The sequence below is a fragment of the Pseudorasbora parva genome, chromosome 15 (assembly GCF_024679245.1).
Source record: "Pseudorasbora parva isolate DD20220531a chromosome 15, ASM2467924v1, whole genome shotgun sequence".
Taxonomy (NCBI): Eukaryota; Metazoa; Chordata; class Actinopteri; order Cypriniformes; family Gobionidae; genus Pseudorasbora; species Pseudorasbora parva.
In genome coordinates, this window is record NC_090186.1 from 9,328,348 (window position 1) to 9,581,026 (window position 252,679).

Consider the following 252,679-nt stretch of genomic DNA (forward strand, 5'->3'; position numbering starts at 1 on the left):
AAACAACTTTTTTTTTTGTGTCAATTTTCCTTTTCCCTTTTAAATTAAGATAACTGATCCGTAAATTCAAAATCAGAAAGCATTCATGAGCCAAACTGACCTTTTATTGACTCATTTAACACCTTTGTTTTCTTTCAATTTTTTAACAAGTTTTTGCATTCCTTGCCTTTAGTTCTCTACATTATTAGAAAAAAGCGGCACCATAATCACATGATGTTTTCCAGAAGCTTTCTGTGTGCAAACATTCGAAGCACCCAGAAAGCGGCGTTTAGAGAGTGCGAATAACCTACTGAATGGAGTTCTTTCACGTCGTCTTGCGCTTGAATGGACAAATTCACACACAATTATGTCAAATGCCTGTATCGGCAAGCATAGTATAAGTGCACATAGTTGAGAAAGGTGAGTGTAACAGTATGTTGGATACGTGCAGCTCTTAAAGTGACAGCAGCTTAAAAAACCTACTGATGTCTTCGTCCTTGATATTCATCTAACAACAAAATAAAATCACCAGCTCTTAACTGATAACATTGATAAGAATGATTCTGTATTTAATTTACACAGTGAAGAATGCAGGCTACCTGAAAATTGTGATGTTTCACTGGTATAAAAAAAAGTTTGAACCGCTGTAGAAAAAAATTCTCTGGAGCATCTTAAGATATTTACAGTGATATTAAATGAAAGATGAAATATGATAGAGCAATATAATTAACACTGAGTCTGAAAGTATGACAGAAGCTAGCTCCTACAATAGCGTAGATTTAAACAGGCATAATAAGGTGTGAAAATAACCTGAAACACTCTCAGAAAAAAAGGCACAGTGCTGTCACTGGGGCGGTACCCTAAGGTACAAAACTGAAAAGGTACATCTTTGTACCTTACTCACCCCTAAATGGTACATATTAGTACCTTAAAGGTGCATAGTAGTACCTTAAAGGTACATATTAGTACCTTTTTGGTTTTGTACCTGGCTTAGGGTACTGCCCCAGTGACAACAATGTACCTTTTTTTCTGACAGTGAAGAAGTATTTATTTGCTAAATCAATCAAGCCAACTAATTTTACTCATATTCTTTTACTTTCTCTACTCCAATTGTTTAACTAGTGCATTGAATATACTATACTCTGTATCAGCAAGTAGCCCTACTAAAAATGAAAGTATCATTATAATATTTTGGCAATAATAAGAAATTACGAAATATGTGTAGTCCTATTAGAAAATTCTAAATTGTGAGTTAGCCTATTTCATGAGCCAAATTAAATTTACGTGCTATTGATTTTTTTTTTTATTTATGATTTATTGTGATTTTAAATGTTTTTATATATATATATATATATATATATATATATATATATATATATATATATATATATATATATATATAATATAGGCCTTCTTGGTCTCGCACAGGTTAAAATTTTGATTAATGAAATAGGCTATATTTTTTTTTTGTCCTTCGGGTGGCGCCTGACTGCTTACAAAACCGAAAATTCAGAGGTCACAATCAAATCTTATTTGACGGTTTTGTCTCTGAGTCTGATGCAAAGAATCATTTTAAGAGAGTATTTTTCCATTATTCGTACAAATAAAGCAATGCCTACAAAATGCTTAGGCTATTTACAAACGAGTGTGATGATTGGTGGGGCCTGACCAGCGTAGAGAAAAGTAACAGGTACCACGTAAAAATGTACAAACAAGCTGTTTCAGAAATGTCGTCCAGTTCGATGATTTACATTTGAAAATTACACCAAACACGTCAATATCCAATGAATATATTACGCGTAGTAGACAACTGAGGACGATTTATTATTCGGACTCATATCGTTCCTGATTAATTGATGAGTCTCATTTGACCTAATTTTGAGATCTATCAGTTTCATGCTAGTTATTATTACAATGTATTATTAATATCGTCTGCTGTGCTGACCGTAATTGAGAATGACCGGGACTTACCATGCGTCATTAGCGCGCGTCCCCGCCTTCAACTACGTACATGCCTCCTCATCTCTCGCCCTCCCTGTTTAATAACGGACGGGTACTTCCTAGCTAGTCAAATAGCCAGCCACTCTACTTGACCAATGGCTCTTTTGGTTTGAAGACGTAAGGAGTGTAGGCTATGGCTATGCGCCGAACAATATAATCTGCTATTGTTTAGCGCAGCTTTGCACGCGCTAGTGTTTACATCACCTCACGAGCAGCGCGTTTGATATTAATTCGGGGTAAGAGCCCTTTCGGTTTTACCATGGCAAGCGAGGGGCTCCGCAGATTCGTTTGCCTTTGTCGATACCTACAGGATCCCTGCCATGTCGCCAGATTCCAGCAGTTTTGCGGCGTCCGCGGGACGTTTCCTAAAAAAACAACCGAGGGTGGCGAGAGTGAGGCGAAGCTTGCGGTCAACGGTGCTTGCGTGGGGCAGTGTCAGGAAGAGCGCGCGGCTAGTGGGGATTCAGCACAAGGACTCCCGGGCCAAAGGTTGAGAAAAAGTTTAAATACCGCTGGAAATGTTGAACGGGACGAATGTCCCTCTGCTTCTTTCAACGCACCCTCGGAGCGAGAGACCGAGAGGGACCCAAAAGGCAGAGTGAAGCCTTTACGCAGGAACTCTTTGACTGGTGATGTTGGCCAGGAGTTCATTATCGAGAACAAGTTTCTCTTCTATCTCTTCACCATTGGTACCGAGCTGGGCAATGAGATGTTTTTCATCGTGTTCTTCCCATTCTTGATGTGGAACGTCGACCCCTATGTGAGCCGGCAGATCATCGTGGTGTGGGCCTGGGTGCTGTTCTTCGGTCAGTCCACGAAAGACCTGGTCCGGTGGAGGCGTCCTGCATCTCCTCCTGTGGTTAAAGTGGAGGTGTTCTACAATACGGAGTACAGCATGCCCTCCACACATGCCATGACCGGCACCGCGCTGCCCTTCTCTCTGTTCATGCTCACATGCAGCCGGTGGGAGGTAACGTTACAGTAGCCTATACTTTCACACACAAAACCACGTGAAGCAATTATAAAGTTGACATTTTTAGTTTACATAATATGCATTAGCACTTATTCCTAGTGATTAGTATCTTTTTCAATTAGTCACTTATACCTTAATTCATTCATTGCTACTGTTCCATTGTTACTGGCACTGGACATAAAATCATACATTATCACTCCCATTAGTTTTCGTTAGTTAAAGAAATATTTCCCCCAAAAGTGCCGAACACAATCAGAGATATTAAATAATATCCTCTCTGGCTCTTCTCAGCTTTGTAATGGCATTGAATATTGCCATCCATCCATCCATCATAAAAGTAATGCATAGAGCTCCGGGGGGTTGCATGCCTTCTAAAGCGAAGTGATGGATTTGTGTATTTAAAACTTTATAAACTATAATCACTGGATACTGGCAGCAGTCATACATAAGTTCACGAGAGAGTTGAGTCCCTTCAGAAGGGTGACCTCTGACCCAATGTATAACATAGCTCTTCTTATATTGAAATCCTCTGATTTTCTTTCTTTCTACAAAACTTCTCATTGTAGACTTCAAATTTGTGACTGGCGTTTTGTTTTGCTCTATCCTCCACGTTTCCACTTTTTTTGCCATCGAACGCATGTACGGCCGCTTCTGGAAGATGGTGATTTATTTTTTAAATATTTTTTTATTCTACAAATTCTTCTCTGCCATATCAGTCTCCTACGGTGTTAACTTCTGTACAGCACTTCTGGGTTCTACATCAGAACACCGGCTCATAATTGGCCAGCTCCCGTGTGCTCACGTGAACGCCGTCGGCCAATGTTGAACTGGTGTTCTGATGTAAATTGCTGAATAAAGTGTTGAATAAAGTGTAATAAAGTTTTTATTTTTATTTTATTTTTTTACTCATCATATGTAATGACATTTTGACTTTTACATATGACAAGTAAAAAAAGAAAAATATTTAGTATAGGATTTGGGATACAATTGTGACCTGGGACAAAAGGTCCGGTTGACCCCTCCCCTTTTTTTCCCGGTGGCCCTGGATAGAGCTAGTAAAGCTGGAATATGTAACAGCATAAATTGGAATGCATAAATACGTAATACCTTAGCCATAGAAGTACTCTAGCAAACATGTTCAACTTGTTCCTTACAATGGAATAGATAATAGTGACAAAAGAAGCAGCACCAGTGACTAACTGAATGTAACGTGCAAGTATTTAATGAATAGGCATTATTTGTGAATTTTGTATGGAGTACATGTTAGGATATGCCGTACTGTGTTAGGTGAGCTGTATTCTTTCTGAACATCTGTCCTCATTATCAAAACAACCTGGTAACACTAGCTAATAATATCCAGATGCCCAGCCTTTTAAGATTTCTTGAAACCTTTTAATGTATCATTTTTCTGAAGCTAATTCCTTTAGTAACCGTTATTGAAGAATGAATGGAATGCTCTAAAATGCACCACTGGTTTTTACTGCATTAAAGCACATAGTGCATAGTCTCTAAATGCAGTGCATTAATTTGTGAACCTGTCAGTGTCTCAGTAAAAAAGGCTGATACGGCGGTGTTCTCGTATCATACATACCTCAGCTGCTGAGATACTAGAGATAGCCTCAAGAGAGTTGTGTAATAGTCTCATCCCAAAATATGTCATTTTTCTATTGCCATTTTATAGAAATGGCAGAATTATGCCTGACCCAAAAGTTCTAATTTATATTGCAATCCCCCTTAACCCTTTTAAGGGCAGGACCATGTGTTTTGCAGTACTACACACGTTCAATTCCAGCCGCTCATCATCCTTAGGTTAAATTTGCTATTAAAATGTTTATTGTTTAAGTTAACATTAGTTTCTCTCCATCCCTATATAAGAAGCTCTGTAACTTGAATAAATATGATTCATACAAGCATAAAATCGAAGACATAAGACCAATTCATAACAAGGATGATAACTAAAAGAATAACAATAAAGTTCTTTATATAGTTCTAAATAGTTCTAAAAATCATTCTAAATATAAATGAATAGTAGAATCTACACCACATCTGTAACAACTGCACAGAGAAACAATATTGTTGGAAGCACTTATTAATAAAAAAAATGACAGCCAATCAAAATCCACACTGCATTCTTGATGTGACTGGGCCTTTATTTAAATGATTTGTTCTCAAAACTTGCCACAATTTGCAGCATTACACTGACATAAGCAGTTTCTCTTAAGGGGAAGTGATATGTTTTTACTTTCCATATGTCCATGCTTTGGGAAGTTCATGCAGTTGACATGTTAGAATGATTGTTAATGTTTTCTTCAAACACTGATTTACAGATCGCAAAAGTTGTCTCCTTCCTTAGTCTACTGCATTCAGGGGAATTTTTTTTACTTTTCCATATTTTTGTAGAACTGACTCATCTGGCAAATCGAGGTTCCCAGTGAATGAATTTCCAGACAGGACATTAATCATTATCTTTTTACAAAATAAGCAGGCTTTGTAACTTAAGCACTAAAGGTCTGTGCAGTGCACTCTGATTCATGAATATGGATTTCTCTGCTGGGTTGTCTTAATCATATGCGTGTTGGTCAAACAAATCATTACATTCAACAATTAGCATATAGTCAGAAGAGGTTATGCTATTGCTTATGATAACTCTTTTTCATACGTCTGTTGTATATGCCAGATATTTGATCGTGTTTAGTAGAAAGCTTTTTACAGTTTCTTGCTTTTGATAGATTTTCATAATGATCATCCTCTGAAGTCTGAAGAAAATGTGCTGTGTACCTACTGAAGACCGACGTTTTATCCATCTGAACACAAACCGGAACAGTCTCTATAGTTTATTTTCTTGCTTTCATATCCTCTTAAATAGGAAACAAGAAACAATAGCCTCAAACATGTTTCCTATTCATTCACCGTTGTATTTTCTGCAGATGATAACATTTTGCCAATGCCAAACTAACGGTTTTGTATTCATGTTTGTGCTTACGTTTGTACAAACATTGTACTTAAATGGTAATAGAGATTTCTTTATTTTTTTTAAGGAAGCTGAAGATTTGAATTAAAATTTATTTTGGAAGTTGCAGATGAGAACCAGTGAGGTCAAGTCAGCTCAAATTTTTCACATGGTCAATGTTGATTGGTTTGTGGGAGGTACTGGTATATTGCCCAGACTACTGGAGTGAATAAATGCATGAGCACAGAGAAAAAGTTCAGCCGAATGCCAAAAATGAATAGATCTGTTGTCTGAATGATGAGAAATCCAGCTTTTCTGCAGATCAGCAACCCTAGTGCCTGCTGGTTTCTTCAGGAACTTTGGCCGTCCTGATACTGTTGCTTAATTTGAGGTTGATCATATTAGGTACTGTAAGTTATAAGCGTTTAGTCCTTTACTAATGCCTGTCTGACACCGCACATGTAAGCAGAAAACTAGACTATAAATATATCTTAACTTTACGATTACTTTTATCATGTAAACTACATATGCAGGGCCAGATTTATGCATGGGCATTCTATGCTCACATGTCTGAGAAAGCCAAAATGTCTGTCACAAAATGAGTTAAATCTGTTTTGGACAGTAGGAGAACACCTGTTCAAAAGTTAGGGGTCAGTAAGATAATTAATATTTTTTTTAATTTCTCTTATGCTCGCTAAGGCTGCATTTATTTGCTTAAAAACAGTAATATTGTGAAATATCATTACAATTTAAAATAACCTTTTCTCTTTTGAGTATATTTTAAAATGTAATTTATTCCTGTGATGTCCTTTTTATAAAGTCTTAAGGCCCCGATATCCTGATGGTGAAGTTTATTTAGTGGTAAAACGAAGTTCGAAATACGTGAGCACAGCGATATACTGTTATCAGATATATGTCGCCGCCTACACTGCTGAGACTGAGAGCTAAAGTTAATGAATATGTGAATATGTGCTGCACGCTTTCCTCTCAATAACAAAACACAACAAAATTTAGCATTTTAATAAAACATAAGAAAAGCATTTGATCATAGCGATGCAGATGTTTGCAGGAGCTCTATGGCACTCCAGTAAAGTCACGTCACGTCACGTTTATTTATATCACTTTATACAATAGATTTCTTAATTTTTGCTAGTTTAACGACGGAAAAAATCATTACCGCACCAGGTGCATGGTTCAAAAGGGTTGTTCCTAGTCTCTTTTATTTTGGGCATAACAGGCAATAAACTGTTAGGGTTTAACAGCTTATGACCCAAGACCAGCAGTGAAAATTGAAGACCAAGAGTCAGGAGTGTAAATAACTAAAATTAAAATTTACTTAAGAATAGTTTGCAATTTCAAAAGCAGAAGCCAGCTTCAAGTCTCACAAGTAGTTCGTAGGCCGCGCTCCCTCTCTCACGATTTCGTTGCCTCGCCCTATTGTACATACAATTGTCCCAACAGTTATTCTGTTTTCAAGGTCTATCCACGTCATTACTGCAATGTGGATGTTCTGATTGGCTTAGAGAAAATGAATAGTCATGGTAGAATTTCCACACATTGTCAGTTAATCTGATGCATGTGTCCCTAGGCGTGTCACTTGTTGATGCTTTCACCCCGGAATTAGGCCCATAGTGACCTTCCAGATCTGGAGCAGGCGCCAGTTTGCCCAGACCAACAAGTCCACCCATCTCTTAGGGTGCCCATTGTACACCATTCTCAACACTGATCTGTAACATATAATATTGCGCACATACACGGTCTCTCCAAGTTCTAACCAAAACATACTGATAACATGTGCTTTCTCTCAGTGAGAGGTACAGACAATAATATAGGTTATATTCATCTTGACTCTTTAGTGTTTCAGTAAAAGGAAATATAAACGGAATAAAATATAATAAATTAAATAAAATACAAATCCATATTTCATATCTGGAAGCCAGGCTAAGTGAGCAAACACTATTTCTGCACTCCTGACATGTTAGGGGTGTGTGTGATGCCTCAAAAATCCAAACACGACACCTTTTTGCAAGTGTTTAGTGACACATCACACATCTCTAGGCCAGACCCAGTGACCCTCAGTCACTCCTCAGAGACCAAATACACACATTAGAAAACAAGAAATAAAAGCAAAATCATAACTGGAAAGAATCATTATAATAATATAGGAAGATAAATATTGATTAAGGTTTTGAATTGAATTATAATATAATATAATATACAGTGCCTTGCGAAAGTATTCGGCCCCCTTGAACTTTGCGACCTTTTGCCACATTTCAGGCTTCAAACATAAAGATATAAAACTGTATTTTTTTGTGACGAATCAACAAGTGGGACACAATCATGAAGTGGAACTTTTTTAACAAATCAAAAACTGAAAAATTGGGTGTGAAAAATTATTCTGATTTACACTGATTTTACTTTCAGTGCAGCAAACTCTCTCCAGAAGTTCAGTGAGGATCTCTGAATGATCCAATGTTGACCTAAATGACTAATGATGATAAATAGAATCCACCTGTGTGTAATCAAGTCTCCGTATAAATGCACCTGCACTGTGATAGTCTCAGAGGTCCGTTTAAAGTGCAGAGAGCATCATGAAGAACAAGGAACACACCAGGCAGGTCCGAGATACTGTTGTGGAGAAGTTTAAAGCCGGATTTGGGTACAAAAAGATTTCCCAAGCTTTAAACATCCCAAGGAGCACTGTGCAAGCGATAATATTGAAATGGAAGGAGTATCAGACCACTGCAAATCTACCAAGACCTGGCCGTCCCTCTAACTTTCAGCTCATACAAGGAGAAGACTGATCAGAGATGCAGCCAAGAGGCCCATGATCACTCTGGATGAACTGCAGAGATCTACAGCTGAGGTAGGAGACTCTGTCCATAGGACAACAATCAGTTGTATATTACACAAATCTGGCCTTTATGGAAGAGTGGCAAGAAGAAAGACATTTCTTAAAGATATCCATAAAAAGTGTAGTTTAAAGTTTGCCACAAGCCACCTGGGAGACACACCAAACATGTGGAAGAAGGTGCGCTGGTCAGATGAAACCAAAATTGAACTTTTTGACAACAATGCAAAACGTTATGTTTGGCGTAAAAGCAACACAGCTCATCACCCTGAACACACCATCCCCACTGTCAAACATGGTGGTGGCAGCATCATGGTTTGGGCCTGCTTTTCTTCAGCAGGGACAGGAAAGATGGTTAAAATTGATGGGAAGATGGATGGAGCCAAATACAGGACCATTCTGGAAGAAAACCTGATGGAGTCTGCAAAAGACCTGAGACTGGGACGGAGATTTGTCTTCTAACAAGACAATGATACAAAACATAAAGCAAAATCTACAATGGAATGGTTCAAAAATAAACATATCCAGGTGTTAGAATGGCCAAGTCAAAGTCCAGACCTGAATCCAATCGAGAATCTGTGGAAAAAACTGAAAACGGTCTCTATCAACTGTGCAAAACTGATAGAGACATACCCCAAGCGACTTACAGCTGTAATCGCAGCAAAATGTGGAGCTACAAAGTATTAACTTAAGGGGGGCGAATAAGTTTGCACGCCCAATGTTTCAGTTTTTGATTTGTTTGAAAAAAAGTTTGAAATATCCAATAAATTTCGTTCCACTTCATGATTGTGTCCCACTTGTTGATTTTTCACCAAAAAATTCTCTCATATCATTATGTTTGAAGCCTGAAATGTGGCAAAAGGTCGCAAAGTTCAAGGGGGCCGAATACTTTCGCAAGGCACTCTAATATAATATATAACATATAATTAATTTAATATAATATAATAGTAACACACTAATTTTTCATGTTTTCACTCACAGATATCTGATCTCGCTTGACTGAACAGGCCAAATGAACTAGAAAAATGTTCACATGAAAGAAGGCGGAGCCTCCACGTTCACCTACCTAAGTAATCGTCATGGGCCAATGGTAGTACGTAGGGGTTTTCCAGGCGAAACAAGTTTTTCATGAAAATTCGATTTGGCAAGCTGTTTCGAACTCCAAACAAACTTCGTTTCAGCCTGCTTTTGTCCAAAATAACGTTACATCAGTTTTTTGTTGTTGTTTTCACTTGAAGTAAATCAGGGATTTTTCTGACCCCAACCCTTTGAACAGTAGTGTACAATGTGCACTGTGTTGGAAATTTACATTGAAACACTTTTATATTTCATTGCTAAAATATTTCTTTTACACCATGTAAAATAATTTAGATTGTTTTGTTTTTTTACTGTGATGAAATGACCTTACTGCCTATTGAACTGTAGTTCCCTCTTAAGTCTTTCCTCTCTGTGTTCAACAGTACCCGTTCATGATTGGACTGAGCGTCGCTCTCTTCTGGAGTGTCCTTGTGTGCATCAGCAGGATTTATATGGGCATGCACTCTGTCCTGGTGAGTAGTTTTCATCACATTTAATCATTCTGTCTTATTGCCTAAAAAGAACAGTCATAGGTTTTGGAACAACATGAGGGAAAGTAAGTAAATTATGACAGAATTAAACATTTTGGATAAACTTTCCCCTTAAAAGCTATGGTAAGTGTGTGATGGTTATTCAGAGCATCTTAATATGTTTTATGTAATTCAGGCACCTTCAGCTGAGCTGTCCACTATATAATTTGCTCTCTCCACAGCTTTTGAGGTTGAGCAACTTTCCAGCAGCTTCGTGACTAAGGTTTTGGTAATAGTTCAAGAATAAGCCTAATATATGCTGCTTCAGTCTTTGCAACCCTCTCCTGTCAGTAGAGCCCCTGAAATGAAGAAAATCAGTGAGTCATCACGGCTGACTCAGTATCTTCTGATCTTCGAATGCCTGTCTGTTTTCCACGCTTTTCCTCACAGAAGATCTCTGATTGGATAATTAGTTCCCTTGGGCTTGTATGAGCCAATGGTGATCATTTACATTTTGATGTGTAGACAGCTCGGAACACAAGCTTTGCTTTAGTCATCAAGATCGACACGCTTTGTATTAGTCATGATTTCTGCAGGTTTCACATACAGTAGCGATTACAACAAACTTCGCACAACTGTTATTTCTAATAAAGGCTGTGTGTCTTTATCTGTTGGTGAGAGCTGACAGATTTAGAAAGCAGATGCTGGTTGCCTAGGCGATGGGAACCTTGTTATTTTAATGCTGTGCTCTTGAGGAAGGTGGCTGAATCATCTCTGTGGAAATCTGCACACCCAATGATTTAAGAAGTCTAGATCATGTACTGTGTGAATATTTTGGGAACAGTTTAATCCACTAAAGTCTTTGAAATGGAGCTTAACATTAAGGATATTTTTATCACCTGTGGCCATTTTGAAAGTGGACGTTTAACAGAAATGTAATTTGCCCTTTTGGCTGGTCCACCATCGCCACTAACTTTTGTTAACTGATCACACACAATTTTTTTATTTTTTTTTCAAATGTGTAAACATTGTTGCAAAATGTGCTGATTTATGGATGCCAAGTCAAAATTATCCAGCTAACAAACATCAATGAGAATTTTTTGAACTTCCTTCCAGAACTTTGACATTTTAAAAAAGTTCATAACGACAAGTAATCCTTAAAGGTGCCCTAGAATGAAAAATTGAATTAACCTTGCCATAGTGAAATAACAAGAGTTCAGTACATGGTAATCACATAAAGTCTCAAACACCATTGACTCCTCCTTCATATGTAAATCTTGTTTGTGAAAAGCACCACGGAAAAACAGGCTATTTTTAACATAAAGCCAAACTGTGATGCAATTGCTGAGATCCTTAATATGTACGCCCCCAACATTTGCATGTCAGCCCATGTTCATTGTCAGGCGGAACTGCGCAGCCGTCGGGAGTTCAGCAGATAAACATTGACAAGGGCCAAATTATGATGGCTAGACGACTGGGTCAGAGCCTCTCCAAACCTGCAGCTCTTGTGGCGTGTTCCTGTCTGCAGTGGTCAGTATCTATCAAAAGTGGTCCAAGGAAGGAACAGTGGTGAACTGGTGACATGGTCATGGGCTGCCACGGCTCATTGATGGACGTGGGGAGCGAAGACTGGTCCAAGTTGCCCGATCAAACAGGCGAGCTACTGTAGCTGAAGTTGCTCAAAAAAGTAAATGCTAGTTCTGATAGAAAGGTATCAGAATATACAGTGCATCACAGTTTGTTGTGTATGGGGCTGCATAGCTGAAGACCAGTCAGGGTGACCCTGTCCACCACCGAAAGCACCAACAGTGGGCATGTGAGCTTTAGAACTGGACCACGAAACAATTGGAGAAGGTGGCCTGGTCAGATGAATTAAGTTTTCTTTTACATCACGTGGATGGCTGGGTGCATGTGCAACTGTGCATCGCTTACCTGGGGAACACATGGCACCAGGATGCACTATGGGAAGAAGGCAAGCCGGCTAAGGCATTGTGATGCTTTGGGCAATATTCTGCTGGGAAACCCATGGGTCCTGCCATCCATGTGGATGTTACTTTGACATGTACCACCTACTTAAACATTGTTGCTGACCATGTACACCCTTTCATGAAACAGTATTTCCTGGTGGCTGTGGCCTCTTTTAGCAGATAGTGCGCCCTGCCCCAAAGCAAAAAAGATTCAGGAATGGTCTGAGGAGCAAAACTAGTTTGAGGTGTTGACTTGGCCTCCAAATTCCCCAGATCTCAATCCAATCGAGCATCTGTGAGATGTGCTGAACAAACAAGTCAGATCCTATAGAGGCCCAACCTTACAACTTTCATGACTTTAAGGATCTGCTGCTAACATTGTGGCAGATACCACAGCACACCTTCAGGGGTCTCCATGCCTTGACGGGTCAGGGCTGTTTTGTTTGAACAACTTACGCTGAATTGAAACATGAAATTTAGCGTAAATACTCATCTTATTTGTGTGAAAATGTATAAAAATATAAAATCTGAACTAGTGGACCAACCAAGCCAGAATTGAAAAATCATTATTGCTGAGCCCCTGATGGGCTGTTTGACAGCTTAGGACTGAAAATCCTGTGATCAGAAGGCTTTGGTTGAACGGATTACGAAAGAAAGTCTCAAGGAGAGCTTGGATCTTTTCAGCACCCATTCAGCCCTCTAACTTAAAAAGAGTGACTGAGGGAAGGGCTAGAGCAGGAGGACAGTGGGAACATGCACAATGAGAGACTGTGCTGGTCTGGAAAGAATTAGAGTCTTTTGGCGTGCAGTGTATGGACTGGTCTGACAGGCTACACATCTGTCAGATCTAAGTATCTGCAATCTTTGAAGGGAGAGTTCATTATGCAGATTCTGCAGGTTCCTTTAACCTTTAACCCATTTTAAGTACATATCAGCATTAGTGTATCACATAAAGACGTTCAGATCGTAGTGTTATCGTGAAGTGTCCAAAGTCAGTCTCTAATCTTCTGTTTACCTTGAAACATGCACCGCATCAGATCAGGCGACTGGGAAACTATTTTACTGAACTTTACTGAACTACCTCATATCTTTCCAAACCCTTTCGACTTATTTTCTTCTGTGAAGGACAAAAAATTTGCAGAACGCTGTATCATTTCTTTATAATGAAACTGGGGCTGTCAAGCAAATACAAGGCAAAAATTATCATAAAAGTGCTGTATGCTTTGTGTAACAAAAAGACTGACATTTAAATCGTCATACTGTGACCGGTTCATGTGAGTTCATGTGAGTCTGGATCTGGTTCATCTGGTTCATGTGAGTTCATGTGAGTCTGGATCTGTCTTAGATTCACTAAACAGAACTGATTTAAAAGGTGCTGGTACACTTCTGTTCAAAAGTTTGGGATCGGTAAGATTAAAAAAAAATACTTTACTGTAAATTTTAAACAAATCAATGCATACTTCCTAAATGAAAGTATTAATTTCTTCAGCAGATGAGTTAGACTTTTATGATACTTTAACCTTTCCTTTTGAAGATTTTCAGCCATTCATTTTTTTTTTTATTGTATTGAAAAGAGTGACCAGAAAATTCTTCAAATTCATCTCTTGTTTCAAAGGGAGAGGAAAAAAATAACATTTACAGGTTGGTAATGAGAGCAAAAAAAGAAAAGAAAAAAGGATTGATTAAATAATGACTGTCCTTTGCAAAGCATTTACAAGGTCAGAATTTACTTAAAATGTGAAAAATCATTAAAGTCATTAAATATTGCAAGATTCATAAATACCCAATTTTCATAAATACTGCAGTGTAGGAAAAAATGAACTGGAAGCCTCAAGGGTAGACTTTGGATGTCTTCTACTTGTGAAAGCTCACACAAAGTGGAGAAGTGCCCTGAACATGGGCTTGAACTTGTGTGCCACCCACAAAATAAAGCAGAAGTTAGTGTAAAACCGAAATCATTTAAAAAAAAAAATATTATTAGATCTACAATATATGCTATATTCTTTCTGCTTGTTCTCAGGTCTGTTTTGGCTCACTATAGAGTTAATAAATTCACATTAATTTTTTATTTTGGGATTATAATTAATTGGGATTATTAATATTGTTGTAAACTATTAATGTTTAAGTTAATTCTGCACACAACTGAGTCCTGGGGTCTGTTCTTCGTACCTCGCTCAATACATTTGGGATGATTGAAACAAATTTGCAGATTGGATTAAATTGTCTAAGATTACCGTGTGTGTTCTTATGTTCCCTGAAGATGGGAGATGCATCGATAAACGAAACCACGATCAGCAATGCAGCGATTGGCTGGCGGCAAGACAGCAACGCAATGACATCATATAATTAAAGACACCTGACGAAAAACCTGGCGGATTTTATGGACCTTTTATAAGGAAACAGATATGTTACATGACAGCATTAATAAAAGTTTCCTACGGGTCAAGATCAAGTTACCTGCATCTCCTGCGCTCCATCAAGCCACTCCTATAATATCTTTATAGTATAGTCTATATTATTATATTTTTTAATGAATTTTTTTATTATTTTAAATTATTGCCCCTGGTTTGGCAAGGAACTCTTATAATAGAGTAACAGTGACTGGGACTGGGCTGGTTAAACAGATGCAATCTAATCCTGTTTACATTAAATAAGCCGGCTCCTGAGCAGGTATAATCTTACGGAACTGTTGCTATGACAGCAAATCCAGGATGAGCTTCGAAGAACCGCAAACAACCTAAGATCGTGCCAAATTGTCAACAATTACATTTAAAAAGTGGAGTTATTTGTATCAAGCAATCTCACACCTGTTTTCACTATCCTTCATTGGCTCGGTGGGCCAGTAGTAATAAAAAATGAGAAATACCAGTTTATTAAAAAAATTGCTCCAAGTTAGCCTATAGTTATGGTCTGGAAAATCATCTCGGATTGACGGTCGAACAGAAAACCTCAAGCTCTGATCGCATTTGCCCATTGTAAGGCATTTGTATTGCGATTGGAACGCAATTTGAAATATTTTGAAAATAAAATGTGTTTCCAAATCACTAACTTTATTCAAAGTCATTTCAGATGTGTTAGAATTTTTTTAGACTTGAGCATAGTTACGCTAGTTATTTATTTCCAATTTTTATATGACTACCAGATCTAGGCTGAGGAAATAAGCACAGAAAGGCCAGATCCAGAGCTGCTGTGTGGTGTTAGCACATGATCACACACTCCCCATCCTCCTCATCAAAGTAGCCGGTGTAATCCACATCTGGTAGCCGAGTCTTGTTCTTTGCTCGGGTTTTAAAAACTTAAAACCGACACGATAGCTGATTCGAACGCGTGATGTTCCACGGCGGCATCCATCTTTCTAATGTATAAAATCTGCTTCACCGTTGCTGCGCTGTCGTCATCGTGTAAAGCCCGTCCCAACGTTTCTAATTGGTGCCACGATTTCCACGGATTAGAAATGGGTTTGAATGAGCTCTTTGCCAGACTACTTGCAGAGCAAATCTAAATTTGCCAGAAGTTGTCTGGGTTTTCCCAGGCTCCATGTGTCAACACAATCAGAATAACATTTATAATTTGTATCGAAACCCAAGGACCTGTTTAATAACTCTGTGCCTTCATCTTTACAGGAGGTGATCACAGGCTTCCTCTACAGTGTGCTCATCCTGGCGGTTCTTCACCCTCTACTGGATGACATTGACACGTTCTACCTGTCCCACAGCTACGCTCCTCTGGTCGTCCTGCTTGTGCACGTTGGCTTCAGCTTGGTGGCCTTCTCGCTGGACTCATGGAGCACCTCCCGAGGCGACACGGCCCAGGCGTTGGCCACAGCTGCCGGAGCCGCGTTGGCATCCCGTCTCAACCACCAACTCGGCCTGCTGCCAGATCCTCCTGAAGAAGCTCTACCGCTCGTCCTGCCCCTGATCGACGGGGCCCTTTTGGGCCGCTCAATCATGCGGCTCCTGGTGGGAGTGGCGGTGCTTCTGGCCGTCAGGGCTGCCATGAAAGTGGTGGCGATCCCAATGGCGTGCAAGATCTTCGGCGTGCCTTCGGATGACGTGCGGATGGCTAGACAACACGCGCAAGTGGAACTTGCGTATCGGTTTATAGTCTACGGCACAGTGGCCTACTGCTGTGTTTTCCTGGTTCCACTTCTCTTTAGCTTCCTTGGCTTAGCCTGAATAACCCAAACTTGGAAAAGCCTTTTGGCAAATGTGAATGATGTTGATAATTTCACCAGCTCCATTTCCATGCTAATTTATTTCACTCGTTTTGTTTATTGATTTTATTAATCTGATCAATTTAAGCAGGGTTTTTAGGCGCATTTGTTCCCATCGGTGGGAGATCAATCCGCTGTTTTTCATGAAAGGGAGTGCATGCGATCATCAGAGGACCTGTTCAAAGCTCCTGAGCCTCTAACAGGGATGCATATAGCCATTCTATCTCAGAAAGGTCTCAAATGTTTCCTGCATTTGTCTTCAGTGGTTTCTCAGCTAAAGGACACCCACCCATCCTGAACTTAATACGCAGGAATGTTTTCTCGCTATATACAGACTTTTTCTCAGTCTACGATCCTTCTCATCTGTTTTCATCCTTTGGGAATGAACTAACCTGAGTGTCCATCCTTGTCAGACTTTTGAATCCTTGTCATGGTTATCCCTCAAGGGCTCGCTCTCATAACAATTTACATTTTATTTTTATCCTAGGGCTTGTTTTTTCTCCTGTGGATCCATTCCCGAACAGAGCTGTGGACCTAAATGTTCAGGAAAGACACTCCAGATTTGCAGAGGTGTAGAAAGTTCTGTTCTTATCTAAAAACGGGTTGAACTCAGGCCTCACAATATGCGGTAATGCATTGAGAGAATGAGGGGAGGGAACTTCCTGTCAGTATGAATGCTGTATACACGAACTTCCTGTGGATGTGTTGCTCTGAAACCCCAGCTAGGAAAAGACCGCTCCGAATACGATTGCCACATATCTTTCTTAACACTCTGTCGTTGTCAGTATATTATTTATACATGTCAGATATGCTTTTAAGTATTACTACAGAGAGTAAGATTATTTGTGCAGGGAGTGAATAGCTTAGTACTCTCAAGCTAATTGTACTATTTTAATTTAAACAAATAATTACATTTAGACTTTTGCATTTTTCATATTTTAAAATTTATTTCATTAGTTCACCTAAAATGTAAATTCCTGCAATGATTTATTCACACTCACACACCTGTAAAACATTCTGTCTGTATTTTAAGACCCCATTCACTTTCATTATATCATTAAAAAAGATGTGATTTCAACGCCAAGGTCATGGGTTCGATTCCCAGGGAAAGCAAGAACTGACAAAAATGTAAAATGTGCACCTTAAAATGCAATGTAAGTCGCTTTGGATAAAAGCGTCTGCCAAATGCATAAATGTAAAAAAAAAAAAAAAAAATGATTATATAATTTTAAGTGATTTTTATTTATTTATAAAGACATCTGGATTGTCCAATGCTGTCCACAGCTTGTAGAAAATACATGGAAATCCTTGTTCCTCCAGAAATGCACTCAGTGTGGCTTTAATGGATCGACTGAACTTCCCTGCTTTTTTTTCTTTTTCAATTTTAACCGTTTAAATATGATTATAGGCATGGTATGTAATTTCAGATTCCAAGTTGTCAGTATTAACCTAGGTAGTTGGTATGTTGTGTCTGTCATTGAACTAGTACTCTGTACTTGCAGTTAATTTATTAGTGTGTTCAGTTTCACAAGTAAATGTTGCAAAGCCATTGAGAACAGATCTCTGATATACATTCATTGCTCACTGCTCAGAAACCCCAGTGCCTTGCATCCTTGTTTTCAGGAAAAACCTTTACCATCCAACTAGGCACAAGATGTTTTGATGGTGCAAATGATACAAAATATCATTACGCATTCCTTTTAATGTTCATTTGCAAAAAGACATGGTTGGTTATGTAATTGAAATCTTTTCCTTTTCCTTTTTTGTGTGATACGTATACTTTTTATTTCGATGTGCATTATGTGAAATTTATCATCAGGTTTTTGGTAACGTATTTTGATGGTGACAAGTTAGTTTTAAGCAATTTCCCTGTGCACAAGGATAAATAAAGGAAACAGTTGTGCAATTGTGTTCAGTTATGCATATGGTAAATGTGCCATAACTGAATAAGCTGTTTTCAACAGTTATTTTTTACAGTGCACTGAGCTAAAGTGGTGTCTGGCTAGATGAGACAAGGAAATGCATAATGAATGAATCTTGTACACCCTACCTGTACTGATCTTTGAGTCCCGTTCATGGTCATCTAAACTCACAAATGTACTGTAACTGTAATCTATTCCTCGTCTGCAATGCTCTTGCCACTTTCTGTATTGACAGTGAATAGAAACTAGTATAAATTACGAGTGTGTTTGTGTTCTTGTCATCTGAAAGGAGTGTTTTTATTCAATAATTCATTACAAAGCAATCACACTGAGCATTTTGCGAGATTCATCACAGCATGTAATACAGCATTGTTTGGGAAGAATGTTTTCATTTTATTAGGACCCACTAAATGCCCTTACGACACTTATTTGTAGCACTTGTTTTCCCTTTATAAGTGTGCTTGAGGCTCAGAGGCATACACACTTCTTTCTCAATTTGTCATTGGACATTGGTCTACACGATGTATTGATTTTAACCCTCTGTGTGAGCGCTACAGGACCTTGCTTATTTGTATACAGTCATGGGGAGAATTATTGGCACCATATGTAAATATGATCAAAGTCAAAAATAAATCTGCATTGTTTATCCTTTTGATCTTTTATTCAAAACAATTGCAAAAATCGAATGCGTGTTGGCCACAATTATTGGCACCCCTAGAATTTTTTATGAGTAAAATATCTCTAACGTACATTCCCTATTCATATTTTAGCACACCAGGGTGATAGGAGCATGAATAGTATAAATATAAGGAAACCAAGGCCAAATTCCCTTAATCATTCATCACAATGAGTAAGACCAAAGAATAGTTCTGATGTGCAGCAAAAGATTGCTGAGTTTCACATAGAAAGTGGCTGTAAGAAAATAGCTAAAGCATTGAAAATCCCCATTTCCACCATCGGGGCAATAATTAAGAAGTTCAATCAACTAAAGATGTTCTGAATCTGCCTGGAAGAGGACGTGTGTCTATATCGTCCTAATGCACGAGAGGAGGAGAGTTTGAGTGGACAAAGACTCTCCAAGATCACAGACGGAGAACTGCAGAGATTAGTTGAGTCTTGGGGTCAGAAAGCCTAAAATGTATCAAACAGCACCTACATCACCACATGTTGTTTGGGAAGTTGTTTAATCCTTGTTTGTCCAAAAAAAAAGTTCAGCATATTTAGTTATCAGACACGACGTGGTCAGATCAAACTAAAAAAATAATTTTGGCAGCAAATCCACCAGATGGATTTTGTGCAAATAGGGATGAACGTATTCCATTCCCATGGTTAAATATACAGCTGGATCTTTAATGCCGTGGGCCTATTTTTTTTTTATGGAGGTCCTGAACATCTTGTTCAGATTCATGGCATTATGGATTTTAACAAATACCAACAGATACATTTTTTAAAATCTGACTGCTTCAAATCTTATAACTGACTGTGTTTGGATATTCTATCAGGACAATGATCCAAAACAAATGCCAAAATCAACACAAAAATGTGTCACTGAGCACAAAATAAAGCTTCTGCCATGACCACCCCAGTCCCCTGACCTGAACCCAAGAGAAAATGAGTGATGAACTGCAGAGAAGAGCTGGAGTCTGAAGGATCTGGAGAGATTCTGGATGAAGGAATGATCTCTGATCTCTTGTCAGGTGTTCTCCAAACTCATCAGGCATTATTTAAGAAGACTCAGCTGTAATCGAAATGGAGGTTGCAAAAAGTAATTAATAAAAGGCAATAATCTTGACCAACGTGTTTTGGAGAAAAACATTATTTTATGTGATTTCCCCCACTTTCAATTATTGTACCTCAGTGAAATAATAGATTTTTGCTAGTTTTTTTTTTTTTATAATTTTTTTTTAATAAAAGATCAAAAGTATAAACCGTGCTGATTTTTTACAGCCAGCTTTGCTCATATTTACCAAGGGTGCCTATAATTTTGGTCACGACTATATTTCCATCCTATAGTCCTCTTACAAAACACAATTACTATTAACTCACACATTCACTGCAGAATAAAAATAATAAAATCCCAGGCAGGGTAGCTGGCATAACATTTCAAGCAGTAACATCAGTAGTAGGCTATGATATGCTGTAGGCAACTATTTGAAATTACTTAAAAAAATAAAAATAAAAAACTACCAGGAACGAATTATGAACAATTTTCATATTTAATCAAACAGTGTTCCTTGAGTTGAACCTTCAGAGGGAATGGCAGGCACAAAGTTAAGGTACTTTATCGCCATCATGTGGTTGTAAGTAGCCTACAAAGTGCATCGTGGAGAACAGTGGAATGGACTCTTATGTTGAACTTTTCCGCCGTTCTAAAAATGTAAAAGGTAATTATTATGTAATGCTGTAGTTAAAACACACATAATGCACATTTCATAGTAGAATAAATGGCTGTATAATAGGTTTTTTTGTTGAGAAACGTGTAGGCTACGTGAACTCAGCATGTTTCCTAAATATCTGCAAACATATTATGGCATGTTTTGGGCTTTAGTACAGTCAAAAACGTACATACAGCCCCTTTAAATCTGTTTACCAAAAGATTTGTTGCCGATTCGTGCACTGTATATTACAGCAGAAGGCGCGACTAGTGAGAATCTGTTGTGTGTCGAGTCATGACTCATGAGTGAATCTTTCACTCAACATTCCTTAATATACCTAGTCGTTCATTACCAAAATAGGTAGTATACTAATTTAATAAAATCGCCTATAAACGAATCTACAAAAATAAAATAAATAAAAAACCCAGAAAAAAACAGTCAATCGGTTTCAAAAAGGAGGGAATTAAGCGAATGAAAAAGTTTAATTGTAAAGCACTTACGAATCACTATAGGCACTAAACAAAAAACTCTAATTGCAGATTTAAACCGATAGGCTATTAAGAGGACATTTTAGTAAAAAAAAAAAAAAAAAAAAAAAGAGTAGCCCAATTGGAACAGCTGTAACAACGTGGACACAGAATTTGAAACGAGAACGAATAGGCCTAGATGGAGATGAATAAATGAACGAGGAGAAACATCATATTACTGGTCAGTGTCATTTAAGTTATGTAAGTTAACATTGTGTTCAAAGTGAGGACTCAGTAATTGAAGAGGAATCCTTTTCTAATAGCCTAATAGGAAACGTTGGAGTCTGGTTATCTTCGGATTTATATGCGGAATTAATTAATTGTAATGTAACTCATTTGAGATCACCAGAGCATGCGGAGACCGAGCGGACCACAGCTCGGGTGACATTTCTTGCCATACGGGCATTTCTGGTCCTTGTCTTCATCCAATCTCCATCTCAGACATTTACGCCGCAACCTACCTCCATAGCTCCTCGACATCAATGACGTTTGACTTTCGAGGCGTACCTAAAACCGTTTTTGACTGACAAGCCCCCGCAACCAATCCACGCGTTCTTTGTGCAGAAACTGGCCAATCGTTGGCTAAATAGCGTAAACCAGCGTTCCATCATACTAGGTTTAGCGGTCTGTTTTGAGCCAGGAAAAAATTGGCACAGAGCACTAGCACAGCCTGCTAACATATACTTGTGATAACGGGTTAGCAATTAGTCGCTATTTGAGTAAGTTTAACAGTGAATAGTAGGACAATCGAACCTTAGTGACCAACATCTGGGTATGTAGTCGGTCAGCGAATGTGTATGAATGTGGCTTTTGGTGCAGGCTGGGACGGCAGCTACAGGGATTAGCTGTACGGGGAGCTCCTGCTAGCAGTGCAATGCTGACATACCTTCAGGCGGCTTGATAATTATCTCATAAACGGGGATTTTGGTGTGTCTTCAGTCGGAAAAATCCTCACCATTCATCCGCGGATTGTATTCCAAAGTCTAGACCGGTTTAAATAGTCCGCGAGTGAAGCGTTTGAGTTAGCTGGTTAGCTGGGTCGCCTGCAAGTACAAGGTTAGCTGCTTTAAACGAGCCACCTGGACCCGAGAACCATCGAGAGAGGTAAGAAGCCCGATTGCACACTGCATTACTAAATCGATAGTGATTTTTAGAGTGATATTTAACTAGTGTCCGATCATTTAAAGAAGTCAGACATGCTAATTATTTATAACCAGAGGACTAACTGTTATGCACTCTAAAAAAAAAAAAAAAACCTAAACCCATGAGGTTGTTTCGTGTTTATCTGTCTATAAACACGAAGCGATCTGAGAGGGTTAGATTTAAGGCACGATCGTGCTTTGATTATAATCGAGTCATTCATCTTTTTACATATCTGCTCACTTGAGGTGTCCAGCAACGCCTTCTTCATTCTGGTATGGGACACTGCTGTGAAATGAGCAAATATATTTTCTTCACAAATGTTGAGGCACTTGTGAGGGTCTGATCAGCCTTTGATGGGACGAGAACGTCATCTCTTTTTCCAAATCTGTCAGTCTTGTTTTGACAGCTTTTTTAGCAGCTTGTATACGACTTTTTTTTAAGTGTCCATTTGATATGTTGTCCAGAAATGTGTTCACTGAGTTGATCTTTGAACATGACTCCAAATAACTAGTGTTGGGTTTGTCTCCTTCAGGTTTTCTTTAGCTTTTCTTGACTTTAACAAGTCAACAGTCTTGTTTATTGGCCTTGTCTTTCAGGCTCTTGGGAATGCAATATACTCCACACCTGTTTTTGTTCCACAGCTGCAGTCATGCGTTTCACAGACCAACAAATGAGACTTTTCAGGCACACTGATTCAAACTCTCCTGAACTCCTGGTTTTCTGTCTGTTAGTGCTTATACTGAGGCAGGACACCCTTTTTAATCTCTAAAGGGCATGTGTTTCATCAGAAAGTGCAGTGCAAGATCAAACCCATCACTTTTGCTGAGATGCGGATGCACTTTGTGAATGAGATTAAAAAGAGTTAAATCTTGACCCACACGAGTGACTTGTCAGAACTGTTTGTGATCTCTTGATTTAGATAGTTGAGTATTGGACTGCCAAAACATAGAAGGAAAGTTTGCTTTATAAAATGAGTCCGGTGTGTGCTTTGTTAAAAATAGCATCTTAATCTAAAGGAAAACCGTCTATATAATGCTTGTAATTTGAGTCAGATGTTCCAATCAATGAGATGAGTCAATTGTATGTTACACAGCCTTTCCTTATAAAACAAACACAGACTCTAACTGTTGTATGGCAGTATGCACTTTAAAATGAGACTTGCAGAGTTTGAAATGTATTGGTGAAAATGGCACAAAAAAAAAAAAAAAACGTAGCTTTTCCTAAAGATAGGACGGGTTAGGTTGCTTAAGATTTTGAAACAAAATAGTATATCATGTATAATTTAAGTGCATGACTAATAAGGGTCTAAGAAGAACTATACCAAAAGCTGCCCTTCCACAATCTTGATATTAGTATATTGTTGCATTTCACCTAGAGATGCACCGATCGACTGGCCAGGGATCTAAATCGGCCGATTTTCTGCATTATCGGCCCGGATTGGTGACCAGCAGCACAGGCAATAACCTCAGCTGCACGTTCTCACTGTCTTCTCTCCGATCCGTTCAGGCTGATCTTTTTTTCTTCTCCTCATTTTTGTGAAGTGACATTACAAAAAAATATTTTTAATGAAAATAAATGCATAGAAGAAAAACGGGTAAGAAAAAATAGGGTTTAACTTGCAAGGTGGCACACGAAGTATCCCATATTGATGCATTTGTAACTAGTGGGACATTTTATCTGGTTGTTGTCTTCTAGTTTTTGTTCCATCTATTCGGCTGGTTTTGCCCTACATAAGACACAGCTTTTTTACTTTTTACCTGTTAGAATTAGTGCAAAGATACTTAACAGTGTCTAGAAATGAGCATGTGAAGTAAATGTATAAAACAAAACAAAAAAGTATCCTGACCACGGATAATGTTTTCTCTATCCACATAATGTTCAAATAACCTTTTTTTTTACCCCTCACCCATTTGCATCCCTGTATAATGTGTCTTAATGTAATACTACTAATTCTACTATTAATAATAATAACAACAACACAATAATAAAACTTAATTTAAGGACTGATACATTTTTCTCTTGTTTTAATTTGAACAGTTTAACAGCACCTGCTGTGCACCCAAAAAATGGAAAGGTTTATTTCAATTTCGTTTGATTAAAAATAAATTCTTGTTTTATGCCGTCATTTGGTTACCAGGAAAAACTAAAATACACAACACAGAAAATGATTTGTCCCTATTATTGTAAACAAATCACTAATTTATTTAATATCTCTTATTTTATTGCATTTTTTTGTGCTGTTGTTTGAAATTAGTTTATTTGTTCTTATTCTTTTTAAAAAACTGTTATTATGAAAATACAATTTTGCATTGCAGAAAAGTAAATGTTTATTTTTTTTATGCTGTCAATTATAGTTCTTTGAAAGAACTGGCATCGGCAGGTCACACTTACAAAAAAAATAATTGGAAATCAGAAATGGCCAAGAAAATGAAAGCAGCCCTTTATTCGCCAGCGTAAAATGAGTGACTATGTATGACTATCCATACTGCGCATTATGTGTTTTTGGGGCTAATGCAGATTTAAATATCACTAAGCATATTTTTTGTTGTTGTTAATTCTCACTCAATATTGGTTTTCTTTATTTCACAGTTTTGATTAGATAATTCGGTCTGGGGGTTTCATAGCGGGGTCTAACCACAAAAGTTTGTCTTTCAGTCTGTTTTTTTCTGAGAGTAACACTTATGCAACAAACAGTTAAGTTGTTGCAGCTGTGTTTTTTTCCCTTCTACTTCCTTTTTTATGTTTGACATCATGTCTATCACTACCATCAGTGTAGCAAATCAACCACCTTGAAAACACTGAATGGTGACACTGACTTTGGTTGCCGTGTCCTGTTCGTGATGTAAGGGAGTGTGATATTTTGGGGCTGAATTGCCAAACAGCTTTACACATGTCTCAGCGAAACAACAAATTCTGTATTTTGCCAGGGTGCTTTTACAGGAGATTTTAAGAGAGTCAAGGTGTCCGTTTGTGAGCCGAAGCTTAACCGAATGTGGGTCATGCTGTGCAACAATGATCCTACGCTCTTAAGTAAATGTATAACCAAGCAGTTTCAGTCGAAGACATTTTATGCTTTACAACAGCCAAGTAAAAGTCCTGACGCTCCAGTTTCTTGCTTGATGTGACAAGTTCAAAAGTTCAGTCCATGAACTCTGAAGAAGGTGAGCTTACATTTTAAGTTAAATTAATGAATTTAAATGTTATCACAGTACTTCTCTTGCCGATGTATGCAAAGGCCTTGTGTATGAAACCTTGAACATTTCTTAAACAGCTTGCTATCTTGAGCATTGATTTATAATACTGTTAGATGAATGGGGAATAAATCCTGGACCGTCGTTAAATGTGCGAAGCTTTGTTTCTCTGCTTTAAATCCCAGGCTCGTACTGGCAGGCCGTTTAGGGCCATATTACAGCCACTATAATGTAAACAAATCTGCAGAATGGAAAAGCAGTCGGCTGTTCTTCAGTTCACTTTTACATAAGGGTCTCGTGGTCTTAAGTTCATCTCTGTTTTGGTAAGGCATCCATGGGTGACATGCAGTTCGTCATATGAAAAACAGATCACTGAAACCTTGTCAGTATCTAAGGTTGTGTAGTGTTTAGTTGCTTGCTGAAGAGTTACTCAGAAATATTATGGCTTCATTGTTTATACATTTGGATTGGTGGCCATTTGCAGTTTGGGTAAAACATATTTTACATTTCTATATGTCTCAATGTTATGGATTTATTTTTCCTACTGGCCCGGTCAAACCAGTGGTTAATTTTTTCTTCCCTGACAAATTTTAGGGAGGGGCCAGTGGTGCATTTTTATATTATAAAATCAAATATATCCTTGTTAAAGCTATAAAAGTTATTCAGTCAAGAGCAGTGAGTGATTTTTGCTCTTAGATCAACAATAAAAACAGACGGCATCAGGAATATTAGGCTCCTGTCACTTTAAAACTGAATGCACGGATGTAATATACTGTTACACTTGCATTTTCTTTCTCATCCGTTTACGTTCAAGTAAGACATAACCGGCAGTGTTTGTGAGGCAGCCATCAGACAGTCCTGATTGTCGTTGAGCCCTTTTATACGATTTATTCTTGTTTTTCAATACACAAGCAGCTTCAGGGATGGCAGAAACACTTCCCTACATGGCATGACTTTGCCTCCAAAGTCCTTTTAGTTTATGACTAGTGTTATGACAGCCACACATTTATCTAAGCCTGATAACTGACAGTTACACACTCTGTTAGTTGTGAAATTTATAAGCAAAGAGTGTTTTAGCATGAGAGCTTGCTTACATTTATATGCCTTTCATTTTTGAGGCTTTTGCTTTGTGGATTACACAATGAGATATTTAAATACCAAGGGCATTTGTCTTTCTTACATGGATGTATGTTTTACATTGGATTGCTTTAGTTTTTGACTTAAAAGCTATGGTTTAATTTGTTACTTTAAATTGATCACTTGTTAGGTGTTTTTAAACTGAACATTCCATGGCATTAAGCTTTAGGTTACCTACCAGATAAAGTCAGTAAACCCATGTACAAAAAAAGTCAGATATAAACCCAGCAGCAATGCTCTTAGCAAATAGTTATGCAAAACATCAACTTTTGTTTCATGAGTACCTTTTATTAAGTTCAAGTATAGAGATTCAACACAAGTAGGGTAAAAATTAAGAAACATGAGAGCTAACAGGCCAAGGCAGAGCAGTTTTGATGGTGCGAGCGAATGTCTTCTTTACACTGACTTTCAGATGAGTCTTGCTCCTTCCCTGTCAGCAGATAAGATGTTTTTAATTGGTAGATGTTTGCTGGTCATTGTTGGAGGACTCTGGTGATAATGATGATGTGAGTTGTCATAATGAGAGCACTTTGACTTGCACAGTGACCTAAACTGTGTTAGCCAACACCCTGTACAGGAATCCAGAAGAAAGCAAAAAGCCCCATAAACTTTAAACCCGTGAATGTTCAGGTCAGTACAGTAATATTCTGTACTAGGGCTGCTCGATTATGGTAAAAATCATAATCACAATTATTCGCATGATTTATTTTGAAATCTTGATATATTAGACGATTATTGGCGGGTAATATGATATTGGTAATATTTCATGATATGGGTAATTTTTAGGGGTGTAACGGTTCACAAAATTCACGGTTCGGTTCGATACGATACACTGGTGTCACGGTTCGGTTCAGTACGGTTCGGTATGTTTTAGATACAGCAAAAAGAAAAAATAGGCAGATATTACCTTTTTTTATTATTTTATTAAAACTAACAAAGTATGATTTTTTGTTGTTGTATGATTTTACCCATCTTCTATGTAGTTACAGGAATAAGACATTAGCTCTTTACATTAGCGCGTGCGGTGCGTGTTGCGTTGCGTGTGCGTTGCAGGAGCCCCACACCCTGTAGTGCTTTCACATATGCTGCGTTTGCAGTCCGCAACTGATCCGCTGTTGCATATCACAAACACAGCATTTATTCATTATTTTTTATTTAAAATCCAAAAGTTTTTACTGAACATGCCTCGTCAGAATTCCAATTTTCTTTGTTTACTCTTTAATAGAAGTCAGGTTACGGAGCCTACTACATTTAAACAACATTTTATTAAATTCATTTATTCATATTTATATACTTTAGATTTAGCTCACACAAGTGGCAAAACATTTAAACATAGTTTATAGCCTTAAATCACAAACATTTTAAATTAGAAACTTACAATAGTCTATTCAAAAACAGCCGACTCTCGTCTTTTCTTTCGTTTTTACACCCTTTTAAAAGAAATCCTGCAGGGCAAAAAGAACTTTGCTTTTCACCTCCAAGAAAGTACGAGTGCTCTCCATTATGGCACTTTTTTTTTTACCTAAATGCCAGGTAAGGTGTCGTTTTGTTGCTTTACTTGAGAAAAAAAAAGCCATCTGTTGACTTTGAAACAAGAGTATATTTTAAATGAGATGCATCTGTGGTGAAATTACTAGATTTTCGCGTCAGTACATGTTTATTTTAATGCGAACAATGTTCTATCACTTTAATGCAGCAACGCAGCGCAGCGCAGCAAAAATAGACTCGGTACGAAAACGATCCGTGCACTGCTGCAGACGCAACGCACCTGGAACAGACTGACGGACAGCACCCGCCTGCAGTTTGAAAGCTGTAATCCGTTAACATGGGTACGGAAAAAAATACGCACCGCACACGCACTGCAGACGGAGTATCTGTGAAACGGGCGCTCATATCCGCGGCTATAAATGGACCACTCGCCGCGGTGATGTCTTTTGCCATTTGAATAAGTTGGAAATGTCTGTCTAAATGCTGCGGGGATAGTTTGTGGCTGTTTCTCCTTTTTATCGTCTTGTTGTCGGCGTAAAGACAACAAGATCGTCTTGTTGTCGGCTTTGATTGTCATGACATGAATTATTCCCGCTGCTGTACCATCAGCAAATGCGACATACCGTTGTTTTTTAATCCATCAATCTTGCCAACACCATCATAGCTTACCAAGAATCCAAAGTTCACCCAAACACCAGACCTGTTGGTTATTGGAGGATCTTCTATTTCTGGTTTGTTAAACGCAATTGCCATTTTGCCACGAGCATTCAGCGCGTAGCCTACTGAGTAAGCGAGCACCTGACTGAGCAGCCTAAAACGTATTTGGTGTTTTTTTTTTTTCACTTCGGCGGTGTCAGGGGCATTGCCTGTTATGTCGTTTTGGTTATTGGGCTACCTTGTTGAACGCATATTATTATATTTCACACACTTTTTTATTTTCCAAATCTAATTAATTAGTCCAAGAACCGTTCGGTACATAATGCGTACCGCCTACCGAACCGAAAGCCTCGTACCGAACGGTTCAATACGAATACGCGTATCGTTACACCCCTAGTAATTTTAAATTGATACTAGGTTAATTGATGTAAGTAAAAGTCCTTAAAGGGTTAGTTCACCCAAAAATGAAATTGATGTCATTAATGACTCGCCCTAATGTCATTCCACACCTGTAAGACCTCCGTCCATCTTTTGAACACAGTTTAAGATATTTTAGATTTAGTCCGAGAGCATATGCAAGTGTATGCACACTACAATGTCCATGTCAAGAAAGGGAATAAAAACATCATCAAAGTAGTCCATATGTGACTGCCAAGTTTCAGCTATAAGCACTCAACATCCGTACTTACACTTATTGGCTATCCCACGTATCTTGCCAGAGCCAGCCCGATCAAGCGTTGTGAATATGAACACGTTTGGGATTGTGCAGGCTTCGACGTGATCAGGGGCTCCATGTTAAAATGCCCAACTTTACATCAGGAAAAAAAACATGTTTACAGCCTGGTGCAAATTGTGGTTTTGGTCTATATGGCTAATTTTGACCTTCATGATAACTGTGAGGGGGTGATTTTTAAATTATTTTTTTTATAACATTCATTTACATTATATAAAGCCCTTAAGTTCTGCATAATTAAGGGCGTGGCCACTTTGAGTTACAGGTGGATTGTTGTTTGTCTGCTGTCTGTTCGTCATCACGTCACCTCAGCTCCGCCCACGTCCTGCTGCGTTGCCCATTTTCTGTTATCCGGGGGTGACGCGCGGTGATGCACTGGCAAGCTCGCGCCTACTTTACGCTACAAAACTGCTCTTTAAAATCCTATTTGTGATGTCACGGACACTACGGCCATATATTTATATTTTTTTACATTCTATGGTTATTACATTGTTAGTGATTTAGAATACGTTGAAGTCTTTATTAATTTACTTCTACAAGTGTGCTGGCACACAGGTCTGTACGTAAATGGCAATTGGTTTTCACTGGACTTCAGTTAGGTTTCTTTCTGGTAAGCTGGACCTGAAATTCACATGACCCAAATAAAGGGCATGGGGCAGAACAGAAGGTCACATCCATAGACCCCCTGTAAATTCTCTCTGGAGAACAAAGTATCTGTGCCTGCTGTGAAATTAATCAGCTGTCTGTTATTCTCATCCAGCTCCTACCATAGCAGTGTGATGTTAACATTTTAGTTGAAAAGACTGGTGAATTTAGGAACCAAGAACTGTTCTTTTTTTGGTATGAAAGATTTTCATGATTCTACATTATGGTCTTTTTAATGACTTAAAACAAAACTTTAGTGTTTTAGTGCACAAAAAGTCTACATTACACCCAACTATAATGATAACAGTACAGAGAAACTATTCCAGCTGATAAACAATAAAACCAGCTTGATCTTATAATAAGCAGAACAATGTCGTACGTTGGTGTGGATGCTAATATATTTGTGTGTTGTTGTTGATATATGTATCTTTTTATAGTTATAGTTCTTAGTGTGTGAACGGTCCTTTATTATTGAACCTCAAGTCATGTCCATGTTGGGTTTTCTTTTGTTTCTGGTTTCATTTGTTTTGGGTCTGTTTTTGTTTTGTATCTCATCATTTTGTCCAACATGCCACTCCTCTTTCTAGTAAAGATATGGACTAGATTGCTAAACACGTGCACAGTGTGAAGTCCCCACCTCCTCCTACCACTCCTTTACTTCCTGCTTTGCCTGGGAGGAGTGCTAAAGCCTGATCACTTCCTGTCCCATCCAGCCCACGGTAATCCCAGTGCACAACAGCCCTGTGGGTGTGTTTGGAGCCCTTACGTAAGGCTGAGAAGCCTCAGGGACACCAGCCCTTCCATTCAATCCAAGTACAATTTAACCTGTGATGGCTGGCCGCCTTTAAAATGCCTCCTCTGTAGGCAGCTCACTTGCTTTTGCCCCTTAGATTAGTGTTGTCACTACCAAAATGCTGACTTGTCTCGAATACTGTCTGTGTGAATGTGCAACAGGAGGCTGCATTCTCTTACCAGTAACCGTAACGGCAGTGTCCAAAGTAATATCATAGATGGCGACTTCCATAAAACTGAAAAGTCTAATCTCTTTTGATATGACGAGTCGAATCCAACCACAAGTTCATCCATCAAATCATCAAACCAACAGCGGCTTTTATATCTGGTGGAGCATTTGAGATGTGTGTAGAACTCAAAACTAATGGGAGCAGCATTAGTGGAGAACAGTCACTGGATCTAAAAGCGTTTGATGACAGACAGCTCATATCTCCACTCATAGACAGCTCATAGTCACAGAAAGCGAAACCACCCACACACAAAAACGCATTGTAGATGTGTATACGTGTAGCGCAAATCTCTCACACTCTATGACATGACTTGCGGGCAACTAGTTGTCAAGGCAGTCTGGTTCCACTGACATGATTTCAGTAAAGAAAATTCAGGTTTTAGGATTTCAAACAAAAATGTGTTTTATTTCTCCATATTTTTGGCTGGTATCAATCTCAGACAGGTTTGATTAAGTAGTAAAAGTCTACTTGGGTACCGGTAAATGGAAACCCTACTTACCCTAATATGTCAGCCTTATACAGTGAACAGAATCCCTTCGTACGCACTCCTCCAGCCTCAGTCGGCCCGCTTTGGACCAAGGTATTTGGTGGGCCAAAAAACCCTGGCCATTGGCTCAGAGGAAGCTCAGGAAGTGACCATGGAAATGCGACTTGCCCTAGCATGCTCCCTTTTGGCCCGACAGTGGAAACATGGCTATTGTCAACTGAGTTTGTAGCCTCATGGGATAGTTGTGTTCTTTTGATGTGTACTTCAGCCTCTTGTGGGAAATTTACTATTAGGACATATATGCTAATCTTTTCACATACTATAGTAGGGAATTTTGCATATTGCAGCCATTGAGTTCTAAGTCATAGTTGGTGCAATTTTTAAAGGAGTACTTCAGCACTGGGAAGGTGAATCTGTATTTAAACTGGGTCATTAATGTAGTAGAAATGTGAAATTATTTTTGAATTTGTTGCTTTGAAAATGTATTTTTGTCTCATTGGGATTAAAGACAACAGTTCCCAGAATGCATTGCTTCGCTGCCCTGTGAGGTCACTCCCAAAGCAACCGCTACTGGATCACTGTCCCACTGCGTTCATTTCCACAAAATCAGTTCAGTTAAGGGAACAGACACTACAATTAAAAACTGAAAATTTCTGTTCAATATAATGAGTGAGAAATGACGTGCAAAATGACGATATTTGTTTCATCGGAGGATTTATTCCACGATCAGAACACGATCATTGGAATATACTCCAGGGTTTCTACTGATACAAAGCCATATGCTAATCGCTGAAGTAACCCTTTAATCGAACACAAATGAAAATGTGAGGTAGTTGTCATAAATGGTTCAGTTGGTTGCATGAAAAAATGGGTCTTAATTTTTTTTTTCTTCCACATTATAATTTTGTTGGGTTGTCGTTTTCTTTGTTGTTTTTTTCTTCTTCTTCTAACTTTCTGCACGATTTTCATTCATTCTGCATATTATAACTGACGGTTCTGTTTTCCTCTGTCTCTCTGGCACAGGGCTATGTCTTCAGCAGCCACCACAGCCCCATCGGTGGACAAGGTGGACGGCTTCTCCAGGAAGTCTGTCAGAAAAGCCAGGCAAAAGCGAGCACAGAGCTCCTCCCAGTTCAGATCTCAGGACAAGCCCATAGAGCTCGTGCAGCTGCCTCTGCTGAAAGGTAAGCTCTGTTTATGTGCTCATATCAAGATAATGGTTGGTGATGTCACAGTGCTTTGAGCTATTTTAATAGCTGTGATAGAGCTGATAAAGATGGCTGTACTATTAACAAAAGGAAAGCGACATGGAATGCAGTCAAAGTTAGACTAGAGTTTGACAACCACAAAGTATCTAATTGTGAGACAGATTACAGTAGAAAAGTCAAGGAGGTTGATCGAAACCATTTGTGGAATTTTAGCACTGCTGGAATGTTTTGCAGTAAACCTTGCTTTCTTTCGGTCTAGATGTTTCGGCACAGGAGCAACCAGAACTGTTCCTTAAGAAGCTGCAGCAGTGCTGTACTCTGTTTGACTTCATGGACACACTTTCTGACCTCAAAATGAAAGAGTATAAGCGGTCCACCCTTAATGAGCTGGTCGACTACGTCACCCTCAGCCGGGGATACTTGACTGAGCAGACCTACCCAGAGGTTGTCAAAATGGTGAGATGAATAGATTTTATGCATGCTGTGAGACTGGAAAAAATAATGTCTAAATGTTATCGTCTAATTCATATGCCTATATCAATATTTCAGATATACCTCAAGTGTTAACTACTTTCATTTGTCACAGGTGTCCTACAATATATTTCGGACTCTTCCGCCTAGTGACAGTAACGAGTTTGACCCGGAGGAAGATGAGCCCACGCTGGAGGCCTCATGGCCACACTTACAGGTAAAGAGCCCCGGTTGCCATCAAATGCAAAAGGTTTTTTTTCTAAATACATTGTATATGTATTACAAATACATATATATATATATATATAATGATTAGCATGTTAATGCACGCAATTAATGTTTTCAGTTTAACACGTTAAAAATATTTAACGCAATTAACATAGCATCTGTTTTTCTATCATCCTTGGGCTAGTGTTATATTATATGATCACACTCTTGTTCATGCAAATGCGTTTAAACCATTCAAACCAGTTCTGGGTGCGTCTCAATCAGCTCCGTAGGTCGTGAATCAGTATACATGAAATGTGGTCTACACCCTGATCAGTGCCCTGATTACTGAGCCAGAGAGCTGATTGAGACGCACCCCTTGTCTATTCCACACACACGCATACACAAAAAACACCCACAGAAATGACACCCGCCAGAATCATCCAGTTCTCTTTTGCGCTTGAACGAACAATAACACAGAATTATACCAAAATGCCCTTGAGTTGTGAGAAAATTAGATGCGCGCCAGATCCGTCATGTTCAGCAGCGTCAGATCTTAAAGGGACAGCAGCCACTAATGATATCTGTCATTTAAGTTAATCAACGAACAAAGCTAACAGAAAATTGTAGCTTTAAAGAGGTGTTATTCTATATTTAATTTATTATTTATGCAGTGCAGACTTTTTGATAACTTTAATACATTTCTGTATATTTCCTATCTGTTAGACAGAAGGCCACAGGTAAATATGACATTTATTATGAGTTTGTTTAGATTGTTTTAAGTTCACTTAAATTAAGTTTTTTAAAGCCTAATAAATGTTGAAATTGACAGTTATACTGTAATGTTGAATGTCTTAAATGTAAAAAAAAAAAACATCTATTTCATAGATACATCAGTAGCAGTATTAGTATCAGTGATACTGGCCTTCATTCATAAAAAGATGCCATTACAACAAATACTTAAATACTCTCTAAGTGTTTTGTACACTAATTTGGAGAGTAACTGTGAAATATTACTATATAAAAATATTAAGAACTCTGTTTTTAATTACAGAAAAAAATGAATCGATTGACATATACATATATACATGCAAACATATACAAAAAAATAAACAACATTAAACAGCTTTTAAAAAGTACTGTGTAACTGAGATACTTGTAAGGTCTCATCTTTCAAGGACTAGTCTTCTGATCTCTCTTCCTTTTCTGCTTAAGCTTGTTTATGAGTTCTTCATTCGCTTCTTGGAAAGTCAGGAATTTCAGCCCAGCGTTGCCAAAAAATACATCGACCAGAAATTTGTATTACAGGTGAGTGATTGCCTGTGACATGTTCTATGACTTCTCATCCTAGTATAAATCAAATGAAGTTAGTAAAACGGCACTGATATAGCTCTCTGGAATACAGCTGTGGCAATTTACTGTCAAATAATTTAGAATAGCTGCCACTAAACTGTACATTTGACTGTTGTCACTGAAAACCAGTTCCCCACAGTGCTATTAGTTTAATTTCATCTCAAAACAATATTTGGTTGGTTTTTGTTTTTTGTTTTAGTAGCTGTGTTGTTATAAAGGTAATTCTAAGTGTGATACACATTGCTTATGATGAAGATCAGATGGTAATAAAACTCTTCCTAATTTCTAGCTCTTGGAGCTGTTTGATAGCGAGGATCCGCGGGAGAGGGACTGCCTGAAGACAGTTCTGCACAGAATCTATGGCAAGTTCCTCGGCCTCAGGGCCTTCATCCGCAAACAGATCAACAACATTTTTCTTTGGTAAGCAACCCATCAAGCTTTTTAGTTGTGTATATACAAGATTAAATATTGCTGGCATGCTGACAGCTCTTTTTCCTCCTGTCCTGCTCTGGTAGTTTTGTGTATGAGACGGAGCGCTTCAATGGTGTAGCTGAACTGCTGGAGATTTTGGGAAGGTATGTCATATTTTAAAACCTGAGAGATGTGGAGAAATTGAAACTAAGAAACGGAAGGGGCGACCCACAGAGGTCACATCCTTGTTTTATCTTACTCCACCCTGTCCTTAAGGCCCCGATATGCTCACGGCGGAGTTTTTTCGTTCTTCGGTTATGGGTAAAAAGAAATGCACGAGCAGTGCTTTGTACCATTAGCGAACATCCCGATGCTACTGATATTAGGGTTTAGATGAATATGTAAAAACCTGCTGCATTCCTCTGAATAATACAATAATCACACAACAAACTGAGAAAACGGCAAGGCTTTTTTTTTAAATAAAGCATAAGAATCTGATCGTGTTTGCACAAGCTTTACAATTCCGCAGTCTTAATAAAGTCACGTCGCACTTTATACAATAGATTTCTTAAAAGCAAGCAGCTTTTCAGGAATAAAAATGAAAACCAGTGTCTCATTTCATCAGAATTACAACCTAATTTTCTACTATAAAGCAGCTTTCCAGTGTGTTCATGTTTTCACTCGTGTACGTCTGACCTCGATGGACTGAACAGGAGAAATTAATCTGAGAAAATGTCCACGTCAAAGAAGGCGGAGCCTCTGTGCACACCTATCTTATACCTAATCAAAAGGACCAATGCTAGTTTGAAGGTTTTTACCAACCGGAGCAAACTTTTCCAGACTTTACTGGCAAGCTGTTTCGATCTAAACTTTGTTTTGGCCTGATTTTTCTGCTAAATTATTTTGAACAAAAATATCCTGTATATTTTGCTCAAAATTAGGTCGGATCCGTTCGTTCTTCGATCTCGCTTGAAGTATATCGGGGCCTATAGGTGTCTTTTAGCTGTGACCGTCTCCTGCATCAGTTTTTGTCATGGTTATCAATGTCAGATCAGCGGTGAAGCCTCATACGTCTCTGGTTTACAGCATCATCAATGGTTTTGCGCTTCCTCTCAAAGCTGAGCACAAACAGTTCCTGGTGAAAGTGCTGCTGCCTCTGCACACAGTCAGGAGCTTGTCTCTCTTCCATGCCCAGGTACACACACTCAACTGTTCGTTATATCTACACATGTCTGTGCTTGCTTGCATGCATTTCAAGGACAGAAGAAACAGAATCCTTATCGTCATACTTGTTTATGGCAGTTTTTGAAACATTTGAAATGCATTTAAATTAATCTGAAGTCTTTTTTTTTTTTTTTGTAGCTGGCCTATTGTATTGTACAGTTTCTTGAGAAAGATCCCACGTTAACAGAACCTGTAAGTGTTCCTTGTCACCATTATCTTCCTCATTCTTCATCAAGTCCCCTCTTGTTTCGGCTTGTTCCTTAAGGATTTTTAGTAGTTTACCTCTGACTTTTTTTCCTTCAGGTGATCGGAGGCTTGTTGAAATTTTGGCCAAAAACCTGCAGTCAAAAAGAGGTAATTCTTCATTTTATGGAATCATACCTGCAAGTGAATAATCCAGTGTCTATTTGTTTGTGAAAGTACCCTAACCCTAACGCTAAACTCAAAACGAAATGGTTAATTTGTTGAATCTTCTACCAAACCATAATTTAAAAATTCATAGAAAGTGAAGATCTAATTACTTCCACTACTGTTTTCAATCATTATTCAAGAGTGCTTGACATGCTTTCCCTAACAATTCTACTGCATTCTTTTTTTATAGGTTATGTTTCTTGGAGAGTTGGAGGAGATTCTAGATGTGATCGAGCCTACTCAGTTTGTTAAGATCCAGGAGCCACTCTTCAAACAGATTGCTAGATGTGTGTCCAGCCCCCATTTTCAGGTGAACACATGCCACCATAAATCCTCCTCACAAACCTTGTGATATCTTGTAACAAAAATATTCAAGAGCAATTTTCTCAGAGAAATGCTGATCCTTATTTGCTCACGTTACCAGTCAACTGTAAAGTTCTGTTAGTATGTTTGATCATTTAGTATCACAAAATTCTGGGCATAAGGTCTGTTAAATTTAAAGACAGAACATTTGCGTCTACAAAATCAACTCCACTTTTGAGTCTTTACTAAAGTGTTTAGTTAAAAAATCTTTAGTCTAAAATCTTTGTGTAAAATTGCATTGTTTAGGTGGCAGAGCGAGCCTTGTACTACTGGAACAATGAGTACATCATGAGTCTGATTGAGGAGAACTCGAGCGTCATCCTGCCTATCATGTTTGCCAGTCTCTACAGGATCTCCAAAGAGCATTGGAACCCGTGAGTTTCATATAATGTCATCATATACACACACACACACACACACACACACACACACACACACACACACACACACACACACACTATATGGCTAAAAGTATTGGACACAGCTCTTAATTCTTGAAATCAGGTGGTTCAATCAGACCTATTATATTATATTATATTAGAAACCTCTTGGTGTGTCTGACCACCAGGCCATCTCAATGGAGCTGCCATTCCCCTCTTCCCATACCAAAAATACCTGTCAAGTTGGCTTCAGGAACCTGAAAAGGATTAACCAAGACACTTTAACTATAGACCTCCAGCAATTCTCCTTTGCTGATCTCTCCTCAGTCACGGAGTCGGTTGCCTTCTACAACCAATCTCTGAGCAGCATTCTAGATCTACATGCCCTTGTCAAAACTAGAATGGTTGCCTTCTTGCGCTCAGCCCCCTGGTACACCAGCAAACTCCGGAGGATGAAGACGGTTGGGCGTGTACTTGAGAGGCGTCTCAAGCTCTCAGGACTCACTGTTCATAGGCAAGCCTATAGAGATCATCAGAAGGCCTACGCAAGGTCCTTGAGAGATGCTCAGTCACAGTTCTACTCTTGCATCATTAACAATAACCCTGGAAACTCAAAGAAGCCTTTCTCTACTATTAATCACATCCTCAAACCTCAAAGGCACTCTTTTTCAGAAGTCACAGAAGAGAGGTGCAATAAGTTCATGACCTTTTTTAGGAACAAAGTATACAAAATTCACTTGCACCTACCTAGCACCTCTGCTTTGCCTGTCCCAACTGTTGATCCACAGCCTGGGACCTTCCAACATCCCTGCTGCTTCTCAATCATCTCAAAGCGTGAGGTTGAGAACAACATCAGAAAAATGATTCCACCCACCTGTACTGGATCCTTTTCCCACAGCCTTGTGGGAAAATCTAACCTCTGTGTCTTAAGTATATAAGTATCCCTTTATAACCAAGATCATTAATCATTCCCTCCAGGCTGGCCATGTTCCTTCATCACTAAAAACTGCTATCATCAAACCACTTTTTAAAAAACCCACTTTAGACCTAGATGTTATTGGCAACTACAGACACATCTCCAACCTTCCATACCTCTATAAGGTGCTGGAAAAAGTTGTTGCTGCACAGCTTCAGGTCCATTTGGAACAAAATTTATATGAGAAATTTCAGTCTGGTTTCCACACGGGACACAGCAAAGAAACAGCTTTGGTCAGGGTCACAAACGATCTATTGATGGAGGCAGATGCTGGTTCCCCATTCCTTTTCCTCCTCCTGGACTTAACTGCAGCTTTCGATACTGTTGATCATAACATCCTCCTTCACCGTTTACATTCCACCATCGGTCTCTGACTCGGTCCACAACTGGTTTTCTTCTTATCTCACTGGGAGAACTGAAAATGTTGCATTGGGAGAAGCTACATCCCTGTCACAAAATGTCACTTGCGGTGTCCATCAAGGCTCAGTGCTCGGCCCCACCCTGTTCATCCTCTACATGCTCCCCCTTGGCTGTGTCATCAGCCCGCATGGGATTTCTTTTCACTGCTATGCTGATGACACGCAACTTTACATTAGGACAAGTTCATCTCCCTCTGCTGACCTCACTCCATCCACTTTGATAATTTGCCTGGATGAGATAAAGGCAAGGATGAAGCAAAATTTTCTGCAGCTAAACAGCTCCAAGACTGTAGCAATCCTAGTTGGCAGTCCTCTTCAGGTCCGGAAATCCATTATCACCAGCATTGATTTCTCTGATTAGGACATTCCACTTTCTACATCAGTCACCAACCTGAAGGTCAGAATGGAATCGCAAATCACTTTTGAAGCTCACATCAAACTTCTGTTTAAGACCTCCTTCTTCCACCTCAGAAACATTGCCAAACTTTGTCCCCCTCTAACACTGGCAGATGCAGAGAAGCTTGTCCACGCCTTTGTCTCCTCCAGGCTGGACTACTGCAATGCACTCCTTATCGGCATCCCTGACAAAAAATCTCCAAAGCTGCAGTATATTCAGAACAGCGCTGCTAGGATCCTCATGAGGGTGTGCAAATACGACCATATCACCCCCATTCTCAAATCGCTTCACTGGCTTCCTGTCTTGCTCAGGATCCGAGTACAAGATCTCCCTCCTTATCCACCAGAGGGTCATTCTGAAGACCATACCTGCTAGATATTCCAGTCACCTGTAAGTGGTATTATTAGAATGTGGAAGTGTTTATTAATAGCAGCAACTCACTGGAAGTCCATGTAAAGTCTCAGTGCAGGGTCACCAAGTGCTGAGGCGTATGGCGCGTAAAAGTTGCAAATGCTGTGCTGATTTCATAGCTGAAGAGTTCCAAACTTCCACTGGCATTAATATCAGTACAAACACTGAGGCGGGAGTTTCATGGAATTAATTTCCTTGGTTGAGCAGCTGCATGCAATCCTCACGTTACCAATTACAATGCAAAGCATCGGATAGTGCGTAAAGCATGCCGTCACTCGTCTCTATAGCAGAGGAGATGTGTTCTGTGGAGTGACGAATTGTGCTTCTTTGTTTGGCTGGGCTTGGCGGATGCCAGGAGAACGTTACCTCCCTGACTGCATTGCGCCAGCTGTAAAGCTTGGTGGAGGAGGGAAAATGGTAGTGGGCTGTTTTTCAAAGGTTGGGCTATGCCCCATACTTCCAGTAAAGAGAAATCTTATTGCTTCAGCACACCACAACATTTTGGACAATGCTATGCTTCCAATTTTGGAACAGTTTGGGGGGGAAGGCCTTTTCTATCCCAGTATGATTTTGCTACATTGTTTAGATTAAGGTCTAAAAAACATGGTTGGATGAGTTTGGCGTGGAAGAACTCTTAAAGAGAGAACATGCCCACACAGCAGTGTTAATTTCATTAACAAAAACAATGACAAAAATATTCGTCAGCAGCCACTTTTTCTGTGACTAAAACGAGATGTTGACAAGCTAAACAATCTGATGATAAACTATGATGAAACATGCCGTTTCTTTGTTAACGAGACGAGATGGGACTAGAATGATATTAGAGGAATATCGGACATTTAAGAATACATTATCACTTCCTATGCTATCTTTCAAAAATGTGCGTCCGTCCAAGGCAGCCGCAGCGATAGCTGACGTCACAGGTACGGGCAGTCTTGGTTACCAAAACTTAAACTATTTTTGGTTCATGAGAACGCATCTGGTGATAGACTAGTGTAAACAGCAAAAATACAATTCCTCCCTGTCTCTGTGTGAATGAATGGTACGAACCGCAGTTTATTTACGACACACACACAGAATTGCGCCTTTCCTTCTCATGCGAGGACATTAATGCATGTCCGTCATCTCTGGAGCTGCTCTGAGGGACTCTTCATCAGCATTTTACTTTTTAGTTTGAGAAAAACTACCACCATATCCTAAACACACAGAAACCCAAAGGCACGGCAACCCATCAAAATATAAGTCTGGTTTGTCTTGACTTTTTTTTTAATGTACGTTTGTACATACATATACATATATAGCATTTTGGTCTAAAGACGAAGACTAAGATCAAAAAATGGCTGCCAAAATTAACACTGCCACACAAAGCCCTAACCTCAACCCTGTTGAACACTTGGGATGAACTGGAACGGAGAATGTGAGCCAGGCCTTCTCGTCCAACATCTGTGCCTGTCCTTACAAATGCTGTACCGCAGAGGTCTTCAACCCTGGTCCTGGAGACCCATTGTCCTGCAGAGTTTAGCTCCAATCCAAATCAAACACACCTGAAGCAGCAAATCAAGCGTTTTGGATAGTTTGAAAATACACATGCAGGTTGTGCAGGAGAGTTTCTCCAAGAGCAGGTTTGAGGACCTCAAAACAAAACACATTTTGTGGAAAACCTTCCCAAAAGAGTGGAAGCTGCAAAATACCAATTCTGTATTTAGAATGTGGTGTCAATGTTCCTGTTGGTGTAATGGTCTGGTGTCCCACTACTTTTGTCCATATAATGTATAGATTATACACCAATCAAAAGGTTTTTGTTTTTTTAAAGTCTGCTCAATTATTTGATCGAAAATGCAGTAAAACGATAACATTGTGAAGAATTATTCTTTAAAATCATTCTAATTTTCTGATTTGCTACTCACAATTTTTTTTGTGGCAACATGAAACCTTTTTTTTTTCCAAGTTCATTGATGCCGAGAACAGCATTTATTTGAAATATAAATATTTTGTATTAAGTCACTTTTGATCACTGAATAAAATTTATAAAAATAATACAAATCTGACCCCAAACTGGTATATTATTAACAGCAGGGTAGAGTTTTGATATTCATGTTTGTTTGCTTTTCTCCACCACCAGGGCAATATCAGCTTTGATCTACAATGTCCTCAAAGCATTCATGGAGATGAACAGCGCTTTGTTTGATGAACTCGCCGCCAATTACAAATCAGACAGGCAAAGGCAAGAAACAGACAGTGTACGGTATTGCTTTAAACTCCTGCATTTTACAAAGCAGTTCAGATAACATTTCTCACTTTCCTGTAGGGAAAGGAAGAAGGACAAGGAACGGGAGGATCTATGGAGGAAGCTGGAGGACCTGGAGCTCAGACGGGGCATCCAGAACAGTGACGGCGTCATTCCCACCTAACAGGGACCTCGTCTCCAACCTTCTGTTTGGCCCCAACCGATCCCTTTCTACTCTTCCACAGGGACCCCTCTTTGCTTCTCATGCTGCGTACTTTACCGCACACTCCCTCATTCATTTCCTCTTTCAACAGCACTGTAAATAATCCTCTCCCTCTTTCCTGTATCATACTACTACACTGAAAGGAAGAAGAAAAAAAACAACAGAATTTGAAGAGACTTAATGTGCACTCCTCATTGTAAAAAAATATGGTAAAATGATAATCAGCTATGGTCAAAGGATATATTTTAAAAAAACCTTTCAGTTCAGAAGTTGTTCAGTGTCTCCATGTCGATATTGTTCTCCAAGGAAGTGCCCTGGGACTTTAGGGTCTGTGCTCACCCTGCGATTAAAGATGTCTTATATGAGGATCCCGCTGCCACCACAATTTTTTTATTTATTATTATTTTTATGAAGAGAGACTTTTCCATCTAGACATAATTTGACTCCCCTAACTCAGGGGGACAAACCAGAAACCCATGACGTGAATATAAGGAAAACAGAAGTGGGGAGAAAAAACCCCTAAAACAATAAACATCCTCTCTGTGGTGTGCATTTTTCATTTTCTTTTACAGGATGATCAGCCTGGTCCTTTACTGTACATTATGGACAGGTGCTTTTCGCTGACCAGGAATCTTAACGTCCAAGATGGGCTACGGTGGTTACCTGTGCTCAATAAAGAGTACAAACCTCTCTGAGGACCTTTATTTTTTTAACTTGTGAACCAGGTAATAATGATCTGGTCATAGTTTCATGCTGTCTGCTGTGGAGACTCTTGGGAATTCCTGTATGGAAATTCAGTAGTTACCAAGAGTGTGTCGAGCTCCGTTTCTCCGGCTCTAGTAAGGACTTGTGGAATTTCGATGGCACAGTGTTCATAGATCATCCAGTGTTTTTAAAACAGTTAAGTGACATATATTTTTCCTAAAGAAAATCCTGGACATTCTTCTCATGTTCCACCCAGATTTCCAGCTCGGCTCTTAGTTTTCGATTTCAGGGTTGATGGATGTCGTCTACATGACAGAGCTGAGCGAGACAAGGTTTTTCTTTCTGTTCGTGGAGTGTTTGAAATGAAATCCTGCGTATGCTGGGGTTTTTAGGGCCTATGTAGGTAAACGCTGATCTGGTAGGTCATAATCTCTCTTCTGAAATACCAGCCGCCAGGGCAGGCTCGAACTAAAAAGCACTTCAAGCTAGATCATTAGCGGTTCTCATGGGACTTCAGACCCTTTTCTTTTATTTGAAGTCCCAACAATCGGGGTTGTGGATTTTACATGTGAGGAGGATGTATTTTATTATATATTTTATTTTATTTTGGCTTAATCACGTGTCTCTCTCTCTCTCTTCCTCGTTTTAACTCTCCCAAGCTCATTATGTGTTTAATGATGGCCCAAGTTTGATATGTATAAAAAATTCAAAAGAAAGGGTTTGATGAATAGAATAAATCTAATTATTTTAAAAAAAGAAAGAGATATTAAATAAACCTGTTTTTTGTGATAAATTGTTTATTGTTTTTTTTTTCTAAGAGATTTTTCTGAATTAAGTTCTGTATTTGTAATTGAAAAGCATCTGATCAACCCATTAGGCTTAATCTCTTAATTATATATATTTTTTGTGTAGATCATTCTAAATGGGAAGGGTGAAGTGTGTATCTAGTCAGCATATGTGCCATTTTAATCCAGTAGATGGCAGGAGACTCATTCCAACAGCTGAAGGAAAACTCTTAATCTGAACAGAGAAATGGAATATGTTAAGCAATGAGAGTGACGGTGTTGGATAAGTTACACTAAAAAGTAATTAGTGACTAGTTACTTATTACATCTTCAGTATTGTAATTAGATCACTGTACAAATTACTCTCCAAAAAGTATTTGATTACTTATTACTAATTACTTTTTAATTACTTTCTAAATCATATATCATATATAGAGTTAAGCAATTCAAGGTTATACATGAAAGCTATTTTAATTCAAATACATAATATAAAACTACATAAATTACTCTTATTAACTGACCAAAGTATTACAAATGTGAGAAGAATGCATAAAAACATGCATTTTAAAGTTAGACTTTAAATGTTGATGTTAAGACCACTATTGAATTATGTATACTTATATTTAGCATTTAGTTCAATTTCTCAGAAGTAACTGTAATTAAATTACAAAAAAAATAAGAGTAACCCCTTACTTTACTTTTTCAAGGGAAAAGTATTACAGTAACTAAATACTAACTAATTACACCCAACACTGGTTGGTATCAGATTGGTCTAGCCCTGATAAAATGCTGGTTACCAGAGCATTCATGTAGTGATTCATTTCACCAACAGGGGGCTGAGGGTTAATTAGTTGGTTTTGCGCCGCTATCAGCCATGAAGAAAACTACCTTGACAAAGAAGAGTAGGCCTACTCATCACTTGTCAAGCGAGACAGCGTTTTCGCTTTGAAGGTAACGATTGAAGTACCGTAATACTGCTTGTAAAATGTACTTTATTAAACAGGGTGCCGGTTTTTTAAACGTTCTCGAAAGTTCCGTAGGCGCAACTTTCCCACACACACATTTCAACCTACCATGTCGGTGAAAGTACACCCCGATGTGAAAAGTCAACTAAATTGTTACACTTGCAACAATTACAATCGGAAAATGCATTTGCCTTGTGTTTAAATGAGCCTAAATGGCCACACAATCCCTGACCAGACACACCTGGCTGATTTTAAACTAAGGCTTGAAACGGAAGTTGAGTCTTTTCGTCCACTTTATATTAATTAGAAAATAATTTAAAACACACAAACGAAAATAAACATACAATAATTCGGGTTAAAAAACAGCTTAAGCTAGTTAAGCATTAAATGTGGTTAAATGTCAACGTAATAACAACATCATACATACTAGAGATGCGTTACAGCATGGGCTGCTGTGACGTCACAATGTGTCAGAGTTCTAAATTAACTTTCTAAAGTTACCACTCAGTCGGAATTTCCACTAGCTACATTTTTTCCCGGTGAAAATAAGACAAATTATGAGTGGCACTAAATGCCTTTGATCATTTTAATAACATCGTTGGCATGAAAACACATAAAGTACACAGAGGTTAATTAGAGTACTCAAGTAAATTGCAGGGCTCAACATTAAAGGGTTAGTTCACCCAAAAATGAAATTTCTTTCATTAATGACTCCCCAATGTCGTTTCACACCCGTAAGAGTTCATCCTCGTAACAAGCAGGACAGCATCGGTCGGCCACGCCTCCTTCAGGTCTCGCTGACGAGCAAACACTGGTCACATTTTGATCCTCGTCCTGCCTTTAATCCCATCACTTTTTCGTTTCCTCTTATTGCTTTCCTCCAACAAAACCTTTTCTTTCTTATGTGTCTGTGCTGCTTCGGACATGACTATATTATCCGACGAACAAAGTTGGGCTCGCACGTCCGAATTTAAGGAAGTGTGGGTGTTGGTGGAAGTGACGTATATGCCGTAAAGCAGTCGAATTTTGTAGTTCTTTTTGTTCTCGGGTTACTACCCGAAACCCGAAGTTTAAAAGTACGATTAAAAACGATACAGACCCCATCAGGCTATGGCAGACGTGTCATTCAACCTATTGTAAGTCGATTTATCATCACAAGAGTCTTAAAAAATATATTATAAAGGTTGAAAAGTTACCTAGTGCTGCTTTAATATATTTTAGATTTAGTCCGAGGGCTTTCTGTCCTTTGAATGTAAGTGTATGCACACTTGCTGTCCACGAAGGTAATGAAAACATCATCAAAGTAGTTCATATGTGACATCAGTTGGTTAGTTAGACTCTACTGAGACTTTGGAAGTGGAGACAATACATTTTGGTCCAAAAATAATAAAAAATATGACTTTATTCAGCATTGTCTTCTCTTCTGCGGTTGTTTTCAAACTTCAAATAAAGAATCAAACGGTCGCGAATCAGCAGATTGATTCGTGATTCATATCGCCAATGTCACGTGATTTCAGCAGTTTGCCAGTTAGACACACGATCTGAATCTTGAATCATGACCATTTGATTCTTTATTTAAGGAACACGGAAGAGAAAACACTGCTGAATAAAGTTGTATTTTTTGTTATTTTTTGACCAGTATTGTCGACGTTTCAAAAGAGTCTAACTAACCAACTGATGTCACATATGGACTACTCTGATGATGTTTTCATTACCTTCTGGATGTGGACAGCAAGTGGGCATACACTTACACTCAAAGGATAGAAAGGCCTCGGACTAAATCTAAAATATCTTAAACTGTGTTCTGAAGATGAACAGAGGTCTTACGGGTGTGGAACGACATTGGGGTGAGTCATTAATAAAAAATAAATTTCATTTTTGGGTGAACTAAACTTTTAAGCCTTTTTACGTGTTTGTCCTTCGAACAAGTAAATCTGTCATTCACTTGTCCGAGTAAAAATTGCACTTGTCGGGATTTTTTATTTATTTTTTATTTGTGTTGTAAATATAATTTATTCTGAAACAATATTCTCACCAGTGTTCAATCAGCTTTGACATATTTTTACCTTTTATAAAGGGCATTTTATACAATAATATAGGCTATGCTTTAGCTTTCATTTTATTTATTTTTTCATTTAATCTAAAAATTAAATTACAATAAGGCACTATAGGGCTGTTACCAATCAAACTATATAATTTACACAAACAAAAAACTGCATTAAATACAACTGTATTAAATAATGTTATAAGACAGTTTTAAATATGTTTAAATATACAAATAAGAAATGTTGGAAAGATGAAACTAAACCGACAGTAGGTGGCAGCAGTAACCGTCTTAATGAGTAAGTCACTGAGTCATTTATGATGAAGCCTTGTCCAGGACAAGAGGATTTTTGAAGGGGCAAGTGAAAGAGAATTTGACTTGCCCGACCATATCCTGATAAAAAAACGTCAAAAAATAACTAGGGAATTACCAAAATGCAAGAATTCTACATTAATTTAGTGTAAGTGGCGATCGATAACAATGACGGTATATCGGTTACCGACGGTAACAAGGTTACGCTGTTGATGCTCACGCAGCCTCTCGAGGAGAAATCACAACACAGAAATCACATGAGCACAGCTCATACAAAGAAACCCAATAAGTGTGTCACTGAACAACTCAGCATTTGAATGAATCGGTTGATTCAAACATTCAATGACCTATTCGTAAAGGACCCTTTCAATGACCCTGTCCCAAATGACACCCTAAACCCTCTTCCTCTGCACGAGTCCGCACTTTCACGACGTAATGCCGATTTGACTGCCTGGAAGAAGTCTGCTGTGTAGCTCGCACAAGTGTGGGCTCGGCTGAAGTGTGCATCGAGGGCACATATCGACCCTATAGGTGGTGCTCGCGAGCACTCTTCTGAGAACTAAAATGTGGACTTAACGGACACACGCACGCAGCGGCCATTCTAAGTCCACAATACCGAAAGTGTACATGAAGTGTGCCATTTGGGACAGGGCCTAACTCATTCTTGAATGAATCATCCGTTTGAATGAATCGTTTTGAAAAAAAAGAAAAAAGCTCATTTTGACGTATTAGGGGCGCTCATTCGTCAAAATGAGCTTTGGCATGCATATGGTATGCAGTTTTTCATATATATATATATATATATATATATATATATATATATATATATATATATATATATATATATATATATATATATATATATATATATAATATGTACAATAACAATTGCAGAAAAATGTGTATTAAGATGTTCGGAAATCAATTAAATAGTTAATTTATTGATATAGATCTCGTTTAATAATTGCTGTGCCAAGATTTTTCACGTGAATAAAGGCAAATAGATTTGCACACTTTGCTTATAATCCCTGGTCTAGTCTGTTAAACTTGTCAGAAGTTCTCGTTTCTAATCTGCCCTCGTAGCCAATTTTTTTCTCTCATCAAAACCGAATACCATCAGTGGTTGTACATCAAGAGCAGGGACAGTTTTTGTGCATTTTGTTTCGTGATCTGACCAGAACCAATAGAAAGTCTGCAATGGCGTTAAGCGTTAGATTAAAGCGCTCGTCTGTGTGAAGACTGCATGAGCCGCGAGAGAAATCTGCACCACTGATAACAGCGGCAATGAGCGCCACATCGCCTCTTATTTAACAAACGAACAAAATGATACTCTTCTAGTTAACCAGAGATGTTTTGTTTGTATTAATTAGGTTCATCCGTGAAACAAGATGTTTTAAAAAAAGTGGTGGGGACATGTCCCACCCGCAAATTACGCCTATGGTTCTAAAGCGAAAATGTTGCCTATAAATAGTTTTGCGCACCTTCTGATCAAACCCGCCACGGCAGGGATCAACCTCTCCTCTATTTTGCTTGGGAACTATTGTGCTTCTACTTTAATTCTACATTCCGATTGGTTGCCGCTCAAGCGGGTTATAACAGTGTTCGTAGCTCATTACCATAAAGTTTACCTGATTTCCGATCTCGCCGCCGGCTCCCATTGAAAATGAATGACTTCCGACAACTTTGACGCTATCACCACCGGTGGTGTGAACGCACAGTAATTGTATTATTTGTTTTGATTTTGATGTAGGGCGGGGCTTAATTTTATCTCTTAGGATTTGATTGGATGGATGTGGTTTGCTATTGCTGTGATGTTGCCTCACCCTAATCTTGTCAGAGAAGAGATGTCACTGCAAAAGTTATTTTGATCAAAGATTATGAGGGGAATTTTAATAAAATAATGATGTGCACGGATAAATCATTTATAATAAATGATAGTCAGCTTTGATTTCATGGTGACTTTACAGCAGCTCTGACAGGAGGAAAGTGCAGCACTGTCTGCGACTAAAATTGAATTAAATTCCGAGTACTTTTATTAATGAATATGTCAAAGACGGTTTCAACAGTTTTATCACAAGCTTTAATCACTCTGTGTATATTTACAACACATTTTTAGTTTTGGCAAAGAAAGCTGTCACGTTTCTTAAGCATATAAACCAATACATGTCATGAAATTCAAAGAAGAAAAAAAAACTTATTAAAAATATTAAATATAAGTTTACAGTTGAGTTCAAGTTATAGCTCTTTCAACCAGCGACTGAAAACTGGTCTTCTCATTAGCATTACAGTATATAAACGATTGCATAGGACAATGCAAGGCACAGTGTCATAAGTGCACTTAAACTGTGAAGAAACAAACTCTATGCTACATTAAAGGCAAGTGAATGAAGGCTCATTCTTCCTCCTCTCTGTGGAGCAGGCTTGATTCATCAGCCCGAGGAAGGTCGCTAGCACCTTGCGGGCTCTGGAAAAAAGTCCCTGAGGTCAAACTAAGGAACAACTGATGTGAAGAGCAGTCACAAGAAATCAGTACCAGATCTGGTGTCCAAAAAACACGGTCGTCTGAGAACTAAAGGCTTTCGGTAAGTGGAGTGACTTGAACTGCAAATTTTCACTTAAATGCTTTGGCAGATCGTTAATATACCAAAAATGTTATGTCACATGTCCAAAACAAAAAGGTAAGGGCTACACATAATATTATTGTCCATATTATTTGACACATGTACCAAAATACAGTAGGGAACGTCCTCATTTTGAAAAGGTCAAATAAGGCGGGACTGCACTTTACAGCTTGACCACACTACACGCATGAGGAAAGAAACAAGTCTGAAGAACAAAGCCATTTGTGTTTGAGCTGATCTTTAAAGGGGAAAATCTGGGGGTGGCTTTACCCAGAGGAAAAACACAACAGTTGGACAGTGTACAAGCCTGGTTCTTCATAAACACACCAGTTTCAGCTGAAATAGAGAGAGATAGGGAGAGTGTTTTTTCACAATTATAGAATCATATGGAGCACTACGACTGCCACTTAAAAACAGAATAATACATATTAAAATACTATACTATAAAAAGGAAAATCACCATTAAAATGTACAAATAAGTAAACCTTTTAAATTTAAAGGGATAGTTCACCCAAAAATGAAAATTGTCATCATTTACTCTCACCCTCAAGTTGCTCCAAACCAAAAAAAGAAAATATATTCGGAAGATTGTTTGTAACCAAGCAGATGTTGGCAGCCATTGACTACACCGATTCATGATTAAAGTGTTAATTCAACTAAAATAATACATCAATTATCTACCTTTTGAAAAAAAACTGGCAATTGGATAATAAAAAAAAGCTATTTGTACATGCTTTATAAAAAAATATTATTTAAAATGATTGATCAATTTATTACATTTAACTAAATTGTTAATTTAATTTGAAAAGTTATTTATGATATCTATATTAGGGCTGTAAACGATTAATCGAGATTAATCGGATCCAAGTTTGTGTTTATATAATATATGTGTGTGTGTACTGTGTATAATTATTATGTATATTTGAATGCACAATCATATATATATATATATATATATATATATATATATATATATATATATATATATAAGAAAAATTTGCATCAAAATACAGTTTTTTACATGTATATGTATATATATATAATTTATATTACATAAAAATATTCATATTTTATATAGAAATTGAACAAATAGTTTTAAAATATATTCATGGATGTGTGTGTATTTATAAATGCATAATTATACACAGTACACACACATTTTATCTAAACACAAACTTTTATTTTGGATGCGATTAATCCCGATTGATCGTTTACAGCCCTAATCTATATTTTAATTTTGGAATGAGAACATTGGTGATTAGTAAATTTTATTTTTAAGTGGCACTTACAGTCCTCCATCAGCTCATTTTTAATAGATGACAGGAAAAGCCGGCAGAGTAAATTGTGAAGATAAAATCCAGAAAAATCTTCTCTATTTTACCTGTAATTTAGACTTTAAAAAAGCGAATAAATGCATATGAAAAATATTATAATTACAGCACCATTATATGGCATCATTGTTCAACAACTACACTGTATAAAGATCAAGGTCTGATGGCTCACAAAAAACGTGACTAAGTACACTTCCGGCATCTCAGTTTTAAAAACCCAAGGAAATACAAATAATTAATGGGCTAATACTGTCACAATATACATTTTCCCTTTCCCCAGTCACTGACAGATGCCAGTCTCCACATGGTGCGCTTGATTGTCACTCTTTGTTAGAGTATTATTGTTTGTGTCTTTGGTATGTAACGGTTAGAAGTGTTCTTTTGCTAATTGTTAGTTGCTAATTTTGATTTGTGGTAAAGATGCACTTCTTAAACTTGCTCTCTCTCCTTCTTCCTTCTGCTCTACCTCTATTGGTGAGCTGGCCATCCTCCAGAGAATTTCCCTTATTAACTAGCTCGAACTGCTGAAGCATTGACTCCAGAAAGAGCATGATATTGATTTGAGGTGACTGAGAAAAAACCAGCTTGCATGGAGGAATGGATTTTCATTTTTTTCATAAGCCTCGAGAAACGTATATAATATAGTCGGTTTCAAAAAATAATACAATGGCCCAGAGCTGAATCTAAAAAGTTTGTTTGATTGAAAAATTGGCGACGTCGCGCCACAACGGTTCAAGTCACTGCAGTCTAGTCTTGAAGTTCTTTGGCTTGAGAAGTGAATTTTGTAATTAAGGCACTTGTTTTGGAAGCTCTCCATGAGACGCGCAAACCGAGGGCAAGACCGCTCATTGTCCTGAGGGACAACAGGCGGATGGAGAAAGGAAGGATGTACAGCAGACTGGAGGTGGTTTAGGGTCTGTCCCACTGCCTGAAGCTTTGGAGGATTGTGGGTTTTCACAGTTGGAGATGTTTTATCCTCACACGATAGCACAACAGCTCCTGCAGGCCGCGCAGCTCCGCTTTTGTTTCTTAGGGCTGAAGATTGTCAGGATGGCCTCATCAAACACTGTCTTTAGTCCCTTCTGAGTCAGTGCTGAACACTCCAGATAGCACTGGGCTCCAATCTGTGGACAACAATACACAATATTATAACAAAATACTCAGGTTAAAAGGTAGTTTACTCAAATACTCTGTCATTATTTACTCACCTTCATGTTGTTCCAAACCTGTATGACTTTTTTCCATAGAACACAAAAGGCAATCAAGCTCCTAAAATGATCATCAAGCAGGCTTTAAAATTTGTCTTCTAATAATCCTGTTTTTTCACAAAGTTTAGCCTTGAATATTTGGTTATCATTCACTCTCACTGAATGTAAAAAAGCAGCTCAAACATTCTGTTAAACATATTTTTTACATAAAGAAAGTCATACAGGCCTGGAATGACATGAGGGTGAGAGAATTTACATTTTCGGGTGAACTAATCCTTTAAGTGCATTGCTACACAGTGGTGACAGTTTATGAGTCATGCTTTCTGTTTTTTTGAAACCTGGACAGATCAAGAACAAACAACATTCCCCAGGAACTAGGAACTTTGGGGTGGTACTCAGTGTTTTTCAACCGCAGGAACCAGGGTCTAAATGAAGTTCTGGGTAAATATTTCCCCCTCCATACGGCTCTGCTCGCGAGGTAGTAATTTTTCAAAGTTCAGGAACTATCGAGGTTGGGACTTGGTTTAGCTCACGCAGCATTTTATTTCAACCAGCATTTTTAATATTCTTTTTGCGAGGTTCGTTTTGATGGGACGCATTCGCCTCAGCCATCTCACGGTCAATGTTCGTATTGCTGATAATAACACATTGTCATTTTAAATCTAGCTTTACAAGCTTTCAGAATACGCTTTAGGAGTAGCGCTCTTTTCCGCTGTTTTGTTAAAAACCTCTTTAGTGAACCAATACATAACCAGCAAAAGCAGCACAGCTTGAATCTCCTCTATACTTGTTATTGTTGTAGACAGTGTCGTGCAAAACTGTCCGTCGCTGACTGGAAGGAGCAGTCGGTAGTCGGCAGACAGTAGCAGATCTGGGGGGAAAAAAGTTTCCCGGTACAAATTGTTCTGGGTAATTTTGGTGGAAAGGGGCTAATGTCCCCCTCAGAAAGTCCCTGCTCACGAGGTAGTGCTTTTTCAAAGTTCAGGAACTTTCGGAGGTGGGAATTGTGCTCTGGACATGCTGACTGGTTGATTTCACGTAGCATTTTGATTGGTTGAAGTATTTTATTTCATTTTATTTCAAGATATTTTATTTTATCTAATCAACAATGCAGTTTAAAAAAGGGACCGATGGACAGACAATGAGGTTCAGGATTTATCAAGTTTATATGCAGAGGACGAAATCTAGTGGGAACTGGAAAGTCTTGTGCAGTCCTACGTCAGTGGACTAATTTGCCTTATCTTCATTACATTAGACCGCGATGGAAATGCAGACCGCAACAGGACTGGGGGAAAAGTTCCTGGCACAAAATTTTCCGTGTAATTTCGGTGGAAACGCAGCTTAAGCCAAACCACCAAAAGTATGAAGATTCCATCACCTCTCGGGCTAGTTTGAGGCCTTGTTCATAGGTCAGTGGCTTTTCCTTCATCTGGAGCAAACGTGCCAGTGTCTTTGGGTCATCTCGCAAGTCAATCTGAATGAAACAGAACAAAAGTTCAATAAATGAATTGCCGGTTTTACTTTAAAAAATGCCAGAATGTTCTGGGATCTTTTCCCAGTATCAAGCTCCTCTACAGTCCTTAAATATCCAGATTGTTTAGTTGATCTGATGACTAATCTTAATATTTAATCTAATAATAAATTACTTTTATTATTAATAATAATATTATATTAGAATAATAATATACTATTATTATATTATTATTGAGCTGATAATATAAACACAACAGCACTATTTTCAATTATAATAAAACTAAATTTAATTTGATCTGTAAATAAAATATAAACATTTTTATGAATAAAAATAAATAAATAAATCATATCGTCTTAAGAAACTCTTGCACCTGTGTTCCAATGAGGATGTAGGGCACATGAGGCATGCAGGATTTGAGCTCCGGGACCCATTCCTCTTGGACATTGTGATAGGAAGCTGGATTCACAACGGAGAAGCAGATGAGAAAGACATCTGTGTTGGGGTAAGAGAGGGGCCGCAGCTGATTATAATCCTCCTATAACAAATGACAAAGACGAAATTGATGAGTGAAGTAAGTCTAATTGGGAAAAACTAAATATAATATAAAGAGGGCAGATAATTAAGTTTAAGGTTAAAGCTTCTAAAGCTTCAGTGTTTCCAACTCTTTTTCAGCCACAATCTGTCAGGCTCAATTTACATAACAGTATAAATATATTTACTGATAATAATAAGAAATGTTAAATCATTTTAAAGAAGCAAGCCAGCCTATTAGTATAGATGTCTAATAGATATTAAAAATGAGGACTAATTCACTAAATGTAATGTTCTAGTAACAAGTTAAGCATCATTAATATCTATGACTTTATTCTGCCACTTTTTATGAAATGCAAATGAACATAAATAATTTATATTAGGCTTTTAAAGTGTCAGTGCCGAACGACAACTCCGCACCAGCGCCAGCATCTTGTAAAAAAAGTCAGTTCTTCTTGAGTGCCATTGATCTCTTAGTCAGTGATCAATAGAAAAGAAGGGCCCGACATCACACAAATGCTCCTCTGTATCAGTGAACTGCTTATAGGAGTTGATGTGCTGAATATATCTTTCATTTACACAGCAATGTGCTGCGCACTACATTAGTCACTACTGTTCGATTCTGAAACACAGCAAATATTCATCATTACAGCTCATATTGTGCTTGCCACAGCTATAGGTCCTAAGAAACATTTACATAAATATGCTGAATAGTAATACTTATGCTTTAGCTTTCTTTATTGTTTCAGGCAAAACTGTCCTTCAAAAGTCGAAAAAGTGACTCTCAGCGCATTGTTGTTAAATTAAATATGTATATTTATACGGTTATGCAAATTGGTACCCATATAGCACTTCATACCAGTCTAGCACCATATCTGAGACATCTGTAAAATATGCGCACAATGCTATTCTCCTATAACAATTGCATGTTTTTGCATATAAAAGAATTGTTTTTTCCCTTGTTATTAATTCAAATGTATGCTCTGTAAGAAAATCCATACATATTATTAAATGAATGCCGTCCTCCTGTGTAATTTAATCAATAAAAAAGTCCTTATAATAGAATTTTCCTTATAGCAATAATATAATTACTTATAAAGGCAATCTTAACAAGCTTACAGTAATGGCAGTAATGATCAATTATGAAAACATTATAATTATGTGACTATATAATAGCTATTTAAATAGCTTTTTATAATGATCAAAATTCAGTAATAGCTTTATACAAATGTCAAAAATTCCACATTTTTATGTTTGGATTGTTGATAGTATGATTTCCAGTTTCTTAACTTTTATTTAAATAATTTTTTATCTAAATATGCTGAAAGAAATAGGAGATATGATACAACAACCAAGCTAGTGTTCATGTTGTTAATTAAAACTATTCAAAAATAATTTTTGGTAATTGAAATCAAATAAATGTTTATATATATATATATATATATATATATATATATATATATATATATATATATATATATATATATATATATATATATATATATATATATATATATATACACATATATACACATATATATACACACATATTATATATATATATATATATATATATATATATATATATATATACACACACACACATATATATATAAGCATAAATTATAAATGTTTAGTAAACAGTTACTAACATTACTAAAACTGAAATAAAAATGAAAATTAACTTAAAAATATATATTCAAAACTAGAAAAACTAATAAAAACAACAAGCACATATAGAAAAGTTGATAAAACTTAAACTAAAATGTAAATAAAAATTTCAAAACAATTTTAGTATTGAATTTCAAAAAAAATTCAAAGTGCTAATAAATGTATATAAGAACTATAAAAACATTGTCTGACACTACATAGAAACATTTCAATGTAAAGCTTATTTGGATGTTATGCAGGCACTGGATAAGAATCACACAAGTTCTTTATGTTTATGTTCAGACGTTGCAGGATTAAAACTCTTAACAACTGGGGTCCAATAATATGGGCACTGCAGAGACGGTTGATTCTGTGATGACTTTAGACACACAAGAAAAGTAAACAGCTGGGCTTTGATTTAGATGCATTTCTTCAGGCTGTATCTGACTAGTCATGTGAATTTCTTTTTGAAGAATCATAGCAATAAGCCAAAATCAAAGTCATTATGGTGGGCTGACAGGGATAAAAACAACCCAGCCTGTGGTTTGTTGTAAGTCACTGCTTGCAGCTTTATTTACAACATTATTTAAAACAGGCTGTAAATTCCGCCATGAAACGTGACTGTAATGCAAAAGGAGTAATTTGATGCCACAACATCACTTAGTATCAATGTGAATCCTTGTGCTATTTCTTTAATGAAGAAATTAGACTACTAAGTAAGGCTTACATCAATTAGTTTTGTGTCATGTATTCAGTTGTTTGGCTGTATTCAGTTGGTATTTGGTCAAAAATGTGAATGTCTCAATAAGTTTAAATCCATTGAGAGCAGTCAGTCTTTTCGAGGTTTTGCTATTGCATGAATACTGTTTGAAGTTGAAAATATTTTATATAGATCTTACTGTGAATAATCAAAATATCATAACTTAATCTTTTCCAGTAAAATGACAGAATTCTCTCTGGTGACGTATGCCGGACTTCTTAAATATAAACATACTGTCATCATCCATTGGTGGGGATGATAACATAGTTATTGTTCTTGGAGTGACCGGGCCATTACTCGGGTTGTTAAGAAGATAGGCTTTTGTAGCTATAGACCTCGGAAGCATTAACTTACTTGTCCAGCAGTATCGTACAATCCCAGTAAGTGCTGCCTCCCAGATACTGTTACATTCACTGTAAAAAACAAAAAAACAACAGTTTCATTATACACGTAAGAAGAACAGTCTGTAAAACATCCCGTTTCGCATCCCTCTGATGTACTTCCAGAACTCTGGGCCTGCTGTCTGGCTGTGGGTGGGAATGGAGGTTGATTTGGAACAGGACAGCTGTCAACAGCAAGGGGTGACCGGTTTTGGAAAACAGGGAGTGAGGAGCGGTGTGTATGTGCATTCATATTTTACTCTGTGTTGTGGGTGATGAGGGGGAGAGAACGGCTGTGTTGACACAAGTAAAAGGAAAAAACCCAGAGCCAATCTTTTTTCATCAAACAACATGCAATAAAAGACCACTACTGAGAACAGGAGAACAGCTGGACTCAACATTTCACTGAGGTATCAAACAACCTGCAGATACTATCCACTGTGTCCACACTTCTCAAACTCAGCGTTTAGAGCACTTAGTGGTTTGATAAGGCAGGCTGATTAACTTTAAAGGAATTTGTGTGAGAGAAGAAAGAAAGAGAGGTAAAAATGTTGAATAGAGAATCAGCAGCACCATTATGGCATGAAATACTGATGTCTGAGATGGCATACAGTATATCTTGCTTAGGATTTTACCCAAATTTCGATAACCTACCAACTGTACTGAGCCAGATACCCATGATTCCTGCCAACAACCTTCCTTTCATGAAAACTGAAGAACCAAAGCACTCCCTGCAAACTATAGCTTTAGCTGCTTGGATGAGTCAAGAAACAGACAACCTCTCCAACATTTCTTGACGTTAAGCAATTTTGAGGGAATTCATCTTTTATTTTGTTTTTCCCAAGGAGGGATGAAGAAAATAACGTCAATATGACTTTCACAATATTTTATTATAAGAAAAGTTGATTTGTTCCCCAAACAGGGAACAATTTCAAAACTTGATACACTATGGGTGCTTCTCAATATCCCTCCTCGTTTCCTCGCTCCTCCGTCCTCCATCCTATGACCCGGAAAACGATGGAGCTCAGACTTCTTGTAGGAGATCTCAATTCCCTAATTGCTCCGCGAGGAGGCGAGGATGGAGGAGAGAGGAGGCTTCCTGAGGAGTCATGAGCGAGGATACACAAGTGGATGCATTGCAGAAGTGTTTTATCGACTAAACGTGACGCAAGCATTAATTCTCCTCTCCCTTCATATCATGCCACAGTTTATTAATCATTATTATTATTATTGTTTACACACAAATGTTTGTCAAATAACAACACCTGGCAGTTGCAGAATTAATCAAAGCACAAGAAAATGAAAGAAACAAAAAGAGAAACTAATAGAAACTAATATTATACAACGAATAAAAAGCAGTTAATAACTGGAATTAGTTGTTAATAATAACTGGTAATATTGATTAAAAATATGGACAAATGTGGTATTTTGTCGAGGCTGAAGCTTACAATATAAATATTTATCTCTAATGTTTAAGAATCAAGACTAAATCCTGCGGTGCAGTCATCATTAACTAGCGCCGCTTTGTTTGAAGTGACATTAAAGGGAGCGAAGATTTATCATTTCACTTGATTCAATACCTCCGCCCTCGCATCTTTTCCTTGCGTCCCTCCCTCGCATCCTGAAGGGGTGGAGCTAAGGCGCAAGCAAAGGAAGCTAAGAAAGGAAACAAGGATGCACAAATAAGAATTGGGAAGCACCCTATATTGCCAAAAGTATTGGGACACTCCTTCATATCATTGAATTTAGGTGTTCCAATCACTTTCATGGCCACAGGTGTATAAAATCAAGCACCTAGGCATGCAGATGCTTCTACAAATTGTGAAAATTTTACAATTTGTGCAGACTTATCTCATGAAATGGCGTATGTATGACACGCCAATTCGTATGCCATTTTGGCGTGCTATGAAGACGCATAATCGTTTTTAGCGTGTTTACCAACGCCGTTTCATTCTATCCCCTTACACTGCCCCTACCCCTAAACCTACCCATCACACACACACAGCCCCTAAACCTACCCATCACAAGAAACATTCTGCATTTTTACATTTAAAAAAAAACATAATTTAGTATGTTTATAAATCTATTTACCTTGTGGACACACACACATATTCAGACATTTTGAACTTCCCTAAAACTACGCATTTGTGTTTTATAAAAAACAGGATATAACAGGCAGATACGACTGCAGGCACAATTTATTCAGAAAGTACAAATACTCCAAGTGTTCCGAGGCCAAACGATTGAGTTGTGTGAAGAAAATCCCCAAAAGCGATCAGAATGTTGAGTCCATCCGCCAAAGATTTTGACAGCATTGGCTGTCGTGTGTCTCGTGACAAACTGCGTCATTACGTCACTTGAAATGCAACATGAGTTAATTTTATACTGTTTTTTGGTCCATTTTTGCAATAAATACATGTGACTGTACATTTATTTGCCTGTTACGTGTTTTATATTGTTGAGAGTGGGTTGGTTTAGGGTAGGAGTGGAGTTAGTTGCTCCAAGATATGAAATTAGGATATAAATATTAATTCTGTGAGATCAGGTTGGCGGAATCACACGGCGTAGACATACACGTGGATATGATGGTTCGTTTAGGCGAAGACATGCACACGGAATCACACAGCGTAAACAATACACACAGATAGCTCAAAATGCGTACAGATAACACGCCACTTGGCTTGCTATCTGTGGCGTGTATGTTTACGCAAAGTTATGATGTCATGTTGATTTGTGAAAGAATGAGTCGCTCTCAGGAGCTCAGTGAATTCAAGCGTGGTACCATAATAGTTTGACACCTGTGCAATAAGTCCATTCTTGAAATTTCCTCACTACTAAATATTATACGGTCATCTGTAAGTGGTATTAAAACAAGGTGGAAGCAATTGGGAACAACAACAGAGTGGGGTCAGCACATGCTGAGGAGCATAACCCACATTTACACTGCAGGTCTTGTTCCGATTTGGTGACTATATCCGATTTTTTTTTGACAACCTACATTTTCTTTTAAAAGCAACCAATATCTGATATTTGCATTTACACTATACACTGCCGTAACAAGACATTTTGAACAATTTCAGTTCCCATCTTTGTGGGAAGAGTTTGGCGATGTCTCCGCAAGGCCCATAAAGACATGGTTGAACAAGTTTGGTCTGGAGGAACTTGCCCGGCCTGCACAGAGTCCTGACCTCTACCCAATAGAACACCTTTGGGATGAATAAGTGCGGAGACTGCGAGCCAGGCCTTCTCGTCCAACATCAGTGCCTGACCTCACAAATGCGCTTCAAGAAGAATGGTCAAAAATTCCTTCAAACACACTCCTAAAACCATGTGGAAAGCCTTCACAGGAGAGTTGAAGCTGTTATAGCTGCAAAGAGTAGGCCAACTCCATTAAACCCTAGGGATTAAGAATGGGATGTCATTAAAGTTAATTTGCATGTAAAGGCAGGCATCCCACAACTTTTGGTAATATAGTGTATACTGAATGTATAACAGACCTAGTCAGTCATAAACATGAATCATAAATATGAAATCCTTAAGGACCAAAAGAAGTGCTTAAACTGTCTTTACATGCTTCAATTGACACGACATGTTTGTTTCATAAATTATGATTACAAGAAGATACTATGCACCCCTTTTAAAATTCGAATGAAATGTTCAGTCATATCTTACATCACTGAGCGTTTTCTAATCCCAATGTTAATTTTAACAGTCATGTTTGCTACACTGGGGATGTAACAACTGGCTGTAGTAGATGGCTCACAAAGGCAAGGGATCCTTGAAACAAGTCTTTAATTATAAAAGCATGGGGATACACAGGAGAAAGAAACACAACCAGCTTGACTCTCACAACAACAACATTAATGCAAGACAAGGTGCTAACAGAAAGTGAGAGCTTAAGTAGACGGGCAAACAAAGACAGGAGCAAACAAGATGATTAAGGAAACGCACCTGAACTGAGGACTCAAATCAATCTTTAACCATAGAAACAAAGAGGCAGGACTAGGATGACAGAAATTAAAAATAAACTAAAAGCAATTACAAACTAACAGAACACAAAACAGAATATACATGTGACAGGGGACAAGACATAAATTCAAAGTAGCACTAGCCCTAATGTTCCAAGCACAGCTTCAACACGGGTCACTGAGGAGCCAACTGGACCGCTGTGTGCAAGAACCTCCAGGGTGGTGTTTTTCTGAAAGAAAGAGGTGAGGCATTGTAGCTGTGGGAATCTAGCCAAGCTGTGTTTTGTTTAGATGTGCTTTGTTCTTTCCCTGTAGACTGTGAAGATGAACCTGAAACAGTGGCCTTGAGTCTGACGCTGCGTATCAGCTGTTCCTGACAAGTCTTTTTTCTAAGCACGATTCTCTTCCCCTTCTGGGGCCAGGCTAAATAAGGAGCGTAAACTAAGAGCAAGCACACACACAAACAAGCTTTACCTCACTTACTGATTCTTTGACTCTTTCTTTACCTATAAATGAGAACTACTAATACAAGACGAGGCTAAAGTAAAATTTTGAGAGAAGCAACAGCTGCATTAAAAAACTACAGGTCGGTGGAGACAAAGAAGGTTTAGTGGCTGTGAATCAGGCTCTCAGCTGTTCTCTCCAGTCAGCTGCTTTTCCCCAGGAGGCTCAAGCTCTCGGCAATCCCCAGCCCCCATTCTGTGGCCTGAAGAAAAATCAATGTCTCATTCAAGCCTAACCCACTGTTGTGAAACATGATTTGGGGTGTCAAAAGCACCTTCGTCCTTCCGAGCCTCAACTTTCTCATCTCTTTTCTCTTTCACAGACTGGCCTGTGACATTGGAGTCAGCCACTATCTGCATTCAAGACCTTTAGCTCATAAGAATAGTAGAGTGAGTTGTAAAGGTACTCACGTGGTAATAGCAAGAGACTGCAAATTTAATTTCGACACTTTCCATTACAGCACAGATGCATTAGCTCTCAAGCGCTAACTATTTACTGTAGCGGCTTTCACTGCTCATTTGCAAATGACACCCATTCTTACATGGTGGACAGATTTCACCAGCAAAGTTCCCATAAAATGGTCTTTTAGAAATAAATGTATTGGTGTCTAAAATGGAATCTGGTAATCAGTGTGCTGTGCACTATTCAGAATTTAATTTAGAATGCCTCAGAAATGTTATCAATTGCTTTGGCTAATTTTTTGAAACATTCTTACATTCTCTTAACTATATAAGTGCAATTGTCACCATTTTATGTGACATTACAACTTTGTCAAAAAATTTATCAACTTACCCAAAATATTAAAGTTATTTGAAAGTAAATAACCCAGACAACTTCCGGCAAATTTAGATTTGCTCTGCAAGTAGTCTGGCAAAGAGCTCATTCAAACCCATTTCTAATCCGTCAAAATCGCGGCACCAATTAGAAACGTTGGGACGGGCTTTACACGATGACGACAGCGCATAGACGGTGAAGCAGATTTTATACATTAGAAAGATGGATGCCGCCGTGGAACATCACGCGTTCGAATCAGCTATCGTGTCGGTTTTAAGTTTTTTAAACCCGAGCAAAGAACAAGACTCGGCTACCAGATGTGGATTACACCGGCTACTTTGATGAGGAGGATGGGGAGTGTGTGATCATGTGCTAACACCACACAGCAGCTCTGGATCTGGCCTTTCTGTGCTTATTTCCTCAGCCTAGATCTGGTAGTCATATAAAAATTGTAAATAAATAACTAGCGTAACTATGCTCAAGTCTAAAAATGTTCTAACATCTAAAATGACTGAATTTGAAGTTTGTGAGACAATTTTCCAAAGACTCATCATTATTTTATTTTCAAAATTGCAAATCGCGTTCTAATCACAATATAAATGCCTTACAACAGGGGCAAATGTGATCAGAGCTTGATGTTTTCTGTTCGACCGTCAATCCAAGATGTTTCAGTCAGTCTGAGATGCTATTAGGTTTTCCAAATTTTGCAAAAATGTTGATGGAGTGGCGGTGGACACCAGCTATTATCAAATTTCTTTTACAACAATAGAAAAAGTCATCAGAAGCCATAGCAAAATCTTCCTCGAAATCACAAACAATTGCTGTCAGAATGTCAGATGTTTCTCCGTCACTCTCTGCAATCGTCATTTCTTTCATCGTTCTTATTGGTTTTAGGTCTATCCATTTGCGCCAAGAGGCATTTGAGCAAAGTCTGTTGGTGACGCCCTTTTGGAAATGATTTGTCTATGAAGCTTTTCCAGACCATAACTCAGTCACTGAGAATGTGATGGCTCACATGTTGGAAAACTTTGTTGAAGAGTGATGATTTAAATCAACTCATCAGTTTTGATCACTAAACCATGTGCATTTATTATTTCAAAATTATAGACAATTGTACTTACGTGCCAAAACACATGTAATTTGCTCAAATGAATTAGAAATACAAATCTGAACTTATTGTTTTGAGAGAAATGTTATAATTGTGCCAAGCGATTGAGAATAGTATTTTTTAATTGGAATTTTAAAAACTTCTTTAATTCCAAATTGGTTTAGAATTGTATTCCATTGCAGAATTGCAATTTAAATTTGAATGTAAAGAAGTAGAAGTAAAATGATTTGAAATAAAAAAGAAAAGCAGAATTGGTCAAAATAAACTCTAAATATTGAATACGTTTGAAATGATAGATATACTTCAAAGCCAATTCTTTAATTCTTGTAAATCATGTTTACTAGGACGTAAATACTGTATGTACATCATTTCCTATGCAGTATACTATAAGATCTGCTCTTCGACCAAGAAGCAAAACCTTTACATCAACATGCCAAATATATCCAGTATGTGCTTGCAGTGTAGGGTTTGTATGTTTTTCGAGTGGTTGGCATTCCTGAAGTGTGATTTCTTAAGAAGCTTGTACGGCTAGTGTTTCTTTGAAGGCACCGGTGGGTCAAAGTCCAAAATAAGCCACGGGGCTAAAATCGTAATTTTAATTCCTGTTGCTGCAGAACTGTGCTTGCTAGATGATTGAAGTGCACATAATCTACTCATTTTGCATAGCATAACTAAAATAAAAGGCATTAATATGATATTAATATGAATCTTGCATTCTGAAGCCAACAAAATGTGTAAGGCTCTTACACAGCACAAGTAATAAGATGAATGGTTTGTGACTACTTCCACTCAGCAAAACATTAAACAAGCTCAAACACTCACTGTAAATACCCTACTAATTATGAACTTTTATTGAAATACTTATTTATGAACTCTCTCTTTCTGCACTCAAAAATATTGACATGTATAATATTACTTGAAGGGACAGTTTACCCAAAAATGAAAATTCTGTCATCATTTACACACCCTTATTTTCTTCATGAACCTGTATGAATTTCTCTCTTCTGTAGAACAGAAGAATGTTTTCAATTATGTTTTGGACCCCATTTACTTTCATTGTATGGACAAAACAAAGTAGAAGTAACAATTTCAAAAGGAGGCTTGCTTCTTTCAACCACTCCAACCACTTTCAGCTTTTGTTCTTTCCACCAACCAACCACTAACCAAATCTGGCATGTTCATACCACTAACCATCAAACCACATGTGTAGGATTATTGGGTATCATAGGCAATGAATCATAAAATATATATTTTAAAAATTAGAACAAAACTCAACTTTTCTGGTTTTAATTGAACTATTTAACTATTATGGATGTCAGTGTTAATAAACACTGATAGGCTATTTTTATTTTGTACAGTTCAAAATATTCTTGCTTATGGTAAAATTATGAAGTTACTTTCCAAGAACTTTATAGATCGCCTATCCTGTCCCTGTCTAAAAGGGGGGAAAAAACCTTTAGCTTCACAGTTATAGAGATTTCAGTATTGACCACGTGGCAATATCTGCAAGGCAATATAATTGGCGGATTAGTTGATTTTGTTGGGAGTCTCGTGTGAGCCACACTAGACAATGACTCATCTCAAACGCATTAGCAGGCACTGTGTCATGGACCGGGAATGTCATTGGTTTGTTTTGGACAAGGGAATTCTGATCCCGCAGGATTTGTTGACGGAAACCATAGTCCTTCACACTCTTGGGTTGAGCTCTGACTCTCACAGGTTGTAATCATAGTGGTTCTGGTGAAAAGAATATAATGTCAGATCACTCCATGTGAATATATTATATTTGGTAATTCATGTGACTCCAGTGGTTTAACCTCAATTTTATGAAACAATTTTATGAGCTCTTTTGTTTGCGCAAAAAATGCATTGTGGCGCTCTCATGAATACTCACACATGTGCGTTGTGTTGGCACGCGAGTCTGCTCTGAACACAATGCCTATGAGTCGTTAGAGATCAACATTTTCGTAAATAAAGTGCCAATTTTTTGACGGTTCATGAAATTGAGGTTAAAACACTGGAGTCATGTGAATTACTTTAATGCATGGGCGTCGGAACCATTGTATGTGAGAGGGACAAGACCCACCTACTTTTTAAGACCAATAATATTGGACACACTCACTTTTATCATTTCATCACTTAGTTACCCCTGAACTGACGCTTTTTTACTTTTGTAATATTTTCTTAATTGTTATTGAAAATAAATGCCTTTCTAATCTGATAAATGATGAGAAAAGGGATTAGAGAGTTCGGCAAAAGGTGGATTCGAACCTCGGGTCGATTTGCATCAAAACTTAACTCCATGCACCTTACCCTTACTGCTATAAATGGCCCAGTGTTTTCAGTCATTTTGTCTGACCCAACCAGACGTTTAGTAAACAAGGTGATATATTAGTACTTAATATAAATGGCATGTACTCCAGTAAAAACTTTCTTGGAGAGGGTCTACCCACATTTTGTTTTTGCTTCCGACCCACGTTTTAACTATGTCTTTATCACCGTTTTGGGCTTTGAATGTGTAAAGCAGGAAACACACTGTGCGCTTTTATAATATTCTTATACTATTGTTGCTTGTCAGACTGTGCGATCTTGATGTCATGTCACATTGTGGGATCTCAGCTGTTATTATTGTCAGACAGTATGACAGTCAAGACTGTCAAAATTGATTTTTGGGCATGAATACTTTTCTGGAGTTTTGCATCATCAGCCCCTTCACGTTCGGTGACAGTGAGCTGCATTACATGCGGGAATGAAATGGTGGCTAAAAAAACATTAATTTTGGTCATGGTTTGTCTTGAAAAACGAAGGCATTTTGACAGTCGTCGTAGGTAGAGTCACTCGTAGGACTGTGTGACAAATCTTCTGATATTGACAGAATTCCGTTTGCAATGGTCATTAATTGCCTGTAGGTAAACAATGAGCGATCAAAGACTTTCAATGAATATTTTGCCTAGATTCAGAAGAATCTTTTAGTATTTTAAAATCTGTCTCAGACAACCAAATCATGGTCAGAATCGTACAGTGTGAGCCTGGCTTAAGTTGCATTAGATCTCAGGGACAGAAACCTCTCAGGTTTCCTTAAAAAGGTCTTAATTTGTGTTTCTGAAAATGAACAAAGGTCTTACAAATGTGGAACGACACAAGGGTGAGTAATTAATAACAGGATATTAATTTTTGGGCCTTAAAATTGAGCCACCAACACAACCAAAAAAAAAAAGATTGTTTAAACAACATAGCTGGAAAGGTGAAATGCTGTGTGAAAATAAATTGTCTTTAATGTACACAACTGCTGTCAGTAATATTTGTTTTAATTAATACTTTTATTCAGCAAGGATGTGTTAAATTGATCAAAAGTGACAGTAAAGGCTTTACATCATTACAAAAAGTTTCTTAAATGGCAAATTGGAATGATTTCTGAAGGCACTGAAGACTGGAATGACTGCTGACTGCAGCTTTGCCAACACAGGAATAAGTTAATCTAAATATTTAACTATTTACAATAAAAATATCTCCAAATGCTGCTGGGATTGCTCAGTTTACAATCAGTTTATACATTTAGAAAATGAAGCATACTTATTAATTATATTTTCACTGATAATTTGATTGCAGTATTCCCAGTGCTTCCTATTGCAAACTGTTCTATTACTTCTGGAGCATGAATGGAATAAATGCAGAGTTTTTCATTTAAGACCAACTCTAGCAAGGCAGCACAGTAACGCTTTCAGTGGCCTACAATGGGAGCTCTGTGCTCTTTAGCCTGGACATTAAGCCATTATGTGACAATTCGCTACCTTATTATGATGCTCTCTCAATGTGGAGACAGTAGTGGGACATAACATGAATGTAAGTGATTGATTGGAACTGGAAGAATATCGTCTCTGTTCTCTCTCAATTTCCCTTTCGCTAACACTCTCTCATACATGGAAGAACTATATAGTGCTGATACAAAAAAAAAAAACTAGGCAATATAAAATGATTTCTAATGCAAATCTCAAACACTGATCTTCATCATAGAACAACAGAGTATTTGATGGACACTCAACAACAAAAGAGGGTTTTACAAAATTAAAACCTACATGAATTGCTACTTTCATGTACCCTAATGATGGCGTTCCAGATATAAAAAGTGTTTAAGTGCTTCTAAATTTTGCATACCATGCTTCAATTTGTTTGCCAGCACACTATAATGGAACCAAATGAAAATGCCTTTATGTGTCCTCTATTTTTTATGAGCACTGTTTCATTTCCTTAGCAGTGAAGTGTGTAATTTATGCACCACTAACATTACCAAAATGTACTGTAAAAAATATTGATATAGAGAAAAAATTACATTTACATCACACAAAAAAAACATAAGGTTAGATGCCGTTTAGTCTGGCTCTTCATTACTTATTTTTCATTAACAAGTTTCCATTCAAATTTTCGGTCTGTGACAACATCTATTTAAGTGTCCTCTGGACGCCCTCCTCATCATAACCCATCAGCTTAATTTAACCAGAAGAGTTGACTGAGAATTGCATTCCTTGAAAATATTTCCACCTCATTTAACTCCCAAGAGTTTAAAAGCTTTACTCACTCCTTGAATTGGATCAGTTTGTCTTTATGTCCCGAGACCTGCACTGACCAGCTGGAGAAAATTACAACACAAGATACTATTAAATTCTCATGAAAGAGTTCTTCTTTTTGGCACAGCCCAGCTAAACATGACTTATTTGATAAAATAACACTTTAGAAAGAAGGAAAAATTTAGAGAAATTCCTGTGACAACATCTATGATATTTCACACTGCTAATGACACCAAATGAAGGGGGGAAAGCCTACTTTTGTAGCACTCCACACTTTAAAAGTGTAACTTGAAGGGATAGTTCACAAAAAATGAAAATTCTGTCATAATTTACTCACCCTCATGTTGTTCCAGACCTGTATGAGTTGAACACAAAAGAAGATATTTGGAAGAATGTTTGTAACAAAGCAGATAGAACCATTCACTACCATGGTATTTTTCCCTACTATGGTAGTGAATTGTTTTTTTATCTGCTTGGTTATAAACATTCTTCCAAAAATCTTCTTTTGTTTTTAGCAGAAGAAAGAAACTAATACAGGTTTGGAACAATGTGAGGGTGGGTAAATGATGACACTGATCAGGGGAAAATTGATAGAAAGAAATATTGTAATAGTTCTTCCTATAAGCTTGTTTCAATACGTTATTTTATTTATTTATTTTTGTGTGTTGGCATATAGTTACATTGTATTTGAGGGAAATGGCCTGCTGTTCTCACGGAGCTGTACCACTCTCAGAGGATGTTGAAGCTGACCTGTCTGCCACTGTGTAATTAGGACTTGACCCTCATAGGATTCTCAGAGCATGCGTGTCATGAGGGCTTTCCTCTGAGAAGCCAAAGCCTTCTGCATTCGTGTACGCGTGCTAGTCAAAGAAACGAGGGGGAAACGTAATATATGGAAAGCTTAATAGATAGATATGATGCATAAAGTGTTGACAACGATTTCGTCTGCTTCTGTGTTCAACAGGTTGCGCCACTCGCGAGCTTTCTGACACGCAGCTCGCCACTATTTACCCGTCTCGCGGAACATAATGGTCTGTTGACGTCCCTAGCACAGTAAGTTTATAGAAAACTACCGTAAAGAAGTAAACTTCGTAATTTTTTGTTAGTTATTTTGTTATTGCTTAATAATTCGAAACCAAAGCGCTCGTGCACGTACTGTTGCTATGGTTACCTATTTTTCCCCAGCTCAACTTGGAAGTTGGCAAGCATCTTTTTAAATTGTGTTTATTAAAAACGCTGTTGAAAATTATATTTCTAAATAAAGATAACACATTTTTGTTTCTTTCCTTAAGTATAATCGCGTATTTGATTAACCTAAGTTTGCGGGGTCATTCTAAAACCATTCGTACCCCGTTTCTACTTTTTAGTCTGTCGGCCTTGCGGTCCACGCTCTGGCAGTTGATATCTCTTCGTTCAGACGGCTATTCTTGGGACCGTCCCCTACCCGACTGTAGGGGGTAGACGAGGATTAAGTAGACACACTGTAAACTGCACTTAATAAACAGGGATTTCAATTGAATACTTTGAGCTGGGAACCATCTTACCTGCGTAGTGATCAAATACAGTTGGCACATATTCCTCGGGAAAAGCATCATTTGCGTAACTCATCAGCAAACAGGTTTTCCCCACCGCTCCATCGCCGACCACAACACATTTCAACATCTTCTTGGTCATAGTATCGATAGGATTGCTGTTACTGCCTCCATCCTCAACCGCTTCCACTGCATTCTGCCTACTTTTCGAGCTGAGAGTAGGCATGATAGTTGGACAAGTCCAGAAACTATATTCACCACAGGTAGCCAAGTCTCCGCTCGACAGAAATATCAATCTTTAAAACGTTAATCTTCGTTCGACCGGTTTAAACACTCGAGTTTATGTGTACGGGTGCGCAGGCAAATCCGTCAAGTAGGTGACCCACGCTTTAGCTCGCGCTTCCGAAACAATCCGGCGCCATCGACAGCAGCTTCATGAAAACTCGCGGTAACTCCTACAACTTGCATACCGTTATTTTACATTTTGCAGGTCCGCCAACGAAACCCTTTCAAAATCCGTGTCTGTGACCCTGGTTTAGCTACTCCCTATACTCCTAACAGCTTTCCACATTCGCCCCTACGCGGCTACGCATCGTCAGTGTCTGGAAATCATTGGTTTCCTTGCGAATTCCATATTAGGCAGGAGTGGGCTGGGAACAATAGGGGCTCTGTCCACAGCCTACTCAGACAGGGGACTTCAGCGGCACAGGAGGGGCGGGAGCCAGAGCCGAAGGACGTCCCCAATCTAACTGCATTTCCTAAAATATGGCGCCACAGAAAAGGATGACTTGAGCTGAATTTTCTTTCTTTCTTTCTTTCTTTCTTTCTTTCTTTCTTTCTTTCTTTCTTTCTTTCTTTCTTTCTTTCTTTCTTTCTTTCTTTCTTTCTTTCTTTCTGATAGTTTGTCAAGCAAAAATAGCCTAGTTCCAAAGATAATACTTGACTTTCAGGATAAACACCTTGCTGTCTGTCGACTTGCAATAATTATCGAAAGTTATGTACAAACACTTGTCTGTTCTACTCATTTCACCTGACTTGTGAAAACGGGTTAAAAAAAAAAAATTCTATGACATAGCAACTTTTTTTTCTACAGTAACGCAAATAGTTACTTTCCCTGGTAACGAGTTACTTTTATTATAGAGTAATTCCGTTACTTTTTGGAACAAGAAGTGAACTATAACTAATTACTTTTTTTTAAGTAACTTTCCCAACACTGCCTAATACTCACCTTATGTAACCTAACACAATAGCCTAACAATTTTGACAATATCTATTCATTTAAACTTCAAATAAATTTATTCAGTGTTCTTTTTCTATAGCGACAGTCTCATAATGATACACTTGGTTTCAATCTTAGTCTAACTCAGAAGAATGTTGGTGAACGATCATAGAAAGTTTTATACACTGTAAAAACATGTCAGTAATATTGGGAGTATTAATAATTTATAGTCAGAAATGAAAAGCCTGTATTAGTAATTTACTGCTCTTGTTTTACTGTGATTTCACATGATTGTCTTTAACCATGCCACTGTAATATTGTTAATACTGTAATTGTTTTGAAGTCACCATAATGGTGATTAGTGTTCCATTTGCATTTATAAATGAAAAAAAAAAAGTTAAAACAATGACAAAATAAAATAAAGCTAATTGGCCGGTTTTAAGTTATAGTCAAACTATTATTAGCTATTAGTATTTATATATTTCACAATAGTAAAGCAGCTGCTGAGATTTGTCTTTGAACAATTTTTTTTCTTTTATCACCTAATGATGCACAGACATCAATACTCGACATACAAAAAACAACAATGGTGACTCAACAAAAATAATAAAGTATAAATTATGAACAAAACAAACAGTCAACACAAACTGTGTTAAGTGAACCAAAATGAGAACTGCAGCTATAGAAATAGGCCTACGGTATGATAATAGATTTTACTAGAAATTTCCAAGAGTGCAGTTAAATACAAGAGACGTCCCACTGTGGTATCACTGAGAATGTAATGCAGTTATTAACCTGGAATACAGGCGCAGACCCGGGGGGGGTGCGGAGCCTGCAGAGCTGTGAGCGCTCTATGGCTCACCTCCATCGCTTTAACCCAAAACACCCCAGGCTTTAAATTGCACTTGGCAGGATTGTAAATATCCAAGCTGTCAAAACTCTTCATTATTGAAAATTATGTAATAGCCAAAAAATATATCATAATTCAGCCAAGAGTTTAAATTGTTCAAGCAAGTTGTTTTCCACATTGGCTATCATCTATAATCATACGCAACAGGGCCACCTCAAAATAATGAAGGCTTTCATGAGAGCAGCTGATGTGTTTCTGAGGCTTTTTGTCTCTGTTTCTCGTCTTCTCCTCCCTGTCTTCTCCTCTCTGTCTTCTCCTCTCTGTCTTCTCCTCCATGTCTTCTCCTCTCTGTCTTCTCCTCTCTGTTCTTTCCTCTCTGTTCTTTCCTCTCTGTCTTCTCCTCTCTGTCTTCTCCTCTCTGTCTTCTCCTCTCTGTTCTTTCCTCTCTGTTCTTTCCTCTCTGTCTTCTCCTCTCTGTCTTCTCCTCTCTGTCTTCTCCTCTCTGTTCTTTCCTCTCTGTTCTTTCCTCTCTGTCTTCTCCTCTCTGTCTTCTCCTCTCTGTCTTCTCCTCTCTGTCTTCTCCTCTCTGTCTTCTCCTCTCTGTCTTTTCCTCTCTGTTCTTTCCTCTCTGTCTTCTCCTCTCTGTCTTCTCCTCTCTGTTCTTTCCTCTCTGTTCTTTCCTCTCTGTCTTCTCCTCTCTGTCTTCTCCTCTCTGTCTTCTCCTCTCTGTCTTCTCCTCTCTGTCTTCTCCTCTCTGTCTTCTCCTCTTTGTCTTCTCCTCTCTGTTCTTTCCTCTATGTTCTTTCCTCTCTGTCTTCTCCTCCCTGTCTTCTCCTATCTGTTCTTTCCTCTCTGTCTTCTCCTCCCTGTCTTCTCCTATCTGTTCTTTCCTCTCTGTCTTCTCCTCTCTGTCTTCTCCTCTCTGTTCTTTCCTCTCTGTTCTTTCCTCTCTGTTCTTTCCTCTCTGTCTTCTCCTCTCTGTCTTCTCCTCTCTGTCTTCTCCTCTCTGTCTTCTCCTCTCTGTCTTCTCCTCTCTGTCTTCTCCTCTCTGTCTTCTCCTCTCTGTCTTCTCCTCTTTGTCTTCTCCTCTCTGTTCTTTCCTCTATGTTCTTTCCTCTCTGTCTTCTCCTCCCTGTCTTCTCCTATCTGTTCTTTCCTCTCTGTCTTCTCCTCCATGTCTTCTCCTCTCTGTTCTTTCCTCTCTGTCTTCTCCTCTCTGTTCTTTCCTCTCTGTCTTCTCCTCTCTGTTCTTTCCTTTCTGTCTTCTCCTCTATGTCTTCTCCTCTATGTCTTCTCCTCTATGTCTTCTCCTCTCGGTTCTTTTCTCTCTGTCTTCTCCTCTCTGTCTTCTCCTCTCGGTTCTTTTCTCTCTGTCTTCTCCTCTCTGTCTTCTCCTCTCTGTCTTCTCCTCTCGGTTCTTTTCTCTCTGTCTTCTCCTCTCTGTCTTCTCCTCTCGGTTCTTTTCTCTCTGTCTTCTCCTCTCGGTTCTTTTCTCTCTGTCTTCTCCTCTCTGTCTCCCTGAGTCTGGTTTCTCCCAAGGTTTATTTTTCTACATCATGCCCTGATGGAGTTTTGGTCCCTTGCCACTGTCGCCTTTGGCTTGGCTTGCTCAGTTGGGGACACTAAAATTTAGATGTAAGTTATTCAACTAAATATCCAAATAAAATAATTTATTAGGTTAATTAATTGTATAAACTATAATAATTATATGCCAATGTTGTCGCTTTATGATAAATTAAAATAAGCTGAAAACAGTTTTTTCGTGTTGCAGTATTGTGTGAAGCTGCTTTGAAAAAGTTGTCATTGTAAAAGCGCTATATAAATAAAGTTGACTTGACTGTCTTCTCCTCCCTGTCTTCTCGTTTTCTCCTCCCTGTCTTCTCTTCTATTTGGGGACAGGGTTTGTTTGAGTATTGTTGGGGGCAAACAACGTCAACTTTTAGGCTTTAAGAAACGGTCACAGAAAATTTTATAAAATATTAATCATAGATATTGGTGTCTGTAAGACTTCTGTTCATGAATTTTAACATTACACTAGTTACTGTGAGTGCTCAATTCACTTTTAGCTCACTTAAGATGAAATCACTTCAGTAACACTGACCGAGTTTTCATGTTTCTAAATCGCGCCCAGTTGGCACCATCTGTTGCATGAGACTATCTCCATGGCACCGGGCATCGAGATTCCTGTGCCAGTCAATTTTTATTGTTACAGTTTGCAAGTGCGCAGGCGCAGACCCGGGGAGCGCGGAGCCTGCAGAACTGCGAGCGCTCTGTGGTACAAAGGACCCATAACAGCCAGGCACGGCGCAGCGTTACCATGGTCTTCTCCATCCCACCGACAGATTCCCATCCCGCCTGCATCACTTTAACGACTAAAGCTTTCACAAAGTCCGCGAGCCTGACAGACGTTTCCCGGCCAAAGAATGCACGGGGGAAAAAGAGGACTGGTGGCACCACAGAACACTTTTTTGGAAAATATTGTCCGTCGCTCAAGTGGTAAGATGATCGGTTTCTTCAGATTGCAGTACCTGATAAAGCAAAGCGAGAAAGTCTCATGATGTCTTAAGATGTGTGTAAATGATCTGGTGGTTAGGTCTGTTTGGTTTTAACTTTAATAGCGCATTTGTTCGGATTTATGCATAAAAGTAGCGTTTAATAAAAATGGGATAGCCTACCTAATCAGTGCGAGTAGGCTATACGTATAGTCACTTCTAGATTTTCTTTATCGACTGTTTAATAAAAACTTAATGCTTAATATTAAAAAGAGCTGCACAATAGGAAAACAACCGTGAGCTAAACATGATTACACATTGTCTAATCGCTTCCCAAAACATTATTACTAATGCTGCCAATTATCAGCAATGATGTATTAATGCGTCAGTAAGACTTTATTATTTTATGACATTTATACACTCGGAATTAACCTTACACGGGGAAACATTTATTTGCGTCAGTTGACGCGTGTGAAAAGTGCGTGTATTTTTACGCAAATACCATTTCATCACACGAGCAACCTTTTAGTGTTAAACTTTAAAAAAAAGATTTTTAAATGCTTCAAGTTTATTGTCTTTGATGTGAACTTCTTCACTATTATACATAATCAAGTTATGCCTTGTAACCACTTTTTAATAGCATGCATTTTCAGTTTTATTAATCCGAACAGTCAAAGAGGGTCTAATCATGGGTTTATCTATGTCCATTTCTCAGTTGCTTAAATTATTTTTGATCATAGCAAAAGTTCATTTAAAGGTGATGCTGCTTTTCTTGGCTTCTTTGTGGTGGATCTTCTCATCTGTGAAGGGCTTGTCGCCTGGAGTGTGAATCGGAGAGTCATTTTGTGTACTGTACATTTCCGTGTCTGCCACAGGTTCTGTATAGGTTTGACTTCACCAGCAGAGGTCACACATGATTACTGCATCAAAAGCTATTAATATCCCTGCACAGATGTCTCACACAAATACTTCAAAGTTGAAGGAATACATTTGGGTATTTTTGTATACTGAGACCAGACAGCTCTGTCTGATAAGCTATGCTTAAAAAAAGAAAGAAATTATGCAGTGCCCTCAGCTCATAATACCATGCCCTGACATTTGCTTTGGGCAGCTCTCTGACCTCCAAGGGTCTCTGGATCTCCCACACACTCTTTACCAAATCTGCCAGTTTGTATCTTTTTGGGTAAATAGGCTCTACATTATCACATTCAGTTTTTTAATAACGAGATGCCGATATTTGTATTCTGTGAGCTCCCGTCAATGTGATCACCGTTTAATGTTTAATCAGTGCAGAATTTAGAATTCTAGTGCAGATAAAGTTGTTGAGCACATCTCTTATTGTTTTTTTTGACATCCTCCCCTCATCCCATTAATAAATCTGACAGAATCCGAATGGGCTGGATAATTGATTCTTGTGTTTAAATGTTTGCTTAAATTTACTTTCTTGTCATGGGCTTTTTAAATAAGAAAGTTAATGCGTTCCGTATCTGAAGGAATCTCTTTCACATCCGTCTAGAGGCAAGTCAAAGACAAAAGAAGTATGGAATGGAATGCCTAGAATAAAAAGGTTAAGTGTAATTAAAATGCAAAGGAAGAGCCTCATCCATCCCAGTTTCACCAAGGCAAGGTACATTTAAAAATATATCTAAAGTCTGTGCCGATATGCTGCCAATGAGCTTCCAAACCAATCGTGACACAGTTTTAAAAGGGCATGAACACTAAACAATTCTTGTGATTATTTACAATCTGATTGTGCAGCTATAATAAGCCAGTGGGGCAAAATTAAGTTAACACTGTGTGATTTATGGAATAAATTGGAGAGACTTTGACAGGAGTGTAGTTATATATATATATATATATATATATATATATATATATATATATATATATATATATATATATATATATATATATATATATATATATATATATATATATATATATTCTGAAAGATGAGACATGATTTAGTTTGACTTTAAAACACCTTCTACATAATTTTAGTTGAAACCAGTTAAAACAGGCTTTAAATTGCACGTCTTGGCATTGTAAATATCCAAACTGTCAAAACTCTTCATTATTGATAGTCATTATGTAATAGTCAAAAATAACCAATCTCTAAAGCATAATTCAGTCAAGAGTTTAAATTGTTCAAGCAATTTGTTTTTCACATATCGTCTTATACGCAGCAGGTCCACCTCAAAATAATGAAGCCTTTGATAGGTGTTTCTGGGGCTTTGTATCTCCGTCCCTCATTTTTACCCAGCTCTTCTTTGGTTCTCCTTTGCCGCCTTTGTTTGGGTACAGGGGTGTTTGTTTGAGTTTTGCCAGCCCACTTAGGGCAATCGAGAAGCACAGCTGGGGGCAAACAAAAGTCAACATTTATAAGGCTTTTTACCTTACACAGGCTGTCATTGTTAGAAGAGAAAAACAGTGCATAATTCTTTTCAATTTACTTATGTAACTGTGGTGAGTTATAATGTGTTAAAGAAGTTTTGTCAGGTTGATGTTAGGCTAATCAGCGGGGTTCTCACTGACTGGGAAATTAAATGTTTCAAAAGTAGGCTATTTTTTGACACTGAGGAAGCCCATACCTGCTGAGCCAGCAAATAATGCTGATACATAAGGCTAGGATAAATTGCATATTGCAAAGTTCGCGTTAACCGATTTTTCTTCGTAAATCTTTAGCAGTTATTGAAAAATCTGAAAGGCGTTTTTGGACAGATTACATTGAGGGGATCCTTGTAACTGTAACTCGTACCCCTGTCCACTAGGTGGCGAGTTCGCTTTTTTCACGTCTTTCTGCGGTTGAAACACTGATTGATCGATTACATGAGACATGATTCTGATTTCGGTAAGTTGGTGTTTATCTTTCAAACGTATTATCTGATGTTCATTAATGTTTTGTTCTATAACATAGTAAAGATTGTGTGCTCCACTCGCTACAGCGACTTCTCGCGCCACATTAAATAGAGCCAAAACGATGAAGTAACACAGCAGAAAAGCTTTTGTAATTTATTGGACAAAAACATTCATGATGAAACCTGAAAAGTGACCCACCCTGCGTCTCAATCAGCTCCCTAGTTCACTAGTCAGGGCACTGTTCAGGACATCTGATTGAGACTCACCCCCAGTCTCTGTTCATCTTCCTCTTAATAAAAAAATGCATGCAAAACAAATGTGAACAAAATCAGAGCCAAATATTACATATTTTAGGACGGCTACTAACAATTATTTTGGTGATTGGTCGAATATTTTGACCATGAATCCAGTAATCCGTTTTTTTGTGGTAATAAAATTTAATATAGTCCTAAGCATGACTTTAAAAACATACAATAAACAATGAGGCAATATTTTTGGTTCAAATAAAGTATCATATAAAGTACTGCTAAAATTCATAATATATCAATATATATTATAACAATCATCTACATATTATCAGTGTTGGGCAAGCTACTTGGAAAATGTAGTGAGCTAAGCTACTAGTTACTCTACATTAAATTAAGCTTCACTACACTGAAGCTAACCCCCTGGGAAATGTAGCAAGCTAAGCTACAGCAACTTGAAAAAAGTAGTTTACTACATCTAAGCTACTTTTTATTTATTTAATTTTATATTGAACCCACTTCATTCCAATCAATGCTATTTCAGTGATCAATAAAAGTCAAGCATATAGACACACATTTTTTTAAGTTATTCAAAAACTGTCCGAAATCAATTCGGCAACAAAAACATGTGATCCATAATATTAACAAAACCAAGGGCCTATTGCACAAAACTAAGGGATTAAGCTGGGATATCTTGGTGATCTTGTCATTTTTATGCAAAATTTAGTAGCCTACACAGCTGTCATGTAAACATACCCTGAAGGCAAACTCATCCCAAGAACGATAACGATAATGGAAGATAACTGTAGCCTATATTAGCGGATAAATTGAGCCAGGATCACTAAAATATCCCAGCTTAATCCCTTATCCTAGTTTTGTGCAATAGGCCCCTGGTGTCGAGTGTGTGTGTGTATGTGTGTGTGTGTGTGTGTATGTTCATCTGTATGTGTATGATATGCATACACAACTGTGTGTTTGCGTTTATGCTCGATTTAGACTTGGGCACTTTTGCAGGACAAACTGTAAGGTAATTTACAACTCAACTTGTACAAAAAAAGTCCAGTCCAGAAAGTACAGTAGCAAAATAATTAAGACCTGCTCCAAACAGTACCAACATGGCGAAAAACAAAACATGTAGCCTAGCCTAACAAGTTTCATTCATTCATTCATATCCAGAGGTGGCCAGGCTGGACCCCGATACTTTTAACAAGAGGTGTTTATTCAAGACACACAATGGATTTCAAATCGTTGCCGTTTCTCTTTTGTCACCGCGGGGACGATCCGCGTGCAACAGCGAATTGAGCGCTAGGGGAAAAAAAGTCAACTAGATAGTGCGAATGTGAACGCGCCTATACTGTCTTTACGCGCTCACTGCCAAATGAGTACTTTGAAGGCTCGCGTGCACATCTGTGCGCTTCTGAGTGAGGCAGAAAGGAATATAGAAAGTGAAGTATATCTGCGTTCTTATCAGTTGTGTTTCCAATTTGAGCTTGATCCTCAGAAATGCTAGGGAAAATGTAACGTTAGCTTGTGTGGACGCTACCGCACTACTTGATCAACAGAAGAGCTTAGCTACTGAAAAGCTATTTCATTGAGAAAACAGCGACGCTACCACCACGCTACTGAAAAATGTAGTTAAGCTAGTAATGTAGCTCACTACTTGTAGCGACGCTACTGCCCAACACTGCATATTATTATAACAAAATATACAACGGCCTGGCAACTGTTGTTGTTTCATAGTACAGCAGATCCCCTCCTTGTTTATTTTCAGTCAAATGACATTTAATTTAAATGTTAAAGGGGTGATGAGTTGAGAAATTAACGTTCCCTTGAGCATTTGATATATAAAAGGTCATGGTAATATAAGAATATCATGTGAGTTTCAGAGCTGAAAACTTAAAAAAAAAAAAAAAAAAAAAAATTTAGTCAAAGAAAAGCGTGTATAGACACCAGGCCCAGAAATCGATCTTGTTTGACGAAACACCGCCTCTACAGAATAATAAGCACCCCGCCCACCGACTCATGGAGCTGTTCAGATCACGTTGCCAGCAGCAATAAACATGCCGAAGAAGATAGCAAGATATTGTGGAAGATCACAGTCGCTGCATAAGCTTCCTTCAGATCCTAATATTATGTGTGATACTACTACATTTATTTTTAATGAAGTTCCAGCTTACATGGGGAAGACTACGCGTGTTCGCTTCATTTCACTTCAGAATCGTTTGTAAACAAGTTTCAGGTTGCGTTGGATTTGCAGACACAATGTTGTGCCTTCTATATTGGATCCGACAGGAATGGTGCAACAAACTTATGTGAGTAAAACGTCTCTTTTATATGTAATAGTAGTCTCAGGGCTGTGTGTTTTCTAGATCAGGGGTTTTCAAAGGGGTCCTCCAGAAGGGTCTCCACTTTCTTGTAGTATGCATACTTCCAGAATTGTTTGCTTTGTATCTTTCTAGTGAGTTGTTCTCACTATAGTCCCCGTTATCTTGCTCACTGGAGGCAGTATTCTTAACACAGTACGTAAGCTGCTTACATTTATTGTGAAAGTTGCTAAAGTATAGTCAATTTAGGTTAGGAAACAATATGTTGTATTTATAATATCACACATAAAATTCATACATAAAAATAGATGGATTTTAGGAAGGGGTCCCTCATAAAAGGTTTATCAAATTTGGGGGTCCTCCTTGGCATCATAAAGTTTGAAAACCTCTGTTCTAGACGGGCTACCAAAACGTATGCCCGTCGGCAGGCGTGTATATCTCAAATAGTGAAATAATATTCCTTTATTGATCCGGGCGCGCTTATATCCACCGATCGGGCGGCCAAGTAATACAAAAATAATACTTCAGTCAATCGTGGGTGGATGAAAAAATCATTGTGTTTGTTTGTTAAAGACGTTTACGAGCCCTGTGGTCGAGGGAATCATTCCGGTTGCTGCTTTCAAAACAATCCCTCCCTCATGAGGACTGACTGGGGCATAGATATGACAGTGGAGCTGAAGCTCATGCAAATCTTCTCCAATCCTAGCCGTGGGCGTTTACTTCCAACTCTCTAGTGCGGCACACCCATTAAAACCCAGCATTCAGGAGGGAGCCTCATAACCAGTGTAGAAAATAGCCTATTACTTATAAGTTATGATGTTTTTGAATGTACACTCAAAAAAATGCTGGGTTAAAAACAACCCAAGTTGGGTTGAAAATGCACTAACCCAACAATTGGGTTGATTTTACCCAACGGTTGAGTTGTTTTAACCCAGTGGTTGGGTTAAATGTTGCTTAAGACAACCCAATTGCTGGGTTAAAACAACTCAGCCATTGGGTTAAAACAACCCAATTGTTGGGTTAGTGCATTTTCAACCCAACTTGGGTTGTTTTTAACCCAGCATTTTTTAGAGTGTAAAAACCACAAAAACTTCATTAGTTGACCTCAGAGAACAGTATAAAAAAAAAAAAAAAAAAAAAAACCTGTTCATGACACTTTTTATTTAAAGGTGCTGTTCTTTCAGTAGTGAGGTTTGCGAATTGCAACCGCCATTTAGGACTATTGTAGAAACATGACGCCGCAAAATGGTGACTTCACTGTAAGGGGACCCGCGGTGTACTATAGAAACGGCTTATTCTAAGCCAGTAATAAAAACATAACGGTTCGTTATGTAAGGTCTTTATACACTACTGAAAACATAATAATCTATATTTTATTGCATTTATATCGATAGATCTTCCTAAATATTACACACTGTACCTTTAATCTTTAATATTTGGCCACTTCTTTATGATAGAAATGCTATAGCCGCTGTAGTTAGAATATGCAGACATCAAAACAAGGGTTTAAACTTTTGTTTTGATATCGCAAAATTCTCCTGTGTCGGTGTCGAGTGGTAAATGATTTATGTTACAAATATGATGAAATGCGTTGCATTCCCAGCAGGACGTTATAAGCAAATCAAACTCACAGCATGGATTGAGTTTGAGATGGACTCCAAGCATGTAAAGGATAACAGTTTGTGTGGAGCAATAAGAGTCGCTATTTTTAAATATAATTAATTATAATAAATCATAATTAAAGTGCAAATTAAAGACGCAAGGCATATGTTTATTTAATTGAATCGCATCTTTTGTGAATTCACTAAAGCACTATGCTACAGTATGGTTTTTAGTCTAATAAATCATCTAGTAATGGCTTCTAACGGATTCTCGTCTCGAATGCACTACTTCTAGTATTTTCCCAGTTACTCGACATGTGTAAATTGCAAGCGAGGATTTAAAAAAAAAAATAGTACTCTGATTTAAAGAAGTAATCGACAACCCTAATATATTTATTTTGTATGATTAATAATAATAATTATTATAATTTTTATTTACGTTGTTATTTTCAGTATGCAGTGCTATATATTTTCTATCTTGCACTCATTTCTTCTCTCTCTTTTCCTACCTCCTAAGAACTGTTCATTTGCGTATTGCGTATGAGGCTTATGCAATGTACCACGGCTCGTCTGAGCTTGGCTGCCCCTGGGCATCCTCAGCTTGCTCTTTTGTAATGCTTGTAACAGTGTAAGGTATACATACACACACACACACACACACACACACACACACACACACACACGTTTGTTTTTGTGACATATGGGGACATTCCATAGGCGTAATGGTTTTAATACTGTACAAACCATATTTTCTATCCCCTATTTATATTTTTAGTTTCTAAAAAAAACTCACCCTGTATGATTTATAAGCTTTTTGAAAAGTGGGGACATGGCCAATGTCCTCATATTTCACCCTCTCCTTGTAATACCTATGTCATGCCCATGTCATTATACACATTCGTGTCCTCATGTCACAAAAACATGCTCACACACACACACACACACACACACACACACACACACACACACACACACACACACACACACACACACACACACACACACACACACACACACACACACACACACACACACAGACAATTTATGTTACAGTTAAAAATTGAAGCAAAATAAATAAGATGGAGAACAAACTTATGAAAGGGAAGCTGGAAGAATTGATAAAGTAGGGTTTGTGTGGTAAAATTTAACTTTTAAAATAACCAAAAAAAACCTTAAGGGGATCATAAGACTAGTGAGGGAAAAAGATATGAATGTAGATTAGAAAAACAAAGCTCGAAAAAAATGGTCTACCTTAGTGCTAACAACTGTTTACCAGTACAGAGAACAGATTGTGTTTTGTGTTCAGTACACCAGAGGGAACCAATATCTGATTCGTCTCTAAACTGAAAATAGTATTTTTACATGCTTGGGATCCATAATAGCCAACAGAAAATCGTTTTCACAAAGATCACAGGCGCTAAGAATGGTGTACCCCGTGTAAATATAGGTTTATCTTAATAGGATCTGTCTTTTCTTCCACTTTCACCCAGAAGCAGGTAGTCCAACCTGCTTCCATGTAAGCAGTGCAAAGAACTCATACAATGCAATAGCATCACATACACGGAGTAAAATCAGAATGCATTATGTTAATGGATCCAAAAATAGAAGAATGTACGCTTGTTCGATGTCATTACTCCCTACTGCAGTGACCGCCAGGAGTAACATGCAGATAAGTGCAGGAGAAGACTCTTTGTACCTCCTAATGGCAGCTGTAGGGAGCTTGGTGAATAGTTTTTTACAGTCTCCAATTGCCCCACCATCTTCTGTAGCCTAGAAGACTTATAGAACGTCTCTGACAGTCCTCTCAGAAAGTACAGGCTGCTCTGGGCTTTCTTCTACAGCATCTCTGTGTTGTCAGGCTAGTTCAATATATTGCACTAACCCTTTAAAAGTAAAACCAAAATACAATGCGGCTCACTAGCTACATTACCATTCAAAAGTTTGGGATTGATAAGAATTTTATGAACTGTGTTTATTTGAAAACAAAAGTCTTCACTGTCACTGTTTCTCAGTTTAATAAATCCTTGTGAAATAAAAGTATACTTTTATTTTTATTTTTACTCCAAACGTTTGAATGGTAGTGTATGTCGTAGGGGTGTAACGGTACACAAATCTGACGGTTCGGTACAATTTCGTTACTGCAGTTTTAAAAAATTGCTTTTTATTTATTTTTATTCAACAGTGGTTTTCTGAAATTTTGTCTGTCCTTTAATTAATTCAATTATAACTAAAAGTTTCTTAAAGATAATGGTGTAAATATAAGGAGTCCTTGCTTTACACTACAACAGAGCCCAACTATTACGGCCGCTTCACACCGCAAGCGTGAGCAGTGCATGAGCTTCACGTCAGCGTAACTACACCGTCACTGCAGCTGCGCGACATTATTCACACTGGAAGCGTTTGTACAGCGTCACAGCAGCGGCTCCCACGTTAGAGCCTATAAATACCTGTCTGAGTATTAAATACTAAACTAAAAGAAAGCTTATCATATTTTCTGGCTAGTTTACTTTATTTTTTATAATCATAACCATATTTTCACCCAAACTGAATAATTAAAACAAGTTTAAATGGGTAAATCTTCTACACATTTTTTATTCTTCGTTTTCTTTTCTGACACACTCCACTACACGTACCTCTGCATTTTGAGTGCTTTTTGTGTGATATATTTATTTTGTCCATCAAAAGTGTGCTTTCACTTTAATTGAGGGTCAGCACTTTGTAAGTGTACAAACAGTTTAATAAGAAGATACTTTATAAACACAGTGCATTACGCGTTCACGGACAGGCGCCATCTTGGAAAACAGTCTCGATGAGTCGAGCCACGAACGCTGTGCTAAGTGATGAATTGTGACTTGGAATCTCATATGGTCCTTTGTTTCCGGAAGAAAACACTGAACACAACAGAGAAAATAAATAAATAAATAAATAAAAATGTCCATGTTATTACTTTTCACAAACTTAATTCCTATCGACCAGCTCACTTAGAACAGCGCTCGTGGATATATTCGTCGAGACTGTTTTCCAAGATGGCGCCTGTCCGTGAATGCATAATGCACTGTGTTTATAAAGTATCGGTTTGCATGTAGTGACCCTCATTATGCTGGCGTGTTAGCGTGAGGCTATTTTGAGCCTTGTTAGTGGTATTCACTAGCGATTTAATTTTACTACTCTGTGTCTACCCTGTGCCCCATAGACAAGCGCTATTAGCTAATTTGTTTTTAGAGATAAAACTCTTTACATTCGATTTAATGTCGTTCCACACCAGTAAGACCTCCGTTCATCTTCAGACACAGTTTAATATATTTTGTATTTAGTCCAAGAGCGTATACAAGTGTATGCACACTATACTGTCCATGTAATAAAAACATCATCAGAGTAGTCCATATGGGACATCAGTTAGTTAATGTGAATCTCTTGAAGCATCGAAAATACATTTTGATCCAAAAATAACAAAAACTACGACTTTATTCAGCATTGTCTTCTCTTCCCTGTTTGTTTTCAATCCTCAAATAAAGATTCAAACAGTTATGAATCAGCGGATTGATTCATGATTTGGATCGCCAATGTCACGTGATTTCAGCAGTTTGGCAGTTTGACACGCAAAAAGTTTTCAGCTCTGAAACTTACAGGATATTCTTATATTACCATGACCTTATATATATTAAAAGCTCAAGGGAAAGTTGATTTCTCAATTCATCACCCCTTTAATATGTTCGTGTAGGAACTCGGATTGAAGTATGTTCCACACTTAAAACAAGCCGACTGTTAACTGTTAAAGATTGCATTCGGAACCATTTGGTACACACGTGCATCGAACCGGAAGCACTGCAGGCTACTGATACGGTTCGGTACGAATACAAATACATTACACCCCTAGTAGGCCTATGTTGCGTAACACAGTGTTCCGTAGGCTCAGAAACGGCCATCTATTGGTGAAGCAGTGAATGATTCACGAGACTGGGGTCTCAGCTTGATTTGCCTTTGGCTTTATGCTTGTCAGCTAGGACAGATTTTTTTTTTACAGCATTTAAACAGAAAAACGGGTCATTTTGAAGCTGAAACACACCTGTGGCAGTTTAGACAAATGTGCTTTATTAAGAGTGACATATTAGCCCTCAGGAAATCTCAAAGTTCATCAGACCTGCTGGTCTGAACCTTTTCTATTAGAATTCCAAAGTGTACGAGATTAAATTGACAACTATCCTCAAAGTCATTGCTTGAGGCAGGACCTTAGTTCAGGGATTGGCAGTGGTTATATCCTAATGTACATGCCGTGGACATCTCTCTTCTTGCTGGAAGTAATGGAGTCAAATGCTGACACACACAAAGTGTCACGCTGTAATTGAGTAAAGAATTATAGAGAGATAAAGAATGACAGTGAGAGGCAATGGAGCCAGAGAAAAGGTCACAAATTGTCTGAAAGCAGAGTCTTCCGCACAGTGTTTAATAATCAGTGCAATTTAAAAGTCTACTACCCTCTTTTGTCAAACCTAAAAGTTTTAATCTGAATCATGGCTTATCTTTCTTGCTAGAACACTACATTCCAAATGTCAAGGAATAAAAAAAATTCTAGCGTGCTATTTGAGTCACAAATGCCAAGAAACATGAATGACTTCGATACATAAAAACAAGCGAGACCAATATATTTCCCTCAAATGTGGTTGCTACCAGCCTAAGAGTGTCGTTTGAACAAACCGCTTCATATTGAACTATATTACTGACATGCTCCCATGTATTGATTGTCAGCATTATTTTAGTCTTGTATAGTTAGACGTCTGACCTTTGACATGAGATCAGGACCTGATTCCAGTTGCATAAACATAGCCAGTATGTTAAGACTAGTCTGACCAGCCAAGGAGTAATCAGTTTTACTTTTCGGTATCAAATTAGACCAATCTGCGTTTTTATCAGTGGTGTGCTGGTGTGTTATATATCCCTGCAGCTTTTTGCAAACAAGTGCCAGCAAAAATCACACATTTTATAGTAGGTAGGTACCACATTTGGCTTCAAACTAAATTTGCGCCAGTTAAAAAAAGTATTTTCTATGAATGTGTGTACTAGTATGAAATGGTGAAAGTGTTAAATTCGGACGTACTGCATCTGCCATGTTGGCATTGTCGTGTGTCAGCTCCATGGACGTCCTTTCCAATTCCTCTCTAACTGACAAATCCTCTCATGGTATAGTAAAGTGTTCATTGAATGCGCACTTCAAAATCTTGCAGAAAGTAGTAGGTTATACGTTTTGCCTAATGTCTACTGAATATGAATTTGGATATACTACTCTCATATTACTCTGTACTGTTTTTCAAATACTGCAGTCTGGATGTAGGCATATTTCAGACACAGCAAAGAATTTCTGACTTTAACAGGAAGAAACTGTGGCTGACATTTAAAGTGACCTGTTTTTGTGGTGTTAAGGGGCCGGTTTAAAGCTGCCGCCCGTGCATTTGTTTTTGTTTTTTGTTAAAAATGATCCAAAATCCATTTTTGAGCAAGTAAATAACTGACCAGTTTTCAAACGATCTCCTTATCTCAACCTGATTCACAACAGTAAGCTTGTAAAAAATAAATGGTACTGGTATCTTTTTTTTTCTTCTTTTAAATGTTAGTCAGTCTCTCAGTAAAATATGTGTTGATAATTTCTGACCGATGGAAAAAGGAAATTGGTAGCCAATCCAAGAACTTGCTGTCGTTATTGATGTTTGTGCATTTTTATGTGCATTTAAATGACACTATTTCATATAATATTAATAAATATTTGCCTTGCTACATATTTGTTCATCACAGTTTTTAATTTCTGTCATACACATAATTGATGACAATTTAAAAATAATTGATTAATAATTATTAAACAAAGTCTGTAGTTGACTTGACAACTTATTGTCTAAACATTTTGCATTTAACTGGATAACTTACAGAAATGTATAAAGTTATCCAGTGCAAAATGTCTAAACAGAATTGAAAACATGTTTTTCACTATTGATTTTTAACTGTTCCCAATTTATATGCATTTTAGTATGTTGCATTTCATGTGTTTTATGTATGTGCAAAAGAAAATGCAGCTGTTTCATGAGTTTGTGGGCAGGTAAAGCTGAAATAAAATAATATGTATAGAAGTAAATGTGGCCATGTGAGTGCTTATATGAGATGTTTTTCTTGTAAACACACTGCTGTGGAATTGTGGAGAGCAATCTAGCAGCTGTCTGTTGGCCTCCCACGTGGGTTTGGCACGCACATCACTAAGTCTTTCATCACTGTCAATATGCCTCTTATTCACCATTTACACAATAAGCTTTCGGCAGCATCCCATATTACACATAAAGCGCTGATGGAGTGCCGTAGGCTTCACGTGGAACTGGAAGTGTGATCAATGTGTTTGTTACAACCACTCGGGCTATTTAAGGTGACTTGACTTGAGACATTTTTAAACCAACAAGACTAATTCAGTAGAGACACAGGTAAGCCTGAGTGTTCATTTTCCTCAAGTGAGATCATAAAGTTTAAAGTCTTTCTAGTCTCAATATTTCATTGATTTTACATGCTGTCCGACAATATTGCCTGTGAAATGGATGCTCTTTTTGCTTTGTGGTGGATCTGTGCACAGTGTGCAGTATTGCATTGCTTTATAGAGGGGTTTACAAACGACATTTTCAATACTGTTTCAGTTGTTCATTTTTTGTGAATTGATAAGTTTAATCCACAGAAATTCAATTTGGCAAACTGAAACAATTAGATTTGACTAGTCACTAGAAAATGTTCAGTTGGAAACCAATTTTTTTTTTTACAGTTCTACAGTACTCTACATTTGTAATGAGTAATGCAATTACACACTACGGGCGGATACCAAACTGCGTTTTTGTTCCTTTGAGAGGCACTTCAGGAAGTGGATGCCATTTGTAAGGGCGTTACAAGCGACAGTAACAACTGAATGCCTTCACAAAGGGCCCTCGGGTGGGGGAAATGTGGAATCCCACAACACAGAATTTGGGGCCGTTGGTTTCCAGCTCAGTACAGGGACCACACCAGTCTCCTGGAATTGTGTGTGGTCTTCTTAATTCTGGTATATTACTTGCCGGTTCTGGCAGGCTGTCATGTCCTCATTCTGACAATGCCTCAACAGTTTTTCACCAGAACCATCAAGGTGGCACAAAGTAGCTCAAGTCACCGCATCTTTCCCATTGGGACAGGATGCTCTATCTCACGAGTGGTCACACGGTCTACTTCCTTCCTCTTCCGTTACTTGTAGCGTAGGGCTGGACAATAATTCAATATCAATATATATCGCGATATAATTTTTTTCAATAACGGTGATATGATTTTTAAACACATTTCCGATATTTCGATAAATATATTACAGTATTCCTCACTGACTGACGTTCAGGGCGCAGCCGTCAGAAAGAGCAGAACATGATTGGCTACTTGCGCGATGACGTACACCACAGAAACGCAGTCAGTGCTCAGCAGTAGTAGGCTGATAGATCCAACGCGGCAAGTTTTAGCTACAAAAAGAGTTTCCCTGACCGCAACACAAATGTGACTGAACGAACTTCCACAAGTAAGGAGAAAGAAATCGTTGATAAGAGAAGAAAGACTAACGTTAATTCAGTGGGGTGGAAGTGGTTCGGCGTGTCCTCCGCACTTTTAATAAAGTGTATTTTCATCCCCCGCACTTTTACTGGGTCTCACCGGTCTTAGTCGACCCGCTCCGAGCGGGTTTCCAAACGGCGTTACCTGGAGCGAGGGCGGGCAAGTTAACAGAGACGCTAAAGACCGCTTTCTCTAACCTCGGTTGATTGCGCGCTTCTTGAGGTCACGGGCAAGTGTATACATAGAAACCAACGTGAATACATCAAGATTTAATTTCAGAGACAAAAAATAATCTATGCTAGCTTGAAATGTCATTTTGTTCGTATCTAAATATGAGGAGGACGCTCTCTCACAGAAAGCCCAAAAGCGGATTCGCAGAACTACTGTCACGCTGGAGCTGCAGCTGAAGGAAAACAATCGTTATGAGCTGAAAGGTGACGACAGTCAGACGATTGCGACAATATATGAAAGCAATGAAGGAGCATCATGAGCAACAAAACTGTTTTCAACACTGATAATAATCATAAATGTTTGTTGAGCATCAAATCCTAATATGAGAATGATGAGTGACACTGAAGACTGGAGTAATGATGATAAATTCAGCTTTGATCACAGGAATAAATGACACTTTACTATATATTCACGTAGGGAACAGATAATGTAGATCAGAATAATATTTCACTGTATTACGTTTTTTACTGCATTTTTAATTAAATAAATGCAGCATTAAATATATGCTATAATTTTGCATAAATGGAAAATAGAGCGCTATGAATTGTTCTTCACTGAAATTTAAAACTTTAAAGAAAATGCTCAATAAACTGCATCTGCGGCATAGGAGCACTGTACGCTGTGAAGCAGATCCACCATCTGAAGCAGATCCATCCGCTATATTCTGAATATCTGAATCCTGGCTGAAGCACTTTTGTTTAATCTATATTAAGAATAATATAATCAGCCTATGTTATAGTTTAAACTTAAAGATATTAATATTAATAAAGTGAGAGTCTTATGTTTATTTGATGTTGATTTCACATTTCTTGTTCATATAAAGGCTAAATACAAATAAAAGGTGAACATTAATTTATTTGTACTGGTTTTATTTCTAAAATATTATATAGTTTTATAGGATGACTATTCATAGACTTGGCAAATACATTTTTCAGAAGTTTATAGGTACAGACATCCTTTGTGGCAGTTCTTAGTAGTTTTTTCTAAAGCTTTTATATATTTCATATCGATATCGGAATTATATCGTATCGACCGAAATTAAGAAAAATATTGTGATATGAATTTTGGCCATATCGTCCAGCCCTATTGTAGCGCCCCAATGGCCAGCCAGGCCTTGGTTTACCAACCATGCTTCTGTCTCATGGTGGGCAGACTGTGACAGCTTCCATGAAACTGAAACTGGGGTTTTACCGAGCTCAACAGCTCTGCCTGAGCTGTGATATAAACAAAAGGCTATTGAATTATATGTAAGATTGTGGCCAAAACTGGCACTGCAATCACTTTCAAATGACTATAGAGCGGTGTATCCCCTCTCCCCCTCCCCTGACTCAAGGTTGCCAGATCGGCTGCAGGATCTGCAGGAACGTTTGTAGCTGCAGCTGTGGTAACTACAGCAGATCTGACAACCCGGATGCTGAAACACTACTGACTTCATGATTGGTCGATAGGTGGAGGGCGGAGCTTCAGGCCAAAACACAACATGTCAACATCAAAATCAGTTGAGGGCTGCAACAACAACTTATAAATGACAATATCCTGGCCGGACTACTGTTGTCAGTGATATAAGTATTTGAAATTAACATGATTTCTTAATGTCTAGTGACACATAAGGGCCATTTTATGATTCATTGAAATACATTTCTTACAAACAGTTCATTTAAAAAAGTGGAGGAGCTGTTCGATATGTCAATATGCCCGTCTTCCTGTTTTAAATACGTCAACACATAATAATGCTACACGTTTTAAGGCACTTCAGTGATCCTTTATCATATAAACAGAAAAATTCATGTTGTTTTGTTTTGTCATGCATTTCATATTCAGTTTTAAAAAAGTTCATAAAGAAATGTTTTTTTTTTATAAAGTTAAGACACCAATAATATGATATTTCTGTTGTTTCTGCCTAGAGTTGTCATGGTAACATTTTATGTGAAGCTAAAGAGGAAATTACGTGTTTTTTCATTGCTTCTTTCGCCAAGTGTGGCTTCATTATGACACCCAAGCGTCTTGCTCCCTCCAAAGTCCCTACTTCAAGGGCTCTTTGCTTCAGAGTGGATATGGCATAGAGATGCTCACCTCCAGTTGAAATGTGTCCTGCATTTTGCATGGCACCTAACTTTTTCTGCAGCAGTTTATTTCTGCTACAAAAGAAGTGATACTGCAATCTACAGGGCGTTGAAGGAACTATAGAACCTGTCTAGTGTGCTTTGCCCTTCCTTTTACCCACCGGTTATTCGGCGTGTGACAACACCGGTAATATGGGAGCTTTTAAATCGCTTATTTTAAACCGAAAGTAAAATGTGCATGGCCACACAGTCAAAGGCATTCATAACGGTACAGAGCAGCGATATGAACTTAAAGCTTTTACTCGGCTTTTTTCGCTTTGCGTCAGTCACGCTCCGTTATGAATGTTAGTGCGGCCGTGCCGTGCACATTTTAATTTAGCTTTATATGCTTTAGAATTAGCACTAATTCAGGGGCGAATTGCTTGAATGGTGTGTTCAATAATATTTCTAATGAAAAACACAACAAAACAGTACAATGACAAGCTTGCTTAAATAGTTGCTTTTACATTTCACTTTGAATTTCTGAATTCATTATTTATGCGTTATATGGAAGATAACTTTTTGAAGGATATTGCTTAAAGTATGCCCTTTTTGAGCACTAGAGTTTAACTGAGACTTGAGTGTTTGTAGATGTTATGTCGATCGCAATATTGAGGCGCTCTGATTTCTTTCAACTTTATAATAAAATAAACGTGATTTTTTTTTTAAAGTCTTTTACACGATTTTGAAATTGGTGACTTGTAATGGAGTCATGTTTGCTGTGAGGCAAGGGTCTCAAACTCACGGCCCGTTGGATTGTATTTTGTGGCCCCCTACTTGTTAAAGTTTAGTGTCAGTGCGGCCCGCGCGTTGATCTGTAAAGCACCTTTTTGCTGAGTTGTTGCATGTGCCTAGCTTGCCGCCTCACTTCAAGTGTGTATGTGAGAGAGTTAGCTCGGCCCTCCCTTATGCAGTATATTTGGTTGACACCATGTGATTGACAGGAACAGAATTCAAGGCGGATGATCAGACAGTCGAGATGAATGTGGTATAACAGCACTCAGATGCCCAATCAAATCAAAGTAGGCGGAGTTCGTGCACAGTCTTCACACACACACAGACACAGACACTGACACAGACAGACAGACGAGCGAGTCAATCTATCGCCGTTGCGGAGAGAGACTATTCTTTCCGGTGAAATCAAAAGACAAAATGCACTCACATAAATGTGTCCATGCTCTTAATATACAATTATTGATGAACATCTTTGATTTTATTGAAGAAGCGGATTAGGACTTATAACTTTTAAAACGGATAACTAAAATTCTACCACTAGACCTATAGGTAACTCAAATATTAGCAGCGGCTCTAAATATTTATTCACTAATGCGAAGAATCTCCGGATTAAGGCGCAAATTAATGCAAATATTGTTTGCAAATAGTCCAAAAAGAATATTTCCCAACTAGAATTTCATTCACTGTTCAGTTTGACCTGATTACGGCTAAGTCTATTATTTTAAATGAGATTAATTATTTCATCATTACATAATGATTTAATTTTTACAGGCTTTAAATATAAAAAAAAACATTGAGTAGGCAAGAAAACCCTTTGTTTATGAAGAACCATTCATGTTCAGAAGGAAAGTTCAAATTCAGAAGAACAGTTCATGATCAGAAGAAATGAACTATTAATAATAAAGACTGAGAAGATTGGATCACTTGTGCTCTTTTTTTTTTTTTTGTGGAATACTTGCGGCCCAGCTTGACCCAGAGTGTACCTCTACCTGCACCAGTTAAATTGAGTTTGAGACCCCTGCTGTATAAGGTTTTTACTTTTACTTACAATACACTTCTGATTTAAAAATACCCCCCCCCCTTCAAGATGTCCTTTTAAGGGCTATAAAGTGAATGAAAACTAAAATTAAATAAAACATTTTTTTACAAATAAGAATAGAAAATACATTTTTTAAACTATGACCCTCATTGCAACCCAACAGTCATTTCTCGCAAAGACTTTCTTGCGTTATCTTTGTGCAGCGGAAGGGACTGCTCCACTCGCCTGAACTCCTTTTCCATATTAGTTATTAATGCTTGACTTCTTGGCAGAATCTTTATTAGTCTGAACGTGCTGTCTTGGCTGAGAATACGATATATCGAGCATTACATGATTATCATATCACCGAGCCCTGATCTTCAAACAGATCTAGGTCTCTTGCATCCTCAGGGAGTACTTCTTCGCAATTGGCCCCTGATCCAAGGGCAGGGGCCATGGCACGGAGACCGCTGTAATGAGTCTCCTCTCTCCTTCCTCAAGGGGACAGCACTTCACTTCATCCTTTTCCTTTCAGCTGGTCCTGAGGAGGAGGAGAGATAATGGCGACTATTCAATGGAGGAGAGAAGCAGCCACTTTTTTTAAATGCTGTGTCAAATGCCACATTTGACACCATCTCTCTCTCTCTCTCTCTCTCTCTCTCTCTCTCTCACTCTCTCTCTCTCTCTCTCTCTCTCTCTCTCTCTCTCTCTCTCTCTCTCTCTCTTTCTCTCTCTCTCTCTCTCTCTCTCTCTCTCCCTCTCCCTCTCCCTCTCCCTCCCTCCTCAGGGGGGGACTGCATGTGTTCAGAGAGCAGAGAGAACTGTAGCTCTGCCGCAGTATAAAAGCCTTGTGTGTATGTGTGAGCAAAGGCGCTTGTGTTTGTGGGGGTCTTTATGTGTGTAAGGAATTGTATTGTCACAGACATTTCTGTAACAATTTGTGTCCTGATTTTTGCTGTAATAGCCTGGCTATTTCTATATCTGCAATGGGAGGCTGAAGTCAGCTGGTTTTAGCCTAACTAAAACGCTAATGAAGACTAGAGAGGATGACTTAGTCACTTTAATGGCATAGTCTTACAGGAACAATGTTCAGGTCTTTAACCCACCTGCTATGGCTAGACCTCAGTGCATCCATTACATTGATCTCAAGACTGCAAGTGCACTGCAATTAAATTTGTCAAATGAAGGGATGGAAACTAATTAAGGAAGTTTCCACAAATGAAGTCCAAAATAGAAACTTATTAGAAAGTATTTTTTTCTTTTTAACAAAGTGCCATTGAAAGGGGAGAGCCTAAATGAGTCTGTCCACCTCAAGTGATTAGACTTAATGTTATATGTGTGGTTTTAGGGCTCTATCATACACCTGGCACAAGCAATTTTTTTGGTAGTTTCAACCTGACGCAGTTATCATTTTCATGTCCAGCGCCACGTTGTTTAAATAGCAAATACATTTGGCATACTGGTCTGAAAACGAGGTGTGTTCAGGTGCTTTGTTGGAGCGTTGCTATTATGAGGCAACTGAAATAGACAGCTTTTTGTTAATCAAAGAGTGCGGTGGTAATGTGCGTCTGTAGGTGGGTGTGCATTGCAATGGGTGTACACTCAGCAGCAAACAAACATTTTTTAAATATTAAAAATAAAAATAAAGGATTCCTCTCTGGAGCAGCGCTCGGTCTTTCCGCTCGCAAATTCCACCATGTAAATAGCGAATCCACCATGATGCAAGCGCAACTGGCTTTTAAAGGGAATGGCAGATGAGACTCTGATTGGTTTATTGCACGTTACGCCAAAACACACCCATGACTCATTAAGAAAATAAGGACAACCCTTTTAGACCATGCGCCGGGCACGCCGACCATTTTTCCGTCGTTAAAACTAGCAAAAGTGGATTCGTACATGCCCTAAGTGCACTTGCGCACTTTAGACTTTTTAGTGCTGGCATAGAGCTGGTTTAGCTGGTGGACTTGCACACTGTTCTCAAGCAAACCGGAGCTAGTGAAGCTGGTTAGCCAGTATGGTCTTGCGGGGTTGGTTGAATGTGAGTGGGCTAGTTGTCTGTATTTTGTGGATAATATATCAAATATAAAAGCCTTGCTAAAATGGGCCTTGTGACGCCTCTGCGCCCCTGAACATTGAGCTTCTGCTACAATGTTCTTCCTTAAGACACATGCATCCTGTGTTACTTTTAAACCATTTAGAGTGTTTTTAATTCTATTCATTCCAGTTCATTTTTCCTGAAGTTTTTAACTGGTCTAAAACCATACATTAAGACAATAATATGAATAATAAATATACATATACTATTATAGTTATTATAAAACGGTTAGATCCAGTCCTTGATTGGTCAATAGTTGTGTTTCATTCACAATAAAACACGGCCACGACTGCAGATTTAGCATATTAATTCGGGTCAGTTCAATGTTCACAATTAAAAAATCAGTTTGAATGTCCATTTGCATGTTGGGCAATCTAAAGCAATTTAAGGGGGCATAGCATACACAGTTTCTGCCAATCTCGTGTTAATCTTGAGTACCTATAGAGTAGTATTGCGTCCTTCATATCTCATAAGAGTCTTTAGTTTTATCATATTTATATGATTATCCCTAAGTAAACTTTCGATCCACTATAAGCTCATGTTGTTTTCATTATATGCACTTACATTTGATGCAGTTTTACTCACCGCCTTCGACTCATGACCGGGAACAAACAAACACACTTGCAGAACTCCGTTGTGTTTCTGGGAAAACAAACTTCATCCACTTGACATCACTTTCCTTAACGCTGGGTTATTTGGGAAGCTGAAAAGGTTATCTTTCCCTCATTTTTTTCCCCCACACTATTTTATGGGCGCTAGAACGCTCGTTGTTCAGCGGGTATGCAATTAATTCTTACTTTCACATTTAAACGATTTCATGAAGTTAATTTATACCCTACTTGTGGTTAGTATATCCATCAACATGCTTGTTTGATTTGCGGCCTCTTTAAATACAGTTTAAAAAAAGAAAAAAACATTCGATCTACGTCAGAGCGCCAGCACGTCCACGGAGCTTTCTACAGCGTCGTTGTCAGGGCGGCAAGAGCGAATTTTGACGCTCTCGCCGGCGGCGGTGTGAACGCACACGGTAAGCAAGTCAGAATACATTAAATAGAATTAGATCCCGACCCCTCCAACCCCAAAAAACAAAACAAAAAAACAACTTGAATTCCCTACCTACAGATTTTGAGGGAATAGTGTAACTTAAGTTGCTGTTCACGGTCAAGGACTTTTTTTCCAACGGAAGGAAGGCTTTTAGTGATTTTACAAGTTACATTGATTCATAGGTATCTTGATGCCAGCTGAACTTCGCCCTGCCCACAACATTTGAGGTCGGGAAGTTCGGTCTGGACTTGATCTGTTGTGGATCAACTATGTTTCAACCAACCAGAGTCAAAACCAGAGCTGCTTGGACCAATTAAATTGTCAGGGCGGACTTTATACTATGATGGACAGATACATATAGTAATAACAGATAATAATAATAATAATAATAGATTTTATTTATAACGTACTTTTCATTCCAAAGAATCTCAAAGTGCTACAATGGAAAAGAGAAAAGGGGAAATAACAAAAATGAATAAAAAGTAAAAATATTAAATAATAACAGTAACCTAATCATCCACATCACCAAAAAGCACTTGGGTTGAATTTCCTGTACACTGTAAAAAATTATGTGTTCAATAAGTTAAGACAACTTATGTTTTTACATTGTTTTAACTCATCAAAATAAGTTAAGAAATGTTAAACTTGTTTTTATTAGTTATACAAGAAGTAACTCATTTTTTTAAAGTCAGTTTAACATAATTTAAGTTGAAATAACTTAACATCCAAGTCGATTGTACTGCAAAAGTTCAAAATTTGCCTTTTTTTTTTACAGTGTATTTTTCAAGTTCTAATCCTAAACTGAGAACTTGTTCGTATACATTCACCTTTACTATTTCTCTTAAAAATGATGATCATGTTGGTAAGTACTCTGTGTATCCTTAAACTCCTTTTACAACACCGGCAAATATCTTTTACACTCATCTTTTTCTTCTTCTACTACTTCCAGCGTGCACGGAGTTGAGGTTTGTTGACAGCTATGCGTAGCTCAACATATGTCACTTACTCCGTTGCTCTGATTGGTTATAGGTCTATCCAATTCAGTGCAGAGGCATTTTCTTTCCTGGTTCGGTTCAAACACACCCCATAATCACAACCCAGTGGCGCAGTATCAGACAGAATACATTTTTTGGCTTTAATATTTGTATTGTGCAGTAACTGTTTTATGAAAGCAATAAGCCCAGTGAAGCCGGGGTTTACAGTGAACAGCTAAGGGGCGTTGGTTGTAAATTCACTGTAAACCACGGCTTCTTTGGGCTTTATTTAGGCACATTAATAAATGTGTCACTCTGCCTTCTCTTATTTTTTATTGCAGAGACAAGTTTCTTATTAGGGAATGCACAAATCGTGGAGTGGCCTATAGTTTACAGTAATGACGGATTCTGCAAGCTCTCTGGTTACCACAGAGCAGAGGTCATGCAGAAGAGCAGCACCTGCAGGTGAGTGCCTTTCCCACCGGTCTATTTTTACCCTGTCTTTACTTTTTAGTCAAGGACAGACAGTGATGTGGTACAAATTCATATTTACAACTTTTCAGGCTAAGGTATGCAGGATCCAAAAATGCATTAGAGCATGTGCATCATAACTAAATTATATGTTTTTACAGAATTACATTATTTCGAATATGGAAGGGAAGCTTGCGTCACACACTTTCCCAGAGAGATTATGCTTGGGTAGCTGCAGCTAAATCAGTTAAACTGATGCAGTACAAGTAGAGTTTTTTGTTATGACCTCCCCACGTGAGCGCTAACCTCACTATTCCCGCCAGTTTCACTCATCACAATAGTGAGGATGTTTCTCGAATGATTTGCTGTTAGACAGAAGTGTCATTTTTCTCACTCTGCTTGAGTTAGCAATGCAGCTAAAGCATACTTCGCACATCAGTTAAGCTGCGTTAAGTCATAGTAGAGTCTGCTTGTGCTATTTAGCCACTCAGAGAGCGCTTTTCTCCTGAGCCATCACTGAACACCTTGTTAGCGCTAAATAAGCTCAGTAAGGTGCCAATCATCAGAGCAGAAATAGAAATACTGACTACAGTGATTTGGCTCTACCTACACGCAGTGATATGGATCTGCCTACAGACTGTGATATGACTCCAGATTGACTCAAGATTCAAGGGGAATTTTGAGGTAGAATTGGCACAAGCCTTTGTCAGCTAAAGCAATTAGGGTGAAGATTTGATACTAAAACTACTCAAATAGACCATAAATCCCAGAATTTTTGGTTTTATGGAAGCTGAAGTAAATATTCAGTGAAGTGATCATTTAAGCAATTTTGTCTAGGTCTGCCTTATTTGTTATCATTAAATTGTATTGTCCAAAAGTCTGAAACTACTTGTAAAGCATTGTCCTGTTAAAAGGGATAGTTCACCCAAAAATGAAAATTCTGTCATCATTTACTCACCCTCAAGTTACAACACAAAGGAAGATAATAAAGGAAGACCAAGCAGATTTCAGCCACCATTGACTATCATAGAAGGGAAAAAAGACTATTGTAGTCAATTCCTCCAAATATCTTCGAACAAAGACATTTGGTTGGGAACAACTTGAGGGTGAGTAAATGATAACAGAATTATAATGTTTGGGTGAACTATGCCTTTAATGCATTTTTTTTTGGATTCAAAATTATATAACAAGCATGTCAATTTCAGGGAACAGCTGCATTTCCCTCTTTATGACAAAGGATTGTACTAAGGAGTTCACATGATCGGGGTCAAAAATTAGCTAATTTGATTTGAATGAATTCTTATTAATTTTGTGTTTCCTATTTTTCTAGGCTAAAAAACTATTTTGAATGCCAGATTTCAATGTGATTTCAGACTTTTTACAGACTATTTTTGCAAGAACTTCTGTTGATAAAACCCCCAATAAAGTCTTGTTTTTGCTGCTAAACTTTAGAGTTGAATGTGTCCTTCCTTCTACATAACATTAAGGTGTAGAGCATGTCAGAACTGTGGCTTCGTATCTACTGTTTGTCCAGCCTCCGTATGTTAAATAGAGCGGCTGCAGTAACTTGACAGCCCATGTCATCAGCCACTCCCCCTTGTGCACACTCAGTGAATTAACTGACAGTGAAAGACAAGGTAGAATTTTCTGGGCGGATGTGTGTGCCACACAGGTGTGCGCGCTCCCCTAACTCACGTTTTCTGCTCTCTTTGTCTTGCTCATTTTCATCTCCTCTCCCACCCACTTCTCCCACTCTCACAACCTTTTTTAACTTTTACTCCTTTGTCTCTCTGTCCTCCCGGCAGTTTCATGTATGGCGAGCTGACAGACAAGAAGACAATAGACAAAGTCAGACAGACCTTTGACAACTATGAATCCAATTGCTTTGAAGTGCTGCTGTATAAGAAGAACAGTGAGTATTCCCAGCTATGATTGTTTAGCTGTGCCTGCTGTATCTAGCAGAAGATTGAAAGTGTATAGATGCAATTGTGCTCTAAATAAGAAGCTGAATTCCACAAATGAATGAAAATGACTTGAGAAAATGGCTTGACAAAGTTTATTTCTCTATTTGTATTATATACACCGATCAAGCATAACATTATGATCACTGGCTTTTGATTTGAAGTGAATTACTCTTAGTATATTAGGCAGCAAGTGAACCTCTAAATTTTGTCCTCTAAGTTGATGTGTTAGAAGCAGGGAAAATGGGCAAGCGTAAGGATTTGAGTGAGTTTGACTAGGGCCAAATTGTGTTGGCTAGATGATTAGGTCAGAGCAGCTCTTGCGGGGTGTTCCTGTCTGCAGTGGTCAGTATCTATCAAAAGTGGTCCAAGGAAGGAACAGTGGTGAACTGGTGACATGGTCATGGGCGGCCAAGGCTCATTGATGCACTTGGGAAGTGAAGGCTGGCCCATGTGGTCTGATCAAACAGATGAGCTACTGTAGCTCTGCCTCAACTTGCTCAAGAAGTTAATGCTGTTTCTGATAGAAAAGTTTCAAAATACACAGTGCATCGTGTATGGGTCTGCATAGCCGTGGACCAGTCAGGATGCCCATGCTGACCCCTTTCCATCACCGAAAGCACCAACAGTGTAATTAAGCATCAGAACTGGGCCACGGAGCAATGATGAAAGGTCTGATGAATCACATTTTCTTTTACATCACGTGGATGGCCATGTACGTCACTTACCTGGGGACCACATGGTACCAGGATGCACTATGGGAAGAAGGCAAACTGGCGGAGGCCGTGTGATGCTTTGGGCAATATTCTGCTGGGAAACCCATGGGTTCTGCATCCATGTTAACTTGGCCTCCAAATTCCCCAGACCTCATTTCAATCGAGCATCTGTGGGATGTGCTGAACAAACAAGTCAGATCCATAGAGGCTCAACCTCACAACTTTCATGACTTAAAGGATCTGCTGCTAACACCTTGGGGCCAGATACCACAGCACACCTTCAGGGGTCTAGTGGAGTCCATGCTTCGACAGTCAGGGCTGTTTTGGCAGTAAAAGGGAGACCAACACTATATTAAGATAATATTAGCACAATATTATGCCTGATCGGCATATAGTCTACCAATTTCTACCAGTTTTATCCAGTCATGTGGATTTGAGACAGGTAGCAAACATGGATGAGCATTATCCTGTTGACAGCAAAATAAGCCAATCACAGTGATGATTGACACAATTGACCACCTTCTCTCACATGACATTTAATTTTACTGTTGGATCTGGGAGAAAACACTTGGACTCAGTCAACACAAATTCTGCATAGCAACTGCACAGGCTTCAGTTGGCTCAGCCTTCGGAGAATGCAGTCAGAGATGTGCTGCGTCACAATTCTTGAGGCTGAATCCTTCCAAGGTAATTGTGCAGATAGTAAAAAAAATCTAGGTCGGTTTTTATATGCATCCTGCGTCATTTTAACTGTGTTTAGCTTTTTGGCTGCGTCTGAAATCACATACTCTCTTGAGTTGGTACTTATTTTGTAATTACTTGACAACCACTAAAAAAGTAGGTTCTATGTAGTATGAGTGTGTAGTGTGAATGTAATCTGGATGTACTACATTCGCCATGCTGTCACTGTCATGTGACCAGCGGCAGTACGTCACTTCACTGCCAAACACAAATCCTCCCATGGCCTCATGGGATAGTAAAGTGTCCATCGTATGCATACACTGTTTTGTACCTTAGGGTACCGCCCCACTGACAGCACTGTACCTTTTTTTTCTGAGAGTGTACTTCAGAATCTCGCTGGAAGTATTAGGTCATCCAGGTACTTTGGTCTACTCTTTAGATTACTGTATTCAGACACTTCTCTTGTCACATACTGTTTTCACCTAATATATAGTAGGAAAGTACGCAATTTCTAATGCAGCTAGTTTTTTTTTTTTTTGTGTCATTGAGAACTGTCTCCAGTTCTCGTAACTTTCATTCGAAAAATGTTTGTTACACACATAAAGCTTTGAGGTGTCGCTAGTTGATGGCCAACCAACCGCCCGCAGCCAGAGACTAGCCCTGGCAGCATCGCGGGGAAAGCCATGCAACACACCCGAATCTTTACACCAGGGAAACAAACACTTACGACCCATCATAAACTCCTCTCATCTACTCCGTGGCGTGAACACGCAGACTGTCACTTCTGTCATTTGAAAGAACCACGTGCTGTCATGAATAATTAAGAGACGGTGTCTTCTCATAGGATAAGAAAACTCAGTCTCATTAATAATAATGAGACACCGATGCGTCACGTAGCACTATTAGAGCGATGGTACGTCACAAGCTGTGACGTGGACGCAATGTAGTTTTTAAACCCGGAAGACGAAAATAGGTTGAAAAACATAAAAATTGACCAGATTCCCCTTTTAATTAAATCTAACAGATGCTAACATTATGTTCAATGATGTTCAACACACATACCTCTATTAAAATCTTAAAAATTTAGCTGTAGGGTTTCATGACCCTTTAAAGAAACAGAAATGCTTTAAGAAATTAAACTAGTTATTTTTACACTGGAGAACCTGCGTGGTACTATTCAGTTGCACACCATTTAGCTGCAGAGTAGTGTGTGAGTGTATGCACTCCTGCTCTCCTGATCTAAATTCTGTAAAAAGTCGAGAAATTTATGATCAAGACTGACTATCGGGCTACTCGTGTCCGTTGCTAAAAACTCAATATATTTGCTGAGTTATTTGATCATTTACACCTTCAGGCATCTTGCATTTTGGGCACAATTGCATCCTCTCTGCTCTTGAATTTCTGTAGTTACTATAAAAATATATCACCCCATGTAGCCTCTTCAAGATAAAGCTGCGCTAATGTAATGACCCATTAGGCAAACGGGTTTCACAGTATATTTCTCATATGGGTGAGCTGAGGACCTTGGTCTCAATGATCTCCATGTCTCCTTTTTTTTCTCCTCAAATTCTTTCTCCTACAATCTTTATTCACCACCATAATCTCATCATCATTTATTCCTCTCCTTCCCTTCCTTTAATATCTCTGTCACTTTCCCCTCACTATTCTTAAATTTTTTAACCATGTCTTTTATCTTCTTTTTCATGACTTCTTTAAACCCTCAATTTTCTGCGTTTCACGTACCACTTTTCATACTTTCCTTCCCTTTCATTATACCCTCTCTCATTGCGTTCATCCGGTGCTGTCAGGAACCCCTGTGTGGCTCTACATGCAGGTGGCCCCCATCAGGAATGAGAACGATAAGGTGGTCCTGTTCCTGTGCACTTTTAAGGATATCACTGTCTTCAAGCAGCCCATTGAAGATGAGACCACCAGAGGTAAGGGCTCTAAACCTCATCTTGATTGTAGATTTTTTTTCTTGTAGAAATTGAATTAGCACACCAAAAAACTTGATTTGGCGCATCATGAATTTGACTTTTCTTTTGAACGAGATGATGCAACTCATTATGTGAAATGGTTGCATATGAAATGCAATCTGGATGATCAATGATATTTTATTGACTTTTATATGTCAGTATCCCAGTTGTTAGTTGATTTAGTGGTTGATCATTTATTATTATTATTATTAGTAGTATTAGTATTTGTAAGTATACATATAAACTATAGCTTAAAAATTTTGAGGTTTAAATTAAAAAATCAATAATATATATAAAAAATGATATCCCTAATAAATATCCCTAATATTTTATACAGTAGTTTATGTACTATCTTATCTTATTTTAAAGGTGTTTTGACATTTTTAAAGTACATTATGTTTTATGATTTATGTTTATTTATGCTCCAAAACTTCTGTTAAGCATCGATGCTCCCTGGTTTTCATAGTGCACTCACTGTGGGACTTTTTAGGGAGCAAACGTTTTAGTGCGGCAGAAGGATTTTGCTACGGCCTGTAAAATGACCGACTCCCTTATCAGTGCCCTGACTACTGAACTAGGGAGCTGATTAAGACACACCTTTAGCCTTCCCCCGGCCATGGACTTGAGACAAGCGAGGAATTTTTACACTCAAACCACTGCCTGCTGTTGCTTATGATTGCTTTTAGATGCAAAAGCTGCGTATAACAGCTGGTCTAGGATCAGTTTTCTCCGTAATAATGGCACATTGGCAATTTGGTAAAAGACCCCTTGTGTATTAGTGTTTGCACTTTGGAGTGTTTCTATTTACTGTACAATGTAGACAGCTTTATTTATTATAACATAACTTCATGAGATCAGGTCATCGCGACTAAGATAAGTGACAGCTTTTGAGGGATTATAAAGGCGGTATATAACCAGTTATGAATTTGGATCTTTTGTTTTTCATGCTTGACCAGCAGCCCTGTTCATGCTGGTTTTTGTGGTGATATCTGCTTAATTCATTTATATTAAAGTCCTCAAGAAATCAAAATTGACCCTATTTACTTTGTTAGCACATATTATAGGTCTTAGGATGAACAATTAATCCATTAATACACAGAAAAAAAGAAAACAAAAATTGTGTTCTGGAAACGGCGTACTTTCTCAGATAACGGCTGTTTGGCGGCTTAGGTTTGAAAATGCTTCAGCACTCCCCTCTAGCCGTTAGTCTGCTGTGAGTGTAAGACGGAGAGGAGGAGCGCTGAGGTTAAACACTGCTCTCTATTCAATATTCCGTTTCACTTGGAAATACGTCACAGCACTGAAGAAAACTTATTTGCTACTTCCGGTTCACTGGGACTAGGGATGTCACGCTACCAAAATTCCAGTAGTCGGTACCAATACCATAAAAAATTGACGGTACTCTGTACCAATTTCTGTACTACAGCAAAATGTTTTTATTTTTTATCTTATTTAACTATATTTCGAAAATGTTATTAAATTCTATGAGTATATTACATTGAGTATATTATATTATATACAATGAGAATATTATTTATGATGATACTCATTATAAGTAAATAAAAAATAAACATTTAAAGGCTGTATGCTGTTTAAAATTATTACATAGAGACGCTAAATCTACTGTACAGCAGTAGCCTAATATATTCCGTCAATTTCTTCACATTACACCAAACTTTTATTTTGACGGGTTACCGTGAAGACCTTAAGTGTCTGTGTTCATGATATGACCTTTTTCGCAAATGAAAATGTAAATTCTCATGAAGTGATGGTTCATGCGTTCGTGTTCGTTCATTTCCTCATAGTGACACATGGCACGTGCACACGCGTAATACACGCGTATTACAGCGCTGAAGTACCCCTTTAAGGTTGAACCACTGTAGTCACATGGACTATTTTAATAACAGAGTTTTCATTTTTGGGTGAACTAACCCTTTCATTTTAATTGTCTCATTTGATTGGGTGGAACAGCCATCAATCGGAGTGTGTCAATAGGTACGTTTACATGCACGTTCTTTGCCTAATAAGCTGACAATGAACATGGTCATGTAAACGCAGTAACCCGTTCTCTTTTATCGGAGTAAGGTCATAAACGGCCTAAGCATAAACCGATCGGAACAGGTAGATTTTTGCCTCTTACACTGATTTCGTGCTGCATATAAATGCATTAACCCACTTTCTGTCAGCTTATTGAAGTGTGCATGTGTGATAGGTGATAAAAACGCAAACTTACAGCAGATTTATATGCATTCCGACAGAGCTAGCTAGCGTGTGGCATGAAATATATATCGTGTTGCATAACAATCGTTGGACATATATTGCAAACGTACTCTTTTAAGACCCAGAAATTTGTTAAGATGTTTTTTCTTCTCATGCAGCAGAAGTAGAAGAGGTTCAGTCAAAACGCTGCATCTGGAACTGCATGAGGCATCAGTTTAATGGTTTGCATGTAAACGGGAAAAACTGGTTATTTCAATTAGCTGATATTTGTGAGTTATCAGCTTTTACTGGTGTGCATGAAACACACTCAGTGCCACTCTGGCCCTTATAGCCTCACCACTGGTTGGATGTGTTTTTACAGTGTGGTGCAGCCTGCTTAGCACAATAGTGTATAGTAGTATAATGAGATCGACAAGCTGTCACTTTATGTTGGAGAGTGCCGTTTATGGGTAGTACTGCAGTCACCCGTAGAGCGTTCCTTGTGTGTGTGTTTATATGTATATGTATATGTGCATTTATGATTGATGGGCTTAGATCCCACCACTTTTATCCCCCATTTACTCTCTCACTTACTCGTTCACTTATAAACCAGCTTGTGCCACTGCTAAACGGAAGCACTTGTCCTTTGACAGTGGTCCTAGCCCACACAGGAGCTCTTTAAAGACACACACAAAAAGATATATATATGAACTTGATAGCAGCTGCTGTCACTTTGTGGCTGGGCACCTGTCTCTCGTCAGTGGGTGTGTACAGAGTGACAGGAAGTGGTATTAAAGTTCAGTGAGTATCACTATCTAACAGATAGATAGCCAGCCAATCAGATGGATTAACCCTTCAATGTACAAGCAGTGGTGAAATGGAACTTCTCTGCAGTAGGCAGCATGTTATGATCTAGCTATAGTGCTTGCATTAGAATCTACCTGCTTTGGCAATCGCGTTCACATGGTATTTGAAAATGTCAACGAAGACAGTGATTTCAGTGTAACTGTGGGCTCAACCAATTACAGCTTATCTTTGTTGTTTTACGCCTGGCCATATATATCCATATGGCTTTCATAAAATATTCATGAATATATAAAATTATACATCACATGCAACTGCAGTCACATTCCTTTGACATAGAAGGCCGTGTCGAGAATATGAGCTTATCACCACACCTAACCACAAACTTTGTTTAAGCATCTATCCGGCTTTCAAATCACCTACAGTGATTACTTTGTAAATGAAGGACTCTTTGCCCTTATCAAAATGTTAATCTATGCTGCTCCTGACCCTTGATGCACTAATAAATATTAACAGCACAATCAGATTATTCATAGCCTGGCACGTCTCTTGAGCTTGCTGTTAGGTAAATATGAGATCTGTTGTTCCAAAGGGGCATTTGTTAAACGTCACACTCCAGGTGTGTATTCAGTATTGCTTCATGAATAGGTCACGTGGACGTAATAATGAGAGAGCGCAGTTTCAGGTATACTAAGCCAAAGATCACCAAAATGAATCACATTAGCATACTAGAATGTTTTCTGAAGGATCATCCTACGTTGCCATCAGAGGAATAAATGATATGTAAAATAAACCAAATATTGAAAATGGTTATTTTAAATTGTTATTATTGTTCACAATATTACTGTTTCTGCTGCATCAAGTAATGCAGCTGTGGTGAACATAAGTGTCTTCCTTCAAGAATTTTAGAACTCTCACATTCCATAATATCCAATTATTAATGTTTATTAACGTAACTACATTGAAAATAATAATAATAATAATAATATTACAAGGTTAAAGTGAACTGTTCCGTTTAAGCTAGACTTTTCCACAGTTGATAGTAAAAAATGTCATGCATTGTGCATAGTTCTTATATTGTGCAAAGCTCTTATCATTGATGGTTCTTGAGTTTCAGATGAAATTAAGGAATCTAGGAGTGAACTTCCTCATTGAAATTTGACCCTCATGTAAAAAACGTTATTAAGACTTCTTTTTTATGTATATCTCAGATATATTGCTAAATTGTGCCCCATATCCTTTTCAGCTGCAGTACAGTCCCCCTGTCAGTGGTGACTGTCCGTCTGGAGCACCGGGAGTTTTTCCAATTTGGGCTGATCCGTTGCTATATATATATATATATATATATATATATATATATATATATATATATATATATATATATATATATATATATATATTAGGGCTGTAACGATATGCAATATGAAATCGAAATCGCAATACGCAGGTCCACGAACCTGTATCGCGATGTGAGAAGGCAGAATCGCGACACACCCCTTCCAACTGCCAGAATTATCCTTCCTGTCCAGGTCCAACTTTTAAGTCAGCAGTATGGCAACATTTCAGCTACCCGGTGGAGAACAAGGATGGCAATCGTGTAGTTGACAAGACCCACACAATTTGCCGTAAGTGTTTCAAGAAGCTTCCCCAACCGGCTGACAACGTGGTGTGAGCGTGGCGTTTCTGTTGCGTGTCATCCACGGGGCGGCTGCGTGGCGTTTTCTCTTTCTTTGCACACCAGAAGCGTGTCTGACGCGGCGCTTCTGTTGGTATTGATGTACAGGAGGCCCTATACTTCATGTTAAATATATATTGCCTATTGGTACCGCAAAGAAAACGTCGGCAGTAGCCTATTGACCATACAGATATATGGTATTGACGGCAAAATAGGCTACAGAATACTGTACAGAATAAAAATGTTTTGTCCCCCCCATATCGAGGTTTGTATCGCACCGTGGGTCAAAAATCGTGATACGAACCGAATCGTGGGTTTGGTGTATCGTTACAGCCCTAATATATATATATATATATATATATATATATATATATATATATATATATATATATATATATATATATATATATATATATATATACTTTTGTCAGGGACTATATATATATTAGTCCCTGACAAAAGTCTTGTCGCTTGTGTACAAATTGACCTAAAGTGCCGCTGAAATATATTTCTAATCAAGATTTTTTTATATATAAATATAGTCCCTGACAAAAGTCTTGTCGCTTGTGTACAAATTGACCTAAAGTGCCGCTGGAATATATTTCTAATCAAGATTTTTTTAGAAGAAATGGCTCATTTTAATCCCACCAGCTTTTGTGATAATGTTTCAGTGAAAAACTAAACTTTCAAAAAGTATTCTAATATTCACAGCTTGGTAAAGCCCATTGAGTCAATTTTTGCAAAGACATAAGTGTTGTCACCTTGTCATATGAGCTTCACCTGTGACTAATAATGGATCAATTAGGTCTCAAGTGTGTATAAAAAGAACCCCAGTACACTAGACCTTCACAACAACTGCAACTAGACCTCTGCAAACATGCCTAAGATTCACCCTGAGACTAAAGTTTTGATTATCAAGAGGCTGAAGACCAGATCCACTGCTGATGTGGCAGACACCTTCAATGTGTCTTAGTGTCAAGTACAGAGGATAAAAAAAGATTTGAAGAGACTGGAGACGTTTTTGACAAGCCCAGGTCAGGCAGACCCCGCAAGACAACTGCTCGAGAGGACCGTTTGTTGGCTCGAAAATCCAAGGCCAGCCCATTTTCCACTGCAGCAGAGCTCCACGAGACCTGGTCACCTGAAGTCCCTGTGTCAACCAGAACTGTTTGTCGGATTCCGTCTCGAAATGGCCTCAATGGTCGAATCAGTGCCCAGAAGCCAGCACTAAACAAAAGACAATTGAAAAACCGTGTGGCATTTGCCAAGGCCCACAGCCTGCTAAAAGGATGGACGCTGGAAAAGTGGCAGAAGGTGGATTTTTCAGATGAATCTTCTGTTGAATTACACCACAGTCGCCGCAAATATTGCAGGAGACCTACTGGTGCCCGAATGGATCCGAGATTCACCCAGAAAACAGTGAAGTTTGGTGGCGGAAAAATCATGGTCTGGGGTTACATCCAGTATGGGGGTGTGCGAGAGATCTGCAGGGTGGAAGGCAACATCAATAGTCTAAAATACCAAGAAATCTTAGCTACCTCTTATATTCCCAACCATAAAAGAGGCCAAATTCTGCAGCAGGACGGTGCTCCATCGCATACTTCCATCTCTACATCAAAGTTCCTCAAGGCGAAGAAGATCAAGATGCTCCAGGATTGGCCAGCCCAGTCACCAGACATGAACATCATTGAGCATATGTGGGGTAGGATGAAAGAGGACGCATGGAAGACGAAACCAAAGAATATTGATGAACTCTGGGAGGCAAGACTGCTTTCTTAGCTATTCCTGATGACTTCATCAATAAATTGTATGAATCCTTGCCAAACCGCATGGATGCAGTCCTTCAAGCTCATGGAAGTCATACAAGATATTAAATTTGGATCTCACAGCACCATAACTTAATTTGCTGACATATTTTTGTATTTGCAGTAAATTTGTTCAATTTCTGTATAGGCGACAAAACTTTTGTCAGGGACTATATATATATACAGTCCCATTCACTGCACCGATGCACATTGCACTGACTGAGGGATGCCATGGGCTCAAGTGAAACCCTTCTACAAGTTCCTTTACTTTGGACTCAGTTGACAGGTACTGTATACAGGTGCAGGGCCGAAGTGGACTGTAATAGCTTCACACACTTGCTTTACTATTTTGTATTATTGCATTCTGGCGCCTTTGTTCTGCAATACAATGAAATAACTGAACATGTATCTGTAGGATAAACATGTGATAAGCGCTGTTAGTGGAGTCCACCGCATAGAATCGACTCACGTAAATCAAAAGGAGATAACGTGGAAAATCTGATGTCAAACAAAGGAGAGAACGGCGCGCACTTCAATTTAAAAAAACGAAATCTCCGGTTTCACCATCTACACGACAACGCTGTAACCGGAGTTTCTAAAAATCTTCACCCTGGCCGGAGTTTTCAAAAAAGTCCGGTTTTAGTAACCGGATACAGCGTTTGCGTGTGGACGAACAGCCAAACCGCGTAGAAAAAGCTGCGGTTTTGAAAATACCCGTGTTCGTGTGGACAGGGCCTTAGATTAAACTAGGGATGCACGATATTATCGGCACGACATCGGAATCGGCCGATAAACGATTAAAATATAAAAATCGGCATCGGCCGATATGAAAACATTATGCCGATATGCCTTGCCGATATGATAACGTGTTGATATGCGCCCAATCGCGTCTCTCCACTCTCTAGCGTGCGGCAGCCTCCACAGCAGCAGAAGCTCCTCCAGGTCCTAGTGCCTTCCAGCTAGACCGCTATATATTTATACATGTAGTGGGGGCGCTGTTGTTACAGTAATACAATGAAAAGTAGAATACACAAATAAATTGAAGTTACTTCTTGTTCTGAATAAACAAATCAGTAATGATGTCATAAATCACAAGCATGACACTTGTAAATTAAATACGTTTATATACAGTGTATTAATCTGTAATAAAATTTTACGAAATGGATGATGAAAAATAATCCAAGGAGCTCTACAATAATTGTAGAATTAAAAGACAGCATCAACGGATGTCATGCCACCCCCACTTCATGTGCACAAACGTTAAATCCAAAAATACAATATTTAGGTTACAGCTGCATCTGGGGTGAAAAATTACTGACTTTATTATTTTTATTTTCAGAGCTTTTAATATACTCTTATCATAAAAAGAACTTTATTAACATTTATTTATCTTCAACAAGAATCCTTTTAGTAAGGATACCTCAGAAATCTGAAACCAGAATGAAAAAAAATAGTTTTTGCTCAAAATGGTGTTGTTTCCAAACAAAGGGAAAAAATAAACATATATCGGCATCGGTATCGGCATCGGCCAAAATGAGCTGAAAAATATCGGCATATCGGATATCGGCAAAAATCCAATATCGTGCATCCCTAGATTAAACCGCGCGATTCTTAAAGGTGCCCTAGAATGATTAGATGATGATCTCATACACCCGCTATATTGTTAAATCTACCTGATAAAAATATACCGGGATAACCTGGCTTCTTTTGAGACTCCAATGCTTCAGAGCGGTCATAGTTAATGATATGCTAAAACCCGCCTGCATGTTGACGTTGACCATATTGGTTACAAGGTAGTTTGTTACATCAAACCAAGTTTGTGACACTGTCCTTAGATCACAGATCTAGATCGCAGTTTTAAAGAGAAAATGTGCAATACACCACATTGACATATAAACAAAACTATAAGCACAGAATTACTTTAATTAACATATTTGTTTTCTCCTGCATATATTATTGTAATGTGATTCTTATTGGGGTTTCTAAGCATACTTTAAATAATTAAATTCTGCAGCTATCGAGATCATATTACTCCTGTCCTGAAGTCTGAATACTGGCTACCAGTTAGGTGCAGAGAGTTGATTTCTCATGCAAATTCTCATGCTTGCTTGCAAAGCTCTCCATAGTCTGGCCCCAGAGTATTTATCTCAACTTTAACACCTTATATTCCAAGCCGAAGTCTTCGCTCTTCTCAGCAGGGTTTGGTTGTCCATCAAACACGGTTACGTTTCATGGGTGACAGAGCTTATATAACTGCACCCAGGTTGTAGAACCAACTTCCAGTTGAAATTGCCTCTAAAACACATTTAAAAACAAGGTAGCAAAGATAACTATTTAAATCCACCTATTTTAATATTAATCGACCTATGTTATTTTAATCCACCTATGTTATTTTGTTTTATTTATTTTGTATGTTGTTTATTACTTTTCTTGTATTGTCTTATACTGTAAAGCTCTTTGAGAAGGCACTATAGAAAGTAAAGTTGTTAATGTTATAATTAGGAAGCTTTTAGTGTTATTCGCATCACATGAAGTATTTTGTAATTAGTTGTATAATAGAGATGTTCATCAGAGCTTCATTCTATGTGACTGTTTCTGCTCCCCCTGGGGAGAGGATAGAGCTAAAAGCAAGAGTACAGTATGTGTGTTTTCATGTACTGTATGCCGGCCTCAAAATCCCACTGGAATAGTGTTCCTGTCGGTAAGACTCTGCTCTGCACTGGTGGTCCAATGAAATATGCAAAGCATCTGCATAATAAAGCACCATTAGGCATCAGGGCTCCCAATGAACACAGGGTTATTTTGTGTAGACTGTGTATTAGTCCCTAGCGTTAAAATGATTTGTGAATGTATTTAAACCACAAGTGAGTGTGTGTCCTCTCTCTGAGGACCTCTGAGCTATCAGCATGATCGCATTGATGGTGACTTACCTAGGGGCACAAACTTCAAATAATAGCAAATAGGAAAGGAAACCGAGGAATGAATATGGGCTCCATGGCAACAGTGAAACCCTTTGAGATCCTTCCAGATCTTTCTGGAAGCATCTGATAGTTACCTGGAGAGGATTTTCAGCTCATCAAATTTATACTTTAGGACCTCGGGATTGACACCAGCATAAATTGAGAGCTAGCCAGCAGAGGTTCAAGGGAACATACACCATATTGCCAAAAGTATTGGAACACCCCTCCAAATAATTGAATTCAGGTGTTCCAATCAATTTCATGGCCACATGAGTATAAAATCAAGCACCTAGGCATGCAGACTGATTGTGCAATTATTTGTGAAAGAATGGATTGCTCTCAGGAGCTCAGTGAATTATAAGTCGCCACCTGTGCAATAAGCCAGGAGAATAGTACTTGCATGACTGCATTGTGACATGTGTAAAGTTTGGTGGAGGGGGTATTATGGTGGGGTTGTTTTGCGGGGGTTGGGGTCGGCCCCTTAGTTCCAGTGAAAAGGGAATCTTAATGCAAAAAATGATTGGACAATTTCATGCTCCCAACTTTGTGGGAACAGTTTGGGGATGTTCTGCACACCAGTGCACAAGTAGCAGCACTCAAAAAGGAAGCTGCATTCATGGATAGGTTCAGACATATAGATAAAAAACAAAAAAAAGCTAAACAAATTGCTGGAAAAAGCAGTTTTGCACAATCTACTACATTCCTTCTGTTGTCTGATTGATACTAAATGGCTTTTAGTTCTTAAACATCCCCCTCAGGTTGTGGTTCTTTTTGCTAATCATAAAACTAAGGTTTTAAATATCATCTTACAAATACTTACTAATGTTATTGTGAGATATAGAGTGACAAATTATATTTAAGTTCATTTTATATAACTGTAGTCTGCTATACTGTTAAAGATAAAGATCTCACTGATGTACATACAGCAGATTTGATTACAATACATATTGAAGATTTGATTAAAATATTTGGGGCCCTGAATAGGTGTTTTCTCCTCAAGTATGAGCTCAATGTTCCTTTATATCATACTATATGAGCCATAAGCCCTGAAGAAAATTGCATAGAGAAATAGTTTGTTTATGTGCATCCTTAGCTTATTTGCTTAATTCCTTTAATGAATTGGGCTGCAAAACAATGCAAATATCATGCGTAAATAAACGCAGCTATCAGTGGGTGTAATTCTAAGCTAAATATCCCCTTAGTCTTTATTTCCTTACTGTTACATGTCTGCAGTCTAGCAGAACTTGTTTGCCAGATGTGGTGCATTTGGGCAAACATATGCTCCATTGTAGTTTAGGTCTGATAGTGTCCTATGAGGCTGTGATGGCCAAACCGAGACTTCTCTGAGGCTTTGCCTTGTGGATGCTCGGCCCCGGCTACCTAGTGCCATTTTTCTCCTTTGGAAGTACTATATCTGGAAGACACCTCAGGGGTCCTGTGCAGCCAGATGGCTTGAACCTTCCATTGTTTTCTTCTTTTCTTCCTTCTGTCTGTGACATAGGTCATTTTTGTCTCTTTATTTTTTCCTGTCAAAAACACCACAAACCCTAAACAATACTTAGTGTTAACATGATTTTAGTTTTGAAGAAATCACTTGCTAAACCCTTTTTACAACTTTGTCACCATTACACTACAAAGCCTTAAACGACCGTAAAAAATCCCATTGTAGTAACTGTAGTGAAAGGGAGGGATTACTTTTTTGTGGTAGAAAACCTTATTCCATAAATTCTTGACTTTTATTGATTAAGTTCAACTTGTAATGAACGCAGAAAGTTATTTTAACTTACATGTAGCCATGTATATCTTTATGTCGGTCTGACATAAAGTTGCTCCCTGCTGAATGGGCTTGAACAGACCAGCGTGCTATTTTCATACATCCTACCAATAAGTGCACACGGCTGATTTCCCCTCCTTATCCCCTCACTGAGTTCATTGTTCATGCGGCCGTGCAGAAAGACTTCCCCTCTATGCCCCTGTTGTAATGAGAGAGAGCGGCTGCAAGAGCCCCAATGTGCTCAGACTTACTCTGGTACTGTATTGTTGTGTTTGTACTTTCAAGAGATGTGACTTAAATGGGAGAATCGCACTCTTATTAAAGTTGTACTTCTTGTCCCACCCTCTAAGCTTTTAAAAATTATCCGTCCATTCTGAAAGCAAAAAGAGCATGAATGAGATTAGTGGTAAAACATGGCATTTACATTGGAACATAGACTTTGTAATCAGTTGGTGAAGATCTTCACTTTAGGGTCATTGAGCTAAAAAAAAAACAAAAAAAAAACTTCCCATCAGTCTTTATTAACTTTGTACCTACCAAGTGTTTTTGTGTGTGTGTGTGTGTGTGTGTGTGTGTGTGTGTGTGTGTGTGTGTGTGTGTGTGTGTGTGTGTGTGTGTGTGTGTGTGTGTGTGTGTGTGTGTGTGTGTGTGTGTGTGTGTGTGTGTGTGTGTGTGTAAAGCCATCGCCAAGATTTTTTTAAATCGTTTTCACAAAATGATCATGGCCCCCAGAATATTTAGTATGAATATTTGAACATGCAATATATGAAAAGAAAGAACACCCTCTGTAAAAATAAAATAAAATAAACTAGCTTAATGCATTCTTTTTTTATTAACACTTGAATGTAGTTAAATAGATAGTTCACCCAAAAATGAAAATTAGCCCATGATTTATACACCCTCAAGTCATCCTAGGTGTATATGACATTCTTCTGTCAGACGAATAAAAGTTGAATTATATAAAAAAAGTCCTGGCTAATCTAAGCTTCAAAATGCAAGGGATTGTTGTTCATAAAAGTGCATCTGTCCATCAAATAACGTGCTCCACACGTCTCTGGGAGGTTAATAAATGCCTTTGGAAGGGAATTGATGCATTTGGTTAGAAAAAAATGTCCATATTTAAAACTTTATTAAGTAACGTTTCAGCCGATCGCCTTCCATATTTCGTTTATAAAAAAGTGTTGAAAGTGCCTCTGCAGTTCAAAGGTTTATGTGACCAGTGACGCTCGTCCCACATCGCGTACGCATCTTGAACTCCGAAAAGGCACTTTCAACACTTCTCCACCGACGGCGATGGGACAGAACATTAATTCAGAAAGTTTTAAATTTGGATATTTTTCTTACACAAACGCAACATTTTGGTTCAGAATGCCTTTATTAACCTCCTGGATCTATGTGAAGCACGTTATTTCATGGACAGATGCCTTTTTATGGACTTTTTTAGACAACAATCCCTGTCATTATAAAGCTTGGATTATAGCCAGGACTTTTTTTAATATAGCTCAACTTTTATTCGTCTGAAAGAAGAATGTCATATACAACCAGGATGACTTTGAGTAAATCATGGGCTAATTTTCGTTTTGGGTGAGCTATCCCTTTATGCTTCAAATAAAAATCAATTTTGAGCAAAAACCTGAGATACGTTTTTTTTTTCAAAGAACGATGATCAAACATAGATGGATTAGATCGAGTCCATCAACACCCCTAATGCTTGCACAGTCCGGTTGCTCGTCCTGGGTCGACATTTCTTTCAGTAGCATTAGACAGTTTTGATTTGATATGCTGTTTAATGTTGATGATCGTGTTATTTTACATAAGCATATGCTTGCATACGCTATAGCTTGTTTCTGCTGCTTCTTCACATGTCATTTGATCAGGATATTCAGTGATTTCAGATGATGCGCCCCCTACGTATAACAGTGAAAACACGGAAATCCAGAAATTGAGGTCATTGGTGTGGAAGCGTTGTTTCATAAATGGTGAAAATATCTGTCTATATGGGGAAAGAGTTCATGAGAAAGCAAGTCCCTTTAAAGGGATAGTTCACCCTAAAATGAAAATCAAGTCATCTTTTACTCACCCTGCTGTTGTTCCTGTTGATCTTGTTCAGACCTCAAAAGGAGAATGTTTTTCTAAATTTCTCCTACATAGAAGTACATAGGGCATTGGAACAACTGCAGGTTGAGTAAAAGATGACTATTTTCAGGGTGAATTTTCCCTTTAAGACAAGTTGTTTAATTCGATGGCCATCTTTAAAACGCCTCTCGGGCATGCAAGTGTAGCTCCAATGTCTTTGAATGGGGAAACATCAAATTCTCCAAAACTGTTTGCTTTCGATAAAATTTCATATTCGACGTGTCAACTGTCAGCAACTAATGCTCGAATCATGCACGGCAGCTGCAGTCATGCAATGACTTTACTAATCAACAATTGGCTCTTTCATTTAGATGGCAGGGCTTATTCGCCATATTGGGCGTCTTTCTCCCGTTCATGAGTAATCACAGTACACTTCATATAAAGTCTTTGCTTCAAACATGGCTCCCCATTGAATGCAACTTCTCCCTTCATGTCTCCACCATGTCATGATGCTTTCATTTTAAAGTCATAAAGAAACATTATGCCTTTGTGAAGGACCGCCAAAGGTTAATAACAATTTCAAAGTGAATAGATGAAGATAGAGTAGGCTGGTTAAGGCTTTAGAAACGTGGGTACACAAAATTTATTTTGGAAGAAAGGGGTGGGGAAGAACAGCTTTCACTGGGGTCAGCAATTGAAAGAACGGACCTCTGTGGAAATCAGAATGGGCCATTGCTTTTTTTTGTGGGGCGTGATGCGAGCAGCGCTACTAGTTATGTGGAAAAGTGTGTTTTGTGAGTAAACAGGAAGAAAGGTATAAAAGAGGCAACACATGTCCAAGTTTCTGATACACCATTGTGCTGCTCTGTGTGGCAGGATGGACCAAGTTTGCCAGGCTGACCAGGGCATTAACCAATAGCCGGGGTACACTTCAGCAGCTCACGCCTGTGAACAAGACTGAGGTCAGCCACAAGCATTCACGACTGGCAGAGGTGAGTGTCGCACACCTATTTTTTAAAATCCTGGTGGGGACTTTCCATTGCATTTTATACTGAGCTAACAATATTTTTTAGTCCCTTAACAATAAACGTGACATTCATAGAAGCCTTGTTGCATTTTTAAATTTTCATTAAAAATGTATTGAGCTTTTTTCCTCACTAGGACCTTTGGGTGGTCAGGTTTTATGGCTGATTTTCATTTACTCTCTTTTTTGAGACATCTAAGCCTCACAATGTAGGAAAAAACTGACCCACACACATAATCTGCATGCACATACAAAAGGTCAGCTGTCTTTGTCTTCAGTCCCACATTGCAGAAATAAAGTCTTTCTTCATTTTAGACGTATGATTGTTGAGTCAGCTGTCCAATAGCTGCTGACGTAAGCTTTATGTCTCTAAAACTTGGGTGTATTATATCTTATGGTGCCCTTACAACATGAATGACCTTTTAATTCATGAGTTACAGTATAGTATATATTCCTCACAGTGCATCATTTTGACAATGAAAAGACCAGCTTAGACCAGCAGGATTTCTTTTTGTGGTTTTGCTGCAGTGCATTTTTATTTTATAGTAAAATATATATATATATATATATATATATATATATATATATATATATATATATATATATATATATATATAGACATCAATTTACATTATATGTTGAAATTTTTTTTACTCCTTTGGCATTGTTTTAAGTAAAATTCTAACAATATTTATTGAGGTTTAAAGAGTTAGTTCACCCAAAAATGCAAATTCTGTCATTAATTACTCACCCTCATGTCGTTTCAAACCTGTACGATATATTGTTATGAAATCCGAGAGCTCTCTGGCCCCTCCATAGACAGCAATTAAATTAACACTTTCAAGGCATAGAAAGGTAGTAAAGACATTGTTAAAATAGGCCATGTGTCTCCAGTGGTTCAATCTTAATGTTATGAAGTGAAGTGATAAGAACTTTTAGTTCACAAAAACACAAAAATAACAACTTTATTCAACACGTCTGTCAGATATTTCATCACGTCTGTCAGTATCCTATGCAAAATATCTAAAATACCTATATCTTAAGATAAATGAAGGTCTTATGGGTTGGAAACGACATGAGGGTGAGTAATTAATACATTTTGGGGTGTGAACTAACCCTTAAAAAGCCATGAATGATAACCGTAAAGATAACTATATTATTTTAAACAACAACAGGCGATAATATTCTGTTTATTGTAATTGTGTGCTGTAGTTTTGTCATCTGCTCAAACTCTTTTAAGCTGTGATTAGCTGTCAATATTTTTATTCTTCATGGAAAAAAATTCTAAAAGTGATTCCAAAGATACCATTCTTCTGTGTTGTGTTAGTTGTCATGCTGATATTATGTTCATAATTAAATATTTTATTGTAAACTTTTAGTGATTGTCACATTCTTTGGTGAAATTGGGTCTTTATGCTTACATCAGCAAATAAATGCATTTTTTTGTAAAGATGTTTTCATGTAGAAAAAAAAAAAAAAAAAAAAACAAGGCAAAAAATCCAGCTGGGCCAATATAGCGTGATATAAACCAGTAAAACATGTCCAACATGTTTTTTTATTTTTTTTTTATTTTAAAAAATTGTATGAAGCTGGTTGATAAAGATAGGCTTTTACCAAGCAGTTAAGAAACCTTATGGTGATACCAGAACATTAAAATTATAATCCAAACATGCTGGTGATAAAAAAATCTCAACATCTGACCCCTTTTTTCATCTCTCTCTGCATTTTTTATTTACTAATTCAGGCTCTTCAGCTGGGCTCTGACATCCTCCCTCAATACAAGCAAGAGGCTCCTAAAACTCCACCTCACATTATATTGCACTACTGCACCTTTAAGACCACTTGGGACTGGGTCATCCTCATCCTCACCTTCTACACGGCCATCATGGTGCCCTATAATGTGTCATTTAAGACCAAACAGAACAACCTTGTGTGGCTGGTACTGGACAGTGTGGTGGATGTCATCTTCCTAGTGGATATTGTGTTGAACTTTCATACAACTTTTGTGGGACCTGGAGGAGAGGTCATATCTGACCCAAAGCTCATACGTATGAACTACTTGAAGACCTGGTTTGTCATAGACCTGCTGTCTTGCCTGCCCTATGACATCATCAATGCCTTTGAAAACGTGGATGAGGTAAGCACAAGTTTTTTTTAAGCTATATTAATCAGTAATTTTAATAAATATATTCATAATAAACACACACACACACACACACGCACACACACACACACACACACACACACACACACACACACACTATTTAATTAAAAGTGACAGTGAATACATTAATAATGTTATAAAATAATTATATTTAAAAAAATGCTGTTCTTTTGAGCTTCATAGTCAAAGAATCCTTAAACAATTTATCAGTTTCCACAAAAATATTAAGCAGCACAACTGTTTTTAGCATTGATAATTTTTCAACCAACATATCAGATTGATTTGACATTGACATTATTTCATCCTATGTAGTTAAATAATCATTTTATCATTATAAGGATTATTAATGGAACTGTTAAGGAATCTTTAAGAGTAATCTGAATCGTTACCAGAAATCAACCCTGATGATTCCCATCCTTAACCAAAGTGTATATCACACTCGTTTGGAGAGGATGTATAAATGATGTGATCCCTTCAGCATGAATCTGCCTTTATTTGTTGGTGTCTGCTGTGATAATGACTTGGAGGACCCATTATGCAATATTCATGTACACAGTGTGTGCAACCAACCACCCTATAATCGTAAAAATCCACCCACTCCTTTTTTTAAATAATCCCCATAAATCAGAAGCAGTGTTTGAAAACACAGTTGATGTCATTGTAGGAAAAGGCCCCGCCCTCTTGTGACGATCTCTGCCCTATTAGCATAGATCTCACTCTAAGTGAGCCGCACACAGTCCGCCATGTTTATACCCTCGCTAAAGCAGCTAGACATAAAATGTCTCAGCTACTTAAACTTGATAATTCTTCTGTTTTTGTCTTTAATAATAAAATCCCGGCATCTGAGGCACTGAGGATGCAGTGGATTCATTTTATTTGTGAAGGAAATGTGCCCAACAAATTTGTATATGTTTGTGTGACTCATTGTACACTGGACTGCTTTGCAAAAAAGGGTCAACATTGCTTCTCAAAGATGGATCAATACCAACTCTTGGTTCTCCAACTTCATATGCAGAACACACAAGTACCACACTTTTTGTGTTTGCAAATCGCATTTCGCAAATCGCATGTGCTAATGTCGCTAAAGTTACCATTGTCTTGTTATTTTTAACCCGAAAATGCTCAGCGCCTGGACAATTCAGAAGCACAATTTTATCGTAAAAATAAAACTAATGATTCGCTAATCACTGTGAATACAGTCAAAGACAATTGTAACTGTAGCTGTATAGGGTCATAACCAGCACATTCACAAAGGCAATTGGCATACATTCACAATATATAACGTGCGCTACTTACATGTTCTGAATATGAAGTTTGTGTTAATCCACCTTTGAGAATTCTATTGTCTGTGTGAGCTGTAAAAGCTCCGCCCTCTTTTTCGAAAACGGGGAGGGGCGAAGCAGTTCATTTGCATTTAAATATACACGCACAGAAGAAAGACACAGTGTGTTTTTGCTCCCTCCTAAATAGGGGCTTTCAAAACTTCCTATAATAAATAATCCATGACATGGAGTATTTTGAGCAGACACATTCTAGGGACACCGGAGAATTATTATATTATTATACATATTTCTTCTCGTAAAAAGTGACATAATAGGTCCCCTTTAACTGAATACTTCAGCAACTTTAGCAAAAATGATGATTCAACTGCAGAAGACTGAGATGATTTACTCTGTGCATTATGTATTCATCCAAATTACTGCTAAACTAAAATCTTTTGTTTACAGTTTATTTGATCAGATGTAATACAATCTGATTGTTATCTGATGGCCAACAATCGGCAAAAGCACAAATCAATAGCCCTTAATCTTCCTTGCTTTTATTACCTTTGGTCTTATGTTTATGGAGTGTTCCAATCAAATTTTTCTGCGCTCAGCTCTTCTGTGCTCACATTATAATTGATCCTCCTCCATGTTACTAAAGTTGGTTATTATTTATCTGTGGATCTTGATTGTGGTAATTACTGTGTGCACAGGACTTCTCAAGCATGCATTTCCGTCTCTTACTGAGAAGAGTCTCTTCCTTACAGCTTTTGTTCCACTGTCTTTAACTTGCACGAGCGCTGCTGCTGAATGTGTGCTTTTGTATGTGTCAGTAATGCTTTATTTTTCTCGCCGAAAAGAATTGAGATTTAGTGGACCCCTCCTCAACGTTTCTGGTGGCTGAAACACTGACATGAAAACTATATCCATTATTGCCATCTCTTTCCGTATCAGTGGCTGCTCACTGTACTGGGCATTAGCCTAAATGATCTCTCTCTACCCACCCAGACAGTTCGGTAAGAAGTGAGCTGGTTGAATCTTAGAGATATCTTTAGAAATGCTTCCAGTGATTTCATTTTGTGTTCTTATAATTGAGTGGAATGGAGATATTGAATTGGTTTGGTAACCAACTTTCTTTAACATATCCATATGTTAATATATACTTTAGCCATATATACAGGTTTGGAAAGACATAAGTGATTGATGTTCATGTTCTTGAAATAAATTATAGCATAAAGTGTTCCAGGATTACCTCTTACACTTGTGTTTTGAGTTTAAAGCACTTTCAGAGCTCTTTTTGTACTTCTGTGTACTTGGAGTTCTCCTGGAGGGTCTGTGGGAGGTTTTACTTGCCATATTTTGTTATCTGTCCTGTCTGGAAGCATCAGTAATATTAGAATGCTGAGAAGGAAGTGTTCATCCAAAAAACTTGAAATAGTCGCAGGCATCTTAATGGCTGTAGGTTGAACTGGGTGATTGTGGACAATCAGAATAAAATAGGATTCTTCTTTAAGCTTCTTTACATTATTAATATCCATGTGCATGGTATGATATACTTATCCAATAAAATAACTCTTCTGCTTCCTACTGATAACCATAAGTTCACGGTTGCCCAGGCAACAGGCATCCTCTCCCATTGTGGTGATGTTGTTGGAATGCATTAGTCTCTGCATCATTGGAACACAACGAAGTCCCAAAACTGCAGTGTGGCCCGATCTCAGTAAAGTGTTCCTGTGTCATCTGGGACCATGCAGGCACTGCTCTATCACTCTTGATGTGGTGGAAATCTGCATGCGGTTCAGCTAAGGTGACATCTCAGATATTTAGTTTGTAGTTGAAACATGGGAGATGCAATTACAATTAAAATTGTATTGAGATGGTATTGGACTATTCAGCAGTAAAGTTTTGGGTGTTATGTTCAATAGCTTTTTACTTTTTTAATTTACCATAAATATAATGAAATCCTAATAAATACACTTAATCTTAAAATCAAACTAAATTACAGCCACTTGTGTGTTGTAATCTCTGGAGTGGAAGATGTTGCTAAATAATCATTTTCCATAACTGTTCTGTATTTGCAAGTTTCAGAGCCCATGCTATTCTTACACACATTACATCATCTTGTCAAAAGACCAGTTATTAAAAAGTTATGATTTGAGCGTTAAACCCCAGCCTCAGAAACCAATAAGCTAAGGTGAAAAACATATAATTTAATATCAAAGACTTTTTTTCATATAGCAATAACTCCAAAAGAAGGACTTTTTTAAACCCACTGTATGATGCTGCAAAGAACCATTTAAACACATGTATTATTAATAGTGTGATGAGATGACCTACATATTTGTCTGAGACCGCTTTACATTAAGTTTTAATAAAGAAGGAAACAGATTGAGATAGAGAGTTAAAAGGATAAAGAACAGAGGATTCGATTGATCAAACTCAAAAGCATTAGGGAATTTTTGGAGGGAAAGAAAGTTATGTTGAGTAAAACATCACGGTGTTCCCCATGCATTAATAAATGTGTGTGCTTCTGAATGTGAATACATGCCAGTGTGTATGTTTACATATACTGTGCATACTGTATATATTTACCAGCAGAGTGTGTTTTATGAAAGCTGATGGTCTCTGACATGTCTGCTGTTGAAATGTCACATCCAGCTTTCTCAGCTGACCCCCCAATGAATTCTGTTTGGCTCCCAAACCTAAAACAAACCACAACCTCAACAGGACACTTGTTGCGCTGGCAGGTGTTGATGCTGGATGCCCACTGAGCCCTGAAAACAAAAGTGGGTTTTGGTAGTGCCAGTTATCAATACTAAAGCTAATAATTGGTATCACAATAACTAATAATCTAATAAATATGTATTCTTTAATATTTATATTATGATAATCAATAACGTCTTTAAAATGTATGTTACAGTGTATTTGAAGGTTATTTTTTATTTATTTTTAACATTTATTAGACTTATTAAACAACTTTTAATTTAAGTGGATTTAAAACAATCATCACATAGGTCAATGAGAGTGACTTTCTCTGTTCCCTTTGTTATTTAATTAACATTAATGACAGACAGCATTAGTGGCTGATGTCAAGCTGTCACTTTAAACCGGAACACTCTTTTTCGAACAAAACTTTTTGGGACTTTAGCTTATTCACCGTATCCTCCAGAGTTATAAAAGTCCATATATACTATTTTTATCTCTTGTGCTTGCCATAACTCTGTCTGACGCACCCACCGCTAGCCTAGCTTAAAAAAAACTAGGCTAACTGAAAAAAAAACTGCGTGATGCATTAATGTGGCAGTGAATTTCAGAATATTATATTATTTATTATATAAGAATAGTTATTTATTTTTTATTCTATGTTATGACAGAATTACTGACCAATAAATTATTTGCAGTTAAATGAATGCTCCTAAATGCTGTTGAAACGCAAGCAAACAGAAAAGTTGTGATGTCACAAAAACAATCTGCTCATAATAAAATGCTTCAAAATGTGCTATAAATGTTTGAAGGCACGGGCAGTTGGCAAGAGTGCAGCTGTCTGTCATAGGGATTGATGTGAAGCTGTCAGATGTTTTCCTGAACTGGAGCCTGTTCTGTGTTTGTGTCCCCTGTGGGCCACATGTCCCTGTCTACTGGCTATTCTCCATTCTTCTATAAGTTATAAGTTATATTCTCGGGTTGTATAATACTTGCTATTGTTCTGCAAAATATTAAAGGGATATATAATAAATGAAATTCTGTCATTTTACTCACCCTCATCTCATTCCAAACCTCTTTTCTTGTGTGAAAAATAATAGAGAATTAAGAAGTTCTTACATTTAAGAATTAGCTCTCCAGTTTTTTTTAATTAATTTTTTATATATGCCTCCAGACATAACAATATGTGTTTGTGTATTAGGGCTGGACCAGAATATTCGATTATTCGTTCGATGGGTTAGTATTCGATTTAAAATTTTGAGATTCGAATATTCAAGTTTTTTTTTTTTTTTTTTTTTTTTTTTACACGCACACTTAGCATCCATCCCCCTAGAAACGGTTCTCATTCATGCTTGCATATGTTTACACCTAGCTTGGAAAAATGTATTATTTTTTTTACAATTATCTTATAGTCTAGCCGCTTTTAATAGGATGGACATCCTGGGATGAACCCAACCCCGTTATACTTAATACATATAATTTGTCCCCACACTGTAAAAAGTTATTGTTGTTTTTTGTTGGTTTAACTTAAAAAAGTAAGTAACCTGGTTGCCTTAAATTTTTGAGTTTATTGAAATAAAACATTTGAGTTGATACAATGAAGGACACTTGTTTAATAAATAAAAACTCAAAAAATTATTATATCTAAACCACATAAAATAGCACTATTTAGCACTATTTCACCGCATCATCAGAAATAAAACAAAATTACCCAATATGCTTGCAAAATCTTTTAATAATATTTTAATAAAGATTGTCGAATCTCAAAAAATGTTCATTGTATTAACTCAAAAATTTTATTTCAATGAACTCAAAATTTTAAGGCAACCAGGTAACTTATTTTCTAAATATTTTTTTACATTGCATAAGGATAGTAAAACCTGAGATTACCTACATTAAGGGGCCCAGTCAGTGGTCCCCACTTTTCAAAAGGCTTATAAATCATACAGGATGATGTTTTTTGAAATTGTAATAATGCTGAATTTTCCTGTGATGGGTAGGGGCAATGTAGTAGGATAAAATGTACAGTATAAAAACCATTACGTCTATGGAGAGTCCCCACAAAGATAGTGAATCAGATGTGTGTGTGTGTGTGTGTGTGTGCGTCTATATGTCTATATATATATATATATATATATATATATATATATATATATATATATATAAATTGTGATGGGGGGTTGGCTTAGCACTCCCTATATACTTGGTCACTGCATAGTTTTCACGGAAAAGAGCAATATGCACATTCTAAATGTTTGTTCCACAAAATAGTCATACAAGTTTGAAAAAAACATAAGATGACAGAGTGAGTGATGACAGAATTCTCAAGTGAACTATTCCTTTAATCATTTCACACTACACGTTGTACATTAGGACGTCAATTATAGGACACTTGTTATATAACGCTTGTGGGTTTTTTTAGCATCTTGAATTTGATTACAGCTGCTGTTCTGTTCGTACTAATTACTTTGACACATTCAGTGTGCTGCTGTCCAGATCTAATAACTGCAAATGGGTCTCTTGAATCCCAAAGTCCATCTCTGAGCTCATTATATGAATGCTAGAGCGCCGTTTGGCGTGATGTGAAACGTCTGCCTCTGTCTTTTTGACTTAGGATCCCATTGCAGACTCTTCTGCGGTGGGCCACATGCCAGCTGGAGCCCACTCTCCACGCAATGCCACACGTGCGGAGGACTCGGTGTTGCCTGTAAGTTCGCACTCCTTTCTTGTGTTGTTTATGGCTCTTCTGCCCCATTTTCTCATTTGTACAGCAGTTCAGTAACCTCTCCCCTATTCAATGTTGAACAGAGATGCAATAATGGCTCTCTAATTTATGCTAATGTTGCTTTGAATGCGGCAACCCTTAGTGTGTTTGTTTATCTAAAGTGATTTAAGATGCGAGTCAATTCAAATTAGACTACGCAAGCTTCATTCTCCATGCCCTGACACGCACAACCACACACAACATGTTTCACCAATAGGCATTAATGTTTCTCTTCCATTATCCCATGGTACATCTCTGGGGTCGTCACATCTAACTGAACATTTATGAGCACACATAACCTTCTAATATTCACACCCTTTCAGCTATTCATCTGTTTGGCCTTAAAGACAAAGACAAAAAAACTTTATGGTTTACTAAATGCTACATAAGCACAGTTGCAAATTAGATATAGGCCCTCAAAATGATAAATTACTTGGTAAAGTATCCATTAGGAGCTGCTCAGCCTGGGGAGTTGACTTTGTTAGCAAAATTAGCATCAGCTTTTTTGCTAGCGTCATAAAAACCTTAGGTTTTCATGCAATATTGCAGAATTAACACATCTATTTTTACCTTCCTTCTTCCGTGTCAGTGTCTAGGGAAAATTACTCCTTTCAGGAACAGAATCCATGCTTGAAAATTTAGCCTTTTGATTATGCGACGGCTGGAACAATAAAGCATGGTGGAGGAAATGCTAATTAAATCTGTGAGGTACACACCATGGTCACTATTTATAAACAGTCCAAAGCTGTTGAGGATGCAACAGTTAGGTATACTTACTTCTCACCCCCTCATGTTCACTCTGCCAGCTTCTAAAAGTGAATTCCATCAAGTGTCTGCAGAGAACGGGCTGTTCCATTTTGTCCTCCAGATAACCTCCCAGTTATCCTCTAGAAGACAAAAACATGTTCATGCTTACCCCATTTAGCAATAGTGGTTAGTAAGAATTAGTCTTATTGACTTTATTGACAATGTGTAGTAAATAACCTATACAATAATTTTGTTTAGACTAGAGTGAGGTGAAACTAGGACACAGCCAGTTGTTGTTCACTAGCTGCTTATTTTATTCAACTGTATATGGTAGAAAATGAGACTATTTATTAAAATAAACATTTTAATGCTACTTTTTAATATTAATATGATTACATACAAAAATAATTATCAGTAAACAATGAGTAACAAAATAAATGAATATCAAGATAAAAGATCATACATAATATGAAATATCAAAATAAGATGAGCAAAAATCACAAATTGTTTCTTTGCATTTATTTCAAGTGTGTTGTCAGTATTGGGCTCTCAAATCACATGGGTAGGGTACTTTTTACTCTGTGTCTGGGGGGATGACAATGTCTGTCAGCCATCACAGAAGACCTTTTTTGACCGAGGAAAAACCCTGCTTTCCAGTTCCTGAAGGATTTTGTCCTTCTCATATGAGCTTAATAAAACCTGAACCTTGTCGGTCCATCTGTATTTTTTAAACTCTATTGTTGATTTAAATATCAAACAAATCTTACTGCATGGACCATTTTTAAAAATGGCGGTTGAAATAAAATGCTGCATGGAGTTAACCAATCCAAATGCTCCTTGAACTCAACCAAACAGCATAAGCGCAAGTCCCATTCCCAAAAGTTCCTGACCTTTGAAAAAGTATGGCCTCATACTAAAAGTATGTAAAGTTACTTTCTGAGTGGGGAACACAACTAGTACCGCCCCAAAGTCCCTAGTTCCTGGGGAAACTTTCTGTGGTGGAAATACGGCTTAGGGTTGTCAAATGTACCTGTAGTACTGGTACTAGTTGGTACTTAAAAAAAAAAGAATTGACTCTACCAGCATTTCTGCAGTACCGGTAGCTCTGAGTCGAGGGAATGTTCAGTACCCACTGATAGAGGCTGCTTTCAAATGCTCTAGTTCATGTTTATGCGCTCTCTGAGCGGCAATGGTTTCTAGTTACACAATGATATCTGTTGAGCGCGTGAACGCAATTACACAGCACAAAATGGGACTACATTTTAAAGTACTTAATTCAACAGTTTTTGCTGTGGTTCCTAAATTGGTACAGAGAACTGCAATTTGTTACTGGTATTGATACTGATTACTGAAAATTTGGTACCTTGACAACCCTAGTAGCAAGTTCATACTTGCTTTCCAGCAGCAGAAACGTAGCTATGGAAGCCCATTTCCGCCACTAAATTAAAGCTACACTGTGTGATATTTCCCCCATTTAGCGGTGAAAAGGTATATGAGCATCAAAGGAATAATAGTTTCTGTTCCTCTCAATTCGGATTTTGTTTTGATTCCTACGGTGGCCGATTTAGTCCAAGATTAACATGGCAATCCCCCTCTTCACATTCGACACGGTGCCATTGAGTGTTAAAACGCGAAAGGCGAAGCTTGAATTTGCTTTCCTCACAATTGCGAGTTATAAAGTCAGAATTCTGAGATATAAACTCGCAATTGCGTGATATAAAGTCACAATTCAGACTTTTTTTCTCAGTCAGAATTGTAACTTTATGCAAAAAAAAGTCCGAAATCTGAGATAAAAAGTCACAATTACTCTTTTTATTTTTTTATTTAGTGGCAGGCTTCCATAGATCTAGTCCGCCAAGGCCAAATACATTAACAATTCCATTTTCATTAACCTGCTAAAACTATTTTAATATATATTAATTTTAGTTGCCATGATTGAAATAAATCTAATTATGCCTTAATTTAATGATCTAAACAATTATAAAAACTACTGTATTGAATATTTGTTTGATCCTAACTTTCAGCTACACTGAAAAAGGTATTTTATTTTCAATAGGAGTGACTGTGACCACTAGTTATGCTAAACAAATTAGCAAAAAGTGCTGCAGCTATACCCAGTGAGAGCGCAGTTGTGTCATGTGATCAGATTCCTGATTCACTTTGATATTGCATTTGTATAGAAACACCTACTAGCAAGCAAACTCCAGTGATTAAACCTTTGTCACAGTGCACTTAAGGGGCCTTTTATTATTGTAGCACTTTCAACTGTTTAACCCCACATTTAGTCTAGATCTTCCCACGCATTCCTTGCAGATAATTGCTCCATATTCTGTGTAGGCCTATCAATGAGTTAATGCTGTATTTGTGTACATTTAAGAAAACTTTAATAAATATATGTTAATCAGAGTAGGCATTTTCTTCTGTAAAGACCTATAATCTGCATTGGCCTGAAGTTGACAAGCAATGTTTAAGCTTTTGTTTAAAGGGATACAGTGCAAGTGTGGGCGTAGCTGAGTGAAAGCATCCTCTTTATTTTGCTTTCAGTGCCAAAAAGACTATATTTTTTTCACCCTTTAATGACACAGACTAGACAGCATGCATCCAAACTATTAGCTGTTATCTTTCATAAGCTTAAAAGAATTTGCCTGATCAATAAAACAACTTAGTTCCCTCATGAGATCTAAGACTCTCTTTGGATGTGATGTGTGGAGTTGTAGGATCAGTAAAGGAACCTCAGCTATCCATGCTATCCATCCTGTCCTCCTCCTCTGACATGAAAGGTGTCAGATCAAAGTGGCTATAGGCTCAAAGAGCAAGTCTCTGGAGCTATATGGCACCCATCAACCTGGAATTATTTATGTTCAAGTGAACATGGACGATCTCACCTTGAAATCCACACCTGGCTTAAAGTCATGATCTGTATTAACCAAGCCTTTCAAGTGTACCTTATGAATGTAAGCCTATATTTATTTGTGCTTATTTATGTCTTTTAAGTTTTTCTTAACCCATATTTCCTTTCAGTCATATATGTTTGATGCACAAAGAGAGGCATGTCATCTGCCAAACCTATGCAATAATAGGCATAGAAGTTCATAATTGTTACAGACATTAAGTTATTTTGGTCTTAGTATAATTTCCATTGACTTTTAGTTTGTTTTCATTAGTTTCCAGATTTCCTTTGTCTAGTTTTCCTGCCACTTATCAGTTTGTGATTCATTTGATCTGCATGGGTGTTTCCCCCCTTATTTACCATTCATTTAAAGGGTTAGTTCACCCAAAAATGAAAATTGTCTCATTAATTACTCACCCTCATGTTGTTCGACACCCGTAAGACCTCCGTTATTCTTCGGAACACAAATTAAGATATTTGTGTTGAAATCCAATGGCTCAGAAAGGCCTTCATTTACACCAATGTCATTTCCTCTCTCAAGACCCATAAAAGCACTAAAGACGTCGTTACAAAGCCCATCTCACTACAGTGGCTCTACAATAACTTTATGAAGTGTTATTGGGTGAACTAACCCTTTAAGTTGCTGTCTTTTCAGTTTTCAGTTGTCTGCTGTTGTCTGTGCTTTGCACACTGTCTTGCATGTGGATTACCTTCTGAGTTATTTATTACATGTTTTATAATCATCTTCTTCTTCATTGTATATTATTTGACAAGAATGCTCTATTTTTGTCTGGATATATTAAAGGTGCATTTAAATTGCTATTTTAACCAAGGAGCCGGGACGTGAGGGAGTCGCCTGTCAATTGCGTCATATCTGCATTACCCTCGGTTTCCGGTTTTATTTGGCAGAAACGCTTTACTCTTAGCAGTGTGAACAAGTGTCACAGCAACCGCTGAGCGAACGCACAGAGTAACATCATAACATCATTTTAAAAACACTCAAATGTATCTAATATAATAAACAGCTGACTTTCAGTCAACGGGCCCTATCATTCGCGGCGTAATGCAAGGCAAGGCAAGTTTATTTATATAGCACATTTCATACACAATGGCAATTCAAAGTGCTTTACATAGAAAGGAATTCAAATAGGGATAAAAAAATGCATAAGAAAAAGAATACAATGTAAAGAGAATTAAAAATAATAAAATGATGATAACCAAAGAAAAGAACAAAGGTAAACTAAAACAGTTATAATGCAGCGGCAGGCACAAATTAAAAGTGGAAATTGCGCCAACAACTGTGTCCCGTCATAATAAAAGTCCCACTGCTCGCGAGCCGTGTGTTTGCTTAATAATCGCTCCAGTGGTCTTGCTCAGCTTGTCAACACTCGGCCCTGCTCTGCTTCATACTACAGTAATGTTAATAACCGCATCCATGTACTTAATTTCTATCCGAGTCCTATCCTGATTCTTTTCCACCGGCTGTGAGGTGAAGACCACATGTCCCAATATTCTGAGCTCAAACTCGATATCATCAAACTACACCTTTGTTTTGAATAGACGCCCTCTAGAGGACGGAAAAAGTACATAGTGCAGCTTTAAAGTACAACTCCGGTGAAAAATGAACCTAGTGGTAATTAACACATGGTTATCGAGTAGATCGTTCTCTGGGATTCGTTTTCATGAAAATTGAATGTAAAGAGTTTTAGCTCTAAAAACAGATTTCCCTATAACGATCGCCTATGGGGCACAGGGTAGTGAAATTAAATCGCTAGTTAATACCACTAACAAGGCTTAAAATGCCTCACACTAACACGGTAGCATAATGAGGGTCACTACATGCAAACCAAAGCATTTAGAACTTAAGTGTACAAACAGTTTAATAAGAAGATACTTTATAAAGACAGTCCATTACGCGTATACAGACAGGAAAAAAAGCCTTGACGAGTCGAGTCACGAGCGCTGTGATAAGTGATGAACTGTGACTTGGAATCTCATATGGTCCGTTGTTTCCAGAAGAAAGCACTCAACGCAACAGAAAAAATAAATAAATAAAAATAAAAATGTCCATGTAATTAGATTTCACAAACTTAATTCCTATCGACCAGCTCACTTAGAACAGGTCTCATGGCTCGACTCGTCGAGACTGTTTTCCAAGATGGCGCCTGTCCGTAAACGCGTAATGGACTGTCTTTATTAAGTATCTTCTTATTAAACTGTTTGTACACTTAAGTTCTCAATGCTTCGGTTTGCATGTAGGGCCTCATTATGCTACCGTGTTAGTGTGAGGCTATTTTTAGCCTTGTTAGTGGTATTAACTAGGGATTCAATTTCACTTACCCTGTGTCCCATAGACAAGCTTCATAAGCTAATCTGTTTTTAGAGATAAAACTTTTTACATTTGATTTTCATGAAAACGCATCCCAGAGAATGATCTACTCGATAACTATGTGTTAATTACCCCTAGGTTAATTGTACTTTAATTTTTTTAAATATACATAAATAGATTTTGCAACATACTTGAATACAACTCTTCTAAAAAGAACATAAATCATTTCTAAATAAACCTCTTTTTTTTCTTCTTTTTTTATAGAGGCATTAAGTTAAAAATAAACTTGATATCCTGACCCTGATATCATGAAATAAATAAAAAATTATTAAAATGATATATTTCTTAAAAATTTACTAGTTTGGAATAATCTTTTCTTCTTATTTTTTTTATAAAACATTAAAACAGTTGTTAAAATATAATTATAATTTATTAAAATAATATGTTCATTTATAAAACAGAAAACAGAAAAGCAAAGGGAACCTGCAGATCCATATATACCCACTAAAATACATAATATTTATGAATGAATATTTATTCACCTTGAATTATAATGTTATATCTACATTCTAATCAGATTTTGAAATGAGCTTCAACAGTTTTGAAGTTTGCATAGCTTATAACGCTTGTCTGTAAAAACTTTATAATTCCAAGGTGACGATTTGTTAAACATTTTTGATTATATTAAATTATGATTAAGATGTGCACACTTGCAATTATTCATGGCAGATCTTCTCAGTCTTAGATTTTCTTCTATCTGTAGACCAGCTAGTTTTAACATGCTCATCTCTCTTTTTCTTTGCCAGGGTCTCAGCAGCTTGTTCAGCTCATTGAAAGTGGTGCGATTACTCCGCCTGGGTCGAGTGGCACGCAAACTGGACCACTATCTGGAATACGGTGCTGCTGTATTAGTTTTACTGGTGTGTGTCTTTGGCCTGGTTGCACATTGGCTGGCCTGCATCTGGTACAGCATTGGTGATTACGAGGTCATCGATGAGGCCACCAACAGCATCAAGACGGACAGCTGGCTTTATCAGTTAGCTATGAGCATTGGCATGCCGTACCGCTACAATGCCAGCGGCTCTGGCCAGTGGGAGGGTGGTCCCAATAAGCACACGCTCTACATATCATCTCTCTATTTCACCATGACAAGTCTCACCACCATTGGCTTTGGGAACATCGCACCAACTACGGACGGGGAGAAGATCTTCTCTGTGGCCATGATGATGGTGGGCTGTAAGTATCACTAAATGGTTTCCTTGCTTCATGGATGCTTTACTAGACAGCTTGAGCTTCAGATGATTGGTTAATGCACGGACATTAGGAATGCGTGATATATCAGGTGCAGTACCGGTAATTGGTCGATTTTGGAGATGTTTTGGTTGACGCTCAATATTGTATATTTAATAGTACATGGCATATACATTATGATCAAATAAACTTAAAATACACAAATTTTATATGAGTTTTGATATCGATGTAATATCAGTGAACCCCGTATGGTTTAAGCTGATCATCGCAGTAGGGAATACACTTAAGTGTCAGCTTGTTTACTTTTTTTTACCTGTGAAAAGTTGTTGAAAAGTTGAAAAATGTAGGAACGCATTTAGAAACTTTAGGGGCACAATGAACTATTTCTGCATTTATATATTTATTAAAAACACACATATTTTCAATTCAATTTAATTCTGCTTTCATTTAATTTTTTTTTAGTAATTTTGTTGTTTTGTAATTTTTGTTTGTTTTTGTTATTTTTGTAAATGTCTGTCTAGTTTTTATTACTTTTTATTTCAGTTTTAGTTTGGTATATCAGGTTAATGTAACTAAATGAAAATAAGAAAAGAGAGTTTTTTCATATTTTATTTTGTCAGTTAACATTTTTTAAAATGGTTTTAGTTTTTGTTAACTATAATAACTGATACTTGTAAAATCTATAAATGTAATAATTTGGGTCAAATAATCATAGTCTTTCCTTCATGTGGTAGGGTATCCTAGACAGACACTAGAATAGTTTAATTTAAATTAAATTAAATTAAATTACATACAGTACTACCAACAGGGAGATTGGACACGCTCTGGTACTTTTATTTAATAAACAAACGGAATACACGTGACTCTTATTTTGAAATGTTTATGGTGTATTATTGCAGGATACTCATTCAAATTCTGAAGAGGGAGATAAAATATGCATTCTTACAACTGTATACAACATATAACAATATAAAGTAAACACCGAGTTCGCACACATTTATTTTTAGTAATGAAATGCTTGAACTGTCGAGCCCTGCAGCGGAGTGCTTATTATATTCTAACCAATCAGGGCATGCCAGCAAACTTTAAGTGCTATTTCAAAGCATCGCATACACATTGATATGTATCATAAAACATCACATCATTTGATATAAAACAATTTTCTGCCCTTGCAGGATTTCTGTTTAGAAAAACATTCGCATCATGTCCTAATAAGACCTGAGATACATCTTTGAAAATATTTCCTGAAACTACTCTCTCTAAGCTGTTACATTTGATCATAAATGAATAAGCTTGTGCAGGCTTTAAACCTCCTCGGACTGTAACGCTGCACTTTGCACTTCGTCGCCTGATCCCTTGCCGTCATCTTCAGAGTTCTCCAAGGAAGTACTGTAGCAGCGCAGGTCAGCTTTTTAGTTATTGAGCAGTTCCATCAGCAATCCTTCAGAGAGCCACAGGTCTAGCAGAAAACATGAGCTACAGTAAACCAAGCGGTGACTAGTAGCTTTTGGCTGAAATGGTAGGCAGTGTGGTAGGCAGCCAGGAGTGAGTCAGCGGGGAATGCTGCTAAATATGTAGTTAAGGAAGAGACATATTGTTCAATATATCTGACAAATTAAATGGCTGTTGGATTACAGTGTGTAATTTGTTTGATGCTAAAATTGTACCTTATATCCTAGTTTAATATGCAGAGACAACTATGAGTCAGCCTTTTCCAAAACATCACTGCAAAAATTTATTTCTTAATAAGTGTTTTTTAAAAATATCTAAACATCCTTACAAGATAAATTTAATCCAACAAAATAAATTGACATTAAAAAATAAACATCCATCCATTTATTCAAACCGATTGAACTATGATGGATCACTGGGATGATATAGTCACGGGAATGCAGGGAAGAGGAGAACTGAGGATCTTTTTAGCAAGCAGTCTTTATTCCATGAACACACAAACACAAATATAATCCAAAGAAGAAGCCAATGGCAATACTCCAAACATGAGGATGTAGACAATCTTTGGGACACGTAATTATTTTACGTAATTTAAATGAAAAGCGCACAGACAACAATCTAGCCTGACAAGCCAGACCCACATCAAGATGTTTGGTCTGGAAACTCACCACTGACAGCTCAATCCGAGGGGCGGGATAAACGGTTGTCTTTCAAACTCCCTCTGCACGCGATAGGATAACGCTACACCAACCAGAGCAAAGAAGATGAAACAGAGCTTGTTGATAGATTAAACATTCACCGTATCCGGTCGGCTAAACTCCGAACACATCTTCCCTTTTTAAGAATGACTTCAGTGCCGTTCTTGTTCTTTTCTCAGAGAAAAGCTTAACTCCAAGTCTTCCAGAGTCGCGGTCAAAGCTGATTCGAAAGACCGCCGCCGTGCGCCAGTTTCTGTGTTTACTAGAAACACGCAAACGCAACTCGGCCGTCGTCATTATGGCCCCGCCCGCCGACTCTATACACGATGTGATTGGCCCGTCCAGATTGTGAGTAATACAGCTCAGAAGGGTATTGAGAGTTCCTAGACGACACTCGCGTTCCTAGACTTCGCGTTCCTAGACGACACTCGACACTGCATATTTGTTATATTAATTTTTTTGTATTTAAAATATGGTAAATACTTATAAAAATGTAACACTTTTTTGGCATACCATAAAAATAACCTGTAGCCCATCTGAATTATAACAATTAGGCTATCCATCTCATAGTGAAAACCATGTACCCTACCAACATTTCATTAACAGTAGAGGGGAAATCTTATTGTTTTCAAATCTGGGTACCATCTTATGTTTTAAATTCAAAACATATATATTTTTTTATTGTTGCAAAGTTAAAATTCAAATGTAGTACCCACTCAGACAATATACGATTTTGAAAATTAATGTCAGTATATGTATGCGTGCACGCTCTGAGAGACGCTCGATATGAAGCCGCTGCTCAGCATACAGCAGTTTTACAAATTTCCTTTTTATTTATTTTTATTCAACAGTGGTTTACTGAAAAAATGTCTGTCCTTAAATTAATTCAATTATAACTAAAAGTTTCTCAAAGATAATGCTGTAAATATAAGGAGTCCTTACTTACACATTAGCCTACTGTAATATTAAAGGCTAACAACAGAGCCTAACTATTAGCCTCAATTTAGTTATTTCTTTTTAGATATAATAATCAACGCCCATACGCTTCACATAAGGCAGTTTTTGCATTAACTTCTAAATCTAATTATAATTATTATTTTTTTCTCCAATTCATTGTTTAAATATAATCATTTATACATGGCTCTCAAATCATGACAGATTTATTTAAACATACATTAAATAAACAAGACATTACTATCAGGTTAAGTAGAATATAATTAATAAATAGACTAGTAATTAATATTAGTATTTAGCTAAAGAGTTAGTTTCTCTAGTGTACTAAAAGCTGTGGACTCTGTGAAGGATAGAGCAGATAGAGCAACCATTGACTACCATGTAGGGGGAAAATACTATGGTAGTCAATTAATGCTCTATCTGCTTTGTTACAAACCTTCTTCAAAATATGTTTTCTTTTGTGTTCAACAGAAGAAAGAAATTCTAAGAGGTTTGGAACAACTTGAGGGTGAGTAAATGAGGACAGAATTTTCATTTTTGGGTGAACCGTCCCTTTAAATTGACATCATCCAAATTGTTAGTTCACCAAAAAATGAAAATTCTGTCATAAATGACTCATCCTCATGTCATTCCAAACCCTTCGTTCATCTTCAGAACACAAATTAAGATATTTTTGATGAAATCCGAGAGCTCTCTGACCCCTCCATAGACAGCAATTTAATGAACAATTTCAAGGGCCAGAAAGATAGTAAAGTCATCGACTGCATTAAAAAAAAACATTTTGTAGTATTTCTATTAATTGAAGTTTTCAGGTCTATTTCATTTGTGTCTGTTCTATTGTACTTTGTTTTCTTTGCTCTTTATTTATAACTGTTTATTAGATTTTTTATAGGCTCGTATTAGTTTTTTTAATTATATTTTTAATTAGTTAATTGTCAGACTCTAGCTTCTAATCAGATTTAGCGTCAGTGGGGCGCAGTGCTGATCATGTCCTGATGTAGTAGCGGCGCAGGGCTTGCTGTTGGATTATTGCCTGGTTGTTCTGCACCGCCTGAGTTTCTGTCATACTTCTCTCTGCGAACACAAATGACAGCAGATGGGGAGAAAGTCTTGTGTTGTTTGTGGATTTATCTCACAGTGCTACAATATGGTGCATTGCGTTGTATTCTGTTGCACTACATTAGCCAAATCCAGCTTATACTAAATTATGATGAAGCAGACATTTTGCATGTTAATGAACCATATGAATTCATAAAGACCGGCGGATTTACACAAACTGAGTTTAATTGCCTGTTCGCAGAGTCATATTTGTGCTAATCACAGATGTGTGGATGTACTTTTTGTGCGGTCGTGGAGAGTAAATGTTTTAATGCATGGTATGAATGGGACTGGATTTATATTAGATCCGTGAAATTACCATTAGACTAATCACCATGTTAAAGCCAGCTGTGCTGATCCTTTTTGTTTAAGTGAAATTGAGCTACAGTTTAGGCTCTTGTTCTTCTCCTTTGTTGTATACATTTGCTTTGTTCTTCTTGTTTTAAATGTAAATCCTGTGCTTCTAGGCTTGCTAAGGTTGTGTATGGAGAGAGAGAGAGAGAGAGAGAGAGAGAGAGAGAGAGAGAGAGAGAGAGAGAGAGAGAGAGAGTTCATCAAACAAAGAAAACTCTGTCAAAATTACTCATGTTCTTCCAAACCCATATAACATTTATTATGTTGAACACACAGCATTTAAGTGAATATATTCACTGCATATCTGGAGAATATCTGTCAGTTATTTGGGCAGTGAGTTGTGATTATGAATCAATCAATCAGGAATTTTGATTCTGTTTCTGAATGATTATTTTAGTTTTATTTAGTTTTTAGTTGTATTTATTTATTTTAGATTTGTATACTGTTATAATATTTATTATGTTGAATGAGCTTTTATTTCGATATTTTAATGTCAATTTTAGTTTGTAATTTAGTCAGTATTTCTTTTAAATATACTTATTTTTAAATGCTTATTTTTTAAGCATAAGCACGGGACAATTTCTAAACAAATTCAAAATGTCGATTTTGAGGTTTTCTCAAAAATGTGTTCATTAAGTCCTCGTCTAGCAACCCCATTGCTCCAAATAGCAAAAAAAAAAAAAAAAAACTAAATTTGTCCTTTTTTGTACATTTTCACGAGGATTACCTTTCCTTTGTCAATGAAAACGATCTCTCTCGCGCTGACTGACAGATCCGACAGGTGGCACTCAGACAGCACTCAGACAGCGCGCGATCCCGATATACACAGAATTACAGTATTTTAAAATATCAGTCTTGGCCAGTATTCATGCCCACATTATCTGTTAGGTCTTAAGTGAATGTTTGGTTGTTTGGTTTACCGACACAGTAGTTCTTAATATATAGGCTGTCTGTTTAATTAATGTTAATGGAAAAAAAAGGTTAATATATATTTTTCCTATAGATATTTGGTGCTGACTTGATTTCTACCAAATTTGGTGTTATTACCAGGGATTTTAAGGTGTGGGTGAGAGTTTTTTATTCTCAAAATTTACTTTGCTGACTATTGATTCAAATAAATGTAGCTCAGTCATATTTTGTCAAATTATATGTCATTTTAAAGGTTTGAACAATAACTTATTTCGCACATTACAACTCATTTTGCCAGCATGTTTTGCCATTTGTAATTTATTTAAACTTTATTTAAAGTTGCAGTATGCAGGATTTTAGCAGTAAAATATCTAAAAACCACCAGGCCAGTGTTATATATTTTGTTCAGCTGAGTTCTTACAATATCCCAAATGTTTCCAACTATTTTTAAATTGTGAGAAAATTGCTATTTTAACCAAGAAGCCGGGATGTCACTTGTCAATGGCGTCATATCTGCGTTACCCTCGGTTTCCGGTTTTATTCTGCAGAAATGCTTTACTCTTACCTTTACTCTTAACATAATTTTAAACACACTCAAATGTATCTAATATGATAAACAGAGCTGTGTTACCTCATACTCATGACCGGAAAAGCCGAAATGGCACCGCGACTGTGTCCCGTCATAATAAAAGTCCCGCTGCTCGCAAGGCGTGTGTTTGCCTAACAATGGCTCCAACACTCGGCCCTGCTCTGCTTCATACTACAGTAACGTTAATAATCGCATTCATGAACATGATTTCTGCCCGAGTCCAATCCCGATTCTTTTCCACTGTCCCAAGATCAAACTTGGCATCATCTAACTCTACCTTTGTTTTGCGCCCTCTAGTGGACGGAAATTTACATAGTGTAGCTTTAAATTTTTAATAGTTTGTTAAAGATATCAACACTGCTAAATGAATCAGAATTTTGAATCAGAATCAGTTCTTTTGAAAAGTAGCAGATCTAAAGAATGATTTATTCACTGATCCAGTTCTCGAGTCATTTTTGCTCACTGTAAAATAGTGTTGTTTGTAAAAGTGCTCTGTTTTTCAATCATTATCCTTTTGTTTTCTACAGAAAAAAGTAACATCAAATGGGTTGGGAATGACATGAGGGGATTTACATTTTTGCGTGAACTATTCCTTTAAAAGACCTGTCTGAACTGATTAATAAAACATACATTACATAACAAATTATCTGGTCCACATCTCCCGCTCTTTACCTCGTGTACTCTCTCGAGTATGGTGTAAGACACATACGTGACTGTAGTTCAGAAGAATCCAAGCTATTTTAATACTGTCTGTATAAGAGTTATGGTGTGTGCTGAGTAAGGAAACTTATGCTCTGTGTATCAGGGCTCCTTAGGGCCACAGTGTCATGTGAATACTGACTCACGGGTCCCGAATCTACAGATAAACCTTGTCCTTTCTTTGGCAGTGACCAGAGCGCTAATGCAGTATAGTTCAGTCAGCAGTAATGGTCACACACAGGGGCTTTGTAAAGGTTTTTGTGTTCCTAGTACACCGTTATGATAGTTTCTCCATCTCATAGAAGTCTGCAGTACCCATAATAACCCTCTGTGGCTCATTTTGAGCTATCTTTGAGCATCTTCTGTTGTAAGGGACTGCTACTGTCAGCACAGGGGAGACATTTGCCTTCAGCGAAGCAAACAATATCAGAGGAAACAGATCTATGTCTAATAGAATCACATCTCGTAAAATGGCATTAAAGTCAGCAAGTGTCTGTGCATTCTCAGCATCAACAAACAGCAGGAGCATCTGTTAACAACCCCACAGCAAATATGAGCACCATATGAGAAGATTGTTAATTTTACTTTGCATGTTGCCTTCATGTGTAATTCTCATGTGCAATAAAATCCTCAGAACTAAAGTATCTTGTAACATTATAATGTAATGATTTTTCAAAAAGGCACAGAGAATCCTTTGGAGAATCCAAAACGTAATTGTATTAACGGTCCTGTTCTTCGCGATTCCATCTTTCAAACTTTAGTTAGTGTGTAATGTTGCTGTTAGAGCATAAATAATACCTGTAAAATAATAAAGCTCAAAGTTCAATGCCAAGCGAGATATTTTATTTAACAGAAGTTCCCTTTCAAAGCCTACAGCGAACGGTCGGTTTGGACTACACATCTGCACTTCCTGCTGTAATGACGCAACTAAAACCGTTTGTTGACGATCCCTCCGCCCACAAGAATACGCAAATTCGTGGGCGTTGTCCTTTTGCTCTCGCAGGTAGAGAATAGGAAGCGTTGTTTTTGTAGAGTGTGTTTGTCGCCATGCCATTGAAACGCTGTTATTTTCATCCTGGGGTCAAATCACCTTTGTTTGGCCTTCCCACGGACGATGTACAATGATGATCAATGGCTACAGTTTATGGTTAACTCGGTTCCGGAAAATTATAATCACAATTTAAAACTATGTGCAGCACATTTTGCTGAGGACTGCTTCCTCAATCTCAATCAGTTAAATGCCGGATTCGCAGAAAGATTATTCTTAAAAGATGACGCAGTTCCCTCTTTGTCTGGAGAAGGCGTTGTTTATGGTGCACAACCGGTAAGTGTATTTTATTATTTAAGTTGGTCCATTTAACAGTTTATGTAACTCATTACACAAAGTGCAACGCTGTTTAGCTTTGACTAACGTTAACTAACGTTAGATGGTAAATGAAACTAATCCGAAAATGTAGTAATTCATTCAGACACCATCAATTGTTGGTGTTTGTAATGAACAGTTTAAACTACTGAATAGACAGCTTACCATTCTGAAACATCCAGCAAAAGTCTTTCCTGAGCAGGTTGTAATCGATCCTCTTCGATATTCTCCGGGTCTGATTCCGGCTCAAATTGATAAGGCAATATAGACATTTTTGCAATAACATTGAGCGCGCGTATCTATCCGTTATGTAAGAGACGGGACCTTTCCGGTACGTGCGCTTAGCTGCTGTCCAATCACAGCACGGGAAGTGCTGGCCTAATCAGAACTCGTTACGTGTTTTTTGAAGGAGGGACTTCATAGAACAAGGAAATCATCAGGCCGTTTTTAGGACAGAGGAAACAGCGGTATACAGATAAGTAAATTGTGTGAAAAATACTGTTTTTTTACACGCGAAACATGAACTCATGTTATATTGCACACTGTAAACATAATCAAAGCTTCGAAAACACACAAAGAATGGGACCTTTAAATGTGCACTTGTAGTACACTTTAAATTGTAAAAGTTTACTTCTTGCAGATAATATATTAATGAAATAAAAACACCACTTATGTGTACAGTATTAATTCATGGTTCTTAACACACCTGTACACTTGAAACACAAAAAGTGCACTTTGTAAATGTAAGTTTTACTTAAAAGTACAGTTTAAATCATGTATGTAAATGTTTTAATATTCTTTTGTCATGCTTTAAAGTACACTTATTTTGATGTGTTAACATCCTAAAGCAGATGTAAAGTATTGGATTGTATTGTTAAAGGGTTACTTCAGTGATTTAGCATTACGCTTTGTATTTAAACTGGGTCATTAATGTAGTATTTTTAGTAATTATTTTTAAATTTGGTGCCTTCTAGACTGAGAAAATACAGAAAATGTATTTTTCTCTCATGGGGATGAAATACAAGAACTCCCAGAATGCATTTGCTTCGTTGCCCTGCGAGGCCATGCCCAAAGCCGCCTACTGGATTACTGGATCACTTTCCCACCGCCTTCATTTCCATAAAAATTAGTTCAGTTATAGAACAGACACTACAATTAAAAACTGAATGTGTCTGTTGAAAGTGTGTGTGAGCCAAACAAGAGTCACAGCACAAACGCAGCAGGAGTCAGATTACATTCGTCACGAGAGCTGAGGTAAGAGCAGCCACGGCATACATTCACAGCGCGTGTTCAGTCTGCCGCGTTTTAAGTTCATGCCTTGCCTTTGGAAGCTTAACTTTCATAGGAATTAATTTGAGAAGTTGAAACACTCACTTTGCTCCACACCGCTCCGTTTACATGAATGTCCGCGATTTGAGTTCGATCCCACTCCCCATGCGTGGGTTGAAAACATGTGGAAATAGCTCCTTCTACTGGCTGTAGTCTTTAGCCTCTGGCCAAAAAATATTTGGATGACACAAAATGACGATATTTGTGTCTTCTGAGGATTTTTTCCAGAAATAAAATACATAAATCTCTTGTCTCAGAGGGATATGAGGGGGGGAAGCATGATCATTGGAATATACTCCAGGGTTTCTACTGATACAAAGCCATATGCTAATCACTGAAGTAACCCTTTAACTGTGGTGTGTTATTCAATAGAGTTACCCAGCCCAAAAGAAAGTTGCTGTTTGGATGCAAATTGGCAATTGAGTCACTGATTGGACCATTATTGCAGTGATTTTTATGTTTTGTTTTATGGTCTTCCTACCCTAATTGATGGAGTGTGTAGCTTTTTTAATTTCTTAAACAACCATGCAGGAAGACACATCATGGCCGTATTACAGGATGACAGTATCAAGATTCATCAGGCTCAAATTGTGAAGGAATAGTTGGGAGGGAGAATGAAGATTCATTTTCACACATGAATCGGCACCTCTGAATCCAGACCTTAAATTCATTGAAAGTCTTTGGGATTTGCTGGAGGAGACTTTATAGAGTGCTGGACTCTTACATTGTCAATATAAGATCTGGACCAAATATTGATGCACCTCTTGATGGAAATAACATTACAACATTCATCAGGTGCATTAATAATAAAAAAAACACTTTATTTTACACTCTCTTTGTTATATTGGTTACATGTAATAACAGTAAATTATGCATAATTATAAGCAACTAACCCTATAGTAAAAACATTTTGTTAATTGATAGTTTACGTAAACTATTAATTACACAGTAGCAAGAACACTTTAAAGTGAAACTATATATTTTAGTTTACATTAAAGGGTATATAATACACACACAGTTTCTACCAATCTCATGTTAATCTTGAGTAACTATAAGAGTTTACTATGCATTGTTGCAGTTTCACTAACCGCCTGCGGTTTCGACTTATAACCGGGAACAAACAAACACACTGGCAGAACTCCAGAAAAACAAACTGTATCCACTGTTTCCTTAACACTGGGTTATTTGGAAAGCTGAACAAGGTTTTCTTTCACTTACAGCGTTATATGACGCCATACAGAGCCATGCTAAAAAAAAAACTTTCTGAAACTTCTGAAGGAGTGTATTTGGAGCAGAACTCATTTTTTGAAATTCTGAATGAATGAATGAATGAGGCATTTATATAGCGCTTTCAAATGTACTACTGTACACCCAAAGCGCTTCACACTCATGTCAGGGGTCTCTCCTCAACCACCACCAGTGTGCAGCATCCACTTGGATGATGCGACGGCAGCCACAGTACAATGGCGCCAGTGCGCTCACCACACACCAGCGAAATTCTGGACATGTTTAGCATGAGAATCCAACTGTTTAACATTGTAAATAAGGCTTTGTAAATAAACTATGACCATATTTCAAAGACAATAGAAGAAATTATGAAATAGCATAGAAAGATGTACTTCAGTATACTTTTTGTTTAATTGCAGTTAACATGTTATCAGTTATCTCTTAAGTATATCCTTTTAAAATGTTATTTCTGTTATACAGTATTCTTCTGTTTTACAAGGGCAATGATAAATGATAAAAGGATTAAGAACAGTTAGATTGGTTACATATGAGAAGACGTCTGGAACACCCCACTGGGAAAGTCATTTCCACTCACCAGTTGCACAGTATTGTGTTGGATGTCTTGTTGGATGTGAGGTGATTTGTTAGCTTGCTCATTCAGTGCAATACAGTGATCCATTCCTGCGTTCGTGAAGTTATTGATCTTCCGTCTCTCACTAATTACTGACTGTGGCTGAGCGCTGACTGACCAGATGCTGTTTTTACCATCTCTCCCTTTGCCTTTCTTATAAAACCATGTTCTTCTGGTAATTGCTGTGCTGTCAAGCGATTAAAATTTTTAAAGGGGCATGACATTGATTTTTATTTTATTTTAAAATGTTACTTGAGGTTCACTTATAATGTTAATAAAGTTTGTGCACAAAATGTTTTACTATATATATATATATATATATATATATATATATATATATATATATATATATATATATATATATATATATATACATATATATAGTTTCATGGGTGAGAGCGTCAAACAACGTCCACCAAACATAAAGACAATATGAAAAATAGCTCAATGGAATGCAAAAACCTGCAAATAACTTCTACTGTATGTTTGATATTTCATGTTTGCATGATGGCGACAGGCGAAAAAATGCTTTTATTTCCTATTTTAACAAAGCATTTGCTGTAAATAATAACGTACTACTGGTGTTATTTATTGTTAATACTTTTTGGCTAAGAGATATTTAGCATTTTTCTTATTTTATATTATTTCTGAGTATTTAAGATGTTAAAGATACGTTTACTTTGTACAATATTTGCCTTCACATTTCATGAATATATTCTGCAAAGATATTTAACAAATAACAAGCCATTTGTTTAACATAGTGTTGTCACGGTACCAAAATTATGACTTTGATATGATACCAGACTAAAATATCGATATATCGATACTAAATCGATACCACAGTAAAAAAAAAAAAAGATAAACAGAACTTGTTATTATTCATTGTTATTTTTTACTAAAAATGTATGTGGCCAGCATGTTCCTTAGGGTTGGGCATCGTTTTGATTTGAACAATTATTGATCAATTGATCAATTACTATTAAAATTATCTCACAAATTTTTGCTATCTCAATGTATTTTTTACAATGGGGTAATTGTGTTGCAATAGCTTACACACAGCACAAGGAAGCTTGATTTCGAATGGTAAATTGAATTTAAAAAGACAAGTAAACAGTAATAAAATAAGAACAAATAAACAGATTACAAACAATAACACAAATAAATGCAATAGAATAGAAGATACAAATTAAATAGACTGCTTTATTTTTTCAGGTAGGTCTAACATTCAGATAAGAAACTGAATAAAAAAATGCACAGTAATTACATTTAAAACAACATTGGATAATGTTCTTTGTAAAAAAATTCAATAGCGTACAGATGAAACTATTAAAGTTACACAAGTTGATCAGTCAAGAGCAGTTGATCGTTTGTCTTTTTGTAGTTTGAATAACAAATGACTGCGGTCCCTTTAAGACTAACGGACGCATGGATCCTCCTGTTACTCCTGAACTGTTTGCGACTGTGTTTACGTTAATACTCTTCCAGATGTGCACTGATAATTCTTTGAGTGTATTTGACCAATAATAAGCTGGAAAAAGAAGCAAATGTTTGCTCTTGTATCATGTCAGAGGCGGCTTTATTACGGTAGGCTATGTGTGCGCTTCAGATGTGAACACGAAATCTGCGGGGATTAGTAGAATTAATTTATGTGCAATCCCGCGCGAAATTCAGACCGATCACACACTAACACTAACACACTGTCATGAGGAAAAAGTCCAGCAGAACGTGCGTTCACCGTGCTCAGAGGTTAACCGGGCTGAGTGAGAATATGCCGGTGTGTGTCAACTCGCTGTCGGTCGGAGAGGAGAGCGCAGCTGGTATCGATACTGTAAAAACTGAGAATCGTATCGTTTCAGATATTCCAGTATCGATACATATCGAAATATCGATATTTTTGACAACATTTACAACATGATGATCACTTCAGGTGTGGTGCACTTGGAATATAACTTTTTTTTAACCAGATGGTTAATAAACATAATGTTGCCTGAACCATGTTGTAGTTAACTTTTTAAGTTGACTAGTAAAAATAAATAAATAATTTATTTTTATTTATTTTTCCCGTTCCATATCGCCCAGCCCTAACATCCTAAAATAGCATACAGCATTTTAATTGCAAACACTCTTACCCACCCCTACCCAATAGGATGTTTTTGGAGCTTTATTAAATAAATGATTTGTTTATAATGAGGAGGATGTTTTAAGCTATGGAACTTAAAGGATATTAAGTGGATTAAATGGATATTTTAAAGGTACAAAGACCTCTCATATGTCAAAAGCTAAAAAAAAAATCAAACTAATTACTAGCATTATATTACTTACTTTGGGATTAATCATGGCTTACAGGACACGATTACATGTATTTCTTTATTATATAATTAACTGTCGAAAAATAGCAAGTTGTATTGAAAGCCTTACTCTCAATGCACCTGGCAAAATGCTCATTGTTCTATTTGAACGGCAATCGAACCCATTTGGGGAAAAAATGTATAATTACTCAAATGAATATTCTCTCCTGAATGCGCACATCTGATGATCATCTGTTGTTTACACTGCAAAGAAATGTTGGGTTTGCACTATTATGTGAAATCAAATCTTTTTTCCCCCTGCTGCTGTCATGGGAAAGAGAAACTAGATTGCCTATCATGTCTTACAGCAAACAGGGACAGTGGCGGACATGTATTATGCAATGCATCATTATGTGCAGCATTTTAAGTAGGAGCTAGAATTTGTCAGGGGTTTAAGGTCCACAGGGTTTATTGATCGTGCATATACATAGTTTGAGCAGTCCATTCAAATGACAGGTATATTGATCCTACAATCAATATTGTACAGAAACAGCATAAACAGCTGAGTTTGTTGTCAAATTATTTCTAATTTAAGAACATCATTATACACTATATTATGATTGCATGTACAATTATTTCATCTTAATTGGAGACTCATAAGTCCCTGGGTTAGTGCAGAAAATATTGTGATCTATGTACATTTTAATATATTTCATTGTTTCTATTGCCTAATGAGTTGAAAATGAGTACAAACCAGAGGCAGATGTGGAAAATGTGAGTGATAGACACTATCGTGGTCATCCTCTGCTTTAGGAGACTCAGTGCCTCTCTGAGGTGGCGTATTGATTGTTGAGATGCAGAGAGAGGAGGAGGTTACTTAATGCAGCAGAGGGTTCGTTTCGGGCAGATAGAGAACTTGTTGTAAATCTGTTCTTGTAAGCTGAGAGAGATCACTGACCTCACTATTGAGAAAGAGTGGGTGCTCCGATGAATGCATAAAGGGCTTAAGAAAGTGTCCGAAATAACAAACCTGTAGACAAAAGACATCTGGAACAATGTCTTTTAAGCAGAAAAGACCAAAGTTGAGATGTTTGGCCAAAATCGACAGCGCCAAGTCAGGCAAAAACTTAACACAGCATATCAGCACAGACACCTCATACCAACTGTCCATCACGCTGATGGCGGGTTGATGTTTTTTGGCTTGTTTTGCAGCCACAGGACCTGGGCACCTTGCAGTCGTTGAGTCAACCATGAACTCCTATGTAAAAATGCACTACATCAGTTTTTAAAAGATTTAGCTTTATTTGTCAATGACCCATATATCATTTAGGTCATTTTGTAGCATTATTCCTGGAGCCTGGTCTTATTTATTTATTTTACCCTGCTGTGGACCTTACAAATTTTTCGGCTTAAGTGACACCTTACAGATTGACTGTGAATGTGGCACTTGCTCATGAGCAAACCCTGGATGACAGCACACAGGAGTCACAGGCTGTATGCTGTATGACAGCTGTGAAGGAATGTACTGTCAAACTCACTCTGCTTTTTTGACTCTAATGTCATAGTCATGTGCCAAGAACTTGCTGTTGTGAGATTCAGACTAATGACCATAGTGCAACTTTTTATCATGATGCATTTGACATTGCTTTTATTACTTATTAGAATCTATTACTATTAGAGGACAAAATATGTTTATAACAGTTTTCAAAGTGCAGAGAAGGGATATGAAATAATATAGGAGAGAAGTACAGCATAGGAAGATAGAAGTAGAGTGATGGACAGAAATAGTGTCTGCCTCCAGGCTCTGTAGTAATTGCTGAACCTGACCGGGTGTGTTATGGCATCTATCGCTGTTGGGCTGATGCTGGAACTGAGCCGACTTTATTCCTCCAAGCACAAGAGCATTGCATTAGCTTACAATTACTGACTCATCTGGGTCATCGCCCTATAAGAGCTAAAAATTGACTGAATCGTATCAGATATACTGTTATGTTAATTTACTAAACACTTGCTGTAGGGGTGTGACGGGAAATCTTTCCCACCGGCTAATCGAAGTGTGACAACACTGTTGGAGTCTTTTACTCTTTTCCACCTTGTGCTGCCACATTCATCAGGCAAATTAACTAATTGCTTCAATGTTTTCAGGCTCACTACACTGTAACACCTAATATGTTGAGCTAACTCAAACATTTTGAGTTATGATGTTCCCAAATTTAAGTAAGCATAACTATCAAGTTTTGAGTTTGTAGTACTTGTGCATGTTAATTGCTCCTAACTTGAAGTACTGAGTTAGCTAACTCATACATTTTGATAGCAATTAACATTTAAGATTTAGTTAATTAACTTGTTTATTTTGAGTTCTTGCAAATCAGTTTTTTTACTTAAACCCTAATACATTCTCAGAACTCAAAAAAGTTGAATTAGATTTTTTAAATTAAGAAATATTTTGCTAGCTATAACAAACTAATTCGGAAAATGCCAACTTGCTAATTCGCTAACATGTTACCAAAAGCATGGTATAGCACTTACTTAAGTACGGCAAATTAAAACATGTAAATTACCTGCTCTCAAACCAAGCAGCATGCACCTCTTGTTGCCATAATAGTAACTCTCCAAAAACCCACATTAACAGAAACTCTTCTAAATTCGTATGACAAAACTTTAATCACCACTAAATCTCCCTTACCATTAATCTTGCAGAAAAACATTATATAACACTTAAATTTAGCATTTACTCTCCTGTTAGAGTGCCTTGGGCAAAGCATGCTGGGAAATAAAAAATCCCAGCCAGTTTCAGTTTAACTAAATTAAAGGAATTGAGTTCATACAACTAAAACAATGAAACAGTTCAGTTTACTTGAAATATGTCAGGGCTGGGAACTCAGAAGAAAGCTTTTTTAACTTTAGTTAGTGAGTAATGTTGCTGTTTGAGCATAAATAACATCTGTAAAGTTGTGATGGTCAAAGTTCAAAGCAAAGGGAGATATTTTCTTTTACAGAAATCCCTTTTTAAGGACTACAACAAACAGCTGGTAGCGACTACACAAGCTTCCTCTCAGGTTAGTGACATCACTAAACCTGAAATTGACATAAACCCTGCCCATCGCTTCTCATGTTAAACCGGCCAATAGCACACCAGGTGGATAAGCCAGTCTGTGATTGGTTTCCGCAAAAGTGTAACAGAAGCAGTAGAAATGAATGCACGGGTTTCCAGACTGAGTTGCAGGGTGAAATCAAAATGACGCAGGGCAGATCAGGCTGGGTTTTACCCAGTCTAAGTTAACTGCACTTTAGCTACATAAATTCATCAACTAACCATTCAGAAACATCCTGCTGCATTCTACATGTTGTCACTTCTGCTCGAGTCTCTCCATTATTGTCTGACTGCTGTTTGAAGTCAGTATAAAAGGTTTCATTGCCTGTCTGCATGAGGTAATCACTAGCTCTTGAAGCTCCACCCCATGAGCAGCAACTCATTTACATTTAATGGGACACACAACAAAATGGCATGTTGTTGCTTACCCTCAAAAAGCTTAAAAAATGCTCACATACACACTCTAGGGATATCAGAGACTTATTTTACATCTTGTAAAAAAAAGGGCAATAAACTACCCCTTTAAATATTTTGAGCATTAGTGTTTACATTGTATTAGCGTTTAAAGCGTTTGGTCAGGTTGCCTAGCAACGAGGGAGAGAGGACACTGGTGTTGTATGTTCGCTGTTTCTCCACTCAAAATCAAGTTAATTGTACTGTTAGATTTCGATTTTATTTTATTTTATTATGATCATAACTAGTCTAGAATTGGGACTGTTGCTGATTGCTGGCGGCCACTGAGCTGTTTTTCACTTCTTCTCTGCTGTTTTTGTTTGAATTGTTACGGTATTCTAGTTTGAAGAACATTTAGCGCTTACTCACTGCAGCTGCTCTCTCTTCTGGGTGTCGGCTGCTCACTGGTGTTCTTCCTCAGGCTTAAGCTACATGGTGTATTGTCTCGCTGCAGTTTGGCCTTGAATCGGACCTGGTGCATAGCAACAATCGCTTTCAGTGCCCCGCTGTTGTCCTGCTGTTGATGAGCCTACATTTAGACCATCGAGTCACTGGTGTCCATTGTTGCCAAAGGGGAAATTATTACTGCTGTTGGCCCTGTTGACTAGTGAGCTTGTACTGTCTGATATTGCCGGTTGATTAGGGGCGTTTGCACCGGGCTAACGTCATCAGCGTCCGGCATGATGTTAAAATATTCCGCTTCTCAACTGCTGAGTCTCAACTGCATCACTGCTCCATCTTGCAATACAACCATTAAACAACTTGGACTTCTGCGCCGACCCCGGTACATCCACAGAAGTGCCCGGAAAAACTTTGCTTACGTCCTGCATGGGACCACGACGATCCCCATCACCTGTTCTTCAGCTGCGCCTGTCGCATTTCAATGATGTCATCAGGACACTGCCGCATTGGGAATTTGTAGCAACAGAGCCTCTAGCGCTGGGAGAAATGTAAAACATGGAGTGGACAACAGTGTACTGCACTGCACCCCCATACTCCATGACAGTTCTTCTCATATACCGTCTCCCAAACCAAACTCCTAATTTCTCCCTAAAATTCATGATCTTCTTACATCACTTTGTTCCATGTCAACCAGACTTGTTAATCTTGGTGATTTTAATATTCATATTGACAAACCCTCCTGGCATCTTCCAACTGAGTTCCTGAGTTTGATTGACTGTCTTGGTCTCCAGCAACATGTGAAGGCTCCCACGCACATGAAGGGCCACACCCTAGATTTGGTCATCACTGACGCAAGCCCCATAAAGAGCCTGGAGGTATACGATCTATGGGTGTGTCTGACCACAAGTTGGTCTCTATGGCCATTGCATTTTTGGCGCCTATTATCAGACCCAAACGCCAAATAATTTTCCGGAACTGGAAACAAATTGACCCAACCTCCATCACTGTAGACCTTCAACAAAACATCAACTGCCCAGTATCTGCAACAGTGGACGAACTAGTGGATCACTATAATACATCTCTGAGCAGTGTTTTTGACCTCCATGCTCCTTTCAGGACATGGGTAGTCAACTTTGAAGGCTCTGCTCCCTGGTTCACTCAGGAACTGTGGCAAATGAAAACCGAGGGCCGTATCCTGGAACGCCGCTGTAAATACTCTGGTCTAACTGTCCACAAGCTTGCCTTCCGCAACCATCAAAAAGCTTATCTTAAGTCCTTGAAAGGTGCGCACTCTCAATTATATTCCAACCTCATCAATAAAAATTCTGGAAACTCTAAGCAGCTTTTTTCCAACCTCACCTTCCTGTCAAAGGTTCTAGAGAAGGAAGCCGCCTCTCAGCTCCACAACCACAAATAACAACTCATCATACCATCCCCCTAGACTGCCTCCACAATACAGTTGGACTATCTGGAGCAGCACTGCAGTGGTTTCAGTCCTACCTTTCTGACAGGACTCAGCGTGTTATTTTGGTAGAATGTGAGTCCAGGTTGCTCCCTTTTACATGTGGTGTTCCGCAGGGGTGGGTTCTCAGCCCAATCTTATTCATGTCTGCTGATGACAAGCAACTTTATATCAAAACTGCCCCGAGCCCCTCCACAGCTCTGTCACGACTCACCACATGTCTTGAGGAGATTAAGGCATGGATGGGAACTAACTTCCTCCAGCTGTACTCCAGTAAAACTGAGGGACTACTGGTTGGCACCCCTCATCAGATCATCTTTTGATGACCAGGTCATCACTTTCTCCTCCTCAGTCACAAACCTAGGGATTCGGTTTGACCCACAGCTGACCTTCAATGACCACATTAAGCACATTTGTAAAACTTCCTTCCACCACCTTCGCTTTGAAACATCTCCAAACTCCGTCCCCTTTTAACCTTTCCAGATGGAGAGAAACTTGTCCATGCCTTTGTCTCCACCAGTCTTGACTACTCCAACCCCTTGGGATCCCTTCAATCCCTTCAATGGGATTTCTGGCAGAAATATCCAGAACATCCAGAACAGCGCTGCCAGAGTCCTTATGAGAGTCCGTAAATATGAGGACTCCCATCCTACACTCACTGCACTGGCTACCTGTTTTATCCCGGATCGACTACAAAATCCTCCTGCTCACACATAAATGCATCACCGGATATGCACCTTCATATCTACAGGAACTCATCACTTTGAAATCCTCCACCTGCACCCTAAGATCTTCCGGCCACCTGCTTCTTCAAGTTCCCACCACTAGGCTTCGTACCAATGTCGGATCAAGCTTTCTGCTCGGCTGCACCTCGGCTTTGGAACCGCCTTCCCAGTAAGCTGAGAGCAGAACAGAGCCTGGGCCAGTTTAAAGCTGAACTGAAAACTTTTCTTTTCAGAAAGGCTTTTTTGTGTTGATTGTTTGTATTATTCTTTATTTTTTTTTTACTTTTTATTCATTTTTGTTATTTTTCCATTTTTTTCATTGTTGCACTTTGAGATTCTTCAGAATGAAAAGTGTTATAAATTAAATCTATTATTATTATTATTATATCTAAAATATTGCCAAATAGGTAATTTTCCATTTCACATAAAAATCTAATCTTCCTACGTGTCAGTCAGCTCGCCTCACTCTCTTTTCTTTACTTTATATGTCCCTTTAAGGGAAAATTGTTCTGGACAATTCACAGGTAAGCTGCATAACAAGATACCCACACCAATACATAATTACACAGTTGTGTCCTTTGAACTAGAGTTTAACAACCTTGTACCCTTCCGCGGGGCGGCAGTGGCTCAGTGGTTCATGTAGGTTGTCTACAAACCAGAAGGTTGGTGGTTCAATCCCCGGTACCACCTGACCAAGTGTCGAAGTGTCCATGAGCAAGACACCTAACCCCAGCTGCTCCCGACGAGCTGGATGACGCCTTACATGGTTGACATCGCCGTCGGTGTATGAATGGGTGAATGTGAGGCAAAATGTAAAGCGCTTTGATAAAAGCGCTATATAAATGCAGTCCATTTACCATTTGTAGCCAGAGGAATGTCATGTGACAAATTAAATCTGTCTCCTGCTTCTGATCTTTGCTGCATCTCTCGTTGGGCTTACATGAGCAATGCTCTTAGTTTTTAACTGTAGTGTCTGTTCTCTAACTGAAGTACCTGATTTGCATTACTATAAATCAAAATGACAGTGGTGAGCAAGTGATGTAATCCGTGTGTGTATGTAACACTGGTATCACAGACTATCGCAGCAAGCCTAACTCGCAGCAATTTATTGTGGCATTTCAGCGCTAAAACATGAATTCTATTCACAAATAACTAAGTAAACAGTCAGTAATAATAACCGTAGTCCAACTTAATAGGCAACATTGTTCCGTGAGGGAATTCTCCAAGCATGTTGATATATAAATCAATATTAGTCCAAACAATGAAAGATTGCAGCACTGTAGATTGTATTATCATACAGTATTGTTTTCACTGGTAATTAAGATAAAGTACACAAATATTGCGCCTCACCTCCTGATAATTAACAATTCATTATAATCTCTCACCAACCCAACACTTGTTATGTTTGTAAATGAAAAGAGCAATATGTACAGTATGTGGCATCTTCCACTCCTTGATTGTGGCAGATTTGTAAATGATATCTTTCCCTTTTCGTTACCTGATTTGCATAATTTCATTAGTGAGCCGAGAATATGTTCTTCACCTATTAAGTAAATAAAACGTATATAACATGTATTTATTCACACAGAAATAGGGAACTTAAAACTGACATGCCTGTATGATGACCTGGCTGTGACTGTGTATTAAATAAGCTCAGTACACTGCTCAAGACTGTTATATAATACAGAGACATCGTGAGGTCTTTTTTTGCTTTGTCCTTTGGCAGAAAATTCTTCTGTGAAAAATCTAGCTATTTTTTTATATATATGACTTGATCAAATCTCTGTTAACCTCTACTGTCCAGATGGACCTTCCATTTTCCTCGCACTGATCATTACTGCAGAGGTGTAAGGAACAACTCCTTTCTCCTCTTGAATAAACCATGCACAGGGAGATCTCTGAGGGGGATGACTCATCAATCTGAAAGAATGCTAATATAAACCTCATTAGCACTGAGTCACGTTATTCGGACGTCTTTACCAATCACTACATCAGCAGTCTTACGTCTGTACATCTAGGGAGAGGGCTTTGCTGATGGGCTCGCATAACGTCAAACAATTTCCCAGTGATGATTTATGAACAGAAGTGGAAGGGAGAGAAAGGACAGAAAATATCTCATCACATGTATCGTTTCTTGAAAGGAATTGTCTTTTAATATCCCTTTGAAGAATGTGTTTGAACATCTTTATTAAGTGGGGGTGTTTGATCTGAGTTCTCATCTTGGTCTCGCATCAGTATTTCTGCTTTTAATTTCAATCTATATCTGGTGGGCTTTTAGATATATATATATATATATAGAGAGAGGGAGAGAGAGAGAGAGAGAGAGAGAGAGAGAGAGAGAGAGAGAGAGAGAGAGAGAGAGAGAGAGAGAGAGAGAGAGAGAGAGAGAGAGAGAGACAGAGACAGAGAGAGACAGAGAGAGATGTATACTGAGTTATACCGTGGTTTTGAATTCTATTTATGGTGGTCAGTACTACATTGAGGCAGTATCAACTGTTTGTTTTTGGCACAGAGATTGATCAATGGAGCTCGCTTCAGTCCACTGGTTATGATGGAAGGCTTCTTTCATAGTTCTTCCTCTCATTTGGCTTTACTTTTAAAGTGTATATGATGCTTGGCACATCTATAAACACATTTAATGTTACACTTTCTGTTCTTTAAGACCCCAAAACAGCAATATTGAATAAAATGTATAACCAATAAATTTAACCCTAACCCAAGTCTCTTTCTTTCTCTTTTTTTTCTGTAAGATATGCCTACACTGTTCTGCAGCTGGGGTAGAGATTGATAGAAAGACAGACAGGCAGGTAGGCAGGTAGGTACTGTGGATTAGGTAGATACTGTGTATAGACAGACATCCAGACAGACATGTAGGTTGGTAGGTATATAGATATTGTAGAGAAAGACGCATATGTAGGCACATATATACTATAGAGATGTGGTTGGAAACCTATGCAAGCAACACAATCCTCTCTATACAGAAAAAGCAGCCTATCGAAATTAATGAAAAGTTTATGATACTAATATTCAAGTTGTTCCAGCCAACGTGCATATTGAGAGCTGTTCGCGAGTGTCACGAGTTGGACAGCAATCAACCACTTACGTTTCTGTGGTAAACCTTCAGCTCCTGCACTGGGATTCTAACAGGTCCGTAGCTTGTTTAAGGTAATGGCGAAAACCATTTTTAGAAAAGCAGAAAAAAAATTAAAAGTAGGCTATATAAACTTTAATTCATCCTTTTATTGTGTACCGCAGCACGCACAAGCAGCCAAATAAACAGAAATATCAAAATGCTAAGTGGGAAAATGGCTCTTTGGTCAAAAAAAGTATGCCATACTGCCTCTGCTATAGAGGGTATGCATTGACATTACTTTCCCACCAGAACACTCCCCCCTCAGCTGGACTGAGTGCAAAGAGCCTACTGCATGACTGCATTTGATTGGGGAAACTGCGAGTAAAACAAATGATTATCAGTTTAAACTTAAGGATGGACTCTATAAGTGTTCCTTTAAAATCCAGTGATTGGTGGATATTGACATGCAGCCAGGAATCATATTTCCTGACCTTTATATGTGTCTGATTTTGATGCCATCAGTATATTTACCATCTTATATTCTGCATAATTGCAATATATATATTTATATTTAATACAAGTCTCGGATTTAGACCTACCTAGTTTGTATTTATGTAAATCATTATGTTCACAGGGAAATTTGCTTTATAATATATAACAACACCATATGTAGGGTATGATTTACCCAGCATTTTGCCACAAAATGATAGCTTCAAATCCATGTTTCGCTGCCTGGAGTCCAGTTGTTTCTGTGAATTGCAGCGATCCATTTGCTTCGGTTTTCTGTAGCTTTCGGCAGTCTGTAAAAAATATACCTCAGATTTCTCGTCAAATCTATGTACAGTCAACCGCAAAGCTCTTTCCTTTGTTTGGTGCGTTTTTTGCTGCATTCACGCTGAAAACCAATGCTGCTACTCATAGGGCATTAACGCAGTCACTCCGGCTGATGGTGGTGTGGCATTCCCCTTTATAGACACTGTAGATTGATAGGAAGACAGCCGAGTATAGGTAGGTAGGTAAGTAGGTACAATAGATAGACAGTTAGAAATACAGGTAGATAGATACTGAAGCCAGAAATACAGAAAGGAAGGTAGATACTACAAATAGATATATAGACAGACAGGTACTGTAGATCAGGGCTATTTAAATAGCTGCCAGCCAATCATCTCCATCTGTCCCGAGGCCACCTCCACCTCCTGAGTGTTGCAAAATTTGGTTAGATACGTGGCAGCAGTAGGTACTCTGGCAGTGCTCCAAATGGCCTGAGAAAAGTTTTCTGTGTTGATATTTAAGCAGCTAAGTGTGTCGTCTGAACCAGCAATTCCAATCATTTGTGAATTCATTTTTTTTAGTCAATTCTTTCCTTTTGGTAAATTAAACAAATACATTTGCATAATGGTCTGAATCGATTAGTGTTAGTTTGGGCAGCTCTGTTCACTGTCATCTGAAGCGGTTTCTCGGTCAGTAAAACAAACGAATAGCACTGTTTTTAGTTCTTTCACTAGTTTGAACTACGGAGCAGTCAATAACAGAACGCAAGCTCAAAGGAGTTGCATTACTCCTTGTGCCAGACACTGTAACAGCGCTGCAATTTCCAGTGAGAAGGGTTTCAAATTCCTTTCTGTTACAAACCACGAATCACTCAGTGAATAAATGAGTTTAAAATCTAAATGGATAGACAGTACTAGTGATGGGCTGAATGGATATTAGGACAGGTGAGGATGAGGTGAGGATTGACTGTGAACATTTAACACTGCTCACACATCAACTATCCCCTGCAACAATATGTGTGTTTTTTTTAAGAGAATGTGGGCGAATATAGCAGGTATGTGTGTGCTTTGCTTTAGGGAGGGATGTGTCAGCAAACAGTGAACACATTCACTTGAACAAAAAAAAAAAAAAAAAACTATTTGACCATGGCCTTTAGCTCTGTATATTTGAACATAAAGTCGGAAGGTTTTTCCCTGACAAGTCCACTTAAATGTAGACCACTGTGGACAACCATCGTCTCTGCCTTCTGACAGAGCCCCTCTCATACGCAGTAGCACTGAGGGATAAAGTCAGAGACGGCGGCAGAGGGTTGTTCTCAAATTGTAGATTTAATTGGTCTCCATCGGTCAGAATCACATGCTCATTAACGCCTGAAGTACAGCACATAGCTCTATTACCATTATGCCCTTGAGCAGAGTGCTTAACCCCAGGTTGCCCCAGGGGGACTGTCCCTCCATTTGTTATACTTTAGAGCCATTACTCCAGAACAAAAACCTGTTTGGATATAACATGTTGATTTTAACCTTTAATCTAAATCAATTAAGGTTAAGCTAACATCAGCACATCAGTTTTAATCATTATTCCTGAGCGAAAAGGTTTTCTCCTTAGCTCAACTACTGTTTAAGATGTTGCATTAATCCTCAGAATGATGGTGAAACTTTGGCAGAAGCATGATAAACAAGCTCACAATTTGCAAAATAAACTTTATTCTCCATGAAGAAGCTACAGAAAGTTCTTGTGTAGAATTTGATGTCAGTATGGTGACTGCAAGCACTTATCTTTCAGCACCTGCTCTCTGGGGTTCAGTTCATCCTGATCAAGCTGTGATAGAGTTCAAGTTTCAGTCTTAATATACACTTCAAAGAGGCACAGACTCACACAAAACAGACCATGCTGATGAAGGCTCTTCAGCTCTTCAATAGAAATGACTGCGGAGACCTTAAAAGCACTAAATGCTACTATTGTGCATTAAAATATGCCATTTTGCCTATTCTTAATCAGTATCTAAAATGTTTGAAGTCCCCCTGTAGTCCATAATTCTATCCCTTAAAACTCATCTTTGATCACCAAAATGACATCTTTAAATGTTTTTTTTTTCCTTTGAATTTTTTTTCATGCCTTAAAATAGCTTCGCTGTAACTCTACACCCTTGCTTCACTTAGGACACGCGGAACCATGGATATGTAAATTAGCCCCGCCTCCACTCTCGCACCAGTTTAGAGATCCACTCACTCATGTTACTTATAGTAAATGCTGTACAACAGCGAGTTACACAAACCATGTTCCTGGTCGCCATCTCAGCTTGCCTTCTAAAAATCAGCATCTTTAGTAGCACTTTGATCAACTTAGAACATAGTGGAGAAAGGCATGTAGTTCATCATAATATTTTAATATACATCATATACATAAATCACCCGTTATATTGCTAAAAGTACAGATTTTTCATATCAACAGAAATATCCCAGGATAACCTAGATTCTCTTGAGACTCCCCTTCTTCACAGCATAGTTAATATTATGCTAAAGCCCGCTCGCACGTTGACGTGATTGGATACAATGTAGTTTGTGACATAAAAAACACCGGCGATTTCAAACTACGTTTTTAGAATGTTTTGGAATGTATATATGCGCACACATCATTTTGTTAATTAAATTGTTTATTATATTTTTGCGTATATATGGGCTGCACGACATTGGAAAAAAATAATACTGAAATAATCTGTGCTTTATGTTTTTCAGGTAAATTAACAGTATTCAGGTAATTTAAAAAAAGAATAATCAAATGTAAATCATACACTTTATCTCTGTTAAAGCAACAAAAGTAATTTTCTGCATAACAACCGGCTGGGTGTACATTATCCCGCTTATTACACGGCCATATTTTACACGCATATTTTAAATATGGACAGAAAAATGTCCATATTTAAAACTGTATAAAGGAAACCCACCTTGAAGTCTTCCATTGTAGCCATGGCTGTTTAAGTATTTAACAGCCACAAGATGGCGCCAGTGTTAAGCATAGAAGTAGTACCGGTCAAGATAACTTGTGGCTTTCCTGTAGCTCAACCAGTAGAGCATGGCGCTAGCAACTCCAATGTCATGGGTTCGATTCCCAGGGAATGCAAGAACTGACAAAAATGTAAAATGTGTGCAATGCAATGTAAGTTGCTTTGGATAAAAGCGTCTGCCAAATGCATAAATGTCAAATGTAGTACCCGGATGAGCGGTTGTTATCTGGAAATAACATACTGCTGGAATGCACGATTGACCAATCAGAATCAAGTATTTCACAGAGTATTTTGAAGTATTTCAAACGTTTTTTGAGTATAAATATGCAGTTATAATGCCTGTAGGTGATTTTGAGTTGATGTTTCATGTTGATATACAGTGGTTAGACATTGTAAAACTGATGGTAGTGTTTATATCTTTGTAAGACTGGCCAATCTATAGAGCAATGGCAAGGAAAACTAACTTTATTGCACTCCGAGAGCCCCCTCGTGGTCGGGAGTATTTCTGTTGTGTTGTGGCGATTCCGTCGTGCTGTGGTGATTTCGTTGTGTTGTGGCTCGTTTCCGTTGTGTTGTGGTGGTTTTGTAGCCTAGAAATCTAGACGCACCCTAGCGGCAGCAAATCTAATCTGCCTGCGAGTGTCGTCTAGCAACTCTCAATACCCTTCTGAGCTGTAATCTCCAAACTCCTGCCAGGCCAATCACATCGTGTATAGAGTCGGTGGGCGGGGCCATAATGACGACAGCCGAGTTGCGTTTGCGTGCTTCTAGTAAACACAGAAACTTGCGGACGGCGGTCTTTCGAATCAGCTTTGACCACGCTTAAGCTTTTCTCTAAGAAAAGAACGGCACTGAAGTCATTCTTAAAAAGGGAAGATGTGTTTAGAGTTTTGCCAACCGGATACGGCGAATGTTTAATCTGTCAACTATCTCTGTTTCACCTTCGTTGCTCTGGTTGGTGGTAGCGCTAACGTTATCCTATCGTGTGCAGAGGGAGTTTGAAAGACAACCGTTTATCCCGCCCCTCGGATTGAGCTGTCAGTGGTGAGTTTCCAGACCAAACATCTTGATGTGGGTCTGGCTTGTCAGGCTAGTGGTTTCGTTGTGTTGTGCCTTGTTTCCGTTGGGTTGTGGTTTCATTTAGTACGGCTGCACTACTGGGCCACCGTAGTTTTGGTTTCTTATTTAGGTATAATTTCATTAAAAAATATATATATTTCCATATTAATAAAAACATTAAAAGTATAGTTAACCCCAATGTATTTATTTCTGAAGCTACTTTTTGTAATGTCTATTAGATTTCTAACACAATAATGACTTTAAATTATCTTTTGGGAGTCATTTCTCAGCCAAATTTGATGTGCGATTATTTTGAGATGAATTAGATTAATTCATCTTGTCGTTGCTTGACAGCCCTAATATATATATTTATATATATAAAAACAATTGTTTTTTTCCTAGTGGATTGCAGTCTCTCAATACATCGCAAACACTGCACAGACCATGTTTTTCTGTGTGTGAAAGTTTTGGCCAGAGGAGGAATTGAATAGCAAGCTTGACTACACAGTACATTTGAGTTCCTCCGCATACATCTCAGAGCTCACAGGGCCACTTCTCGCGCGTAACAAAATCAAGGCACTGTGGAGCTCTGGGTCTCAGCCCTGCACAATCATCTGTACTTACACGTATTAAGTCATCGCCTTCCTAATCTTGTTAATATGGCTCTGCGTTGCTGCGCTTATTTTTTTATTTGGGATGGGGGGGGTGTTGATGTGTGTTCAACACAATTACTCGTGCTGGGCTTGTGTGGACTCTGCGGGGTTGCATCTCACGACTTTGTGCCACCGGGCAGCACAGCTCACTGGAGCAGCGCATGAGTCAGCCCTGTAAATATTTAATAAGAGCTTGGATATTGAGCAGTGGAGCTATTACAAGGGATTCGCTTTGTAGTGCTGTCATCACTCTTAATATCACTGTCACATCCTAGAGATTGCCACCTCTTCAATGCAGCAATGAATCATTCATTTGATGCTCTGAGTGAAGGTGCTCTGAGGGATCGCTCTGAGACTGAGCTTTTTGCAAAGCTGAGTGTATGAAAGATCCTGATTTGAAGATTTGAATGAATCAAAACCGTTGCTATTAACACCTGGCTGAACAGAGTGATACTGTGACCCAGATGCCTTTGGCAATCACTGTCTAGTGTAGATCCTTTACTGTGCTCATTACTCAAAAAGACAGTAATTGTGATTAAACACTGAACAAAATCATTTATATTATTTTTCTTTCTTTCTGTAAACACCCTTAAAAGAAGATAAATGGACTTGAGCTATTAGATGTTGTTAGGCCAGAAAAATCTAACAATATTAAACGAGGTTCTTGATTATGCACTTTAAGAAAAAATTACTCATTTCAAAGTACCTTAATATAGGGATGTCACGATGTGAATATTTGACTGTATGATTATTGTCTGATAAAAAATATTGTGACGTCATGATTTCTGCAACTATTACAACAATAAAAAAACACAAACATCACAATTTTACTGTACCATTTAAGACATTCAGTTCAAAAGCACATTGCTACTTCCAAACAAAGAAAACAAGTACTTGTATTTAAGTATGTCCATTTGTCTGTATCTGCTGTCTGACACTAAGATGAACCTTTTCAACAAAAAATATGTATACCCTTTTTAAATTTGAATAAAAATATAAATACTTCAACATTATGTAAAAAAAAATTAAACAGAGCCTAAACTGTTAGATTCAATTGCTATTTACTTTCAGATATATTAATTAGCACTGAGTTATTTACATATATTTAAATGGATAGTTCACTAAAAATGTAAGTTCTGTCATCATTTACTTACCCTCAAGTTGTTCTGCTGAACACAAAAGAAGATATTTTGAAGAATGTTTGTAACCAAGCCGATCCAAGCTACCATTGACTACCATTGTAGGGGGAAAATACTAGTCAATCTGCTTTGTTACAAACATTCTTCAAAATATCTTCTTTTGTGTTCAGCAGAACATAGAAACTTATACAGGTTTGGAACAACTTGAGGTTGAGTAAATGATGACAAAATGTTCATTTTTGGTGAATTATCCCTTTAAATTGCACTCAAAACTTTCTGATGATAAACTTTTTTTTCTACCCAAATTCATTGTTGCAAACAATTTTTTATCTCTTTTCAATGGTTTTTAAAGGGACAATATGCATGATTTTAGGATAAAAATGTCCAAAAAACACTAGAACAATGTTAATATTTTGTTGACTTGCATGATCCCAAATGTTTCCAAGAGTATTTTAATCCAGAGAAGTTTTGACCAGGACACAGACCATGTCCATGCGTCACCTATCATTGACATCATATGTTGTTGTTGTTTTTTTTGTGTGTTTTTAAAAAAAATTTATTAGACAGGTGAGCAACTGTTTGGATACATTCATCGACAGAAAACAAATCATTGTTATACAGCTCAACACAGTTAGTCTTATTGTTTAAATCTGGTTTTCTTGATGTACTGCAAGTACCATGTTTTACCATGCCTACACTGGAAAAAATATTCAGGTCTCCAATTGAAAATTTTCTAGTGACTGATCACATCTAAATTTTTTAGTTGGCTAAATTTAATTTCTGTTGATTAAATTGCATCAATCCACAGAAATTCAATTTGGCCAACTGAAAAATTTAGATGTGATCAGTCACTAGAAAGTTTTCAATTGGAGACATGATTTTTTTTTTTTTTTTACAGTGTAATATTGATCTCAATTAGACAAGTGTCTCATAGTAGCTGCTGAGCGAACGTAGAGATTAGCATTATAACTTTCAAACCTTTCAACACACTCAAATAATGTATCTAATATGATAAAACAGCACTGCGTTCGAATGACCAGAAAAGCCAGAAATGGTCGTCTGCACCATAATAAAAGCTCTGCGAGATTCCGGTTGTCATCAAGCTTGAATAAGCGACCTCTAGCAGCTAATGTAATTTTTATTTTTAAAGGTCCCAAGGTTTTTCAACATTAATATGAGTTCCCCTAGCTGAATATTGTCCCCAAGTGGCTAGAAATTTTGATCGGTGTAAACTGAGTTCTGGCATTTGAGAAAATGAGAGCTCAGATGAGCTGATCTTGAATTCTCCTGTTATGACGTCACACCAGGAAAGGTTTCCGTCCCTTCCTCTGCTTTGCCTGCCCAGAGAATTAGAGAATGGATTCAGTTTATCAGTGGATGCCAGCAGCACATGCTTTACCATAAGGATTCGACAGCACCGTCACAAACAGTGAGTAACAGTGTTCATTAATGCCTGATCTGTGATCAGTGATTTCTGTGTGTAGCTAATCATTCAAGTTCACACAGACTTTCTTTCTAAATCATTTAAAACTGTCAGTCCTGCAGCCAGCCTTGATGCATCAGTGAATCAAGCCAGTGACTAAAACCATCAACTTCATGTTGTGTCTGTTAGTAGCATGAAACAAATCTGTTGTTTAAATGATTAAACTGCAGAGTGTTATCAAAGAACACTCTTTGTAATCTTCGGATCTGTCAATCACACGTATATCTGCAGTGCATGATTGTCCAAAGTGCTGTTAAAGCGATAGTTTACCCCAAAAATTAGAATTAGAATTAGATGCAGATAAACATCAAATTTTCATTTTTGGGTGTACTATCCCTTTAAGGTGCAAAAGCACTATCCCTTCCTCTTGCTGTATTTCATGATTCATGTCATGTTTGTTGTGGTGAAAGCATTTTGTGAGAGAAATAACGTTGCAAAGTTTACTCGTGTTTATTCAGAGCTCTCAGATACAAACAAAATAAACTCACGCTCACAGCTCTCAACAACTCTGTACACTTTCTCAGCAATCTTTCTCCAGATCTCCGCCTCTCTCTGTCTGGACCATAGACCGTGAAAAAGATAAAGAACAATTCATTATGTTGACATGAAATTAACAGTTATGGAAATGTAGAAATTAAAGCTAAAGCTCCAATCTGCTCCCAAAAATCCTGAAAAAAGTCTGTTAGTGCCTCAGAGACATCTTCACTCAGAGAAGACGTCGATCTCAGCTGTCAATCATAAGGTCACATCCCCTGTTTTTATAGCATCAGATAAAGAAATAAAACTAAACTTATTTAAAAAACGAACACTTGAAATGATGCCATGGGATCTTTAATTTTTATTTTAGGTATTTTATTTATATAAAAATCTCACAAAACCCTGCAGTTGTTCCATCACAAACCTCTAGGGACTGTGACCCTATGTCTGAAAACCCCTGCATTAGAATATTTTGATGATTCTAATAAACAGTTTTTATTTATTATGGGCCATTTCAGGACATGCATGGACATTTTTAATAGGTGGACCTTCTACATGCACTCAGTAGTTCAAAACTCATCTATCTGAAAACAATAAACGACACAAGGCAAGCTTCCTTCACAGCACATGTATCATTTTACTGTAATTGCAAAGGGCAAGGTTGACTATTTCCTCCTTCTGCATTCAGCGCATTACAAATCCAGTGCAATGGAAAATCCTCTCCAGTCCGGTACCACTCTTTCTTATTCCATCAGCCATCATCAAAAGTGCATCTGCAAGGCCTTTGTTATTCCCATTACCGCCCCATAAAATGGCACCAAATTGGCTATTACCCTGACCTAATGAGAAAATGTCTGCTTCAGGGGAGAAGAGAAGACATTTATGAAAACGATGGTGCCAGAAATGACGATGAGAAATGATGTCTGGCTAACATGCAACCATTCTTTTGACTCCATCAATCAACATTTATTCAACACCCATAGGGATATAATATTTCCTTCTCATGAGGGGACCACCCACTATCATGTCTTCAGTAGATTTGATTAGGCCATGAATGCGAAGTAATGCAGAATTGATGGGGCTTGATGCTCACGGAGAGCTAAAGAGATGGAGTATTAACTCCATGTGCCCACCCCCCAACTGCTCCACAAGCTGTCAACTTGTGTTGAATGGGGAAAAAACAGCTTGTACATTCTGTTAAATATCTTCTGTTCCATGCAAGAAAAACGAAGTTATTATAGTTTTGCATTTTTTATTTAGTTAAAGGGATAGTTCACTCAAAAAAAATGAAAATTCTGTCATCATTTACTCACCATCATTCTAATATGCTTATTTGGTGCTCAAGAAACATTTATTATTACCATGTTGAAAACCATTAATGTTTTTGTGGAAACTGTGATCAGGTTCGAAAGAACAGATTTCTACTGTAACATTACAGATGTTTTTACTGTCATTTTTGATTAATTTAATGAGCACTTGCAAGTTGAAAATATCAATTTCTTTAGAAAAAAAATAATACAGACCTGAAACTTTGAAACAGTAAAACATGCATTTGTTTTCCTAGTAAAGTTTATGTTCCTTATGAGCTGATTTTTCTCTCTCTTTTTTTTTGTTAGCTCTAAATGTAAAATTTTCGCAGCCTGTGCAATGCAGTGCAATTCCCTATTTTGTTAGCTCAGATTCTTGTAGTTCATCATGTTCTTGCATGACCTTTATAATAACAGTGAACACAGCCACTGAAAAAACAATCCTATCAATTAAAGGGTTAGTTCACCCAAAAATGAAATTGATGTCATTAATGACTCGCCCTAATGTCGTTCCACACCCGTAAGATCTCCGTCCATCTTTAGAACACAGTTTAAGACATTTTATATTTAGTCCGACATTGTATCTAAGTCTATTCACACTATACTGCCCATGTCCAGAAAGTGAATAAAAACATCATCAAAGTAGTCCATATGTGACATTAGTTAGTTAATGTGAATCTCTTGAAGCATCGAAAATACATTTTGGTCCAAAAGTAGCAAAAGCTGTGACTTTATTCAGCATTGTCTTCTTTTCAGCGTTTGTTTTCAAACCTCAAATAAAGATTCAAACGGTTATGAATCAGCGGATTGATTCATGATTCGGATCGCCAATGTCGATTCACTGATTCATGACTGTTTGAATCTTTATTTGAGAATTGAAAACAAACACGGAAGAGAAGACAATGCTTAATAAAGTCGTAGTTTTTGTTATTTTTGGACCAAAATGTATTTTCGATGCTTCAAGAGATTACGACATTAGTGTGAGCGATTAATGACATCAATTTCATTTTTGGGTGAACTAACCCTTTAACTGTAAGCTCTGTATAATCCCCGCTTAATTACCAATCAAACACATATTTACATTATGTAAAACTGAATTGCATGTGTGTATAAATTACACTGTCTGTGCTCTGTTGGTTATCATTCAGGTGTGTTTTATAATGTGGGCTGGCACGAATTTGTCTTACACGCACAAGACAAGTTTAAAATATGTCGCTGCTGATGACTCTTTATTGTGCTCGTTCATATTGATTAGACTAGTAAAAACAGGCAGACGACTGTCACATGAATAAATCACTGGCTCAAAATTGATCTGCATCACTGGTATCTTGGCTAAAAATGAATTGCTGCATTATAGTGCAAACACCATTATCATCACTCAGCCTGCGTTCACTCACATGGGCAGTTAATTAATGCTTTGGTTTGCATAGACTATTAATGTTGATCAAGCTCCCGCTGGTCTTTGGAATGCATGTCAAAAGAGGTTGAATGAAAGGATGACTGGTGCACAGACCCCGCTCTGTTCTCTGAATGACTGGGATCTTGTCAATCACTGATGTGATTTAAAGTGCATTACCCACACTTCTCGGTTTCCACTGGAATCTTACCTCTCTGCCGATGCTGATCATCCTTTCTGTCTAAGCCATTTTCCTGTCCACCCTCTGAGAACATACTGGTAACAAAATAACAATAGATTTCAGAAACTATTTTGGTCTGTGTTTCCATGGAAACGCTCGGGTGTAAGTTGGGATAGGATTAGGGGGATATTGCCAGTCTGCTTGCAAATATATATTAGAAAAATAAAAAGCTTCATAGCTGGCTCTTGCTTAGAAGATATTTCTGTGAAGGCTCGAAATTTTCTTTGACATTTGGCATATTTAGTAGCCAATAATAAGTTGTATTACTTTATATTTCTTTATTTAAATAGACATTTTACTTTATATTTTAAGAAATATTGTTATTCACTGGTAATTGCTGATATATACAGTATATTTACACAGACACATACACACACATTCTTACACACACACACACACACACACACACACACATACAAACCCGATTTCAAAAAAGTTGGGACAGTACAAATTGTGAATAAATATAGAATGCAATAATGTGGTAGTTTCACATTTCAATATTTTATTCAGAATACAACATAGATGACATTTAAAATGTTTAAACTGAGAAATTGTATAATTTTAAAGGAAAAATAAGTTGATTTTAAATTTCATGGCATTAAAAATTGGGTCAAGGCCATGTTTACCACTGTGCGGCATCCCCTCTTTCTTTCGTTTCTGCAAATGTCTGGGGACTAAGGAGATAAGTTGCTCAAGTTTAGGAAAAGGAATGTTGTCCCATTCTTGTCTAATACAGGCTTTCTAGTTACTCAACTGTCTTAGGTCTTCTTTGTCGCATCTTCCTCTTTATGATGCGCCAAATGTTTTCTATGGGTGAAAGATCTGGACTGCAGGCTGGACATTACAGTATCCGGATCCATCTTCCACACAGCCATGATGTTGTAATTGATGCAGTATGTGGTCTGGCATTGTCTGGCATGTTGGAAAATGCAAGGTCTTCCCTGAAAGAGGGCCCATGTAAGCTGCCCATGCCAAATGCACTCATGCAACCCCATACCATCAGAGATGCAGGCTTCTGAACTGAGCGCTGATAACAACTTGGGTTGTTCTTGTCCTCTTTAGCCACAGTCCATTTTAAATGAGCCTTGGCCCAGAGAAAACCCCTGCGCTTGTGGATCATGTTTAGATATGGCTTCTTTTTTGACCTATAGAGTTTTAGCTGGCAATGCCTAATGGCACGGTGGATTGTGTTCACCGAAAATGTTATCTGGGTCAGAGCAACTCCAAAACTGCAGCTCTTGTGGGGTGTTCCCGGTCTGCAGTGGTCAGTATCTATCAAAAATGGTCCAAGGAAGGAACAGTGGTGAACTGACGACAGGATCATGGGTGGCCAAGGCTCATTGATGCACATGGGGAGCGAAGGCTGGCCCGTGTGGTCCGATCAAACAGACGAGCTACTGTAGCTCGAATTGCTCAAGGAGTTAATGCTGGTTCAAGGGTCTAATGGAGTCCAAGCCACGACTTTTTTGGCAGCAAAAGCGGGACCAACACAATATTAGGATATTAGGTCATAGTGCTATGCCTGATCGGTGTATATATCTATATTAACACTTTCTGCATTATTATGATAATAGTAATATACTTACTGTTTCTGTGTGGTTTAAGTTGGTTTAAAATTAAATTAAACTTTGTATCCTAAGTTTGTAAAAGCATAAAATTATTGATGAAACATGAATTTTGTGTGAAAATTTGCAAAGAGCTTTAATCCAAAAATATGCATGCATATACAGTTAGTCAATTAAATTATGATTTTCATTTCTCAGTTAGAATCATGTTTTTAACAGTAATGCAGGTTTTACTTTGTGATAGGTAAGATATAATACATTGATTTTAAAACACAGAGAAAGTCCAAATTGTGCCTGATCTCCATTTCACACACTAGCATCAATTTAAAACTCTCCTCGACCAGCAATTGACCACCCCCATTTCTTTTCAGATACTTGTAGACACTCTGACTTGAGTCTAGCCTTTGATTTTTATATATAGGAGCTTTCTAAAGTGCCCTGTAGTTCATTCTCTCCCCTTTCTGATTTGCAGCTCTTCTGTACGCCACTATCTTTGGAAACGTGACCACCATCTTTCAGCAGATGTACACAAACACCAATCGCTACCATGAGATGCTGAACAATGTGAGAGACTTCCTGAAGCTCTATCAGGTGCCTAAAGGACTGAGCGAGAGAGTTATGGACTACATTGTGTCCACATGGGCCATGACCAAAGGCATAGACACAGAGAAGGTGGGTAAACCTGTTCCTCTTTCTGATGCTCTAAACACATACTTTGTGCAGAGATCTAAATGTAGGGTAAAAAGTGTAGAAAAGCTAAATTTTTCTGCTACACAGAAAAGCCTTTAGGGAAATGTGTTATTTTTAAAAAAATCAGTAGCATCTTTTCATTTTGTGGTCTTTTCATTCATTTTTTATTACTTTATGTTGAACCAATATGTATAAAGCTAAACAAAGCATTGCAGAGAAACAGCCTCAGAGTCATTTTGGTATCATGCCTCAGCTTTGTTGTGGCGGTATATAAAAAAGGTTTTGCCTATCTATGCAAAATACATAACTTTTTGTCTGCACAGTCTGAAGATATGATATGATTTGATTTTGGGTAAAATCGGACAAACTAAAGGAAGAATTTATAAAAGTAGGTTTTAACTCTCTCTCTCCTACAACTAAACAAGGAACTGTCCCTTATTTGTGAGAAAATGCTTCCCTGCCAAACACAAAATGTTCCAGGTCTTAACTGTTAGAGGCTAGGGGGCGCTATTTTGCATCTTCTGAATAAGTACAGAATCTCCTGATCAAAACGCAGATGAGGAAGACACCCAAAAACAGGCGATCGTATGTAAGCAGATGCATATGTAAAATAACGTGATCATCATTATTAAACATCATGTAACCCAAAACTGTCTAATGTTACAGAATGAAATGGCAACCCTGGGCAAGCTACAGGACTGTGCAAGCATTAGGGGTGTTGATGGATTCAATCTACTCATCTGTGTTTGATTATCGTGCTGAATCTGATCTGGATGTATTCTTTGACAAAAATGTGATTTTCTCTGCTTTTAGTTCAAAATGTTGCTTTTTCTTTATGAAACTTACCCATATTCAAGTGTTGATATAAAAGGAATGCATGAAGTTAGAATTAAACATTCTTCTTTTTTTAAAGCAGAGGGTCTATTCTTTATTTTGATATATTGTGATATATGAAAATATTCACATATAAAAATATGTGAAAATATTTATTTTGATATATTGATGTGGGGCGGCAGTGGCTCAGTGGTTCATGTAGGTAGTCTACAAACCAGAAGGTTGGTGGTTCAATCCCCGGTTCCACCTGACCAAGACACCCATGTCCATGAGCAAGACACCTAACCCCAACTGCTCCCGACGAGCTGGATGGCGCCTTACATGGCTGACATCGTCTTCGGTGTATGAATGGGTGAATGTGAGGCAAAATGTAAAGCGCTTTGGATAGCCATAGGGTCTGTTAAAAAGCACTATATAAAATGCAGTCCATATAAATGCAGTCCATATAAATATTATAGACATTACATTTCTGTGAAAATGATCAAAAACCCTGGTGGTGGCTGGAAACTTTTTTTAAAAACAAAATCAAAATGGCGGACAGGAAGTTAACTGGTATCTATGTTCTCGGCCTGACCCAATATCTTCTGTTAAGATCATTAAAATAGGCTAATTTAATCAAAAGTTATTAGCAGTTTTAGAAATTTCATTATAACTTTTGACTACAAGGTGTCGCTATCTCAAACTTTTTGAGTACCTTCAAGGCATGGTGCCGATATTCGTAACAATATGCCAGTGCGTACGTAAAATATTAGCCTGGATGCCAGCCGAACTCAGCCCCGCCCACAAAATTTTTAGGTCGGGCAGTTCGGTCTGGCCTTGCTCCATAGAGGAGTGATTATCTCCGAACAGAAACTGTTCGGACCAATGAAATCATCAGGACGGGCTTTAGACGATGACGGACAAATGATCAACAGTAACGTAATCATGCACGTCATCAAAGGCGCTCGGATTATATTTGTTCAATCCTAAACGGAGAGCTTGTTTGTATATGCATTCACCTTCACAATTTCTCTCAGTAATGATGATCATGTTGGTTAAATACTCTGTGTATCAATAAATTATGTAATTTTTTTACAACACCGGCAAAGATCGTGTATTCCAGCCTGATTTCAGTGCACGTGCTGACAGGGATGCCAAGTTTTTACAACAAAACCCGCCAACTACTTGCCCTAAACAATAGTTTCTCGGGGGGTTCTCCGGGGGAAAAATGGCGTTTGGGGGGTAAAATGTGTGTTATTTTGGCAAGGTTGCCTGCTAAAATTCGCACTCATGGGTCTATATATCACCTGATTGTCGCTTCAACCCACGGACATAGAAAACAAAAACGTGAACTTGGCACCACCATGGACAACACAGTGCAGTTGAGCTCTGTTAACATTTGACAACTAGCGTAATGCGTCGCTTCGTTGCTCTGATTGGTTGTAGGTCTATCCAATTGATGTCTTTCCTGGTTCGGTTGAAACACGCCCCATAATCACAGCCCAATGGAGCAGATTCAGACTCATATTCTGACTAGAATTGAGTATGACCACGTCAGGCTAGTAAAATATAGCATTTTACAACAAAATTCAAAATGGCCAATATGGGAAAATTGGGTATTGTTTGTCTCGGCGTGCAGCACCAAATATAAAGAGACCAGTTTCGTGATTTTTAGCCAAAGGTTTAGAAGCAAAAATAGCTAAAGTGTTGCAAAGATATAGCCTCACATCCATTTTGCCGTGCTTTTTTTTCGAAATCGTTTGCGTGCTAATCAAGAACGGTTCGACGAATCAACTTGAATTTGAACTTTTTTCAGCATGGTCTGAGGATGATCTGGTTGGTTTTTCGGAAGAAAAAAAAATGGCAAAAAACCTTTACGACGGAAAATGAAAAGGATCTTGTGCCAAGGAATCTGAAAAAAAGTTCAAACGGTATTACCACAAATGTTCATTAAACTTTGGACAGTTGGTGGCACTAGGGATTGAACTAGAGACGCCAAATTTGTTATGGCCATAGTTCAGACGGTCCTCTATCTGTGTGTCAAATTTCATAACTTTCCTGCAAGTGTTTCTATGAGCTGCCATAGAATTCCAGAGTGGGAGAAGAATAAGAACGCCAACAGATAAAATAGGTGCCTACACTCCTTCGGTGCTTGGCCCCTAATGAAAGGCATTGTTTATTTACTTTTTCTTTATTCTTTATGGTGGTAACATACATAATGGCTCATGAGCAGATCTCTATCAACACTTCCAATTCTGAACTAAAGAGAAATGCTTTACATTCTTTTTTATGATAGATGCTAGCATTCTGTCAGAAACATTAAACAAATAAATATTTTTTCATGTAAGTGTCTCTCCATCAAGACCCCCCTTTTTATTCCATTCTAGAAGAAAAATGGGAAATTGCATTATATCCCAGGAGACATCAACCCTCGGGGATTTAAGTAAATCTATTCAACCCCTGGCTCAAATTTAGACTTATAAAGGATTCTCCTAACTGGTTTTAATGCAGCATGTGGTGAGAAATCCTCTCCATTTATTGACATATGGCAATGGTCATAATTGAACACAGAATAGGCCTGACCAGAAAGATCCTGTACAAGTGTTCTGAGGAAGTATAATTGGTTTCGGCAGACTTTTAATTGCATTCTGGACTGGTGAAGTAAAGTGTATTAGATCCATGCACTGAGCACCCTTCATGTGCTTCTGCCTTTAATAGAAATATTAGCTTATGAAGCGTCTAGTACATGCCACATTATTTGGACACTTAAAGATGCAATATTAATGCTGTAACCCCACATCGTATATAAGCAGACATGCTTACGCACACGTCTCATAAAATTAAAATTAATACAGATATAAAGACAGCAACAAAAAAAGGTTTTTAATGAATCCACTCCTTTTAGAGTTACTGTCAAATCCACTCAAACATACACGGTATATGTGGTGCTAATGTTGGAAAAGACAAACAAGTGTGTGTGTGTGTGTGTGTGTGTGTGTGTGTGTGTGTGTGTGTGTGTGTGTGTGTGTGTGTGTGTGTGTGTGTGTGTGTGTGTGTGTGTGTGTGTGTGTGTGTGTGTGTGTGTGTGTGTGTGTGTGTGTGTGTGTGTGTGTGTGTGTGTGTGTGTGTGTGTGTGTGTGTGTGTGTGTGTGTGTGTGTATATGAGTGCCTGTATTTGGCCTGTAAATATTTTTTATTTATAAAAAAATATGATTGTCTCAGTGTTGATTAACTGACTGAAACAGTTATTATCATCTTTTATTATTCATAAAAATTCATTGTTAATCAATTGTGTTAAAGGCAGCTAATCTTAGTACGTTGATAGCATTACAGTATACACATTCTGGATCTTTTTTTGTAATAAGTTCTTGAGCTCAGTGTTAATTTAGCTCTCACTGTATACAGCACACAAGTGAAATATTCAGAAACTGACATTTCCAAATACCACCAGCAACTGAACATGTTCCTGTTTGACTACTTTTTTCTTTCTAGCCTAAGTAATGAAGTGCAGCAAGGCAAATAAACTCTCTGCTTACCAATGCAAATCTTTGCTGTAGCCGATTATTTTAATAACTGGCTTATTCCATTTTTCACATTCCATTTTTTTAAAAGGGTTAGTTCACCCAAAAATGAAATTGATGTCATTAATGACTCACCCTAATGTCGTTACACACTCGTTAGACCTCATCGGAACACAGTTTAAGATATTTTAGATTTAGTCCCAGAGCATATGCAAACACGTGATCCAAACTGCTGAAATCACGTGACATTGGCGATCTGAATCATTGATCGATTCACTGATTCATAACCGTTTGAATCTTTATTTGAGATCTGAAAACAAACAAGGAAGTGAAGACAATGCTGAATAAAGTCACAGTTTTTGTGATTTTTGGACCAAAATGTATTTTCGATGCTTCAAGAGATTCTAATCAACCAACTGATGTCACATATGGACTACTTTGATGATGTTTTTATTCCCTTTCTCGACATGGAGAGTAAAGTGGGCATAGTCTGCATACGCTTTTGGACTAAATCTAAAATATCTTAAACTGTGTTCTGAAGATGAACGGAGGTCTTACGGGTGTGGAACGACATTAGGGCGAGTCATTAATGACATCAATTTCATTTTTGGCTGAACTAACCCTTTAAATTTACTTATCAGTATTAATTAATTCATTCATTTATTTATTTTCATTCATTCATATTTTATATACTCTTTTATATTTTATCTTTATAATATTTTATATTATATGTATATTATTTATATATTTTTGTTTTGTACAAGTAGCCATGTAATAAGTGGAATAATGTGCAATCAGCTGTTCATGAATGTAGCATAAACCCTAAGAGAGGATCAGGAACCAAATATGAAGCAAAGAGCTCTGGTATCAGTACGAAGGGGTTATTTTATTCCTGATGTATACTTCACTTTTTCCTTATGATCGTAGCAAAAATATATTTAATATACAGTTGCAGGTCAAAAATACAGGTCCTTCTCAAAAATTAGCATATTGTGATAAAGTTCATTATTTTCCATAATGTAACAATAAAAATTAAACTTTCATATATTTTAGATTCATTGCACACCAACTGAAATATTTCAGGTATTTTATTGTTTTAATACTGATGATTTTGGCATACAGGATACAGCTCATGAAAACCCAAAATCTCAAAAAATTAGCATATTTCATCTGACCAATAAAAGAAAAGTGTTTTTAATGCAAAAAAAATCAAACTTCCAACAATTATGTTCAGTTATGCACTCAATACTTGGTCGGGAATCCTTTTGCAGAAATGACTGCTTCAATGCGGCGTGGCATGGAGGCGATCAGCCTGTGGCACTGCTGAGGTGTTATGGAGGCCCAGGATGATTCGATAGCGGCCTTAAGCTCATCCAGAGTGTTGGGTCTTCCGTCTCTCAACTTTCTCTTCACAATATCCCACAGATTCTCTATGGGGTTCAGGTCAGGAGAGTTGGCAGGCCAATTGAGCACAGTAATACCATGGTCAGTAAACCATTTACCAGTGGTTTTGGCACTGTGAGCAGGTGCCAGGTCGTGCTGAAAAACCAAATCTTCATCTCCATAAAGCTTTTCAGCAGATGGAAGCATGAAGTGCTCCAAAATCTCCTGATAGCTAGCTGCATTGACCCTGCCCTTGATAAAACACAGTGGACCAACACCAGCAGCTGACATGGCACCCCAGACCATCACTGACTGTGGGTACTTGACACTGGACTTCAGGCATTTTGGCATTTCCTTCTCCTCAGTCTTCCTCCAGACTCTGGCACCTTGATTTCCGAATGACATGCAAAATTTGCTTTCATCCGAAAAAAGTACTTTGGACCACTGAGCAACAGTCCAGTGCTGCTTCTCTGTAGCCCAAAGTGGCTTGACCTGGGGAATGCGGCACCTGTAGCCCATTTCCTGCACACGCCTGTGCACGGTGGCTCTGGATGTTTCTACTCCAGACTCAGTCCAATGCTTCCACAGGTCCCCCAAGGTCTGGAATCGGACCTTCTCCACAATCTTCCTCGGGGTCCGGTCACCTCTTCTCGTTGTGCAGCGTTTTTTGCCACACTTTTTCCTTCCCACAGACTTCCCACTGAGGTGCCTTGATACAACACTCTGGGAACAGCCTATTCGTTCAGAAATTTCTTTCTGTGTCTTACCCTCTCGCTTGAGGGTGTCAATGATGGCCTTCTGGACAGCAGTCAGGTCGGCAGTCTTACCCATGATTGCGATTTTGAGTAATGAACCAGGCTGGGAGTTTTTAAAAACCTCAGGAATCTTTTGCAGGTGTTTAGAGTTAATTAGTTGATTCAGATGATTAGGTTAATAGCTCGTTTAGAGAACCTTTTCAGGATATGATAATTTTTTGAGATAGGAATTTTGGGTTTTCATGAGCTGTATGCCAAAATCATCAGTATTAAAACAATAAAAGACCTGAAATATTTCAGTTGGTGTGCAATGAATCTAAAATATATGAAAGTTTATTTTTTATCATTACATTATGGAAAATAATGAACTTTATCACAATATGCTAATTGTTTGAGAAGGACCTGTAGAACAAATCTCAGCTATTAACAAGAAGAGATGAATTGTGTACAGTACATACATTTGAGGGAATGTGTCATTAAGAGGTTTCCTTGCTTTCTTGTTAGGTTCTGTCCATCTGTCCTAAAGACATGCGTGCAGACATCTGTGTGCACCTGAACCGCCAGGTTTTCAACGAGCACCCTGCCTTCCGGCTGGCCAGTGACGGCTGTCTGCGCTCTTTGGCGGTAGAGTTCCAGACCACACACTGCGCTCCAGGAGATCTCATCTTCCACGCGGGGGAGAGTGTGGATACTCTTTGCTTCGTGGTGTCTGGATCGCTGGAGGTCATTCAAGATGATGAGGTTATTGCCATTTTAGGTGAGCTAAAATCATTCTTTCCACTCTGGAAATAAAAACAACAATTCAAGGGAGACCTCAGGGGTTAGTTGTCACATTGGGGAGTTGTCACATGGGCTATTTCTGCGGTACTATAATCCAATTACACTCTTAAAAATAAAGGTTATTTATTGGCATTGAAGAACCCATGAAGAACTTTTAACATCCTTCGAACATTTTCATTGCTCCAAAGTTTTTTTTATATAGTGGAATAAGTTTCTTGAGGTTATAAAATAAAATTATAAAAGATCAAATTGTCAGGTTACACTTTATTTAAAGGTGACATTTTTACAGTGTAATTATACATTTAAGTAGTGAGTAATATTAATTAACAACATGTACTTACTATAGGGTTAGGTTTGGTTGAGGGTTAGTTGCAAGTAATTATGCATAATTAACTGTTGTTACTATGGTAAGTACATGTAACATATGTAACAAGGACACTGTAAAATAAAGTGTTACCAATCTTCCTTTTGTCTTCTTCTATGGCATCACTGTGAAATCATCTTTTTGGAACCTTTATTTTTAAGAGCGTACATTGGTCAGTAAAATGTAGGTGTCACGTTTAGTTAGTATTCATTTCTTTTTCAAAGGCTTTAAGTTTGTTTCTCTGGCTTAAGTTACCCGTTTCCTTTGTTCTAGTTTTCTGCCACTATCAGTTGTCATGGATACTCATTTAACGAACACACCTGTTTGTAATTTCAGGGCTCGACATTAAGCATGTTCATTTGCTTTTCCTTCGGGCAAGTAAATCGGTCATTCACTTGTGAGAGTAAAAAAATTGCTTGTTCGGAAATAAGTTTTATTTAATTTAATTTTTGTGTGTGTGAGGTGGTGAGTTGTAAATATAATTTATTCTGAAGCAATATTCTCACCAGTGTTCAATCAGCTTTGGCATATTTTATATCTGCATATTTGTGATATTTTTACCTTTTTATAAAGGGCATTTTCCCCCTAATCTTATTAAATATAGGCTAAGCTTTAGGTTTCATATTATATTCTTAAATTTGATCTATACATTAAATTAGAATAAGACACTATATGTCTGTTACCAATCAAATTAAATAATTTACATTGAACAATTACAACTGCATTTAATGTTAAGAGATTTGTATTTTTTAATAAACAAATAAATGTTGAAAGTATGTTTAAACATCAAACTAAACCACCAGTAGGTGGCAGCAGATGAGTCTTAATCAGTGAATCATTGAGTCGAATGAGGCAGTCGTTTACGAACAAGTCAATGAATCTTTGATTCGACCGATTAATTAAAACACTGAATCATTTAGTAACACACTGTTACTGTGAGAAGCGTTATGGTTCTGCTGTTTGAAACTATTTTCATTGCTGAAATAGAACAGAAACAGTCAATATTGCATCTAAAATGTAAGTGACTTACTTATGTTAATGAATTGTTTATGGAACTGTCATGAAATCAGTGTCATTTTCAGTCGTGATGGTATTCAGGAAAACAGCACACTTTGCTGTGTGATGTTGTTTAACTATATCATGTTATAAATATAAAAACTTCACATTGTGAATGTTTACCGCAGTTTCTCTGTGAAATGAGCAGCGCTCATTTGTGATTTCTCCTCGAAAGGCTGCACGAGCATCAACAGCGACACCATGTTATTGTCAGTCATGGGCGTAGGTTTAGGGGGGGACGCTAGGTACTAGTCCCAATCAATATTTTAAGATGGCAAAATTGTCCCCACCAATATTTTAGCAAACTCCTTCGTGCTGCTATATGGATCGATTCCGTATCTTCCCGTATTTACAAGCAAAATGACGCGTCCCGCCGTATCAAACCAATACGGGACGCGATGCACAAGATTGGGTTTTAGCGGCTTTGCTGCCATAGCGACGGAGTCTCGAGAACATGCGCTGTAAACTTGCGCGCTTTTTTAAAAACATGTCGAGCTCGCGTCCACCGTTTAAACGCAAGAGGATTTCCAGATATAGGGCTGAATAGAAAAAAAGGTATCAGTGAGTCTGTCCAGTAACTTACGATGAACCTAGGAAAAACTGCAACCTTTGCAGAGAAGCATTTCAGTGTCTCAGACTGTCTGACTGAAAGCAGCAGCGATGATGACGGACACATCCGTGCTTCTAGGTAGGCCATTTAATGGATAATATATTAATATAATATTCCATACATTATCAAAGCTTGGCAGACTTATTTTTCTAGACATTAGACCGGTTAATTAATAGATTATAGCCTAATTTATGTTATTAATTTATAATTTAGCTATAGGCTATATTAATAATAAATAATCCTGTCATATAAAGTTTGACATTTAACAAATATTTTGATAAAAATGTGACAAATAATTGCATAATAATATAGTCATAATAGTAAATTAATAAAGAAAATTTAATTTAATGTTTGAATTTCAGAACATTTTTTTTCAGTAAAGTGGTTACTGGTTCAAAATGACTGCTTAAAGAGACAGTGCACCCAAAAATGAAAAATCTGTCAATTTCCTTTTTAAACCTGTATACATTTCTTTGTTATGTTGAATTCCTACCATGGAAGTAAATGGTGCCCCCAAAGCAGCCTGGTTACAAACTTCCTTTAAAATATCTTTTTTTTGTGTTCAGCAGAACAAAGAAACTCATACAGGTTTGGAACATCATGAGGGCGAGTAAATGATGACAGGATTTTTATTCTTGGGTGAGCCATCCCTTTAACCTCTTAACCCTCGCCCTGTGCTGAGAAATAAATAAAAAAATGACATACCCCAAATAAAAATGTCTGCAGCTCTTAAACCCTATGGTCTATATCCATAAATGTGGTCTTATTTTAAACTAGACACTTTAAATTATGTTACCCAAAAGTCATAATAACTCAAATAGTATAGGGACAGATTAAAACAAGGGGAAATATGCATGTAAGTGACTCACGTTTTTATTTTTTTATTATTCCCTTATGGAAAAAAATATTAGATTTTAATTTTTATGCCCTGAAAATAACCTAAATATAAAACTGAATGTCTGATCATGCTTTGATTAAAATTTGAGGACGATTCTCTCAAAAATGTAGCTTCTGTAAGCTTTTATGTCAAAAAAGACTGGGCGTCCTTTCAATAAAGTCCAATTATATTAGAACATTTGTGTAATAGTAAAGAGTAGTTTTTATTCAAATAAATTTTCAATAAACTGCTAATTATAATGCATTTGCAGTCCCTGATAACTAAAACAACTATTTACAGAATCTACAAGTGTAAAAAAAACTCATTTAGTTGATAAAAACAGTCTCTTATTTAGTCTGCGCGTTGTGTGTAAGTATGTGTGCTTACACTGGCAGGCGCTGGATACGATGAATGAAAACTGTGGAGACGACGGTAAGTAACAGCTAAGTAAGCATGAGGTATTCACCAATGCTTCTTACGACATCTCTTACAGAAACTACGCAAAATATTGTCTTTTGATTCGTTACTACATCCATCAATCAAATCTATGCTGGCTATGCATTGGCTAGGCATTGACTGGCTTATCCAACAAAGGACCGGCGAGTTTGACTGACAGATGTATCACCCAGTGACGCGCTCCCTTTCTATTTATGTGTCCTAGTCAGCTTTTGATTGAAGGAGAGAGACCTGGGAGGGTTTAATATAACCGGAACAGTCCACAGTACAGGGGAGATTGTCAAAATAAGGCTTACAATCGCTATTTCATTGAAAATGGACATGATTGATTACTCTTAACACAAAACGCTTATGCAAACAACGGAGGATTTTTAGTTTTTTCCCCTTATTTTTTCGTTGTTTTGGATTAAAAGTGGGATGCATTTTGAAGAGTGGACTCTTACACAGACATGTATGCTGTTGTTTTGTGGATTCGTCCGATCTGATCTGAACGTCAGGAGATGAAAGATGAGTACCGCGTTCATTATGCTAATGTTTAAATAGCCACTGCTTTAGCATTTAATTTAACCCTTTCCTCTCTGGTGTATTTATTGCAAAAACGAGTTCAGAACATGAATCTTGAGTGTTTTAGCTTTCAAATGATGCATAGTTTGTGATAGTTGATTGAACAGTTTGTATAAAACAAAAGTAATTATAAGTAGAGACACGCCCACTTGCGTCAGACGCCCCGCCCACGATCCGGTGCGGATTAAGAAGTTAAAGTGCACCAATATAGGCTATTAAAGAGTTCTTTAGAAATAAATAAAATAATCAAATGTAAAATAATATAAAATGTGTTCTGTTGCAAGTTTGCATAGGCCTACTTGATTCCATGTTTATTGTTCAGCTGTTGTCATTGTTTAATTGTCACTCTTATCACTACTATCACTCTTTAAATGCCAAGTTCATAAATGATTTTCAAAAACTGATTCAAAACTGGTTTGGAAAAAAAAACTTACAAACAAAATAACTTATTTTCAATATAAAAAGTGATTGTGCATGATTATATAGCATTATGGCTTTAAAATAAAAAAATGTGGTTATAATGGAAGTCAATGGGGCAAAAACAGCCACGAACAGTAAATGAGGGAGAAACAAAAACTGATCCTGTACAAAAACTAACAATGCATAAAATCTAAAGTTGTTACTAATCTTTGACATGCTCAATAATGTGATAAGAGGTAAAAAAAAAAAAAAAAATCCAGTCCACAATCATTTTTTTATATTGAAAATAAGTAATTTTGTGTGCATGTTGTGTTTTTTTTCCAAATCAGTTTTGAAAATCATTTATGAACTTGACAATTAAAGAGTATTTTGTCTTTTATTATTATTATGGTACTGGATTGGGCTGAAAAGCCTCATAAATTAATAATCGTTCATTCCCAAACTATGGTGCATTTCCATACTCAGTAATAAATAATAGACTATATAATCTGGGCAAACCTGGTGGGATGTCCCCACCAAAGCTGAGACCAAACCTACGCCCTTGTTGTCAGTTAATTATATATTATTGTCCACTATCGATCGCCACATACACTAAATGAATGCAGAATCATTCTTGCATTTTTGGTGATTCGCTGGTTATTTTTTTGTTATTGGCTTTCTAATCAGGCATGTCCGTCGGGCAAGTAAAATTCTCTTTCACTTCAAAAAGTTTTACCCTCTTAACCCTTCAAAAATTCAACTTGTCCCAGACAAGCGTTAATGTTGAGCCCTAAAAATTTAGTTTGTCACCTTGTGTATTTAAGTTTCTTCTATTTCTCACAGTCATGGTCTGGACAAACCCAGAAATTGGGTTGTTTGAATGGGTCCATTTACTGGGTTCAAACAACCCAATTTTTGGGTTTGCCCATTTTCAACCTTGGGTTGTTTTTAACCCAGCATTTATTAGAGTGTATTGTTTTGCTAGTGTTCATTGTTAGTGTAGTTCCTGAGTTTCCATTATGTTAATAACTCAAGTTATATTTGAGTCTACTTCGCCCACCTTATTCATCCCTTCTTATTTTCTGGTGCGGTATTCATATGTGACAGAATACCGAACCAGAAAAAAAGAAGGGTTTTGCAGCCAAGTTCAGTGAATTAGCCCGTGAGGACCTCTCTGTTGTGAAGTACTTCTCCCGCTTTTGTCAACTGGCTGTAAAAACTAACTTTAATGATGAGGCATTAAAGTCTCTGTATTGGACAGGGGCTAACTATTTTAGCCCCCTGGAATTACAGAACATGGAGAAAGGAACCCAGAGAGAGGGAAACCTTTGATGTCTATAGTGTGCTTACCCACAGCTGATGCCATCGTTAACTGGATTATGGCCACTGTAGAGCCCAAGTACTCACCAACAGCAGGAAAGGAGCCTGAACCCAACACAGAGATGGACACTGCGCTGACACTTATCACGGACACAGAGCCTATGCCAATGCCTGCAAGGAACTGAAAACATGCAGCCACGTATACCCTGGAACCAAAAGACATGGTGTCTTGTAAAAAAGCACTGTCCAAATCTTTGATTTTTGGAAAAACTTTTTCCCCCAAAGCCAAGCCTCTCCTGCAGGAGACAACTCCAGGCTTCTGCTTTGCTAAAACTCATTTGTACCATACATTCTTCCTATACATGGTAACCCACCTCTACCTATATATTTTTATTTTTTTCCAAAGGTTCTTTCTCCACGTGATAAACTAGCCCAGCACCTTCCAAGTATTTTTTTTAGACATATTGACATCTGGAAGACCATCAGGCCTTCTGCAGGCTTCAAAAATTCCACTCAGTCAGCTGAAATATAATAGTGTGTAATTTTCTAAATAATAAAATGTTCTACATCAACTTGGCTCCTCGTCAGACTCGTCACTTTGAGGCTTCTTGCTGTGCTTTGTCCCTCCATCCCTTCAGCAGACCTCTGGGTCTACTGTGTCAGACGGTCTGGCCCAGGTCTCCAGATCTCTCGAATCTGTGGCTGTTGGTTGGGCCGCTAACTCCACCCTGGCTCCTCCCATCTTCAATTCCACCATGTTCCTTTGTACCACCTGTGCTCTAGGCTTCCAACTGCATCATCCTACCATCGCCTCCTCCCTTTTTCCTCCCACCATCTAATCCACCCTGGTACTCTCTTCTGCCACCTGTAATTGGGATATTTATCGGCCTCTGCCTACATTCGTCTCCTCCCTAGCTCCTTCCTCCATCAGATCCATCCTGGTACTCTCTTCTATGCCTGTTAAGACTCTTCCTATTCACTCTCTTCTTTTTGGCGTCAGGAGCTGCCTTCCGGAGGGAGGAGTTCTGTCATGTCTAGTTAGTATTCATTTCATTTTCAAGGGCTTTAAATTTGTTTCTCTTCTGTTACCTGTTTCCTTTGTTCTTGTTTCATGGCCTGGATACTCATTTAACGTGCACACCTGCTTGTAATGAAGTTTGTCACCTTGTGTATCCTCGGTTTCTCACGGACATTTTCCAGTTTCTTTAACTAGAGATGCACTGATTGATCGACCAGGGATCGGAATTGGCCGATTTTCTGCATGATCGGCCCTGATCGGTGATCAGCCGATCAGTCGCACTTGTCTCCGATTTTGAGCCGATCCGGCGTCTACATGCTGCTTTGAGGGTGAGCGTGCCGTTGACGTCACAGCCACGCTCGCGATCACAGCCGCATGAAAACGTCATTGGCATGGACGCATGGTTTTTTTACTGTGAGCAAAGAAGACACTAATTATGCCATTTATGAAATTTGACAAACCTACAAACCTAATTAAACACATAACTCCATCACAATGTGGAACATGCCCAGTTTGAAGAAGGTAGAAAAGGTAAAACAGCTAAAGCTAGCCAGAGCTCAGAGCCAGCCACATGTCAGCAGCCTCTCCTATCTTTCCTTTGTATAAGCAGCGAAAAGGCCAAAGCATTTACAAAGAAAATGATAGAATTCATGGCACAGGATGACCAGCCGAACGCATAAACCGTCACTTCATGAGAATTTGCCATTTCATTTGGGAAAAATTTGTCATATGAACATAGACACCCCAAGGTCTTCACGGCAACCCGTCAAAATAAAAGTTCACTTTATTTATTTATTTATTTATTTAAATTAACAGAATATATTTAATATAGTTTACCTTAGCTACGTATCTATGTGATAATAATACGTCACTACTAATAATAATAATTATGCCTAGATGGTTGATTATTTTTCACTTGATCTTTTTTTATAAACAATGTTTACTTTTAAACAGCTCACAGCCTTTAAATGTTTATGTACTATTTACTTTATCATCATAAATAATAAATCTTTTTTTTTTATTGGTTAAATTAAAAATATTTAAAAAAAAAAACATTTAGCTGTGGTACTGAAATTGGTACAGACTACCGTAAAAATGTTATGGTATTGGTACCGACTACTTGAATTTTAGCACCGTAGCATCCCTAGCTGGCAACATTTTTTACCCAATTACTGAACTATTATTTGGAGGAATATTGTACACTTCAGGTTTGTTCATTCATAGGATCTTTTGACTTTTGTAAGACAAGGAAATGAGAGAAAAAGGTCAATTTATAATGTTTTGTTTCATAAAACAAATGATTTTCAATTATTCTTTCCTGGCACAGAACACAGAGTTGTTTAAGTGAGAGAAGATCCTATTGTAATGTTTACTAATTTATATTATAATAAATATAAAATTTAGATTTGAAGAAAAAGTGGATTTTTGTTTGTATATGCTCTCAATTATAGTCCTTAGAAAGAAAATTGGTATCAGCCGATCTCACTAACAAAAAAATCAGAAATCGAAATCGGCCAAGAAAATTGCAATCTGTGCATCTCTAGCTCTAACGGAATGTTCAATACCTTTGTGTTTAATAGCAATGGCCAAGACTCTTCAAAATATGTCCCTGTACAAAAAATAAGACACCCTAAGAAATATTCAGTGGCATAAGACAGGTGACGGTTTTTAAGCAGGTTGGATATTCCTGAATAAATACAGAATCCTGTTTTACTTCAATATATACTTTAATACAGTTTTAAATAATTCCTGCACAACATCCCAGCATTCTCATTAAACTCAAGAAAGGCTAAGACTGCAAAATTAGGCAGTTTGTAGTACTGTAATCTTTGCAGGTTTTTCCTGAGGACACATACCACAGCTCCAAAAACATATAAAGCTTCGGATAAGTGCAGAAAAAAACAAACTAACAAAGGACACAATACTAACCCAGCAGATCCTAAAATATGGTTTTCACACAGGATTTTGCACAGTGAACTCGCTAACATTCATTCTCTGAAGTAACATAAAAGCCCACAGTCCACTCCATGTGCTATATGTGGCATTTGTTACTCTGTCCACGGCGTCTTCTTATCCTGCTCTAATGGAACTGTGTGGGGACCGATTCTCCTTCAATTGATCGTTGAGTCTTTTGTTTCACAGGGATGTGCACTGATAGTTCACACACAGCCTCAGTGCAGCCAGTGTTATAACGATGACCAGAGAAACAGACATATTTTTAAGCACAAATACAGACCGCTCTCATAAAAGATAAGCCCAGGCTCGTAAACGTATTGGAATTTGAGAAAACAACAACAATCCTGGCCTCGTGCATCTTCTAGATCTTTTGTAGCTTTATTTTTTCAAATGTCTCTGCAACAGTTACTGACGCTGTACTTAAAGGGTTACTTTAGCAATTAGCATATGGCTTTGTATAACCCTAGTAGAAACCAAGGTTATTATAGTTTTGCTTTTTGAAATTAGTTTTTATTTTAGTATCGTTTTCAATTTTGCTACAAATTTCAGTTTAGTTTTAGTTAGTTTTACAAATGGTTTTGCTAGTTTTAGTTTAGTTTTTATTTTGCAAATACATTTCTATTTAGTTTTTATTTATTTAGTTTCAGTTTTAGTTTTAGTAATTATAGTTTAGCAGAGTTACCATAATGAAATGTAGAGACCAAATCAAGGTTTTTAATTTCAGCAAAGTTTAATGTTTGCTCAGATTAGAGTTTAATCTTACTACCTTAAGTGAAATAACTTGATAAACGAGCATTATTGTTTAAACCCAGGTCTTACAAAACATGCATAAAGTTGGGTCTTCACCTTTGAGCAAAAAAGCTTGAGTCAAACTATGACCTATACAAACAACGATCTGGAGATTAAAAATGAAATAAATTATATTTTGATATTAAAAAAATGATTTTATATTTTTGACATAGGCTAATACTCAGAGGATCTATCTTAAAGAACAAAATAAATGCAACGTAAAATATAAAAGTAAAAATGATAAATTCCAGACAAACTCATTCATAACAAAGATGAAATATTGTTAAACAATTATTTTAATTTCTTCAGTAGTACAATGTAGGCTAGCAGTGTAAGACCACAGCTAAAGTCACTGTTGTGCTGTGTGTGTGTGTGTGTGTGTGTGTGTGTGTGTGTGTGTGTGTGTGTGTGTGTGTGTGTTGTGCTATAATTGTAAAGGGGACCAATGTCCTCACTTATCTAGTAAAATATTATGATAACTGACTAGTGAGGACATTTGACTGGTCCTCAGTAGTTAAAAAGGCTTATAAATCGGCCAAAACATGTTTTTATTTAAATCTATTGTTTTGCACGTTCTTGGGATGGGTAGGTTTAGGGATAGGGGATGGGTTAGGGGATATAAAATATCATTAACCTGATATAAAATCAATGGAAGTCCATGCAATGTCCTCACTTATATAGTGAAACAAACGTGTGTGTGTATGTGTCCTGGTATTCCCTACTTTGTGGGGAAATGTCTCCAGACAGATAATAATATTATTAGTAGTAAATGATTATGATAACACCTTTGAGCCTGTCAATATTATGCAAACATGAAATCTCAAACGCATAGTAGGCTTGTACTTGCTACTAGTTGCTAACTTTTGCGCCTGCGTCTCTCGTCACGTAAGAAACGGCATTCTAAAACAGTGAGCTTAAGTTAAAAGAAGCTCAACATGTATCTCATTACCTTGTGTTATTTCCCATTTCACTGCCACGGACGCATTGATTCTTTGTGAACTGCCGTTTAGGACTAGCGATGTGTTGACTGTCTGCACGCGTCCGTCAGCCGTCACAGGACAGCGGCTAATCTCCTCCTCAGATCACTTCACGCGCAGTAGCGCAATATACAGACACTCCCTCAACCGCCACGGTCAGATTTTCCACCATATTAAAGAGAGCTTATTAATAACGAAAACGAATATTTATTTTTGCTAATTATTATTTTATTTCAGTTAGTTTTTTAGTAAGAGAAGTTAGTTTCGTTTAGTTTTAGTTTTTTATTTATTCAGATTTTTTAATTTTATTTCAGTTTACGAAAATGTGTTTTGACCAATAGTTTTAGTCTTAGTTTCAGTTTTCGTTTACGAAAATAACCTTGGTAGAAACCCTGGAGTCTATTCGAAGGATCGTGTTCCCCCCCTCAAACCCCTCTGAGACGAGAGATTTATGCATTTTATTTCTGGAAAAATGACTCCGATGACGCAAATATCGTCAATTTGCGTCATTGGAGAAATGTTTGGCCAGAGGCTAAAGACTACAGCCAGTAGAGGGAGCTATTTCCACATGTTTTCAACCTCTGCTTGGGCGGTGGGATCGCACTCACAGCTCAGCTCATGTAAACGGAGCTATGCTGAGCAATGTCGGTGTTTCAACTTCTCAAATTAATTATTAACAGTTAGCTTCCAAAGGCAACTTCCAAATGAACTGAAAATGCACCAGACTGAACACGCGCTGCGAATGTACGCCACGAGCGGATTTGCCTCAGCTCTCATCAAGAGAGCTCATTCAGCTCATTCATCATGATGAATGTAATCTGACTCCTGCAGCGTTTGTGCTGTGACACTCGCTCAGCAACTAAATCACATTATATTAAACAGACACGTTCAGTTTTTAATTGTAGTGTCTGTTCTCTAACTGAACTGATTTTGTGAAACTTAACACGGTGGGAAAGTGATCCAGTCACAGTGATTCAGTAGCGGTGGCTTTGGGAATGGCCTCGTAGGGCAGCGAAGCATTCTGGGAATTGTTGTCTTTCATCCCCATGAGACAAAAATACATTTTCTGTCTTTTCTCAGTTTAGAAAGCACCAAATTCAAAAGTAATTTCACATTTGTACTACATTAATGACCCAGTTTAAATACAGATTCATCTTCCCAGCGCTGAAGTACCCCTTTAACTCTGAGCCTGGAACCAATTCCACCGTGAACAATAAAAACAGATGGCTATTTTGCTGTGAAGAACACATGCGTACGTTAAAGAGTTTTCTCTCTCTCTTTTGACTGGACTATTTCTTGATCTCTTTATCTCTCAAGTCTTGCTGATGTACCGCTGCCAAAAGAATGTGACGTACCCTTCACTGACACGGTGTTACCGCAAACAACATGACATTAGACCTCATGAGACACCGTAGAGAAGAAGTTAATGCCTCTTCTCTCTAATGGGGAATCAGATCAGATGCTCTTTTACTTTAATGATTATGAAATGAAATAAGATGCGAGTGCTGAGAGTTAATTAGCCCCAAGGCGTTTACTTGAACCCAGAAGACTAAACCTGCTGGGCTCCTAATGATGCCCCTCATCAAAAGCGCTGAACACTGGGTATTTTGTACAGATTCTCTCATGAGAGTGGTGTGAGAACTTTAGTAAGATCAAGTCTGCCTGCTTCAGAGTACAAAAAAGCTCAAATACAAGCCCCAAAGCTAGAACCATCAATATTTAGAGTTGCAATAAAATTTATATGAACTATTTCTGGGGGAAAAAGTGTCATTAAATATGACCTGATCTTCAAGTCATTTTAACATTTAAATAATTAATGACACATTAAATTGATCAAAAGTGACAGTAAAAAATGTCTGTTTATTATTTTATTTTTTTTCATCAAAGAATACAGGAAAAAACATCACAATTCCCCCCACAAAAATTAAGCAATTCTAAAAGGTAATTATTTTTTTATTTTGTTTCTTGAGCACCACATCAGCATATTAGAATGATTTCTAAAGGATCATGTGATCCTGAAGACTGGAGTAATGATGCTAAACATTCACTTGAATCATTTTATGACTCAATTGCAGAAATCCAAGCAAATCCCAAGGGTTCACATGCTTTTCCCCACAGCTTTTTTAATGGCATCATTTAAAACTATAATCCCTCTCGTCTGTCCCAGGTAAGGGCGATGTGTTTGGTGACGTGTTCTGGAAGGAATCCACACTGGCTCATGCCTGTGCTAATGTGAGGGCTCTGACGTACTGCGACCTGCATGTCATCAGGAGGGACGCGTTACTCAAAGTGCTGGAGTTCTACACAGCCTTCGCCAACACCTTCTCCCGAAATCTCATCCTCACCTGCAACCTCCGCAAGCGGGTAAGCGCTACATACTCACACTTGTCGTAACCAAATATCCCATTCTAATGGCATTAGACTTTGCTGAATCCATCTTGATAGTTGAAAATACTTTTTATCTGATCTTGTTTTAAGAAGACTTTTTTTCCACATTCATTTTCTGCATTGGCATTTAAAAATCATGACATGAAAAACCTGAACAAAATGAACTAGCTCTGCAATGAATTACATGATGATAAATCTTGATTTAAAGCAAAAAGTACAGCATATGAAAACCAGAAAAATGAAACATCAATCCCATCAAGCATTGCGAATGGCTAGGGATTTGCAGCAAATGGATAGCATATTGGTCATCAGCAATATTATTTTTATTTGAATCTATTAGTAGGTATTGGTCAGTATTGGATATTTGATTGTTCATGTTTAATTAATCTATTTTTACATATAGATTGCCTTTGCTGTCATCTAATGCTCACGGTTACATTTTGAAAACACTAATTCATTTAATAATTTGTGATTTGAGAAATTGGATTTTGTGATTAATAATAATTTTTTATACTGTGCATTAAAAAGCTGTGCATTTTAAATGATTTTTCATTTATTTATTTTTTCTTGAAACTTCTGTTTCGCTTTTCTGATTTTGTGTATGTGTACGTATGTATATGTATGTGCTGTCCAGGGCCGGCTCTAGCTCTTTGGTTCCAATTTTTTTACTGGTTTCACTTTAAGACAGGGGTGGGGAACGTTGTTCCAGAAGGGCCACTCTCTTGCAAAGTTTAGCTCCAACCCTAATCAAACTAAACTTCATAATTACTAAAGTTACAGGCAGGTTCGGTTTTTTCCGGGTTGGAGCTAAACTCTGCAAGAGAGTGGCCCTTCTGGATCAACATTTCCCATCCCTGCTTTAATATCTGCCACGCCATTCATTTAAGTTCATTTAAGATGCTATTTAACTTAAGACTGCTCTTATGAGAATACACAACAAAACTGACAATTCTGTGTGTTATTGTTTGTTCAAGTGCGAAAGAGAACTCGATTCTGACTGTCTGTGCGTGATCTGGCGTGCGTCTTTTTGTGCGTTGTGTGTGTGTCACGTTTTTTTGTCTTGTCATGCTTGAATGGGTTTAAAGCATTTGCATGAATTAAGAGCATGATCGCATAATGTAATGCTAGCCAAAGGATGACATAAAAAAACAGATGCTGCGTTAAGTGCATTAAATATTTTTAGCGCATTTTCCCCCATGTTTTATCAATCAGATTATTTGTCTCAGAGATTCAAGCACATTCTGATGCACTTTGACCTGAATGTGTGGTGTGCTGTCCTGCTGTGTGCTGTGTTGGCATGAGTTCAGCTCTGTTGTGGCTTTCAGACCTGACCTCGCATTCCTTAAATACATAAATGATTCATTCTGACAGACCGCCTATGGAGAACTTTGGATCTCTTGACGAAAGAAAGACCCTGCACACTCACAACACAATTAGGAAACCTCAGCTGTGTACTTTACCGCCATTGAGTTACATAATTACTAGTGAGCATTGTGTAAAACTATATTTAGATGCAAAGATCTCCTCGGTTGCTATATCCAATCTCTATCATTGAGGAAACGACACACTGAAATTAGGTGTGTTAATGTCATCTCTAAATAATGAGGGAGGAGATCTTGCATTCTCCCAAGTAAACAAGTTAAATTGGTAAATTCCTTCATAAAGCTGCTGGACTTCTTAGACACAGATAGGAACTGCAGAGCCACAATATTAATTTATTTCCTCTAGTCACAGCAAAAGAGGACCTGTCTAATGAGAGGATATTTTGCTAAGGGCACGCATTAATTGATTTAAAGGTTTATGGTTCTTCAAAGTCTCTGAGTAACTTTGAGTTCATTAATTTAGCATGCAGTTGATTTGTGGCGCTCAGGGTACATCTTTTCTTAGTATTCTTGTTGCAATATTAATATTGTTAATATTATAGTGTCTTTTAGTATACATACTGTTATTTTTTGTTGGGTTTTACTGTTATTATTTGAATATGCTGTCTTAGGCTTACAGCAAGCAGATAACCATCAATTATACTGACCAGGGTGAGGTGAAAATGGTGTGAAGTGTTTTAAAGGCAGAGCGTTGGTTTCTTTGTCGGTGGAGTGGCAGAGGCCGCCCCATTGCCCCGCTGTGCTCAGTCGACTGGGTAACGCTGCTGATGGGGCGGCATTACTGAGGAGGAACGGCCCCCCGCAGCGCACACTCTGAATAAAGCATGAGTCAAATCAGTGGGAATATACGCACACACACTGACACGTGCACACCGCAGCCATTTATCAAGCATAATAACAAGAAGTGTGGCCTCCTACTAATAATTATGAAGTTATTGTCATTATATCTTCACTCTACACACAACATGACAAATGTTATTCATGTTGGTCAAAAATCGATTTGAATTGCTAAAATGAGAAGACTAATGCCGGGTTCAGACGACACAATATTTTTATCTGTTATGATAATCACTGTCAGATTATGCAATTTTGACAAGAAACATGTCAGACTACACGTTGCTTCCTGACTAGTCATAACAGCGAACGTCATGTCATCAAAAAGGCAGGGGACTTGAAATTTTCATTGTTTAAAATAATATGTGAATAGAATTTGTCATTGCACTGGACTATTTTAGTAAAAATTTCTTGTGCCCTGTCCACCATTTTGGACTTTTTTTAAGTAACAAAAAGTTAATTTCATGAAGTATACTTCAAGTATATTTTTAAGTGTACTTTATGTAGTAAGCATACTAATATCAATGTACTAGTAGTACATTTGTTAGTGTACTATTTCAATAATGCTTGGGATTAAATTGGCCCACTTTTTAGTATATAAAATATACTAGAAGTATTGTAACTGTAACAGTAATATTTGAAGATCACATTGTTTTACATTTGCATTAAAATCTTCTATCATTTTTTTCTGCTTCTTCACCTGTGTTTTAATCTGGAGATTCTGTACTAGAAGATGTGTAATAGTGCCCCCTAGCGTATAACAGATAGCCAGAGAAAGAGTAAAGTTGACTTGAAGTAAATTCCTATTTACTCTACCAGTGGATTAGCCTACACAAAACATCTGATTTCTTTACAAATCAATATTTTTAAACAATGTAAGTTTATAAGATTGCATGTGAAAAAGGTATTTAATAGGCTACTCAAGCAAAATATTAAACACAACTACAAGCCGTGGATACTTGTACTTTTAAATATATCAAAAGATTGAGTATGCGTAGTTGAAGGCCAAATATACTTAGACTTTTCTATCAGTAAACTGTAAGTATACTTAAGTGCAATTAAAAGTATATTTCTGCAAAGGACATAAAGTATATTTCTGAGAAGTACATAAAAAGTAGACTGAAAGTATACTTATTTTTAGTTTAAAAGAAGTATATTATTAGGACACTTGAATAAACTTCTAGGGAATGCACTCTGGCATTGTGCGAAAGATGTTTTGAGACAGCGTAATCCTAAAAATTAAAGATTCACATCGTAGTTCTCACTTTCTTTAAACACTTCTTCAGCTATCCTTCAGACTCCCTCATTATCTCCAATGGTCAATGTCTGAATGGGTCACTGAGGGTCTGATTGGAGGGAAAAAATCTTAGTGAAAGCTCAGTAAATATCCCTGAAAGGAAAGGTCACTCAAAAAGAACAGCAGAGCCCAAGTCCTGTGGTCAATAGGGTGCTAGTGAGTGAATATTTCCACGGCTCTAAATCCACTCATGGATTTGCTTTGTGGTGTGATTGACCTGTAAAGGACAGTTCTTGTGAACTTTCTTTTTCAGTTAAAGTAAGTCTTGGTTCATTTTGGCTAGAGTAGATCACATTAAACTTTGCTGAACTGTGACAACCTTTGATTTTTTTGATATTGACAGACAGCTTTGTGTAACATACAGTTCAAAAGGCCTGAGGGTGTCTATCCTGTTCCAAGGCCACGTGTTTACTAGACAATACCTTTGCTAGATCAGCAGACAATCCAAACAAATCTTCACGATTGCCTGCTTGGCTCGCAACTGTTTGTCTTTGGCTGCTGATTAGTGTCAGATCTGAGCCTTTTTTTGCCCGGGCTGAATCATCTAGGCAGCAAATGTAAAGAGGAAGCAGAATCCTCCACACCTGCCACGCTTTCCTCCTAACAAGATTTACAAGGCCTTCGGAAAGCTGCAAACCCCTGCCAATAAGGTGGGCGAAGCAACTTTATCATTCCCTCCATTACCAACAGGACAGGCAGAGAGATGCTCTCTCAGCAACAAGAGAAAGATTCATGCAGAAATCATCAGCAAACAGTGTGTCCACGCAGATAATAAAGCTGTGCTTAATGGAACGATTAATTTGTTTGGTGACCGGTGTGGCTATTTGTATCTGTCCTAAAGTGAAACCTTTTCAAAAACTATGAAGTCTGTGCATTCATTGATCTCGAACATGCATTTTTTTATGCCTTGTAAACATTTGGCTTTCTGTAACATATTCAACATTGTTGTTGCAAATTCTGCTGATTTGTGACACGTATGAGGTTTTGTTGAATTTGTAAATTCGTTGGGGATTTTAACCTGAATGCTCACAGACTCATGGGGATTCAGGTCACCGTGAGGACCTAAACTGAGGTCCCCAAGGGAAAACCAGCTTATCACAGAATGATGTTTGGTTTTCTTTTTTAAATGTTTTCTGTGATGGGTAGGTTTAGGGGTATAGGGTTTGTGTAAGGGGATGGAATACACAGTTTGCACAGTATAAAAACCTGAATGCTCACAGACTCATGGGGATTTGTGTCACTGTGGGGACCTTAATTGAGGTATAAACAAGCTTATAAATCAGACTTGTTTCTTGTTTCTGTGATGGGTAGGGTTTGTGTAGGGGGACAGAATATACAGTTTGTACAGTATAAAAACTATTACATCTACGTCTACAAATATAGTGAACCAGTGTGTGTGTGTGTGTGTACTGTATGCCACCGTTAAAAAGTTTTTTTTTCTTTTTTTTTTCTTTTTCTAAAAATTAATTAAATTGCATATTACATATGGCTGTGTATCTGTATGTGCACACATGAGCATTTAAAAATGTGAAACAGGGAACATTCAAGTATTAGATCAGTTTGAGAGATGTTGTGGAAGAAAAGCGGTCAGTTGTCTCCCAAAGAGGCAAGACATATTTTTTCCATTTTCTTTGGTAAATAATGAATAGAAACAATTAGAGCTGTCCCGTCTTGTTGCCGGAGGGCACAGCGTCTGCAGTATGAGGTATCTGTAGATATTCTTCCTGGGAACTGGACAGGACCCAAAAGAAAATGATCACTATAACATTTTCTATAGCCACTGTGGACATTATCGATAAAAATAGTAACTCTAATGGGCCATAAGGCTTCTCTTACAGAATTACTTTAAGGGATAGATCTAAACTTCAAAGGCAATGTCTCAGTGCACCAAAATTACTTCAAAAGTATCTATGAAGCTGCATTCGACCTGATCTCTGTTCATATTAAGTTATGTGAACTTTGTGGAGACATTAAATAAATTACATTTTCCTGAACAACGTAAAGATTGCACATAGATGATATCTGAAACTTTATATAGCGAACATGAATCCTAGCGGTGGAAAGGTTCGTTTATTTCTATATTTGTACTAACTAATCAACTCTTGGCAGATGTTCTTCTTTGTTACTGTCTTGAGATTTATTCTGCTAGATTGTCATTAAATCTGTGCTGAACCGGAAATGATCCTTTAGACTTTGCAGTTTCTGTTAAAGTTGGCGAGCTGGTCTCTAGGCAGAGACATGAATTGATTAAATACAGCTTTTTGGCTCTGAGAGCAAAGGCCAAGATAGGTATTGATCCCCAAACAGAGACTCTAATTTTATGGCTTGTAAAATGGCACTAGCTCTCTGTAGCCATTGTATTTTTGACAGGAAGCATTATAGTTGAGTGAAAAGAGGCACTTGAATGTCTGAATGCAGAGAAACGCACGTGGTCGTCTGAGGGTCTATCATAGTCCTGACTCTGTATAGTGGGCAGTAATCTGCTGATTGGCCGGCCGTGATTGGAAAATGCTGAGCGGGGTGTTCCTGGGCTGGTGATGCCTCAGCATTGGGATAAGGGGGGGTGGAGTGTACCCCATCTCTGGCAGATCTTCAGCATCCCACTATACTTAAAGTAGCAAAGCGGAGGAGTGTTGAATGGGAGGGGGGCTGCGAAGGAAGGATAAATGCTTGCCAGATCCCATTAATCTACACTGTTGGATTTTGCTGTGTTGGAAGACTCGGTGCACTTTTGTTTCAGTCCCCTGTGCTTTTAGCTGTTAAACCAGTTTGCGCAGCAGAAAAATCATCAGAATCTTTCAAAACTCGTGGGCATATTTTCTTAACATTTCAAATCTCCTACAGCGATTGACACTAAGTTATTTCACACCCAAACATTACTATAACAACCATAAAAACAAGTACCCTTGTGGGACTCGTTTTTCAGTTTATTTGCCCCTTTATTTATTTACAACCTTTGGCTTATTTTCAGATGCTATACAATCATAGACTTTATGTTTAAAGCAGAAGTGCTCAGTCTTTTTTCGGTCTCAGCATCTTTCAAAAATTAGTTCCATTTAGTAACACAGTGAGGCTAAATACTTTATTCGTGTAACCATATAGTTGCATTTTGGTCAAGGTATAGCAGAGCTGTGACTGTGAACAGATTAGGTCCAGCTTTAAACCACTTGCCTAGACTGGCATTCCAGTCAACAGATTCTTGATTTATCTTCAGCAACAAATGGATGTATTTTCAACAGTTTCTAACAACTTAAGCCACAGTACACCAGCTGTACGAAAACCGCAGAGACTGGAAGGCTTTCAACAGCTGCTGTTACTACACCTCAGCAGGGCTAATGTGAGTAATTTGAATAATTTCAAACCAGCCACAGATATAAACCTTGAGTTGATTATCATGTAATACACACACACACACACAAAAAAAAGATCTCTGCACCTGGGTATAATATGACTCGTAACCTTTTCAAACCGCGTCACAATGCAAACCATGCTTCTCAAGGAAAAGAAGTGTCAGCCGTCATGCTGTGCATTTGACATTTTGATTAATTTTCAATTGCTGGATTGCTTATTGCTTAATATAGAATGCTAAACACCAAACCAGTAAAGGATAATTTATTTACATATGAAATATGAATTACTCTTACAGTACATGTGCGCACACGAACAAACTGTAACGGTTTATCACATTTCTTCTTCTCTTGAATCAGAATACCCAAGAGAACACTGGTTTAATAAAAAAGGCTCATATAAAAGTTTGCATGGTCTTTTATAACTAGAAAACTCTCCATACTTTGTCATTGTTAACGCTTTTCACAAAGAAAGCTTCAATGTGCATTACTGTAAATATCACTTCAATACATTTAAGTGCTTCTGAACTAAAATATATGTATGTATTATGTTTATTTATTTATTTGAGTGATTCTTTGAATTTGTTACGGACAGTGTATTGTTTAATTTTTTAACATTTTATTAAATAACAGCCTTACTTTAATTCCCATTATAGCCCAAACTAGGGTTTACTTTTGCTTGTTTTCATGTGATGTTAACATGACAAAATTGGATTATACTTTATTTGAAGGTGTCATTGTTACAATGTAATTATATATTTAAGTACATAGTCATTAACTGCATACTTACTATATGGTTAGAGTAGGATTAGGATTTGGTTGAATTGCATGTAATTATGCATAATTACTGTTATTACTATAGTAAGTACATGTAACATATGTAACAAATACATTGTAAAATAAAGTGTTACCCAAAAATAGTTTTTGGTAGCTGTACCATCAATAACCAATTAAAATTAAAGTAAGTATTGTAAATCTAATCAGTAGCAAAATAACTGTAGAATGAGGATCTATATATAGTGTTTACCTTAATGAATATCTATATATTTTGTGACAAGGAAGAGGTTTAAAAAAAAAAAAAAAAAAACCTGGATGGGAAAGAAATGGATTTTTGAATGGTACGGTCTTTTCTCATAATCCACCTCATCCCCAAGGATATGCGGGGCGGGTTAACTGTCACCGTTCCTGCTGTCTGTCACTCAGTCACTGTCAGGGCATGTTATGTTCCATGTGGCTCTTGTTATGAGTGATGAAAGTGTCGTCTCATTCTCTTCATGTATTTATCAAAGTCAGCCAAAGTCCATGGGGAACACACAACATTGTGAGAATATTTCCGGCCCCTTTTTGTTGTTTAACTAAATGTATTTATTAAAGAAACAAGTATTTATAAGTTTATCTCATCAGACAGATTTAATGATAAATGAATAGCTACTTCAGATGTTATCTGTAATGTTTACGGTCTTTTCGGAGAGGATAAGTAAGTCATATATTAAAATCGTTAATGTAGGTTAATGCACACTGCCGACACAGGTAACGTAACCAACACACACAAAAAATATTTCTTTATGTATGTAATTATGGAGGAAAGGCCAAAGTTTGCCCCGCCTGATCTCAGAAATAAAGCAGTCAGTGTTATCTGCCTGAATAAGTTACGATGTGTGTGTGTGTTTTATTTCCTGATTGAGCAACAACTATTTCAGACTCATAAAGGCCATGCAAATTTATGCCGTTAATGAGTTTCCATATGAGTGCAAGTATTCCATGTAAGTGTTGTTGAATTAAATTTATTTAATCATTGTTTAAATCATGAAGTGCTTCAAAATGCACACTGTTAAAGGTCCACTGAAATCAAAATTTAGTATGACTGTGTTAGCCTTAAAGTTATGAATAAGCTGGTATGTTCCAAAACTATGACAAAATTTGCATTCAGGAGATATAAGCGTTCAAAATGTACAGTCTCCCACTTCCGTTAAAACGAATCTCAGATTTTGTTGACATCATCGCAGACTTCACTTTCTCGTCAAATGTTCTGTCCAATCAAAATGCTCTCTAGAATCTAAAGCCCGCCCCCTACGCTGCTGAAGCTGCGGCTGAAATCGGTCAGTTGTTAACACACATTTACTCATTTCTTCATGGTGAAAGGCACATAGCATACTATATATAAGTGGTAGGAAACCATTCAGTGTAAATATGCTTTCATTTGAGGTGAATAAAGTCTGTTTTCACGTTAGTTTTACACACCGCAGCAGCGCACACACCCCAACGGCTCTGCTCTAAATTTAGACTACAGACACAAGAGCGCAGCACGGATCATATGCTCGAGTCGGCGCTGACAACAAACATATCGTCCCATTTGAATTCTGCACAGAATGCTGCATTTTAAAGCGAAATGGAGGAGATTATGATGGTAAACAGTGTTAGAGGAAACTGGCTTTACCAAACAGAGAAGGTCCACTCTTGCGCTCTAGTCAAATGGTATATTAACGAAACGTTATTGGCTGTTTCAAAAAAGAGGAGGAGCTGCTAACAGCTGGAGCCGTTTCAGGGGAAATTACGCCAACACATTGAGTAATGCGTCGCGTTTCAAGGCACTTCAAGGAAATCATTGTTGAAACATTTGCAGTTAGCCTATTGTATGAATAAAAATAATACTACAGCACAACATAAATACATAAACAGTACAAGACGATTTCAGGTTACAAGGCAATGTAGGCATAAATCTTTATTCCAATTAAAAATCTGTGCTTTGACATTATAAAACATGTGCTAAAGCTGATGTGTCCTACTATAATGAATATAAACGTAACTTTTCATGTAGAGGAAATTCCTGACTATAAACGAATAACCATTTACATTAGGACGTTTGTGTTGTAAGCATGTACAGGGAGACTTCAGGTAAAAACGCTGTCTCCTTAGGCAATGTTTTCTCAGGAAAATCATATCATTTCCTATTGATTCAATAGAACGTGGGCTTGCTAGGGAATACCAATATGGCGGTGCGGCGGCTTAAAATATTGAATCCAGGTGTTTGGTGAATATTTAGTGTTTCATAATAAGTGCCCTCATTATGCTATTTTAAAAGGTTCCTCAGTTTATTTTGGATGTCTGCTACAACAGATTTACATACAGTATATCCAAGGTCAAAAAACAAAAAAATTCTCATAATATACATTGCACATCACCAGAGGTGCATTAAGATAACCAATGGCCCCTGGGCTACAGCATTATGGTAGGCACACCTGCTAACCTGTCACGGCACACTAGTTGGGAATAACATAAATTATACAAAATATTTATTATTCATCAGCAGTAGATCAAAATAATCACTTGGTATAAACGTTGGCTATTTGGTCCCTCCCCAGTGTAGGCTCCTGTGTGTTAATGAGGCCCTGCACATCACCTCATTTCTTCGAAGAGTCTGTAAATGCTCAGTTCGAAGACCTGGTTTCTCTAAATCCCTCCTTTCCACGAGCCTACTCTTCTCTTCTTCAATGAAGAACATATAGGCTGCCATTATGCAAATTTTGGAAGTTGGAAGTTTAGAACTCGTCTTGGCAGGTCAGCGTCGATTTGTTCTTTTAGGTGCTAACTTTATTTGTCATGCACTTTGATCTTTAAAACTCTGCAGACCTTTTACATTCATAAACAGCTATATTACACATTGAATGAAAGGTAATATTCAAAAAAGCATAATAGGGGCACGTTAAAATCAGCTGAAGTGTGAAGTAAGCACATTCTGTTGGTTCAATAAATCATTCATGTTGTCTTTTTTTCTCTGTAACCACGTAGCCAAGTTTTCTGCGCTTGTGGATCTGCTCTACTTCAGTCTCAATTTCAGTTCGCATCAAGTACCACTCAAGTACATTCAGTTTATGTTACACTGACAGTTTCCACTGGTAAACGTGACGCTTGTTGAAATTTTATTGATAATGTTGTTCCCCTTAAATGGACATTTCACACAAAAATGTACTCACCCTCAGGTTGTTCCAAACCTGAATTAAAATTTTGAAAAACTATATTTGTCCTTACAATGAAAGTCAAATGGGGTCCAAACAATAATCAATAGGACCCCATTCATTTTTTGTGTATTGTTGAATAAGTTCGAATGGCAGGCAAAATGATCTACCATTTGTTTTGTTTAAACAGATAGCCCCTGGACCCAAACCTCTGCCGTTGTTTGAGCCGCTGTTGCTGTGTGGGGCTGATGTTATCTCAGGAAATCTAGAAGAAATACTGTGTAGAATTGTCCCTGATACTCTTATAGCGACAGTTCTGTTGAATTGCTAGCTGGACAGATTTTGGTGTTCAGACATGCAGCTACACTACTCTAATACTACAGCTCATTAGTTTGAGTTTCTGTCTAGAAATGAACTCACAGCTGTGTTAAATAAAACAAGACTGACCCGGCGTGCCTGTGCAATTATTCCAATTATACAATCCATCTTTGTTGGAAGAGAAAAAAAAGTCACTTCACACAGGTGAAGAATGTTAGAATAATAACGCTGGCTCCAGAGAGTGTAAATGAAATATTGGATTCTTCATTAAAATTCCCCATGGATGCAAAGAGATCATTATAAATCCCTAATCAGTTTTCTTCTGTAGCAGAGATGCAGGCTGTTGACACATGTTTTTTTTTTCTTCCTGTCTCTGCTTTTACTCAGCAGATAGCTTGAGCATTGTAATAATTGTCATTATCCAATAAGAGGCACAAAGGGAATAATTAAACAGCGTGCATAACCAAGGCCAAATAGTAAATTCTTTATATTCTGGCATAATTGCACTCCACATAATTCACAACTCTTTTTTTAACATTCCATGGGTACATCATATCGCATCCATATATTATGCACATCACTAACATTGCATTTTCACATTTATATGAAATGGTATTAAATGGTAGCCTGACAAGCCAGACCCACATCAAGATGTTTGGTCTGGAAACTCACCATTGGCAGAGCTCAGTCCGAGAGGCGGGATAAACGGTTGTCTTTCAAACTCCCTCTGCACGCGATAGGATAGCGCTTCAAGCTTGTTGATAGATTAAATTTCTGCCATATTCGGTCAGAAAAACTCAGAACACATCTTTCCTTCTTAAGAATGACTTTAACTCCAAGTCTTCCAGAGTTGAGGTCAAAGCTGATTCGGAAGACCGCCGTTCGCCAGCTTCTGTGTTTAGTAGCACACAAGCGCAACTCGGCTGTCATTGTGTTAAGCTCCGCCCACCGACTCTGTACACAATATGATTGGCCTGACCAGAGTTTGTTTTTTCCAGGTCGCAAACCAATGGAGAGTTGCTAGACTACCCTGGCTGCAAGTTAGATTTGCTGCTGCTAGGGTGCGTCAAGATTTCTAGGCTAATTAAATGGTGGACAGAGAAGACTATTTAGTTTTATTAAGCAGCTTTACCCTTCACCCTTTTAAAGGGATAGTTCACCCAAAAATGAAAATGTGATGTTTATCTGCTTACCCCCAGGGAATCCAAGATGTAGGTGTGTTTGTTTCTTCAGTAAATGAGCTCCAAATTTTAACTCCAAAAAGTAAAAAACATATACATACGAATCCACATTAAGCCCTGCGGCTCGTGAAGATACATTGATGTCTTGAAACACGAAACGATCGGTTTACACCTACATCTTGGATGGTCTGGGGGGTAAGTAGATAAACAAACAAAAAATCATTTTTGGGTGAACTATCCCTTTAAGGATGTGGGTTGTTTTAAAAGTTTGTTCAGATACACATATGGCTTGAGATGCATTAAATATCAGTATCCTACTAGTTATTGGCAAGATTATATATATTTAAATATGTTTTTTATATTGCTGTCAAATAATTAATCACATCTAAATAAAAGTTTGTGTTTACATATGTGTGTACTGTGCATAATTAAGTAGATTTAAATACATAAAGAATTGTTTTATATTTATATATAATATAAATTATACAAATATATATACAGCATATACGTGCAAATATTTCTTAAATACATACATGTATGTGTGTGTGTATTTAAACCCTGTTCATAATAATTATAAACAGTACACACACATATTATGTAAACAAACTTTTATTTTGGAGGTGATGAATCGTGATTAATTGTTTGACAGTCATCATTTTTTAATTAACTACATCGTTCATGCTCATTTCCCCTTTTTACTTTTAGATTACTTTGGTTTTCATCTTACACCTTTAAAGTTGATCTTTAAAAACACTAATAATTTATACACTGTTAAATGTAATCTTTCGCAAATCTCAAAATGTATATTCATTTTCATACTGTATATAATAATGCCATGATACCTGCTTTTTTAATGTTATATTTATTTAGACAAAATGGCATTTAATATTGCATTTATATATTTAACATTTTAATATTGACCATTAATAATCTGACGGCTTATCAGTATTGGCCAGACTTTTAATATCAGTGCATCGCCAATGTAAATAGCGACTAACTAGATGTTTGTAACCTTCAGAATTCAAATTAAATGCTAACTGCTAATAGCAGCTGATGATTATTGTTTCCAATTTTTATAACAATTTCCCAATCATATTTAGCGTTCATCACAGCACACACACACACACACACACACACCTCTGTTTCTTTTCTCATTCTGCACTCTAGCGCTTATTTTGTATTTGGCTGCACAGCGTTCCTAGCCCACTTTTCTTTTTTTTCTTTTTCCTAGTTGATTCCATCACTCCCATCTCGTTCTGCTCGTGCTAAGCGACATTTAAATAATATGAAGAGGCAGAAGGGGGCTGGATTCATTATTTACCAGAGTCCTCCTGGGAGATGAGAAGTGACATGCGACGCAGCACTTCAGGGTGCCGAAAGACTGCACAGGGATAACTAAAGGGCACGTGACACGCTCTGTTCTATTTTTAACACTACAGACCAATGTTTGCCCGGGGGAATTTTTTTTTTAAGTCAGCAAGGTCGCTGTTATGTTATCGCACACGACAGTGATAGTGATGAAAAAGAATGCAGTAATTTTCAGAGTTCATGATATATATTTTTTTACTATAATGTGTAAGTGATATAAAGATTGGACTCCTCTACATGTGTGAGTTTTAAACTAAACAAAATGCATTATTCCAGGCTGGTCTTTGAAACTTGTGATGAAATCCCATTAAAAATAACAAGCCGTGTGGCCGCATGACCTCCTCAGTATGTCAGGTGGGGCTGTACAGACCTCCCTAGGGTCCTCAGCTAGGGGGCTTGGGTAGCTAATTAACACTCTAATTAAAACGTATGCGATCAAAGCTAGTGCCATGCATATACACACAGCCGAAAGAGATGCGGAGGGAAGGAAGACAAGCAGGCGGTCTATTTTGCTGTGTTGCTGCTTGGTGAACGCTCTGAAACGGTGTACAGATCCGTGGTACCGTCTATCTGTGGTTTAAATGCTAAAACTTTTAATGCCATTGTAATTCCTGAACCTGAATGTTGATCCACCTGGCACAACCTGGCATACTGCTGTCATGCCTCAGGAACCATGCCAATAGCACTTGACCCCATGGCTGGCTGCAAGCATGAGAGCAATATCATTTACACAGATATGTAAATCATTAAGCGCTCTCGCTGAAACAGAAACCCGGCTGCACAACAGGATGCTTCCCATTGCTAAATTCAGTGAATGGTGTCATTCAGTAAAAAGGTTTTTTTATTCTTTGTGTAGCCTATTGTTATAATTTGCAGTGTGGCTATGTCACAATGTGACCTTATTTTAACTCTCAGGATAGATAGTTACGTTAATGAATATGGCAATGTTAAAGGGATAGTTCTCCCCAAAATAAAAATGTGATGTTTGTCTGCTTAACCCCAGGGCATCCAAGATGTAGGTGTGTTTGTTTCTTACACAAATGAAAATTTTAAAATCCTATCGTTGCTCGTATAATGCATTTCAATGGGGTGTTTTTCTATTAAAGTCACTATGAGAATAAAAACACATATACATACGAATCCATATTAAACACAGTGGCTTGTGACAATAAATTGATGTCGATGACTCAAAACAATTGTTTTTGTGAGAAACCCAACAGCATTTATATAATTTGTTTACCTCAAACACTATGTACAAAAGCTCGCGGCTGTTGTACAGTGTTGTATTTGAGGTAAAAAATTATATAAAAAGTGTTCGGTTTCTCACACAAATCGATCATTTTGTGTCATCGACATCAATGTATCGTCACGAGACTCTCATAGTGACTCTCATAGAAAAACAACCCATTGACATGCATTATACAAGCAACGGTAGGAGTTTAAAATCTTCATTTGTGTTCTACTTAAGAAACAAACACACCTACATCTTGGATGCCCTGAGGGTAAACAGGTAAACACCTCATTTTAATTTTTGGGTGAACTATCACTTTAATGTATTTGGCCTTGGCAGACTAGATCTGCTACACACACATGCTGCTGCAGAGCAAGTGTAGATATTTGCTACTGGTAGAGGATAGAGGATGTCAGAGGAACTCCAGTAACGCGCTGTAGGACCAGCAAACAATGAACCAGAATATTTAAATGCTGAGCAAGCAAGTTTACTGGCTGCAAATACAACAGAGACCAATCAGCTTGTCCCATGTAGAGATGATGTGATGACTAGCAGACTCACATCCTATACTTTCCTTTTTTTTGTCCAGAAAGTTTATATAATTTCATATATATATATATATATATATATATATATATATATATATATATATATATATATATATATATATTACACCTTTACATTTCTAGATTTTATCAATAATTAATATCATTTATGCACATTCTTCACATTCAAAATAACTCTAATACATGCAATAACCAGCTCAAATCAGCTCAAAATATCTCATATTGGGTTAATTTGGGTGTCTCTGCTGACCTCTTGTGGAAAGAAAATTATATAACATTTAATTGACCCTTGATTGCCTTGTATATCTATAGCTGTGTTTCCACCACAGGAACTTTGGAGTGGTACTCGTGTGTTTTGACGCAGGGACCAGCGTCTAAATGAAGTTCTGAGTAAACATTTCCCCCTCAAAACAGCCCTGTGTCACCATTGTGTTCTGTTAGACTATTAGACTAGTTTGTTTTTATGTTCAGCATGTTTTCCTTTGTTCATTTTTCCCGCTCCTTGTGTCAGCGGTATTCTATTATTCATCCTCATTTGTGTTTGCTTTATAAGTTGGTCCCTCACAGTCATTCAGAGAACAGTCATTCTCCGATCTCTGTCTTTATTGGATTTCCTGAGATTGAACTACATTCTGAACTTTATTCATCTGTCTTCGTCTGTCTGCCTGCAAGCCAACTGAGATACCTTGCTCGTCCTGCAATGGGGTTTAAAGTATTATCAGAAGTTATATATGATGACCTATTCCACTGCACTTATTATGTAAAGGTCACGGGTGAAGAATGGTTCATGAATTTACTCTTTGCAACGCTTGCCGTGACAAATATGTTCTTGTTTGGATGTAATTAGTCAGTGAATGATTTAATTCACTGTATTAAAGTTCTTCATGCCTTCTTATGTTCATATTTATCTGTAGTGCGTTTAGAGCTTGAATCAAGTCTACATTTAATTTATTCAGTGCAGACAAGGAATCCAAAACATGCAGATTTCTTACATATTGTTTCTCCACAGATTGTTTTTCGCAAGATTGTCGATGTGAAGAAAGAGGAAGAGGAGAGGAGACACCAGAAAAACGAGGTGACCTTGTCTATCCCTGTGGACCATCCTGTCCGCAAACTTTTCCAAAAATTTAAGCAGCAGAAGGAAATGCGCACGCAAGGTTCGTTCCAGCATGACATGGAGAGGAACCAATTTCAGGTGGAGCATCACCTTCATCCATTGTCCCATCAGCAGCAATATCAGCCCCAGTACCAGGGCCACCATCCTCTTCAACACCAACATGTCACCACCATGCAAAACGGAGCCCCGGGCTCAGGAAATGGGAACAGTGGTTCTAGCGTTGTAACGGTCTCCCAGATAACCCCGATCCAAAACGCCCTAGCCTACGTTCAGACTGAGGAACCCAACAGGAGCGAAGGCCATGAAGCTATGGAGCTCAAGCCCAGCTTTGGCATAGAGGACTCAAATTGTCTAAAGGTAACAAGTCCTGTGAGACCCAGAGGAGGAAGGGGACGAGGCTGGATGCGTTTTCATAACATTGCATCAGGATCATCTCCCATGCTTCCGCTGGAACTAGAGAAGCAGCCGCAGCAGAAGGAAGAGGAGTGGGGGGATGTGTCCCAGCCCCTGAATTTGATCTCAGAGAATGAGAAGAGCCAGGAAGCAGAGGGTGGGAGATCTAACGAAAGGGGTCCTGGAGGAAACGGTAACAGTAGTGATGAGACGGATGAGAATACCGCCCTACACAAGACTGATTCTTGCGACAGCGGGATAACAAAGAGCGACTTGCGCATTGACCGGGTAGGCGATTCGCGGAGCCCGAATGAGAGGGCCTCTATGGAGAGGAGCCCATACGATCAGCCCAGTCCCGGAGTGGGTGACGTGACTCTTCGGGGGATTCAATTTCAGCCTGTCCCTGAACAGGCTGTGCTTCAAAACAGCCTGTATGAGGCTAAGCTGGAACTAAAAGGTGACATCCAGACGTTAAATAGCCGGCTCGCAGCTCTGGAGGACCAGGTGGGGGAGATTTTGAGACTTCTGTCAGAGAAGAGGAAACCTTCCCCACCTCCTCAGACCTCCTCACCAAAAACTACACTTCAGTGCCAGGACATCTTTGCCCTTTCTCAGCCTGTCACTCCAGAGACGGAGGGGGACGATGGACCCCTTTGAACTAGGAGAATTATATTTAGATATTGATATGCTGTTTTTATTTACGACTTCCCTTCCTCTCACTCAGGAAGGAAAGATGCATACTGATGATTAGGGGAAGGATCCTCGCTGTTGTAAATATATACTTGCATGTCCAGCTGGAATCTGGCCTGCCGATTAAATCTCCTCGATGGATCGTAGTTGCTTGTACACGTACGGAATCGACTGCATGCGGAGAGGATTTTATTCTGACATTGTAAACGGCATCTAACCAGGTGATATTTCAGGGCATTTTCTCTTTGAGTGACAGCTTGACGCCCCAGATGTGGGATCTCGCTGTAAGGCAGAGTCAGGCTTGGTTAATACCTCCATCGGCCATTGTTCATAGCAAAATGTCTATTAATAGCTACAGTCATTTTAAGGAATAGTTCACCCAAAGAAGAAAATTCTGGCATTTATTCACCCTCATGTAGCTCCAAAGCACAAAAGAGATATTTTGAATAGCATCTCTTTTTCTATATAGGATCAATTTTTTCTCACTGTGTGATGACTTAGTACTTCCAAAGCAAAGAAAGTGTAATGATACCTAACGAATTGACTTCCAATTAGGGGTGGGAATCTTTAGGCACCTGATGAATCCAATCCGATTCTGGGAGTCACGATCCGATTCTAAAACAATAAAAAAAAAATCTTAATGAATTAACCGACTTTTAATCTTACATTTATTTGTGCATTTTTATAAGTCATTTTTTAAAACAGTAAATTTAAACAGTTGTATGTTAAGACTTTTCAAATATGTGACCCTGAACCACAAAACCTGTCATACAATTTATAAAAATAATATAAAAAAAAAAGCTTTCAAATGATTTATGTTTTGTTAGGATAGTACAGTATTTGAATGAGATTGCAGTATTTGGAATCTGAGTGGGTAAAAAAATCTGAATATTAAGAAAATCGCCTTTAAAGTTGTCTAAAAGATTCAAACGGTTATGAATCAGCGGAATGATTCATGATTCGGATTGCCAATGTCACGTGATTTCAGCAGTTTGACACGCAATCCGAATCATGAATCAATCCACTGATTCATAACCGTTTGAATCTTTATTTGAGGTTTGAAAACAAACGCGGAAGAGAAGACAATGCTGTATAACGTCGCAGTTTTTGTTATTTTTGGACCAAAATGTATTTTCAATGCTTCAAGAGATTCACATTAACTAACTGATGTCACATATGGACTACTTTGATTATGTTTTTATTCCCTTTCTGGACATGGACAGTATAGTGTGCATACACTCGCATACGCTCTCGGACTAAATCTAAAATATCTTAAACTGTGTTCTGAAGATGAACGGAGGTCTTACGGGTGTGGAACGACATTAGGGTGAGTCATTAATGACATCAATTTAAATTTTGGGTGAACTAACCCTTTAATTCCTTAAGACATAACTGGCAGTGTTTACATTAATTTTGCGTCATAAAAGCATTTTGAGATGCAAGTGCATTTACACAGCGTGACAGAGTCGCTCACAACCGCTTTCCGCAAGAGCTCTTCACAAAGCCCACTTGAGCATTTGAAAGCAGCCGTCTGTCAGTAAGTGACTTTCGTGTACTGAATATATAGGCCTATTGCATTCCAAACCAGAGACTTTCGTTGTATGGGCAAAAAAAAACAAAAAAAAACAAAACACTAAGACATTTTGAGTATGACAGAAGAAAGTAAGTCATAGAATTTTGAAATGACATCAGGCTGAGTAAATGATAACAGAACTTTCTTTTTTGGGTGAACTACCCCCAGTATGCGGTTCTCCAATATAAGCATAATGATTGGAAGTTTGTGAAATTGGATGTCTTGGATGTGATTAAGAAGATAATCCAATAACTAAACTCACTTTTGATATGCAGAACCCATTCCATTACCACCGCGGTTTCCAATTCCATTATCATTATTGCCTTGTATTTATTTTGTGGAACGTTATGATAGATAAGAAAGAAATGACTTAGCCCAGTTTTTTGGGGGCTGTTTTACATGTTTTAGAGAGATGTATCTGCATGCTGGATGGATTTAGCTCTGGCATGGTAAGACTAGGGACTAATAATTTTTCCCTTATCAATTATGCAAACATACAAAGTGCAAAAAGCATTTTGGGAAAGCATGAACACGTTCAGGTCATTTGGAAATTATACGAGCATGCACTGAATTCTTTGCATGACATCAACATTGTGTGTTTCATATAAAAGGTCATGGATCCCTGGTATTGTTTCCCAATAGATATCAACATATAGTGCCCCACAATTAATTTCGCATATTTCAAAAACTTCATATTTTAATCCGGTACCCAAACTAAAGCCACATTAAACTGCCTACCTAGGTGTTGTTTTTTTGAAAGTACCTAATGGTTGGTCATTTGAAAGTGCTGTGGGGAACTTTCTTAATATTATGTTTTTATTTCCACAGGCGGTGACTCACTGCATATCAGCATAAAGCGTGCTTTAGAGGGTTTATAGTGTAATGATCCTTCACCTCTTATTTCCCATCAGTTCTCTCGTAATGATATTAGTCCATTCTAGTGACGTTCATACCGACACAAGGGATGCTCAGTTGTGAATGGGGTTCAGAAGAGTGACTATAAGGATTAATACTACATCAAACAGGAGTGTGTTTGTATTAATTTTACCGTTACTGCCAATAGATACTTTGAAATGAAAATGTGCTGTCATAAAGCAATCCACAAGCAAGCAACAGTCCTTCAAGCGGTACTTCAAAGCAATAGCCTTTATTGTATATCCCTCTACTTATTCCCTAATTTGCTTCTGTCGTCGATAAACAAACGCTCATCACTATAAGTGCTCAGATAATAATATTAGATCACTGCTAATCTTTTTGTTTAATCATCATTTCAGAGGTTATGCTGTTCATTGGGACCAAAGACGTTAGAACTTTTGTACTAATAACATTACATCAGTATCCTGCTCAAATTCCCAATCCCATTATTACCTGTCACAAGTGGATGGTGATAAAAGTATTATTGGGTTATACCGATGTAAATGACACAGCATCACTGTTTTGCTACTTAAGCAAAATAAACATGAGAAAGATGACGGTATTCAGAGAAATATCATTTACTGGGTGTATTCCAAGGCTGTATGACTTTCTTCCTTCAGAGGAACACAGAATGAGAAATATTGATATACTGGTTATTTCTATATTCTACATGACTTTTGTAACTTGACAGCTTGGATTCCCGTTAGCTTAAATTATATGGAAAAGAGGGGCTAGTACATTCTTTAACATATCACATTTGGTCATAAGCCTTATATGTTTTAATGATATGAGAGTGAGCAAAGAATGACAGAATTTTTATCTCCAAGTGAACTTTTCAAGCTGACAAATTTTTGAAGCATGAAAATATTAATAAAAATTACACCTTGTCTACACTGGACGCCATGCCACAACAGCTTGACGCTGGACGCGACAAAACGACAGATGCAAATCTGTTTGTTCTTCACATCAAAAAGTAGTGCAAGTGCCTGGAGTACATCCGAAATAGAATGTGGAATCAATTTACTGTCGGGATTTGTTGTGTCCGCCACATCCGGTGTAGACAGCATGACTGATTATAATGGGTTCTGTTTGCTTTTGACGCAACATGCCGCGCCGCTTGCATCTGTTGTAGACACGGTGTAATGATATCCTCTAATAATATCTCACACTTTGAGTATCATAAAAAATAAAACACAGTTTATTCTCTTTTCATTCACTGGTTTCATGCCTTGAGATTTCAGTGTCCTGTGCTCCTTCATTCTGTTTGAGTTATTTTTCCTGTCATTCAGCCCAGCAGCGAGGAGCACAGACAGTGAAAGGATTATTCTTTGAGTCTCCCATGAAATTGAAGAGATGGATATAATAGATGCTAAAAGCTGTAATAGTGTGGCAGACGACGCAAGTCTCCGTGATCGAATGGAGCTGGCTCGCTGCGTGAACCCCAGGGTGCCTGTTCCGAGGATTACACAGTTTTGGGGAAATTATGAGGGTATTCGATTCCGCTGGGTATTGAAACCTTTTGGAGTGGGGAGGGTTTGGGATGGCGTGCCCGTTCCTTACACACGCTGGAGCCAATGGTGAGGCGTTGGACTCCGGCATCTGACTGCATGCTGCATTTTTGAACTGTATAAAACTTAATGCCAATGAGAATGATATTTGCCTGCCAAAGCAGTGTTTTGCTGCGACTTTTCATGCACACACAAAATGGGCAGAGGCCTGGGCACTAAATCACAAAAAACACATCAAAATACAATGGTACGCTGTTCATTAAAAGGCATTACATGGTGATACAGGACGTTTTTGACTATCAATTCATGCTGGCCATTGTAACACAATCAGTAGATTTATATGAACTCATTTACCATAAATAAAACAATATAATTTAATGCATTTTTGGACCTACAGTAGTTTATTTAATAACAGGAATATTGATTGTCTCTCACCAAATATTAGCTACAGTGCCTTTAAAAAGAATTCATGCCATTGGACGTTTTTGTGTTGTATTGTTTTACAACACTAAACCTCACTATCCTGTTAGGCTTTTTAACACTAATATTTTATGTCAAATGTCTACATTGCCCATTGATCAGACCTTCTTTGTTTTAAAAAAATTTATTGCTTAGCACAATTTTGTCCCATTCTTTCCTGAAGTTTGACATCTGAACTTTTGGATTTGTTAATACTAATCATTAGCTTTATATTCAAGGTCACCATATTGCTGGGAATAGATTCTCCCAAGTTGCGGGTGTCTGGCAGACTCCATCAGAACTTCTCTGTATTTGCTGCATTGGCTTTACCCTCCACCTTCACAGACCTGCCAGGGCCTTTTAGCTGAGACACATCCCCATGAGGGTGTGCTTCTGATCATGTGCAGTTTAGCTTTCTAGAAACATGCCATTTAGTCCGGTGGTCAGAAAGCTCAATTTTAGCCTCGTCAGACAGCAAACCCTTCTTCAAGCTGGCTTCAGAATCTTCCACATTTCTTCTGGCAAACTGTAGACGAGATATCATACAGTATGCCATTTTCTAACAGTGACTTCTCTTTGTCACGCTCCCATAAAGCTGTGACTAGTCCATTTCTTAATTACCGATTTAACTTGAAACTCTTTTTGCCTCCATTTCCTGGCTTGTGCCATTCTATTACTTTGTTTGAGTTGCTTGGAATATTACTTTTTCCTTCACGGCTTATGTTACAGCCGCAGTTCTGACTCACCAAAACTTGGACCGTGCAGATAGAGGTGGTTATAATCATCAGAGACCACACACAAATGAGATCCATTTAACTAGTCATTTAACAGAAGTATTTACTACAACCAGTTGGCTGCATCTTTGGTGAGTCACATTAAAGAATAAATACCATTATTTTACTCATAATTATTCTAATTGCTTTGCAGAGATCTGCTTTACCTTTTGATATTAGTCATTTTTTTGCTGACTACTGTCAAAAAGCCAGATGATTCAGCCCATATGATCTATGCTGTGCAACAATAAAGATGAAAAAAATTAAGTGAATATATTTTATTGGCACTGTAAAGGCAAAGATTATTCATTTACCAGTTCATTCACACTGGAGGGAGGGTCAATCACAATCTCTTTCTTTCAGAAGGCCATGTTTTCAGACATCAGCAGAATGTCCTTGTTCTCATAGCTGAAGTGCTGCCCAGGCTCCTCTTACCCTTTTGGAAGCAGTGACCACTGAGTTTATTAAGCTCCTTTTCCACTGTAAATGAGACTGCCTTTTTATCAGCGTAAAAAAATATTGTTATGATAATATTTCTGAGGGAGGTGGGGGAAAGTGTTTATTTTTACCACACTGGCATGTATATTAATAATTTGTTATATACAGTGTAATACACTGATGTTATAAAATAAAACTTTAATTGTGCTAATTTACTCATCTTGTCATTTTTTACCATTACAAATCACATTGTATTATTAGAAATGTCATTGCACATTGTTTTAATATTGTCCACTATGTTGATATTGTCCTGTTTTAGTTATTCAATTAGTCTCTGATAATCTCAAATGTCAAAAAAAGAAAAGAATGATCTGACACACTGACCCACCTTCAACAGAAGCTCCCGTCTTTGTCTCCAAGTTGTGATACATTGCAGCTGTTTCCTTGACAACTTCGACCTTAATCTCCGTGGAAATGTCTTACCTTGCCAACAGTGTTGACCTGAGACTTTTGAATCTATTTTCTAGAATCAGATCCCTCAAGATGGACTGGAGGGTTACTCTGTACTAAATCAAGCTCATTCGCTGAAACCATCCGGGCAAATTTCACCGTTTTCAAATGTGGAATTCAACAATAATTGGCCATCCTGATACTATGCAGAGCTAAGAGAATATTGTAAGTAGATCGCAAAAGATTTCAGTCCTGTCCCAAAATATGTTTGCTTCTGCACTTTCAGATATGCTACATTGATGGCACTGAAATCAATGACGTTTATGGATTGATTTCACCTTTTTATCTTTATATGGTTTTAAGTGTGTTAAAGCTTCACTATGTTTTTTTGTCCGCTAGAGGGCGCCTATTCAAAACAAAGACCGAGCGCCAGGTCTGAGCTCAGAATCTTGGGACACGTGGTCTTCACCTCACAGCCGGTGGAAAACAATCAGGACTCGGGCAGAAATCATGTTCATGGATGCGGTTATTAACGTTACTGTAGTATGAAGCAGAGCAGGGCTGAGTGTTGAGGAGCTGAGCAAGACCGCTGGAGAGATTGTTATGCAACACATGAGTCACGAGCAGCGGGACTTTTATTATGACTGGACACAGTCGCCGGAGCCATTTCCGCTTTTCCGGTCATGAGTATGAGGTAACGCAGCTCTGTTTATCATATTAGATACATTGAAATGTGTTTAAAATGATGTTATGACATTATTCTGTGAGCTGGGCACTCTACTGTACATGTGTGAGTTTGCATTTCCTTCAGCCTAATTATTTTCATTTTGGGGTGAAAGGGCTTTTATTTTCCCCAAAATATAACTTTTTTGTAATTTAAGAAGAGCTAAAAAAGAAAAGAAAAAAACTAAAGGAAAAAGTAACATGAAAGTAGCATAACACATTACTTTTCTTAAAAAGTAACCAAGTAATGCAATTAGTTACTTTTGAAGGGAGTAAGGCAATATGGTAATGTTGAAAAGTGAAAGTGGAAACTAGGCTGTTTTTCTGTGCCCCATCCAAGCGGCAACCTCCCACAGTTTCTCTTGAAGCCAATACGGAAGTAACTTAAACTGCAATTCCTCGACTGGCCACTAGAGACAGGCTCCAGAAGGGAGCAGAGTCTCATTGAGCCCAATGTTAAAATGCCAAAATTTACAGCAGAAAAAACATATTTACAGCCTGGTGCAAATTTTGGTCTATAATGCTAATTTTGCCCTTCATGATAACTGTGTGGGGGGTGAAATTTTTATATAAATTTGTTTTGCATAATTAAGGCCATGGCCACTTTGATTGACAGGTGGATAACCATTTATCCTCTGTCTGTTAGTCATCGCGTCACCTCAGCTCCGCACATGTCCCGCCTCTTTGCCCATTGCCAGTTATCCGGAAGTGACGCGTTGCCAAGATGGTAACAGCCAGCTTGTCTCTAATTTGCACTTCAAAACTGCACTTCAGAATCCTATGGGTGACGTCACGGACACTACGTCAATTTGTTTTTAAAGTCTATGGCCCCATCAGACTAACTGTCTAGAATGACGCAGCTTCATGTGTGTCAAACCAGAAGCAATTTAGTGAAGCATTTGTCATAATAATTTAACAGTACTTTAAAGGGGATTCTGAATGAAATCTAGCAGTGCTAGGAACAGGGTCGGCGCCAGGAAGTGGGTGTGCATTTGATTTTTCGGAGGGGGCCAGTGGCAGAATTCGAGGTCTAGGTGGGGGTGATTAATGGAGCTGAGGTAAAGGGGCACAGTGACTGAGTTGGCTGGGCCAGGCCCCCCGTATCCCTCATGGAGCCGATGCTGCCGGCTTGGAAACATGCTTTGACGCAACACCAACCCCGTCTCATGAGAAATCCTGTTTTACATTTTGAGGAATTGTTGGTTAATTCATAATTTACATAGGAAAACGTATGATTTAAAGAAAAAACTAAGCAAGCTATTGTACATATTCATACAAATTCACTGCAAATCCAGCAAACAAAACAACCCTGTAAAAAGAAGACCTGCTGCTTACTAACAGAGAAACTCTGTGTTCATGTAATACATTTACGGTCCGTTCTCTCCAAACACCACACACTGCACAAGATAACTCCATTTAAATGCCAAAATAAAACACGCAATATTTGTGCAACACAGCTATAGTTAGCACATAGGCTTTCTGAAGAGTTGAGGCTACCACCCACACAATTCTCTTCGCTTCATATAATTGTGTGAAAATAATATCAGGAAGAGCATGCGTTTTGATATTTAATTCTATATTTTTTCTTCCTGGGAAAAGCTTCTTCTGAATATCTGATTATCTGTCAGTGTGTTTCATCCACTGTATGATGTCTCGCCAAGAAACACCATCTTTGCAAGAAGACATGAGGCTTCTCTAAATACTTACTGGACTGAAATCAAAGTCTGCCTGCCAGCTTTCCAGGGGCTGTCGGCCAATGTTGTATTTTAATCTAATTAGTGCATCAAACATTCAATGCATTTTTACAACATTTGGTAATGTTTGTCAAGTCAACATATTGCTTTGATATTGATGAGAATGCCAAAAATGGTTAATGTTATGTTTGTATGTTTGCTTGATTCTTTCTAGTGATTCACTGTCGAAGTTGTAAATAAAACTAAAATTGTTAGCGTGATTTACAAGAAAATGCTATTTCAGTCTTTCTACTTTAAAATTTCACATTCAGTTTCAGCGTTTGTAATTATTTGTGAAATGTTCTTGAAATCTCTTAGTGAAAATTGAGTAACACTTAAAATACGGTCCTGTCATTAATGAATAACTGCACATGAATAAATGTGTAATGCAATATTAACACTCTAGTAACTACTAATACAGTTTTTCTCAATTGCTAAAACACTAATACCCATTGGCTGAATAAAGTTCTCAGTTGCCTGAACTCATTTATTGTGCAGTCTGTTGTCAATACCTTAAAGGGTTAGTTCACCCAAAAATGAAAATGATTTCATTAATTACTCACCCTCATGTCGTTGGACACCCGTAACACCTTTGTTCATCTTCGGAACACAAATGAAGATATTTTTGTTGAAAGCTGATGGCTGAGAAAGGCCTTCAGAAAGGCCTCCATTGGCATTCAGTACATTCCCACTCACAAGACCCACAAAAGACACTAAAGACGACGATACAAAGTCCATCTCACTACAGTGGCTGAACAATAATGTTACAATGATCTAATGGAAATGCATATCTATAGCACATATTGTATTTATTGTGCGATTTATATGGCAAAATTGGTTTTTATGTGCATATGTTAAGCAGTTTTCACATGCATATGATACGCACTTTATATTGCACTCCACACAACTAAACCCAATGGTTGCTACGGTTACGCGCCTGGCCCGAAGTTAACTTCCGGTCTGTGTCTGTTTATCGGTCTGGCTAATGGATAGTATGGCGCACTACTCAGTAGAAATACATTTTGACGTACTATTCTTGGTTAACATGATATAAATATTAAAAATCAAGCAGAGAGCACATGACAAGTTTCCCAACATTAATCTTATATTATGAAACAAAGAAACATGTTATTCCGACGCATTGCATAATTGAAAGGCGAGTGTGCATGCATTCATATAGGCATTGTATATGCATTTCATAACATTTCAGTTGGTAAAAATAGGGGTACGAGGAGGAGGAAGAACAACAAATTGCAAAGCGTAGTCATTTCTGATCAATTTTGAGCTGCTATGATAGAATATGTATTCATTCACCAAAAGACAATGACAGAAAAAAATTACATTTGTTTTGAGATTAAAAATGTACTTCACCCTGAGAACTATATTTTGAACAATGTGTTTTCTATTTTTTGGTGTATTGCTTACTGACTGCTTTATAGTTTTGTTATCATTTTGATCACTTTGTATTTATGATTTGAGAGCAGTGTTTGATTTTGAACACAGGTAAAACTGTTTTAAGGCGAAAGTTTCATTTTGCCAGAGGAGTCTGAGGTTTTGAAGATGAGGTTTCCTATTTAATGTTTTCAGAAAATGGAGCAACGTTTCAGAAATAGTGTTTCGGCAACTGAGAAAAACTGTAACTGTGCTTAGTCGAATGTGGTAGTTTACTATTAGCTTATCAATAACTTCTTTTTTTATACCTCCTGAAGTACTACTAAGAGCTATACAGCTTCATAATTAATATGAACAGTGCATAATGTATGATTAATTCTAAAGTGAAGATCATGGTAACCCATAGTAATGACCCAAGTATTACCAAATCCTTGTTGTCATCAGAATCGATGCATCCAACACAGGCTGGGGCGTTGTGTGCAACAGGGACTCTTGGGACCCTGGACACATCAACTGCCTTAAGTTGCTGGCTGATGGCCCTGCGGAGGTTTCGGCAGTTGATTCAGGTTAAGCATGTGTTAGCCAGGACGGCAACATAGCGGCGATATATATAAAGATGCCAAAGTGGTATCCGCCCACCATCTGACATCCTTTGGAGTCAGTAACGATGCTTTGAGGAGAATTGGGACTCCATCCCCTGGCAGTCCATCTGATCTGAAGTCGATTCGGTGAAGCACAGATAGATCAGTTTGCTTCCTAGAAATCCTCCCACTGCATTGTGTTCCCTGATCAAAGCTATGCTCGGCACGAATGTCCTGGCACAGCTGACCCCGGGTCGTGCGCAATTATGTGTTCCCCCAATGAGCTGCTGTGCAAAATCAAGATCAAGTCTTGTCGGTTGTGCCTTACTTGCCCATGTAACCCCTTCTGTTCAAACCGGGACTCGAACCCAGGTCGACCGGCATGAGAGTCAGATGCTCTAACAAGGAGGCTAAAGGCTGCAGCCTCTAGCGTCAGTTGCTAGAGCATCTCTTGAGGTCAGAGGAGTGAGGTTTACTCGCACAGCAACTACTAGCTGGCCTCTGTTACACTCACCCCCCTAAACCTCACTCCCATCCGGGTCGCAGCACCAATGTAACCCCTACTGTTCGGACCAGGACTCAATCCCTGGTCCGCCGGCATGAAAGCTGGCCTCTGTTACACCCACCCAGACTTCGCTAAACTCACGCTCTTTGGAACAACCCCTAGTGAATTCTAAGGAAGCCAGACACATTAAAATTACAAACGGCGACACCTGCTCTTACCTAAAAAATAAGGTAGATACTTTAGGCTCTGCAATGCTTTTGGGAAACGCATCCCTGGTTGAATGCTCAGACAACCATATCATTGTAAGCTAATGGCTTTCTTACTTTCAGTACCTGCCCAAGTGACGCCACTTCAGCCACTTGATTTACGATAGCCAGCGATAATGGGCGCAACGTGCACATATGGGGACTCTATACACTCTTAATGCATATGCTAAAGATACCACACTTCCCTTCCAGCACCACAGCAGAGGCAGTGCAGAATACCTGATCCCTTGGGTCGATCTTAATGATGACAGTCTGCTAGCATTTACTGACAGACAGCTCCTCTTCAGTGCTTTGTGAGAAGAGATATGCAGTATAACACACCAGCACTGCAGATCCATGTAAATCACGTGGCCGTATAAACCCTGATGTGATGTGCTAAAAGCTATTTAGTTATGTTTACTTAAATAGCACACTTTTTCAGACAGGTAGCATACAGTATATTATGTGGTTTGGGGGGGAAATGTATGAGCAAGCTGAACAATTCCAAAACGGTACGTTTTCAAAAGTAGCTTTTATATGGACATTTTTTTTTAGTATTTCCACAAAAATGAGCTTTTCTTGAAACTATTAGGTAACAACATTGCATTTAACTCTTATGGAATATCAGTGGAGATTTTATAGTTATGATGAGGTGAAGACTAATCGTTATAATTTCCTTTGAGATAGGTGGAAGAATAAAGCCAGTGATTGAGTGTTCATACTCAGAACTATATTCCATGGTATTACAGCTGAACCATGGCAATCATTCTTGATAGGGCCACTGCGTCTCCATGGCAACTTTAGTCAAATCCTGTGCCACCAGCACTTAACCCTTATGAGACAAGAAAATCGATTGAGATAAATTACCACATGTGCTACTGTAAACAGGGAACTTTTTTTCTTTCAAATTTATTTTATAAATTAAATATTTAATGTATTTAGTTTTCAGTGTCATATGATCCTTCAGAAGTCCTTCTAATATGCTGTATAAGAAACATTTATTATCAATGTTAAAAAACAGTTATGCTTCCTATAATTTTTTTGTGGAAATTAACAGTTATGTAAAAAGAACAGCATTTATTCGACATAGAGATCTTTTGTAACATCACAAATGTTTTTACTGAAAGAAAATAAATCTTACTGAACCCAAACTTTTGAACAGTATTTATGATCAAAATAAATATTCTGTCACCTATGTTTCAAGAACATACATAACTGTAATTTTGACATTAATTTGTTCTCCCATTAAAAGTAACAATCTCAAATGTTTTTTTAATAGGCCAGTTATATAAAAATAGATTGGTGACAACTGGTGAATCAGCATGTAAACAACACAGAGCATTATAATGTTCAAAATATAGTTGGTGTCACTTGGAGAACCGTTAATGATTGAAGATTTAGTAAACATGCCTCAGTAGCAGCCATTACAATAGATACTCTTCATTTTCAGATGAAGATTAATTAAAGCCCTATTTTTAACATTAGCCTATGTTAGCATGTAATCCCCCAATTTCAAAGACAAGGCTTAAAATAGTCCAAATAATATTTCTCTATCTGGCAATCCGATGGACCAGTCTGGGTTTGGCGGTTGCCAGGAGAACGGTACATGCCTGACTGCATTGTGCCAAGTGTAAAGTTTGGTGGGGGGGGGGGGGTATGGTTTGGTGTGCGGTTGTTTCATGGGTTGGGCTTGGCCCTTTAGTTCTAGTAAAAGGAATTCTTAATGCTTAATTAACTCTTAATTAGAGCAGAGACTGCGAGTCAGGCCTTCTCATCCAACATCAGTGCCTGGCTTCACAAATGCGCGTCAAGAAGAATGGGGAAAAAAAATTCCCACAAACACACTCATAAACCTCCTGGAAAGCCGTCCCAGAAGAGTTGAAGCTGTTTTAGCCGCAAATGGTGGGCTAACTCCACATTTATCCATATAGATTAAGAATGGAATGTCGTTTGCGTTCATGTGCATGTAAAGGCAGATGTCCCAAAACTTTTGGCAATATAGTGTATTTTAAAGGTCCCGTTCTTCGCGTGTTTTCGAAGCTTTGATTATGTTTACAGTGTGCAATATAACATGAGTTCATGTTTCGCATGTAAAAAAACACAGTATTTTTCACACAATTTACTTATCTGTATACCGCTGTTTCCTCTGTCCTAAAAACGGCCTGATGATTTCCTTGTTCTATGAAGTCCCTCCTTCAGAAACACGTAACGAGTTCTGATTGGGCCAGCGCTTCCCGTGTTGTGATTGGACAGCAGCTTAGCGCACTTTGCCCGGAAAGGTCCCGCCTCTTACCATCACGGGGAGATGCAAGCGCTGAATGCGCGCTCTTCTCCACGTGAGAGAGCAATGAGACCACGCCCCCTATTTTGCGTGTTCTTGTGGGCGGAGGGTTAGTCAACAAACGGTTCTAGTGATGTCATTACATCCCTGCACTTCCTGCTGTAGTCCAAACCGGCCGTTCGCTGTAGGCTTTTAAAGGGAACTTCTGTTAAATAAAATATCTCGCTTGGCATTGAACTTTCAGCTTTATTATTTTACAAGTATTATTTATGCTCCAACAGCAACATTTCACACTAACTAAAGTTTGAAAGATGGAATCGCGAAGAACGGGACCTTTAATATACGTCAGTGACATTGTTTTGTCTCAAGATGCACACCAGTGTTTTTTTCTTTTTTTTCCTAAGGCACCTTTATAAAAGCTAATTGAATTTAGGCCTAATCCTGCTTAATATAAACCCTGTTTGTGAAATTGGGCCCTTGTCTTGTCTTGTGGATATCAGATGTCTGACATTTTAAAACCAGTTTCAAACCGGCATGCATTATTGTTCATGTTTCAGATATCATCTTGTCTTCTGAAAGTCAATCTCATGTCTAGTCACTTTGTGAAACCAATGAGCTGGTGCTGGTGGTGTACTTCAGTTGTATAACAGTCTCATACTGATGGCCTGGTGTGGCTTGGTACTGTACAGTCTTATGTAAGAAGAATGACATCTGATGCATACACAACCATCCATTTATACACCAGCACAAAGAGCAAATTACCATCTAATATTAAAGAATCTGCCATGTCATTTCTATTTACATGTTGTTCCGACAAATTTTTATTTAAATGTTTTTTTGATCAGTGAAAGTGGATGGCTATGGATTAATGGCTTTTGGCCTGATGTGTCATGCACTGCAAGCCTATACAGGTTGATTGAACTTAAAACATTTATGGAAACTCGTTGCCCTAAAAAAGTTGATTTTGTCTTGTTGAAAAAACAAAACATTTCCAGTTTAATGTACTTAAGATTTCAACAGCATTTAATTAAAAACTTTTAGTTTATTGAACTAATAATTTTTAATTCAGTGCTATTGAAATTTTACGTACATTAAACTGGATTTTTTGTTTTTTCAACAAGACAAAATCAACTTTTTTAGGGCAACGAGTTTCCATAAATGTTTTAAGTTCAATCAACCTGTATATGCTAACATTTATCATGGATGAATGTTGCAGAACCCAAAACTTTAATTTAAATAGCTATTTACGGACAATGATTTAATAAAGATATCAAACAAGGACAAAGGATAACAATGATTTATTTGGACTTACAATTTATTGGAATTCACTTATCAAAATCAGTTTTCAAAGAGTGACAAATACAGTAAAATTGCTGAAGTACCAATTACCCAATTGTAAATCTTTACAACAGTATTTCAAAACTTTTCCAAAAAAAATTCTTTACCCTTTTACATGGTAAGCTGATTTGTAACAGCCAGAATCTTGCCCTTCAACTCCTTCTTGCCCAAAGCAAGCAAAACTTGCTGAATGAAAAAAAAGGTGTTGCCCATGCACTTTGGGTAGTCTAGGTGCAGGGCATAAGTTAAACCAAAAAGAAGACCTGGTCTGGGGTATGTTGTCTAAATTGTCCATTACAACATTCCCCTCCAAAATGATTCCCACTGAGGATGGGTGGAGGCGGAAGGACAGGGGTTGCAGAGCCACATCTTCATTTTCTAAACTGAGGATTCCAACTGGCACATGCTTGTACGAGTCTCCATCATTAGAAGCCTGGACAAGAACATGAATATTACCAAGATACATGTTAGCACTAGATATTAATTTTATTGATCATGTTTTTATTAGTTGTATGCAGGCATATTTTTTCGTGAATTATGTATAAAAATGTTTCCAGAAGGTCCGTAATATTTAAACATTAAATGTGTGTTTTCGTTTACATTTGTATAAATCTTTGGATGACATTAACTACTGATTACATTAAAAATTATGTAAAATTATGAGATTAACCAGGATTGTATTTTAGAGTTTTATAAGTGTTATGACAGGAATTTAAATTTATCCTTAATGACTTAAAACTAAAACCTCATCCTTACTCCATTCATCATTTAACTAAACTATGACATTGTTTTTTAGTGGGGTTTTAAATGCACATCAAGAAAAATATTACAAAAAGTAAAACTGCATTAAAAATACTTACAAAGCCTGCTTTGAAGAACTCAGTTGGGTCATCGCCAAGGAGTACCGGAAGCCCTCTCATAGCAACACGTCGCATGTCAACGATATCAGTAGCCTGAAGTGTGGTTTGTTGAAAAGAAAATATAATTTGTCAACATAAAAGGAAGGCAATTTACATTAATCATAATTTTGTCTGCGTTACTGAACAGTCTTAAAGGGATAGTTCACCCAAAAATTAAAATTATATGTCTATCTGCTTACACCAAAGGACTCCAAGATGTATGTGTGTTTGTTTCTTCAGCAGAACACAAATTAAGATTTAACTCCAACTGTTGCTGTCTGTATAATGTAATCGTATAATGCATGTGAATGGTAGCAGAATCTATGAGAGTAAAAAAAAAAAAAAACATGCATGGACAAATCCTTTTTAAACACAGCGGCTCATGATGGCACGTTGATGTCTTAATACAAAAAACAATGGGTTTGTGGGATAAACCGAAAAGTATATAATTTTTACCACACCACTATGTCCAACAGCCTTCAGCGCGTGATCACTTCCACTGAGCGCCGTCAATGTACACGATCTGGCTTAGCATGTGCCAGAAGTGATCTCTCTCGTGTATCTCTATACCATATTGTGTACATTGACCTCACTCAATGGAAGTGATCACGCCCTTAAGACTGTTGGACATAGTGGTGTATTAGAGGTAAAAATTATATAAATACTGTTCGCTTTCTCGCACAAACTGATCTTTCTGTGTCTTAAGACATCAATGTGTCATCACAAGTCACTGTGTTTAATAAGGATTTGTCTGCGCATGTTTAGACTGCAATGGTTGGAGTTAAAAATTTTCATTTGTGTTCTGCTGAAGAAACAAACACACCTACATCTTGGATGCCCTTGGTGTAAGCAGATAAACATTACATTTACATTTTTAGGTGAACTATCCCTTTTAAGTAATCTGGCTTTCAAAATTAAACAATGGCATTAACTTAAATGTACAAACCTTGGCTTGATGCAGAAGATCGCTCAAAATCTGCCCAGCGAGACCTCTCTTTAAACCTGAAGATCTGAATCAGTTGTGGACAGTGACGATCAAGAGAGCCACAAAATTCTTGTTTAAGGTTCTTCCCAACTACCCGGCTGAATTCTTGATACACCTGAAATAGTAAAACAAAAAAGCATGTGTTAACATCAGGGAACTGTGAAGATTTAACAACTGTCAAATAATTATCTAGCCATGATTTGGACAATATGTCACTCTCTGCCACAGTCTCAACTACCTCTTTCACAACTGACTCATCTACATGTCCAAAGTATTTCTGAAAAACAGCCTTCACATTCTTGTGCAAAAGTGGCTGGGACAACTGGATTATATGGCAAAGCTGTTGAATTACTTCCTGAACAGAGTTCTCTGGTATGCGAAGGAGGGTTTGCATTTTTTTTTTAAAAGAGCTGCTAAATTATGTTCCAATTGTTCTCCTAAATCTTATGATAGTGTTTAGTTTGCTTCTGCATTGAAATCATCTTGGCCCAATTAATCTGGAAGCATCTCCTGCACAGCACACTCATGAGTGTCAACTACACTGTCATCCTTTTCATTTTCATTACTCTCTATTCTTACTATTAGCTCTGGTTTAAACATTTTCTCATTTTGATCTTGGTGATGCTTACTTTTGTGTGCACTGAATGTGGAATATACACTGCTTTCAAAGCTACAGCCTTGAAATGGACATTTAACTTTTTGGTGGTCTTTGAGATGTCTGTGCCGAAGGTGGGCAAAATATTCTGTAATCTTAGAGGGTTCAAGAAAATCACAAAGCTGACAGCGAAACTTAGCTTCAAATTTCCCCACAGATTGTTGTTTTTCAGTCGCTGTATGAAAACGAGATAAGTGTATTTTAAGGCAATTAAAAAAACTAAAAAGTACATAAACATTCCTGATATAAGCATGGAAAAGGCTGGCTTCTTGCATAGCTCCCATGTTTAAGTCTGTAATGTTTTAATAAGTATCCCCTTTTGTCACAAGCATATATGCAATACTTACATTTCCAGATCATCTTTATTAGGCTTGCTTTGAACTTCTTGAAATCTGCAGAGAAACACAAATCCACATTAGAGTGCTTTTTACTAGCTGACAAGGCAAATTTACATCTTTTGATCTGTTATTGACAAAATTGTCTCTTGAAACAAAGTACTATCTAGCCATCTATTTATTTAGCATGTAACTGATGTACTAGCTAACACCACGCTGATGAGCACGAGGTTGCATTTCTTTAAGACAGATATGGATTAGTATTTTTTCGCGAGCATAGAACGGGTTTGTCAATTGAAGCTGTTTTGTTTAATACTTCACTCACAAAGACATGCAAAAACGTATAAAACCTTACTAATAAAGTTACGCTGTATTTACGTTAAAACCATGTTGAGCATTTCTAACAAGGCAAGTTAAACTGCCAAGATTCACATACACCACCGAACGAGATATCGTTTGAATATCTCAACAGTTGAAGCGTTCAGTTGTTTGTTTGATGAGAATTATTGACCAAAAGAGAATAAGTATTCAATTTTAAATGTGATTATCACTTTCCCAGAGAGCATGTCGTAAGAATTAACGTTGTAAAAAGTGGCGGATGCAATTGATCGGTGACGAACGTTGACATGTAACAGTTACTATGTGACATGTATTGACACAGCCTAAACTTACATTTAGTTTTACTGGCTAACTGTTATACATCTTATTTATTAGGGATTAATAGTATTATAGCTGTTTGAGACCAAAATGTAAAATGACATGTCCTACTCACCAGCAAACGTTGATAAAAATGCGCACAGCTGCGTCCATGCCTGACGTCAGATCAAAGAGCCAATCAGCGTCTTCCTTGTATTGCGTCGCATTGACAACAGACCAAAATAGGCTCTGTTCAGTACATTCAATTTAAACAACCAGAATAGAATGAACAACATCATGCAAATCGTACAACAAACTAAAAACATGTTGTTATTGAGCAAATCTGTTGGAGTTTATGTTTATTGTACCTAAATAATTTGAATTAAAACAATTTCAGGGATAACAGTGTGTTGTTACTCTTTAGTGCCCATTAGTGAGTTTTTTTCTTTTTTCCTCTTAAAGGGGCGCTGTCCTCTGTCTGTATTGTCACAGTTTCCATGTGAAAATATGTTCTTGCCTTTTTTTTTTTTTTTTTTTTGCATAACATAGGAGTTTTATTTTTCCCCCATAGAAATATAGTAATAGTTTTAAACTTCAACAGAGTACCCGTCTTCAAGGAAGTTAAAGCTTGTCAATGAAGAGTGGCCAGACACTCTGTACAAATGAAATGTATGAGAGCCTGGTAGAATCAGACTAATCAATTGAAATAAATATTCAAATTTAATCTTAAGTAAACAGAATGATTATTAAACAATAATCAATAATTAAACATTTGGAAAATGTGTTAAAAATAATAGCGTAAAAATATATCAAATCGATAACTTAAAGTTTTAAAGATAACTTAAAAACTTTGACAGCCCCCCAAAGTTCCCAAAATCTTTTATGAACCCCCAAGCACCTTCTTGAGGGTCCCTGGACACAGTTCGAAGACCCATGGCATAACAGAAATCACATTTTTATGAATAGAAAATTAATATAAATTTCCAAACTGTTCACAATTTCTAACAAGATGATTCCATTTTTATATTGTAGGTATACTATAGTGGATATTCAGCACAATTAGACATTTTTATAGTCTGATTGGAAAAAATACATCTTCTTATACAGTATAGGCTACTTGAATGCCTTTACCTGCAAGACTGATTTAATTATGCCCGGAGGGAAATGTGGAACCTCTTGAGAACAGCCTTCGCAGCGTGACTTCTGACTAGCTAGAGAAAGAATTCATCCCTCTACTTCTAAAGCCACTCAAGCATGTCTTGTCTTTTTTTCAGCGTGTTGAGATACGTAGGAAATCTGGAGGTGATCTGGAGGAGAATGTGAAATTGTGGGATACAGATAAGTAGACATTGGCAGATGAGGCATGGTGGGTCTGCTGGTTTCATTTTCATTCCTGTGGGCTGTTACTTTCCCTGGCTTATTACCCTCTGGGCAAAAAAAAAATCCAATAATAAGCCCTCTGCCAGCGCACAGAGCAGCTTCTTTACTCTAGCAGAAGAGCTGATTTATCCATCCAGGTATTCACTTTTTTATACAGTACGATGGTGGATGTATCATAGTGCTGCTCTATTTTAAGAACAACAATTCTACATGGTTCTCTATACTGAAGAGCTGAATCTTAAGGAAAACAGACAGAATGCATGTCTTATATCTTCTGTTGTAAAGGCCTGTCAAGGACTAAAAAATGAAAACAATGGGTCACAGGGACAGTGGGCATATGTTCAAAAAGGAAAGCCATGGAAAAGCATTAAATACTTGCCTGACAAGCCAGACCCACATCAAGATGTTTGGTCTGGAAACTCACCACTGACAGCTCAATCCGAGGGGCGGATAAACGGTTGTCTTTCAAACTCCCTCTGCACGCGATAGGATAGCGCTACCACCAACCAGAGCAACGAAGGTGAAGCAGAACTCGTTGATAACATAGATGGTTGATAGATTAAACACTCGCCGTATCTGGTCGGCAAAACTCAGAACACATCTTCCCTTTTTAAGAATGACTTCAGTGCCGATCTTTGTTCTTTTCTCAGAGAAAAGCTTAACTCCAAGTCTTCCAGAGTCGCGGTCAAAGCTGATTCGAAAGACCGCCGTTCGCCAGATTCTGTGTTTACTAGAAACATGAGTGCAACTCGGTCGTTGTCATTATGTTAAGCCCCGCCCACCGACTCTATACACGATGTGATTGGCCCGACCAGAGTTTAGCTTTTACAGCTCAGAAGTGTATTGAGAGTTGCTAGACAACACTCGCGGGCAGATTAGATTTGCTGCCGCTAAGATGCGTCTAGATGTCTAGGCTAATTAAATGCATGAATGTTTCACCAATTATTATCATCAGCGCTGGTAACGCATTATAAGTAACTGAACGTCCTTAATCGGATTACTTTTTTTTAAGTCACGGGCACTTACACTGGTGAATTGTGACAGTAACGCATTACTTTTAAATTTACAACAAAATATACTTAAATCAGAGAAAGTGCAGAGGCATTAGACTAAATGTGAGCTTTCTCATTGGCATTTAAAGAAAGTTTTAGTATTCCTCAAAATTAATCAAATAAGTGAAATGCAAAATCAGTATACTCGCAAACCTTCAATTATATAGTTAAAAATAAAATCACTTTATTGACCAATGTACTTGCTGCTGTCCTTCAATGATTTAGTTCAACCATAAGAAAAAAATACTAGATCTGTTTTATTATTATTATTGCAGTAAGTATTCAACTTTCTGCTGCACCACTTCTCCGGTCCAGAATTGTATCCCTGAAGGAAAGGTTAGAGCTGTGCTTTCTTCTGTACATGCTTGAATGTGCATTTCCTTCAGCCTTATTATTTAAATGTTGGTGTAAAAGAGCCTTATATTTGCCCAAACAAATTTTGTTCTAAAAAAAAAAAAAAGAGAAAAAGTAATGTAAAAGTAACATAACGCATTACTTTTCTTGAAAAGTAACTAAGTAACACAATGAGTTACTTTTTAAGGGAGTAACGATATTGTAATGCATTACTTTTCAAAGTAAAATTCCAAAACACTTAGCATTATTACATATTCGGGTCTTTAGCGACCCTAACAATCTATTACCAGTCACAATATATAGCTCTCCAGATATTAGTGTAACAATTATATTGACAGAAAAATAAAATGATTAATATTTCTTTACATTTTGGAGCTCAGAAGGGTTCAGTTTGAGCAGATGTTTTATGCCATCATCACTGTCCCCGTCAGAGCTCATTTCCCAGTACATTCCGCATCTGGGTTATAATCGGCATCTCAAACATATTCTCAAAACTATCAATGTCAACATCTTCAAAATCAATATTTTGATCGCTGACAGCTTCGTCACCAGATCCACCATCAAGTGACAGTAACAGTAATATCTGATCGCATTTGCTCCGCAGTAAATCGCTGAGCCATTTCAGGTTTTGTTGATGATACTTCCAAATGGTTTCGTTTTCTGCCTGCGGTAACTATGAGTGAAACGTCACTTCATCATTGTGTATCAGACATTTCCACATTGTGCAATAAAAGTGAATTGCACTTACTTTTAAAATATTCAATTACTGTTGTGCAGGGGGAAAAAAAATACTTGTTACACACCTTGGGTTGTTAGCAACCCTGTAATTTTTGTATTTATTTTTTACAAAAAAAACAGGCTTTCCTTTATAATTGTATTATGTTTACTTGTCTTATTGTTTATAATGAATAGATTGAGGAATACTAAAACAATGAATGAGGAGGAGGATAGTGAATGACGTCCCGGGTTAACTAAAGACTTGAAGTATGTGTTGAAAGGTTAAGACCCCCCCCACTAACCCTTATGTAATGTATATAAATAAAAAAGATAAGTTGGCAGTGGTTTTGTCTTATTTTAAATCATTTTGAGTCCCCTTGGAAATGTACTGATACTGATTTAGATCCACTGCTATACATTATGCAGTCAGTTAGAAGTACTCACCGTAAACCCACGATTGTTCTGTAGTCATTTCCCCCCAAAGCATTTCTAATACACATAATCTCATGAGCTCTTGTTCCAATTAACCAATTTTTTAAAAACTCTTTAGTAATTAGGTGCCTTTGGACCTTGAACAGGAAACGCTTGGTTGCCTTTAAAATCCATTGCATTGCTCATAGACATCTGAAAAGACAGCTCTAACCAGCTTTAATAGTCTTCTCCCTGCACTTCTGGGACATTAATGGCTTGTACTGTACTGTGTAATTGTTCCCAAATTATGTCAGATTGTAAGGCTATATGTAAGAATTTCCATTTATATTATTCACTTTCTTATTGCCATTGTACGAACAGCTTGTAATGAAACTTAAAAACGTGACCTTCCAGAGTTCCTATAGGTTGTCTGATTTTTATGTGAAGGAAACCCCTTTTTTCTGAGATAATCAAAAGGATGTGACGTTTACGTGCACCCACGAGAACCTCTCTTATATTCTGTCAGCTGGATAAAATCATTCTGCAAGTGATTCCAACAATATTGACTCGTTATCATTATAGTGTGAACTGTTTTATTTTATATTGAGAACGGTACTTCGAACTAAATCTTTATCGCTATCTTTATAGTTATCATCCGTGGTGTGAACGAGCCTTAAAGGGGTCATGAACTGCGTTGTTTTATTGTTTTGTGACATATCCTAGGGTGCACTTATAATATTAAAATGCTTTTTACATCAAAAATTGTCATAATTTATAAATAAAAGGCATTTCTCCTACCCTAATTTTAGCGCTCTGATTTGAACGCTCTGTTTGAAGGGGCGTGTCTGCTGTGAGAGTTCAGTGTTAACGCCCACTGCTGTGATTGGCTAACGTCTTTCCATTTGAAATAGCTAAGTATCACTCTCTGGTTTAGTGCGTTTTTACTATTACAGCTCTCATGATTAATTAATCATCAAAAGTGTTGCATGGCATTACATTTAGTTCTATGGCATTATATTTAGTTCTATGGCATAAAAGTTTGCAGCTATGATCCTTGTAGCCGATCACAGACACATGTTGAGCTCATGAAAGCAGTGAACGGGAATAAAACGGGAGTCACTGATAAACTATCACTGTTTGATTGACAGCTTCAGCGTGCACTGCTCCAGCGATTGCAAAGGGAGCTTTCTTTGATCGCTTTCTTTGCAGAATTAATCACCGTTAAATGACAGATTATTTTCATCCTACTAACAATGCAAGTTGACTTTTAGTCACTGGTTTGATTTACTGACTCTACATGAATCATTACATATCAGATCAGGCATTAGAATGAACACAGTTACTTAAATGTTGCATTACCGTCAGGCACTGCACAATATTTTGTTATCCTCAATGGCATGCTTTTTGCTTGGTTGCCCAATCTAGCTGAACCTATTAAGCCAGACTATTGCATCCCATGCATGAATCGGTGAGCGGGCCTAAACGTGCAGTGATGGTTGATCTTCTTCTGCAGAGGCGGTGCTTGTCTCCCTTTGACGTCATATAGCCCCACTTTGAAAAACCTGTCGTTTGCTGGGCCTGGCGTCAATAAAAGCTTTTATTGAACTAACAATAGGGATATTCTTATAGTATGTTATATTTCAAAAGCTCAAGGAAAATTGTATTCCTTGAGCCCATAAATTTTAGTTTATGAGCCCTTTAAATAGCCCTTTTTATTATTTTTCCACCTGAGCTATGGAGTGATATCATATCTGTATTCAGGTGACAGTCAGCTCTTAAAATGCCTGGGGCTCAAGGACAAGAAATTTAGCTAAATCTTTAAAATTTCATGGCATTTTTATTGGGATGTGGCACTTTTTGTTTCTGCTGAAATGGCCTGTTGGTGGAGAGGATTGGAAAAAGAGATGTGCCTGGATCAGATGCAAATACCCCAGATTTCCCATCATAGAAAGCGGCGCTGTCAGGAGTAATCACTTTAGGAGACTCTGCGTGTGTGCGTAAATGTGTGCGTGTGCATGGATGCATGAAATATGTGTGTGTAGGGACGTGCCTGCAGTATGGGAAGAGGGCGTTTTTGTTGAGCAAGAGTTTCTAAGTGTTACAGGCTTGAAAACCCAAAGGTTTTCAGTTATGCCCCCAACATTGATCAGCACTTATGTTTTAATATTTAAGAATTTCTCCTATACCCAAAGGACAACTGAACAGGCAGGTTTTATTTATTCAGTTTTTCCCACAGTTCATACTTATTTTTGGACACAATGCCACATTTGTTGTTACAAATACTAAATATAGGGTCAAAGTCTGGCTAGCAAGCATGAGCCTGTTAACCGCAGCTGGTAGATGTCATAACTGCATTCTTTCTCCATTGAGGGTCAAATTACTTCATAAAATAAATAAACGGCAACAAATATATCATTCGTTGTGTGTGTTTAAATATTTCCTGCAATTAGAGTTTTGAAATAATAATAATTTGTTACATTTATATCGTGCTTTTCTCGACACACAAAGCACATGTAATCTCCTCAAGCACCACCATTGTGCAGCATCCACCTGGATGATGCGGCAGCAGCCATATTGAGCCAGAACGCCCACCACACACCAGCTGATTGGTAAAGAAGAGACAAAGTGATGAACCCAATCAGTATATGGGGATGATTAGAGGGCCATGATGGACTGAGGCCAATGGGCAAATTTGGCCACAATGCCTGGTTTACACCCCTACTCTTTTGCAGACATCCTGGGATTTTTTTATGACCACAGAAAGTCAGGACCTCTGTGATGGCCGAGGGAAGATTGTTTATTTGGTTATTATAATTGTTTGTGTATATTAACTTGTTTATGACCTATTTGTTTATTTTTGTGAATTAATCACAAAAAATTGATGTAACTTCTTTGTCACGTAATTTCATTTATTCTAATTGTGTTAATGCATGTTTGTTGTTCCCTATGTGTGTGTAATGGACTAGTCCTTTGTGTATAAGTTTCCCCATGTGTGGCATTTGGGGTGCAATGTTTTTTCTTTGTTTAGTTTGGTTTGATTACTATTAAGTTTGGTTCTGTTCAGTGTACCCTTTTTTGGGCCCAGACCTGCACTGTAAAAAAATATTGTTGGTTTAACTTAAAAAAGTAAGTAACCTGGTTGCCTTTACATTTTGAGTTTATTGAAATTAAACATTTGAGTTGATACAATGAAGGAAATTAGTTTAATAAATAGAAACTCAAAATATTATTGTATCTGAACCACATAAAAAATTTTGATAAATCATGAAAATAGCACTATTTGGCATGTTTCACTTCGTCATCAGAAATAAAACACAAAATTACCCAATATGCTTACAAAATCTTTTGATAATATTTTAATATTGAAAATTTTAAAAAAATGTTCATTGTATCAACTCAATTTTAATTTCAATGAACTCAAAATTTTTAAGGCAACCAGGAAACTTTTTTTCTAAATATTTTTTTACAGTGTGACTATATTTTCATTCAGGTTTTCATGTAATTTAATTTGTTAACTTTGTTTTTTTTTCATTTAATAAATAATTTTTTTGGGTTGGAAATCATGTGTTCTTTGCCCTTGACTGCTTGGTCCCTCACAACACTCTGTTTAACGTTTTATCTGAAGGATGATGCTTTATGAGTGTATAGTGTCCCCATCATGAGTTAGGACACACACAGACTACAGGGTGAGCACCCCCTGCTGGCCTCACTAACACCTCTTCCAGCAGCTTTCCTAGGAGGTCTCCCATCCAGGTACTGACCAGGCTCAACCCTGCTTAGCTTCAGTGAGCAATCTTGGGATACAGGGAGATACAGCTGCTGGCAAAAATGGATCATACAGAGAGAGAACTGTCAAAATCTGTACTGGTATGTGCATCCTGGTACTAATAGCTCTGTGTGTGCTCTGATTGATGAGGCACGACTGTGTGATTCCTCTCTATTTAGCTTCAGTAAACAGAGTTCCATCTTTATGGTGGCACTCACCCTGATATACAGAAAGGGCTTCCGTGTTCAGCTCCATTAAACTGATTCATCCCTTGAGTCAGGCTTATCTGGCCCAGAACAGACGGCACACGTGAGTAAACCTCAGGTGGAATAAATGTGTGTGAGTTAGCAAATGCTATTTTATGTTAGCTACTCCAGTTACAAAATTTGATTCCATTTTGATTTCAACATGATTGGTTTTGACTTTGATTCATTTGGGTATATTCGGTTATTAAGTCCATTTGCTTACAATATATACAGCGTATGTTTCAGACTGATTTAAGTCTGTATATAATCTTTTTGAAATATTCAATAAAAAGGGATGATAATTGTATGGGTTTGTTTCACTAAAACGTACCCCCTCTTAAGACTCATATCATTCGTTAAATATAACACCACAATGTGTGTTGGTTTTGCATGTTTAGCACATGAGGTCAGCATCGACTTTAAACTACTTAAAAGCAGAATGAAGGTTAAATTTGTTAAATCTGATAATATCTTCTATAACATGTCAAACTTGCCCTTTTTGTCCTATTTCGGGTGCTTTGTGAGACGAGTGTTTTAAAATCGGCCATGGGAGAATAGAGATGAAGGAGCTCTGGCTCATGCCTGTGTAACTCATCTCCTCCAATCCTGATGAAAGTTTGATATGCCCAACTAGCATTAATGAGGAACCACAATCCAGTGTACCGCATCTGAAAGATCGACACATTTACACTGAGCCCATTTTCTGATGACACTGTGCGTCACTTAGAGGCAGCTGATGAATTATGAACATCAGCCAGGCACAATATGTTTCTGGGATAGTGCTGAATAGCATGATGAATCCTCTGGAAACAATGGTGACATCCTGAAGGTAAACAGAAGGCAGATGGATGGCTCATTATGTGCCGTTTCTTCAGATTTCCATTCATCTCCAGTCATTATTTTGTTTGAAGTTGCTTACTAAGTTGCTAAGTTTTGAGTTGGCAGATATTTGTTCCATTTTTACAATGCAAATGCACTCAATTTAGCTATTCAAAGTAAAGAACTCTCTGCATCGCTTTCATTTTACAATAATTTGAATAATTCTATAGAGATGCAATGATACAGTAATTCACAAGATCTGGAGTGGGCGGCAACGTTTATTGAGCAGTTTTATAATCCCCCTCACAGCATGCTAGGCGTATATCGTCTTTCAGACAAATACAATTAGAGTTATGTTAAAAAATATCATTGCTCATCCAAGCTTTATAATGACAATGAAGGACTGTCCTGATTTTGTCCTAACATTTGTTCAAAAAAGTGCATCCATCCATCCGTCTATCCATCATAAAATTAATTTATACGACTTTATAGACTAAAATAACTAGGCAGACGGCCTACGCAAGTAGACTTATGCCAAAAGAGTTTTCCCTGATGCGATGTATGATGCCGGATAGGAGAAGATTTGATGCCTCTCGCGGTTCAAACAAATAGGGCTAGGAAACAAACTCAAGCTTATCTTCTCTTATATCAAAATCCTCTGACATTTCTCTTTAAAAATTCTTGTTTTATACTTCAAATTCCTTAGATTAGAAATCTAGACGCACCCTAGCAGCGGCAAATCTAATCTGCAGCGAGTGTAGTCTAGCAACTCTCAATAGACTTCTGAGCTGTAAAGACCAAACTCTGGTCAGGCCAATCACATAATGACGGCAGAGTTGCATGCTACTTGTGAACACACAAACTGGCGAACGGCGGTCTTTCGAATCGGCTTCGGACGCGACTCTGGAAGACTTGGAGTTAAGCTTTTCTTTGAGAAAAGAACAAAGAACGGCACTGAAGTTATTCTTAAAAAGGGAAGATGTGTTCAGAGTTTTGCTGACCGGATACGGCGAATGTTTAATCTATCAAGTAGCTCCTCTTCACGTTGCTCTAGTTGGTTGTAGCGCTATCCTATCGCGTGCAGAGGGAGTTTGAAAGACAACCGTTTATCCCGCCTCTCGGATTGAGCTGTCAATGGTGAGTTTCCAGGTGAGTTTGGGTCTGGCTTGCATGCTGAGTTGCCCTGGCAACAATTAAGGCACCTGTATTTGCCAACCATCACCTGGTGCCAACCAATTACTATAACTAACCTCTATAACCTCAGTTTCTCAAGCGAATCAGTTTGAGCTCAGATCGTTTGTAGCAGGTATTTTTAAGATTCCAGAGAAAAGAACAGAAAATAAATCAGCAGTCATTTGAGACTTTTATCTCAAGACTTTTAAATCAAGAAAGTGCATCAGTAAGCATATTCTAATTTCCTTAGGTGTCAAAACATCCAAAGACAGCATGAAAAAGTGGGTAAATTCGCATTAATACACAGGCTGACAGTATTGCACGAGTAAGTGCTGAGGAAAGTACATTAAGAATGAAATATTGAAATATTGCCAGTGTTTGTGCGGGGGGGGGGGGGGGGGGTGTTTTTGTGTGGTCATAATGTTGATTTACATGACAACTTGAAAAAACTCACAAAGCTTGCAGCAAAAAGCACGAGGACCCGTGTAAAATGTAGGTGTATGTTTGCATATGTTTGTTGGAACAAGAAGAATCTGAGGTGCTGCAAATAAACAGTATTCAGGGGCAGTTTGGAAGAAAAGTATTTGCAGTGTCTCTTCTGTCATATAAACAAACTAATTGCCCGGTTCTGCCAAGACGACATGCAATTACTTTTTTCCAACATTCTTCCCTTTAAAGAAAAAAAAAGTTTTAACAAACAACCTAACCTGTGGAAATGGACATTGTTTTTGTTCTCAGCATAACTTGCAGAGGTTGCTTTTTTTAACCATGCACATTTAGTTTCAGTGAATAATAATGCTGTACACACTATATTGCTATTTGCAAAAATAATTGCTGAGATCTCTTGGAGACCCCAACTGTGTTTTGAATGAATGGAACAGAAGATAAAAGAAAGGGAGATAGCGAGCAGAATGAGAGAAAGTACTGTACATTTTAGTGACTGAGGAGGACTCAACTTTTGGGTTTGCTCCAAATACTGCCCCGCTGACTTCGGTCTCCGCAGTGAAAGAAGAGCTGAAGAAGAAGAAAACAAGGATTACGTTAAGAGAGACTCCAGATAGAAATAGATAGATGAAATAAGACCAGATGTGAAAAAGATTTGGGTTCTTAGCATTTAATTTTGTATAAAACTTGGACATTGTGTCAATTCAGTTGAATTCAACCCAAATATTTATATTTTACACGAAATTCCCAATTGCATGGATTTCTATTGAGATGACTGGATTTCATCTGTGATATTGAGCCTACTTTATATCAGGTGGACTTAACTATGCACTAACATTTAAATCAAACATTTGGTACAACGCACTTATGTGTACATACATGTCTTTATATTTTAAAAATGACTTGCATGTAATTAAATCTGTAATTAATTTCCGTAGTTACATTTGTAATTACACTGTTGAAACTTCCCTTACACCGAACCCTACCCTTAAACTTACCCTTACCATACCACCACATCAGAAATAACTAAAGCTGTCGTTTCAGAGGCTTGACATCCTTAAAAAATACACAAAAATGTGTGCAACTATAAAAAAAAATCTAAGTGGCACAAAACAATTAGTGAACAAACCTGGGGCAGGGTCAAAGATGAAAAGGGTTTACACACACACACACACACAAAAAGACTTGTCAGGCATATTTAAAACTGTCACCGTTGTTTGCAATAGTAAGAACACAAAGACGAGGAACTCAAAGAGAACAGTTAATATAACAATCCAACACCGAAAAGGACTAATCAAAATACCATTGAAACAAAACTCGGGTAAAGACAACGGCTGAATCGGAAATCGCCCCCTAAACCCTCAATCAAACCCCACTAGGTTTTACCCATAGTCAACAATAATTTTGTGTAAGGAATTTATAATATAATAACGTTTTGTATATGATCTCATATATTTTATATATTTTAATGGGTACATTTCAGAGTAAGTATATTGTTTAATTTTACATAAATATATCTGTTCTGAATGATGTTTTGTCAAAAAGGGAGAGATCACTGTAATTTCTTCCATCACAGAGTTTTTAGAAATAGTCTGGATCATTAAATTTGTTATGAAGGCAGAAAAAGATGTCGGGAAAAACATTTTATTCTAGTTCTGAAGCTCCCTGCCATGCTTGCTTAGCTTGTCACTTGTTTCTGACAACCTCCCAAATTTGCCACTATATTTATGAATACTTTCTGTTTGCCAACATAAAATTATGTTAGGATGGGAAGGATTTTTTTAAAAAAAAAATTTGGTGGAGAATCCCCTCAATGGCCTCTAATGTACTTGTGACATAGTGAGAGAGGACTGTGTTCGGAAATGTTGCTAGGCTATTATTCTGACAATTGCAATCCTCAATTAGCCTAGACGCACCCTAGCGGCAACAAATCTAATCTGCCGCGAGTGTCGTCTAGCAACTCTCAATACCCTTCTGAGCTCTAAACGCCAAACTCTGGTCGGGCCAATCCCATTGTGTATAGTCGGTGGGCGGGGCTTAACATAATGACGGCCGAGTTGTGCTTGCGTGCTACTACACTGTAAAAAAAAAATGGTTGTTTTTTTTGTTGGTTTAACTTAAAAAAGTAAGTAACCTGGTTGCCTTAAAATTTTGAGTTTATTGAAATTAAAAATTTGAGTTGATACAATGAAGGTAATTTGTTTAATAAATAGAAACTCAAAATATTTTTGTATCTGAACCACATAAAAAATGTGATAAATCATAAAAATAGCACTATTTGGCATGTTTCACTGCGTCATCAGAAATAAAACACACACAATTACCCAATATGCTTACAAAATCATTTAATAATATTTTAATAAAGGTTGTCGAATCTCAAAAAATGTTCATTGTATTAACTCAGTTTCAATTTCAATGAACTCAAAATTTTAAGGCAACCAGGTAACTTTTTTTGTAAATAATTTTTTACAGTGTAGTAAACACAGAAGCTGGAGAACGGCGGTCTTTCGAATCAGCTTTGACTGCAACTCTGGAAGACTTGGAGTTAAGCTTTTCTCTGAGAAAAGAACAAAGAACGGCACTGAAGTCATTCTTAAAAAAGGAAGATGCGTTCGAGTTTTGCCGACCGGATACGGCGAATGTTTAATCTATCAACAAGCTGTTTCACCTTCGTTGCTCTGGTTGGTGGTAGCGCTATCCTATCGCGTGCAGAGGGAGTTTGAAAGACAACCGTTTATCCGCCCCTCAGATTGAGCTGTCAGTGGTGAGTTTCCAGACCAAACATCTTGATGTCTGGCTTGTCAGACTAATCCTCAATACCTCCCTTGTTTCCTTGCTTACAGTGCCGGCCAAACTACTGGGTTTGCAGTTACTTAGGCTTTTTAGCTTTTTACAGTGTCTAGCAACTCTGTTTTTGGGCATCTAAAATGATCAATAACATACAAAACTACACAAAATATATAATATTACAGTATTTATATTTATTAAGTTTAGCACATATTTGTCAAATACTGCAGTTCAGTATAATGAATAAGCATTACACACACACACACACACACACACACACACACACACACACACACACACACACACACACACACACACACACACACACACACACACACACACACACACACACACACACACACACACACACACACACACACACACACACAAAACCTGCTTATATTGCAGGCATATCAACTGGCCACCTATATCAAACAATGAACTTGAGAAGGAAAGTTAATCACAATTATTCACAAGAAAATCTTATTTTTCAAAATATCTAACAATAAAAGCATTTACTCACATTGCTGCAGCACCACACGGTCTTCTGATGTGGACTGTCGAATGACTGTGGCTGCGTCTGAAAGACTTCTTGCGCAGGTACTTAATTACTTCACGCCTTCTAAAAAAGTACGTTCTTTTTTGAGTGTGCATAGTATGAATGTAATCTGGACGTACTACATTCGGCATGTTGTCATTATCATGTGACCTACCAGCGTCACTAACGTTGCTTCACTGCCATTTACAAATCTTAATTTACAAATGGGATAGTAAAGTGTCCATCGTATTCACACTTCCCAATCTCGCCTGAAGAAGACTATACAGGTATTTTTTGCCTACTCTTTTATGAGTACTGTAAAGTTGGACATACTTCTTTTGTCATACTGTTTAAAAAAAGAAGAAAACCTGTATGTACATATTAACTTTAGTTAATGTTTATTTAAAGATGTAATGGTAAAATTAAAGTCTGGAATAATATGCTGAATTACATTTTATTTATATAAAATCACTTTCGTAAATTTTATTTGATGCAGAAACCAAAAACACAAAGAAACATCCTCTGAGAAAAAGTCACATGCTTTCACAGTATACAGAAATTCAGGAGAGAAGTACACTTTTGTGAGAATTACGCCTCAAGACACACACACACACACACACGCACACAAACTTGGGCCCTTGTGTTTTGGTGGGAGGGGCATTCAAATCTGATACACATCAATGCGTTTCAGGTCCCCTGTGTATGTATCTCAAGGCATGACTGTGACGACAGTCACCGAGTCTCTCAACCATATTCCCTCTACAGTCTCCTGTCCCAGAAGTCCCACCACTGTCTAATCCGTCCAGAAAGCCACCAGGACATAAATAAAACCGTTATATATTTAGGAATTGGCTTGGTAAGGTTAGAGGGTTGCCAAATATTTTTTTAGCCTTTGTCTTTGAGTAAATGGCTTAGGGCTATACTTCCAAATTCAAGTAAGGGCCTGTCTCTTTCTTTCAGATATGTCTGGTTTGAATACTTTCTGCATATATAATACTTTCAACAGAAGTTTTTTTTACCCTCGCCCTGTCTCTGTCTTTCGCTCTCTCTCTTTTCTGAGCTTCCACTAGCTATTGTTGCAGGTACGTTATGTCTCCAGAATTAATGGTAACACTTTAGTATGGGGAACACAATTTCACTACGAAGATTAAATATGAATTTTGCCTAAAAAAACTCCCAATTTACTGCTTATTAAAGGGTTACTTCAGCGATTAGCATATGGCTTTGTATCAGTAGAAACCCTGGAGTATAATCAAATGATTGTGCCTCATATCCCCCTAAGAGAGATTTATGCAATTTATTTATGAAAAAATTCCTCCCGTGACGCAAATTGACAATATTTGCGTTATCTTTGGAATGTTTGGCCAGAGACTAAAGACTACAGCCAGCAGAGGGAGCTATTTCCTCATGTTTTCAACCCACACATGGGGGATGGAGATCTCACTCACAGCACAGGTCGCAGCTGCCGGCATTAATTTAAATGGATGCTAAGCAATGTAAGTGTTTTAACTTCTCAAATTAATTTCGATGAAAGTTAAGCTTCCAAAGGCATGAACTGAAAATGCGCCAGACTATACACGCGTTGTGAATGTATGCCGTGAATGTGGTCGCGATTACCTCAGCTCTCATCAGGAGAGCTCATCAGCTCATTTATGACGTTAATGTGATCTGACTCCTGCAGCGTTAGTGCTGTGAGACTCAGACGGCAACTCGATCGTTATATTTTAATTGTAGTGTCTGTTCTCTCAGTCACAGTAATCCAGTCTGGCTTTGCGAATGGCTTTACAGGGCAGCGAAGCATTCTGGGAGTTGTAGTCTTTAGTCCCCATGAGACAAAAATACATTTTCTGTCTTTTCTCAGTCTAGAAAGCACCAAATTCAAAAATAATTTCACATTTCTACTACAATAATGACCCAGTTTAAATACAGATTCATCTTCCCAGCTCTGAAGTACCCCTTTAATAGTTACTATGGTTGTTTGTGTAGTGTTTAATTTAGGTATTGGGTAGGATTAAGCGATGTAATATAAGGTCATGCAGAATAAGGCATTATAATATGCATAATATGCAAGCTAATAAGCAACATTACAGTGATAATTGGACCCTAAAATAAAGTGTTACCATTTAAAAGTGCAAAACAGTAACACACATAATCTGCCATGAATAACAGGGAATATCTCATTCTTGCTAACATTAATGTGACCTGATGTGCTAAATTAACTGTGCTTTTTCCATGTGACGGGGAGATGTCAACACCTTTTTTTTCTTTTCTTTTTATCATGGCTGGTTTTGACCCTTGTACACCTTCTGAAAATGCAGAAGCTGTCGAGCAGGGTTTTTTGTTTGTGTGTGGTGTAATGTGATGACCATGTGGTGGAATTTGTGGCAAATTAATGAGGTACAGCTACGATTTAGGTTTAAAGGGGTCATATAATGCCATTTTTGTACAAGTTAATATGATTCTTTAGTGTCTAAATAAAAACTTTGTAATAAACTTTAATTAAAAATTCTCATTAGTATTGTAAGAAAACACAAATTTCACCTGCTCAAAAACAGCTCTGTTTTCAGCAAGCCATTTCAGTGCATACAACTTTAAATGATAAATGACCCCGCCCCTCTGTTCTGTGCAGTCGTTACCCTTGACAACAGAAGAGGCAAAAGAATGGGAGTCTCTGAGGACCAAGGGGGTAATCTAGCGCTCGGAAAGCGTTCCACCCCTAGGGGCTGCCATTGCTAACCAAGCCATCACCTGCTGTTAGCATCCCATTGACTCCCATTCATTTTTGAGTCACTTTGACAGTGAATAACTTTGCATCAGAGGCGTTTAAAGACTCCATTTGTCCATTGTTTATTTCTAAAGAAACACGACAATGCATAAAAGGCTCCGTTACCTTGTATCTTACACTATCGCCCCGTAGAAGCTGTTTTTGTAAAAATAGGCTAACTATTGCGTCATAACCAACGCGACTCTGTCGCACAGTTGAGAAATTACCGTATAGACCTGAGGAGACGCTCACAGGCAATCTTTTTCTGTCTATGAGACAGTCGGGGGGACGTGGAGAAAAGTCTGATAAAGTCAAGGGGGAAGAATGGGGAGAAGCCCATAGTGAGCCAAAAGCAACGGGAGAAAATATTTAAACAACGTGATTCAGATTTTACTTTCCACAACTACTAGAAGACCTACAGCTGTCAGACAGGTTGCTCACGTCACATCTACGTCGTCAAGCTCAGTCTGAGCCTGCGCAGTCGCACAGCCATCAGGAAGTGAGTGCTTCTATACTGACATCACTTAACGCTGTAGAAGGCAATGGGATCGCTCCGTCCATTTCTTTTACTGTCTATGCTGAGGACACAACTGTGCAACTTTATCAATTTTAACTGGAGTCAGACCCGGGATAAGATAACAGCACCAACGAAATTCGACAATAAGGCTAAACAGGACGTTTCTGAATGGTTGGTTAATGTAATATCATTTTGATCTATCTTTAAGTACTGGCAGGGTAACGTTAGCATAGTGAGATACAAATGCTTGGTTTGTCAGTGATGCGTAACGTTATCTATGCATTGTAATAACTGTTACAAAACGATTTTTTTTTTAAGTAACAGACACCGTTATAAACCATCTACATAATTAAGCTTAGTGTTGCCACGGCCTCGTTTACTTTAAAACCCGCGTACACAGTCTGTAATAATACAATAACCATAGCGCATTGGTCATTATAAACGTGAGATTATGAATTATATTAAGAAATGTCATACATAGAAAGCATGCCGTAATTTAACTTACTTTAGCCGCATTCATCGTGAAGCGTTTCGAACAACACTCTGGAGGGGCAGCAGGAACACAAAGAGCTGGTAACGTAAAGCTCTGAATCCTTTATCTAGGAGCAGCTTCTTAGCAAAACTTGCTTTTTAAGTTACTGACCCTCGGTTATAAAGCGGTCTGTTGAGAAATAATTTGCGGTATGCGCAAACATAAAAGCATTGACGAAAACAAAACTCACCCACTTTGTCTTCTGTGGATTTAGGAACATCAAAATGACTGCTGTGCTCATTATTACACCCAAGAACAGAAGGCCACAATCGCTTAGACGCCATTCTGCCCCAGCATATCAACAATGGCGGAAATGACGATGACAGCTTGAGCTCGCTCAGGGCGGGTCTGAGGTGAAGCTGCTTGTCAATCAACAGTCGTGGGAGGGGCATCCGACAGTGTGACATCACATGGTCGAACAGCTCGATTTAAGACAGGATAAAACATAAGGAGATTTTTTTTTTAAAAACACTTGATGGATTTTTATCATTATAGGATGGCTGTGTACAGTCACTACCAACACTCATTTGCATACAGTCAGCTTGTAAAAGTGCATGTACCATTATATGACCCCTTTAAATACAAACACAGAGCTGTTTTTGAAAAGAAGTCTCTTATGCTCAACAAGGCTGCCTTTATTTGATAAAAATACAGTAAAAACTGTAAAATTGTGAAATTTTTTACATTTAATTTTTTTTTCTATTTGAATATATTTAAAAATGTAATTTATTCCTGTAATGTCAAAGTTAAATATTCAGCATGATTACTTCAGTCTTCAGTGTCACATTATCCTCCCAAAATCAATCTAATATGCTGATTTGTTGGTCCCCGTTTTGCTTCCAAAATAGCCCTGACCCATTGAGGGATGGACTCCACTAGACCCCTCAAGGATCTAAGGTGGTCTCTGGCACCAAGATTTTAGCAGTAGATTCTTTAAGTCCTGCAAGTTGCGAGGTGGTTGCCTCCATGGATTGGATCGTACTAGGTGGTACGTGCCAAAGTAACATCCACTTGATGGCAGGACCCAAGGTTTCCCAGCAGAACATTGCCCAAAGCATCACACTACCTCTGTCGGCTTGCCTTCTGTGCATCCTGGTGCCATGTGTTCCCAGGTAAGTGACGGACACGCAGCCGGCCATCCACGTGATGCAAAAGAAAACATAACCAGGCCACCTTCTTTAGTTGGTCCCTGACTGGTCTGTGGCTTTGCAGCCCCATACACAACCAACTGGATGCACTGTGTATTCTGACGCCTTTCTATCAGAACCAGCATTAACTTCTTGAGTAGTTTGACGTACAGTAGCTTGTCTGTTTGACCAAACTACACAGGCCAGCCTTCGCTCCGCATGTGCATCAATGCCACCAATGACCCTGTCATTGGTTCGCCACTAATCCTTCCTCTGACTACCTTTGATAGATAGTTCCCTGTAGACACCCCACAAGAGCTGCAGTTTGGAGATGTTTCTAACAGGAACGTTTTCAACTTTGAGGACAAAATGTTCACTTACTGCCTAATATATCCAGCTACTAACATGTGCCGTGATGAAGAGATAATCAGTGTTATTCACTTCACCTGTCAGTGGTCATAATGTTATGCCTGATTGGTGTATGACTGTTAATATTTAAAACGATAAATCAGTTTAGCTTTCTTTGTTGAAAAGCACTGTTTGATTATTTATTGCATATAAAGTCAAAATATTATGGTTTACATTTCAGTTTTAGTAAGCAAATAGTCCCAATGTCAGGTTTACTACATCACATAGTATTTATTTATAAAAAAAAATATCATATAACATTTTTTGGCACATCATTTTTGACCATATTAAAATTGATAAATTTTATCAATATTATATAATATAAATATATGTCCCCATCGTTTTTTTTGCAAGTACACCTTTATTTGTCACGGTTCATGGATTCCCTGTCTCACTCTTGGGTGCGTGTTGAATGTAGGTGAGGGCGGAGCCTGGGATTGGCTCATCACGCACCTGTGGCTGATCACCTGCACCAGCTGCAATTCATCACCTTCACACTATTTAGTCTCTCTGTTTCTCTCTTGTCTTTGTCAGAGCGTTGTTGGATGTTTCCCCTTGTGTCTCCGTGTTGGTTGTCGTTTCCCCCTTCCGTGAAACGCTGGATCCCTTCCCGGAATACCTGTACCGACCTCCCGAGTCACAGCTGCTCACAGCCTGCCCGTGTCGCCAAACAGAGCCTCTCTCACTGCTCCGTCTTATCCGGACTTCTTCAGTGTTCTGAGTTTTGACTTCTGTGACACTATTCTGTCAATAAACTGAGTTACTTGCAATTGAATCCTGCCTCTGTGAATCCGTTACAGAACGCTCTGACCAACCATGGATTCAGCAAGTATCAACGCCCTACTGACCAGCAGCAACGAGAGACTGGACCAGCAGGAGGCGAACTTAACTGCCACAGAACAGGCAGTACACACCTTGGTGGCACGGGTGGCCGAGCTGACCCAACAGATGCAACAACTCGTCGGTCCCACTGTGCCCGACCCACCGCCGATTCCCCACACACCATCTACATCGCGGCAACCGGAACCACGTCTGCCTACCCCTGAGAGTTATGCCGGTGAGAGCAATTATTGCAGAGCCTTCCTTACCAAGTGTTCCTTGTTTTTCGCTCTTCAACCGCAGACTTTCAACACAGAAAGATCCAAGGTGGCATTCATCCTCACCCTGCTCTCCGGACGAGCCGCACTTTGGGGAACGGCGGTGTGGGAGAATCAACATCCTTGCTGCTCCTCGTTCCAGACGCTGGCGGCAGAGATGAGAAGGGTGTTTGACCGAGCGGTGACCGGAAGAGAAGCGGCACGTCAACTCGCAGAGCTCCGTCAAGGTAACCGCTCGGTCTCGGACTATTCCATCGAGTTCCGCACCCTGGCCGCCGAGTGCAAGTGGAACGAGGAGGCACAGTGGGACATGTTCCTGCATGGGCTGGCTGACCGCATCCAGAAGGAGATATTCACCATCGACCTTCCGGAGAGGATTGACGGTCTCATTGACCTTGCGTTGAGGGTGGACGCTCGTCTGAGTCGGCTGAGGTCCAGGATGGAGCCTCAGCCTGGGAGTGTCGAATGCCCTCAGGCCAGCGCTACGGATGCGGTCAGCTACACCTTCGACCCGGAGCCCATGCAGGTGGGTCGAGCTCGGCTCTCCCGGGAGGAGAAGGCAAGACGGAGATCCCGTGGTCTTTGCCTGTACTGCGGCGGGAACGGACACCTGCTAGACTCCTGTCCGGTAAAAGACCACGCCCGGCGGTAAGAGGAAGGCTACTGTCGGGCGGGATCTCCGTGGAAAAGACCTCATCCTCCACTCTCCTCCCGGTGAGATTGCTGTGGGCAGCTCAGGATTATTCCAGCCTCGCCCTCCTCGACTCGGGAGCGGAAGGTAACTTCATTGACTCTGCCCTCGCTCATAAACTCAACATACCCATCATTGCACTCAAAAACACCATTTCTGTCAACGCACTCAACGGACAAGTTCTCCCTGACATTTCATTCACCACTGAACCACTTACACTGATCACTTCCGGCAACCACACTGAACGCATTTCATTTTTCATCCTGGACTCCCCTTTGGCTCCCGTTGTCCTCGGTCACCCTTGGCTGGAGTTACACAATCCAAGGGTTGACTGGGGACAAAACTCTGTGTCTGCGTGGAGTGATAAATGTTATGAGTCTTGTTTGGTGTCTGCTTGTTCGTCTGTTTCTCGTTCTGTTTTTCAGAGTGAGACGGTGAATCTGTCTAACGTGCCTCCGGAGTACCTCGACCTGAAGGAAGTGTTCAGTAAGTCCCGAGCTGCTTCTCTTCCTCCGCATCGTCCCTATGACTGTGCTATAGATTTACTCCCAGGTAAGTCTCCGCCTAAGGGCAAACTATACTCTCTTTCTATTCCAGAGAGGGAGGCCATGGAGAAATATATTTCTGATTCTCTAGCCTCCAAATTCATCCGCCCTTCCTCTTCTCCAGCGGGGGCGGGGTTCTTCTTCGTGGGGAAGAAGGATGGTTCTCTGCGACCTTGCATTGATTACCGAGGGCTGAATAACATCACGGTAAAGAATACCTATCCTTTGCCGTTGATGTCTTCAGCTTTCGAGAGGTTACAGGGAGCATCCGTCTTCACGAAGTTGGACTTACGTAACGCTTATCATTTGGTTCGCATCAGGGAGGGGGATGAATGGAAAACCGCATTTAACACCCCCAGGGGGCATTTTGAATATTTGGTCATGCCTTTCGGCCTTTCCAACTCCCCAGCGGTTTTCCAGGCACTCGTCAATGATGTGTTGAGAGACATGGTTGACCAATTCATATATGTCTACCTGGATGACATTTTGATTTTTTCTTCGTCTCTCCAGGAACATGTTCGACACGTCAGACGAGTGCTTCAGAGGTTGCTAGAGAATGGGCTTTTTGTCAAGGCGGAGAAATGCGCTTTTCATGCACAGTCTGTTCCTTTTTTAGGGTACATCGTGTCATCGGAGGGAATGCGCATGGATCCCGACAAGGTTAAGGCTGTGATGGATTGGCCAAGTCCAGATTCCCGTAAGGCCCTACAGAGGTTTCTGGGGTTCGCCAATTTCTATCGGCGTTTTATTCGCAATTTCAGCCAACTAGCCGCACCTCTGACTGCCTTGACCTCTCCCCGAACGACGTTCAGGTGGTCCGATACAGCCGAGGCTGTATTCGCCAAACTCAAAAGCCGCTTTGTTTCGGCTCCCATCTTAGTCGCCCCTGATTCCACACGTCAGTTCGTGGTAGAGGTCGACGCGTCAGAGGTGGGGGTAGGAGCGGTTCTTTCACAGCGCTCTCCCTCAGATGACAAGATGCACCCGTGCGCGTTTTTCTCCCATCGTCTTTCTCCTGCCGAACGCAATTATGACATTGGTAACAGAGAGTTGTTGGCCGTCAAGTTAGCGTTGGAGGAGTGGCGTCATTGGCTTGAAGGGTCGGGGGTACCTTTTATTGTATGGACGGATCATAAGAACCTTGAATATATTAGATCTGCTAAAAGACTCAACTCCAGGCAGGCTCGGTGGGCACTTTTTTTCGGACGTTTTGACTTTGTTCTCTCGTACCGCCCCGGGTCTAAAAACATCAAACCCGACTCTTTATCTCGTATTTTTGATGCTTCCGAACGCCCGGTTACTCCCGAGTGTATTTTGCCAGAGAAGATAGTTATCTCTACACTCACATGGGAGATCGAATCGAAGGTCAAAGTGGCCTTAGAAGGGGTAACGCCCCCGCCCGGCGGCCCACCGAGTTGTTTGTTCGTTCCGGAGGGGTTAAGATCCGAGGTCCTCAAATGGGGTCACTGCTCCAACATTGCTTGTCATCCAGGGGTAAACCGCACTTGCAGTTTAATAAAGCAACGATTTTGGTGGCCACTTATGGCTCGCGACATTCGCAGTTTTGTTTTGGCTTGCTCGGTCTGTGCGGTTGGTAAGACATCTAACCAACCTCCCCATGGGTTACTTCAGCCGTTGTCTGTTCCTTCGAGACCCTGGTCCCACATCGCTCTAGATTTTGTTACCGCCCTCCCGCCCTCCCAGGGCAAGACGGTCGTTTTGACCGTCGTGGACCGATTCTCGAAGGCAGCACATTTCATTCCCTTGCCCAAATTACCCTCAGCCAAGGAGACAGCGGTATCTGTAGTAGACCACGTCTTTCGGTTACATGGCCTCCCGATGGACGTGGTCTCCGACAGAGGTTCCCAATTTGTGTCCAAATTTTGGCAGGAGTTTTGTAAATTACTAGGAGCCACGGTTAGTCTGTCTTCGGGTTATCACCCCCAAAGCAACGGTCAGACCGAGAGAGCCAATCAGGATCTGGAAAGAGTGTTGCGATGTTTGGTATCCAAGAATCCTTCATCCTGGAGCCAGCAACTCTCTATGGTTGAGTACGCTCATAACTCGTTACCAGTGTCATCTACGGGCCTTTCGCCATTTGAGTGTAGTGTAGGTTACCAGCCACCTATTTTTCCTAGTCTGGATTCCGAGGTCGCGGTCCCCTCTGTTCACGCCTTTATCCAGAGGTGTCATCGCACATGGACCAGAGCCCGTGAGACTCTGCTCCAGGTGGGAGCGCGCACCAAGGCTAAAGCCGATCGCCACCGGTCTAAGCCTCCCGTTTACGTCGTCGGTCAAAAAGTGTGGCTTTCTACCAAGAACATTCCTCTCCGCTCCGTATCTAATAAACTTGCTCCCAAATTTATCGGCCCGTTCACTGTCACCAAGATCATTAGTCCGGTGACAGTCCGCCTCAAACTCCCTCCGGCGTACAGGAGGATTCATCCCGCCTTCCATGTATCCAAAATCAAACCTGTTTTTCACTCCCACCTTAATCCGCCAGTCCCGGTTCCCCCACCGCCGCGACTCGTAGATGGGGAACCAACTTATTCGGTTAATCGCATTCTGGATTCTAGACGGAGGGGACGCGGTTTCCAGTACTTGGTGGACTGGGAAGGTTACGGTCCGGAGGAGAGAAGTTGGGTTCCTGCTAGGGACATTCTGGATCACTCCCTTATTGATGATTACAATCAACAGGTAAGGTCGGCTGGGAGCGTCAGGGGACGCTCCTAGGGGGAGGGGTACTGTCACGGTTCATGGATTCCCTGTCTCACTCTTGGGTGCGTGTTGAATGTAGGTGAGGGCGGAGCCTGGGATTGGCTCATCACGCACCTGTGGCTGATCACCTGCACCAGCTGCAACTCATCACCTTCACACTATTTAGTCTCTCTGTTTCTCTCTTGTCTTTGTCAGAGCGTTGTTGGATGTTTCCCCTTGTGTCTCCGTGTTGGTTGTCGTTTCCCCCTTCCGTGAAACGCTGGATCCCTTCCCGGAATACCTGTACCGACCTCCCGAGTCACAGCTGCTCACAGCCTGCCCGTGTCGCCAAACAGAGCCTCTCTCACTGCTCCGTCTTATCCGGACTTCTTCAGTGTTCTGAGTTTTGACTTCTGTGACACTATTCTGTCAATAAACTGAGTTACTTGCAATTGAATCATGCCTCTGTGAATCCGTTACATTATTTTAGAGAGGTTTATATGCAACAACACAGATGACAGATGTGATTCTGTAGCTCTCAGATGCTTGACATTTAAGTGCACGTGTGTGTGTGTTTGCGCACAAGCTCAATGTCACTGTAATAAAGTCTAATTTAATAATGATGGCGACCCAGCACAGCCCACTTTGCCCTCAGTGGTAAGGTGGGAAGCAGCAGTAATAGCCAGCCTGTACTCTGATAAGCAGCAGAGCAGTAATTGGGGTGTCATGAGCCACAGGTGTAATGTCCTCCCACATGTTTCTCTGAGCAATGTTGGATGATTCTGTGTAGAGATGAGATACCTGGCTCTAATTAAAATGAGCCAGTTCAGGAAGAGCTCGGCAGTTTGCTTGCGGATCAGCACATGGACCTCACATACTGTAATGCACTGTCATGTGTGCATGTGTCTGTTCATGATCCTGATAAACATTAGACTGTAAAAACAAAAGACAGGAAGTGTAATTAAAAAATAAACAGCTGCATGTGAAAAAAATCAATATGGAAAAAAATCCTTCATATTAACAGTCATTGGCTTTCTTATAGAGTGTGAGAGTTTTACTGTGAAGTCACAATGTGGTTGTCATGTAATAAATTGGAGAACTAAGTTCTATTAATAAATTGATAAAGTATCCATGTTATTAAATTTTGTACAGTGAGAAATAGTGTGTGTGCATAGTTAAATGACTGCTCAACCCATTTATGTCAATGTGGAAACTGGATGACAGCAAAGAGCAAAAGGTGTGACCATCAATATAATGAGCATTTAAATGGGTCCCATTAAAGCTTCACGGTTAGAATTCTTCTTGGTTGAGTTATTTCAGAACAGGCCACCAATGCACAACCTCTGATGCAGGAACGGCTCTCATTTCAGTTATTATATAGTCGGACACACACATCCAAGAATAGAACTGAACTAAAAATGTGTTAATTTACAATATAGAAATGGTAAATCTAACCTAACCGAATCAGTAACCCTTACTATTTTTAAACTAAAAATAAGAAAGTACTTTCAGGCTACTATTTATGTGTAATTTACATATAATTGCTCAAGTATACCTGTGTATATATATGGCATATACTTGTACTCAATGATCAAGATATGTAAAAGTGTATTAAAAAGTGTTCTAAGTTTACTTGGCTTGTAGTTGTATATTTTAATTGAGTAGCCTATTAAATACTTTTTCTCACATACTGTAGTCTTATAAACTTACATTGTTTGAAATATTGATTTATAAAGAAAACATATTGTCCCAATTCTGAGTTTGGGAACATACAGTATATAGTCACTGGTAGTCCACTGGTAAAGTGCTTAGGAATTTACTACTTTACTTTCCCTGCCACTGACTGAATTTTCCAGCTATCTGTGTTTTCACTGTTAAATGGCAGGGGGCTGTCAAAACTGCCTAACGTTATGAAATAAAATAGCATGCAGCCCCACTTGCATGTATACTTGCAGTATAAAACTATTAACCTATAGTTCAGCATGTACATGTGCTTTCATAAACAAAAAGAAAAAAATTGATATTAGTCAGTGTCTGGGAACGTTAATTTGAAAAGTTACTTCCTTAAAAAGTAACTGAGTTACTTTTAGTTACTTTTTAAGAAAAGTAATGTACTTTTGAGTTATTTTTCCTCACCATCGGTCTTTATAACAAAAAAGTTACATTTTTGTGCAAATGTAAAGTTAAAAAAAAAACTAAATTTAAATAATAAACCCTAGGCTGAGGTAAATATGCGAATTCACACATTGTAGGGCGCAGCTCAAACAAACCTTTCAGCTGTCCTGCCATTCTGGATAATTGAAGATAAGGACGCAGTAGGAGGAAGTTTAACATTAGTAGTTTAAAACGTATGTTTTAATTCAAACGGTCTTGAATCATGATTCAGATCGGGTGGCAAACTGACAAACTGCTGAAATCACGTGACATTGGCGATACGAATCAGAAATCAATCTGCTGATTCATGACCGTTTGAATCTTTATTTGAGGGTTGAAAACAAACGCGGAAGAGAAGACAATGCTGAATAAAGTCGTATTTTTTGTTATTTTTGGACCAAAATGTATTGTTGACGCTTCAAAAGAGTC

At 38.0% G+C, this 252,679-nt stretch overlaps 4 protein-coding genes and 1 long non-coding RNA gene across 7 annotated transcripts; 3 read left to right on the top strand and 2 right to left on the bottom strand.

The window, feature by feature from the left end:
- Positions 1-1,977: 1,977 nt before the first annotated feature.
- On the top strand, positions 1,978-19,000 carry sgpp1a (sphingosine-1-phosphate phosphatase 1a). Its single transcript, XM_067417031.1, has 3 exons — positions 1,978-2,950; positions 10,215-10,304; positions 15,892-19,000. The coding sequence occupies exons 1-3, from the start codon at positions 2,240-2,242 to the stop codon at positions 16,441-16,443; spliced, it is 1,353 nt and encodes a 450-aa protein (XP_067273132.1). The 5' UTR covers positions 1,978-2,239; the 3' UTR covers positions 16,444-19,000.
- A 2,914-nt stretch (positions 19,001-21,914) lies between these two features.
- Positions 21,915-43,987, top strand: ppp2r5ea (protein phosphatase 2, regulatory subunit B', epsilon isoform a). Its single transcript, XM_067417032.1, has 14 exons — positions 21,915-22,409; positions 32,832-32,992; positions 33,276-33,472; positions 33,603-33,704; positions 34,910-35,002; positions 35,337-35,467; positions 35,563-35,622; positions 36,545-36,653; positions 36,821-36,874; positions 36,986-37,036; positions 37,284-37,403; positions 37,703-37,830; positions 42,162-42,263; positions 42,348-43,987. The coding sequence occupies exons 2-14, from the start codon at positions 32,836-32,838 to the stop codon at positions 42,448-42,450; spliced, it is 1,407 nt and encodes a 468-aa protein (XP_067273133.1). The 5' UTR covers positions 21,915-22,409; positions 32,832-32,835; the 3' UTR covers positions 42,451-43,987.
- A 7,013-nt stretch (positions 43,988-51,000) lies between these two features.
- rhoj (ras homolog family member J) lies at positions 51,001-70,392 on the bottom strand. Its single transcript, XM_067417033.1, has 5 exons — positions 69,719-70,392; positions 57,230-57,288; positions 54,305-54,469; positions 53,839-53,934; positions 51,001-52,376 (listed from the first exon to the last, which is right to left on the bottom strand). Exons 1-5 carry the CDS (start codon positions 69,930-69,932, stop codon positions 52,230-52,232), a joined length of 681 nt encoding a protein of 226 aa, XP_067273134.1. The 5' UTR covers positions 69,933-70,392; the 3' UTR covers positions 51,001-52,229.
- Positions 70,393-73,978: 3,586 nt separating this feature from the next.
- kcnh5a (potassium voltage-gated channel, subfamily H (eag-related), member 5a) lies at positions 73,979-213,409 on the top strand. 3 transcript variants are annotated; one of them, XM_067417035.1, is made up of 12 exons: positions 73,979-74,271; positions 97,424-97,547; positions 99,359-99,465; positions 102,720-102,848; positions 117,057-117,172; positions 118,949-119,341; positions 125,948-126,040; positions 132,870-133,299; positions 169,685-169,884; positions 176,879-177,131; positions 189,708-189,904; positions 206,418-213,409. In XM_067417035.1, the coding sequence occupies exons 1-12, from the start codon at positions 74,199-74,201 to the stop codon at positions 207,573-207,575; spliced, it is 3,273 nt and encodes a 1,090-aa protein (XP_067273136.1). In that variant the 5' UTR covers positions 73,979-74,198; the 3' UTR covers positions 207,576-213,409. The 3 variants fall into 3 exon arrangements, with proteins under 3 accessions (XP_067273136.1, XP_067273137.1, XP_067273138.1); XM_067417037.1 differs by lacking the exon at positions 73,979-74,271 and adding an exon at positions 79,616-79,683; XM_067417036.1 differs by lacking the exon at positions 125,948-126,040.
- An 8,953-nt stretch (positions 213,410-222,362) lies between these two features.
- Positions 222,363-226,396, bottom strand: LOC137041819 (uncharacterized). Its single transcript, XR_010898157.1, has 5 exons — positions 226,169-226,396; positions 225,409-225,453; positions 224,368-224,521; positions 223,383-223,475; positions 222,363-222,955 (listed from the first exon to the last, which is right to left on the bottom strand). It is a non-coding gene; the product is annotated as an uncharacterized lncRNA (long non-coding RNA).
- Between the last annotated feature and the right edge of the window lie 26,283 nt (positions 226,397-252,679).

Bases quoted from the DNA above. Each gene is read 5' to 3' on its own strand.
- sgpp1a (XM_067417031.1), top strand. From the start codon at position 2,240: ATGGCAAGCGAGGGGCTCCGCAGATTCGTTTGCCTTTGTCGATACCTA. The intron at 2,951-10,214 runs GTAACGTTACAG...TGTGTTCAACAG, and splicing joins TCACATGCAGCCGGTGGGAG to TACCCGTTCATGATTGGACT. The intron at 10,305-15,891 runs GTGAGTAGTTTT...TCATCTTTACAG, and splicing joins TGGGCATGCACTCTGTCCTG to GAGGTGATCACAGGCTTCCT.
- ppp2r5ea (XM_067417032.1), top strand. From the start codon at position 32,836: ATGTCTTCAGCAGCCACCACAGCCCCATCGGTGGACAAGGTGGACGGC. The intron at 35,003-35,336 runs GTGAGTGATTGC...CCTAATTTCTAG, and splicing joins ACCAGAAATTTGTATTACAG to CTCTTGGAGCTGTTTGATAG. The intron at 36,654-36,820 runs GTACACACACTC...TTTTTTTTGTAG, and splicing joins TGTCTCTCTTCCATGCCCAG to CTGGCCTATTGTATTGTACA.
- rhoj (XM_067417033.1), bottom strand. From the start codon at position 69,932: ATGCCTACTCTCAGCTCGAAAAGTAGGCAGAATGCAGTGGAAGCGGTT. The intron at 57,289-69,718 runs GTAAGATGGTTC...TGTTTTTTACAG, and splicing joins TGTATTTGATCACTACGCAG to TGAATGTAACAGTATCTGGG. The intron at 54,470-57,229 runs GTAAGTTAATGC...CATTTGTTATAG, and splicing joins TGTACGATACTGCTGGACAA to GAGGATTATAATCAGCTGCG.
- kcnh5a (XM_067417035.1), top strand. From the start codon at position 74,199: ATGCACGGGGGAAAAAGAGGACTGGTGGCACCACAGAACACTTTTTTG. The intron at 117,173-118,948 runs GTGAGTGTCGCA...TTACTAATTCAG, and splicing joins AGCATTCACGACTGGCAGAG to GCTCTTCAGCTGGGCTCTGA. The intron at 133,300-169,684 runs GTAAGTATCACT...TCTGATTTGCAG, and splicing joins GGCCATGATGATGGTGGGCT to CTCTTCTGTACGCCACTATC.